This window comes from Mesocricetus auratus, unplaced genomic scaffold (assembly GCF_017639785.1).
Source record: "Mesocricetus auratus isolate SY011 unplaced genomic scaffold, BCM_Maur_2.0 Super-Scaffold_100008, whole genome shotgun sequence".
Lineage (NCBI taxonomy): Eukaryota > Metazoa > Chordata > Mammalia > Rodentia > Cricetidae > Mesocricetus > Mesocricetus auratus.
This window is the reverse complement of record NW_024429192.1, coordinates 72,710,010-72,994,837: the sequence shown is the minus strand read 5'-3', so window position 1 is coordinate 72,994,837 and position 284,828 is coordinate 72,710,010. Positions and strand designations below refer to the sequence as shown.

Sequence of the window (284,828 nt, the reverse complement as noted above, 5' to 3'; positions counted from 1 at the left end):
TTCACAGTAGGGGTGCTCCACATTCACAGTAGGGGTGCTCCACATTCACAGTAGGGGTGCTCCACATTCACAGTAGATCTTCCCACCTCAAATGATCCCATCAAGGAAAACCCCCTCCTGGGTGTGCCCACCTGCTTGGGTTTAGTTGATTCCAGATATACTCAAGACGTCAACCAAGACTTAGCCATCACAAGCCCACTCCTTACCAACTTGATGCACACTCATATCTCCTTATGTCATATTCAATTTCCAAACGAAAACATAATTATGCCTAACATGATATAACTATCTCATGTATAGCCACAAAAGCATTATGTATTTTAGAATAGGTGGCAATGTTCATTGAGGGATTGTCTCTTTAGTGTTTTATAACTTGATAGCCACTGATAACATCTCAATTGACATTACATTACATGATGAATCTTGGAAAGAAAACACAAATATCCATAAAATACATGTGGTGATACTTTTTTTTTTTTTTTGGTTTTTCGAGACAGGGTTTCTCTGTGGCTTTGGAGGCTGTCCTGGAACTAGCTCTTGTAGACCAGACTGGCCTCGAACTCACAGAGATCTGCCTGCTTCTGCCTCCCAAGTGCTGGGATTAAAGGCATGCGCCACCAACGCCCGGCATGGTGATACATTTTTATGTCTCCTTTTAAAAAGGCCCTGCCTGCATCCCATTTTTCTCTCTCTGTCTCTCTCTCCCTCTCTCCTTCCCTCTCTCTCTCTCTCTTCCTATCTCTCCCTCTATCTGTCTGTTCCTCTCCCTCTCTGTGTCCATCTTTCCTCTCTCCTGCTGCTCCTGTCCCTGGAGGCTGGTCTCCCCCTCCCCTTTCCCCTTTGTATGATCCCTTTCTCTAATAAAAAAAAAAACCCTCTGTTTGGGAATGGTGCCATATTTGGAACTGTGTTGATCTCTGGCAGATCTGGCACTCAGCAGCATCTGTATCCAGGCCAGGCTTGGTGAGTGGAAGTCCGTGTTGTTGAGTCCATGGATAGCCCCCATCTCTGCCACCATGGCCACTTTGTTTGTGGGCCCATTGGCCAATGACAGTGATGGCTGGGAAAGAGACTGGCCAGAGAACAGGTCATCTTACCTACTTGACTACTGACCTCCTTCTCAGCTGAAGTCACCTTTAGATGATCACTGGCATGGGGCACAAGTATCTGCACATCCTTCACCCATTTGGGGAGATCAAGCTATATACTTCTCCAAAAATCTTTCTCATTAATTTTCCAGTTATGCTCTTTCCAAGCCTCTGGTCATCCAGCCAGTCTGTAGGCTACAGCCCATGAATCGGTGAATAATCACACATCTGGCCGTTTCTCCTTCCGAACAAACTATATGACCATGTGTACTGCCTGAAGTTCTGCCCCCTGTGAAGATTTCCCTTTGCTGGCGTCGTTCAGAGTTGTCTCCGAAAGGGATTGTAATGTTGCAGCTGTCCACTTCGATGGTACTTACATCATGTTCAGAACCATCAGTAAACAGAGTGCCAGTCTCCTCTTCCTCAGACAATGGGTCATAGGGCACAGCCCATGAGGTTACGGTGCATACTGGGTAGCAGAGGACATTGTAACAGGTAGAAACCATAGGCATTTGGACAATTTCATCAAGTAACTTGCTTGTGTCTTCAGGACCTGCTTGGGACCCATCATGTGTATACCACTTCCATTTGATAACATCCTATTTACACGGTGGTCATGGTGCTGCAGACCTATAATACCACACACCAGGAGGATCAGGAGTTCACGGCCATCCTGTGCTCCATGGAACCCTATGTAAAGCAGAAGGGGGACTAGTTACTATATAGTAGAGCCCAGACCTTGGTAGGCCCTGAGACCTTAGCACAACTGACTCCATGGTAGAAATGCCATTCAGGCTGTAAAACTCAGCATGTAGACAGTACCACATGCTAAAACTAAAACAAAGGCCTAATCCCCCAAAGTCCATGTAGTTCTGGGGAAGTCTCTAAATGTACAAACCTTGCTTTTAGCTTCTGTAGTTCTGCTTCTGGCTAACTGTTCTTGTTAACTGAAGTATGTCAGCTCAGAACATAGTTTTGTGCTTAAAAGCTCACCCTGAGAAAGGCTTAACTACACAGGGGTCCTGAACACCCAGTGTAGTTGTCCACCAGCCAGTGAAGAGTTTCTGTTAGCTTAAACCCATGTCCAAGAAGTCTTCTCTGGAGATATCCCACAATAGACATAAACCCTTATAAAAATGAGCTTAAAGACACCATAATCTAGGCACAAGGGCTCACGGGGCTGGGGAGGCGGGGTTATCCATTCCCACTTCCTCCAGCGTTCTGCAGGGCCCGGGTACACATGGCTCCAAATCTCCAGAGATGAAGACGGGTTCTAAGGAACTCCCACACAAGTCAGGCTCTAGGCTGGCATAGCTATCCTGCAGCCGAGCTCAGCCTCGCCCTTGCACCCTCAGATCCCTTTGGTGCCCCTGACTCCAGCCCTGAGCATCCTTCTCAACATTTGCCTCATGCTGAAGCTGAGCTACCTGACCTGGCTGCGCTTTATCTTCTGGCTGCTGGTTGGTGAGTGGGGCCTGGGCTTGGACGCAGCTTTTCTAAAATGGGAGGCTAAAGAGGGTGGGTGGGGTTGGGATCTGCCCCTCAGGCTCATGCCTGTTCCTACAGGACTTGTCGTGTATTTTGGCTATGGCATCTGGCACAGCAAGGAGAACCAGAGGGAGCCGTTGGAGCTGACTACTGCACACTACGTGGTGTTTGTTCCCCAGTGGCAGCCTGGAGGAAACGGTGCAAGGTGGCTGACATGGTGACTATTATTATTATTTCCAGACAACATCTCTGTTCTAGTTTCTTTCTGTTATTTCCTAAAACACTGACCAAATCATCTTGAGGAGGGAAGGGCTTATTTGACTTACACTTGCAGCTGAGAATCCATCACCGATGAAAGTCATCAGGACAGGTACTCAAGGAATGATGCTTGCTGACTTGTTAACTGGCTTAGCTGCTTTTTATACAGCTACTACCTACCTGAGGGGTGGGGGGGTGCTTGCCCATAGTTGAGTGGGCCTCCTACAGACATGCCCATGGGCCAGCCTAGACAATTCCCCAGTTAAGGCTTCTTCAGATGACTCTAGGCTTTGCCAATCAGACAATTAAGAATAAATAGAACAAGCAGGCAGTGGTGGCACACACCTTTAATTCCAGCTCTCAGGAGGCAGAGTCAGAGGCAGGTAGATGTCTGTGAGTTCAAGGCCAGCCTGGTCTACAGAGCAAGTTCTAGGACAGTCAAGGCTCTTCAGAGAAACCCTGTCTCGGAAAAAGAAAGAAAGAGAGAGAGAGAGAGAGAGAGAGAGAGAGAGAGAGAGAGAGAGAGAGAGAGAGAGAGAGAGAGAGAGAGAGACAAAACAAAAAAGAATAAGTAGGACAGTTTCACTTTTTATGGGATTTTCTTTTTTGGGACATGGTATTATATAGGCCACACTAGCCTCTAATTATCTATCTATCAATCTATCTATTTATCTGTCTATCTGTGTGTCTATCTTACTGTCTGTCTACGTATTTGTGTGTATGGGCGTTGTGCCATGGTGTGCATGTGCCTCAGATCAGAGGACAACTTTTGGGAGTTGATTCTCTAGCTCTGCAGCATGGGTCCCAAGGACGGAACTAATGCCAGGCTTGGAAGTAGGCACTCTTACCTGTAAGGATTCAGGCATTATGCTAACCTGCCCCTGTCACCTGGCAGAATGCATCAGGCAGTACCCTAGTCAGCCCAGGGATCCATGGTTGCTACATCACTACATAGTCTGCACACAGGTGCAAAGGACCCTTTAAAAGAAAAACTCCACCCTCTTCGGGTCTCTTTTCGCTGTTCCCCTGGGGCAGACAGGACTTTTCCTGTCTCCCTCTTCTCTCCTGTCCTCTCTCTGTCTCTGTGTCTCTTTACCTCTTTTCTCTTTCCTTTCCCACTCCCTTCCCTTTCTAATAAAACTTCTCACTAAGCTCTGTCTGCCTGGCGTGTTTGTCCCTCCTCAGTCACCCTCGCCTGCCATGGAATCCACCAAGGTCCTCAATGAGCCATATTCCTAACATTACCCACTGAACCATCTCTCTGGCCCTGGGAATGACTTTGAACTTCTGGTCTTCTTCCTTGGTTCTGAGACTAGAGGCTTGTGCCACCATGCCCAGTTTTATGCTGCTGGGGTTCAAATCCCAGGCTTCCTGCATATGAGCCAAGCACTTTATCAACTGAGCTACATCCTCAGTCTTTGCCTAGCATCTGAGGAGTTTCAAATGCTTCCCTTGGGTGTAGGGGTGAGTAGGAGCTATGTTCCTGTGGAATGATTTGTATGTGTCAGGGAGCTTATCCCTTTACTACGAGGAAGCTGGTCCTGTAGCATTTATGGTGTGATCTGACTTCACAGTCATAAACTGCTTTTCGTGAACCAGATGAGGTGTCTCATGCCTGTAATCCTAGAATTTGGGAGGCTGATACTACAGGATCATGTGTTTGAGGCCAGCCTGGGCTACATAGTAAGACCCTTTCTCAAAAAACAAACCAGACAAATGGTATGTGTGGTTTACATATCACACAGTATCTTAGTTACTTTTCTATTATTGTGATAAGACATCATAAACAAGGCAATTTATAGAAAAAAGTTTTTGGAGCTTACAGTTTCATAGGATTAGAATCCATGACTATCATGATAGAGATCATGGCAACAGGCAGGCAGGCATGATGCTGGAGCAATAGTTGAGAGCTCACATCTGATCCTCACATGAGGCAGAGGGAGCTAACCAGGAATCATGTGAGCTTTTGAAACCTCAAAGCCCACCACCAGTGACACACTTCCTCAACAAATCTACCAACTAGGGACCAAACATTCAAATTTATGAGCCTGTGGGGTCATTATTATTGAAGCCCACTGCTGTAGGACCAGCTTTCAGTAGCTCAGAGAAACTTGAAGGAGTGGAACTGTCCACACACAGACTTTTTCTGAGGATCAAAGCTTAATTCTTCATTTTGTTTTTCTTTATGCTGCATGTTCTTTTTCTCTTCTACTGTCTAACATTTTTCCTTCATCCCCCACTTTTTTTTTCCAGAGCTGAGAACCAAACCCAGGGCCTCGGACTTGCTAGGCAAACACTCTACCACTGAGCTAAATTCCCAACCTCTCCCCCTTGTCCCTTTTATACCACTCAAGACAAAAAATTTCTATGCAAGAAAAGATTACCTCATAACCACAAGTTACATATTTTCCAAAAACAAATTAAATTTTTACATAAGAAATCATATTGAGATCACAAGTTACATGTTTTCCTTAGAAGCCCACAATCAGTTAAACATTTTTCTTTGTCTTAATTTTTCCTCTATATCCTCCACTCAAAGAAACGGTTCTTTCATTATTGATTAACAAAGTTTGAAGCAAGTCAAGCATACTTCAGCCAGCTCCTTCTGTACTGGCAGGCAGCCGTTTGTGGTTTCAGTGTAGCAGATTTCTATCCTTTTTTTGTTTGTTTGTTTTTTAAGATTTATTTAACCAGGCGGTGGTCGCACACACCTTTAACCCCAGCACTCAGGAGGCAGAGGCAAGGGGATCTCTGAGTTGGAGGCTAGTCTGGTCTACTGAGTGAGTTCTAGGACAGGCTCCAAAGCTACAGAGAAACCAGGTCTTGAAAAAAAAAAGACATTTATTCATTATGTATACAGTGTTCTGCCTGCTTGTGTGCCTGCGTGCCAGAAGATGGCACCATGCGAGTGCTGAGGATTGAACTCGGGACCTCTGGAAGAGCAGGTGGTGCTCTTAACTGCTGAGCCATCTCTCCAAACCAAGATTTGCATTCTTAATTCTACTCTAGATAAACTTTTTTTTTTGTTTTTTGTTTTTGTTTTCGAGACAGGGTTTCTCTGTATTGTTTTGGAGGCTGTCCTGGAACTCGCTCTGTGGGCTGGCCTTGAACTCACAGAGATCCGCCTGCCTCTGCCTCCCAAGTGCTGGGATTAAAGGTGTGCACCACCAACGCCCGGCTTCTAGAGAAACTTTAAGTGAGTTGTCAGTTCAACATCTATTTTCTTTTACACACAAGTTTCTACACCCCGATGCAGCCATCCTAATCAGACCAAATCAAACCGAATTAGAAAACACCCATGTTTAATGGATACAGTACTCCCGGATGGCCTTCCAGTCCCCTGGAGAGGAGACAGGAAAGAGAGACAGGAAAAACCACAAGTCTCTTATCTGAGGAACAATTTAAATACCCTGTGGGAGTGGTCTTGAGTATCTCTGGGGGAGGAGCCCTCATTTGGCAGACTTTCTGAGATACAGCAGAGTTTGGAGAAGGGGGAAGGGAGCTTGGGTGGAACCTCTACCATAACAAATAGGTATTTTCATTTCCTTTCACAACTTTGTTTTTTCAAGGGGCATACTGGGGGCTGTGATTAATCCTGTAAACTCCATGACCAAGGACTTTAGGCCTAACCTTGGAGGTAGGGGCATAATTGCTCCCGTCAGCCTGTTTTTCCACAGGCAGAATTCAAGGGTCTACAATGCATGAAACTTCCTTGTTATTTTCCTTCCACTGAAAATCTCACATCTAACAAAGGGGCAGGTAACCTGTAGCCTATATTTGCCTTTTTTATATCTCTTAGAGCAATTAGCAGAATAACCTAAACCATTTCCCTAATCATCTTTACTAACTGTCCTAACCACCTGATCTGTAAGGCTAACTCACAAGGTCCAGTTAAATCAGAGATCTAACTAATCATCATTGCTCTTATTAAAATCATCTTTAAAAAAATCACCTTCAAGGGGCTGGAGAGATGGCTCAGAGGTTAAGAGCAATGTCTGCTCTTCCAGAGGTTCTGAGTTCAATTCCCAACAACTACATGGTGGCTCACAACCATCTGTAATGAGATCTGGTGCCCTCTTCTGGTGTGCAGATATACATACAGAACACTGTGTACATAATTAATATATAAATATTAAAAAATAAATAAAATAAAAAAGAAAGCTCATGTTTTACTTAGGTTTAAAACAAAAAATCAGCCAGGCGTTGGTGGCACACGCCTTTAATCCCAGCACTCGGGAGGCAGAGGCAGGCGGATCTCTGTGAGTTCGAGGCTGGGCTGGTCCGACAGCCTCCAAAACAATACAGAGAAACCCTGTCTCGTAAAACCAAAAAAAAAAAAAAAAAGTTCAAAGTCTCTTCTGAGACTCGACTCAAGATAATCCCTTAATTGTAACCCCTATAAAATCAAAACCAAAAACAAATTACATACTTCTAACGTACAATGGCACAGAATATACATTATCATTCCAAGAGGAAAGAAGGCAGAGTGAGGAGATACTAGACCAAAGTAAGACTGAAAACTAGCCAGGAAAACTCCAAACTCTGCAGGTCCACATCTGAAGCCAGAGCGCTTAGATGCCCCTTTCCTTCCAGCTTTGCTGCCTGCAACACATTTACCTCCCTTGGGCTGGTTCCACTGCCTGACTGCAGCTTTCCTTGGCATATACTCCACAGATCTGGCATCTCCAACATTCTGGGGTCTCCTATACAATCTAGCCTTCACTAGTTGCACACATGGTCTCTCAGGACCTCCATGCAGGGATTCCCATGCCACACACATGGTCTCGGCAGCATTCTTAAATTCAGAGGAAGACTCCACAACCTCTTCTGTACTCTCAAATGCTTCAAGTGGCAGAGGCTGCCAAGTCCAGCTGCTCCCCTGGGATGGATCCTGGCCCCCTCCTTGAATTATATTTGCATGAGCTTTGATCTGTTACTTTTTAGGAGCAGCTGAGTCCTCAGATCTTTCCTTTTTACAAATTGGAAATTTAGCTGGGTGGAGTCACACCCTTCAGGAACCCCTCCTTTTACTCTATTTCTGACCGGGCCTCTCCTTTTCTCTTTCAGCACAAGTCATGGCTCCAACATTACATTCCCTGATGCTCCCTTTCTCCTGAAATTTTACATTTTGAATTTCTTTTTTTATTGTTTATTTGCGTAAGTGATCACTAATAACCACACAACAGTGTCAATATTAATCTACTTTGAAATCTCCTCTGCCAACAAAATTACTCCAAAATGCTTCACTTTCACCTCAAGCAGATTCTTAGGACAAGGGCAAAAAGCAGCCACACTCTTTGCCAAAATATTGCAAGAATGGTCTCTAGCCAAGTTGCTATATTGTTCCCATATGAACCTCTTGAGCTGAGCCTCCATAGACCACATTGCTCTTAGCACTGCTGTCTTCTGAGATCCTGCTAGGATGGCCCATTGAGCCCTGCTACAGGGCTCAACCACTTTTCCAGGTCCAAGTCTTCTACTTCCCTCCCAAAACCAGCATGGTCAGACCTGTCACAGCAATATCCCACTTCCTGGTACCTACTTTTGTCTTAGTAACTTTTCTATTGGTGTGAAGAGACACCATGGCCAAGACAATTTATAAAAGAAAGGATTTGCCGGGCGGTTGTGGCACACGCCTTTAATCCCAGCACTCGGGAGGCAGAGGCAGGCTGATCTCTGTGAGTTCGAGGCCAGGCTGGACCGATAGCCTCCAAAACAATACAGAGAAACCCTGTCTCGTAAAACCAAAAAAAAAAAAAAAGAAAGGATTTAATTTGGGGGCTCACATTTCCAATGGGTTAGAGCCCATGATCATTGTGGCAGTAGCTGAGAGCTTACATCCTGATCCACAAGCTAGCAGGGTAGCAGGGGTGCAGGCACAAGCTAACTGGAATGGCATGAGATTTTGAAGCCTCTAAGCCCATCTCCAAAGACACACATCCTCCAACAAGGTCACTTCTTAATCCTTCCCAAATAGTTCCATCAATTAGGGAACAAGCATCTAAATATATGACCCTATGGGGCCATACTCATTCAAACCTCCACAGAGGCATTTTCTAGGAGACAATTTGACCTGTGGTACAGTACGTGCTTTGTAGATGTGAACAGTACTTGAGTATGTCTATGTTGGTGGCTATAGTAGCCCTGGAAGGCTCAGAGAACACATCTGTATCTCTACAGATAATGTACGCAGAGTCCTTCAACTGATCACTGGAAGGAAGATGTGCCAATGAGTATGCCAGGGGCCATTCACTGGTGAGGATATTGTTAAGATCTTGGTTCTGGGGATTGGAGAGATGGCTCAGCGGTTAAGAGCACTGGGTGCTCTTCCTGAGAACGTGGGTTCTAGTCCCAGCACCCACATGGCAGCTCACAACTGTCTGAAACTCCAGTTCCAGGGGATCTGATACTTTCACATCAATGCACATAAAACAAAATTAAATAAGTTATTTTTAAAAAGATCCTGGTTTTGGACCAAATCAACAAACTGGTAAGAGAGGCACAGTGGTGGCTTCATGTGGCCGGGAAGGTCAGCTTTATGAAGGGGGTAGGTGACTTCAGCACACCTTAGACCAGACTGAATCCACAAGTCATACCTGTACCCTTTCCTCATAAACACCCCAAGTTCATGGGGTGTATGATCAGTGCTTGAGTTGGAGACGGTCCCAGGCACACAGAAGCAAGTGATAGGGAAACAGTTCATGGATGCTGTAAGGTCAGATCTGGTCTGGTCTCATTTCCCAAACATGCTACTGTTCACCAGAGAGCTTTATCGTTTCTTTTTTGTTTGTTTGTTTGTTTGAGACAGGGTTTTTCTGTGTAGCCCTGGCTGTCCTGGAACTCACTCTGTAGACCAGGCTGGCCTTGAACTCAGAGATACACCTGCCTCTGTCTCCTAAGTGCTATGATTAAAGGCATGTATCACCACTGTTAGGGGAAAGACATTTTTAAGTTGACAGTTTAACTAACAGGGAAATATAAAACAAGCATATTCCACCCAAATGGATATAGTAAGTCTCTACATATGAAAATTACACACCTAATGAGGTTGCAGGCAGCTACACAGAGAAACCCTGTCTCAAAAAAACAAAAAAGAGGTTGAAGGTAGGAGTTGGGTGTGGTAGTCTACACACAGAATCCCAGACTTTGGGGCAGAGGCATGAAGCACTTGGATTTGAGGCCTTCTGTTCTACAATTACCTAGCCTATGGATTTGAGCAATGGATTTTCTCAGTGAGACACGAGGAAAGTGAAGACTTCAAGGCAGCCTCTGTTGGCAAGTGCTGTGGAAAATGCTAGACCTTGGTACCTGGTGGAGATTTTCTCTCAGCTGTGTATGTTCCTGTGAGCATGTAAAAATATCACTTATGAGGAAACATGAAATGCAGCTCATCTTGTCCCCAAAGAAGCAGTCTTTCAGTTCCAAATGGAACTTGCTAATCTCTTTGCACTAAGTTCTTTTTTTGAAAAAATTTTAATGTTTATTTTATGCATATATGTATTGGCCTATGGGTATGCCTGTGCACCATGTGCACGCCTGGCCCCTTGGGTGCTGGATTTCCTTGAACTGCAGTTACAGATGGTTGTCAACTGTCACATGGGTGCAAACAGAACCCAGGTCTTCAGCAAAAGCAGTTCAAGTACGCTTAGCCACTAAATCATCTCTCCTTACATTCTTTGTCGGTTTCAATGTGGACTTGGTTTTTATGTTTAAAATGTTTGGATTTTTAGCTGGACATGGTGGCACATGTCTGTAACCTGAGGACTAGGAGCTAAAGGAAGGTAGATGAAGAGTTCAAGGTCTCCCTTGCATAAATAGTGGGTTTGATGTTAGCCTGGACAATGATAATTCTGTTTCAAAAAAGAAAAAAAAAGTATTTTAAATTATAAAAATGTGTACAATATTAAAACTGCATAGAAGACCAGGAAGCTAAGTCCTCTTCTCTCCCACAGTTGTTTTCCCTTAGAAAGCAAAGAGTATTCTGTGCATAGTCAAGGTGTATCATATCTCTTGTTATACGGGTAATTCTGGGCGACAGTAGGGCCAACGAACATGTGGGAAAGATTCTTGTTCCTTCTAACTGAATAAGGGAATCAGGATAAACGCATTGTTTTAAATTTAAGAACGAAGTCTTTTCATGCTGTGCTTTACTCCGAGTCTTGTGGGAGGGCTAGAGAAGGGGTCACAAGGACTTCGGGCATCCAAGGGTTACAGAAACCCAGAAAGCCAGCAGCGTTGCTCCTGAAGGGCCAGATGGAATCCTGGTGCCTTTCTCCCTGTCTTTCGGGACCAGCCTGGCTGTCTTCCCAGCTCTTGTTAGCTGCTGTCTGCCCACCAGGGAGAGGTCTCTGCCTGGGCACATTCCCAAGTGTTTGTCCTCTTTGGGTTCCAATACATTCTTTGCCTGAGTTTACTATTACAATAGGCATTTTCTACACATAAGTACATTTCTACTCCATTTTCTTTATATATACAATATACCTTATCTATATGCTAGGATAGAGTTCTTGTTCTTTTCATGTGTTGGACTGTATGGGTGTGTAATGTTTTCACTGGCCCTATTTCTATTTTGACATTAGTGATTCAAGCACTACAATCTTAATATGTGTGTGTGAATCTGAAACATGAAAATTTAAAGGGTCAAAGAACATTAAATGTTATTTTCAAAAGTATAATACTAGCTTCTAGAGTTTAAAGTGGGTCCACAGTTCTCAACTTTTAACAAATTGTCATTTATTAGTCTGATATAAATTCTTTTTTCTGATAGGTGGGCATTAACTACCAACCCCCCTTTATGGTCTCTAGGGGAGACCTGGCCAGGGTCAGCATGCTGAGCAACACCAGTGCCACTGAAGAGGCCTGGGCTCGCCTAAATCACAAGTCCAACCTCGTGCATGCCAGAGAGGCCATGATGCACATCTGTGTGAGAGAAGGTATGGGGACGTGTTCTCTGAGGCCTGCAGGACCTGGCAGCGCTGGGTAAGGGTTATGAAGAGATGACTGTGGATTCTGAAGAATCAGGGGCAGAATACTGAGTGCAGCTATCTTTATCTCCTCCTCACTGTAACATTACGGTGACTTCACACTTTTCTTTTTTCTTAAGGAAAGTTCCCCGTCTAGATAGCTGCCTTCCTTTTTTTTTTTTTTTTTTTTTTTTGGTTTTTTTTTTTTTTTTTTTTTTTTTGAGACAGGGTTTCTCTGTAGCTTTGGAGGCTGTCCTGGAACTCACTTTGTAGACCAGGCTGGCCTCGAACTCACAGAGATCCGCCTGCCTCTGCCTCCCGAGTGCTGGGATTAAAGGCATGCGCCACCAATGCCCGGCGATAGCTGCCTTTCTTGGAAGGGCCAGTTAGCCAACTACTGAATTCCTCTGCGGCAAATACATTTGTTTCTCTAAGACATTAATAGGCATGTCTGTATGCTCGGTTAAAATCTTCTAACAAGATAAGGGAATTAGGGCAACGCACATTGTTTTGAATTGAAGAATGAAGTTCCTCACACAGCGTGCGAATAGCATGGAAGTGGCTTTTCATCCTGAGGCGCAGAGTGCAGCCTTGGTTTCCACCCAAGCTGTAGAAGCCTGGGTTTTGACATGTTTCTTCATTAGCTTTCCTTCTCGGCTGGCTTACTCATTGTACGTCCCCAGATTGCACTCAGTTTTGAGCACTGATTTAAAGAACTTGATCTAAAATGGACCCACCAGGACTGCCAAATATCACGAAGTAGATGCTAGAAAGATCCTGTTGTCTGGCCCAGCTGGGAGTGCCAGGTTTCTCCTGAGACGGTGGCAAAATCCCAGTGGGTTCAGACCCTCCTGGCCGTGTTTGCAGCCCCTCTGCTTATGCAGTTAATTCCGTTACTCTAAGAACTCCTTTTTGTCTTTACATTTTATTTTGTGCATATGCATGCATGCTCATGTGCGATATGAGGGGTCAGAGGACCACTACTGGGCACTGGTTCTCTCCTTCTACCATGTTGGGCCGGGAAATCAAACTCAGATCCCCAGGGTTAGCAGAAAGTGCTGAGTAACCCGCGGCCCTTGGCGGGGTTCTTTCAGGCAAGAGCCCAGGTTTTTCTTGGTGGTGAATCTTTTTCAACGAAAGTGTCCGCTTACGAGGTTCAGGAAGCACTACAGATCGCACCCGGGCTGCTTCATCCTAACGGCGAGCGCTCAGCAGTTACCTTGGATACACAAACAAAACAAGGGAGCGAAGGCACAGCGGCTGCAGGAAGCTCAAGCATCTCGGCAGCAACGATCGTCCGGCACTCCCAACATCCGGTGGCCCGCCCTCCAGGAGCTCTTCCGGCTCCGCCCCTTGAGGGCAGTCGCCGCCGGCTACGGAGTCCCTACGCTCCCAACTTCCGCATTGACCCACCCATCGCGAGACTTTGGCGGCGCAGCAATGGCAAGACCGTGAGTACCGCTGACGGGAGTCTATAGAACGAGTTAGGACAGGACTGGGACTAGGTCGGGCCGCGGGGGAGCCGGCAGGTTCAGGCCCTCTGGAGGGAGTGGCGGCGGGGCGTGAAGGCAGTCCTCCCCCGGCTGCCGCCCACGACCCAGCTCCCACCCCTTCCCCAGATGCCGCGACACTGCTCCGCCGCCGGCTGCTGCACACGGGACACACGCGAGACTCGCAACCGCGGCATCTCCTTCCACAGGTCAGCGCGCGTGCGTAGTGGCACGCGAGGGCTCCCTTGCGCAGGCGCTGGTGTTGCCGCGCTTTAGGCCGCGCAGGAGACAGCGCCTTCCCGAGGTCGAAGTGAGGCTTGAACTTGTGAGCGGGAGGGTGAAGGGCGGTCGAGCAGTCGCGAGTCCAGCCGAAAAGGACTGGACGCTTCCTTGCCTTGGACTCGGAGCTCTGACTCTTTGCTGCTAGGTGATGCTGAGCAGGCCCCGTTCCTTCTCTCGTCCTCAGTTTCCCCGTAGTGGGTGGTAATCCGAAAGGGTCGTGGGGAGGTCTGCCCATCTTGCCTGGGGGACTTGGGCATCCTGATCGCAGGCTGCCGCAGTCTGGTGCTCACGGTTTTGTGGCTCTGCAGACTTCCCAAGAAAGACAACCCCAGGCGCGGCTTGTGGCTGGCCAACTGTCAGCGGCTGGACCCCAGCGGTCAGGGCCTGTGGGACCCGGCCTCCGAGTACATCTACTTCTGCTCCAAACACTTCGAGGAAAACTGCTTTGAGCTGGTGGGAATCAGGTGGGTCTTTCTGCCAGCCAACACCACAACAGATTGTGAGGCATCGGAGCAGTGGGTCACGTGGGGCAGCTCTGTGCCCGGTGAAGCCCATGAACGGCTGGCTGGCACGCTCGCACAGGCACACCTATGTCCAGGTTGGGTGCTGTGGCCTCTTCCCAATTCTGTGCAGTAGAGCCTGGCCCCAGGATTACCATGCCAGTGGCGTCCGAGAAAAACAGCCTTTCCCAGCAGGGGAGTCAGCCCCGTTGGCAGACTTGGTATGCAAGTGTGAGGACTTGAGTCCAAATTCAAGTACCCAGATAAAAAGCCGCATGTGCTTGCCAGTTCTTTTCATCCCAGGTCTGGAGAAGACAAAACTAAAGGATCCCTAGGCCCCTGCCAGCTAGCCCGTCTAGATGAGCTGTGGAGCTCTGTGTTCAAGGGGAGACTGCCTTAAATGAGTAAATAAATAGACAAAAATAAGGTGGGTGCTCTGGAGAGAGGCTCAACAGTGTAGAGCACTTGTTACTCTTCCAGAGGACCAGGGTTCAATTCCCAGCACCAAGGGATCCCTCGCCTTCTTCCTACCTCGGCACACAGGTGGTGCACCTTCATACACGCAGGCAAAACGTTCATACTCATCAATAAGGCTGGCAAGGTGGCTCCAAGCTGTCACTGGTGGCACACGCCTTTCATCCCAGCATTCTGGAGGCAGAGACAAGGGGATCTCTGTTGAGTTTGAGATCAGCCTGGTCTACACCAGGACAGGCTTCAAAGCTACACAGAGAAACAAGAGCGAGCACTGGCTTCTTCCAGACGACTTGGGTTCACTTGCCATCACCCACATGGTGGCTCACAGGCCAGTACACTCTAGTTCCAGGGATCTAGTGCTCTTTCTGACCTCTGTGGGTACCAGGCATACGCATGGTGGATAGTCATACATACAGGCAAAGCACCCATACACATAAAAAATGATTTTAAGGAGAAAAAAGAAATCTGTAAAACAAAGGTGGAGAATAATTGAGGAAGGCCTCTGGTCTCCACACAAAAGGAAAACAGCTTTTCCATGGGGTATGCACCACCTAGTTCTTCCAGCAGGCCCACAAATGAGAGACTTCTGACTGGTCCACCTAGCCCTGCGTGGCGGGGGAGGTTTTCCATTCACCTCAACTCTGGATGCTTATTCACAGGGCAGACTAGTTGGGTTCTACCAAACTTGGCACTCTGCAGATTATTGGCAGTGAGCCGTGGAGCCTGTAGCTGAGGGGACCTATGTTGGGACCAGGGGAAGTGGCAGCACTTTGTCTCCAGCTCATTTGGGCTGCTTTTCCCCACAGTGGGTATCACAGGCTGAAGGAAGGGGCGGTCCCCACCATATTTGAGTCTTTCTCCAAGTTACGTCGAACAACCAAGACCAAGGGGCATGGTTATCCACCTGGCCTGCCTGACGTCAGCCGGCTCCGGCGATGCAGGAAGCGGTATGTGCTGCCGGAGGGGGGGATGCCCCACCCTCCCCCCAGGGCTGAGGGACTGGACTGTAGGGTGAAGGCCAGCATCTTCACTGAGCAGGGTTCTTGCTGCCTATACCCAGTGAAGGGGCTTGGGTGTTAGGGATCTGAGTGGGTGTGTGAAGGTCCTGGCGTGCTCTTAGTTGTCGAGTTTCTTTCTGTCTCCCCTCCAGCTGCTCTGAAGGTCAAGGACCCACAACCCTGTTTTCTCCACCTCCTGCTGACATCATCTGCTTCCCTGTGGAAGAAGCCTCAGCCCCTGCCTCTCTGCCTGCATCCCCTGCTGTGAGGCTGGAACCTGGCCTTAACAGCCCCTTCTCAGATCTCCTGGGCCCGCTAGGGGCCCAAGCAGAGGAAGCAGGCTGTAGTGCCCAGCCTTCACCAGAGCGGCACCCCTCCCCTCTTGAGCCACGGCCTATCTCCCCATCTGCTTACATGTTACGGCTGCCACCACCTGCTGGAGCTTACATCCAGAATGAGCACAGCTACCAAGTGGGGAGTGCTTTGCTCTGGAAGCGGAGAGCTGAAGCTGCTCTTGATGCTCTGGACAAAGCCCAGCGCCAGCTGCAGGCCTGCAAACGGCGGGAGCAGCGGCTTAGGCTTCGACTGACCAAGCTGCAGCAGGAACGGGCACGAGAGAAGCGAGCGCAGGCAGATGTCCGCCAGACCCTCAAGGACCATGTACAGGACTTTGCTATGCAGCTGAGCAATAGCATGGCATGAGGACACTCAAGGCTCTGGTCTCTCTTCCTCAGAGGTACTTGATTGGAGCTACATCCACCAGGCTGGCCGGAAGTCACAATAAAGTGGATGCTAGAAAGAGACCCTGCTGTTTGGCTCAGCTGGGGGTACCAGACTCCTCCCTAGACAATGGTCAAAGCCTCAGAGGGATCAGGCCCTGGCATACCTCTTGGCTGTGGGGCATCTTTGCAGTCACTCTGCTTATTTAGTTACTCTCTCAAGAAAGTCAGCTCCTTGGAGTTCAGCTCTGTCCTCCTCCCTCCTTTTTTTGAGTCAGGGTTTCAGGTAGTTCAGGCTGGTGTCATTGAAGCCACAGATGACATCGAACTCCTAATTCTCCTTGTACCTTCTGAGTAGAGTGATGGGCATGTGTCATCATGCCCTTGTCAGATTTGGTATTTATGTAGAGGCACAGCAAGCTTCTGCCCACAGGCCTCATCTGTTTGGCCAGTACCTTTTACTGCCCACTCCTGGCCCCATTTAGGGAGCCTCAAAACCAGCATAGGATGCTACACTTGTCAGGTTGTAAGGCCACACCTAGAGAAGTTACTATTTTAGATAGCAGCATTCGGGTCCTGGCCTTGGTGCTGTGTTCATCTTGGGAATCTGGCTTCCTACTATAGCTGTGTCCACAGTGACCACCAAGCACACAGCCTTTCCCTACTGCTCTTTGGCCACGTAGCTCAAGCACAGCTGAGTTTCTGGCTGAGTTCGTACACAAGGTTCTGAAAGTTTTCTTTTTGAAGCCCTAGGTGAATATGTTTATTCGTATCCTGTATAGAGGAGACAATTGAAGGTCCAGTTACAGGGGTCAGCATAAGGCAAGATTTGCAGACCAAAGTTTTCAGGTGTTTCCCCAAAAGAGTCTTGGAATGGCTCACCAACTTGGGGGAACGGCTCTGACAGCACAGCTGACTCACACCAAGCCTGCCTGGCTGTCCACTGTGGGCTGGCACCCTCCACCCAGCTTAACTGCTGCTTGAGCTCAGCACTTCATCTTAACCACTTCCTGGCTATCTGTTGCGACTGCCTGCCACTCTGGGCACCTTTCTACCTAGAGCCCCACCGTGTGAGGTGAATGGAGCACAGGAGGGCAATGTGTTTTAAGGCCAGGAAGAGCCAAGCATTTCTCCAAAATGAGTTCTGGCTTCTAGGACAGAGTAGGTTCCTGTACTCAGAAAGGGTCCACTGTGCTATACTGGATGTAGACTCTGAAGCCCTGAAGTCAGGTAACAAGAATGGATACTTGGAGAGTCTCCTAGGAGATATCACACATACTCATTTTTCTCCACCATGTGTTGGCATGAGCAGAATGGGAGATGTGCTAACCCCACATCTGGGGAATCTCCTAAAGCCATGGAACTGCCATGTGCTTCAGAAGGGCAGACTAGAGGTGGCCACTATGCCAGCCAAGTGTATATGTAACATTGCCACAGCTTTAAAGGAGGCATGTCAGTGACAACACAGGAGCTGTGTGTGTCTCTGCTGATTTCTCCCTGCCCAGGTATGCACACAGGGTGGACTGGAACATGCAGCCTCTCTGGGAGGCTAAGCTACACTTGCTGCCCTATGGGCTGGGAGCAGAATCTCCAAAGTTCATGTCTAGAATCAGACACTTCCCTGGTCCCCATTCTTAAGTTCTGGGTTAGGAGTGGAATACAGCCTATTGCTAGGGTAACCTGGCAAGCCCTGATCTCCTGACAATAGGATTCTATACCTGGGTCCACAACACACTCAGGGGGAACACAAGCCACACTCACATCTATCGCTGAGTGGTGTCCCTGAGCCTTAGTCTCCATGGGAGAGGTGCCAGCTGGAAAGGGAGTCTGCTTCACTTGCCATTCCCTGTGGGGCCTGTGTTAATGAAGCACAGCCTTCAGGAGTTCCTGTACACCTCTGCCCAGCAGAAGCTGGGGACCACTGGTCTGATCACTTGTAGGTGGAGATGTGGCCCATCGGTTGAGTATCATCACTCTCCAAACAGGTAGTCCTCACAAAGATCCTCAGATGTCAGCACCCAGCTCTGCACACTGCTTGTCAGAGATGTGGGAGGCCAGGGAGTCTATGATGTCCAGCAGCAGCTGCTGGCTCAGCAACCGCAGTGTGGGCAGCTTAGAGACCTGCACAGATGACCAAAACTAGATGAAACCAGACTCCCAGGAGGACCAGCGTGGGCAGCTGAGCCCTCTTGGGGTCCAGCCTGCTCAGGGCTTGGCTGTCTGAGGACAGTGGGCAATGGCCAAGAGGTACCCAGGCCTGCTGGGGAGGGCTGGGACCCAGAGCCCTGGGGCCAGAGCCTGACCTTGGTGAACTGGTGCACAATGATGTGCAAGCAGTGCCGCTTCATGTCCAGCGCCTGCGTCTTGTCAGCCGCCTCCAGGATCTGCAACAGCAGGAACAATGAGGCGCCGCCTCGGCTCACCACAGACGAAGGTGTGGCCGGAAGGCACTGAGGCACTACCTGTAGCACATTCTGCACTGTTACATTCATCTCCAGGTTCTGCTTACAGTATGCCTGCAGTCTGTTGTTGTAGAAGCCATAGTAGTAGGGGGCTGCAAATAGGTAGCTGGGCACACACGAGTTAAGGAGCTGCCAAGTCAGAGGACACGTATTCACTTGCATCCACCCATCCTGCCACATCCCTAATCCTCCTGGGGAGGGTACTGCGGAACTAACAAACCTCAGAAGCCAGAACTCCAGTTTGCACCCCAGCTGGCTATCTCTCTAAACTGGCTCTGAACCATTTCGGGCTCAAAGGCCCCCGTTCAAGATTCAAAGAAAACCTCAATCCTCATTTCCATGTGCACATTCACAGAACTCTCCCAAGCCCTCTCTGGCCCCATCAGGCACCCTTCCTCAGGTCCAAACACAGAACGCATGAGAAATCCCTTTGTCCACTCGCCTGTTTGTTAAACAGTGATAGCCAGCCCGCCTGTCCCAGGCATTTGGAAAGGTCAAGACTCAACTGTGCTAGTTGCAAAGTGGCCGCTCCAGCTGCCCACCTGCTTGGAGTCTTTGGAGACCAGAAGGCCCAGCACCAGCATGGGACACTAGGATTAGGTACCAAGCCAAGATCACCCAGCCAACCCAACATGTCTGAGGGGTGCGAGGACTCCTCAGTGGTGACCCAGGAGCACCGGCAGGTAAAAGGATGCAGTGAGTCCTCAGGGGGCATGTTGACCTCGCCATAGTAGATGTAACGTAGCATGGACTCAAAGGCCTGTCTGCTGGGCACCATCTCCCCGATAGAGATGTTCACCTGCCCATCCTCTGGCATGAATGAACGGAACATGGCCTCAAAGTAGCTGCAAAAGAAGAGGTAGATCCTAGCACTCAGGAGAAGAAAGCATCAGAGCTCTGCCCTGCCCTCCCCCATACATCCTTAACACACCTAGAACGGGCAGCTAGGATGGCTTTGTGGGCTGGTCGTGGGTGGCCATCAAGCAGCAGTGTGATGTCACAGAACTCCGAGCCTGCCCCCTCCAGGTATGCCTTCATGTCCTGGATCAAAGATGTGCCTGGGGGTGTAGAAGGACCTTAAGGAGACTCCCACCTCCAACCTTAATGGACAGGCTACCTTTGTTTCCTGGCCTGATAAGCACCGCCTCCCCACAGGGACCGTGTCACTTTGCTGCTCAGTTTCCCCAAGCTAGAAGTGCCAGTCTTTCCTTCCCTCGGCACTCAGGTCACCTGGAAACTGCAGTCTTGTTGTGGCCCTCAGGGTTGCTGCGCCAACACCCACCATGTGCCCTATATGCCCAGCTCCCAGCCTCATGCTGGACTCCCCGCTGGGCTCATCTTTTGGACTCTCATGCCAGGGGCTAGTACAAGCCCCAAGGGGGAGTGAAGGTGCTATCGATCGTCTCCGCTGGGTAGGATGAGAAGTACTAGATGTATGTAGCTGCAGCTGCCTCACTCACTTGATATCAGATCTGACCAGCCAACCAGAGAAGGCACAGGTCACCCCAGGAGTGGGTTTCCTGGGTATCCAGGCTCACTGCCACACAGCTTGCTGTTGAAAGCCTTTATGAATTCTCTGAGACTGCCTCTGTCCCTCCCAGCCTTTGTGCCTGGGAGCACCTGGTGGGCCACAGAGCTACCTTACTCCAAGGGTCTGGCAGGTAGGCGGTTCTTAAGTTCCCTACATTCAGGACACGAAAAGAGGTTCCGTACCAATGTCCACAGGTTGATCCGAGGGTGCTCGAGGGGGCGGCTGCTGCTTCCGCCGCACAATCTCTACAATCAGAGGGGATGAGAGGCGCTCGAACTCCTTCATCATGATCACCTGATTGAAGTGCGACTCCTTCACTATGAAGTTCAGGCAGTGCTCCTGGGACAGAGAGGCACAGCACACAGAAATCAGCCCAAGGCCCAGGCTGGGCAGCAGAGCTTGCAGTGAGGAGCAAGGGAATACAACACAGCCCAGGAAGGCCTGGGCTGGGAGGCACCCGAGCTGCCAGGCTCACCCCAGCTTGTACCTTGAGCTGGCCCAGCTGTAGCCTGGCAGCACTCTCACACACAACCAGCACATTCTGCAGATCCACGGAGGCTTCGATGTACTGCCGACACAACTGCTCAAGGCGACACAGCTGGAAGCTCAGCGCCAACTTGTATACGTCCATGATGAGCAGCACGTCCTCTACATGGCCTGCACCAAAAAACCCGTGAGCCTACGGTCCCAGGAAAGGACCCAGGGCTCCCTCCATGAGCAACAACTGCATGCCAACTGACCATGGCTTGTACCTCAGGCACATCTGTAACGGACCTAGCTCCACCTCTGGCACTGCCGCCCATTCCCCACCCTGGTCCACACCACCCATCCCAAGGCAGACCTTTCCGTGGGTACTTGATCTTGTCTGTGTAGAGAAACTGCATGAGGACCTCGAATGGCCGGGCCTCAGCCTCACGAATGGCTACACGTAACAGGGGTGGCCGTGCCCTGCCCACAGCTGAACCAGGGGCCTCCCTGGGAGCCAGGGCCCCATCCTCCTCCAGCTTCTGTTGGGAGAAGGGAGCTCAGGGCACCCCAGTAGACAGTGGGCGAAGCTTCCCAGTCGTGGGGGCTAAAGGAGACCTTACCTGGGCCAGCCACTCTCGAGCCTGCAAGATCTTCCTACGAAGCCAGCGGCTCCGTGCACTGACAATGGCAACATGGCCCTGCACACACTCTTCCTTCTGCATAAAGAACAATTGGTATGTGGGTGAAAGCAAAGGACCCTGCCCCAGGGGACAGAAGCCAGCAGGCCAGGGCAAAGCTCCACTCAGCAGATAAAGTAAGTGAGGTTGGCATAGGTCAGTCACCTACCTCACCAAGCACAAACTCCACATCACAGAACTGGCGGCCCTCCCATAGGCGCCCATAGTCTTCATGCAGTGTGCACTTAGGGTAGCAAGAGAACTGCAGAAGGAGAATCAATGAGCAAGCAACAAGCCATCCTGAGACCAGCCAGCCATGTATCTATCTATCTATCTATCATGTATACAGTGTTCTGCCAGCATGTATCCCTGCAGGCCAGAGGAGGGCACAGATCTCATTACAGATGGTTGTGAGCAATCATGTGGTTGCTGGGAATTGAACTAAGGACCTCTGGGAGATCAGTTAGTGTTCTTAACCACTGAGCCATCTCTCTAGCCCCCACTGTTTTTTTCTTTGACAAAGGCTCCCAGGTGTTAGGCAGGCTGCACTGTTTCTAAAAACCTGGACCTGGGTACTCAAGAAACCCCATCCCACCCCTCCCTACCACTGAAACAGATTTATCCACGCCTCCACTGTACCAGGGGCCCCTGTTCTAACAATCCATTCCTTCAGGTTTGGGAGGGGCTCCAAGGGAAGCCTATGATTTCCCTAGAGGCCCGGCACAGACCACAGCACGGCCCACTCCTTTGCTGGTTCCACGTGCTCCCCTGATACTCTTCTCTGAAGCTTGCCTAACTCTGCATGAAGGCTCCCTTCCTCCTAGTGCCATCTCTGCCTACTGAACCTACAGCACCTCCAGCCTCTCCGCTAGACTCTCAGAGATACTGTCATCCCTCAGGCTTAGCTATCAATAGGGACCCTACACAGCCCCAATCCCACCCACTGGCCTCAGTTGCATCCTTGAGCCCATCTACCGCAGCAGGCCTCGTAGAACCACGAGCTGCATACCTGGAATCTGTACATTTCCCCACTGCGAATGTTGTTGTCCACAGTGCCCCCAAAGATGTACATGGCATCAGAGATGACAGCGGCTGCATGGAAGAGCCTCCCGCTGGGCAGCTAAGGACAAGGAGACAGAGTAATGGGATGGCTGAGATGCCAACCGTGGATCTGGCTGTGGTCAAGATGGTGTCACAGATTCATGTGGCCATGAAAGAGGAAAGGCCAAAGATTCCAGTCCCCTGGACAGAGGTTTCCTGGGTGCTCCTGTAGGTACAGAGGGAAGCTGGGGCCCTGGGGTGGGGCAGAGTTGTGCAGAGCCCCAGGTTGACAGCGTATTTGAGCCAGTGTGCCACGCTGCCTAGAGGGGAAAGCCTGGGACCCCAGAGCCATGTGTTGCCCTTCCAGGAGCCCTGCTTTACACATCTATGAGCGCTCTTGCTTCAGAGGGCAGTGGGATTTTAATAACCGCCCTTGACACTCACCTCTGACGCCAGGTGCACAGGCTGCTTGGCTGAGGTGGTGCCAAAGTCTAAGCCAAATACATCTCTGGACTTCTTAAAGCTGCTCCGCTCCTCTGAGGTTAGGGTTGATGCCTCCTCAGAAGAGGAAGCCCGCTCAGGCACCTCAGCCCCACCAACCTTGAAGGAAACATATGCAAGGTAACAAGCCACCACCCCTTCCAGGGCTTGCTGTGGGCTCCAGAGGACATGGAGGAAGGCTGTGAAGGTGGCCAGGGTGCTTCCCAGAGGTCTGCAGGATAGCAGCACAATGCGACTGACGGAATGCAGGCATGGCAACCCGAAGGATACAGGAATAGGGGCCATAAAAGTCCTCAAGTTGCTCTTCTTGGCTATACGTAACCCAGGGAACCCAGCAGGACTCACCTCACTGTCAGAGCTGGGCTGGACAACCTCCCAGGTCTGGAAGTCCACATCATAGCAGTGCAGCTCATTGGGCAGTGTATTGTCCGCCGCACCCCCAAACACATAGAGATGGCGGTCAAAGGCCACCATGGTGTGTCCATAGCGCCGCTGTGGTGGTGGTGGGGAGCCCCGGAGCAGGTGCTCAGTAGGGATGCGAGTCCACCTGGGGCCATGACCATGGACCAAAACTGGGGTGGGGGCTTTGCTCTCTCACACACTCCCCACAAAAGGCCCTCCTATGAAGTTCCCCTAAAGTCCTTGTGCTGCCAGCCCAAGGTCTAAAGGGAAGGCACAGGCCTAAGAGTCCAGCATCTCTTGCTCTGTTTAGGTCAGGTATTGGCCCTGCAACCCACCATGGGGCTCTACCCAAGCTCCCTCTCCTCCTGCCACCATAGAGTAGACAGTAGTGACAGGGCAAAGCTTCTGCTGGCCTCTGGGAGTGGAGATGTAGAGACCTGTGTTGTCCTAATTGTTCTGCTCACTGCCCCAACAGTAGAGTCCGCACCTAAGGGATGCCTACCCAGGCACTAACGCTCCTCCAGACTTCTACCCTCTAAGGGCTTCTAGGACTTTCCAACAAATCTCCTTTTCTGCTAAGTTATCTAAAGAACTGTGGCATCTGTGCCACAAACAAGTCCAAGGTATCGGGAAATGAAAGACAAGATGTCCAACTATTTGTGCTAAGAGAATGCGTCTGGGCTGGAGGGATAGTTCAGCCGTTAAAGGCTAGGCTCACAACCAAGAATATAAAAGAATACGTCTGCCGCCTTTATTGCCAAGAGAATGCGTGTGTGTATGTGCCACACCCGTGTGTCTTTATTGCAAGTGCTAAGAAGTCTCTCTCTTGTAGAGAGGGAGCAGCCTTATATACAGGCTTACAGCACAGTGGAAAAACCCCAGGTGGAAGAGATTGTGTTTTCCTCGTGCTAGATGTTGATGTCAGTGGGGCAAGGCGGGGGCAGTAAGCTAGCACTAGGAAACAGGATGCACTTAGACTGAAAAACAGGATGGACTTGCTGACTGACCAGAGACTCACAGAGATCCCGTGGGGACTGGGACGCAACAAAGAACCAAACAGATGCAGGCTGATTCCACACCTGCCCCAGGACTCAACAAGATTCCCTCTGCCTAGGAGTCCCCTCCCAAGCCCTATTCCTTTGTCTCTGTTACTTCCAGTGCCACAGGCTAGCTCCATCACAGAGTCCTAAGGCTAGCCAGAAGTCCCTGTCTTCTGTTATCCCATGAGATTAGTGCTGGCCACATTTGTTAATGGTGTCGATGAACAGGCCATACACAGGGCAAGGATTATACCAACTTGGACCACCGTGGGACCCTGATTCAGGTTATATACCTTGCTGAGCTACAGCCATATCTCAAGGGCCTTATGAAAGTGTCAAATACCCATACTCCAGGCTGTGTGCTCCTACTATATGTGGGAACTAGGGGAGATGACAACAGTTACCAGACACAGGATTGAGTTACCCAGGGAACTCACGTCTTGTCTTTGAATTCGAACTGGAAGAGGTTGTTGGTTATCTTGGCTCCACTCTGCCCTGAGAACACGAACATCTTATCCCGGCACACAGCCACAGGGAAGTTGCAGCAGGATGGGGGGATCTCCCCACTCTGGGCCACCTGCAGTAGGGGTACAGCTCAGCCAGAGCCTCACAGGCCTGGGGCTACACTATCCTACACTGTGAAGCAGATAAATGTAAATAGTTTACATCCTCATCACACCTACTCACATGGGCCCAGCTCTGATCAGATGAGGCTAAAATTGTGAGGTTCATTTGGAGATAAAAATGCAATATCCATAAGAAAAATAAAGCTGCAGAGGAAATCAATGAACAAAATGTTGCCTTCGTTGTGTTTAATGAGAGTGGATAGGAACAGATCACATCTGTCACATGTGACATGCTGCCCATCCTGAACTCGGAGCTTTTTCCTTCCTCGGACTCCACTTTCGCTTCTAGGGATCAAAGCCAGGGATGTGTACATGCTATGTTTCCATGGACTCCAGCCTCAGCTCCAAAGCCTTTTATTATTTATTCATTCATTCCTTTTGGAGACAGGATCTCTCTGTGAAGCTCTGGCTAACCTAGAACTCTCTACATAGCCCAGGCTAACCCAAAACTCAACACTGTAGCTGAGGATCACCCTGAATTTCTGTTTTTGGTTTCTGGTTTTTGGAGACAGGGTTTCTCTGTATTGTTTTGGAGGCTGTCCTGGAACTCACTCTGTAGACCAGGCTGGCCTTGAACTCACAGAGATCCGCCTGCCTCTGCCTCCCAAGTGCTGGGATTACAGGCATGCACCTCCACATGGTTATTTGTGTCTGGGGATCAAATGCAGGGCTTCATGCATGCTGCATTACCAACTAAACTACATCCACTTGGAGTCTCTAGTTAATATTGGAGTTGGGCTGGCAGAAGGGTCAAGGAGAGAAGAGATGGGCCTTGGTGAGGGGAAGAAGGCAGACTGTTATATGCCACCCTAGCACCTCTCACCCATATACCAGCTTCCTTTATCCCTTGCCTCTTGATGCTGCAACCCAGTCCCCAGTGCCCCTGACTTCCCACCTGCATCATCCTCCCTGCACCCCTCACCTCCTCCCAGCATGTGAGCTCTCTGTCCTGGAGGCCAATTGTCCACATGTCGTTCAACCTGCATCAGGATGGAGGAGTCAGGATCCTTTGGCCTGAGCCTGGCTGGGCGGGAGAGCTCCTGGAAGGAACCACTTGCCACATGTGTCAGGAGACAACTGTACCAGCTTTCTTAAAGAAACAGGAACTTCCGGGCAAGAAGGTCTACCTCAAATCCCAATACCCAGCCTCTAGCCTCTCTCACTTCCTGCTGGTTCTCTGTCCAACCAAAACAGAAGTAGATTTACTCATAACATGCGGGGTTATGGGACAGAGCCAGCCACGTGGAGCAGGGAAAAGACAATGTGTCCCATAAAGCCTACTGCTCCACTGTGCTGTTACTGGTTTCTACAACACTGCAGTTAAAGTGAGACTGCACAAATACAACAAAACAGCTTTCTTGAACAAGGTGGAAGCCTGGTGTGGAGGTCCCCACCTTTAATCCCAGCACTTAAGAAGCAGAGGCAGGAAGAGCTCTGTGAGTTCCAGGACAGCCAGATCTACACAGAGGGCTCCAGGACAGTCAGGGCTACAGAGAGAATTTGTCCTTTTTGGTTTTTCAATACAGGGTTTCTCTGTGTAGCTCTAGAGCCTGTCCTGGTATTTGCACTATAGGCCAGGCTGGCCTCGAACTCACACAGATCAGCCTGTCTCTGCCTCCTGAGTTCTGGGATTAAAGCCATGTACTACCACTGCCCAGCTGAGACCTTGTCTTAAAACAAAAGCAAAATATAAAGAAATAAAGAGAAAACTGTAATCCAGGGAGGAAACCAGGGCTGGCTTTAAGCTGAGATGCTTCTGGCCTCCAGGCTGCTGTAGTTCCAAATCTCATCTGAGGAAGTCCAGGGATCACAGACTTGGCTGGGAGATCCATTCAGAAGCCTCTCCTGAGAGACTCAAACCCCAGCAGGGTAACTTACCCCAGCCTGAGCACTCAGGTGCCAAGAGAGCTTATTCTGCCCCTGAGGACATGCAGAGGTAGGGTACATGGCCAGCTACTTGCCTACCTGGCATTGCCATCATAGCCAGCAAAGATCCAGAGCTTGTCACTATACACTGTAGCCCCATGGGCTGACCTGGCAACCGGCAACCTAGAACATAAGGAAAACATGAGGAGGGGCTGGAAAGAAGGCTCAGCACTGAAGAAAACTCACTGTTCTTCAGGAGACCCCAGGTTCAATTCCCAGCACCCACATGGCACCCACAACCACCCCCTGGAACTCTCTTGGAGTTCCAGGGGGTCTGATGCCTTCTGGTTTCCTCAGGCACCAGGCATGCGTGTGTTATAGACATACATACCAGGAAAGTACCCCACCAGGTACACACACACACACACACACACACACACACACACACACACACGCACGCACGCCCGCACGCACGCACACACACGCACACGCACACGCACACGCACACACACACGCACGCACACACGCACGCACACACACACACACGCGCACACATACGCACACACACACGCACACACACGCACACGCACACACACACACACGCACATTTTAATGAGGAAAGGTCATCATCGGAACATGCTGAAGCGAGGGCTCTGTGTGCTCGGCAGCTAGGGCCACATCTGCCTGACACTGGGGCTCAGAGGGCAGTGCTGGGGCACTAGAAGCCAACAGCAGCACAAGAGGTCTGAACAATAGATGTGTAAAATATCCAGATGCTAAACCTGGGCACGATGGTACGTGTCTGTAAATCCTGGCACTAGGAGACAAAAGGAGGAGGGTCAGAAGTTCAAAACCAGCCCAAGGTCAATGGGACTGTGTGAGACCCTGACTCAAAACAAACAACGAAAACACAAAGGCAAAACCCAAACCCCTCCTAAGGGGCGGGGACACGGCTCAGTGTGTAGGTTGCCTTTCCAGCATACACGAAACCCTGGGTTTGAGTCCCAACACTACAAGAAACCAGGTATGGTGAGTACACTTGTAACCCCAGCACTCAGGGACCACAGACAGGAGGACCAGATGTTCAAGACCATCCTCAGCTACACAACAGGTACAAAGCCAGCCTGTCTCAAAGAAGGGGAAAGTCAGATACAGGCCTTGGTATAGCTCAATGACAGAGAGCTTGCCTAGTATGAAAAGGGCCCTGAGTTCCATCCCCAGTGCTGAGAAAAAAATAAAACAAAACACAACAAAAATAAATTCTGAGGGGACTGGAGAGATGACTCAGAAGCATTGGCTGCTCTTCCAGAGTTCAATTCCCAGCAACTGCATGGTGGCTCACCACCATCTGTAATGAGATCTGGTGCCCTCTTCTGGCATGCAGGGATACATGCAACAGAACTTTGTATACATAATAAATAAAAATCAAGTCAGTGTCCTCTTAAAAAAAAAAAAAAAAGAGGAATTCTGTGGTCCACACAGGCCCAGCACCTTCCCGGCTGCTCTGAAAATACTAAGGGTGTGCTCACAGATCAGCCCACCTGGGTTCTTGAGAAAGAAGCGGTGCACACCCGGGGGTGGGCTGAGGCAATGCCTGAGCACAGCTCCCGGCTTCCAGCCCTATCCCCACGGCACTCATCAGTGATGAGAGCTGAGCAGCCAAAGTCTCCCAGTCACAGGCTCCCCATCTGACAGGTGGCAGGGAGCACATCCCAGGCTCCAGTCCACTTCTTCCCGTGAAAGTTCTCAGCAAAACCGCTTACCGCCCTTCAACTTTCCACTCCGTCCACTGGCCAGTTGCAAACTTGTATTCAAAGAGGTCATTTTTATTCTTCAAGTTAGAATTGGAATAAATATCTCCAGTATAGCCCCCTGGGCGAAGAGAATGAAAGTAAAGAGTTACATCTGGGGCACTATTTGGTATTTAAATGTGTGGGGTCCTAGTTAACATATACAAACCCCTAGCAACAACCCCTAGGCCACCCAAATTACCTCTGCACTGGGCTCTGGGATGCAGACAGGTACACTGATGTTTCTTGCCCTAGCCATCAGAGAGGACACACCCAGTCCCATGAGCTCAGGACACTAGGGAAATCAGTTCCCCCAAGCCAGTGGACAAAGTTAGTGGGGTAAGGGAACCCTGACCCAACAGAGCTCAGAGAGCCTCGTGGAGGGTGCGGGGTGGGAGGGCAGGAGGCTTCTTACCAAAGACAAACATGCTGCTCCCGTAGACAACAGCTGAGTGGTGGTAACGGGGGGCTGGTGGGGTGCCAGTGGTAAAGGCTCTGGAGAGGCACAGGGTGAAGTCAGTGAGGGGTCAGCCAGGCAATCCAAGCCCTGTCGCCGCCCTTGAGACCTCCAAACCTTGTTTTCCTTTCTCCCTTCCTTTCCTCCCTCCCTCACTTCCACCCTATCCTCCCTGCTCCTTCTCTCCTTTTCAAGCTATGTTGTTGCTGTAAGTGATCCAGGCTGGCGTGTAACTGACTATGCTACGGAGTTCAGGTTAGCCTCAAATTTATCCTCCTCCTTCCTCAGTCTCCTGAACACTGGGGTTAGCGAGAGGCATTACCACGACTACAGTAATTTAATTCTTTCAGACAGGTTCTCACTGTGGTGCCCAAGCCGGCCTCTGATTTATGGTTTAAGCAATCTTTCACCTCAGCCACCCAAAGAGATGAGAGAGGCGATGTACCCCAGGGCATCAGCTTCGCTTTACTTCTGTACTGGGTGCAGTTCTCCCACAGAACCCTTTAAAACATCAGTAGCAGCCGGGCATTGGTGGCGCACGCCTTTAATCCCAGCACTCGGGAGGCAGAGCAGGCGGATCTCTGTGAGTTTGAGGCCAGCCTGGTCTACAAAGTGAGTTCCAGGACAGCCTCCAAAGCTACAGAGAAACCCTGTCTCCAAAAACCAAAAAAAAAAAAAAAAACATCAGTAGCCAGGGGACACCAAAGTAACAGGCACATCCTGCCTGGAGGGAGGCCCCGGCTCGGAACCTTTCTACCCTTCCTAAAACAGGGCTCCACTATGTAGGCCAGGCTGGCCTCAGAGATCCGTCTGCTTCTGCCTCCCGGGTGCTGGGACTAAAAAGCCACCATGACTGACTTTTTTCCTTTAAATAGGTTCTTACTATGTAGTCTTGGCTGGCCTAGAAGCCACTGTGTAGATTGATCTCAATTCAAAGAGATCTGCGTGCTAAGATTAAACTTGTGAACCACCAGTGATGCCAGGCTGAGAGCTTTTTTTTTTTTAATCATTTGGAAGATATTTTACAATTTGCTTTTTCAAGTAAGCAACAGATTTTTGACTTGGCTGGGCATGCACCACTATGCTCAGCTTAAGCAATTTATTTTTGCTTGTATTTTGAGAGGGTCTTGCTGGGTTACAAAGACGGGTCTCAGATTTGCCTGCTTGCCTCCCAAAGACTAGAATGTTAACCGTGTGCCACCACCACACCTGGCAATGTGTGACTTTCTTGCAGTGCTGAGTGCTGAACCCTGAACATGTGCTAAGCAAACACTGTACCACCGAACCTCATTCCTAGATTTTCTTTTTTTTGAGCTGGGGTCTGAACTCAGGCTGTCCTTGAACTTATGATCCTTCTGCCTCAACCTTCTGACTGCTTGTATTACAGACATATGCCACCATGCTCGCCTTTCTTCAGCAACTTGTTATTACAGTCACAAAGTCTTCAAAGTGATTTTCATTTTTCTCACTGTGTGTGTGTGTGTGTGTGTGCACCACAGGAGGTGAGAGACAGCTTTGTACAGTAGTCCTCCACAGTGCACACATGAGGTGAGAGACATCTCTGTAGAGCAGCTCTCTCCTCCACCTTTATTTGATTCTGAGGATTGAACTCAGCTCACTTGGCTTGCACAGCAGCTGCCTTTATCTGGTGAGCCAAGTCGCTGGCCAACACTCAGGTGTACCCAGCACTCAGGTGTACCCAGCACTCAGGTGTACCCAGAACTCAGGTGTAGATATAAGTGGGTAAGAGGTCAGGTCGTCCTTACCTACACAGCAAATTTGAGGACGTTTGAGGTCAACCTGGGATATACATGAGACCCTGTCTCAAAAAAAAAAAAAAAAAAAAAGACTAGGGATATAGTTCAGAGGTAGAGCGCTTGCCTGGCATGCACCAGTCCCTGGATTTTATATCCAGCACAGAAAAAAGAAAAGAATCGGTAGCAGCTGCATTAAGATCAAGTGTCAAAGCCAGGCATGGTGGCACACACCTTTAATCCCAGCACTCGGGAGGCAGAGGCAGGTGGATCTCTGTGAGTTTGAGGCCAGCCTGGTCTACAAAGCTACACAGAGAAACCCTGTCTCAAAAAATAAACAAACAAAAAAGATCAAGTGTGAGAAAAACAATTTCTGCTGCTATGTCAGTGCTACCAGGCAGAAGGCGGGGTCCTAGCTGATTGTGGGGTTTTGTTGGTTTTTGCATGTTTGTGTTTGTCAACTTGTGTCAAGTTGTAGATTATCTGACAATAGGGAAACACAATTGAGAAGATGTCTCCATAGTATCAGGCTGTAGGCAAGCCTATGGGGAATTGTCTTAATTGGTGATTGATGTGGAAAGCCCTAGGTCATTGTAGGTGGTGCCACCCCTGGGATGGTGGTCCTTGGTGGTATAAGAAAGCAGGCTGAACAAGCCATGAGGAGCAAGCCAGTGAGCAGCATTCTTCCATGGCTTCCGCTTCAGCTCCGGCCTCCAGATAGCTGCCTTGAGTTCCTGCCCTGACTTCCTTCAGTGTGAACTGTGGCATGGCCGGCCATGTGAGCCGAGATAAACTCTTCCCTCCTCAAGCTGCTGTTGGCCATGGTATTTGAGCACAGCAATAGAAACCCTAAGGCAGTACATGATGCCAAATGAAGCTGCCCTGCCTGGCTGAGTGTCCAGGGCAGTCACACAATCTCCAGAGCCCTGCATCCTCCTCTTTCAAAACAGACCCCATCCCAGAAGGCTGCTGGGGACCAAGGGGATGTCCTCCAGACCACCACAAGGTGCTGTGTAGCACTGTGCTCCTGTGTGAGCAGGTAATGGAGCTAGCAAGTCCAGGAAACCCTGACCCTTGGCTATAAGCTGCTCCCAGACAGAGGCTACTGCAGGAGGCACAGTATATGGCATCCGGAGAGCAGGTGTACAAGGCCGCACAGCTGAGACTGTGGCTCACAGGGTCTGCGTGCTGCTTGATGCCTATGTGGGGTCTACTGGCAGGCAGGTAGCCCTATGAGACAATGGTGGGACAGGCGGCTCTGCTGCCAGCCTGGAGGTGGCACTCTGGGAAAACTAGCTGAGACCTGCCCACGCCCTGTCTAAAGACATCAGACAGCAGCTCCTGGCCCAGGAGAAATTCTGGTGACTGAAGGTCCCTCCCAGGTCAGAGTCTAAATACCACCAACTAGACCAGACAGACCCCTTAGTTCACAGGATTTAGGATGATTGTCACAGAAAACCGTGAGAGGCTCCCCTCTGCTATATTTCTCTCTGGCCCTCCATGACGAGCTGACTCTAACAGCCAGCGCCATGCTGCTGTTATATTTCTCTCTAACAGCCAGCGCCGTGCTGCTGTTATATTTCTCTCTAACAGCCAGCGCCGTGCTGCTGTTATATTTCTCTCTAACAGCCAGCGCCGTGCTGCTGTTATATTTCTCTCTAACAGCCAGCGCCATGCTGCTGCTCTCCAGGACGGGCGGGGTCCTGGACCCAGGGCCACCCACCTGCACCAGGAGCAGTCCTTCACGTCAAACCGCAGGAGGTCATTGAGCATCGTCTTTCTGAAAGACAGTCAGAGAGAGGGTGGCAGTCACCAGGCTGCTTTTTTTTTTTTTTTTATGAGACAGGGTTTCTCTGTATTGTTTTGGAGGCTGTCGGTCCAGCCCGGCCTCGAACTCACAAAGATCGGCCTGCCTCTGCCTCCCGAGTGCTGGGATTAAAGGCATGTGCCACCACCGCCTGGCGCCAGGTTGCTTTTGAAGGTGCTACCTCACCAGGATCTTAGAGATGGGCAAGGGCCTGCACCCAGGGTTGGAGACAACAGGAAGGGTTTGGCTCACTGGTCTCTGGACTTTTCCAGAGTCAGACAACCCATCAATGTCCAAAGGACAAAACTAGTGATTAGTGATATGGTCAACTAGGGCTCCCACCACCAGCAGTCTGCTCAAGGCTGATATGAGCATGAGCCAGCCCAGAGACTGGAGTCATCACTCACTCCTCACTCCAGCCTCCAGAATTCCTACTCCTACACTTAACCCTCCCGAGGCTGCACCACGATGAAATGCTGGCTCAGACATCAGTGGAGCCCTGCATGCGTTGCCATCTTCCTGTCACCTGACGTAACAACTGCATTAAAAAGAAACCCACTGTCCACTGGGTCAGCTTACATCACTGGCATGTTACCAACTCTTGTTAATGTGGGAGAACAGTGACCCAACCAGACCTCAAGCACTCCCTTCAGGCCTCTGCAGGGCACCCCTGCCTTGCTCGGTCTGTGCCGGGTGGATACCCTCCCTGACTTCATTTTATGGGAGAGGAAGCACAGTCAAACAGCCATGAAGGCAAAGCTTAGAAGCTGGGATCATGCTCTCCCTCATTTAACCCCCTACTTAAATGTAGGGGCATTTATTAAAATAATGGGAGGCCACTGTTTTGAATTAAGTTCCTACACTAGGCCCCCAAAGAGAAGGGCAAACCAGAACAGTTAGTGGGGCCAAATGCCTCATCAATTCAAGCACCAAGGATCAGATGATCCTAAAACCTAACAGTTTCCCCCCCCCCCCAAACCAGAAAGTGCAGTCTACCTGGGTCTGTGTGGTGAAGCCCCTATGGCGGCCCTGAAGAACTCTAACCGAACTAATCAGGCCCTACCCCAACGCCAGGTTTCCTTGCCCCTGCCTTCCAATATGCACAGTTGCTACTGCCCAGCAGGAGCCCTTTTTTCCACTCTGTTGAATGGAGGCTGCCCTGGTTTACTTAAGTCAAAGGCAAGCAGTTGCATAATTAAACTTTCTTTTGAAACTGCATACCCAAAACACTTCTGCTTTTCACCACACACTTGTCTACCTGCTCCAGAAAATGCTAAGGACAGGGATCCCAAGTTCCCACCCACCACCCCATGCTGGACAGTGGTCTTTTATAGCATGGGGAATTCTTACACCAACTGTGACATCTGGGCACTGGTACAGAGAAGTGAGAAGAAAGATGCCTTGGGGAAATAAATCAGCATCAACACTTGCCCTGTTGGGGGGTGGGGCAAATGGAGCTGGCAAGAGAGGGCACAAAGGCCTTGTCCATAAGGATCATTAGACAGGAAGCCAGAAGTGTTTCAGGGAAGGAGCAATGCAAAGGGCTGGACAGCAGGGCGTTTGGGACAATCCAAATGCAAGGTAGCCAGGGGGCAGGCTGAGAGTGAGGAAAGCACAAGCGCAGAGGACCTCCCTCATACACTCCTGTAAGGACTGGGCTTCACACAGAGGGTGCTACGGGGCTATGCGCTGAGGAGGAACGCACTCTTGACTTGCAGTTGTAAATGGATGCCCAGCTGCTCTTGAGAAAGGAACTATGGAGATGAGATGATGCCAGAGGACCACGGCCAAGTTTGCACGTCCTAATGGAGTCCTGACAATCTCACCTGCTCAAGATCAGCTACCCTGGGTAGTCCAGGAGGGAGTCATATGCAAACACATAGCCTCAGCTTAACTAAGAAGTCTGTGCGGGGAGACGTGCTCACCAGAACTGCAGGTCATTTCCAGGAAGACTACTTTCCAGGAGGCTAAAGCAACACAGGGAAATCTCCACCAGAAGCAAGACATACACAGCAGCAGTAAAACTGATTTTGGAGGCAGTGAGACCGCTCAGCAAGAGAAGGCACTTGCCACCAAGTCTTGCAACCTGGGTTCCTGGTCCCCGAATGGTAGGAGAAAGATGACTCCTGAATGCGCCCCCAACACACACATAAACAGATGTAAAAACAACAACAAAGCATGTTCTCCATACTTTTGGTTCCAAAGCAAGCAAGGGGGCAAAGCCTAGAGGGCAGAGTAAAGAAGAAAAGTGCCACGCAGAGCTGTGTCTCCTCATTCAAAACAAGTATGTTTCCATGTACTAAGAATGTGCTGCCATTTGAATGCTGGGGTGAGAGGGCTTTCCAGGCAGGATCTTCTCACCATAACCTGGGGACCAGGTACACGGCACCTTACGGACAGGTAAACAGGTTCACAGGTCACACCTAATGATTCCCATTCTTAGGCAACAGTCTCACCGCCATCGTCCGCTGCCACCACTCCCATTAGCAGGCAAACTTACCCGTTGTCTCCGCCAAACACATAGATGGCATCCTTATATGCCACGACTGTGTGCTTGCTGCGCCTAGAAAGAAAGAGGTGAAGGACAGTGAGTTTGGGTCAAGCCTCTCCACTGCCAAGATCTACAGAGACCCTTCAATTCCGTCAGACAGCAAGGACGCCTGCCTGGCACACCGAGGACTCTTCAGACTCGGGGACCCAAACTGGACCGTCTGGTACTCTGCCCAGGGTTACTACTGTGCGACTCCCTGGAAATCGGCTACCCCCAGGACATCACTCGGGGTCTTGCCCCCTTAGAGCCCATCCTGGGGCCTCCTCGGCTCTCGTCGCCACTCCCATTGCCTTCAGGATCCCCTGTACACTGTCGTACCGGGCGCCCACGAATTCGTCGCAGGGCGGGAGGCGCCGCCAGCGATGCACTGTTTCGAAGGGTCCAAAGTTGAGCGTCAGGTACTCGACACTGTCTGAGCAGCTGTGGTCAAAGTCCACACTCGGAGCCACCTTGGAGCGCAACCCTCCTGCCAGGGCCCCGGGCCCGATCTGGCCCCCCGAGCCTCCGGGCCCAGCCATCCTGGGTTCAGGCTGGATGGGCCGCCCGGGTTGCAGGGCTCACGGCCACCGCCCGGGCCGAGCCAAGGGACCACATTTCCCGAAGAGCCCTGCGCCTCCGGTGTCCCACGTCCGGCCAGCTTGCACGCTGGGCCCGCCTTCCCAACAAGCCTTGCGCTCTCCGCCACACGGCGGGCTGTCAAGGGTCCCGGCAGCGGGGCTCCTCACATTATCACACAGTGCTTCACATTCTGAAAGCTTTTCTGGCCAAGAATCAGCTCAGGTGTCCACTTTCGGGAAACGCGGTCTGACCAGAGCATGCCTTATAGTCGGTCTTTGTCATCACCCGGAAGCCACCACCCCCGGAACTCCAGAATGAGGTTTCCGGCTTGCAGGCGGCTCAACCGTCCGCCTTATATTTGCACCCCCAAACCTGGCCTTCAATGCTCCCCTCTCCCTTTGGCGTTCTTATTGTCCGGAACTCTTGGTAGCGGAGAACCCTGGTTCTCCGCTTCTGTTTCTGAGCAGGAGCTTCATTTGTTTCTCCCCCTTTCTGCGGTGGGCTTTGAACCCAGGACTTGACGGGCAAGCACTGCACTAGACTACACCACAAACCGTAGTTTTTACATTGTAGTTTGAGGCCAGTTGAATTATTTCTTCGCTTGTGAAATAAGGATTCGCAAAGTTCAGGCAAAATGGACAGTGAAGCCATGAAAATGAAATCGTAAAGCTAATTGGTTTCCACTTTTTGTGGTAAGTGCATATAAACATAAAATAGTAAAAGTGAAGTCACCAGCGACTTCATAATGGCTATCATAGCTGTACAAAAGATCACTGAGATATACAGAATGGGACTGGGTAAGTTTTTGAGTGGCTACTGTAATCCAGATGAGCATTTCCATTTCTGAGTATATAACAATGAGATGATTTAATAACAGTAGCAGAGCAGCTCAGGTGGCTGTGAGGAGCATGGCGTCTGCTTTGGGACCCAGTTCCTATCTACCTTAAGTGGGCAAATACAAAAGCTGCCTTTGGCTTCTGAACCTTTTAAAAAACAAAACAAGAGCTCACGTAGCTCAGGATGGACTAACTCTGCTATTACAGGTATGTCACACCATACCTGGCTCTCCCTCAAGTGCTGGCCCAATTACACTGGGACTCAGGTCTGTAGATACATGTGTTTTAATTTTAAGGTAATGTTACAGGCTCTTGCTGGGAAAATAGTCCTAAGAAAGGAAATAGGCAGAGCCTGTCCTGCCTCTAAAATCAGCTGTCAATGCAGCTGAGCCTTGGGACAGACCATCTTCTGGAGACAGCAGGAGCCTCTCTGGAGGGGAGGCAGACAGTTGAAGGCCTTGGGAGGACTCAGATTCCACCCTGGGGTATGCTGGGAAATAGGAGATTGGCACTTGCCCCCAGGACTTGGCCTCTGACCCTGGTGCCCAGAGGCCTGCCCAAATCCACCACATGAGAGCTCAGGATCCTCTCCCTGTGAGCCAAGACATGTCACCGGTTCTGTAGGGACGAGAGAGTGATGGGTCAGAGCAGAAGAGGGTAGGTTTTCCACTCCAGGCACCATGAGCACAGGACTCTTGAAAACAGCAGCGGGGATGGCTCTGTGTCAGAGCCTCGTGCCCAGCAGGGGAGTGGACTTGGGCAGGGTAGGAGGATTTGATAATTGGGCTGGGGGAAGAAGAGGCTCAGAACAGTCAACAGGAAAGGCAGAGCACACGTACTTGCTGTGTAGCATAAACAGCCTTTGCGAAGGCAAGAGGGGAAACAGAAGGCCAAAGAAAGCATGTCACTTATGAATTCTACTCTGGGTCTTGCGCTGTTTCCACCCTAGGCTTTACCCCTGTCAGATAGCATTCAGCCCCTCAGTGATTTGCCCCTGTTAGGTAGCCTTCAACCCCTCAGTCACCTCTACCCTGTCCCTAGCTCCTGGAAGTTCTTTATGCACAGGTCAAGCTACAGGGAACTCTCATTGGCCCTGTGCTGGGATAGAGTAATGGCTGGTGTCCAGTGCCTCCCAGACCTCCCATCCCCCACATGTCTGTGTATGCCGTATCTGCGAGCACCACTCACTAGTTGTGTTTCCCCACCTAGGCTTAGCACAAATCATATTGGTCAGGAGTCCCAGGCTGGGCTCACTCAAGTAGTGGGCTTTGCCTCCATCCCACAGCACTGGCTCCTCTCTGGGGCACACTTGTTTTCCTTCTGTTCCTGCAGTCACATCTTGTCAGCTTCTAAATCACAAATTCATCCCCCATCCTACCCAGGAGCCATGGGAACTGAAAGTAAGGGGAAGAGCTCTACAGGACTGTGGGGGCAACAGGCTGCCATGGTAGCTTGAGTAGATCCTACCCAGGACACCCCCTCACACGCCCCAAAATCTCCCACACCCGCACTCACTCCACCTCCCGCTTCCGGATGGCTCGACCTGAGGCCAGCACCTCAGCCACCTTGGATACGATGGGATCGTAGTTCATGCTGGCCACAGCAATCACTTCGTCACCTCTATAGAGAGAAGGAGCCTGAGGACCACTAGCAATGGTCCTGCTTGGAGATCCCAACACCCTTCTGTTCACCTGGGGTGCTGGGAAGCTCTTGTCCAGGGAAACAGGATGTCCTGAGCACCCAGCGCCCCAGGCCTGGGCACAGCGAAGGCATGGTCCTGGCCTCAGCATCACCTTTTCTCTACCAGTGTGGCTCTCCTAGTGTAGACACCCACCTCGGTTCCAACACTTACCTCAAACCAGAGGACGCGGTGTTGTTTGACAGTGGAAGGACTGTTACTGCCTCCATCTTTGTGATGCCTCCTGCCCAACTACCCCTCTTTGCCATTCACTTCCCTTCGGCCAGGCCCCCGCCACCACTTTGCTCCTACTGAACATCCATTCCCAATGGCTCCCACTGCTTTCCATTGCACCCCGTTTCTCTCACTTGGTGTAAAAAGCCACAAACTTCAGCTCCTCCAGATCCCCCTGAATGATGACATCATCGAAGCCTTCTCCGTAGCCTGTGGGAGGGTGCCCATGTGAATGGGGGAGGAACAGAGTCTTTACAGGCTCCTAGCCTGCCCTCCTAACTCCTGCCTAAACAACCTCCCTTCTATCTCTGTCTTGGTTTTTACAGACAGGGTTTCTCTGTGGCTGTCCTGGAACCCAATCTGTGGACCAGGCTGGCCTCAAACTCAGAGATCTGCCTGCCATGGCCTCCTGAGTACTTGGCCTAAGGCAATTGCCATCGTCTAACTCTTACTCTGAGTGTGTGCGCGCGCACGCGTGTGCGTGTGTGTATGTATGTCAGAGGACGGCTTGCAGGAATTGATTCTCTCCTTCCATTATGCAGGTCCTGGGAATCAAACTCAGATCATGAGCATGTTAGTAGAGCCCTGTTGGGAGATGTCATTCTGTAAATATTATTGGTTTAAATAAAGCACTGTTGGCCATTATGGAAGCAAGATAGGTGGGACTAAGAGTTTAAGAGGATTCTGGGAAATGTAGTGAAGAGTCCTAGCAATGTGATCCCTGGAGGAGAGAATGCAAGTCTGGCGTTCTCGGGAAAAATAAGTCCTTATAAAATATATATTGGTTATTTTGGGTCAATGATTAAGTCGAGCTAGCAGATTAAAAATCATAGCAAACGGCCAACAGCTTCAGAATTAATATAGTGTCCTGTGTGTTCATTTGGGACTGATGGGGCTCTGGGACCAGGCTAGTGGGAAGAATGCATGTTACAGAGCCCTACCCACTGATCCATCTCACCACTGCTGTTCCGAACTATTCCTAACCCACCACCTTAGTCTCAACACTAAACCCAAATTAGCTCCCAATCCCTGATCTTCCCATTTTAGCCATCAGACTGCTGGGATCACAGTATACAACCATACCTGCACCAAGCCAGCTTGTTTGCCAATTCTTAGTTCTTACTGGATCCAACCCCCACACTTAATCCCAAAGTGCCTTCAGGCCCTACCCCCTAACTGCTAGGTCAGAGCCCCCATCCCCACGATGGGCTTTTAGCTACCCTAGACAGGCTTTTAGTTACCAGCATAGCGGAGGCTCTTGCCAAACATGGCAGTCCACAGATAGGGCACTGTGTTGATCTCCGCCTCCTGTGCCAGCATGTTCTGAGCTGCTACCCGCCCTGAAAGACCCAGGGGGGTTAGAGCCCATCCCTTTCCCTCACCACCAACACTGCCTGCCCTCAGCCCCCTCTGGGGACCCTGACAGGTATAGTTGGTATCCAGGACTTCCCCAAAAGGCATCATGTTCAGCTCATAGCCCACCTTTGGATGCTATGGTACAGAGGGAACAAACAACTGGTCCCAGAGATCCACCTACACTGCCCCTCTTTGATCTGCTGTACATCTGAAAGGTGTACTGGGGTTGTGAACTACGTCACAACTGTGTTCACGGAAAGCTAATCAGACATCAGATGGAGAGAGAGATGGCACTAGAGCACAAAGGCCAGAGGAAAAGTGACAGCCCATGCAGGGCCTGCAGCGTTAGCACAGGTGGCTGTCCACTTCTGAGGCTCCGCCTCAGCTCATAGTTGGATACATTTAAGAAGCTCTGGACAGCCTAAGTCCTAATTATATTTGACCAAGGAGCAGCCTTTGGTTCCTTACTCGGCAGCAGCAACTTTAGACCTCGAATTTGAACAGATGCTGGAATTAGGAGATACCATTATCAACTCTGCAGATAATGGTGAAGGAAGAACAGAGGAAAGGCAGATGTGTGGGGAAGTCCCTTTCCAGACTAGACATGCAGAGGTCCTTCACAAGGCCCTCAAATGGGCCACACGCTGCTATCTGCATCTTACAGAATGAGACCATAGTCCATGGGCCTCAGGAACCCTGGTGGCTACCAAATGTTGGGGGAGACAGTTGCATAAAAATCAAATAACACAACCGAGTCTGGGCTACATAGCTGTCTCCAGGGATCCATGAAGCTCACAGAGACACAGTGGTGCAAGAGAGACAGGCCCTGAGTAGGAAACTAGTCTACTGAATAAACCCTTTCTCCCCTCCGGGGTGGCCTGGCCAAGGGGGAGTTCTGCTAAATACATGACCTTGAGGACAGTGAAATGCCAATCGGGACTGGAAAGGGGTTTGCCCAGCTTAATGGCATAAAGGGGTCTCTGGAGATGGCCACTCTGTACATTGATTGATCTCTGCATGAGGTGCACTGAACAAGCCATCACCTAGCCTTGAACTTAAGACCCCACATCGGCAACTGGGGAATGGGGAAGGTGGCTGAGACCCTGGGATGGCCTTCCAGCCCTCAACTTGCTTCAGGGATAGCCATACCCTGGGCATGAGCCATCTGCCAGTGTGGAATGTTCACTTTCCGATTGTTCCTCCAGGCAAGAGGAAAGGTGACAGCATCACCAGCAGCAAACACGCCTGGGATGTTGGTCTGCATCATCTGTGGGGAGAGGACCAGGGCTCTGTGGGTGGGATGGAGGCCTCCAGCCATGCTCCACCCAGCATCCTGCCCACTTCACCCAGTCCCACCTTGTTGACTGGGATGAAACCTCGGGAATCCAGACTGATGCCACTCTGCCTCAGGAAGCCTGTGGCAGGCACTGCACCTAACGGGACAGAAGCCATGCATCTTCACTCTGCCCCACCTTCCTCCCGCCTCGTCTCTCTCCATCCCGCCGCACCTGCCTGCCCAGGACTAATCACCCACAGAAGACCCACCTGGGTCTTCATGAATCCCACCCTCCATGCCCCCATCCACAGGCTGTGCTTCCTTCCCATTTAGCCCCAGGAGCTGTCTGTTCAGTGTGTGCTATGGAACTCTCCTGATGGGGGTCCACAAGTCATGCTTCTCCAACCCTGTGCTGCCATCTTCCAGAGTGGCTCCTCCCCAAACTACTATGTCAGCTGGCATAGGAACCAACCAGAGGCTCATCTGTGTCCTCTGTATCAGTTGGTAGCAGTCACCTGCTCCGTGAGATGCCTGGGCTAAGCTGATGATCCTGTGAAGTGGGTACCATTGGGGTTCTATTTTACAAATGTGGAAACTGAAGGATCCAAGGTCACTTGAGAGTGTGCACGGACAGTTCTGTTCACTAGCACCTGCTTGTCTACCTACTCACCAATGCCAACCACACAGACATCTGCCCGAAGAACCTTGCTGCTCTTCAGTACCACCTCCTGCAGCTGGGGGAAGGAGTGGGTGAGCAGACGGGCACAGTTGCTGAGCACAGGGAGAGTCACAGGGAGCAGCAGCAGCAGGGAGAGAAGCCCACCTTGCCCTCCTGAGCCCGCAGCTCCAGCACCTCTGTCTGCATATAGAACTTCACATGGTTGTTTTCAAACATCTGTACAAGCAAGCAGGCGCATGGGCAGTGGGTGAGACACTTCCTGGCTAGGCTAGTCCCTCAGGGTGTTCATAGGCCAGGCATTGGAACAGGCTCACCTTCATAAGGGCACGACCGACACGTTCCCCCAGGAACCTCCGGAAGGGTGTCTCCTCCAGCTCCACCACAGACACTGAGTGGGCCTTCTCAGTTAGATAGGCAGCCACCTCCATCCCTGGGTGATAGGCAGGGGTGGGAAGGCTGGCGCTGACACCTAGGGCCAGAACACCCTGGGGACTGCCGTGGTGGCTAACCACCACACACATCCCTTGAAGCTACTCACCCAGGAAGCCCGCTCCCACAACAACAGCGTTGCGGCCACGGGCCAGCCGCAGGACGTGATTGGCGTCCTCGGGTGTGCGGATGGTGAACACATTCTCCACATCTCTGCCTTTGCAGGTCAGGGTCTTAGGGCTAAGAGTCACTGGTATTAGTGAGGGCCTCCCGTCCTGGCAGATGACCAGCTGCCTGGTGTCTGGTAAAGGCAGGAGACATACACCTACCTGCTTCCTGGTGCCAGCAACAGCTTGCTGTACTCCAGCTTGAAGCCATCCTTGAACACAGCCTTCTTGTTCCTCACATCCACTGTGACCACCTATAACCCCCAGTAGGCAGAGTGAGCCCTTGGCACAGGCTTGGGCCTTGTTGCTCACTTCTGAGTTCCACAAGGTTCCCAGAACCCAGAAATTAGGCTCCTTGCAGCAAACTCAGGGCAGTCTTTATACTTCCAAGTCCCACCATGCTCTCTTGTCTAAGCTGGGATCAGACCATCTCCCCCGACCCTACCACCCTGCTTGGAAGAAGGCTCAGTGCTGGGTCCCAGGTCAGGACACAAAGACTGAGCAACCATCACGCCCCAGGGGTACACATGGCCTCATGTCATTTCTGGTTCCCCTGAAGCTTTTTCTTCTTCCTTTTTGTTTTTCCAAGACAGGCTTTCTCTGTGTAGCCCTGGCTGTTCTGAAACTCACTCTATAGACCAGGCTGGCCTCAAACTCATAGAGATCCACCTGCCTCTGCCTCCTGAGTCCTGGGATTAAAGGCGTGCACCAACCAGCCAAGCTTTTTCTTTGCCTGTTTCCACGCTCCCCTCGTACCTGGGCTTCAGTGAGCATCTCGATGCCATAGGCCCGGAAGAATTCCTTGGGCCTTAGGGCCAGCTGCTCCGGTTGTGCATCCAGGGACTGGGGAACACGGGCCATATGTGAGTCAAGGCCATACGTGAGTCTAGGCCAGATGGTGAGGTGGTGGCTATTCCATTTTATTTTATTTTTTGAGACAGGGTCTCAGTTTGTAGCTCTGGCTGGCCTGGAACTGGCTACGAAGATCAAACTCACAGAGATCTACCTGCCTCTGCCTCCCAAGTGCTAAGATGAAAGGTGTGTTCCATTTTATTGTAGAGGACACAGAACCCAGGGAAGGTGAGGCCACTCTGGGTCACCCGGGGGCTACAGGATAGAACTCAACAAACCCAGATCTCTTTGGGAGCACCGCAGACAGGCCTGAGAGACTGGAGAAAGCAGTTAGCTAGACCTCCAATCTGGGACAGGGATGTGACAGGGACCTGGAGGAATAAGGAGCCAAGCAGTGCCCCCATTCCCACCTTGCTGAGCTTGGCCCGGTCATAGGGCAGATGTCGGTCTAGGGTGCAAAGGACGATGCGGTCTGAGAAGCCCTCCTGTCTCAGTGTCTCTGCACACACCAGGCCAGCAGCACCTGAGGGACAGGACCATAGACCAAGGCCAACGTCTCTCCCACCCTCCAAGCTTCCCCTTTCCTTCATTGTGCCCAACACCAACCTGCACCCACTATGAGCACATTGGTGCCACTGCTGTGGCCAGCACTTGGAGATATACACTTGGCCATCACCTTTGTCCTTCGCTGCAGCTGCAGGGCCTGGGAGTGGTGAGGGGAGGGCAGCTGGGAGCTCGGTTCCTGAGGTTCCAGCCCAGCCTCACCTCCGCCCTGCGACTCCTCCCATGCCAGGCTCTCTTCCACCACAGGCCTTTGGAACATGCTCTTCTCTAGCCGAGATATCCCCCCAACCTGCTCCGAACCCTTCCACTAAAACCCGGGCCTTAGTGCGCCACCCTGGTACCTGCTTGCTTGCCCGGACAGTCACCTTCTCCTTCTCAATCTTCACCTGTGAGGGCAGACAGCATCAGCATCAAACTCGGAGATGCTTCAGTCCTGTCTCCACACCACAGACTCCCACCATACCTGGAACTTATGCAGACTGTCCAGGCCTGGGAAGTCCTCTAGGTCCCCAGTACTGATGTTGAAGCAGGCACCATGCCAGGGGCAACGCACACGGCCCCGGGACAGTACACCTAGGAGAGGCAAATGGGTCCCAGGCTAGAGCCATGCCCAGAGACTGCTCTCTAGGGCTCCTACTGGACTGGATCCTGCTGGACCTCTCCCCAGCCCAGGAGACCCCACAAATGAATGAGGGCCCTGCTGGAATCCCTGTATTGACACGGATGGCTGTCTCCCACCTCCCATATATAAATAACCTCACCTTTCACCAGCGGTGCTCCATAGTGCGGACATTTGTGGCCCAGGGCATGAAATTCCCCATTGTCCTTCACCAGCAACACCTTCCCCCAGCCCAGCTCCACTTCCCGCATCCTGGGGAGGGACTGTGTTCAGTTAGAGCCAGAAGCTAGCCATGTCCTCCTGTAAGCATCTCCTCCCAGCGTCCAGTCTTGGGAAGCCCAGAGCAGCTGGAGTACAAAGGCTGCTCCCAGGGAGTCACAGCCCATTTTAGACCACTGCCTCAACCCAACCCTTCCCCATGCCCTCCACCTCAGGCCCTACCACCACCCTCGAATCCCAGCACCCACTGGCCATTCTCAAGGTCCTTGACATGGCAGACAGTAGCCTCCACACAGTCCTGAGGGCTGGGGTAGGGCTGTGGGGTGGGCAGACGCTCCTCAGCATGGAAGTGGCGGGCTGTGCCATTGCCCTGGTAAGCCAGGGGGCTGCCCTTTCCGCTGGCCGACAGCTCCTCCTTGCCCCGCTCTTTCTCAGGCAGCACCACTTCAATCTTGAGTTCCACTGTGGACGAAGCAGCCATGAGCCAGTTAGGACTGAATCAGCTCTGTTCCCACCCCACAGGCAAGGCAGAGGCCAGCAAGAGGTGGCTGACTTCAATTCACTTTTGCATGTTTTCTTCTTGTTGAAGAACCCAGCGCCTGCCTCAGGCCAGGCCAGTACTATAGTCAGCCCAGAAACCTTTATTTTCCCAAAGACAGTCACAGAAGGATTCACAGAACACAGCTCTTCATACTGGAGCCATTTTCTCTAGAAATGTCTGGAGGAAAACACCTCCATCCCCAACTCATGAATCTAATGATGGACAAAGACGATGTCCCTGCTTGGAGACCACTTGCAGCTCAATTCACAGCTAGTGTATCTAGGCAAGGGGAAACTGAGTTCACTGGACATAGTGGCTCGCTCACACTTGTCCTGACGCACTCCAGAGGCTGAGCAGGACTTTCACAAGTCCCAGACCAGCCTAGAGAACAAAGTAAGACCCTATGTCAAAAAAATGATAAGGGGGGAGACAAGAATCACTGTCCTTGGAACTTTCCCATTAGCTTTGAATATGTTCCACTGTTTTGGGGTTTTGTTTTGTTTGTTTTTTAGATGGTCTTATATAGCTGATCCTCTTACTTCAATTCCCAAGTGGTATGATCACAGGCAGGCACTGCCTACTCAAGCTTGAAAAGTTTATCTCTTTTCGAAATTAAAAAAAAAAAGATTGTCTAGAGCTGGAGAGTTGGCTCAGTAGTTAAGAGCACTTCTTGTTGTTTCATAGGAACCAAGTTCGATTCCCAGCACCCACACAGAGGTTCGCCACCTCCTTGGGCACCAAGCACAAATGTAATGCATAGATGAACATGTAGACAAAACACTCATACACATAAAATAGCAAAAGTAAATCTATAAGGAAAATGGTGTCTATTCACAGCTTGTGAAGAACAGGCTCAAGATTCTGTCCTTAGAACTGCAACAACAGCAATAATAACAATAAATTAATGTTTTAAAAGCCAGAACAAGACATAGTAGTATATACCTGTGATACCCATACCTAGAAGGTAGAGACAAGAGGGTCAAGAATGTGGTTTTTTTTCAAGACAGGGTTTCTCTGTGTTACAGCTCTGGCTGTCCTGGAACTTGATCTGTAGACCAGGCTGGCCTCGAACTCACAGAGATCCACCTGCCTCTGCCTCCTGAATGCTGGGATCAAAGGTGTGCACTACCATACCCAGATACCTTTCAACTTCTTAATATAGCTGTGTCTATCAGTTTGGGATTCATTCAGTATTTACCAAAGCCCAACTAGTTGATGTCTCTGTGTACAGAGTCTGGAGCCCGGAGACTGAAACCACCGAGGGCATGAACATAACAGGCCATGGCTACCACACGGAGTCTGTTCAGTTTTGGGCCTACTCCAGGGTAGCAGGAGTAGGTATCTGTAGACTGACATTTTCTTCTTTGAACTTTTCTGCATTTCCCAAAATCCCCATGACGTGCCTGGGGTATTTTTTTTAATTAGAAAGGAACAATAAACAGAATTTTGAGCAGCCATAATCCGGTCTCCTGGGCTGCTACGGTAGGGAGGAGGCCGAGGAGGAGGAGGAAGCTAAGCCCCGGGCACAGCATGGGCTGTTGTGGGAGCAGGTGGCTCCTCTCTCCATCCCCTGACATCAAAGCCTCTCTCCCGCTTTTACCTCTGAACCCCTTCACCTTAGACCTGACCCCACCGCAGAGACAAAGGCCACAAGGTCCAGTCTGGCCGCTGAGTCACACCTCCTAGGCCATATCTGTACTTGCTGCTGCCCCGGACCCCCTCCCTCCAACAGTGACCCTGGACCCCCTCCCTCCAACAGTGACCCTGGACCCCTCCCTCCAACAGTGACCCTGGACCCCCTCCCTCCAACAGTGACTATGTCACACTCAGGTACAGCTCCAGGCCTTGTATCCTCTGGCTCTGTAGGCCCTGAATGGGTCCTTGATCCTTCCATGCTGGGCCAAGTCTCCCTCCATAGCCAGGGAACCCAGCCTCCCACTCAGGCCCAGCTATTGCAGGGGACAGAGGCAAACAGCAGCTCCTTGCCTGGGCATGGTAGAGAGGACACAACCACACTGTGGAGGCCATCATGTGGGGGTGGGGACTAACACGCTTTATGTAATGGTGTTAGAATGTTTTTGGAAGAATTAAGAAGAAAAATATGTCAGGCTCAGCTGACATCAGCGGTGAGAGCTGTGGGAGCCCACAGGAACAGCAGGGTAGGGGTGCAGAGAGCCTCCAAGTCAAGCTGTTAGTCTTTCCTCCTTCCAGAAAGCTCCAAGGCATGCCCCCTGATGTTCTCCTGGGGAGTCATTAGGAGAAGCAGCAGAAGGTTAGGTGGGGGACACTGCTAACCCACAAAGCTGGGTCAACCCATGATCCCATCAGCACCCCAGACACTGTCCTTGCCTCTTGGGCCTCAAGACACTTGAGTCACAAAATGAGAGACCAGGCTATGGTAGAGACCATTGATGGAGTCACACTTAGCTCTGTGTCTAGCATCACAGGGGAGGGACAAACTGTCAGGCATAGTGACTGACACTTGTAATTGCAGCACTTGGGAGCCGGAGGTGGAAAACTGTCAAAGCTTGAAGCTACCCCGGCTCCAAAGTGAACTCTAGGCCAGCCTGGTTACCAAGTGAGACTCTGCTTCAAAAACGGGATAGGGAGGAACGAAGAGCATCTACCCATTTGCTGATCATGTATCTAAGCAGAACAAGAGTTCCAGTTTTGAAACTGTGCAGTAGTGTTTTCAGGTTTTTTTATTTGGCTTGGTTTGGTTTTTGTGCTAGGCCCTGAACTCAGAGACATTCACATGTTCAACGCTCACTCTACTACTGAGCTACACATATGAGCCCTGGTAATTGAGATGTGTCAACTAGCCCTGAGCTTCCTGCAGCCACGGGAAAAAGCAAACACATAATAAAAGGCAGATAGACAGTCAGATCAGGAGAACTGTATTCCTATTTGTATTTTTTAATAGCATGTGGCTGGGCACTCAGGATGGGAGTAGATGTATGTATGTGTGCATGTTTTAGGGAATCCGGGGAGATGCACACACGTCTATCTGTGTGTACATGTAAATCCAGCAGCTTGTGCAGGGAGTCTATTGCTTTCCATTTCTCCTCCTCCTCTCTCTTTGACACAGCCTCTCCCACTGAACCAAGACTTCAGTGACTGACTACTTGGCTACATGCCTGTCTCTTCCACCCCAATACTAGGGTTACAAGTGCACATTGCTACCCCTGGTTTTCATGTGGGTCCTGGCGGTCCAAACCCAGGTCCTGACGCTTGTGTGGTAGGTCCCTTATCCATTGCCTTGGGCCACTTTCTACCAGTTCTGGCATAGGTAAGCAACTGGCTTAAAGTCTTAGGAAGAAGAAAGACCAGACATGATGCTGGGCACCTTAAATCCCAGCTCTTGCCGGGCGTTGGTGGCACACGCCTTTAATCCCAGCACTCAGGAGGCAGAGGCAGGCGGATCTCTGTGAGTTCGAGGCCAGCCTGGTCTACAGAGCGAGTTACAGGACAGCCTCCAAACCCACAGAGAAACCCTGTCTCGAAAAACCAAAAAAAAAAAAAATCCCAGCTCTTGGGAGGCAGGGGCAGGCAGACCTCTGTGAGTTCGAAGCCAACACAGTCGACAGCGTGAGTTCCAGGCCAGCCAGAGCTACACTGAGAGGTCCTGTCTCAAAAACAAAGACCCTCCAGAACACAGCAGGTGGGACTCAGGAGGCCAATGCTGACAACACTAAGATACAGCCGTGAAGAGCAGCAGAGAGAGCAGAACTTACACAGGGGTTTTCTACTTGTTCTACTCTCATTATAGGCTTTGCTGGCCTCAGCTGAAACCCATGTCCTACTCTCATGCCCATACCTGAAACCTCCTGACCCTCAGCCCTGCCTGGAGCCGGGTCCTGAGTCCACCGCTGCAGCCCAGAATCCAGAGGAAGAAAAAGTCACACCTGCAAGTGCTTCGTGCGTGCCAGGGCCAGAGACAGGCACAGTCACCCCACTCCCACTTTCTACAGGAGGACATGGAGGGTCAGAGAGGGGTAGCCAGCACCGGTCACACAGGTAGAAGGCTAGAAAGCCCAGGTTCTAACATTGCCTCTAAGTAGTAAGAATAGCCAAGCGCTTTGAGGCCAGCCAGAGCAACACGGTAACATTCTAGAGAAAGGGAAAGACAAAGATATAGTTAGCTGCTGAAGGTTCCCACCACCACAAAGTCACCGACAGTCAAGCCTTTACTAGGACACAATGTGTCCCCTCAAGTTGTAAGCCAAAATAAATTTCTCCTCCCTTAAAACACCAAGTTTTAAAAACATGAACTGGGTGTGACGGCTAAGGCCTGTAAGCCCAGCCTGTGGGAGGTCACAGCATTTCCAAGACTGGCCTGGTCATTTAGGGCTACATAGCAGAACTCTTTGTTTTTAAACGGGGTGGGGGTTGGGGGTTAGGGGGTGGGGGATGCATGGCTCAGAGGTCATGAGTGTTTGCTGCTTTTGCAGAGAACCCAGGTTTTTATTCCAGCACCCATACCATGGCTTATATCTAACCATCAGCAACTCCAGTTTCAGGAGATAGGATGCAGTCTTCTGGCCTCCACAGGTACTGCACACATGCTATACACTTACTATACACAGGCAAAACACTCACACATAAAATAAAAGTAGCCAGGCAGTGGTGGCACTTAAATCCCAGCCCTCAGGAGGCAGAGGCAGACAGATCTCTGAGTTTGAGGCCAGCCTGGTCTACACGGTGAGTTCTAGGACAGCTTCCAAAACAATACAGAGAAACCCTGTCTCGAAAAACAATAAAATATAAAATAAAAATAAATAAATCTTAAGCCTGGCATGATGGTGTATGCCTTTAATCCCAGCACTTAGGAGACTGAGACAGATCTCTGAGTTTGAGGCCAGCCTGATCTATAAGAGAGTTCCAGAATAGCCAGGGCTACACAGAGAAACCCTGTCCTGAAAATCCTAAATAAACAATCTTTTAAAAAGCAGGCAAACAAACAAACAAAAGAAAACAAACCCCAAGCTGGAGCACATAATGTTCTGAGATCCAGAACCCAAATCAGGTTACTCACAACAGCCTATAACCCTCCTTCAAGGGGGTCTGGCTCTTCTGACACCTGCATGCCCCTGCACTGTGTGCACACCCCTGCACTGTGAGCACACCCATGCACTGTGTGCACACCCATGCACTGTGAGCACACCCATGCCCCTGCACTGTGAGCACACCCATGCCCCTGCACTGTGTGCACACCCATGCACTGTGAGCACACCCATGCCCCTGCACTGTGAGCACACCCATGCCCCTGCACTGTGTGCACACCCCTGCACTGTGAGCACACCCATGCACTGTGAGCACACCCATGCCCCTGCACTGTGTGCACACCCATGCACTGTGAGCACACCCATGCACTGTGAGCACACCCATGCCCCTGCACTGTGTGCACACCCATGCACTGTGAGCACACCCATGCACTGTGAGCACACCCATGCACTGTGTGCACACCCATGCACTGTGAGCACACCCATGCACTGTGAGCACACCCATGCACTGTGAGCACACCCATGCCCCTGCACTGTGTGCACACCCATGCCCCTGCACTGTGTGCACACCCATGCACTGTGAGCACACCCATGCACTGTGAGCACACCCATGCACTGTGAGCACACCCATGCCCCTGCACTGTGAGCACACCCATGCCCCTGCACTGTGAGCACACCCATGCACTGTGAGCACACCCATGCACTGTGAGCACACCCATGCACTGTGAGCACACCCATGCCCCTGCACTGTGAGCACACCCATGCACTGTGAGCACACCCATGCACTGTGTGCACACCCATGCCCCTGCACTGTGAGCACACCCCTGCACTGTGAGCACACCCATGCCCCTGCACTGTGAGCACACCCATGCACTGTGAGCACACCCATGCCCCTGCACTGTGTGCACACCCATGCCCCTGCACTGTGTGCACACCCATGCACTGTGTGCACACCCATGCACTGTGTGCACACCCATGCACTGTGAGCACACCCATGCACTGTGTGCACACCCATGCACTGTGAGCACACCCATGCCCCTGCACTGTGTGCACACCCATGCCCCTGCACTGTGTGCACACCCATGCACTGTGAGCACACCCATGCCCCTGCACTGTGTGCACACCCATGCCCCTGCACTGTGTGCACACCCATGCACTGTGTGCACACCCATGCACTGTGTGCACACCCATGCCCCTGCACTGTGAGCACACCCATGCACTGTGTGCACACCCATGCCCCTGCACTGTGTGCACACCCATGCACTGTGAGCACACCCATGCCCCTGCACTGTGAGCACACCCATGCCCCTGCATTGTGTGCACACCCATGCACTGTGAGCACACCCATGCCCCTGCACTGTGTGCACACCCATGCCCCTGCACTGTGAGCACACCCATGCACTGTGAGCACACCCATGCCCCTGCACTGTGAGCACACCCATGCCCCTGCATTGTGTGCACACCCATGCACTGTGAGCACACCCATGCCCCTGCACTGTGAGCACACCCATGCCCCTGCACTGTGTGCACACCCATGCCCCTGCACTGTGTGCACACCCATGCACTGTGAGCACACCCATGCCCCTGCACTGTGTGCACACCCATGCCCCTGCACTGTGTGCACACCCATGCACTGTGTGCACACCCATGCACTGTGTGCACACCCATGCCCCTGCACTGTGAGCACACCCATGCACTGTGTGCACACCCATGCCCCTGCACTGTGTGCACACCCATGCACTGTGTGCACACCTATGCACTGTGAGCACACCCATGCACTGTGTGCACACCCATGCACTGTGAGCACACCCATGCCCCTGCACTGTGTGCACACCCATGCACTGTGAGCACACCCATGCACTGTGAGCACACCCATGCCCCTGCACTGTGTGCACACCCATGCACTGTGAGCACACCCATGCACTGTGTGCACACCCATGCACTGTGAGCACACCCATGCCCCTGCACTGTGTGCACACCCATGCCCCTGCACTGTGTGCACACCCATGCACTGTGTGCACACCCATGCACTGTGTGCACACCTATGCACTGTGAGCACACCCATGCACTGTGTGCACACCCATGCACTGTGAGCACACCCATGCCCCTGCACTGTGTGCACACCCATGCACTGTGAGCACACCCATGCACTGTGAGCACACCCATGCCCCTGCACTGTGTGCACACCCATGCACTGTGAGCACACCCATGCACTGTGAGCACACCCATGCACTGTGTGCACACCCATGCACTGTGAGCACACCCATGCACTGTGAGCACACCCATGCACTGTGAGCACACCCATGCACTGTGTGCACACCCATGCACTGTGAGCACACCCATGCCCCTGCACTGTGAGCACACCCATGCACTGTGTGCACACCCATGCACTGTGAGCACACCCATGCACTGTGAGCACACCCATGCACTGTGAGCACACCCATGTCCCTGCACTGTGAGCACACCCATGCACTGTGAGCACACCCATGCACTGTGTGCACACCCATGCACTTGCACTACCCGAACTATGGACACACCTATATACACATACACACATACACAATTTAAAGCAATAAAAGTAAGTTTAAAAAAATCAAAAAGGAACTACAGCTATAGCTTAGTTGTAGAGTGTTTGCTTAGCATTCCCAAAACTATGAGTTCTATCCCTAGTACTAAATGCAAATTAATAGTTAATGGTATACTCCTATAGTTCCAGAATGAAGGAGGTGGAAGTAAGAAGATCGATCCCAAGTTCAAGATCATCCTCAACTCCATAGTCAGTTTGAGGCCAGCCTGGGTTATATGAGATCTTGTTTTAAAAAAAATCACAAAACAAAACAACAGACAAGGGATGACAGGACAGGGGACAATGGCTAGCTCTAGATCGGAAGTGCAAGAGTCAGGGGTCCCTGCTTAGGCAGCTCTGTGGCGTTACTTAAAAGAAACTGCAGGTGGTATCTGGTTTCTTTGGTCTCCTGCCAACCAAGCAGAACCACAGGCACCCAGCATGCGACTGACGTGGAATCTTGCTGGCACATCCCTGTCCACTCTGAGAAGGGTGAGACAAAGACCGTGGGTACCTGTGCCAGAGGCTGAGGGACCTGGCACAGACTCAGGCAAGGAAGTGTTGTCCCCACCACCACACCAGTGGGTTACAGCTCTTTTCCCTCCCCCAAGTCCCAAGGTAACCGAGATGATGGGTATCAGGTAAGGAGAGCTACGCAAGCCGGCAGAGTGCGCCAGCCAGGGCAAGCTGGGCAGGGGTGGGCGGAACACTGCACACTGAAGCCCTGGTTTCTGCACCCTGTCATGGCTACAGTTCCCGCTTCCTGGCTCTTAGGACTAGGGAAGAAGGGATGTGTGGACTGGGGGACAAACTTAGAGACAGGAGTTCGATGGCAGGGCAGATCCCAAGCTCTCTCTTGCCTTGGGATGAGCCTACCTCTGGCTGGAGCTCCTAGGGCTAGGTAGGGTCAGGGTTTTCTCTAAAAAAGGAGAGGACAGAAGGGCATGATGGTGGCCGTCTTTAATCCTAGCACTTGCAAGGCACAGGCAGGAGGATCTCTGTCAGTCTGAGACCAGACCAGCGTGCTCTACACAGTGAGACCCTGTCTCAAAAACACAAAACAAACAGGAGATGAGACCCAGACATGACGCTGGATAGCAGGCAGTGATGAGAAGAGGCAGAGACCTGCCTGTCATACCCTGTCAGTCTCGGAGGCCAGTGTCCAGGTCCATTTTCTAGGGGGAAACTGAATCTCAAAGAGGTCGCCCTGAGGCTGAGAATGTCTCCAGAGCCTTTCTCCTCCTGCAGTGGAGGAAGTAGCCCTTTCCCTACCTTCTAGACCCCACTTCCTACGAGGGACCAGCTGTTTTCCCCACCACTAACACACAAAGCCCCAGATAAAGACGGGCTGCTACAGGAGAGCCCAGGAGAGCCTCCCCAGGCCTTCACCCCTCTCGCCTACAGTGCATTAACATTCCGGGCTCCTGCCTAGCTGACCTACTTTGGAGGTTGGTGGAGTGCAGAGAGGGAGGGGGAGGTTGTCAGAGACGGGGAGGTACCTGGCTTGGGCTTGGAGAAGCAGCCACCCATGGTGAACGGCCTGAGATCTGGCCTGGCTAGCGGGAGCACAGATGGCAGGCTGTCCAGCTGTCCAAGGTCTATGATGTCCCCTGCAGGACCGGACCCCCTTCGGTCTTCAGAGACGCTGGAGCTGCCATGTCAGCTGGACAGCTTCAGGACCTGCAGGGAGACGGAACATTGGTGCAGGTGTGAACACTGACAAAGGAGTGTTTAGAATTGGCGGCATCTTGGGAGGTGGGGGGCGTCCTGAGAGAGTCCTATCTGGGGAGCTGAGAACAAGCATGTGGGTACTCTGGATAGCATCTGTCTCACTTTGAGGCTTCCAGGCATAGGAATCTCATACTCCCCTTATCTTTGCATGCACGGCTGGAGACCCTCTGTGCCTGCCATTCTCCATGTCACCTGCAGCTGCAGAGACACTGGCTCCAGACTTCCCTTCCTTTCCCAGGAGAGACTCTGAACTCTCGATTTTCCTAGGGAAGACCTCCAAGTCTGCGCCAAACCCTAGGAACCAGGGTCCCCCTTCCTCCAATGGGAGTAACAAGGGTCTTGCCCTAGCCTTGGCCACTACCCTGACTAGCAACCCCTAGTCACCTACCTCCTCTCCAGGGAGTCATTGCTCCTTGCTCCCAGCCCAGCAATGGAGAGAGATTACTGGGCCTTGGACCACAGGACAGGAAGGGCCAGGGTCCAGGAGGGTCTGGCCCTCCTTCTAGCGTGAGTTGCGGCAAGGAGGGGGCTGTGGGTATGGGGCTAGGCCAAGCCACTGGTCCCCAGGGAAACCCAGCTCTGTGGGGAAAAGAGCGGGCAGCCAGCCCAGGACTGATGGGGTTGGGGAAGAGGGAAACCAAACCACACAACTCTGTTCAGCAGTCCTCAGTTCCTCCAACCCCCTGCTGGCTGTGCACTGCCGAGGTCACGCCCCACAGAGGATAAAGATGGGGCCCAAGGTCTCATCACAGGCAGGCGGCAGGTAGCTTATTTGTGTGGTCCCCCACTCCCCACCCTAATAACTCCTAAGATGAACAGGGCCCTGGGAGGTCTCCAGATCGCTCTGAGACTGCAACCTGGAGGACAAGCGTACCTGGTAAGCAGTCACTGCAGCCGTGCGCCCTCACAGGCTTAGGTGGGCCTTCTGCAAAGTGGACTTTGGAAGGCTCCGGACAGAGGTGTAACTACCCTGTTTACAACTGACCTCTGCACATTCTGCCCCACAGCCAGCCCCGTTTCACCTGGGGACTCTTCCTGAAGTCTACACTGAAGGAATGCTGAGACTCATTTGGTTAGTCCAGACCCCAGGAAAGAGCTGGGAACCAGGAAGAAAGGAAAGAAGAAAGAAAGGGAGGGAGGGAGGGAGGGAAGGAAGGAAGGAAGGAAGGAAGGAAGGAAGGAAGGAAGGAAGGAAGGAAGGAAGGACTCAGCCACTGCTGGCTCCTGATCGTAGCTGCAAATTACAGATGAGAAGGAACCAAAGCCATGTAGGTGTTCCCTTCTCCCCTTGTCACCAACGCGTGTCTGTAAAGCTCAGCTGCCCTACTTGCCCTCTCCTGGGAAGCAGACAGGCCTCTCAGAGGTCCTGGTTTCCCCTGTGCCTAGCTCAGCCCACCTCCTTCCTGCCTGGTTTCAGCTTCACCTCTTGGTTTTTGACCCCGGGGTCCAAGCCAGCTGTTCACTCCCTTTCCAGATATCCAGGGGTTTCCTTGTTGGGCCTCAGGCCTGGCAGGGGATTTGGTGGGGACCATGCCTTCCACCTGTGATGTGCTAGGCCATCTTGGGGCCAGACATCCCAACTCAAAAGCAGAATTCCTTAGGCCTGCAGGGAGAAACCTCTGGATTTTGTTGCCCGGAAAAGTTCTAACATTGCCTGCTGCACACTCTACATCAGAAGCTTGCGTCCATGTCCCAACAACTCCAGCAACCTGAAGCAGGTTGAGTTACCCCCCTCACAGAGGTTGCCCGGGTTCCGCATGACTCCCATGACTGCCCTGGATGCAGGCCACCAGAAACCTGCTTCTTTTCCCCACGCAGGTCCCACTCTTCGCTCCTGGTGTGTGTTGGGTGGGAGGTCGGGTTTTTTTCCTGCTTAGTCTAGGCCCTCTGTGGCTTCGGGTGCCCTGGGGGACTGCTGCCTTGGAGCGCCTCAGCTTGGATTCACATTTCGGGGAGCCCTGACGCCAACGTCCTGTCCACTCTCCCTGCCTTGGCACGTGTAATTTCCTCGGTCTGGGAAGCCTTTTCCAGCACCCTTACCGGCTTCTTTGTGGCTCCCTCACCGGCCAGACGCAGCAGCCAACCAACGGACCAGCACAAGGTAAGGGGCTCCAGGCAGCCGAAAGGGGTGCTGGGGAGCAGCGGCAAGGACCGGGGTCGCTCCAGTCTCCTGAATGCCCCACTCGGCCGCCAGGGTAGAGAGCGGCGAGCGCGCTGGCCGAGGGCGCGGGGCGCGTGCGGGACAGAGCCTGGCGCGCTCACCTGGCTCGGCGGCCGCGGGCGATCGGGCAGGCGAGCCGGCGAGCGGGAGAGCGAGAGGGCAGGCGCTCGGGATCGGCGCCCGGCTGCGGCCGGCCTGCAGGGCGGAGCGGGCGGGGGCGGGGCCAACGCTGCGGCTACACTGCGGGCCCGAGCCCGAGGCGTTCGCCCCGCCCCGCAGCAAAAGTAGGGTCAACGTCAAGCTTCCAGCTACCTGCGGGTGGCGGAGCATGAGAAGGCTGCAGGGCTGCATCCGAGTCACCCCGAGACCCCCGAGACACTGCGCACCGGCTATGGGTCGCCAAGCCATCCTTACTCGGAGGGAGCGGGGTGGAGGTTGACTTTGGATGAAATGTCCCGGAAGAAGAAAACCCAAACCAAGCCCCCTCTTAGGTCTCCTAACTCCGTCTCACGCCACTTCCACACATGTCACGTTTTATTACATTTTCTTTTCCCGACCTGTGAGGAGAATTTCCCGGGTCTCGTCACGATGATCTCCCTCCATGAAGCCGTCCATCTGTGGCCAGCCTGCCCAGACCAGATTACCACTTTTTCTGGATGTGTTCACTGTCTTTCTCTGCCCCACTCATTCCATCTCTGAGCCATTGTGGTCAGCTAAAGGTTGTCCCTCTAGCATCAAACCCAGTGGTAGTATTTCAGGGAAGTACTTCTGTTACTTGCAGCCCATAGGTCTACAGGGAGTGAGTAACCAGTGCTTGCCTGCTCTGCCCCAACCCATTTTACAGATGGAAAGATGGCCCTAGGGACTGAATCTTGCCCAGGGCACCGAGGCAGAGGACTCAGGACAGCCTTTGTCTGGCAGGCTGTGTGGTTTCTACGATGGAGAGGCCCATCACTGGCTGCATGCTTGTGCTGGGGCATGATGCCCTGGACCTCAGACCAGCTGGCCTCATGCGCACACTGAGGACTTGTACCTCTAGCCTTACCCTTGCAAGAAATAACCAAGGCTTAGACGTCTTCGTATGCACTTCTAAAAACAAAACCCCCCAGAACGATTAAAAGCAACAATAGGCTTTTGCCATTGTTCTTGTCGCACACCACACTAGATGGTAAAACTCTGAGGACACCACACGATGTCATTGCAGGACACACAGAGCTCAAGCTGAACCAGAGTTGAAGCCTTCCTCTCAGATGGCTAGCTCTCACAGAGATGGGAGGGGCTATGCAGTCCACCGGGGAAGAAAAGCCACCAGTGGCCTCACCTAGTGCTAGACACTTTGTGCTATGGTACCACGCCCACTGGTGAAATACTGACACAAAAATCATGTGGTAACCAAACACTGTACTGTTGGATTTCAGGCCTGCTCCTCAGGAAAGAACTAATGCTGTCCTATAAACTGGTTAAAAGGCCATGCCAGGGAGGTTATGGGTCCTAAGAGATCCTGCTACTGCTGCCTTGCTAGATGGACATGTCAAACTGCCTTCTAATCACTTATGCTTATACACATTAGTGGCCAGGGAAGCTGCTCTCTGCAGAGGCCAAGAATTAATGAAGGGACTCACAACTAGCCAAAATGCGGAGAATACGTGACTATTGTAGTGCTCAGCCATGAAGGGGTCTGTGTCAGGCCGTTTCCTCCAGGCTCAGGGAGAAGCACAGCATGGAAGAGGGGGCGGCAGGAACGTGTGGTGTGGAGGATGGGGAGGAGTCCTACACAGTACTGTTTTCTGGACATCACAGTCCTTACACTCATGGACTCACAGAAGCTATGGTTGTCTGCTGCTCAAATCCTGCTCAAGATAGGTCAGCATTCCAACAGGCGGCACTAATTGACTCAGTAGGTTGCTTTTTTTTTTCCTTCTGAGCTAAGGACTGAAGCCAAGGCCTTGCTAGGCAAGAGCTCTACCACTGAGCTAAATCTCCAACCAGATTCGGTAGCTTCCAAAGAAAACAAAAAACAAAAACCAAGAAAGGCATGGAAGGGGTATGTTGGGCATTTGGGGTAGCTGTGGAGTGGGGATCGAGATTTGGAGGTGAATACGATCAAGGTACATGAAATAGAAGAGAAAATAAAAGATCTGTGGGGAATTCTTTTGAGACTGTCTCATTTAGCCTAAGCTGACCTCAAACTTGCTATGTAACCCAGGATGACCCTCTTGCCTCTGCCTCCCTAAAGCTGGGGTCTAGGCATGTACCCTACTCTAGGTGCTGGTGGCTGAACCCAGAACCTGTTCACACTACAGCTACATCCTTAAAACTGAGTTGTTTGAACCAGGGTCTGGCTCTTGCTATCCTGTAACTCACTGTGTAAACAAGACTGACCTCAAACTCACAGAATGTTCAGAATGCTAGGATTAAAGGCGTGTACCACCACCACTGTTTTTTTTTTTTTTTTGGTTTTTTGAGACAGGGTTTCTCTGTATTGTTTTGGAGCCTGTCCTGGAACTCGCTCTGTAGACCAGGCTGGTCTCAAACTCACAGAGATCTACCTGCCTCTGCCTCCTGAGTGCTGGGATTAAAGGCATGCGTCAGCACTGTGCAGTCCTGGTTTGTTTTTGTATTTTTCTTTCTGAGACGAGGTTTCACTGAGTTGCCCAGGCTAGTTTTGAACTAACTCTAGTTCAGGCAGGCCTTGAACTTTCATTTCAACTGCCTCTGGAGTAGCTTCGATTATAGTCATATACCAGCAGGTCTGATTAGCATTTATTCTTCAGAGGATGGAGAGACTGAAGTTAAAGGAGGTGAGGGACCCTGGTAGTTTTTGTGTCAACTTGACACAAGCCAGAGTCATCAGAGGAAGGAGCCTCAGCTGAGGAAAGGCCTCCATGAGAACCAACTATAGGCATGTTCTCAATAAGTGACCAGTCAGGTGGGTGGTGCCAGCCCTGGGCTGGTGCTCCTGGGTTCCAAAAGAAAGCAGGCTGAGCAAGCCAGGAAAACAGCTCCTCTCCATGGCCTCTGCATCAGCTGCTGCCTCCAGGTTCCAGCCTTGCTTGAGTTCCTGTCCTGGCTTCCTTAAGTGATGAACAGCAATGCAGAAGTATAACCAAATAAGGCCTCTCCTCCCCAACTTGCTTTTTGGTCATGGTATTTTGTTGCAGCAATGGAAACCCTAAGACAGACCCCTTCCCTCAAGAGCTGGTAGGTGGCAGGGCTGGAACTTGAACTGACGGGCTGAGTTCCCTGTGCTGGTGTATGTGGTGCTGTGGGAGTTGGAGAGAAGAGACTTGCCACCCTACACCTATAGCATCCAAGTTCTGCGGTTAGTGACCCCGTCTGCTGCAGCTCCCAGGGACTGCTGGCAGGACAAGACATGTAGGGCTAGGCATGTAGGAGGTGCTTTAGGGAGTGGAATAGGGGCTGCCGAGTTTGAGGAAGGGCGTTAGTGTAGCGGCTGGAAGAGGGTGGCCACTTGGGAAGAAACCCTGGCATGGGGTCAGTTCATTATGGACCCTTGGGGCCCAGGGCATTCGGCTTCAGGTTCCTGCTATAAGGAATTATTTGGGCAGAAATAGGGGGTAGCTGCCAGAACTCAGCCACCAGGGCCTCCTACTCTTGGTCCCACCAGACCCCACCAGCTCCCCACTCCCACCCCACCCCACGAGAGTAAATGGGTGCATCCAGGATTGAACACTTTCTGGGGTCCTCTCACCCTCACCTGAGACCAAGGCCAGGTTGTCTCAGGATGTGAGGTCCTCTGTCCCTACACTCGGGAGGCAGGGGGCAGTCATTGAGAGCTGTAGCTCTCTGGGGGATGGGTGTATGGGGGTCTAAGAGATGTGAAGTCATGTGGGCGTCGTAAGAACTGGTCAGTGAGGCCTGGGCTTCAGTTCAGGTGTAGTAGAGGGGTTTGGAGCAAACCGTTTCCAGTACTGAGTTGGGGAGAACAGCTCTATGCACTTTATGCTGCTGGGCTATCGGCGCCCAAGCCCAAAGGCTCCTTAGTGTGTTGTCTCTGAAGTAAATGGTGTGTGTCTGAACCCTACGGGGCTAGCTCCTCTCGGATGCAGGTGGCATTAGATGTACTACGGCCATTGCCCAGAGATTTCTGGAGTTGGGGTCAGAGAGGGTGTGCACTGGCAGTGGTTCTAAAACCTCACTATACTTTGCCCTCCAGCCCTCATGTCTGTCAGTCAGAACTGGGCGAGTCTCCGTCTGAGCTGCTGGCAGGGGATAAAAGTGCTGAGGTCTAAAGGGTGGAGATCACAATCTCCTACTAGATGCTGGAGGTCTGCGTACCTCAGGTGCAGGCCTGCAGACAGTCCTTCTCATTACCTTCTAAGGCGGAGACTGCGAGCACGCCTGCCTGCACGTGCCCACAATTCCAGCATCTGTAGGCAGGATTCAAGTTCTAAGGGGTTGAATGTCTTGATACGAGAATAAAATGTACATAAAAGGCGAAATGTACATAAAAGGGGAAGGTGACCCTGGCCAAAGGAGTTTGTAAGACTTTTTTTTTTTTTGAGACAGGGTTCCTCCGTGTATCCCTGGCTGCCCTGGAACTCTATAGACCTGGCCGACCTCCACCTCAGAGACTGACCTGCCTCTGCCTTTTGGGAAGCAGGAGTGCTAGGACTAAAGGCGTGCACCACCATCATCCAGCATTTGTGAGGCTTTTAAGTAAGTCATCCACACAAAAGTTCCCTCCCTGGAAGATCCTCAAAGCTGACAAGGAGGTCCATATACAGACAGGATGGGAGCAGACAGGATGGCTTGCTTTCCCTGACCACTAAGCTCCTTGGGTTAGTTGATGCTCAGCAGATACTCAACACAGCAGAGCCACCTTCTGCACCTCCTGTTCGGAAGGCTAAGTCCACGCGTGGGGCTCCCACAGCACTCACTATACCCTGAGAACAGATACTTCCCATTTTTGGGTAAGGGAGGCAGGAGCAGCACGAGTGAGTCTATGTGAGTTTTAAGGGTTGGGAGAGGTTGGTGGGGGCTGACTGAGGACACACTGAAACACCGAGGCTGCTGCCACCGCCAGCTGGTGCAAGTTTTATTGAGACAATGTACAAACAGGCCATGGAAACAAGGGTTTTGATGCTGGGACCAGTAACGTAAAATGGAATACAAAAATAAAAAGGCACTAATCTGTTAAGAAAAGACACTCAATGTATTCTAAGAATATAAGTCATTTAATACTGTTAATTTTATAGCACAAAATAAAACAAGCTATGATCCCCAAAAATAATTTTAAAAGCTTACACAGAAAATATTATTGCCTGACGCTTATGATCTTTAAGTTATACATGTCAAAAGAGTTTTATGTCGTTTTAAAACACACAGTGAAGACCGTCTAGAAGCAAGGCCACCGTTCCTCCTGTCTCAGAGAACTGTCCTCCTGCTCCTCTAGAATATACAAGCAGCTCAGTGTCCAGACTCACAGTAGTCCCAGGGATGTGGTTCTCTGGTCCCATGGTGAGGAGTCCACAGAGAGCATTAGTCTTAGGTACTGTGTTACAACAATCAAGGATTCACTCATTTTAAGAGGTTAATGAACATAATATTAAAAGATTAAATTATAAACACCTGGAACAAGAACACATCATCCCTTAAAAACACTCACTATTCTGAACAAAAGTTACAAGAGCGGTGGCCATCAGTCCTGGCCCATTCTGTCTGTAAACAGCTGGAGGAAGGCTGGCACAGCGTCAGGGACGTGCAACTCCAAGGGAGGGCAGAGTCTCTTCCGTTCTGGTGAGCAGAGGGTTCTGCGTTTGGGTGACCAAAGTCAGTGCACCCTGGTAACCCTGCAACAGGTGGCGTCAAAGCAGTGCAGAAGTGACAAGGCTGCCTTCTGCACGGGAGGTCCTGTCCGGGAACCAGGACTGCAGTCTAGCTGTCTGCCTAGTTGTTTCCTTCTCAGACACAACAGCCACGGTGAGTGGGTTGTCACCCCGTACTCTTGACAACACAGCAGAGCAGACCATGTCATGATGATGGTCACAGAAGGAAAGCCCCGGATCACATTCCCCTCTGAGGCCGAGGGTCTGCCCAGAGTGGGACCTAGGCAACATGCCACTTTTTATCAGTGCGCAAAGAAAATTTTCCCAATTAAGAGACTGATGAGCTTTTAAGTCAGGAAATTACTACTTTTGGCACATATTCTGAGAGTTCTGAACTTGTCTTTATTTCCAGCTTTGGATCTGAGGGAGCTGTAGAAACATTTACAGGGGCCAAATTAGCTGATTTCAGAAACCAAACTCCAGGTTTATGGGACATTTTGATCCTGAACCTACACGCAGCCTTGCTGGTCAACAGACTCGAGAAGGGAAACCCTGTTCTCAAAAATGGCTGCCTGCGCAAGCAAGCTGCTATAATCAAAAGGCACCAAGCCCCTTTAGTTAAATGTAGTTTCAAAAGACTTTAAGAGCTGGGTGTGGTGACTCAAACCTTTGTAATTTCAGCCGAGGCTGGGATGGAAAATTTGAACCTAGCATAGGCAATTGATGGAGATCACATCTCAAAATGTAAAAAGAACTCAGTGGCAGAGGGTTTATGTAGCATGTGTAAGGCATGAGGTGCAAGCCCCAGTAACAGGGTGTGACTCCTTGGGGTTGTGTCCTCTGTGAACAAGGCATGTATCCAGTGCAGGTATCAAAAGGCATAGGGCTAAGCTGGGTCACTAGCTAGAAGGCAAGTATTGTTCTAGGCAGGGTTTGGGGCTCACTCAACAGACCTGGCTAAACACTGCAGCTTTCAGAGACAGAAAGCTGACCTCTATCACTTTTTTTCTGGAAAATCAGACAGGGAAACATGATGACACCATCCCCAAAAGACCTTTTTGTCACATGAGCATTCTTTAGTATGTCACTTATCAGCTTGATGGAACACTAATTTAAAGAGAAAGGGATAAGGCTCAAGACGTGGCTCAGTGGCTAAGAGTACTCGCTGCTCTTCCAGAGGACCCAGGTTCAATTCTTAGCAACCACATAATAACTTCCGTTCCAGAGGATCCCACGCCCTCTTCTGGCCTCCTTAGGCACTGCACCTATGTGATGCACATTCATATATATAGGGAAGACCCCACACACTTTGGGGGGAGGTGTTCCTAAAACAGTCTCTCTCTAGAGGCCTGGCTGTCCCGTAACACACTACAAAGACCAGGCTAGCCTTTAACTCTTTGAGACCTGCTTGCCTCTGCCTTTCTGAATGCTGGGATTAAAAGTGTGTGCCACCATGCCCAACACACACACACACACACACACACACACACACACACACACACACACACACACACACACACACAACCCTTTAAAAGATAAATATAGTGGACAAATGATTGTGTTAGTTTTGTCTCCTGAATATATTTCACTAATTCTCACAGCCTAAGAGCCAGGGCCACAGTTGCAGATGTTGTGTAAATGCTGGAGCTACTCTAAGTCACTGCTACATTTCTGGGTCTGCTGTGGTGCTGTGTGTGGAGGTGTGTCCTCGTCAGGGTTCAGCTGAAACAGCATACTACAGAAAAGTTCTAGAACCCAGGTTTGCCACGTGTGGATAAGGGATCAGACACACATTTGTACCAGCTGACTTGCATAATGGGTCATGGTATACGGGTTAAGGGTTCCAGAGGCTGCATCTTCTTTGCTCAGGAGCATTGTGTTCGGTTCCACTGAGGCTGTGGAATAGAACAGACAGTACTACCACTTTCAAGCTGCCTGGATAGGCTGGGTCTGGACAAGGGCTGACAAGCTGACAAGACTCTGTGGTGAATCCACTATTCTATAAACCTCACTAGTTCTTTTTAAAAGGGTGTACCATTGAAAAGCTAGCCAGAACTGACCAAGTGCTCCACCCTTTTCTGCTCAGGCTCCAGAGATTACGGCTCACCCTGGTTTTTCCCGGATGCACACAGCACAGCACACCATGACTGCTGTTTGTATGTACTGTTTGCCACATGGTACACAGGGTATCATGGCAACCAAAAGATAAAGGCCTCTACTTCAGGGTGCCTTTTATATTCCTTTAGTTACGCACAGCAGCTTCAGTTTGGAAGCTCAGGGACACGTATTGTTCCTTAGACTATCACAAAAATCCAACCTACTATTTAAAAATCTGTTCAGAACACACAACTCTAATGAATTAGTCTTCCAAAACCAAAACTAAACAAAAGAAAGTGGAAACAAGCCAGATTTCAGAAGTTCGGACAGAACTGTCTGGAGTTTACTTCCTCTGTCGTCCCAAGAAAAACAAGTTGGCAGCAAAGCCACTGCTCTGTAGCCCAGCAAGGGCAAGAGCTTGCAGAGGCTAACCCTCTCCATGTGGACGCCAGCAGGCTCACACGTTCTATGACAAGCACACAGAGTCAGCCTCAAATACAAGCAAGGCAGTGATGAGAAGGAAGACCTTTCTGTGTTCAATTCTCTCTACCTGTGCACTTCCACCAGTTTTCCAGTTTATAATCCAGAAGAACTCTAAAATCAGCTACTCTTTGACAGCATGACTATGATACAAATGCCAAGAGGCAGCTGCTGGAGGCATTCCAAATGTACAGGAGACCGCCAATGTATGGAAGCTGGTCACCAGCAGCTCGGTGTGACTTGCATGTGAGAGACTGCTTCCCACTTCAAAGGAGACTATGACAGGCAGAACAAGGCAGCAGCAGGGACGGCAACAGCAATCACTCGTTGTCATCTGGGTTTTGAGGGTCAAAGATTTTAACGTGTGTGAAAGGGAAAAGCCCTTTGCGCCCATTCACCTCGCCTTCCCATTGGCCATTTATATTCATCCTTGTGACCTTCACAATGTCACCAACCTGTAGGGATAGAGAAGACAAAATTAGCATCATTGTGCAAACAACAGAAAGACAGTTTTACATTAAACCACACATGCTTATCTATCCAGACTAGGGCTACCCTTTTTTCTTCAGTGTTTGGACCAGAAAATCAAGTACTATAAAGACACAAAATATCACCAGCACACCCAGGACACATCTCAGTTGGTAAGCATCTGTGAAGCAGCTTCTGAGCACAAAGCAGTCATCACCCCAGTGGTTACTAATAAATGAACATACAGGTGCATGTCAAGCTGCACAGGCTGGTGCTCATAATCCCAGCATATAGAAGGCCAAGGCCCAAACAAGCTGGTCTCACTGAGATTCTGTCTCAAAAAAGGAAGTATATTGCTTTGATAGTATATATTTTTAGATTTATTTATTTGTACACCTGCAGGCCAGAAGAGGGCACCAGATCTCATTCATTACAGATGGCTGTGAGCCACCAAGAACTTGCCATGAAAGCATAAGGTCCTGAATTTCATCTCCAGAATACAAGAAAAAAGGGTTGGACATCAGCAGAGAGCTGTAACAAAACCTGGTGAGGCAGAGGAAGGTGAATCCTGGTAGTCTAGCCTACTTGGTGAGTTCCAGGGTCACCTAGAAACCCTGACTCAAAAGATGGACATTGCATAAGGACCAACACCCGATGTTGACCTCTGACTCCTCATACACAAAACACAATGACAAAAACATGTATGAAGGAAGGGAAGAAAGGAGAGGAGAGGAAAAGAGGGAATCTGCTCACCTTAATCACAGGAGTGGAACTTCTATCAGCAACATCACCTCACTCACTATGGCCCTAAGTATCCATGATGCCACCCTGAGCTGTTCCCTGACCTAGTGGGCAGTGGGTGGATGTGAGGGACAAGGTCTTACTACATACGTAACTGAGGCTGGTCTGCCCTCCAGTCCCGAGTGCCAAGCTTACAGGTGCAAATCACCACCTGAAGTTTCCTTAGCTCTAAGCTTCTGAAATCCATAAAGATATAACTCACCAAGCCTGATGACATGAGTTCAATTCTAGGACTCAAATGATGTAAGGAGAAAACAGACTCCTGTATGCCATGTTGCCTGCCACACACCATGCTTGTTTGCATACACACATATACACGATAAATAAAAAAATAGAATGAAACAGACAAAAATGCAGGTGTACGAATTCTATCCATTGCTGAAAGACAGGCACCCAGAGTTAGAGATTAGTTTGCTCATCTAAGAGAAGCTAGAAATTTTATTGGAAAAGAGGTCTTTGCTGGGCAGTGGTAGCGCATACCTTTAATTCCAGCACTAGGGAGGCAAAGGCAGGTGGATCTCTGAACTTGAGACCAGCCTGGACTACATAGTGAGCAGCCCAAAAATACATAAATAAAAGAGGTTTTCAAAGCATTTTGGGGATCCAGAGAGTTCTGGGAAGTACTTTCAGGGCCCAACAAGTATTTATCTGATCAGGATTTTCAAAATTGTATTTATATAATTATCACAAAAAGTATAACCAAAGGTGTGCTACCATTGCATATTAACCTTCACTGTTCTGATAATCAACTTTTTATGATCTTTAGAAGGCTAGCCTAGCCGGGTGTTGGTGGCGCACGCCTTTAATCCCAGCACTCGGGAGGCAGAGGCAGGCGGATCTCTGTGAGTTCGAGGCCAGCCTGGTCTACAAAGTGAGTTCCGGGACAGCCTCCAAAGCCACAGAGAAACCCTGTCTCGAAAAACAAAAAACAAAAAACAAAAACAAAAAAAAGGCTAGCCTAAAAAAAAAAAAATCTACCACTCCTTGCAACAAAATAAAGTTAGAAACCAACGGAACCCTGAGTTGGTACAAGACTGCATGTGTGCCAAGACTGTAAGTTGTCCATGATGTTCCCAATTGCTTCTGCCCATTGTAATTTTCTAAAAAGATGGGGTCTCAAAGTACATTGGGTCTGCAGAGATAACTCAGTCATTAAGAAAACTTGCTGCTGTTCCAGGATACAGGTTCAATTCCCAGCACCCACATAGCAGCTCTCAACTGTCCACAACTCCACTTCCACGGGGATGCAATGCCTCCCAGACACTCAAGTGGGCACAGATATACATGCAGGCAAAACACTCACATCCATGAAATTTTAAAAATGTTTGGCATGTATGTATTTGCGTGTACTGTGTGCACATATGTAGGAGTGTGCGTGGAGGGCTGATGTGTGGAAAGGGCAGTTTTCAGAAGTTAGTTCTTTCCATTGAGTGGGGCCAAGGGGTAACTCGGGTCCCAAGACAGGCGGCACCTTTACCCACGGAACCATGTGGCTGGCCCTTAACTAGTATTCTTCAACTTTGCCAGTAACAGGGGTCCTATGAAACTAGTAAAGGGGAGCCAGAGGTAAGAGTATATATCTTGCTGGTACAATGCTTGTCTAGCATGCCTAAGTCCCAGTGTCTGAGTCTCAGCACCACAAAGGGCAGGGGAGGTACATAAGAAAAATGGCATTTCAAGTGGCAGATGTTAAAAGAAATGAAGGGGGAAAAAAAAATCACACACCGAGTTACATGTTGTGGCGTGTCTAGAATCCAGCACTTAGAAACTGAAGAAAGGAGGATCAGGGAAATGAGGGTTAGCCTTGGCTACACAGTGAGATCAAAGTCAGTAGCCTTGACTCCACCAAGTCCTGTGTCAAAAAGTCAAAATTAAGTAACTGTATACATAATAAATAAATAAATATTTTTAAAATGTGAGAAGCAGAAGCAGGCAGATCCTGTTGAGACCCTGGGTGGCCAGATGGTTCAGGAGATACAGGCACCTGCCCTACAGTTGGACCCCACAGTAGAAGGAAGAACACCAGCTCCTTCAGATGTTCTTAGGCACACACATAAATACTTATAATAAAAGGAGGAAAGCACTTTCCCCACCAAACTACTCCCTGGTTTTAGCATGGGAGGGATTTTCTAAAGACATCTTTTAGAGGACTAATGGGCATGCTCCATCCCTATGATCCTAGCACCCGAGTCGCTAATACAGGAGGACTGCTTATCTTGAGATCATTGTGGGCTCCAGGGTGAGAGCCTGTATTGACAGACTCTAATCTAATCTTTGTCAGCCGGGTATCACAGTATTTATGTAGCCCAGAGTGGCCTGGAATTTACCATGTAACCCAGGCTAGCCTTGAACTTTTAATCCTCCTGCTTCAGCCTCCAGTAGATAGTGACTACAGGTATATGTCAATATCCAGGGAACATTCTTGCTTCTGATATGGTGTGATCATGGAAAAAAAGCATCATTGCCAGTAAAGAAACAGAAAAAAATTTCCAAAAATTAGTTGCAAGAACTGACATAACACCTAGGACAGTAGTGTAAGACAGGCTCCTGCGCTGCTAGCTACTATAGTAGGGCTCAAAACCAACCTGGGCAACAAAGTAAGACCTACTCCAGAAACAAGAGTCTGGTCTGTCCTTATGGGTTTGAAACCCAAAGGCTAATTTCCATGGGCCCTGGACAGTCACACACCACCACAGCACCAACAATGCACTAATGCCTTGGGGGAAAAGCTTCCCATTATTGGAATGTGACAGAGATGAGGTAAGTTGTGACCTTGTGTGGACCTCCAGGGCTGATCAACATGATATGGATATAAACTACAGCCAGCCTGGGCTGGTTCTAGCCCACCCTATCTACAGAAAGGATTGCCTTGCTGAGCTGCTTCTGCTCTGTGTTTCTCTGTGGGACACTGAGACTGTTCTAAGACACGGACACTTAATTATGCTCAGCATACTGCTTCATCTCAGCAAGCAAAAGCAGAAAATGGTGCACAGTGTTGTGAAGCTGTAACACTGGGAGGCAGGAGACCCCTTCCAACTGGAAGGGAGGGAAACACACAAACACATCCTTATTGAATTCAGGGCTTCCTGGCTAAGTATCCTGTCTAAAACAAACAATACAAAGCCAGAACACTGTTAATGTGAATTTAATTCTAGGCAATGAAAGAAAACCAACTAATGAAATAGAAATCTGAGAATCCCAGCCAGTCATTGAAGGGAACTTGCACAACAGGCTTTGAGAAAGCTAATTCCATGGTCTCTGCATCAGCTCTGTACCTCCAAGTTCCTCCCATGAGCTCCTGCCCTGACTGCTTTCCATGATCACAGTGATGTAAGTGTACGTGAAACAACCACCCACACTGCTTTTCATCAATCAAGGTGTTTCATGTCAGCAAATGAAACGCCAACTAAGACAAATGTCCACGCCTGTAATCCCAGCACTTGGAAGTGGAAGCAGGAGGATCAGAAGTTCAGGGTCATCCTCAGCTGTACAGCAAGTTCAAGGTCATAGAGGTCCTACATGAACACAACAAAACACACCAGTCTTTGAAATAGTTAGCCAGAAACAGGAGAGAGTGGCCAAGTGCTGGACACCTAATCAGAGTTAACAAGGATTCAGAAAACAGAAAAAAAGACAAAATTAAAAATTCCAGAGGAACAACAGCAGAGTCATACACATATGTAAGACCAGTCCCTGGAGCTGGATGTGGTGTGCACCTACCTGTAGTTCTGATGACTTGGGAGGTTAAGACAGAGGATGAAACCATCCTAAGTGAGGTAACCCAAAACCAGAAAGACAAATACAGTATGTACTCACTCGTAAGTGAATACCAGACATAAAACAAAAGATACCCAGCCTACACTCCATAACCCCAGAGAATCTAGAACCCTCTTCCAGAAACAGATGGAAGCAGATGTAGAAATCTAAGCTCCTGGAGTACAATCAAAGTGAGGGAGGAACAATAATATGAACAAAGGAGTCAGGACCATGATGGGGAAACCCACAGAATCAGCTGAGCTAGTGAGAGATCACTGACTCAGGTCTGACAAAATGGGGAACCTGCATAAGACCAAACTAAAGTCCCTTAATATAGGTGACAATGTTGTAGCTGGGACAATATATGAGGCCACTGGTAGAGGGTTCAAGATCTAACATTAAAGCACAAACTGACTTAGTGGAGCCCATTCTATACGGAGAGCCTAGACACAGGGGTGTGGGTGTGAAGAGATGCCTTGGTCCTGCCTCAATGAGACGATAGGACAGACTTAGTAGACTTCCTAGGGGAGGTCTTACCCTCTCCATGGAGCAGATGGGAGGAGGGGGAGTGGGGTGAGCAGGAGGAGCAGAGAGAGGAGAATCTAGGATTAGAAAAATGTAAAAATTGAACACACACACACACACAAAAGACAAGGGATGACTTGAACCCAGGATTTTCTTCCTTTTTCTTATTTTATGTGACTAAAGCTCCATTTAGATACAAACTCAGCAAAGAAAACACTCCTAAGTGTGTGTACCCAAGACAAGTTCACACGGTAAGAAATTCTCTGCCCACTGTCTCTGCCACTTTCTAAGATAGGGTCTGCTCATGTAGCCCAGGTTGATCTTGAACTCCTGATGCTCCTGTTGTCACAACACCACACCTGGCTCTCCCCCCCCCTTTTTTTTACTAATAAACACATACTAGAATATGAGAGAGAGTATCTTTAGAAGGAAATAAAGCATTTTCTGTGAAATGTAAAATGACTAAGGAGACACAATCCCTAAAACCAGCTCTGAGAAACTGCTTGTTTCACACTACAGATTAAAGCAACGCCAAGAAAAATGTGAATCTCATTAGCTCTTTTGTAACATGTGTAAACCTGTTCCTTGCTGTCTTTTGCCACTTTGGCGCTTTACCCAACCCATCTCTGTGTTCATCTACTGGTGGATGCTCAGTGATGTTTCCAGGCCCTTCATGCACACTCTTTCCTCTGCCTTCACTGGCTTACCGTATTTACCCTTCAAAACTCAATCTAAGGGTACCTCCTCCAGGAAGCCTTTCCAGACCACTTACTTACACCTCCTTCCCTATTCTCCTTGGTACACACATCACCACCCTAGTTGGTTATATGAATGTATAGCTAATGGACAAATATCGACTCTTCAGTTAGAGAATTTAGGTAATTTCCCATAAAAGTCAGGATATAAAATAGGCCCATTCTACTTTCCCATCTTGCTTCTCAGGTAAGAAACTACAAGGAGTCTGTAACAACAGTACTCTTGTTCCAACTATTATCTTCTAGTTAGAGATCTTTTAGCATGCTTACATCATGTCAGGCAACCCATAACCGACTGGAACTCCAGTGCCAGGGTATCTGACACCATCTTCTGGCCTTCGGAGGTACTACACTCATATACACACCCACATACAGGATCTTTTGGAGAGGACAGGCTAGATTGCAGCCCTCGTTCGGGAACTTTCCTAGCAGCCCTCTATGGCTCCACTGAGACCAATGGAGCTCTGCTGTCTTTCCCTTCTTTCACGCTGGAGACTGAAATTACACTCAATGACATCCCAACTTTGGCTGTTGTTTTTACCTTTTTGGGACAAGGTCTCACTGAGTTGCCCAGGATAGCCTTAACCTTTTTATCATTCTGCTTCAGCTCCTTGGGCAGCTGGTATTACAGGCCTGCAGCAAAAGACCTGGCTGTCTCTGTTGTCAAGGAGCAAGGACACACATCTATACATTTTTTACACGTCACAAATCACTTCTTGAGAAGCAAGAGGAAAATAGCTCTATTTGCAGGGAACCTTTCAAAGTCAACTTACTTATTCAAACTTTGCAGTGTGGGAAATCTAACTGAGAGCTGATCTACATTACCACCCTCAAATATTACTTTTACAGGGAAAAACAAAACAACACAAAGTCACCAACTCCATCACTCTTCTCCTTGATACTACCTAAAATGAGGAAGTTCCAATGACTGGCACATTTTGCCCTACTTTTCCTCAACTTAATTTTAATACTTTCACTAATAACCTAATTGCAACAGTCCCAAGAGAACTGTTTTTTTTTTCCCCAAGATCAAACAGGCATTACTATCCGAATAGTTTTAGAAGACAGCAAAGGCAGAGAAACATTACTTTCTTATGTCACGGCCAACAGTTTACAGGGAACACCTCAGGGGCAGTAAAGAACTTCTAGGGTTCCACTATCACATTCTTCCAGTGAAGCACCACATAAAGCCTGTGATCATGAAGGTTTGGTGACAGCTGGGTCAGCATCATGAGAAATGGGGTTTGAGAGGTCAAGTATGGGTGTTATCTTAAAATGTACATCATTAAGCCTAGCTCTCGTACTCACAAACCTCTAGGTTATCCCTCTATAACACCTCTAACCCTACTCTGCACATGCCAAGGAATGTACCCATACAACAAACACCATCTCAGTCTCTTAGAGTCAAAGTCAGGCATGGTTAGTATATTCTCATAATCTTAGCTCTCAAGGATGCTGAGGCAGAAGGACAGGCAGCAGAGTTTGAGGTCAGCCTGGGATGCATAGTGAAATCCTATCTAGAAAAAACAAAGAAAACAGAATCAGACTTCAACAAAGTGCATGAAAGTTTTCACCCTGATGTATTCTGAGTCCTATTCTGAGATGACAACTATCTCAAAAGGCAATGTAAACAGGATGGTATTTCATTTTGCTTTGTTTCTCTGAGTTAGGGTCTCCTATTGTCCAGCCTGGCTCCTAATCCTGCCTCTGTCTCTCTAGTACTGGAATTGCAAGTATGTGCTATATACCCAGAATCACGGTGGAAGGTATTAACAGCCCAAAGTATCCATGGGTGAGGTGTGGACCAGTCAAGATGGGGGAATGGAAGATGGAAAGATGGCTCAGCAGTTAAGAGCATTGGCTGCTCTTTTAGGGGACTTGGGTTTAGTTCTTAGCACTCACATGGTGGCTTACAATCACCTGTAACTCTAGTTCCAAGGGATCCAACACCTTCTTCTGGTTTCTGAGGGCACTGCATGTACATATGTAAAGACATACATAAAGGTGTTGGGGAAGTCTTTTGTCAATAAAGCACTGTTGAGCCCATAGGAATCTAGTTAGGAGGGACTAGGAGTCCAGGAGGATTCTGGGAAGGAGAAACACAGGAAGTCGACATGTAACCGCCATGGGGTAGGAAGCCCGGAACTATTCTCCGGTAAGAGAAATACTTAGATTAACAATTATGGGGTAATTACTTAAGTCAGAGCTAGCCAGTAAGAAACAAGCAAGGCCAACAGCTTCATAATTAATATAGCCTCCTGTGTGTTTATTTGGGACTGATACGGCTCTAGAACCAGGCTGGCGGGAAGGCATTCTCTCAAGGAAAAAGCTTCTCTTTTACATAAAGGAGATGTGTGGGCAAAAATACCATACACATAAAATACTAAAATATTAAAATAACAGAGCCAAGTGTGATAGCACATGCCTTTAATCTTAACACTTGGGCAGCAAAGGGAGGTGGATATCTTTGAGTCTGGCATGATCTATGTAGCAAGTTTTAGGACAACCAGAGGTACGTAAGGAGATCCCATCGCTAAATAAGAGGTGTGCCTCTGTGTGTGTGTGTCAGATAGACAAAGAGAGAGACACAGACACAAAGACAGACACAGAGGAGAGAGATACAGAGGAGGGAGGGAGGGGGGAGGAAGGGAGAGGGAAAGGGAGAGGGGTAGAGGGAGAGAAAGAGAGAGAGAAAGAGAGAAAGAGAGAGAAAGAGAGATGGGAGAACAAGAGCATACTTGATAGCTGGGCATTGATGGAGCATGCCTTTAATCCCAGCACTCAGGAGGCAGAAACAGGCGGATCTCTGAGTTCCAGGCCAGCCTGGGACTGTAGGCAAGTGCCTGCCCCTTACTCTGGTTTCTTTCCTGCTCTAACACAACTGGACCCCTCCTCAAGCCCTGATGTAAATTGCAGGTACTCACTCTTCTTTTAAGTCAAAAGAAGAGATGCATAGTCACTGGCCCTAAAACCAATTTTCAAGTGTAACTCATTCAGATATTATTCCTGGTTCAAAGTTAATTGGCCCAGGAATAATTAGCAGAAAGTTACATATATACGAATCATGGTTAATTTTAAAGATACATTTATTTTACTTATGGGTGAGTGTGAAGATGCCTGAAGAAGCCAGAAGCACTGGATTCCCTGGAGCTGAAACTACAAACCACTGTGGATGACCAACATGGATGCTGAGAACTTAATTCCAGGCCCTACAAGACCAATATGCGTTTTTGAGTGCTAAACATCTTGCTAATAACCCTATAGCTAATTTTTATCTGTATTCATGCTGTATGTGCTATGTATATACAGATGCAGGAGAAACAAGAACTAAAGGCAGTGTACCTCAGGCAGTAGTGGTGCATGCCTTTAATCCCAGCACCCAAGAGGAAGAGGCAGGTGGATAACTTCGAGTTCAAGGCCAGCCTGGTCTGCACAGCCAGTTCCAGGACAGCCAGGGCTACACAAGAAACCGTCTTGAAAACAACAAGAACAATGACAAAGAACCGAAGGTCAGCCTCAACTACAGGCACTGTGGGTTGCTCTGTTTTAATAGCAATCATTTCATTCCATTACTTCATTTTCCTGTAGGACACCTAGGCTTTCTCTCAACTTTCTCCTGTTCCCACCTCTGGGTAAATAAACAAAAACAGTCAACTAACTTAATCTTAATTTTTCTAACACATACAATAATACTAGGTAAGCATGTCCAACTATAATCATAGTGATAGTTACATAGCAATTTGCGGTTTAAAGCATCTTCACAAATACCCTGTCATTTGGTTTCACAACAATGTATTGAGGTTAACGGAGTTATTTGCATTTTACAGAAGACAGAGTAAAAGAGTGGAGGTTTGTGATACACAATTCCACATTATCAAATAATACTCAGAAATTACCTCTCACTGTATATACTTTACATCTCAGTTAAAAAAAAAGAACAAAACCAAAACAAAAATACATTCTAAAACATACTTTATTTTTCAGATTTGCCTACTACTCATTCTTTCTTCCCTAGGCCCACCATGGGATTAGTGCTCAGAGTCAGGAGGACTGTCTAACATTTGAGGATAGCCTGGTCTACATAATTCCAGGCTAGCCAGGGCTGAACAATATCTCACCTGGTAAAGCACTTATTTGTTGTCTTGCAAGCATGAGGGTCTGAGTTTAATTTCCAGAACCCACATGAAAAAACTGGGTATTCCAGCACAGAGGAGGCAGAACATAGAGCAAAGGATCAGCCTAAAACCCACACCTCCAGAGAAGCTAGGAAACAAGGAAAGAGAGACACATATAGTCCCTTGGAGAAGGGGAAAAGGACAAGAGCTCCTGAGCAAATCGGGAGCACGGGGTGTGTGGGGGGGGTGTGGGGGGGTGTTGGGAGAAAGAGAAGGGGGGGAGGAAGACAAGAGGGACCAGGAAGACTGAGTCGAGGGAAGAATAGAGGAAAGCAGGAAAACAGATAGCTTTTTTTGTTTTGGTTTTTCAAGACAGGATTTCTCTTTATTGCTTTGGAGCCTGTCCTGGAGCTTGTTCTGTAGACCAGGCTGTCTTCGAACTCACAGACATCTGCCTACCCCTGCCTCCCAAGTGCTGGGATTAAAGGTATGTGCCACCAACGCCTGGGAAGAGATACCTTAATAGAGGGAATCATTATAGGTTTAAAGAGAAAACTGACACTAGGGAAATGTCCAGAGATATACATGGATGACCCCAAAGAAGATTCTAAGCAATAGTGAAGAGGCTATCCTAAATGCCCTTCTATAATGAGGTTGATGACCACCTTATATGCCATCCTAGAGCCTTCATCCAGTAGCTGATGAAAGCAGAAGCAGAGACCCACAGCTAAGCACTGAGCTGAATTCCTGGAACCCAGTTGCAGAGAGGGAGGAATAATGAGCAAAGGGGTCAAGACCAGGCTGGGGAAACCCACAGAAACAGCTGACCTGAACAAGGGGGAGCTCATGGACCCCAGATTGATAGCTCAGAAACCAGCATTGGACAAAACCAGACCCCCTGAACGTGAGTGTCAGTTAGGAGACCTGGGCAGTCTATGGAGCCTCCGGTAGTGGAACAGTATTTACCCCTAGTGTATGAATGGACATTGGGAGCCCATTCCCCATATAGGGATACTCTCTCAGCCTAGACCCTGCCCCAAATGATGTAACAGACTTTGATGATCCCCCCAAACAAAAACAAAACGACACTGACAATGTTCAAGCTCTATTTTATACTATTATGATTTACAAAATCTGTAACAAGCAAGGGCCGATATATGTTAAACTCATTTCTCTGCCTAGTTAAATTTTAAGACATTTTATTTATATTGTTAATTACAAAGTTGGAGATATGGACTTATACTAGTAGCACTGTTATCTCTGAATGCTAATTTTGCTCATAGGTAATGGGTCTTTCTAATTATCATTTTCCCTGCTGGAAAGAAAACCAACTACCTATGAGGCTTTGGGAGCAGAAAAAGAGAGCAAGCAGGCTGGGAACCTGGACTGAAAAGATGACTAGGAAAGGACAAGACATTAATAGTGCATCCTTTGAAATCCCCAGTCTAATTCCCAAGAACACAAGTAACTTTAAATGGATGGCTAACTTAAAATTAAAAATGAAAACCCATGTTCAAAGGCCAGTCTTGATAGATTTTTACCTCCAATGCCAAGGCAGTCTTGTCATAAGCACAAGGTACTCTCTTCTGGATTGCTTTTGCAAAGACAGGTCCATTCTGTGTGGATGGCAAAGGGTTGATTGCTGCCCCAGGAGTACTAGCAACTGTAGGTAGAGGAGTTGTGGTCTGAGGTTGAGCATATGCGTGAGCAGGTTCTGGGATGCCATAACTATTAGAATTCCTATTTCCATGCTTTCCATGTGGCGAAGACCTCACAAGCTTTTCAACATAAGGGACAGGAATCATCCCAACCCGGCCATCCTTGTTCCGGGCACTCCACCACTGTTCTTCGGGCTTCTCTATTATTACCAGAATCTCCCCCTTCTTAAAGGGCAGGTCTTCAGCATCATTCCCAGGGAAATCATACAGAGTCCGTACATATTCCACATTTTCTTCTGCTGCAGACAAGTTGGGTGCTGAGACAGAACTCATTGGTGGGCTTGGATACCTTAAGAGAGAAACACAATTATTCTGAAGAAAAATCTTATCTGATTCTATAATGGTATCTGTCAAAAAAATCTATTAACCACCCTCCTCTATAATAAACTGTTCCTTCATTGTATTCTCAATAATTAAGAATGTTTTGTCACTGTATATTCTGGATGTACTTTCTATAGTCTATAACAATATCCTAAATATACGTTGTGTCATGTGTGTACATGGACACATGTACCATCATCCACAATGTATTTTGAAGGTTTTGTTTTCAGATAACTTATCTGAATTTATTTAACTTTTTTTTTTTTTTTGGTTTTTTACGAGACAGGGTTTCTCTGTATTATTTTGGAGGCTGTTAGTCCAGCCTAGCCTCGAACTCACAGAGATCTGCCTGCCTCTGCCTCCCAAGTGCTGGGATTAAAGGCATGCGCCACCACCGCCCGGCTATTTAACTTTTAAGTAAGTTCTGGCTGGGCATTGGTGGTGCGCACCTCAAACTCACAAGAGGCCAGACCAGGCTGGCTTTGAACTCATAGAGATCCGCCTGCCTCTGCCTCCCAGGTGCTGGGATTAAAGGTGTGCACCACCACTGCCTAGCTGCTTGACAAATTTTTTTTTTTTTTTTAGTTTTTTTGAGACAGAAAGGTTTCTCTGTGTCTCTGTGGCTTTGGAGTTTTGTTTGTTTGTTTTGTTTTTTCTGCTTGACAAAATTTTTAAGGGTCTCTAAATTCTATCATCAACAAGAATTATAGCCTAATCATTAAAATAAAAGCTGTACTGCAAAATTCACTGGTTCCACTACCATATGTTTACATGCTCAACATGGAGAATGCACTTCCAGAATCCCAGCTGTGAGTGTAGCTCAGTCACAGGGCAGCACAAAACTCTGGGTTCTGTTCCCAGCATCAGTTAAGGAAAACAAAAGGGTTTTAAAAACATAATACCTGCTCTTCAGTAACAGACAGTGTAAAACTAGTACAGAAATCTCTCCTCAACCAGGAAATAGTCTGAATACATGTAAATGTGCCAAATTTGGAGGAGAAACTACTCACTACTACCTTTTTCATTTGTTTTTTCTGAAGCACAGATTGAAAAGAACCTCAGTTTTAATCTGAGTCTACACCACTTTAGGAGATGCCTTTGGCAGCAAGATCATCACCACTACCGTTCTAGCACTGTCCTGAGAGATATGGGACTTACCGGTTTAATCCTTCGTATATTATTCTAATTTATCTTATCTTCACATAGTCAATGCTTCTTTTCTTTCTTTCCTCTGATTAGTGACCTAAGTAATATTCCCTATAGCTACCCGGCGTGTTTTTTTTTTTTTTTTTTTTGTGGTTTTTGGAGACAGGGTTTCTCTGTGGCTTTGGAGGCTGTCCTGGAACTAACTCTTGTAGACCAGGCTGGTCTCGAACTCACAGAGATCCGCCTGCCTCTGCCTCCCGAGTGCTGGGATTAAAGGCGTGCGCCACCAACGCCCGGCTACCCGGCGTGTTTTATGTTTACTTAGTGTGTATTTTTGTGTTTGCACACATTCCTGGGAGTGCACATGGAGGTCAAAGGACAACTTGCAGGAATCATTTCTCTCCTTTCTAACAGCAGACTTGAGATTAAACTCAGGTTGTTAGGCTTGATGGCAGGCACCTTTTCACCTGCTGAGTCATCATACTGGCCTTTGAAGCCTTTAGTTTTGTATTTAAGACAGTCTCTCTATGTAGCCCTGGCTGTTCTCAGATCCACCTGCCTCTGACTCCCCAAGTGATGAGATTAAAGCTGTGTGCCACCATGCCATGACAGTTTATGGCTTTCTTAAAGTCCTGTATATACCTACCTATGAGAATTTTAACTTAATGTTAGTATGGGTGTTTTTGCATGCTTCATGATTACCCTTCTGGCAGGATATTTTATTCTGCAAGGCTACTCAATGAAGCAACCCTGATACTATTTTTTTCTAATTTCTCCCAGATCCTCTGCAAGAGCAACAAGTACTCTAAACTGCTGAGCCATCTCTCCAAGTCCAAGCTTCCTCAATGTCATGAACCCCTTTGAGCATACTTTAGGTTTCTTTTCTCTTGTCTTGGTGCTGGGAACTGAACCTGTGATCCTGAGTATACTATACACTCTCTCTGGAAGTGAACCTGTGACCCTGAGCATACTACACACACTCTTAAATTTAAAAACCTTGTTTCTTATTAATCAAGAGCAATCGACTTAATACCAATCCACCTAAAATGGACATTGGGAGCAACAAGCATAACAAAGAGTATTTATTCATAGAACAGTTTAAAAAGCTTTTGTTTATTTTAAAGGTTTATTTCTTATGTTTGATTATCTATATATGTGAATGGGTATGTGTACATGAACCAAGTGTCTGGGAAGGCCACCAAAGGACATCATATGCCCTGGGGCTTAAGTCAGTTGTTAGCTGCCTCACAAGTGTCCTGGGAACCAACTCAGGACTTCTGAAAGAACAATGGATGCTTTTAACTGAGGAACCATCTCTAAAGCCCCAAGCTTTTTATTTTTTTAAAGATTAATTTTATTTTATATATATGAGACTGGCTGCATGTATATATGTGCACTTGTATGCCAGAAGGAGTCTAATCCCCTGGAAGTTGAGTTATGGATGATTATGAGGCACCATGTGTGTTGTTGGGACTTGAACCCAGATCTTCTACAAGAGTAACAAGAACTCTAAAAAGATGAGCCATCTCCTCAGCACCAAGAACTTTCTTTTTAAAGATGGTCTCACTATGTGTAGCCCAGGGTGGTCTTTAACTTCAGTTCTCCTGTTTCTATTTCCCAAATAATTATTGTGTATTGGGACAGGGGCTGATGGAATTCAGGAGCATTTTATAGAAAGAGTGAATTTTGAAAAGTCAGAATAAGGCCTTATTCTGTGTTTTAAAAGTGACATGTCCCCGCCGGGCGTTGGTGGCGCACGCCTTTAATCCCAGCACTGGGAGGCAGAGGCAGGCGGATCTCTGTGAGTTCGAGGTCAGCCTGGTCTACAGAGTGAGTTCCAGGACAGCCTCCAAAACAATACAGAGAAACCCTGTCTCGAAAAACCAAAAAAAAAAAAAAAAAAAAAGTGACACGTCCCCATAAGCTCAGTGTTTCAACACTTGGTCCCCCAGGTGACAGCACTGCTTTGGAATCTAGAGACTGGTACCATGCTTTCCCAGCCATGGTGACTGTGTCTCCTTCCTTTTTAAACTGTGAGCTGAAATAATAAACTTCTCCTCCCCCAAGTTGCTTCTTGTCAGGTATCTAGTCACAGAAATAGAAAAGCATACAGATGTGCTGCCAAAACCAAACCAAAAAATTAGCCTTTCCAAGATTTTGCTTAAGATGGGCTTAGTTGACCACAGCCCCAAAGACTCAGATGCTTCTCACTCCCCAAAAGCACATCACCAGCTCCCAAAGAAACTTAAGCTCTGCTAAAGGCCTTCCAGAAGAGAGTAAATTTCTGTGATGTACCGGATTATACAGACATCAGGGTGTGCAGACTACAAATGTTTTTTATTTTTTAATGCTAAGCACAGTGGCACTCCCTATGTTTAAAATTACTGTTTTTAAATTTTATTTGCATGTGTCATATTATATGAGGTGTACACATGTGAGTGTGTGGGTACATGAACAGGCCAGAGCAAGCAAGACTTTAGGTATTTCCCCCGGGACAGGGTCTCTTGGTGAACTACAAGCTCACTATTCTTTTTTTTTTTTTTTTTTTTTGGCTAGGCTAGCAGGACAGCAAACTCTCAAGGCTGTCACCAAATGCTGGGGTTACAGGGAGGGAGGGAGGGAGGGAGGGATCATGACCAAGAACAAAGTACAGGTGCTGGAAAGATGGTTTAGAGGTCAAGAGAAGTTGATTTTTCAGGACTTGACTTCAGTTCCCAGCATTCATATGGCAGCTCACACCACTGAAAGTCCAGCTCCATGGGATCCAACCCCCTCTGCTGGCCTCCCTGCATACCAGGCATACATAAAATGCACATACATATATATGTAGGAAAAACCTTCATACACATAAATAAAAAATAATAAAGAGCAACTTATAGTTTCTTTGAGCTGTTTCAGAGCGTTAAGAGTTCATAATGGCAGGAGAGGCAGAGTAGCATCAGGTGGCCAGAGCAAGAAAGGAAGAAATTGCCAGGAGTTGGTGACACATGCTTTAATCCCAGCACTCGGGAGGCAGAGGCAGGCGGATCTCTGTGAGTTTGAGGACAGCCTCCAAAGCCACAGAGAAACCCTGTCTCAAAAAAAAAAAAAAAAAAAAAAACAAAAAGAAAGAAAGAAAGAAAGAAATTAAGAAATTATATCTCAACAGCACACGGGAAACAGACAGGAAGTGGGAAGCGGGAAGCGGGAAGCAGGGCAGAGCTACAAACCATCAAAGCCCAACCCTATTGACCTACTATCTTTATTAGGCAGGTACTCCCTAAGTAACTGTTAGTTACTTTTCTGTTGTGTCACACTATGCCAGGACAAAAAGCAATTATCAGGGCAATCTCCCTAAGCAGCACTACCAACTGGGGACTGAGTATTCAAACATATGAGCCTGTGGGGTACATTTCTCACTTAAACCACAATAATAACCATCGTCTTTCCCTTTTCTTGAGTAAGGATTTTTATTTTTAAAGATTTATTTATTATGTATACAGTGCTTTTCCTGAATGTGTGCCTGCACACCAGAAGAGGGCACCAGATCTCATTACGGATGGTTGGGAGCCACCATGTGGTTGCTGGGAATTGAACTCTGGACCTCTGGAAGAACAGCCAGTGCTCTTAACCCCTGAGCAGATGCATCTCTCCAGTCCCCGAGTCAGGATCTTTGCTCTGCAGTCTAGGTTGGCCTCAAGTTAGTGGAGGATTCCCTCATGCTAGGCAGCAAGTGCTCTACTATTCAAACACGTGTCCATTTATCATTTTTTTTAATTAAAATTTTTTGCTGCTGAGCCAAAAACTTAACCCATAGCCCCTCTTATCCAGATATATATCCAGTCTACACTCAGCGGCATTCATTAACTTCCCTTCTCTGTATTGGCTTTTATTCAGGCTGATAATAATAGCACTGTACCTCCTTGCATAGCTCCTCTTGCTATGTATATTCCTGTTCTGTCTGATGATCTGAGAAAACCTAAGTTTAAGGTTCTTAAATCTATTATTCAGTCCCTACTTTCCTTCTCAATAAAGCCGGAAGACTGACAACACTTCACTGTTTGCATCAACAAACAAAAAATAAAGTTCCTTTTGGTCAGGTGAGATGGCCCAAACCTGACCACTGGACTCTGATCCAATGGTGAGAAGAACCAACTCCCTAAAATTGTCCTCTGACCTCTGCACATACCATGACACACTCACACAGACACAGAGGGACACACACCCTCTGTCTAAAAGATTCTTAGGAGCTGGAAAAATGAGTCAGCTTAAAAGTACTTACTGCTCTCGCACCCACACGGAAGCTAAAACCATCTGTAACTCCAGTTCTCATATATCTTAGGATTTCTTTCGCTGTGATAAACACCATGACCAAAAGCAACTTGGGGAAGAGAGGGTTTATTTCAGCTTGCAGTCCCATACACATGCCCACATATGGGCATAATTAAAAACAAAAGGTTTATTTATTTTTATTTTATGTGCATGTGTGTTTTGCCTGCATACATATTCATGGACCAAACGCATGCAGTGTCTGCAGAGGCCAGTGGAGAGCATCTCATCCCCTAGAACTGGAGCTACAGATGGTTCTGGGCTAAGGCCACTGGTTGCTCTTCAGAGGTTTTCCAGCTCCCACATGGTGGCTCCTAGCTGTCTGTAATTCCAGTTCCAAGTATCTAACACCCTCTTCTGGCTGCCACAGGCACTGCATGAACACGATGCACTGGCAATACATGCAGACAAAATACCCATAAAATAAATTTTAAATTAATAAATATATAATTTTTGGAAGGGAGTTTTGACTAACATGGTAGCACATGTCATTAATCCCTGCACTTTGGAGAAAGAAGCAGACAGATCCCAGTGAGTTTGAGCCCAGGAAGGGTTATATAGTGAGACCCTGCCTCAAACAAAAATAAGTTTTTAAAAGAAGCCTGAACATATACCATGCATGGGTGGGCAATGCTGTTCCCAGAAGACAAGAGTTATTAAATGAAAATCCAGAGCCAGGGGTGAATTCTTTGTGAGTTACTGGTCTAAGAGGCCTATGAAGCATCCCAAAAAATAGGCTATTGTCATTGATCACCATTACCTTCACAGCTAGATGATAACACCCTATTGCTGCAGGTACATTCTCATTGTAGTAAATAGAAAAATCATGATGAAACTGATCTGAAAATTTCCCTCCTGCATGCTACAGTAGCCAACTCTGCAAGCTACATACCTACATTCTAGGAAAAATGTGCCCACTGGTGAAACAGTGGCATGACAATTATGTGGATAATCAAAAACTTATCAGTTGAATTTGAGGCTTGCTCCCAGGAGGGAATTTATGCTTGGTACTGCAAGCATGGTCAAACGCTCATGGCTAGGAAGGTCATAGGCCCTAGGAAGATCTACTACTTGCTGTCTTGCTAAAAGGGTGTGTTGTCAAACTGCTTTCTAAATATTTTATGTTTATATAGATAGCTTAGTGCTGCCCTCGACAATGGCCAGAAGTTTCTCTCTGCAGTAGCTAGCAGTTAATGTAGAGACTCAGAACTGGTCAAAGTACAGAGAATAAGTGTCTACTGAGTGCTCAGTCCTAAGTAGGACATAAAACCAAACCCTTCCCAATAAGTCTCAGGAAATACCATGGAAGAGGGGTCATAGAAGAATACCAGAGCTGGACAATGGAGCAGGGTGCTGTGAAATGCTCTCTTCTGGGAATGGCATGGCCAACACACTCATGAACTCAGCAGCTGAGGTCTCCTGCACATAATCAAGTCAACAATGAGCAGTATTCCAATGCAGCAAAACAAAAGAGAAGACATGGGGAGGGAAGGGGGAAGTGTTGGGAGTAACTCAAGGGAATGGTGGAGGGTTGGAGGGGCAGACATGATCAAGGTACATTGTTTACATGTATAAAGTTGTTGAAAATAGATAAAAATAGATTCTAACTTTTAAAGCAAGGTAAGATGGCTTTACTTGACTACATCTGAAATTTATAACCCAAGCAGATGGATACACCTGTGAAAATTCTTTTCAAATGATTCTTAAAATCATTTGAAGTGGGAGGACCCACTTTACTACTTTAATCTAGCCACACCTTCTGGTGGCAGCCTATAAGTAGGACATGGAAGAAAGAAGCTTATTCTTTGCCTGCATGTTCTCACTCTTGCTGGCAAGTCCATTTCTTCACTGGCGTAGAGTCTAATACTTTGGGATTCTGGAGTATACCAAAGACCAGCTGAGACATCCAGCTTCCTGGATTGAACACTATGTAAGTACCACCTGAAGTGGAGAGCTGCAGTACTATTAACCCCTTTCAGAGACAACTCTGAAAGACACCAGCAAAGGGAAATCTTCACAGTGGGCAGAACTTCAGGCAGTACACATGGTCATACAGATGTGTGATTGTTCACCAATTCATCGGCTGTAGCCTACAGACTGTCTGGATGATCAGGGGTTTGGAAAGATCGTGGTTGGAAAATTGATGAGAAAGACATCTGGGGAAGATATGTACAGATCTCTCCAAATAGGCAAAGGATGTGAAGATACGTTTCCCATCTAAATGCTGATCAAAGGGTGACTTCTGCTGAGGAGACAAGGAGGTAAGATGACCCATTCTGTGGACAGCCAGCCTCCTTCCCCAGTCTAACTGGCCCACAAACCAAATGGTCATGGTAGCAGAGTTGAGGGTTATGCATGGGCTCAACAACATGAACTTCCACTCTCCAAGGCTGTTCTGTCTATAGCTCCTGTTGAGTGCCAGATCTGCCAGCAGCAGAGACCAACACTGAGCCCTAGATATGGAACCATTCTGCAGGGTGACCAGGTAGCAACCTGGTGGCCAGTTGACTATACTGGCCATTGTCTATGGAAAGGACAAGCACTGTAATAAGCTGGAGTAGGTACTAATTCTGGTCGCGGATTTCCCTTTCCTGCACATAATGCTTCGGTCAAAACCACCACCCATGGACTGACAGAATGCCTGACCCACCAACATGGTATTCCACACGGTAGTGCTTCTGACCAAAGAACTCACTTCACATCCAGAGAAATACAACAGTGAGCCCATGATCATGGAATCCACTAGTCTTACAATAGTTCCCACTATCCTGAAGCCTCTGGGCTGACAGAAAGATGGAATGGCCTTTTGAAAACAGATACAACACTTAGGTGGCAGCAGCCTGAAAAGCTGGGGTTGATTCTCCTTAAGGCAGTATATGTTTTGAATCAGCATCCAATATATGGTACAGTTTCTCCTATTGCCAGTATTCACGGGTCCAGGACTCAAGTGGTGGAAGAGGAAATGGTTCCACTCACTATTACCCCCAGCAATCCACCAGGAACATTTTTCTACCTGTTCCTACAACCTTAAGTTCTACTGGCCTGGAAATTTTGGTTTAAGATGGAGAAGCACTCTTGCCAGGAGACACAACAGACATCGCACTGGATTGGAGTCAGACTTCCACCTGGCCACTATGGACTTCTGATACCCTTAAGTCAACAGCTAAGAAAGACATACCAATATTAAGAGGGTGACAGCTCCAGATTACCCAGGGGAAACTGATTGCTTCTTCCCAATGGAGAAGACAGATTATGTCTGTAGTGCAGGAGATCCTTTAGGGCGTCTCCTGGTACTACCATGTCCTGTGATTAAAGTCAATGGGAAATTACAACAGCCTAATCCAGACAGGATGACAAAGGGCACAGACCCATCAGGAATGAAGGTATGTATGGGTCACTCCTCCAGGAAAAGCCAAGACCTGTTGAGATGCTTGCTGAGGATGGAGAAATACAGACTGGGTAAGGGAGGAAGGTAGTTATAAATACCAGCTAAGGCCATGTGACCAGTTGTAGTGACAAAGATTACAATCAACACAAGTGTTTCTATCATATTTTGTTAAGTATGTGTTTGTACAGGTATTTGTGGCTTTCCCTCGATTTACCATGTAATATAACATCAAGAGAATATCAGTAGTTTTCATATTTAAGTTTTGAGATACTAAAAGAATATAACTCAAGAGACATTACCATCTATTCTAAAATTTATAAAGCCTTTGTGATTGTAAAAAGGTAGTTATGTTAGGAATAATGACTTGGTTATTGCTTTCATTTGGAAACTAAGCATGACAGAAAAGATACGAATGTGGGCTGTGCAGTGGTGGCACATGTCTTTAAGCCCAGCACTTAGGAGGCGGAGACAGAGGCAGATGGATCTCTGTGAGTTCAAGACCAGCCTGGTCTACAAGAACTAGTTCAGGACAGGCTCCAGACCTACAAAGAGAAACTGTCTTGAAAAAGTAAGGAAAAAAAAAAAAAGATATGAATGTGTGTCAAGCAGAGCTAAGGAAAATTTCAGGAAATTACATTGGTAATACAGAAAATTGGTACCTGGGAAGACACACAAAGCAGAATTAGATTTTGTAGATAACAGGAAGCCACTCCAGTACACATTTTTCCTCCTTGAAGGGAATCTAATAATTAACTTAGACTTTCTCTAACACCTGTTACATTGTTGCATGTTCTAATAAAGGCCTGAGGTCAATAATATAATCCACTTTCACAAATTAGAGAAGAAATTTACTTAAATATATTACCAAACATTATACTTACTAAGTTTGTCCAAGCTACACTGAAATTAATGAAGCTGACAGCATCTACTAGCACCTTTGTGTTTCAGAGTTCTTAGTATCCTCATTTCTATAACAGATTATTATTTGCAGTCACTTTCTATGTTTTACTTTTTTTTTTTAATTATTGATGTGTGTATGGATACTCACTTGCCATGGTGCACATACTTAGGCTAAAGGAAGGATAACTTTGTGGAGTCTGTTCTCTCTTTCCACCTTTATGTGGCTTTGGGGGAATAAAACTCAGGCGGTGAAGCTTTTTTTTGGGGGGGTGAGGGATGGGTTTTGAGACAGGGTTTCTCTGTGGCTTTGGAGGCTGTCCTGGAACTAGGTCTTGTAGACCAGGCTAGTCTCGAACTCAGAGATCTGCCTGCCTCTGCTTCCCAAGTGTATGGTAACACCTCATCAAGCTTTTGTTGCAAACACTTTCATTCACTAAGCCATCGAGCCTAGCCCCTTCTCTACAGTTTTTTAAACTCCATTGATTTTGGCAGTTAACTTTACACTCTTTGTACCATTATTTCTTCTATCCTAAAAAAGAAACCCTTTTACTTTTAGTAGGTGTCCTTAATTAAGTATAGCACCTTTTCATCTTCAAAGTTCAGAGCAAATTACCTCATTAGCAATTCTATGAAGTCAGCTCACCCTGAGAAGTCTAAATCAATCCCCAGACCTTTTTAGAAAATGGCTTGGAAATAGACCAGGCAGTGAAATACCTTTTGAAGTCTACTTTTTCAACTCACATTTGGTATCATTTGGTATAATTCGATATTCATTCGGGGAAATGAAAACAAATTACAAAATAATGCATTTTACTCAAAACACTTGGAGATCAGCATCTTTTCTTCTTCTTTAAGACAGGGTCTTGCTATAGCCCTTAAGCTTGGAACTCAAGGTCCTCTTTTCCATAGGTTAGGGGTGTGTATCTCTCATGCAGCTCTACTTCAGTTTCTTTAAAGTATATGTTAAACCATTAAATTTAATTACCCTCCCCCAAAATCTAAAACTGAATTAATGTAGAATTAAGGTATATATACTTCTCACCAGGGAGAGATGGTACAAATTTCCTCAAATATAATCTCAATCTCTTTCTTTTGTAATTCTAGTTTAAGAAAGGGAGGGAGGGCTACTTCAAATTCGGCATCAGATTCTGAAATTTCTACGTTTTCGATTCATTTTTAACGATTTTTCCAAAGGTTGCAGTTAGCTATTCAGATGCAGGGGTTCCAAAACGTTAAATGGTGTGCAAACTACATGAATCTTCAAGGAAGAGAACCATGGCTCTCTTCAGAATCTCAAGGAGGTCTATATACTTTTTAAGGTTTTTTAAAAGAATTCTGCAGCCAGACGGTGGTAGCACACACCTTTAGCCCCAGCACTCGGGAGGCAGAGTCTGAGTTCGAGGCCAGCCTGGTCTACAGCGTGAGTTCCAGGACAGCCAAGATTATTTCAAAGTGAAACCCAGTCTCGAAAAACCAAAAATTTAAATAATAATTATTATTATTCATTAGTATTAGTCAGCTAAAGTAAAAAAAAAACTGTGTATGTGTGTCGGTGGGTGCATTTGAACAATACAATCACAAATGCATCCTTTTAACCAATGACCCAGATCCTGACATTGGCCTTCCAATTCGAATATCTTCTGGTTTAGAATGAGGCAAAAAAAGTTCAACTCCCCCTACCCCAAAATTCAATCTCTGACCGACCCTCCGCATCGGGTCAGGTTCCGAGCCCGAGCAGGGCAGCGGGAGCTCGCGTACCTGGGCGCTGGTTCGATTAAGGTGGTAGTATCCAGGTAGTGGATCTTGTAGAACTCCAGCAAAGCCGGCAAATGATCAAACTCCTGGTCCCCGATCTTAAAGCGGCGGTTGGGCAGGGAGTTGATGATGTAGTGCGAGACACGCGAGTTCTCGGACACGGACAGAACATAGTCCCCGGGGCAGGTAGAGGAGTCCCGGACTAGGAACATGCCGTGGCGCTGGCCCTGGAGACGGGTCTGAGCCTCCTGGCGAGACACTGGTCCCATGTACCAGGCAGAGCGGTCTGCAGAATCAAACCTGGCGGACGACATGGTGTTGGGTCCGGGGATGGGCGGCGTCTGCTGCTCTCGCCTGCTCGTGAAGCCTTTACCCGCTGTCGGCTTGGGGGCCGAGGATGGGCCTCTCGGAAGACCTCGAGGAGCAATCAAAGGGCTGGGTCAGGACCTTCCTCTCGGCTCCGGGCCTCGCAGCATCCTCCGCCACCGCCCGCCTGCACCGGGCCGCCTCACGGAAACAGCCGACCCGGGAACACTGGGCAAAGCCCTGGGGTCGAGGTGGGCGAAGCGGAGCGGTAGCAGAGGCCGCCTCGGGCTTCTCAGCTGTCGGCGCCCAGGGGTGGCTCCAGTCACTTCTGTCCTGGAATCCGCCGGCTCCGCAGCCTCAAGAGCCAGCACCGACCCTCGCCGTCACACGAAGCAGCCTTCCCCAGCAAGAGTCGCGCCTCCCGGGCCGTTGCGCCCAGCCCGTTCCCAATAGCCACAGCAACAAAATGGCGGACGCGGGAGAAGCGGCCGGGCACCTCCCCCTTGGTCCAGCGCACTCTGTCTGCGCACGCGTGGAGCCGGGCGCTACCCCCCACCACGGGGCCCGCCCTTTGACGTCTCTCCGCGCAGCCAATCAGGAGTGCAATCGCAAGGGTCCCGCCGTGAGCCTCTCGTGCTGGCTCCCGCGTTCCGGGAGGAGATTGAGGAGGCAGTGGATCAGGCCCTTCCTGGGCCGCAGAGCCGCAGTCAGGCCACTGCTGCCGCGGCCGCCGGGCCTCCCGCACTTGGCGAGAAAACAGCTGGAGCCGAGAGGGAACAGCGTTTTGAAAACCTGCTTCTGGGAACAAAGCGTAACGTGCTGGCTTGTCTGGCCGGGGAGGCGTGGCCCTCAGGTGACTGCGAGCCAGAGGGCCCTGATAAATCAGGTGGCTTAGGAAAGGCATGACCTAGGGTGAGGTGACCATCAAATAGGTTACTGAATAACGCCTACCCTGGGTGATTCGACTTGGCACACGTGGAACTAATGCTTTAGGAGGACTACAGTCGGATGACAACCAGGCCACCACAGGCTCTCAAATGCAACACCTCTATGACTTGAAGGTCTTGCCTGCTGTAGATCGTTGTTTTCCCACAGTCCGCTTCCTGCCATTCCACATTGCTCGGCTCCCGCCGTGCCCTCCCAACGTATTTCCTCCATCCCCACTAGGATCAATCTTTTCTTTATTTTGGGGTGGGACATTTAAGACAGGGTTTCTCTGTATAGCCCTGGCTGTCCTGGAACTTACTCCGTAGACTAGGCTGGCCTCGAACTCACAGAGATCCTCCTGCCTCTGCCTCCTGAGTGCTGGGACCACAGGTGTGTGCCACCACTGCCTGGCTAGGATCAAATTTTAATACAATACCTTTGTTTTGCCTGCCTTAATACCATGTCTAGTCTTTAATGAATGATCAGACACTTGTTAAATGAATGACTATTGTGAAAAAATAACCAAGACACTGATGTCAGGTTATTTATTTTTTGGGTTTTTTTTTTTTTTTTCGAGACAGGGTTTCTCTGTGGCTTTGGAGGCTGTCCTGGAACTCACTTTGTAGACCAGGCTGGCCTCGAACTCACAGAGATCCACCTGCCTCTGCCTCCCGAGTGCTGGGATTAAAGGCGTGCGACACCAACGCCTGGCCTGATGTCAGGTTATTGATCATAGCATTTCCATATTGGATGAACAGAAGGTTATAACCCATGCCAGGGGTAGTGGCACACACCAGTGAGCCCAACCTTGGGGAGGTGGAGGCAGGAAGGTTGTGAGTTCAGGGCCTGCTGAGTTTTATAAGACCCGACCGAAAACAGGAAATCAGAAAAGGGGGAGGTCTCAAAAGAAAAAAAAAACTGGAAAAGCAAACCCTGCTTAGATTTCTGTTAGTGAAATTTCATTCTGGCCATGTCAAGGTCTTTTTGCCTTTTTGTAACAGCATTAAGCATGTCTTCCCCAATTGAGCCAGGAAGATGGCTTAAGGAGTAAGCTCTAGCCAGACAAGCCTAAACACCTGAGTTGGATCCCTGGGGGTCTGAGAATGGAAGGAGAGCCAACATTAAGAAAGTTGTCCTCAAGCTGGGCACTGAACTCAGGAGGCAGAGGCAGGCAGATCTCTGTGAGTTTGAGGCCATCCTGGTCTACAGAGTGGGTTCCAGGCCAGCCAGGACTATACAGAGAAACCCTGTCTTGGAAAAACAATAATAAAGTTGTCCTCTGACTTCTGTGTAGGGTGGTGGAATACATGCATGCACTCACACATCATACGCAAATACACGCAAGAAAATTAAAGCATGCTTTATGTTGATTTAGCCTCAGTTGTAATTGGCATAGCTCAGATTTTGAATTTGATCAAGTTCAAATCATGTTTGAAGTTCAAACAGTCCACTAGATGGGTTACTTAATCACTCTGTGCCTGACCCTGAGACTACTAGCACTTGTCTCCTAGGTAAATGTACTAGCCAGCTGTGGTGAAGCATGCCTTTAATCTCAGCTCTCTAGAGGTAAAGGCAGGAAGATTTAATTAGTCCAAGTTTGAGGCTATCCTGGCCTATATATTGACTTCCAGACCAGCCAGGGATACATAACAATATCTCAAAAAGCAGAAAACAACAACATACACACACACACACACACACACACACACACACACACACACACACACTATAATATCACCTGTTCCAAAGGTTGAGCAGGAGGATGGAGATTCAAGGCTAGCCTATGAAACATTTTTTTTTTGGAGACAGGATTTCTTTTTTTAAAGATTTATTTATTTACTATGTATACAGTGTTCTGCCTCTACACCAGAAGAAGGCACCAGATCTCTTTATAGATGGTTTTGAGCTACCATGTGGTTGCTGGGAATTGAACTCAGGACCTCTAGGAAGAGTAGTCACTGCTCTTAACCTCTGAACCATCTCTCCAGCCCGAGACAGGGTTTTTTACTGGCCTAGAGCTCACCAAGTATATGAGGCTGGCTAAGCAGTGAATTACAGATCCAGCTATCCTTGCCTCCCCACACTGAGATCACAGCACATACACCATCACCAATAGCTTTTTATGTGAGTTCTGAAGAGCAAACATTTTATACAAAGAGCTGTCACTCCAGCCCCTTGTTTGTTTGATGTTTTTTAAAAGAAATTTAATTTGAGAATTTCATTCATATATACAAGACATTTTGAGCATATCCACCACTCCCTTCTTCCCTCAGCCCTCTCCTCTTGGAGTCCCAAAATATTAGGCCCCCTTCCCAATTTCATGTCTTTTTTTTTTTTCTTTTTCAGACAGAGTCTCACTATGTAGCCCTTGGATGTCCGGAACTCAGAGCTACCTGCCTCTCTCTCCTAAATGCTGGGATTAAAAAAGTGAGCCACCACACCCAGCTTCTGCTCCTTCTCCTTTGGCACATTAGAGTTGGTCTTTTCAAAGTGTCATGCATACCTTGAAACCCCCACTGGTACCCAGTATTTCATCTTTTGTCCTGGTTGGATTGTACCAATTGTTCTACCTTGTATTCAAGCTCAGATATTTTTTTCCTTCTCTTCATATTGTTGAGGTTTTCCCTAGAGTTTGTTATTTGGCTTACTATGTTTTTCACTTCTAATATTTCAGATTGTTTTTTCTTCAGTATTTCTACAGTCAAACTTGACCAAAAGACCAAGAAACAATTTTCTTTGATATTTATATTTTTAATAATTATTATTTTTATTTTACATACTTTGGTGTTTTGTTTGCATCTAAGTCTATGTGAGGTTGTCAGTTCTTGGAGTTACAGTTATTAGCTCTCATGACGGGGCTGGGAATTGAATCTAGATCCTTTGGAAGAACAGTCAGTGCTTTTAACCACTGAGCCATTCCCCCAGCCCCTTTCTCTCTCTGTCTCTCTGTCTCTCTGTCTCTCTCTCTCTGTCTCTGTCTCTCTCTCTCTCTCTCTCTCTCTCTCTCTGTCTCTACCTTTGAGACAGGATTTCTCTGTGTAGTTCTGGCTGTCCTGGAACTAACTCTGTAGATCAGGCTGGCCTTGAACTCAGAGACCCTGCTGGGATTAAAGGCATGTGCCACTACCAACTGGCTGATCGCCTTTCTTTTTTGGCTCAGCTCTTTGTGTTTTTAAAATGATGATTATTATAATCCTTAAGTTCTTTCTCTGGGATTTTATTTAACTCACTCTCGCTAGATGCCATTACTGTGGTGTACATAATGTTTAAGGAGTTGTGTTGGTGTCCTGGTTTCATTTCTGCTGGTGTGGTAAATACCCTGACAAAAGCACTTTAAGGGAGAGAGGGCTTATTTGACTCGAAGTTCCAGGTTAGAGCCCATCATGGGAAATCAAGGCAGGAACGTGAAGCAGCCAGTCAAAGTAACAGATCCAGAGCAGAAAGAGGGCCTGGAACAATGGCTCAGTGGTTGGGAGAACTGGCTTATTTTCCAGGGAAACAGGGTTCGATTCCCAGGGTACTTATGGCTGCTCACAACTGGAGCTCAAGTCCCAAGAAATTCAATACCCTCTTCTGGTCTCCAGGGGACTGCACTCATGTGGTACACATGCACATGGGCAAAAAACCCATACACATAAAATAACAAAAAGAACCAGGAGAAAGCAGAGAAATAATTAATGCATTGATGCCTACTTCTCTTGTTAAAACTCTCACACCAGGTGGTGCCACCACACGCCTTTGGTCCTAGCACTTGGGAGGCAGAGGCAGGCAGACCTCTGAGTTTGGGGCAGCCTAGTCTACAAAATGAGTTCCAGGAAAGTCAGGGCTACACAAAGTCTAAAAACAAAACCAAAACAAAACCCAAATTTCTTTTTATTCTTCTGGAACTGAGTACTTACTGTGTAGCTGTTCTCTCTAGAGGGAGGAGAGAAGCCAGAGGCACACAAGCTCTAATAAGTAAAGGAAACATACAGACTCAGAAAATAAATGAAACTTACAAAGCCTAGGAAGGCCCTGAACTTCCGGAGATTTATATGCCCTCCCCTCCCTAAAGAAACAGAAGTAGTCAGCATTTGCTAGTGAGACACATCTGGTATTGGGACCTTGCAGCGAATTTCAAAGATGTGGCCTAGGAGAGTCATCCCACATGCTGGGTGGGTTTTAGAAGATGCAGCTGCTTTTGAGTCATCCATGATCTAAGTAACCCTGAGACCTACACCATAAATAACCCAATAAACTGTATCACTAAACTGGACTTGGTGGAATTACCTTTGGTCTGTTGTCAGCGCATTGTGTGAGGGATAGACTCTGGGTTACATCTCCACAGGAAAGGTCACAAAACTTAGTTCATGATTAAGTTCCTGGACCATCCAAGGTCCTCCCACTCAGTTCCTAGCGCAAGCCTACTGAAAAAGCAGTAATGACTGAGGTCAGAGTCTAACCCTTCAGGTCAGGCAGTCAGACCAGTCTATACCTGCAAAGGCAGTGACTCAGCTTCTACAAAGGGTTACTCATCCAGGAGCGAAGCCCCAACCCCCTTCAGCAGCTGTAGTAAGCTAGCATCTGTGTGGTTGAAACAATATAAACACCATTTCAGGAGTAGTGTTCGGGGCAGTAAGGGTGTTTGTCACTTCTCAGAACATGCTGTCCATGAAAGGCCTGCTCAGCAGACAGAATATCTAGTCCCTGGAGCTGCTTCTGTGAGCTTTTCCTTGCTCTAGCTTTCCTCTTGACTTTATTCTGCAGAGTAATGGTGAAGTGACAGAGAGGGTTCCGGTTGTCCCAATCCTCACGGCCAATCATGATGATGCCTACTCAAAGAACCGTATTTTCTTTTTTAATTAATAAAATGTTTTTCTAGCCCAACCAAAGTTCCTCCTCTCCTCCTAGTCCCTCCCTCAAACCTCCCCATTTCCCAACTCTACCCACTCCTCATTTTTGCTTCAAAAAAGGGCAGGCCTCCCCTGGCTGTCAACCAGCCATGGTCTTTCAAGTTGCATGAGACTATTAAGGGTAGATGAGGCAACCCAGTAGGAGGAAAGCGTCCCAAAAGCAGGCAAAAGAGTGAGAGACAGGCCCTGCTCCCACTGTTAGGAGTCCGAAAGGAAGATTAAACTAAACAACTGTAATGCATGTGCAGAGGACCTAGTTCAGTCCCATGCAGGCCCCTGGTTGGCAATTCAGATTCTGTGACCCCCTATGAGCTCTGGTGAGTTGGTTCAGTGGGAGAGCTGTATTTTCTTGTTGACTCCACACCTTTTTTTCTTTTCTTTTTTTCCCTTCAGGATTATGGATCAAACCCACTTGTTTGTGCTCAGCCCATGCTCTAGCACTGAACTACAGGGTTCCCTATGTAGTCCTAGCTGGTTTCAAAACTGTGATTCTTCTCCCTTAGCCTCAGGGTACTGGGGTTCCAGATGAGTCCAATCACACCTAGTCCAAAGGCTCCCTGCCCCCTGCTCTTATTATTGGGGTTAGAGAATTGCTTTTGTAAAGGACCTGGGTTTGGGTTCACTGGGCCCTCGTGGTGGCCCCTGACCATCTGTAACTCCAGTTCTGTGGGATCCTGTGGTTCCTTATCTCCAGGGGTGTTGGTCATACTCCTGGTGGAAATACATATGCACAGAAAAACACTCATACATACAAACTAAGTAAATATTTCTTAAAAATTGTTTTATTGCTGGGTTGTAGAGAGCTCACACACTGTGGCACCCATATGAACCTCACGGATCTGCTGTGTAAGGCCAGTTGTTGCCTGACTTCTGTATGGGCTCTGGGGTTGAACTCAAGATGTCAGGCTTCACAGCAAGTGCCTTTACCCATCGAGCCATCCTGGTGGGAGATCTTTCCGCATGTGCTTCATTTAGACCAGAAGAAAGGTGTTTTGTCATCGAGAAAATCACGTTGTGTTAGACTATGAAGCCCGTGTATACTGGCCCTGCCCTGCTCAACCTAGGACATGAATAAGCACTGAATGCCGGGCGGTGGTGGTGTCCACCTTTAATCCCAGCACGCAGGAGGCCAGCCTGTTCTACAGAGGGAGTTCCAGGAAGCCAGGTGTACACAGAGAAACCCTGTCTTGGAAAAAAAAAAGCACTACTGAATCTTCTGGGGGGTTTGTTATTATTAATGATGTTTTTAAATGCTCAAATTGAATCCAGCACCTTGTGCATGCTACAAAAGTGATTAGCACTGAGCCACAACCCCAGTTCAATCTACTTTGTTGTTACTGTTGACATGTAGTATCGCTATTGTAGCTCTGCTGGCTAGTTTTATGTCAGCTTGACACGATTAAGGGGAAGGAACCACAGTTAAGAAAATGCCTTCATTAGATCAGGCTATAAGCAAGCCTGTGAGGCTTTTCTTAGTGATAGATGAGGGAAGGGTCCAGCCTGTTATAGGTTATGCTGCTCCTGGGCTGGTGGTCCTGGGTGCTATAAGAAAGCAGGCTGAGCAAGCCATGAGGAGCAAGCCAGTAAGAAGCACTCATCTGTGGCCTCTGCATCAGCTCCTCCCTCCAGGTTCCTTCCCTTTTGAGTTCCTGTCCTGTTTCTTTCAGTGATGGCCTACAACATGTAAGTATGACCCTAATAAACCCTTTCTTCCCCAAGTTGCTTTGGTCATGTTTTTTCTTCATAGCAACTGAAACTCCTACTAAGGTGACCTCAACTTTCAATCCTGTCTCAGCTTCCTCATTGCTGGGACTTTAAGTTGGCCTAGTTTTCTGATTTTTTTTCTTCGAGACAGGGCTTCTCTGTGTAGCCTAGTTCTCTGATTTTAACTTGGCTCCTCAAATGGTTTGCCTTTACCAGAAAGAATAAGCTTTAATACCATGATTAGAATTTTACCTCTCCCCCTTCCCTCCCTCCCTCCCTCCCTCCCTCCCTCCCTCCCCCTCCCCTCCCCCCCTCCAGTCAATGAAAGTTCCTGAATGCTGCTCTGTGCTGTACCAGGCATGGTCTTCAGAGATTTTACATTCCAGCTTAAATTGCCCAACAGTTGAAGAGGGCAAACATGTCCTTCTCAATTCAAAATTTCTTTGGATGTTGGTTAGCATTCGTAGGAAATGACTGGGTCTTACGGAACTGATTATTCAATGTCGTCCAGAGCCTGTGACATGTGATGCTGATGTAGGTTGACATCCCTAACTGGCACTCCTGTCATAACCACAATTGGGATCAGAACTTTGTTTGCTTTTTGAGACAGTTTCTCTGTGTAGCCTTGGCTGTTCTGGAGCTCACTCTCATTCTGTAGACCAGGCTGGCCTCGAACTCACAGAGATCTGCCTGCCTCTACCTCCTGAATGCTGAGATTAAGGGTGTATACCACCATCGGCCAGCAAGGAAGGTGGAAACTTTAAACCAAACACATTAACAAAAGAAAAGCAGGGCTGGGAATGTGGTCCAGTAGGCAAAGTGTCTGCCCAGCATAGTTCTGGGTTCTATCCCCAGCACCATGTAAACTAGGGAGTGGTGGCATGTGGGGCACAGAGGTCTTTTTGACCATAATCCCCCAGAATGTCTGATGGGGGATGTCTTTCCGTATGCTGTGAATATATATTTCTCTTATTAGTTGAATAAAGTTGTTTCAGCCAATGGACAGGCAGGATGTTGCCAGGCAGGAAGTACGGGCAGGGCTACCAGACTAAGAGAATGAAGAGAGGAGTCTCTAAGGAAACGAAATGTAGCTACCAAGAAGGTAGGATGCCCAGGCATTCTTCAGTAAGTCAAGACCATGTGGAGACAGATTAATAGAAATGGGTTGATAATTAAGAAAGCTAGCCATAATCCTGAGCCATTAGCCAAACAGTTTATAGTTAATATATGCCTCTGGGACTGAATAGTGGCAGGAACTGCATGGGTCAGAAACTTCAGTCCCCATGTGATGCTCAAATGTTTGGCAAGAATTTCCATGTAAAACCTGAGAAAAGCTTAGAAAGGGTTCTGAATGCACAGAAACGGAGCCACACTGGGCTTCCTAGTCCTTAGGGGAGATGTCATGTGTGCTTTATAGCTTGATGACCTCTATGCTAACCCAGTCAGAGGCCACACCAGATCCTAGTCACATGTACTTTTTTAAGGAGTTTCTCTGAAGTCACCCCTTAAGCTTTATTGTGCACCTGCACTTGGAATGACTGTTGCCTGGAAACTTTCCCCCAGATTGTACTGTGCAATATGCTGGCAATAAACCACCTGGCATTGCTGGGTAGTGGTGGCGCATGCCTTTAATCCCAGCACTTGAGAGGCAGAGGCAGGTAGATCTCTGTGAGTTCAAGGCCAGCCTGGCCTACAGAGCAAGTTCCAAGACAGGCTCCAAAGCTGCACAGAGAAACACTGTCCTGAAAAACCAAAAACCAAACCAAACCAAAAACAAAACAAAATAACAACAAAACAAAACGAAAACACGTAAACAAACCAAAAAGAAAAAAAGCCCACCACTCTTACATCTTAATGGTCCATTTTCCTACTTACTGTGACACCTGCAGGGACCCCCTCAGTGGCATGTGCCTATGATCTTAGCACCGAACAACTTGAGGCAGGAGGATAAGAACAAGGCTATGCTGGGCATGTTGGTTCATGGCTTCCTTTAATACCAGCACTCAGATGGGAGAAACAAGGGGAAATCTGTGAGTTCGAGGCTACCATAGTCTACACAGCAAGTTCCAGACCAGCCAATGCTACATAGTGAGATCCTGTATTAGCAGAAGAGTAAGAAGAAGAAGTTGTTGTTGAAGACCATCCTTGGCTACATATTAAATTTGGGGCCAGTCTGGGATACATGAGATCCTGTCTCAAAAGCAAAAACAAGAAAAACAAAATAGCTTGGGTTCACCTCACTGGTGAAGCACTTGGCCAGCAAGAATAAGGCCCCTGTGTATTAGCTACTGCCCTACTGCTGTGATAAATTACCATGATCAAGGCAATAAATACAGTTATAAAGAGTTCATTTGTCTTATTATTCCAGAGGGATAAGAGTCCATCATAGCAGAGAAGCATGGCAGCAAGTAGCAGGGATGGTGGCTGGAGCAGGATACCGAGAGCTCAGTTCCTGAATTGAGAGCACACAGACAGGGAGAGAACCGAGATGGCGTGAGGTTTACACACTCAAAGCACAGGGAGAGCACTGGGATGGCGTGAGGTTTACACACTCAAAGCACAGGGAGAGCACTGGGATGGCGTGAGGTTTACACACTCAGAGCCTGTATCCCTCGATGTATCTCCTCCAACCAGGCCACACCTCCTAAACTTTGCCCAACAGCATCACCAACTAGTTTTCAAATACATGAGCCTATTGGGGACAATTTCATTTAAACCATCAAATCTGGGTTTGAGTTTCAGCACCGAAAATAAACAAATAGGTAAAGGAATGCAGCCACTCAGACATGGAGACTGCTCTTGGTCTCCATGTTCACATCTGATCTTGGTGGCTACAGTCCTGTGAATGCAGACTTTTTGGGATGAGAAGTTTCTTTCAAATCTATAATGGTTCTCTTCCATCCTCTCTCAATCCAGTTCTAGGAAGTCAAGTTCCGCCTTGCCATGAGGAACTCTCTGGAAGAACCTGGGGTATCGATGTGCAGAAATCAATGACGAGTCAGTTTTCATTCAAGTCCTCTGATCCGAGCTCCGGTTCTGGCTCCCAGCCTTCTGTCCAATGGCCCTGGATGTGGACATTTTGTCCTAGGTCCATGGGTCAGAGTTCACATCCTCACTGTTCTTCCTGCCTTTGCTACCTGGCAGGGTCAGGTCATGTCTTGAACTATAGTTATACTGTGGACCCTTGTCAATGTGCTGTCAAGCAGGTGACCAAAAATCCTATTCCTAAAACTCTTTTTTCCCACCACGAAATTAACACGTTTATGAAGCCAGGTTTTAAAAAAAAATGCTCATTCAAGAGGCCGGAGAAATGTCTCAGTGGTTAACAGCACTGGCTGCTCTTTCAGAGAATCTGAGACCTAGTCCTAGCACCCACAGGGAGCTCACACCTGTCTGTAACTCCAGTTCCAGGGGATCTTGCATCCTTACACCAATACACATAAAATAAAGTTAAAGTGTTGCTTTTAAAATATTCATTCAAGTTAGGCGGGGGTGGCATACACCTTTGATCCCAGCATAGACAGGTAAATCTCTGAGTTCAAGGCCAGCCTGGTCTACAGAGCCAGTTCCAGGACAGCAGGGGTACACAGAGAGACCCTGTCTTGAAAAACAAAAAACAAAAACAAACAAAAAATGCTTACTCTAGAAAAGTCACAAAGAGGGTGTATCAGGCTTCTCCTTTGAGGCCGATACCCAGCTGCCAAATCATGACACAAAGACTTATTAGTTACCAACATCCGGCCTTAGCGTAGCTCCTTTCTTGCTAGCTCTTACAACTTAACCTGTTTCTCTTCATCTATGTTTTGCCTTGGGACTTTTTATCTTTCTTTCCTTCTGTATATCTTACTTTCACTGCTTCTCTTGTCTGTCTGTCTGGTGGCTCTCTTTCTCCCTCATTCTCTTCTTTCTCCTTCCCTCTCTTCTCTAGAGTTCTCCTCCTGTTTATTCTCTCTGTCCACCAGCCCCACCAATCCTTTCTCCTGCCTGTCTATTGACCATTCAGCTTCTTATTAGACCAATAAGGTGCCTTAGGCAGGCAAGGTGAAACAGCAACACATCTTTACATAATTAAATAAATGCATCATAAACAAACATAACACATCTTTACATCATTGACAAAGGCAGCAGAAACAAATATAACACATCTTTACACAGTTAAAATAATATCCCACAAAATAAAAAATGTGACATATCTTTACATAGTTAAGTGTTCCATAACAGGGGCGTGCTGGAGAGATGGTTCAGTGGTTAAAAGTAGGTATAGCTCTTGCAGAAGACCTGAGTTCAGGTCCCAGCACCCATGTTACACAGCTTACAACCAACTGTAACTCTAGCTCCCAGGGGAACCTGACACCCCTGCCCTCTGTAGGCATCCACATGTGCATATACATACTCCCCTCACCATTGGCACACAATTAAAACAAAAAGATAATTGTTTAAAAAGTCAATAATGGTACTAGGAAAGTAAAACTATACCTTTCCATATAAAGTTTGTGTGTGTGTTAGCAGCAAGCTATGTTTGAGACTTTCTTTTGTGTTTAGTTATTTTAAAGAAAGTATAACATTGAGGGTTCACTGTGCAGCCTTTACACCATGGTTTGGCCCTTCTATATATTTTGAATTTTGAAGACTAAGAAGAAACCTAGCTTTGACTATCCCATTACACCAATTATACATTTTCAAAATGAGCACCATAAACACATACATAGGTAATTTTGTGTATTCAAACACCTTTTTTTGTTTCTCTGTATAGTTTTAGAGCCAGTCCTGGAACTAGCTCTGTAGACCAGGCTGGCCTTTAACTCACTGGAATCTGCCTGCTGCTGGCTCCCAAGTTCTGGGATTAAAGGAGAGCAACAACACCACCAGGCTCAAACACGTTTTAAAAGGTTTTATAGCAGCCAATTATGCAATTTAGCATTTAACTTGCTAGTTAAAATTTTGATAATGTATAAAATCTAATCAAATCAGATAAATATTTTAATTCTGTATTGCTTGTCTACCAATAAAATTATTTTAAATTACATTTTAATTTACTTTGTGTGTGTGTGCGCCACAGTGTTTGTGCAGGTCAGGGAACAATTTGGAAGAGTAGTATGATGGTTTGAAGGATTAGGAGGTATGGCCTCATTGTAGGAGGTTCCAAAAGCTCACCATTCTCAATTAGCTCTCTGTCTTATGTTTATAGATCAAGATATAAGCTCTTAGATACAATTCCAGTGCCATATTACCTGCCTGCTGCCATGCTCCCTGACATGGTTATAGACTACAGTAGTTTGAATGTAATTGGCTCCCATAATCTTAAAAGGAGCGGCACTATTAGGAGGTGTGGCTTTGTTGGAGTGGGTATGACTTTGTTAGAGGAAGTGTGTCACTATGGGGGTGGGCTTTGAGGTTTCCTATGATCAGGATACACCCAGTTGTCTCAGTCCACTTCCTGTTGTCTGCCTGCATGCCACCCTGCTCCCAATCATGATAATGGGCTGAACCTCTGAAACTGTAAGGGAGTCACCCCAATTAAATATTCTCTTTATAAAAGTTGCTGTGGTCATAGTGTCTTTCCACAGCATCAGAAACCCTAACTAAGATAGAAGTTGGTACTGGGACTGAGGTACTGCTGTGGCAGGTTGGACCATGTTTTTGTTTGGAGGAATTTGGACTTTGGTACTTGGGGTTAGGAGAGCAGTAGAACACTTTGAGCACTGCTTAATGGGCCATACCAGTAGGAGCATGGAAGACAGAGGTTCTAAGAATTATTTGAACTGTTGGGGGCTTACTCAAGAGGTTGTAGAGGAGAAGAATTTTATTATGTTGATTAGGGATCTTTCTTGTACTATTTTGGTGCATAAGGTGGCTGCTTTTTGTCCTTGACCGAAAAGTCTGCCTGAGGCTAACATGAAGAATGTTGGATTTATTCCACTGGCAGAGGAAATCTCAAAGCAGCCTAGTAGAGACTGTTGTGTGGTTTAGTGCTAACTCTGGTGAAAATTTATGATGAAAAGGAGCAAGTTGAGCAAGGAAAAATATCTGAGGAGAAAATGAGCACCAGAAAGTGGGACAGAGTTAAGTTCTGTGCTCAAGGAGATAAATGGGTTAAGAAATGGAATCAAAGGGAGTGGTGATGTAAGGGCAACAGCCCACCTAGCTAAGTTCCCAACCTGTGAAAAAGAACCGAAGAAAAGCTTAGAGCTGGGTGTGGTCAAGCACACCTTTGATTCTAGCACTTGGAAGGCAGAGGCTGGTGAACCTCTGAGCCCAGCCTGGTCTAGAGATCCAGTTTCAGGACAGCCAAGCCTAGGCAGTGTCTTAGTTAGGGTTCTATTGCTGTGAAAAGACACCATGACCACGGCAACTCTTCTGAAGGAAACATTTAATTGAGGTGGCAGCTTACAGTGTCAGAGGTTCAGTCAATTATCATCACTGTGGGGAGCATGGCAGCCTGCAGGCAGATGTGGTGCCGGAGCTGAGACAGCTACATCTTGACTCATAGGCAACAGGAAGTCAACTGTCACACTGTGTGAAGCTTGAGAAAAAGACCTCAAAGCCCGCCCCCACAGTGACACACTTCCAACAGAAGGTGTGGCCCAGACTAAAGGTGTGCCACCCGGCCTCCAGGTCTGGATTAAAGGCGTGACATCCAGCCTCCTCCAAGACCACACTTCCTCCAACAAGGCCACACCTACTCCCTATGAGGTTATGGGGCCAACTACATTCAAACTACCACAGCTGGTGAAGATGTAATTGAATATGGGGGGAAAGTTCCAGCCCTAATAGGCAGCAGAACTTGGCAGCCTTGGCCACATGGTTCCGGCTTTAGAGTTAAGGATAGAAAAAAATGGGTTATGGAATTTGCCGCAGTGCCTAAAGAGAGCCACTGAGGCCAGGTGTGTATCAGAGGTGTCCCTGAATAAACGCCTAGTAAAGAGACCGTTGTGTGAAGCTGTGGAGTTCAAGTCTGGATTGCCTTGGAGAACCCAAGATATTAGAGATAGATACCTGCTGAGGAGGCTGCTAACAGGGAGTGGAGCCAGTCCAACAGAAAGAGTGTGCTGCAGTCAACAAGGCTGAACGGAGCTGGAGATCTGAAGAGCGTTTTGACATCAGACATGGAGATGCAGATTTTGGAGTTTGCCCAGCTGGTTTTCGGTCTTGCTTTGGTCCAGCATTTCCGAATGGTAATGTATATCCTGTGACATTATATGTTGGAAGTATGTGATCTGCATTTTTAAATTTTGATTTTACAGGGGATTACAGCTAAGGGGTTGCATGAATCTCAGAAGCTGTGATAGACTATGGGGACTTTTGAAGATAGACTAAACACATTTTGCATTATGATAGTTACAAGCTTACAGAGGCCAAGAAGTGGAATGTGGTAATTTTTAAAAAGATTTTATTGTGTTTATATCTTATGGATATGAATACCTGCAAGCCAGAAGAGGGCATCAGATCTTATTATTGGTGGTTGTGAGTCACCATGTGGTTACTGGGAATTGAACTCAGGACCTCTGGAAGAGCAGCCAGTGCTCTTAACCTCTGAGCCATCTCTCCAGCCCAGAATGTGGTAATTTGACGTAATTGGCTCCATAAACTCATAGGAGTGGCACTAATAGGTGTGACTTTGTAGGAGTGGGTATGGCTTTGTTGGAGGAAGTGTGTCACTGTGGGGGCAGGCTTTTAGATTTCCTATGGTCAGGATACACCCCGTTGTCTCAGTTTACTTCCTGTTGCCTTCTGATCAAGATGTAGCCAGCATTATGTCTGCCTGCATGTTAACCTGCTCTCGGTCATAATGAACCTCTGAAGCTGTAAGCAAATCCCCTGGATGAAATGTTTTCCTTTTTTTTTTTTTTTTGGTTTTTCGAGACAGGGTTTCTCTGTGGCTTTGGAGGCTGTCCTGGAACTCGCTTGGTAGTCCAGGCTGGTCTCGAACTCACAGAGATCCGCCTGCCTCTGCCTCCCGAGTGCTGGGATTAAAGGCGTGCGCCACCAATGCCCGGCTGAAATGTTTTCCTTTATAATAATTGCTGTAATGCCAGGTGGTGGTGGTGCATGCCTTTAATCCTGGCACTTGGAGTGAGTTCCAGGACAGCTAGGACTATCACACAGAGAAACCCTATCTCAAAAAAAAAAAAAAAAAAAAAAAAAAAGAAAAGAAAAGAAAAAAAAAGAAAAAGAAAAACCCAAAACCAAACAAAAAACCAAAACAGTGCTGGAGAGATGGCTCAGAGGTTAAGAGCACTGGCTGCTCTTCCAGGGGTCCTGAGTTCAATTCCCAGCAACCACATGGTGGCTCACAACCATCTGTAATGAGATCTGGTGTCCTCTTCTGGTGTGCAGACATAATGGAAGCAAGATGTTGTGTTCATAATAAATAAATAAATAAATCTAAATAAAAGGTATTCCTTAAAAAAAACAAAACAAAACAACATAAAAGAAACAAAAAACCCAAACAAAATCAGAACAGTTGCTAGGGTCATGGTATCTCTTCACAGGAATAGACACCCTAACAAGACAAGGACTCTAACTAACCCTTTGAAGCTGTGAACCCCAAATGAACTCATAAGTTGCCTTGGTTATAGTGTTTTCACAGTGATAGACCACATAACTAAGACAAATAGGTCTTCTACTAATATTATGGAACAATTTCAAACAAGGAGAAACATTGTATCTTGGGAACTGGAGAGACTGCTCAGCAGTTAGGAACACCTGCCGCTCTTGCAGAAGACCTGAATTCCGTTCTCAGCATTTAAGGGGTGGCTCACAGCCATCTGTAGCTTCAATTCCAGAGATCTGATGGCTTCATTGGTCTCCACAGGCACTGCACACACGTGGTGCAAAGACATACATGCAGGCAAAACACCCATGCACAAAAAATAAAATAAATCATTAAAATATTGGGGGGGGAAAAGCCCAATAGTCTTGGAGAGAAACTCTTTTAAGACCCATGATGTCGGGCCGGGCATTGGTGGCGCAAGGCCAGCCTGATCTACAGAGCTAGTCCCAGGACAGCCTCCAAAACAATACAGAGAAACCCTGTCTCGAAAAACCAAAAAAAAAAAAAAAAAAAAAGAAAAAAAAGAAAAAAAGACCCATGGTGTCCTAAAGGAAGACATAATAGTCCCTCCTGCAGGAAAGTTCATTAAAATTCAGAAAATAAACAATTTAATAGCACTAGGAAGTCCCTGAAACTGACCAGATTCATTAGGCCCCTTCCTCCCCAAACTTATACCAAGAAGGACTGCAAGAGACTCTCTCTGCCTGGAAGGAGCAGAGACCAGTCGCCCTGCCTGGAGGAAGGGCAGAGCAATTGAAGCACCTGGGAAAACACTTTCCAACCTACTGAGCTGTCTGCAAGTTGTGTAGTGAACCCTGATCTATGCTGTGGTGGGCTTTTGGTGATGTAGCCCTTTTTGAGTAATTTCTGCTTTTGTAATAAACCCCATAAACATATTGGTTCACCAAGATAGACTTTGGTGGTAGCCTTTGCTCTTATTGACTCCTTATCTGGGCGAGCAGACATTTATTCATGCCTTCCTAGCAATATTGTCACACAATGTAACTGAGAACAGGTACCAATTAAAGCAAAGACAAGACTGGGAGGAGTGACTCCATGGTTCTGGCTATGGGTAACAAGGCATCCAACTGGGGGAGCTGGGTATGGCTGCTTTTCCCTCTATGGCATGGGATAGGTTCCTTTGTAAAGAATGGATCTACCTCTAGGTGGCGACATGGCCTGTCCTACCTTAATGGAGGCGCATGTCAAGGACTTGGCTGGGGACCACTCCTCAGAGGTGAGTTCACCTTAAGACAATGTGCTTTTCCTTCCAGGAATTTCTGTTCCCTAGTGCAGTCCTATGAGCCCCCAAGGGGTTCTGCACCCTAATTTGGAAGGTGTATCTATTCTTTACTTCTTTCAGATGTGCTTTTATTGTACTTAAAAAAAACTTTATATTCTTTTATGTGTATGGATGTTTTGGCTGCGTATTTGCTGGAAGAGGGTTGGATACTGTGGAGCTGGAGTCACAGGTGTTTGTGACCTGCTGTGTGGGTGCTGGGATTAAAGCTGCTCCTTCTAGAAGAACAGCCATTGCTATTAACCATTGAGCCACCTCTCCTACTTCTTATTTTATCAATGGGACTTAGAACCCCAAGATCCTGGTAACATTCTTTTCCTGCCTTTTAGTTTTTTAATCAGTGGGAAAAACAAATAAACAAACCCTACAGGGCAACTTACAGCTATCTGTAACTCCAGGTGTGTCTCCAGCCTGGTTTACAGAGAAACCCCAAAAACCGTGTGTGTGTGTGTGTGTGTGTGTGTGTGTGTGTGTGTGTGTGTGTTCTTGGATCCAGTACACACGTGGAGGGGTAAAGACAACTTTCAGGAGTTGGTTCCAGAGACGAAACATTGCATGTTGGGCCTGGAAGCAGATGCCTTTACCCACTGAGATTTCTCATCAATCTGAGCCTTCTGCCTTTGAGATAGCAAACTTCTTTAAATGACAAAAGATTTAAGTGTTTCAAGCCTATAGACCAAATGGTCTCTGTAGCACAGTTCTAATAGTAGCATAAAAGCAGCCCCCCAAAGCCAGGCGGTGGTGGCGCATGCCTTTAATCCCAGCACTCGGGAGGCAGAGGCAGGTGGATCTCTGTGAGTTCAAGACCAGCCTGGTCTACCGAGCAAGTTCCAGGACAGGCTCCAAAACAATAGAGAAACTCTGCCTTGAAAAACCAAAAAAAAAAAAAAAAAAAAAGCAGCCCCCCAAAATACACAAATGGGAGTGTCCCAATTATAAGTGTTACAGATGGCAAAGTATCCTGCCAGTTGGAGGCCAAGGAATACCACAAGATCACACCGCATAATGAACTTCACACAAGAGACTGGGAGAGAAGCCAGGAGGGTGGCTGCCTCTGCTCAGGTGAGCTACAGCAGAGAACAGTAGAAACAGGGTTTATACAGGCTTTCATGTGGGGCGGAGTTTTCCAGGGTGGTGATTTCTAGGGTGGAGATTGGTGGATTTCAAGTCCTGAGTCTGGGCTTGGCTGCCTGTGTCTGCAGGGTGGGGCCTGGTCACTTGTATGCCTCCAGGGACTTACACCAACCAAGCATTTATGAACATGAACATCTGGATTTTATGCCATAAACTATTATTTGTTTTCCATCCACTTAAAAGTATCCAAACCTTAGCCAGGTGGTAGTGGTCCACACCTTTAATCACAGCAATCAGGAGGCAAAAGTAGGCAGATCTCCATGAGTTAGAGGCCAGCCTGGTCTATAGAAGAAGTTTCAGGACAGCCAGGACTACACAGAGAAACCCTGTCTCAGAAAACAAGACAAACAAACAAAATTATATAGATGGCTGGGATAGCTTCCTTGGTAAAGTCTTTGCAATGCAAGCATGGGGACCCGAACTATCTTATCCATGGATCTTATGAACCATGTTAAGAAGCTGAGTGTGTGGTGTGTGCTTGAAATTCCAGCACAAGGGAAGGAGAAAAGGGTGGCTTGGGGTTTGCTAATTCCAGGCCAGTGAGAGACAAGGTGGACTGTGCTTAAGGAATAACACCTGAGGGTCACCTCTGACACCTCTCCCTCCCTCCCTCCCTCCTTCCACCTCCCTTTCCCTCGACTCACACACACACACACCTGAAGAAAAAGGCTTATTCAGGCAAAGTAGAAATTTTTTACTAAAGTGATACATTGTACACTTAAAATTATACACACTTACAAGGAGAAAGGGAAATTAAAATGCACCACTATCTTTTACTTGTTATATGAATGAACTCCAGGCCTCTCCTACAGAATGAGGAAAAACAATTCATGAGGTCACTCTCGTGCTGCTAAGTTACAAGTCAGTACATGTTAGAAGGGAGGGAATGTATTTATTTTAGTAGCACACTTAGCACATAGCTGGTCTAATGTTCCGAATGTCACCTTTCTGAAGGCAGTGTGTTTCAGTCTGTCTTGCAGCCCTTACATGTCAAGGATATGTTCACTGGTCTGCTCTGTGACACTGGCAGCCCATTCTACTCCCCTGCCACCTTCCTGCCACTAACCTTCCTAAGCCAGAGTGTAGCGGTGATTCCTTTCTCTCCCCACCACAGCCATTGACTCTTTTGAGAAAAGATCTCATCCTGAACCTTGAACTCATGGTAATCCTCCTGCCTCCTAAGTTCTGTGAGTACAGGTGTCAGCCAGTAGATCTGGCCACCATTATTATGTGATCAGGATTCTGGACCATCCTTAGGTCCTGTTTTCTGTGATGCAAAAACAACCCTGCTTCAGCAGGTCCCCAGCGGGCCAAGGGACAATTTCAGCAGACCATAACATGAGTCTGCAGAACACAACAAGATGGTCGAGGGCCTCTAATGGTTCAGATGCTAAACATTAATTTAACAAAACAGAGGAAGGCACACAAAACGTTCCCTTGCTGAATCACTAGCACTTGCTGCCGATGGAAGGTATTCTCAGGTGTTAATTTCTTGGGATTCAGGTATAATGATTAATTCCACAAGGCTATGCCTGATGCTGGTAAAAAGCAATAGTTAATGACACACGGAAGCTTTTTTTTTTTTTTTTTTTTTTTTTTGGTTTTTACGAGACAGGGTTTCTCTGTATTGTTTCGGAGGCTATCACACGGAAGCTTTTATAGGAAAGCTGAAAACAATTACAAGTGGAAAAACATATGAGTTTGTCTCTATATTGTTTGCGACAGGGTCTTGGTATATAGTCCTGGCTGGCCTTGAACTCACAGAGTTCCACCATAGTCAGATCTTCATATCTAGGGACAGATGGACATTGGCATGCCTTTTTGCCTGTATTTTCAGAAGGTTGGATATTTTGTGACAGGAGTGTGTATAAGTTGCTACATGAACAGTAATCATGCTGTCACCATTTTCTGTTTCTCTCAGTGGTGGAGATCAATCCAGGGTCGAGAGAGGAGGGCAGGTACTTGACCACTGAGCCACACCCACAGTCCCATGCTTGCTCCAGATGCTAAAGGAAGGATCCCAAAATGGCATATGCCATGTTTTAAGGCAAAAAGGCACTGACATTTTAGTTTTTGGCCTATCTTATCAGTAAAAAACAGTCCCTTTTACCATCTTTAAAATATGTGAATCTGATTTTAAGAAATTCAAGTGCTCTATGGCTTCAATGATTTTATTGGAAGTACCAACACAAGGAAAAATTGTTGTAGAAATAAATTTTAATTAATGCTTCTAAGTATTTCTTTTGGCAGATGAAGGGAATGAACATGCCTAGCTAGCTAAAATGGTTACCTGGGCTGCTTCTTGGTCAAGTTGTTGTATAGAAGGCTAGTATCATTTGTGGATCCAAGTCCTCAAACTAGGTGGGCATTTTGTAGAAACACAGGGAATGGGTTCTCCAGACACCAAATAAACACCGCCTTGGTACTATTCCAGAGGCAGAGAGGGCTTGGTGGAGAGGTTTTTGTTTGGGAGATACTCAAGGCTCACAAACTCCACAGGGGTTCCCCATCAACCTACTCGGTGACCTTGAGCCAGTGAAGAAGATTTGTCCCCAAGAGATGAGAAGTAGGAGATGACAGTAGGTGGGGGAGAAGGGCTCATATTCAATCTCTACACATTTGTGGGTGTCGTGTCCAACAGTTCTGGTCTGAGTCCTTCTACTGAAATACAGGACAAGAACTGAGGACAGGAGGGGAGAGGAACGAAGGCAGCGCATTCCATTTCTGGGTCTATCATGGGTCCTTTCCAGGGGGAGAAAGCTTCAATGTGCTCAGTGTATGTGCAGGCACGTCCACAGTGATTGACATGTGAAGATGTGGAAGAACCCTTCCTTCTGCCACAAACCAGGGTCCCTTCACAGGAATTCACAGTAAGGCCCTGAATAGGCTCTATTTACAGCACTAGAGTAAACAGGAGGCAGGAGTTAGGAGACTGACATGCTGCCCACATCTTTGCATATACTCATGAAAGAGAGAAATGCAGTGCTTTCTTCTCCTTCCTGCGCAGTAATCAAAAGCTCAAGGCATTCACAATTAGTCTGCCATGGTTATTCCACAACCCAGCATCACAGAACTGTAGAGGTGGTGTTGATCTTACCCAAATGTGTACACACACATCTTTCCCCATTGAGACTAAAATTTCTTAAGATACACATTTGAACACATGTTAAATTATATACTGTATAATCAATGACATTTCCTAGGAGTTTAAAAGAGGCTTTTGAATCTTTTCATCACAACGGAGTAGAATTCGTTTTCAGTTTCTTTAGAGCTGCCGAACTTTTTTTTCTGTGCTTTTTATATTGACATCTAACTTGTCCACTTTGGTTGTTAGCCGGTCAAGAATGTCGTCCTGCTCCTCAATTTCCGTCTGCATTCCTAAGGCTATGTCCTTGAGTCGGCCCAATCCCATGGACAGCTCGTCTGTGGGAAGGAAGTGATAGGCAGTCACAGTATCTATAGGGGCTTCCTGCCCCTCCAGATGCTCAGTGGCATCCGGACTGCAGAGTCTTGTCTAAGACCGAGTGCCACAGCCTGTAGCATATGACTCAAAAAACACAGAAGTGAGGAGAAATCTACTTACTACATAGTAATATGTGGTTAATGTACTTCCTCCCTTTCTTTGTTTTAGCATAGTCTTGATAGATAGCTCTGGCTGGTCTGAAAAGGCTGGCCTATGCAACCCAGGCTGGCCTTGAAGTCACAGTGACCTATCTCCCTGCTTCTGCTGCCTGAGAAGACTATAGGGTCTCTAACACATACAGCATTTCTCCCCTTGGTGCTGGGGAATCAAACCTAGGGCCTCGCACGTGCTAGGGAAGCACTCTGACACCGAGTCACATCCCCAGCCTCTTCATAGTTTTCATTTCCAGACAGGGGCTCACAAATTTTCCAGGCTAGCCCTAGATTTGCAATTCCCCTATTTTAGTCACAGGTAGATGGGATGACAGGTTTTGCCTGGCATACTATGCTTCTTGAGGTCTTTGGAACATGTGACCTTGTGTTTCCTGTAAAGTAAAAGTTTAGTGGTCACTCCCCCAGGCCTCATGAAGCTTCTTAGGTTTGACAGTAAGGACAGGAAAAAAGGCTGAGGTAAGCCAGCCTTGGTAGGTTGTGGGACATGCCTCTGTGGATATGTGCACTTGCTGGGCACATGAGATCTGAGTTCAGCTCCTGTGCACTCACATCAGCTGTGTGGTTTTATCCTGGATGCTCTTAAGCCCCAAAGATGCCTAGGTGTGGTCAGGAGTCAAGTATGCAGTGAGGATGGCTTGGCTGGACTGACATGGAAACGGGGAGAAGTGGACAGATTCCTGCCGGAGAGGCAGGAAGATGGACACGACTGTGTGGGTGTGGCATATGAGGAAGTGATGAAGTGGCTGGGTGCCTGGCTGTGCTCAGCATCAACTGTCTGGAGGCTCTGCAGCTCCCAAACTTACCTAGGTTGCTGTCAATCTTCTGGTGATAGGCTCGAAGGCTTGAGTTCTTTGGGTAAACCTCAGCAGTCACAGCAGAAGCAGGCTCTTTGGGGATCGGGTCTAGTTCAGAAATAAACACCAGAGGGACAATTCACTGGAGGGCGATGCTCTGTGAAATTGGCCCATTGGCCCATTTTTTTCTGAAGTCCTAGGAATCTGTCCCCAGGAATCACTCATACCAGGAGAACTAACGGGTGGGAGGAAGGAGGCGGCTGCCTCTGAGGCCATGTAGAAGGACAGGAGTGAGAATGGGACAGGTGTATAGGTTGGAGAAGTCGTCTCAGCTCTGGCTGGTCCTTCAACATTAGCAGATTAAGGACTCTCAACTTACAAGTCAACAGGTGAGATATGGAAAAAGACATGTAACAATACAACAGAGAACTGTCAATGCAAAGCTACAGGCTCATAGCAAGCTCTGGAAGACAGGTTGTTTTTTGTTTTTTTTAATGCTGAAGATTGGAACCAGGGCATTGTGCACGCTAGATAAGTTCTCTACTGTAAATCCCGGGAATCCTTCTACCTCTTAGTTTTGTGAGTATGCGCGTGCGTGTGTGTGTGTGTGTGTGTGTGTGTGTGTGTGTGTGTGTGTGTGTGTGTGTGTGTGTGTGTGTTTGCTTTTGAGTCAGGGCCTTGCTGTGTTGCACAAGCTTACCTCAAACTCTTGTGCTCAAGCTATTCCTGTAATAGCTGGGACTACAGGTGTATGCTACTACACCTGGCAGAGCTGGCAGAGATGGGCTCAAAAATCAAAGTTGTTAAGCTATGTGTGCATGCCTGTAATCTGGAACACAGAGCAAGAAAATCACAATTTTAAGGTCATCTCTACTAATGAATTTGAAGCCAGACCAGGCTAAATGAGACTCAGTCTCAAAGAAACAAAATCACATCAAGCCATACAAAACATGAAAAAAGCAAAGATGAAAATCATTGCCTGGTGTGGTGGTTTGCAGCTGAAATCCCAGCACTTGGGAGGCTAAGGCAGCAGGATCATGAATTCAAAGCCAGCCAGGGCTACACAGAGACGAAAGAAAATGGAGTTATGCTAAAAAATTGAGCTTACTATTTTTGTTTTTGCTGGGCTGTGATAGAGCACACCTTTAATCCCAGCACTCCAAAGGCAGAGGCAGGAGAATCTCTGAGTTTGAGGTCTACATAGTTCCAGGACAGCAAGGGCTACACAGAGAAACCCTGTCTCAAAAAAGTAATACAAAGAAAGAAATTCCATTTCTAAACATATACAGAAATATCCTCCATCCTCTTTTGAGACAGAGTTTCGTGTAGCTCAGACTGGCCTTGAATTTGGTATGTAAGTATGTAGTTGAGGTGGCCTTGAACTACTGATCCTTCTGCCTTTATCCTGAATGCTGGAATTACAGTTGTATTCTACCACAACTAGCCTTTTCTTTTCTTTTGAGACAGGGTTTCCCACTGTGTTCCAGTGTGGATTTGAACTCATGGTAATCATTTGCCTCCATCTCCCAAATGACTAAAACACCTGGCATTTTTGTTTATTTGCTTTTGGTTTTCTGATGATCTGGCTATATAATCTAGAATGGCCCCAAACTCAAACTCAGAATTTCCCTGCCTTAGCTTCCCAAGTATTGGGACGACCTGGACCCAACATGATACTCCAAAATAAATTCTCTTATCTCAGGAGGCCAGCTGATTAGCCTTTCTAGTTATATATAAAACCATATTCTTAGCCGGGTGTTGGTGGCACATGCTTTTAATCCCAACACTCGGGAGGCAGAGGCAGAGGCAGGCAGATCTCTGTGAGTTCGAGGCCAGCCTGGTCTACAGAGCGAGTTCCAGGACAGCCTCCAAAACAATACAGAGAAACCCTGTCAGGAAAAACAAACAAACAAGCAAAAAACAACAAAAAAAACAAAACAAAGCAAAGCAAAACAAAAAATCATATTCTTTTCTTTTGCTCACGAACCCTAGGTAGAGGAAAACATTTAACCTACAACAAAGATTGTTTTTGTTTTATTTTTGGGGAGGTTTCTTCTTGTTTGTTGAGGCAGTCTTATATATCCCACGCTGGCCACAAGCTCAACATGCCAGTTAAACCCTGACTGGCCCACCTCTATTTCCCAAGTGCTGGGATTATAGGTATGCTCTGTCATACCCAGCTTTACAGTTAGCTTTTTCACTACTAGAATTTCTCAGAGCTACACCAGTAGACAGTTCTTGGTCAATGGGATACAGGTTCCCACTTCCTTAGTCACACTCCATAGGGGAGTGAGGTAGGGAGGAACCCCACTGTAACACATACCTCTGGTTTCCAAGAACATCTTGTGTCCCTGATGTCATCACTTAACATGTGGGATGCCTCTGCACATCTCTGGAGAGTCAGCTGTCCCCCACAGTGGCACTTCAGGGTTAAACCCAGAGACCCACCCCACAGGAATCTACACCTGAGTTTCCACACACATCGTCACTCACCTTCATCATTCAGCCTTCTGAGATTTGGGTGGCTGGCTTGGTACTTGCTTTCCTGATCTTTACTTGTATTAATGGCTTCCTTCAATCTATAGATGAAAAGAAAACACATGTGACAGTGTCACCTCTGTGCGAGTGTGTGCACAGCAGTGTCACTCATCTTTTCCAGGATGGCTTTGTGTCACATATCCAATGCTTTGCTTTGGTGACTTCTCTGGAACCACCCTGGAAGTAGTGCTGGCCACACAGTGGGCTGAGGAAACCTTACTCAGGACAAGGAGTCCTGGGTCAGGTGGATGAAAAGTGCATAAACTGACCAACTGGATACCTTTGATAAAGGATCAGCAAATTATGACCTACTATCTATTTTTCTTACCACAATCCCCCCCCCCCCCAACATGTAGCTGTTGAAGATCATCTTAAATTCCTGGTCTTCCTGCCTCCACCTCCCAAGTGCTGGGATTACACCTCACTTGGCCCCACATTTCTTTTATTGTGATTACACATAACATAAAAATCCATCACTTACATATAGCCAAAAACAAAAAACGGCTTTTACATATGGCTATTTGCCCTGAATGATAGGTAATGTCAACTTAGATACTTAAGTCTTCAAAAAAACAAAAACAACAAACAAACAAACAAGCAAATCCAGAGTCTCTGAGCTGGAGAGATGACTCAGCAGCTAAAAGCACTGGCTTCTTTTCCAGAGGACACAAGTTGAGATCTAAGCACACACACATTTGGGAAGCTTACAACCACCTGTAACTCTAGTTCCACGGGATCTGACACTTTGTTCTGACCTCTGTTCTGACCACACATGTGACAGATACACACAGAGACACAAATTCAAAACAAAATGAAAAACTTAATTAAACACACACAAAACAGGGTCATTTTATTTTATTTTATGTACATTGGTGTAAGAATGTCAGATTCCCTGGAACTGGAGTTACAGACAGTCGTGAGCTGCCATGAGGGTGCTGGGAATTGAACCCTGTTCTCTGGAAGAGCAGCCAGTGCTCTTAACCACTGAGCTGTCTCTCTAGCCCCCAAAACAGTGTCTTATATATCCTAGGCTTGCCTTAAAATACTGATACAGAACTATCTACTGGGATTGCAGGTATGCATCACCCAGGCCAGCTAGTATCTCCCTCCCTCTCTCCTTCTGTTGCTGTTTGTTTACTTTTATTTTTGTGGGGCTGGAGAGATGGCTCAGTGGTTAGGAGCACTTGTTACTCTTGCTGACAACCTGAGTTTGCTTCCCAGCACCCACATGGTGGCTCAGTGCTACCTGTAATTTCTTGCTGTGATGGCGGCACATGCTTGTATTCCTGGCACTTAGGAGACGGCGGGAGAAGGGTAAGGAATTCAAAGCTGGCCTTGGCTACCTTGTCAGTTTGAGGTCAACTGGGGCTACATGAGACTCTAACTCACCCAGCCATCAAAAGAATTTCTTTGGGGGAGGGAGGGAGGGAAAAGGCAAACTTTTTGGGAATAAAGAAATACAGTTCTGTGGAGTTACTAGCTCAAAACAACTATGAGATGGGTATGGGCACCTGGCAAATGCACTTGTGGCTAGTGTCCAGCAGCCCCCCCAACCCCCGTGCTGCAGAAGCTTCTGACTAAGCTCCCACTGGTCAGAGACCGCTGGAGACCGTGTGGAGTGGGAAAACAATGCCCAGTACATGGATTATTCCCATGTGTCTGGGAAGTGGAGACTTAGCCCAGGGCTTCCAGAATGCTAGGCAAGCACTCTGCTAACGGAGCTACGACTCCGACCCATACATCCATGCTTTACTAGTAAAACTATTTCAAACTGGGTGTGGAGGTGTAAGACTATTATCCCAGAATTTGGGAGGTGACAGCAGGAGGATCAAGAGCTCAAGTTTGTCTTCAGCTAAATGGTGAGTTCAAGACCAGTCCTGGTTACCTACAACTGTTTCTCAAAAAATAAGACAAAACAAGGGCCTGTGAGAGATGGCTCGGCAGGTAAAGATTTGCCACTAAATGAAACGACCTGAATGTAATCATCAGGACTCCCACGGAGGGAGAAAAGTAGGAGCTCCTGCAAGTGTCCTTGCACATGGCTGTGGCTTGTATCCTTTCCCCCACCAAACACACAAAATTAGAACCAAACTAAAATCCACTTTAAAACAAAAACAACCTAAAGCAAAAATGTCCTGAGGTATGAATAAAGGTCACGGATTTTAGCAAATACCCAATTCTTGTATATATATTTTTAATGTATACAGTGTTCTGCCTGCGTGTGTGCCTGCAGACCAGAAGAGGGCGCCAGATCTCATGATGGATGGTTGTGAGCCACCATGTGGTTGCTGGGAATTGAACTCTGGACCTCTGGAAGAACAGTCAGTGCTCTTAATTAACTACTGAGCCATCTCTCCAGTCCCTCTTGTATTTTTTTTTAAAGATGATTTTATGTGCATGAGTGTGTGTCTGCATGCATGTCTGTGCCTGGTGCTCAGAGGTCAGAAAAGGATACTGAATTCCTGGAATGTTTTACAGATGGTTGTGAGCTACCATGAGGGTGCTGGCAACAGAACCCAGGTCCTTTGCGAGAGCACAGTGCTCTTAACTGCTGAGCCATCTCTTTAGTCCTGTCTTATCTTTGAACATGTGCTGAAGTCTGCCAAGTCCTTATGTACGATTTCACTGTATTTCTGCCCAAATTTTTGAGGTAAATGATCTGTAATTTAAAAGTGGAAATTAATAGACAGATTAGGTTAGATATAGAGAAGATGGGTATTCATATGTATGATCCATTTTTTTTTTTTTTTGGTGGTAGTGGTGGTGGGGATGGAATCTCGGACTTCACACATGCTAGGCAAGTCTTTTACCAATATGCCACATCCCCAGCCCATATATGTATATGTTTGCATGTATATATGGCATATTGAATTACATTTATTTTGTGAGTGCAAGTAAATGTAGAGGAAAGCTGTTGAAGTTTCTTCTCTTCTTTCATCGTGTGGATCCCAGAGATTGAACTCAGGTGCTCAGGCTTAGTGAGCCATCTTGCCAATCCAACCACATATATTTCTCTCCTTTGTTTGTTTTTTAAGACTGTTCTCATGACTGGTGCTCCTGCCTTAGCTTCCTGATCTGATCTGATCACAAGTATGCACCATCACATCTGGCTTATTAGTATTTTTCAAAGGTGAGGTTTTTTTTTTAATTGTTCTCTTTTATTTTTTTAAGATTTATGTATTTATTACATATACAGTGTTCTGTCTACACGCCAGAAGAGGGCACCAGATTGAATTGCAGATGGTTGTGAGCCACCATGTGGTTGCTGGGAATTGAACTCAGGACCTCTGGAAGACCAGCCAGTGCTCTTACCCTCTGAGCCATCTCTCCAGCCCTCAAAGGTGAGGTTTTGCTAAATTGCCTGAGGTTGCCCTGCACTTGCCATTATCTACCTGCCCCAGTCTCTTTGACAGCTGTGACTACACACAGGCCCACTATGTCTGCCTTTTGGGACGAGACATTCTGTAAGACGAGTCACAGTTGTATTGATTAAACTCTCTAAGACTGAAGTCACAATGACTGGATAGGATTTCATCGCTCAGATGAACACAGGTGGAGTAAGGGAAGGCTTCCTTTTCAGCATGTGGGAAGGTAAGTCCCTTTCCACAAGTGACCACAGGGCTCCAGGATACCTTGAGGGCACCACAAAGCCTGAAAGCCTTGTCTCCTTCCATAGAACCTGTTTCTACTGTTCTATATGTCCGGACTGTGGATGCTACACTCACCTGCTGTTGGGCTGTGGGGCAACGCTGCCATTTTGTTCAGGAGGAGTCTCTACTGGTTTGGATTTGAAGTAGTTGATAAATCCTCCAAATACACTCTTAATGCTGTTGATATGTTTCTGGCTTATCTTCAAATCCTGATCCATCTTGTCTACCATCTTCTCCGTGTGTTCTAGGACTCCTCGCTGCCGGACCAGCTCCTGCAGAAGGCAAGAGGCAGTAGCATCATGCCATTCCCCCACTTTCAAAACCATAGCAAGTTAAGGTCTGGGGCCGAGAATGTAGCTCAGCTGGGTAGAGCGCTTCTCTGGCATGCACAAAATCCTGGGTTGGAGCCTTAGCACTCCATCAACCAGGCATGGTCACACATACCTGTAATCACACAAATTGGGAGGTGGAGGCAGGAAGATTAATTTAATGTTATATTTGGCTATAGAGTGACTTTGAGGCAAGCTTGGGCCAGGTAAGACCCAGTCTTAAAAAACAGTCTAGGTGGGCTGGTGTGACTTCTAGGCAGGTACATGCTTTGTCTGGTTTCCCACAGGGCCAGGGCTGCTTCGGTGCTTTTCTAAAGGGTTAGCATACAACACAACAGGCTTCCTTGTAACATTCCCCACCCCAGCCTTCTAGGTCAGCCAAAGCTACATAGAGAGACCTTGTTTAAAACAACAACAACAACAAAAAAACCCAACAACAAAAGCTTAAAATTGCCGGGCGTTGGTGGCGCACACCTTTAATCCCAACACTTGGGAGGCAGAGGTAGGCGGATCTCTGTGAGTTCGAGGCCAGCCTGGTCTACAAAGTGAGTTCCAGGACAGCCTCCAAAGCTACAGAGAAACCCTGTCTCGAAAAACCAAAAAAAAAAAAAAAAAGCTTAAAATTATTTACTTATTATTTTGGCTGAGGAATGGGGGGTCACATATGAGGTCAAGACGATGACTTGAGAGAGATCACTTCTCTCCTTTTACCATGTAGGTTCTGAGGATGGAAGCCAAGTCATCAGACTGTCTATGAGGTACTAAATGCTTCCCATGTTTGGATATCTGCTTCTTTTTCTAGGTCTGAGAATTTCTTGGCCATATTCATTAAGTCATCTTAAGTCATTTGATTTTATCTTAGCTCTTACAGTTCTTAGGTTTGGTTTCCTGAATGAATGCAGAGTTCTTGGCAGTTTTGTCTATATTCACTAGCATTTTGTTGTTTTTATACATGTCTGTATTTTACTGTCTCAAATTTGTCTTCCACACCCTAAGATTTGTTCTTTTGCTTGGTTTTATCTGCTGGTGATGCTGTTTGTTTGTTTTCATTTTCATTGATGGATTGATTCTTTCATTTCCAAAATTTTGTTTGGTTTTTAGTGTATCAACCCTCTTGTCGAACTTTTCCTCTATATTTATAAAATTTTACTCTAAATTATTGATTCTTTCTCTGACTTTGGTAACATTCTTATTTATGTCTTGAGTTGACGTCACATTTTCTTGTTCAGGAATAAGTGTATTTGAGTCCTATTTGATCACTGATGTTGAGACAGGCTCTTGCTATGTAGCCCGGGCTGGCATGGACTTCACTATATCAATCAAGATGGCCTTGAACTCACATATCCACCTGCCTCTACCTCCTGAGCCCTGGGATTAAAGGGGTGCACCATCATACTGGGCTTTGATCATTGATCTTTTTAAAAATATCAATGCCTCCTTATACAGCTGTGCTCCCGTCTGTGCACTGCCTCCTTATACAGCCATTACCTCCTGTCTGTGCACTGCCTCCTTATACAGCTGTGCTCCTGTCTGTGCACTGCCTCCTTATACAGCCATTACCTCCTGTCTGTGCACTGCCTCCTTATACAGCTGTGCTCCTGTCTGTGCACTGCCTCCTTATACAGCCATTACCTCCTGTCTGTGCACTGCCTCCTTATACAGCTGTGCTCCTGTCTGTGCACTGCCTCCTTATACAACCATTACCTCCTGTCTGTGCAATGCCTCCTTATACAGCTGGTTTCTGTCTGTGCACTGCCTCCTTATACAGTCATTACCTCCTGTCTGTGCACTGCCTCCTTATACAGCTGGTTTCTGTCTGTGCACTGCCTCCTTATACAGTCATTACCTCCTGTCTGTGCAATGCCTCCTTATACAGCTGGTTTCTGTCTGTGCACTGCCTCCTTATACAGTCATTACCTCCTGTCTGTGCACTGCCTCCTTATACAACCATTATCTCCTGTCTGTGCACTGCCTCCTTATACAGCTGTGCTCCCGTCTGTGCACTGCCTCCTTATACAGCTGTGCTCCTGTCTGTGCACTGCCTTCTCAGCCAGAAGACTGTAGCTTTACTTTGTCTTACTTCCTAACACAGGCTCTGCTCTTGGCTCCCTTCCTATGAATTCTCTACCCACATCCCTCACCTCCATCCTCCATTGCTTAGCAATTATTATTAACTATACAATGCTCTTCCTTCATAACTAAAAGCAAAATCCTCACCAATATTTAAACAAACTGTAGAGGTCAATTATGGTGACTGAAACCACTCAGCAGGGGAGAACCTCAAATTTGAGGCTAGCCTGGGCTGTATAGTGAGCCTGCTTAAGGAACAAACAAACAAAAAGCAAAACAACCATCTCCCAACAAAACAAAAACAACCATCCCCAACCTGTCACATCCTCTGGAAATTTTTGTTTTTGTTTTTTTGAGACAGGGTTTCTCTGTGTAGAGTTGGAGGCTTTCCTGGAACTCATACTGTAGACCAGGCTGGCCTCAAACTCACAGAGATCTGCCTGCCTCTGCCTCCTGAGTGCTGGAATTAAAGGCATGTGCCACCACCACCTGGCTCCTCTGGAAATCTTAATGAAAGGTGTGAAACTATATAGCCAGCCTTCAATATCTGAGAATTCATCCAGCCGTAAACAAACAAAATAAAATTCTGAAAGTTTGCAACAGCACATATGCAGACTTTTTGTCATTATACTTTAAACAATGTTATATGGTGATTGTGCACAGTATTTACATTTATTTTGTATGCCCCCTTGACACAGGGTCTTATGTAGCCTAGGCTGGCCTTGAACTTGCTTTGTAGCCTAGGATAATCTTAAACTTCTGATTATCCTGAGTTTACTTCTTGAGTGCTGAAGTCAAATTAAGGCTTTCTGTATGCCAGGCAAGTATTCTACCAACTAAGTTACACCCTGGCCCTTCACTAGGTACTCTCAGTAATCTGGAGACAAAGCATGTGAGAAGGTTGAGCACTGGAGAGAAGAAGGAAGGTTTGAGCAGTACATGTGTGTAATGCTAGCAGGAGGACTGGAAATTTGATTTCTGCCTGTGTCTTAAAAACATAAATGAACAAACAGAAGCATATGAGAGATATGTGTATATGAGATGTAAATATTATGCCATTTTATATAAGGGACTTGAGCATTCTGGTGTTTGTAAGGGTCCTGGAACCACTTTAAACCAACTATAGGAAATTGCTGAAGATCAAGTTAAATGTAAAGGTATTTAGTGGAAGGTCTTCAGTTCATTTAGAGCAGTAGGTCTCAACCTGCTTCGAAGGGGTTGAATCGCCCTTTCACAGGGGTAGCCTAAGAGTTGTTGGGATGAGCCTTTTGTTTACTGTGTGAAGGTGTGCCACCTACCTAAGGCACCTTCTGATTGGTTTAATAAAGGGCTGAACAGCCAACAGTTAGGCAGCAGAGAATAGGCGGGAATTCTGGACAGAGATAGGAACTCTGGAAAAGAATCTGAGGCAGGAGATTGGCCAGCCAGACATGGAAGAAATTGGATGCGTGGTATTAAGGATAGGTAGCCAGCCATGTGGCAGAGTGCAGATTACTATAAACAGGTTGATTTAAGTTTTAAGAGCTAGTTGGGTACCAGCCTAAACTAAGGCCAAGTTTTCATAATTAATAAAAGTCTCCACGTCATTATTAGAGAGCTAGAGTTACATTCTGGACAAGGAGCTGCACATGGCTTCCTGGCGACCACAGTCTGAGGTAGGCCTGCTGCTTGTGGTGTACAGAAGCAGGGCTCTTTCAAAAGGCCCTGTGTGCAGCCGAGCACTGTGAGCAGCTGGAGTCCTACTCAGTGGGAGACTAAGTAGAAAGGCCTGGGCTGGTAGGCATAGCTAAGGGCCAGTTACAGCTAGTGTGAGGCTCCATTCTCATGGACCCAAGGAGGCGCGGAGTCAGTTGCCAACTGCTAAGTGCTAAGGGCCTGGGAATGCACAAAAGGGCTTTGCAACATTTTCCCAGAGCCACAGTGCAGAAAGCCAGGTCCAGACCAAGAAAACCTCCTAACAGGAGTGGTATGCTTGGCTTAGGTGCTGAAGAAAGAAGAAAAGGGTACAGACAGTCATAAAAAAGTGAAAATAATAAAGTGAAATTCTTAAAGATGGAGTAAGTAATACAAAAGGAATAAGCCACATAAGGATGGGAAATACCATAACATAAGGCATTTGGACCCTAAATAGTGGTGGCACACACCTTTAATTCCAGCACTCAGTAGGCAGAGGCAGGCGGATCTCTGTGAGTTCAAGGCCAGCCTGGTTTACAGATCGAGTTCCAGGACAGCCCCCAAAATAATACAGAGACACCCTCTCTAGAAAAACCAAAACCAAAACCAAAACAAAAAACAAAACAAAAACAAACAGAAGCAGAAAATGGAAAAAAAAACCAATGACTTAACTGACATTGGTTTAGTACCTATTATAATTACTATCATTCTGGTATTTCATATTTTATCCTTAATATTCATAGTGGCTTCCTATAACTTTTCAAAGAAAAAAGCTTTAGAGATACAGGAAAAAGAAAAATATAAAAGGTGGAGTGATAAAAGACAAGCCTTAGAAGAAAGTTAGACAGACACATAAATAAGAATGAGAAAGAAGAGTCTCCCACATCACTGTATAATGAAATAAAATAAGGTCAGTACAATACCAACCTTACTTTTATCCAGCTAGTATACAACAGGTACCCCTAAGATGATGAAGAATTTGGAAGGCATCCTGTAGAAATGCTATATTTATAAAAATTTAAAGACGTCATAATCTCATATGACAAGCGTTCAACATTTGTGAAGCAAATATTACATTCTTGGCAATTCAAGCTAGAGCAATCCCCCAAGACTGGAAAAATATGCCAAAGGCAGTAGAAGCTGATCCTCAGTTACAATGGCGATCCTGATGGAAGGAAGGAGCTAAGGAGATGGAACAGAGAAATGGGGATAGAGGAACCAATAGTTCCCAAGATTAGTTTCTAGGTGAAGGCCAATATGCTGAGATACAAATGCAGGCTGCATATGACCATGCCATCTTGGCACTATGTCATACAGCAGCTTTGAGTGCTTGGGACAAGGTGGAAGAAACAGGAAAAGGTCTCAATCATTTACTAAAACTGTACAAGGACAAAAGGAAGCCTGACTTCAGCTGTAAATAGAAGAATATCACACTCAAAAGCTAGGCAAGTAATAATTGAACCTTTGGCTTCCAGAAATGGTAATTCTGAATGCAAAAAAGGTGATCAGGCCTCTAAAGGCAAGATCAGTACCAATAGAAGAATGGATTAGAAATACGGCTGATATTGGATCTCATGCTTATGATGCAACTTTAATAGAAGAAGGACCCTCTGAAGGTTTTCAGAAAAGCCAAACTGTCAAAGGTCTCAGCTGTAGGAGGCAAGGCTGTTTGAAAAGGGACTGTAGACAAGGTGCTCCTAGAAACAATGTTTGTTCTAGAGATAGTCCCAACAGAAGGCCCCAGCTTTCTGGAGTATACAGAGGGTGTGGAAAAGGCCGGCACTGGACTAATGCAGATCAACAAGGGACAACAAGCAAGGTAATTCCTTGGGGGCACTTGTAGGCCCTGATATCAAATTTAACAGAGCCATTTCAGGTCAGCAACAGAGAAACTCATCTGCAGAGCAATTAAACAACACAGCTCTGGAAGACAGCCCTTAATAACCCAGATATCAAGGTTAGAAGAGCAGCTTCAGGAAATAAAACAGAAAACAAAGGAGAGACCAAAAAGAAAAGAAAAAAAAAACAATTATTTTGGCAAGTTACTACAGATAATCAGAGGCCAAAACTAAAAGTATTAATAAATGATATTGAAATTGAAGGTTTGTTAGACATAGATACAGATGTAAAAATAATTTCACCAAAATCTTGGCATCCAGATTGGCCCCTTCAGGAGGTAAGTAGTCAGCCTCTAGGAACTGGACACTGTTTCAGGTAAAATGAAGTCTACAATGGGTTAAATGCATAGGACCATGAGGTCAAATAGGAAAATTGAAGCCATATGTGGCTAATATAGCCATAAACCTATGGGGAAGAGATCTATTGCAATAGTAGTATAATAGCATTGCACAGATGAACATTCCTGCAACTTCAGAGACAGGTCATAAAAGAAATGTTCCTAAAAAAGAAATTTAAAAACATTATCAAACACAGTCACAGACTGTCCAGGTTGTCCATAGCAGGACACAGCAGAGATTAGCTCTTCAATTTTATATGGGGAAGCCATTACTGATAGAACACCAACTGTGTCAGGAAGTGGTAGCACATGCCTTTAATCCCAGCACTCAGAGGTAGACAGATCTTTGTGAGTTTGAGGCCAGCCTGGTCTACAGAGTGAGTTCCAGGACAGTCAGGGCTACAGAGAGAAACCCTGTTTTGAAAAACAAACAACAAACAAACAAAGAACACCAATTACCCTACTACTAAAATGGTTAACTGACAAACCTGTTTTGGTAGAGAAATGGTCTATGACAAAAGAAAAGTTACAGGTACTGGAACAGCTAGTCCAAGAGCCAGCCACTAGAGGCTCAATATATAGAAGAGTCCACTAACCCTTGGAATTTTCCAATAATTTGTCATTAGAAAGAAATCTGGAAAATGAAGGATGGTAACAGATCTGAGAGCAATCAATAAAGTCATTCAGCCTATAGGTTTCTTACAGCCTGGAATCCCTTTAACTTCTTTTAACTTCTTTATTACTTAAGGTATGGCCTATTATAATAATTGATCTAAAAGATTGCCTTTTACAATCCCTTTGCATGAGCAAGACAGAGGAATGCCATGGCCTATTAAAATAATTGATCTAGCCGGGCGTTGGTGGCGCATGCCTTTAATCCCAGCACTCGGGAGGCAGAGGCAGGCGGATCACTGTGAGTTCGAGACCAGCCTGGTCTACCAAGTGAGTTCCAGGACAGCCTCCAAAGCCACAGGGAAACCCTGTCTCGAAAAACCAAAAAAAAAAAAAAAATTGATCTAAAAGATTGCTTTTTACAATCCCCTTGCATGAGCAAGACAGAGGAATGCCTCAACCCATTAAAAGGTACCATTAGAAGGTCTTGCCACAGGAATGTTAAACAGTTCTACCTTATGTCAATATTTTGTACTGTGGGATGACTAAGCCCTAATGGCCAGCCTACCTAGATCGGCAGCCCGAAGAGCATGTGTAATAAATACTTCCTGAAAGTCAGCCTGGGTCTGCCTGAGGGCCTTGACAACAGCAGCTGAGCTATGGCAAGAGATAATGTGGACCAAGGAAAAGTGGCCATGTCACACCAGCAGATGCCAGCACAACAGATCCTCCCCCAGGCAGGTTAGGGGGTATATAAGGCTTGCCCCTTCCTTAATAAACTGAGCTTGTTGCTTTGACCTGCTCCTGGTGTCTGAGATGTTGGTGCTACGGCTACTTGCCCCTACCCCAAGGGAGACCTGAGGAACCCTGTAACATTGTACAAGAGTCATTAAAAATAATTCATAGACAGCTCTCTTGATCTATAATTTACCATTATATGTATGATATCATACTAGCAGATTCAGATGCAGATACCTTTGGAAAAAAATGTTTAATGAAGGAAAGAGAATTTTGCCTTGTTGGAAATTACAAATTGTTCCTGATAAAAATATAAAGAGACGATTTTACTAAGTATCTAGGATATAAGATAGGTTTATAGAAAACTAGATCACAGAAGGTACAAATCAGGAGAGTTCAATTATGAACTCCTAATGGTTTTCAAAAATTGCTGGGAGATATTAATTGGCCAAGACCCACAATTGGATTGACTACTCAAGAGCTAAGCAATTTATGTCAAACCCTACAAGGTTATTAGAACTTAAATAGTCCAAGAAATTTATTAGTTGAGGCAGAGAGAGAATTTGCTTTGGCACAAAAAGAAATTACAGAATGTACGTGTGGATCACTTAGATCCAGAGCTCCAGAGCTTGATTGTATTCTAGTTACCTTACCTTCTATGAATTCTCCCAAGGAATTTTTTTTTTTTTTTTTTGGTTTTTCAAGACAGGGTCTCTCTGTAACCTTGGAGGCTGTCCTGGAACCAGCTCTTGTAGACCAGTCTGGTCTTGAACTCACAGAGATCTGCCTGTCTTTGCCTCTCAAGTGTTGGGATTAAAGGTGTGTGCCATCACCGCCTGGCTAGGAATTCTTATGTAGAGAGAAAATAATATCTTACAATGGTTATTTTTAATATATAAACAGAACAAAAAATGAAAGACTTATTTAGAAAGGGTTTCTGAATTGACTCTGAAAGGGAAAATGAGACTTCATCAATTAGCAAGAATAGACCCAGCAGAAATTATAGTGCCTTTTACTAATGCTGAAATGGCCTCATTATGGGCAGAAAAAATGAACATTGGCAAAGACCTTGCAGTAATTTTTTGGGAGAGATTAACAACAAATATCCCCCAAACTTTATAAACTTCAGTTTATAAAGATACCTAACTAGATTCTTCCTCACATTGTATGGGGGAACCCAATTCCTGGAGCTCTTACATTCTATACTGATACAAATAAATCAGGAAAGGCAGGCTATAAGTCAGAAAAAAAATAAGTGCTGCAAAGTCCATATGTTTCAGTTCAAGAATCAGAATTATGCTATTCTCATGGTATTATTAGATTTTCCAGAACCTCTAAATGTAGTTGCTGACTCTCAATATATCCAGAAAGAGTTGTTTTACATATTGAAATTTCTGAATTTATACCAGATGATTCAGAATTAACTTTGCTATTTATTCAACTACAATAAGTAATCAGAAATAGAAATCATCCCTTGTATGTAACACATATCAGATCCCATACAGGTCTGCCAGGCTCTCTAGCACAAGGTAATGATGAAACTGATCAGGTATTAATAGGAAATGTGCTAGAAGCCTCAGACTTTTATAAGAGAAAGCATCTTAACAGCAAAGGTTTCAAGAAAGTTTTTTATCACTTGGCAATAAGCCAAACAGATTATAAGGAAATGTCCTACTTGCTCTTTCTTTCTTCCTTCCTTCCTCCCTCCCTCCCCCCTTTCTGTTTGTCTTGTTTTGCTTTAGAGGTGACAGGGAGTCCCATTAACAGATGTCTGAATGTGTAGACAATGCTGAAACCTGTCTTTCCAGTGCTTCCACCCATTTATTTTCTTCAACACTTTCACATAGTAAGAGACGCTAGAGCTGGGGCTCTAGCTTCCGTTATCAGGTGGAGCACATGCCTAGCACACACCAGGGTCTAGCTTTCATTCTCAGGTGGAGAGCATGCCTAGCACACACCAGGGTCTAGCTTCCATTCTCAGGTGGAGAGCATGCCTAGCACACGCCAGGCTCTAGCTTCCATTCTCAGCAGAGTGAACATACACAGACTAAGTAAAAGGTGCCTCACTCCCTGTCTCCTCATAAACTGTGAGACAGTACCAAACTATGTGACCCACGCTGCCTACTTGTTCTTTGTATAACCAAACTTCATCACCTGTGGGAGTAACCCAAAAGGAACCCAAGGAAATGAAATCTGGCAAATGAATGTTTCATTTTGCACCATACCATAGATACATATTCAGGATTTCAATAGGCAACAGCTTTGAGTTCTAAAAAGGCTGATACTGTAATTACACATTTATTAGAAGTTATAGCTGTTATGAGGATGCCTGTATAAATTAAGAGTGGCAATGCTCCAGCATATATCTCTAGGAAAATGAAAAAGTGTTTTGCATATTATACCATCAAGCATATTACAGGTGTACCACAAAAACTTATAGGACAAACAGTTGTAGAAAGATCCAATAGTAATTGGAAAGAGATGCTTAATAAACAGAAAGAGGAAACAAAGACCACTTCAGAGACAGATTACCTGGTACTTTATTAACTTTAAATGCTAGTGAGCAAAAACCAACAGCTGTGGAGAGACACTGAAGTGTGGTAAACAAACAAAAACAAACAAACAAAACCTGAATTAAACCAGCCTGAGTATTTTAAGGATGTCTTAACTTCAGAATGGAAGTCAGGAAATATGTTGCATTGGGGAAGAGGATATGCTTTTTTTTTTCTCTAAATCCACGGGAAATGAAAAGCTATGGATTTCTTCAAAATTAATAAAAAATCAGATTTGACCAGGAAAGACCCCCTGAAAATCTTGGTTGTAGACATGAAGAAAGAAGCCAAGAAAAACTATATGACAGGTGACGTATATACTCATCCCTCTGTATGGGAACAGCTCTGAGACTGGATGAGACACAATAAATCTTGTTGGCTACAGAGTCCTCATGGCTTATTAGTACATGACATCCTTTCATATGGTAAGGGCGGAGATTTATATAACAGTTTGATTATACAGTCCAAACAGATTTATAAAGTTGATAGATGCCTTTTACCTACTCAAAGATAAAACAACAAAAAAACTTTAGCTGACCTGTGCACAACACATTCCATACTTACGTTAATGTAGATATATATATTACCTTTAAAGGTTTGTGTGTTTTCATAGCAAAAAGATCAGACACCAATGAAAATAAGTAGCCCAGGTGACCCAGCCCTCCGAATGTCTTTGTTGCAGTTTCCTCAAAATTCTATATCCAGAACAACTTCAAAGCTGCTGGCTGAGAAGGTCCAGCCTCATGCACTACTCTAGCCAGGACTTCAGTTAAGCCTTGCACTTTCCAGTCACACAGAGACTGGACAACAAATGATACAGCTAATTCTCCCAGGACTTGACCATCATCCCAAATTTCTCAGGATTCCCTAAAGATGCCACTGCCCCCCCCCCGATAGTAGGAAGCAATTTTAAGAACACAACACCCCCATTCCCAAAAGGTGGGATGGGTGGTTTTGATCATTTGGTGAGTTATGGGTGTTTGTCATCATTTAGAAGAGTTGTTTTCAAGTTGTTATTGGTCAGGGAGGAAACAAAGCATAGGAGGTCAGATTCAGGGGTTTCTTTCTTTCTCTTTCCTCTATCTTTTGTGCTGATATATTATTTATGATTTAATAAAGTACTGGAGATAAAAATGCAAAGCTAATCACAGCCAGAGTCAGGCAGTGGTGATACACACCTTCAATCCCAGCAGTCATACTAGCTAGCTATAGAGGCCAGGCAGTGGTGGTACACACCTTTAATCCCAGGATTTGGGAAACAGAGGCAGATGGATCTCTGTTAGTTCAAGGCCACAAAATTAATCCAGTCTAAAAGAGAAATAGCTCACACAAAGGTGATCTAAGCACTTGGTACCACACGCCTTTAATCTCGGCACTAGGGAGATAGAGACAGGAGTGGTATGGCTGGTTGGAGAAAGAAATATAAGGCAGTAGGAGACAGGAACTCAGAGATCTGAGCCTTGGTGGAGAGTAGTGCAGTCTGCATTGCACTCTGAGGATTTATGGAGAAAGGATCACCCATTTCAGTCCTAGGTAGAGGTAAGAGCTAGTGGCTGGCTGCTTTTCTTTTCTAATCTTTCAGCTTTAACCCTAATATCTGTCTCTAGGTTTTTATTATTTGTTTTACAATTGGTGCCCAAATTTAAGTATAAATTCATGAAAAAGCCATTTGCCTGTGAGTTTGAAGCCACCAGCCCAGGTTGCAGCTACTGGAGAGCTCCTACTGGAGTCCTTAGGCTAGGTTTTCTTTTGTTTTCTCCCTAAACCTTTGAGTGAGTTTGGGATTTTCCTGTTTTAGCCTTTCTAAAACCACTGGTTTAGAGACTTTGGGATATGTAAACAAATGTACTGCCTTTTCTATCAAAGGGTCAAATAAGGCAAAACTCCATTTGAAATACTGTCAAGAAAACACCTGGTAGAAATTTAAGTTCCACACCAGTCAGCACTTGTTGAAATGTGCTCAAGGTTGCAGCCTGTTCTCAGGAGTTGTACTTCACTCATTATGTCCACCATTTTGAGTTAGCCAACTGCCTAGGAGTATGAGGCCATGCTCTGATCCCTTTGCTTTAGGAGTAAAAACCCAACAGGACCACCATGGGATGCACTTGCCTGTAGAAGTAAAACTTTTAACCTTGATGAAATACTTTGGATTGGGTGGTCACTTTCTTGAGGCCCCAGACACATTTGTAACACAGCGTTAATATTTCTAGCCCAATGTGTTGCTTAAATTCTTTTTAGTGGGTGAAATTCAGAACTATAAAGCACAGGCAAAACACTAAAACATTGATTTGAATTTATCTTTAAACCCTGTTTTGCATCAAGCTATATCTCCATCTCTAGGTTTTCTTGTTTGCTTGTTTTTAAGACAGTAGCTTAATATGTAGCCCTGGCTGGCCTGGAACTCACTATTTAGCCTATACTGGCATTAAACTCACAGAGATCTGCCTCTGCTGGGACTGAAGGCACGTACCACTATTCCCAGTTTAGGAACTGTTGTTTTTCAAGACAGGGTCTCTCTGTGTAACTCTGGATGTTCAGGAACTGGCTCCTTAGTCCACAGTTGGCCTGGAACTCACAGAGATCCTCCTGCCTCTGCCTCCTGAGTGCTGGGATTAAAGACATGGGTCACCACCACTGGACATATTAGGAATTTTTTTTTGTTTGTTTTTACGAGACAGGGTTTCTCTGTATTGTTTCAGAGGCTATCGGTCCAGCCCGGCCTGGAACTCACAGAGATCCACCTGCCTCTGCCTCCCGAGTGCTGGGATTAAAGGCGTGCGCCCCCACCGCCCGGCCACATTAGGAATTTTTAAGTGAAAAGAAAAACACTTTTGGACTATGTCAAGCAAACCTGTAAGAGCTATTTTTCAGAGGAAACAAATGACCTGATAATTTATCTTCAGAGTCTTCAAACTTAGCGTCTTCATAGACTGCTGTGGTACAATTTGGAGCTATAAATCTGGGTAAATATGATTTCTGTAGCACCCATGTAGTTTTTTCTGTTTTCCTTCCTCTTTCTTTCTTATTTGTACTATTTTGCATACTGCAGCTTTAACTCAGTACCTTACACAGTGTTCGACCCTGAGCTACATCCACAGCTCTGGATGACTGTACAGGACAAGAGATGATGCTGGGGCTGGAATGGGCAAAGCTCTGGAGAGCCAGAGCCTGTGGTTACTCTAGCAGTCAATTCTTCCTATATGAAAGGATTTTCTCAAAAGTCACTTCTCTTTTCCACTTAGAAAGCTACAGGGGAAACAAAAGAGGCTGACACAACTTCTCAGCTGCAGGGGAAACCAAACATCTGACATAGATATTACAACAGGAACATAGGGAAATACATTGAAGATGGCTTTTCCTCTGAGAGGCACAAGGCCAGAGGAGGAAGAGCTGCTTTGGTTCCTGGAAGTTTCTATGTACTAGAACCTGGTGTACACTGGAGAACATGAGACCAGCTTCTTTGGTTAAACTCCTCCCCTAAAAGGGATAGGAAATGACTGGACCAAATGCGCTCTAACCTAGAACTGCCCAAGGAGGAGGGGGTGTGGCAGGGCACATGTCGGGAGAACTGGTGGTGCTTCCTCAATGTTTCCTGTAGACTCCTATAGACCAGTATAACACCCTGAATCCTCTTGTACTTCCAGAGTACCTCATCCATGCTTTCTTCTGTGTGATGTTTCTTTGTGTAGCAGAGTGGCTTACACTGGGTCTCAATATGCCCCTTTTGGCATATCACATTTGGAGGTTTATGAGTAGACCGGTGATGAGCATCATGAATTCAGACATTCTAGCCTACAATTTGCCCCATGTTGGGTACCAATTGAAGGTGAGGATGTAATGATACCACTGAACTCAAGATAAATGATAAATGGGTGTTTATTGGGGGACAATTACGCAGAAAACTACAAAGAACTGCGGAAGCATTTCCCTGTCCTTCCTACAGAATCTGCTAATCCACTAGAGAGAGCCCACACAAGCGACCATGTCTTACACCTTACGCTTTCCTCTTTCCACTTCTGTCTGCCTAAAGCCACACCCAAAGGTGTGTGGCCACCGTTATAGGTTCACAGACCAGATACCTACACAGTCATGGTGAAGACAGACCTCAAAAGTGCTCCCATAGCTTAAAAGTGTTGGCTTTTCCATCTGCCTCTGTGAGGAGGAGGCCAACACCAGTACAAAGTGGCTTCAGGGGTGTGTGGTGTGTGGTGTGTGTGTGGTGTGTGTGTGTGTGTGTGTGGTGTGGTGTGTGTGTGTGGTGTGTGTGTGTGTGTGTGTGGTATGTGTGTGTGGTGTGTGTGTGTGGTGTGTGTGTGTGTGGTGTGTGTGTGTGTGTGTGGTGTGTGTGTGTGTGTGTGGTGTGTGTGTGTGTGTGGTGTGTGTGTGTGTGTGTGTGGTGTGTGTACTTCTGGACGAGGAATGTGGCTCAGCTGGTAAGGGCACTTGCCTAGTACACATGATTGGGATCTCAGTCCCCAGCACTCTGCAAACTGGGGTGGTGGGACGTGTCTGTAATTCCAGTTCATGGAAGGAGAAAGCAGACTCAGGAGCCCAGGCTCATTCTCGGGTACACAGAGGTGGGGATCAGTCTGAGCTATATGAGCCCCTGTCTCAAAAACAAAGGACAAGGAAATACAAAATGCCCTCATGTGAACAACAGACAGGCCAGTGATACAAGCGATACAGGTGAGCCCCCGACTTTTTTTTTTTTTTTGGTTTTTTTGAGACAGGGTTTCTCTGTGCAGTTTTGGAGGCTGTCCTGGCACTCCCTCTGTAGACCAGTCTGGCCTCGAACTCACAGAGATCCGCCTGCCTCTGCCTCCCGAGTGCTGGGATTAAAGGCGTGCGCCACCAACGCCCAGCGGAGCCCCCGACTTCTTTAAGCCCCAAGAGTTTTCTGCATTTACACAGGAAAAAGAAGAGAAGACATGCATGGCTTGCCAAGCGACTACAGAGACAGTCCCTTCATTCCTCTGTTCTTTGAGTGACTCCTGAGAGCAACAGAAAGCACAAGTCAGGGACACAAAGAGCACAGACTGCCGGAAGGGAGGGGACACTCACCTGACAGCTTATGTTCCAGGGCACTGTGAGCGCTCAGGGGATCAAAGGCAGCATGGAACAGTGTGGGCCTTTGTCACCCTTCCAGTGCTAGCTATTATGTGGGGACTAAACAAGCCCAAACTCTACCCTGAGGGCTCATATGATCCACACAGGGTAGGAGCAGATTCAATCGGACTCTCTGACTTGCTAACCACAGCGTGGTGCTGAGAACTGAGGAAGGCACATCCTTGCTTCACTGAGCTCAGGTCCATAGAAAAAACAATAAAAACATCATTACACACAGGTTGCTTCTTGGTCATAGTGAACTCAACCCCAGCAAGGACCCCTGGCCTGGTTTAAGAGGAGTGTATCAGAGTCCCAAGTGTGGGGTGGGGGTAAACGCTGAGCTGAAGAGAGCAGCTGGTCTAGGCAGCTGGAGTTACTGAGGGGAAGTGGAACTGTGTGGTGAGCACAGAAGGGTGTGGGTGGGATCCATAAGACGCAGTGGAAACACACAGCAAATGACTTGAGGCCTCCCGAGGGCAGCAGTGACCACAGGGCCACACCACAATCTACAGCTAGGCCACCCTGTAACATCAGGTGGGCCTCACAATGAGTTTGAAATTAAATGTAGCTACTAACTGGTAAGTACATAAATGTTAATCTGGGTCAGTGCACCAAATCCAGAAATCTGAAACGTATCACCCCAGACTAGGATAACCCAGAGTGTGGCACAGGCACGCACTCCCAGCACTCTGGAAGTGAACTTAAGAGGATCAGCAAGGTTGAGGCTAGCCCAAGGAATATAAAATTCTGTTTCAGGAAGGAAAGGAAAAGAAACTCTTCCCCATTATTTCTCTCCTCTCCCAAGGTAATAAACCCCCACACTAACAGATCCAGCTGGTATGGTTCAGCAAATGTGAAACTTGCTGAGTTCTGTATGAGCCAGAGATTTCCTTGGCATGGAATGAATTCAGAAACACAAATTGGTTATTAGGTTACATTAAAAAAATCACTGAGGGCTGGAGAGGAATTGATCTAATAGCTGTCTTTCTGTTCTTATCAGCCTTTGCCGAGAAACAGGCTTCATTAGAGTCACCATGAATGGCTCTAGAGGAGCAGGTCTGGTTAGGGTTAAGAGGGATGCCATCTCTCTGTCTCTGCCACCTCTCTGAAATGGAAACCCAGTGTGACTTCAGTAACAGCACATTTAAAGACGAGTAGGCCTCTGAAGAGCATGTGCTTGCCAAGGTGGCTGAACATATGATGTGTCAGTTTTACCAAACACCAGTCCTTTTCTACTGGTAGGTTTGTTTCAGGACTCTGCTGAACTGAGTTATCAGGCTCCAAAAAAGATCACTGTAGTACACTACACTGCTACAGGAGAGGCAGTATCCTGGGAAGGTAAATGGCTTTGGCCAGGATGGTGAAAAGGTATACAAAAATCTATGTCCATGTAGGAAGCAGGTATTATAATGTTCACCATTAGGAGACTGGCTACATAAACAGAAGTCATCTCTTTAATGGAATACAACATGGCCATTAGCCTGCCTTCCTCTTCCCTCCAAAAAATCCTCATTGTATTTAACTGTAGCCTTCAGTGCTACTAAACAACATACAAGGTGATGTGTAAAGAATACCTCACTTTAAAGCTAAGAAGAATAAAAATGCTGGGAGTGGGGGCATACTCCTTGAATCTCAGCACTCCTAGGATCAAGGTCAGGCATATCTCTGAGACTGAGCCCGCCTACTCTACAGTCAGGATTACATAAGGATACTATTGAGAAAGGTTCTCTTTTGGTGCTAGAGAGACGGCCCAGTAGCTCAGGGTGCTTCCTGCTCTTCCAGAGGACCTACCTGTCTGTGCACAGTGGGCACTGGGCATGTGGTGCGTGTCTACGAGCTCAGCACTCTGAGGATATTGAGTTCATGATCAGTCTGGGCTACACTATAAGACCTTATCTCAAAACCAAGTGACCTGTTCACCAAGGCCCCAAAGCCCCCAGCTGATCTGGACTGGAATTTTAGCATCTGGTACACAGCTAAGAACTATATGCACAACTTCCTAGAGGCAGATGATACATCAGCAACCAGGGTTACTGTAACAGGGGTGGGTAGCAGAAGGTAAAACAGCAGCGATGCAGAAATGACAGAGATGGCTACATGAGGTAATCAGTACACCTCAGATCTGCCCAAGTCCCTGTGGGCAGAGAGCAGGGAGACTGGAAGAGGAAGAAAATATTTTATTTCTTTTCAAAAGTGCAAAATGCTTAAGGTTATTCTTAACTGATGTATCAGTAATTTCTTAATTTTCTTCTTCTGCCCAAACAGCTGTTTTATTAGTAGACTCGGGGGACAACCTGGGGTCTTGGAACAATCCTTATTCCATGATAGGGCATACCTGTAATCCTAGCGTCAGAGAGACTGAGGCCAGTTCCTGGTCAGCTTGGACTTCACAGATATACCGTCTACCGAACCAAAACTCCCCCCAAAAGGGCTTAAGAGGTTCCAGAAGATCAGCTCAGTACCCAGCACCCACACTGGGCAGCTCACAACTTAATTCCAGCTCCAAGGGATCCCCTGGTGCCCTCTTCTGGTTTCAGGAGACACCACCACACATGTGCATACACACAGACACATAAAGAAAGACGAAACAAAAATTCTTGAAAATTTTATTTTCTCTCTTGGTTTTTCGAGACAGGCTTTCTCTATGTAGCCTTGGCTGTCCTGGAACCAGACTGGCCTTGAAATCCTAGAGATCTGCTTGTGCTGGAATTAAAGGTACGAGCCGCCACCACACAGTTTTTCTGAAAATTTTCTATGGACGGAAAGAGCTGACTGAAACACCAGACTGTCATATGAACACATTATCTGTAAAGGTAAGAGTCTAGACACAATTCAAGATCGACTTCCTGAGCAGGAGTCGGAGTCGAGGCAAGGAACTTAAAGCACTCCCACTAATAAGGTGGAAAGTGGTCAAAGCTGTGAGAAGAATGCAAGACTTCCTTTTCTCTAGCGCTCCAGGCATCACCTGGCACCTGGGGCATAGACAGTCCACATTTTAACTGGGTCACGAGAGAGGAACAGCCTAAGACTTTTGCCCAAGAAATTATACACAAATGATACAGTCACTATTTCCCTAATGCAGGCAGTTTTACTCTCTCTTTGACATTTTTACTCTCAGTTCTGACCTCAGACAGAACATAATTTGGATTTTTACCTTTATGTGGGCAGCAGAGCGCGCGGGGGGTGGGGTGGGGGATTCAACCATGCAGAATAGTAGGTAAGGGAGCTTTCCTCTTAGAAAAATGCCAAAAGATCGTGAACAAGACATTTCATTATAACATTTTATAAAGCAAGGACAGGCCAGTTCAGCTCAGTTCTGCCCCAGGCTCACCTCGGAAGAGGCGACTCCAATCTTCTCCGATTCATACATGAGGGACAAGGACCTGCTGGTGCTGGCGGCCGTAGCTTCGGCCCTGCGCAGCACCTCCTGTCGCAGGTACTGCTGACGGTCCATCGGCGCGTCGGACCCGTCCGGCGGGTCGCGGGTGTCCTTCCACGGCGACGGCCGGGTGTCCTCATCTTCCACGTCGTCGTCGAAAGGATTATAGCTTTTGGGGTAGCCGGACATGGTGCCAGCGACGGCTTGGACCTAGGAAGCAGGAGAGGCGACCGGGTCAGGAGTCGTAGCCCAGCGCCGGCGGGCGGACTCGCTGGGGCCGCCGCGCGCGCCACTTCCGCCAGTACCCCGCCGGCAGCCCCGCCTCCGGAGTCAACCACCGCCCCGAGCGGCGCAGGGGAGCAACTGCGCGGGGGCGGCCTCACGCCTGGCGCCACCCAGGGCGGGCCACACGGCGGTCACGTGGCCGGGAAGCCGGGCGCCGCCGCGTCTGCGCCGTGAGGTCCGGCCGTGGCAGGCCCTGAGCTGCGAATCCAGCCGCCTGCGCCGGGGCGCGCGCTGTGATGGCGGCTGCTGGGACCCGGGGAGGCGGCGGCGGAGGCGGCTCGGGGTCCAGCGCCGGCTCCAGCACCTCCCGAGGCTTTTATTTCAACACAGTGCTTTCACTGGCCCGTTCCCTGGCTGTGCAGAGACCTGCATCCTTGGAGAAGGTAACCCAGCGGACTGTCAGGAGGAGGTGGTGAAGCGGAGGGACGCAGCTAGTCAGAGAAGGCCAATTGCGACTAGACGGGGCTCCTGCGTAGAGGAGGCAGCGAGGTGGGGAGGCCGGTGGGAGAGGGGTCTATCTGTCTCGCGAAGAGAGGAGTCGAGAGGTCGGCAGGACGGAGGGAGGTCTGGTACCGGTGGGAGTGGGAGGGTGGTGCTCTGTGGGCGGGCGGACTGCACCTGTGACATCGCTGCCGCGGAGCCTGTGGCTGGACCGTCAGAGCCTGCGAGGCGTGGCAGGATGAGCCAAGGATCAAGGGTCCAATTTGAGCCTTTGGTCCTGAATTTCTGATTTTTCATTCCTCGACCTTGCAGAGGTGTCTTTCTCTTAAAATGGGATAGCTCCTCCACCCCCGCTTTTTGCCCTCCTCATCGGATTGTGGAGGGCAGACAGAACACTATGTTTGAATGTGCTTTATGATCAGCAAATCGACTGCGTATTATTGTTTAAGAGATGATAGCGTCAGACTGCATCAAAAGGTGGCGTTTCGAAAAGGTGCTGTCGCAGGAAAGGGCAGTGAACTGTTGTTAGTGGGCAAGAACTAAATCCAGAATTGCTTCCGAAGAGAAAGACATATCAGAAGACATGACATACCAACTCTTGGAAGATATGCTTGAAGCTGGGATGGGCGCCGTGTGTGTGTGTGTGTGTGTGTGTGCGCGCGTGCGTGTGTGTGTGTGTGTGTGTGTGTGTGTGTGTGTGTGTGTGTGTGATATAACCCCGGGATTAAGGAGGCCAACCAGCTTCTGTTACAACAACAACGAAGGTGGGAAGACGACAGGTTTTAGTCAGACCTGAGTTTGATCCTTTACAGTTACTTACTGTGTGTAGTCTTGAGAAAAAAACTAAAGTGCTCACAGCCTTATCCAAAACGAGCTCAGGGCTAGGTACTGAATGGATTAACGATAAAACCATCATCTTTTCTCCCAGCAATGCGTGAAGAGGCTCAGCACAATATGCTAGCACTGAGGGGAGAGGGGTTGTCCATTCAACTTTCTGAAAGATGGAAAGAGAGCATTTCCTGGTTAGGAACCAGGATGGCTTGCACAGCTGCCTGCTGATGGGAGAAGCTGAAAGGCAGAGTGACCTGGTCTTTGACCTTACACATTCTCAAACTTGATGTTATCACTTACCTGCAAGGTGAACAGGTTCTGGGAGATCTAAGGCAAACCTGACTTCTCTCTAAAGAGAGAGTATAAACTGGACATGGTAGCATGCACTTGAAACAGCCCAGTGTCCTAAGAGATGGCTGAGCTGCTGCTGCTCTTTCAGATGACGGGGGCTGAGTTCTCATTACCCATGTCTGTCAGCTTACAACTGATTGTAACTGGAGCTTCGGGGGTGGGGTTAAACGCCCTCTTCTGGCCTCCATGGGCACCTGCATGCATGAGCACATGTGCACACACAAATAAATAAACAATAAAATAGCATCTTTAAGTGAAAAAAAACACAGATGGTTTAGGAATTCTGGTACAACCTGGAAAACATATCTAGATCCTGCTCAAAAGGTGTATGTGTGTGTAAGAATGTGAGTTTAGTGGTAAGACCATCTAAATAAATTGTTACCCGTTATTACTTGTTTTTAAACTATTTTATTTTTTTCTGTGTATGAGTATATGTTGCCTGCTTATGTGTTCTGTACATATATGTGCCTGATTCTTACAGAGGTCCAAAGAGGCATCATTGGATTCTCTTGGACCTGGAATCATGTGAACTTCCATATGAGTGCAGGGAATAAACAAATGCTCTGGAAGAACATCCAGTGCTCATAACAGCTGAGCCATCTGTCCAGCCCCTCACTTTATTTTCTTTTGTTATTTTTAGCTATATGCTATGGTGGGCATGTGGAGGTCACTGGATAAATTGCAGGAGTCACTTCTCTTCTCCCACCATGTGGGTCCTAGTCCCACCTATCTTGCTTCCCTATTGGTCAACAGTACTTTATTGACGTATACACAGGACTTCTCCATCATCTCCTCGTTTCTGTCTAAATAAAAAGAAAGGTTTTAACTTTAACATAGTCAAAGTATATATAATAGTTATCAAGTAAGAACACAGTTAAAATATTTTGTCTATCAACATTTAGCAAGATTTAAAGAAAATATCATCCATCCCATCCTTGTGAGTCCAAAGTTCTATATGTAGATTATCTTTTATCATAACTAAGGAAAACTATAATTATAACTATGTCTTCAACTCCATCAAAGACTACAGAAGGATAATATATAAACACTAGGATTGACAGAGACATCTTGCTACCTGGATAGTCACCTGAAGTTCCTCTGTAATGTTGGGCATCCATTTTCATCCCATAGGCCACAGTGTATCTGGAAGACTTCTCAGCAAAGCAGGAAATTTCAAACTGTCCATCAAAGCAGGAAATTTCAAACTGTCCATCTGCATTGGCAGTCTGTCATTCATTTTTCTGTGTCCTGCAGAAAGTCTTGTAGACTCTTCCATGAAGCAGGAACCCTGAAGGACTGTTTGAGTTCAGCAGTCACTTTCCTGCATGTCCAGTTTATATAGCAACAATCAAGCAGTCTAGACAAGAGCAGTTTCTTGCCCAAATGGCTAATCTTGCCATGTTGAAAGCAAACTCCATAACAAGTTTCTTCGATGCCCATCTTCCTCTCAGACGTAATTGGTGCTGCCAAGAGCAGACATTTCTCATTGTCAAGAAAAACCCTAAACCATTTTAAATGCCATTTTCTGAAGGTCTTTGAAAGATTTGAAGACTGTCTATCTATCTCAAATATATCTCTGTATATCTAGAAAACCTAACTTACCTAACTATAAGTTCTGACTATTATAAGTAACTATCTATAGTCTGTATTTAATTATGCATCATGTTTTAAAAGATTAGTATAAACACAATACTTAATCAAGATGAGAAATATACACATCACAAAATTGACCTTGAAGTTGTATCAATAAATGAGAAACCATACCAATGCAAAGTACTCATTTCCATTCCATAATCCCCTTTTTCCTTTAAAAAGAGATTGGTTGTGATCATTAACCGATTATAAACAACTCCATTCAAATGAAAACAAAGATTTATAAACAATATGGGGATTTGGATGTCGCTCATTCCAAACTGCTTAGTGCTGGATGGGAGCGCTGTTCATACCATGGGGATCATGACAAAATTCAGAAACCTGTATAAGTCCTTATTTTCATGGTCTGTAAGGCTGCATCATCTTAGCTGTTTTAGATGTTGAATCACTTGGGCCACTACTTCCGGGGGTCTTGGTTCATCAAACCACAGAAGCCTGGAAGGAATCCACAGCTTTCCATTTTCTGTAGAAACATAAACAAAAACTCTTTTCCAAAGTAACATATCCTTATACTTAAATTTTGAAGTCAAGGCATTTTCAAAAGGTATAAGTTGAATTAATTTAGCAGCATTTATAATCAAGCATACTTTAGCAGTTGTTCCTTCCTTAGTAATGAAAAAACTGAAAAACACAATAGCATACAGTATCTAGACTCTCTGTGTATGTTTCATCTTTATGTGGCTTATTTATTTATTATTATTTTATTTCTTTTACTTTTATTTATTTTTCTCTGAAACAAGGTTTCTCTTTGGAAACCTACCTGCCTCTGCCTCTGGAGCAATTCCTACTGGCGTGCGCCACCACAGCCGGCTTCTCTACTTATATACCACTATGCCGTTTCTTTTTCTCTCTCAATCTTACATATATTTTAAACACACTGTAAACCTTTAGAGGTTTTTCTTCATCCAAGTCTGACTTAATTGTAAATCTTTATGTTTTTCTGGTCACGTGTCTTATCTGTTAAAACCACGACTGTTTAAACTGTTGTTTTTCCAAGATGGTGGGTGTAAGCGTGATTCCAGCTCACTGTCTCAGTCTATGCTGATATCCAGCAAACGCTGCCGGCTTAGAGATGTGGTCACTGTTACTTCCAGCTGTACGTACACACCTTTCAATCGTTAGCAGAGCCTCTTAAAAGAACCTTGCTTTTTTTTTTTTTCTTTTGCTTATGCTGAGTCAGGAAGACTCCCTTAAGCGAGCTGTGTGAGTCTCTGCTTATCTCTAGCAAAACAGAGCCCACCTGAGAAAAATGCTGCTACAAAGAACCCATGTTTTTCTCCGTTCTTTTGTTTCTAAAATTCCTTTAAATCTTTTGTTGTTCTATGTGGGAAGTCAATCCCGTTCTGACACCATTATGTTGAGTGAAGACTTTTCCTTGCAGCCGCTTTGGTTTTTCCCCACCAGTCGCCTGGGCTCTGCCAAGTTGTAGTCCCCAAATAACACACAAGACGCTGTATTAATTATGAAGGTGTTGGCCTTGCTTGTTTCTTACTGGCTATCTCTGACTTAAGTATTTACCCCATAACTGTTAATCTAAGTATTTCTCTTATTGGAGAAAAGGGTCTGGGCTTTTTACCCCCATGGCGGTTACATCTTGACTCCCTGTGTTTCTCCTACCCAGAGTCCTCTTCGACTCCTAGTCTCACCTATCTTGCTTCCCTATTGGCCAACAGTGCTTTATTGACATATACACAGGACTTTCCCGTCAAATGTGTGCCATTACACAAGTGTGACTGTGGGACAGGTCAGTTCCACATGTTGATTCTCTCTTATAAAAAAAACCCAAAAGCCGGGCGTTGGTGGCGCATGCCTTTAATCCTAGCACTCAGGAGACAGAGGCAGGCGGATCTCTGTAAGTTCGAGACCAGCCTGGACTACCAAGGGAGTTCCAGGACAGCTTCCAAAGCCACAGAGAAACCCTGTCTCGAAACCCCCCCCACAAAAAAAACCCAAAAACCAAAATTTGGAACAGTACTTGGTAGGGGTGTTAGGAAGGTCAATAAAATGACACGAATAAAAGCCAGCTTATGAAGGGCTAGAAAAATGGCTCAGTTGTTAACAGCACTCAGTGCTTTTCTAGAGGACCCAAGTTCAAGTTCCAGCACCTTCATGATGCTCACAATTGTCTGTAACTCTAGTTCCAGGGGATCTGATGCCCTCTTCTCACCTCCGTGGGCACTGCATGCACACAGACTACCTACAGGCAAAACACTAATGCACACAAAATAAAAATAAACTTAGCACCCCCTTAAAAAAGCATGTTTTCATTTGTTTAGAGAAGTGGAGAAGGAGGAAGTAAGTCAGAACTTTGTGGGAGCTGGTTTGCCATTCACCATGTGGGTTCTGGACTCAGGTTGTTAGGCTTGGTGGCAAGAGTCTCTACCTATATGTTACTTGCTAGCCTGAACTGGGTAATTTCTTAAAGTTATTTTATTTTATATGTATGAGTGTTTTGCTTGCATATAAGTTCATGCACCACTTGGATGATGTGCCTAAGGAAGCCAGAAGGCATCAGAACTCCTAGGGCTAGTGTTATAGATGTTTATGAGCCACCATGTGGAAGAGCTATCCCAGCCCTTAACCATTGGGCTATCTCTCCAGTTCCTGAACTGGGTGATTCTAAGGTTGTCCTTCGTCTTTAGCAGTAGTAGCTTTGTTTCTCATGCAGCAAACTGAAAAGTACACTTTTAAGCTCAACTTGTTTCTTATTGTTCATTAGTCATAAAAACATAGGAAGGCAAGTAAGATGTTGGACACAGACACACTCAATAAACATAAAAACAGATAAAACAAATAACAAACATTTAAAAGAACATTATGGGAGATATAGGTAAATGGTAGAGTATGTGTGTTTGGTAGGACACTTGCTTATCATGAACAAGGCCCTGGGTTTGATTGCCAGTAACCAAATCAATACAAAACAAGACCTTTGCCAGGTGTTGGTGGCCCATGCCTTTAATCCTAGCACTCAGGAGGCAGAGGCAGGCAGTTTTTTTTTTTTATAAGAGAGAATCAACATGTGGGACTGACCTGTCCCACAGTCACACTTGTGTAATGGCACACATTTGACGGGAAAGTCCTGTGTATGGTCTACAAGAGCAAGTTCCAGGACAGCTTCCAAAACCACAGAGAAACCCTGTCTCGGAAAACAACAACAACAACAACAACAACAAAAAACAAGACCTTCAGATTCTTTAATTGTAACCTTGTTGGTTTTGTTTCTTGTCACAATTGCTTGAGTTGTTGAGACCACATATCTTGGAAAGCACTTGGAAATACTGACTGTGTTTAGCAGTCACTCTGTGCAGAAGAGTTAACAGAGAGGAGCCAAGGCTTCTGCCTTTGCAGGCCATGCTTGTAAGGTTGGCCCATGGCAGGTGGCTGAGATTTTTAGCATTTGAATTGTTCCTCTATTTCCTATTTGATGAGTATGATCCACTGTGCCTGAAGTCTTTGTGTGTGGTGTATGATTTATGTAACAAATCTCCTTTTCTTCTGGGGTCTGTTTGTCGCTTGCTAGACAGATGGTGTCTATGTGACTAACTAGAAAAATCTTTAGGTGCCAGCCCTTATTGAACATCCACAGACACATGCACAATGTGAGATTCTTGTTTCTGGCCCAGCAAGTCCCAGAACCCTTGAGCCCCAAATGTACATACAGGATGCTATATTAATTATGAAACTGTTGGCCACTGGATATGGCTTCTTATTGGCTAGCTCTATCTTAACTAATTTACCCATTTCTATTAATCTAAGTATTTCCACATGGTCTTATCTTACTGGAGAAAGGTCCAGGGACATCTTACTCCTCTGGTATCCTACATCTCGATTGTTCAGCATCTCCACAAAGAAAGACAAAAGAGTGATTTCCTGTTTGTCTCTGTTCATATTCTGATTCTTCCCAGCTATGTCACTTCATGCCTGTCTGTCAAGACCTCTAGACCTCTGTGGTTAGCTAGTGGCAGTTTCTGCCCAGCTACATCACTTTCTGGGATCACATGATGACTCCTCTCTGCCTACACTTCCCCGAATCCTCATATTCTAGTCCCACCTATCTTGCTTCCCTATTGGCCAACAGTGTTTTATTCATCAACCAATAAGAGAAACATATACACAGAAGAACATTCCCTATCACACACATGCACATATTTACATTAAATTTTTATTCTTTTTAAAGACTTCTTTTTAATGTGTATAAATGTTTTATCTGCATGTATATATATGCAACATGTGTTCCTGCTGTCCTCAGAGATTAGATGAGGGTGTTAGATCTCCCAAAACTAGAGTTATGGATGAGTGCTGGAAACTGGACCCCAGTCCTCTGCAAGAGCAACAAGTATTCTTAACCACTGGGCCATCTCTTCAGCCTAAGAATTTTTATTAAAGCAAGAGTTTTATGGTTTGGTAAGATGGCTCAGTAGATAAAAGCCATTCCATTGGGATGCTAATCTGGGTTATTAACTTGACTACATCTGGAATCAACTAAAACCAAAGCAGCTGGGCACACCTATGGGGGATTTTCTTGAATGGATCATTTGAGCTGGGAAAACCCACCCTTAATCTGGGCCACACCTCCTGGTGACAGCCCACATAGAAGAAGAACACTTTGCTTTTAGCCTGCTTGCCCTTTCTCTTACTGGCAAGATCTATCCTGCTGTCAAGACATTCCATCAATGGTATTAGAACCTATGTAGACTGAAGCCCACCTGAGACATCCAGCCTCCTGGACTGAGTGACCACCAGTTTCTTGGCCTTTCTGTCAGTAGACAAGCATTGTTGAACTAGTTGGACCACAGCCTGTAAGCCACTCAGATAAATGCCCTTTTAATATAGATTCATTTTATACAGAGAATCCTGACTAATACCACTACCAAGCCCTACAACCTGAGTTTGACTCTGGGACCCACACAGCAGAAGAGAGAACCAACTCCCACAAGTTGTAGTTGTACATACATACACATGCACACACACTGTAAAATTAATGGTGTCACATGCCTTTAATCCCCCAGCACTCAGGAGGCAGAAGCAGGCAGATTTCTGAGTTTGAGGCCAGCCTGGTCTACAGAGTGAGTTCCAAGACAGCCAGGACCTCACAGAGAAACCCTGTTTCAAAAACAAACAAACCAAATAAAAAAATATTTTGGAGCTGGAGAGATGGCTCAGCAGTTAAGAGCACTGCTGCTCTTTTAGAGGACTCTGGTTCAATTCACAGCACCCACATGGCAGCTTACAACTGTCTATAACTCTAAGATCTGGCACTCTCACACAGACATACACATAGGTAAAACACCAATGAAATAAGAATAAATAAATTATTTTTAAAAAATTTACATGCATTGGTGTGAAGGTGTCTTATCTACTGTAACTGGAGTTACAGATAGTTGTAAGCTGCCATGTGGGTACTGGGAATTGAACTCAGGTTCTCTAGAAAAGCAGCCAGTACTCTTAACTACTGAACCATCTCTCCAACTCCAATATTTTAAAGCAAGAATTTTATAACCCAAATTACAATTCCTTGATCAGTTATCAGTTTATTTCAAACACACCTCCTAAGTTAGTCCACAGTAAAGAATTACAAAATCAATTAAAATTATTTTACTCAAGGTCTATCTATAAAACATTAATTTGCTTTTAAATTGGCTGTTTTTGTTTATTTGTTTTAAATCAGATAAGCTAGTAGTCAGATTGTTTTGTAAAACTGATGTTTCCTTGGTACATAAGGCTCAAAGTTTCCTCTTATTTTAAATTTTTTTAAAGATTTATTTATTGATTATGTATGCAGTGTTATGCCGGCAAGCATGCCTGAAGGCAGAAGAGGGCGCCAGATGTCACTACAGATGGTTGTGAGCCACCATGTGGTTGTTGGGAATTGAACTCAGGACCTCTGGAAGAGCAGTCAGTGCTCTTAACCTCTGAGCCCCCTTATTTTAAATTTTTGAGTGTTTTTTTAATAGCATTTAAATTTTTCTGTGTCTAGGTATATATATTTTTTAATTAAAATAAAAAAGATAGCTTAAGTGTGTGGGTATTTTACCTGCATGCATGTCTATGTACCACACTCATTCCTCCAGAAGAGGCCTTCAGATCCCCTGGAAATACCTAGACACAGAACTACAGTAGTTTGCTGCCATGCCTGGTACCTCATCTGAGGTTTTGAGATAGTGTTAGAAAGGAATCCCTTTTATATTTAGTTCAAGCATATTCACCTGCTGACTTTATTCACTACTTTAAAACAGTTGAAAAGATTCCCTCTGCACTGCTAGGGCAAAAATCTCCCAAGGTTCTTGTAGTGCTTTCCTAGGTAGTGAAAATGGAGATATGTGTAGTTGATAGATAAGTGCTGAAACCAACACATACTCCTCTCTTTCTTTCTTTACTCTGTGTATGGGTGTTTTGCCTGTGTGTATGCCTGTGTACTATGTACAAGCCTAGGCCAGAAGAGGGCATCAGTTCTCCTTGGAGCTGGAATTGCAGATGGTTGAGAGTTGCCACATGGGTGCTGGGAATTGAGCCTAGGTCCTCTTTATTAAAGAGCCATCTCTCCAGCCCCTTTTTTTTCTATTTTTCTCTGCTCTTTCAGCGAGGTATCAGGGGAGTTAGAACAGGTCATGTGGACCTGAGAAAGGCTCAGTGCTTGGGAGAAGGCCTGACATCTGAGTTTAGCTATTGGTAATACGGACAACTCTGACGTGATTGGCACCTGAGACACCTTAATGACATTTGTCCCCTACATTTGTTCCTTCACATACCACAGCTGTGTTTGTTCTCTCCTCTAATCCCAAGCTACAAGACCAACCTATATGACTGCTCATTAGATTTTATTTTTCTTAGTTACTTAATTCACCCTTTCATTCAGAAAGCATTTATTGAGCTGCTACTGTTTATTGGTATGTGGGAATTTAAGAAAATAAAGAACAGTTCTAATTTGGTGATTTGTCTAGCCAGCAGCAAGTCTAATTACTGTTAGTTCCCAATCTATTAGGTGTCCTGAGCCTGTCACTCAGACTCAGATACTAACCATAAGACTCTTAGATGTGTGTGCTAGGATATGTCCCAAGTGTAGGATAACAGACATCGACAGCCAGGCCTGGGTTATGCAGTCTTAAGGATTGAACACAGAGCTTCCTCTGTGCTAGGCAAGCACTGTACCAACTGAGCCACATCCTTAGTTCAGAACTCTAACATATTTTAAGAATATATTTTAAGTTTTTTGTTAGTTTATTTGTTTGTTTTGGAGACTAGGTTTCTCTGATGTAGCTCTGGCTGTCCTGAAACTCACTCTGTAGACTAGACTAGCTTCAAACTGAGATCTGCCTGCCCCTGCCTCCCAAGTGCTGGGATTAAAGACATGCTCCTCCACTGCCCATCTAGAACACTTTGATTCCTGACTGACCTTTGACTTTTTCCTTATAAGCTGTCCCTAAGACTTGGGAGTACTTTCTGTGAAGTCCTTTAAGACTAAGTTCTCCATCCTCAGCCCTTGCTCTCTAGGAGAAAGATGAGAGGAGGGAAACAGATAAGAAACAGAAGCAGGCTTTTGAGTGCTGGAATTGTCATGGAGGTTGGTCTCCAGGCTCCTGTTCCCTTAGTTCAGTCGGCCTGGTAGCCTTGCTCTAGTTTCCTAGTCTTGCCCCCTCTTCTTGTCCTGGCTCTGCCCGGCCATATTTCCTCTGCTTCCAGGAAATGCAGTGACCTGTGCCTGCTTCTCCTCCTCTGGTCCATATCATACCAACGGGCCCTGATTCTGTGTCGTTGAAAGTCCTGGACAGAGCTGCACAGTTAGCAAATTCCTTGTCTTGCATTCCTCTCCCCGTCGTCAGGAGGCTTTTCCAGAGTCCTTTCTCCAGGACAAGAATGACTTCCTGTTTCTTCCGTTGGAGTGACAGAGTCTCTAGGATCTTAGCTATTGATCTGCTACTTGGGTGGTATTGTGGCAATAGGGACTGAACTTCCCAGCTCCAGAAGATGGGCTTGTTACCCCTAACCCATAACTAGAGGGATGTATGGCCAGGGATCTAGGACAGAGGGCTTCCTGAAGCCCTCTGATTGTCTTGTCAACTCCACTGGTCCCCAATAAGACCACTACCACAATTTGGAGCCAAGTTTTAAATACTGGCCAGGTGCATGGACTCAGGCCAGGTCCATACCTGGGTGTTGTGGGATTCCTGCCTTGGTCCCATTGCCACTTTAGCCCCCAAATAACACACAAGACACTATATTAATTATGAAGCTGTTGGCCGTTTGCTGTGGTTTGTAATCGGTTAGCTCTGACTTAATCATTAACCCATAAACATCAATATATATATATATATAAATTTTATTTATTTATTTATACAGTGTTCTGCCCACATGTATGCCTGCATGCCAGAGAGGGCACCAGATCTCATTATGGATGGTTATGAACCACCATGTGGTTGCTGGGAACTGAACTCAGGACCTTTGGAAGAGCAGCCAGTGCCCTTAACCTCCAAGCCACCTCTCCAACCCCACCAATATATATTTTTATAAGGACTTATCTTTCCAAGAATGCCAGACTTGCATTCTCTCCTCCAGGGATCATGTCTCAATGACTCTCTTTACTACATTTCCCAGAATCCTCCGAGATTCCTAGTCCCACCTATCTTGCTTCCCTATTGGCCAACAGTGCTTTATTTATACCAATCAAACATATATACAGAAGGACTTCCCCCATCATTTCCTTTTTTCTGTCTAAATAAAAGAAAAGTTTTAACTTTAACATAGTCAAATTATATATAACAGAACAGTTATCAAGCAAGAACTATAGTTACAGTATTTTGTCCATTAATATTTAGTACGATTTGAGGAAAGTATTTTATTATCTATCTTATCCATGTGAGTCTAAAGTCTTATATGTAGCTTATCTTTTATCAAAACTAAGAAAAACTATAGCTATAACTATTTGTCTTCAACTTCATCAAAGACCACAGAAGGATAATATATAAACACTAGAATTGACAGAGACATCTCACTACCTGGACAGTCACCCGAAGTTCCTCTGCAGCTAAAACAGCCACTGCCACTTTGATTTTAGCAATGTTGTTTAGCAGATAACAGACACATGGGCAGAAAAACATAAAGACATTTCTCATTGTCAAGAACAACTACACAAAATATGGATGTCCTATGATATTTTATTGAAAGAGGAATCACTTACTTGAAAAGTAAATTTGCACACGCCATGTTGGGGCATCCATCTTCAGCCCATAGGCCACAGTGTGTCTGGCAGACTTCTCAGCAAAGCAGGAAATTTTAAACTGTCCATCTGCATTGGCAGTTTGTCAATCATTTTTCTGTGTCCTGCAGAATGTCTGGCAGACTCTTCCATGAAGCAGGAACCCTGTAGGAATGTCCAAGTTCAGCAGTCACTTTCCTGTGGGTCCTGCATGTCCATTTTATACAGCAACAGTCAAGCAGTCCAGGCAAGAGCAGTTTCTTGTTCAAATGGCTAATCTTGCCATGTAGAAAGCAAACTCAGATGTAATTGGTGTGCCAGGAGCAGACATAGGCTTGGGAGAGAAAGAGAAACTCTATTTTTTTAACCACTTTATCTTGGTGTATTTCCTGCCCATGGACCTCCCATCTACATCAGTCAGGGGCAAGCATACATCCTGATGTATTTCCTGCCCACCGACCTCCCACCCATATGGGATCAAGCACGTTTGGTGCAGATGGGTCAAACAGACAGAGGACAAATGGGAACTTATTCCTAACTGTCTTAACTGCAGACAGAACCTGCAAGGCATGTTTTCCCTGTTTTGGCCTCACATCTAATCTGTCCTTTAGAAAGACTTACTGTGGTGTAAATAACAGCTGTTGGCATGTTTTAGAATCAGGAAATCAAACACTAATAATCTTCTTTTCCCTGGGAAGGCCATGTTAAGAGCCATATGTAGGCAGAGAGGGGGAGAGAGACAGAGTGAAACGAGAATGAGATGTATAAAAATGCGGGTTGTCGGATGTCAGGACGATCTGGCCGTGACATCTGCCACCCCCATTGATTGCCAGGGTTGATTTGGCTGATCTGGCTGGCTAGGCAGGTGTCCCTTCCTCCCTCACTGCTCCATATGCACCCCTCCTGTCCTTCCCCAAAAGAGGAATACTGGTCTTCAGTCCAGGGTATATGAGTAGCTGTACTCCCCTGCTAGAACCTTCAAACAAGCTCTCAAAGATGAGTGTTGTCTGGTATTATTAGTATTGTTTGTTTTGGTGTTTTTTTTTTAAGTTTTTATCTTTAGTGGCCATGCCTGGCTATAACTATCTATATATTTATTTATTTTTGTTTCATGTGTATGAGTGCTTGCCTGCATGTGTGCCATGCACTTGCCTGCTACCTGAGGAGGCTAGAAGAGGGCATCAAATTTCCTGGAACTAGAGTTACAGACATTTCTGAGCCACCAGGTGCTAGTCTTCCTGTCTGTCTGCTTCTGCTTTTGTATTTAGCAGGGCGATATCTGCTTGAGATGCACTTCCCAATATTGTAGTCAAGGTGTCACTGACAGAAATCTAGGGCAGTGATAGGGTTCATGTTGTTTTCTTCTATCAGATACTGCAATCCTGTGCTACTCACCTAATGGATGAAATGATGGTTTCTTGTGTTTGGCCCTTTTCCTAGGATGAGAAATTCAGAGCTTGTTATCTCTTAATAGCTACAGGTAAAAAGCTTAAGACTCAGGAAAGATTTGCTAATTTTATATAGTTTTAAGGTATGAGTAAGTTTCCAGATGTATCAGTCTGTAGGCATACTTGTTGATTTGTCTACCTTCCTATAGAAGAAAGCAAATACAGAAATGTTCAGGTAGGTTTTAATGTTTATTTTAGTTATTACATTTACTTAGTGAGGATGGGGACACACATGCCATGGTACAAATGTAGAAGTCAGAATGTGACTTGCCTGGGCTTGATTTTCTCTCTGTGGGTCCCAGGGATTGAACTCAGGTTGTCAGGCTTGGAAGCAAGTGTTCTTCACACAGTGAACAATCTTACTTGCCCATCAGGTCACTTAGGTAAGAGGGAGAGATGGAGTAAAATTGAGCACTCCTGTTGTGCAACTCCTTGACTAACAGGATAGTGTCCATTGGAATGAGTGTGCTGGGAATCAGATATATGTCTGTGTTGACCCTCTCTGTCAGATACTTGAACAGGACCAAGACATTGGGGGTGTCTTAAGAGTTTCTGTTGCTGAAATGAAACACCATGACCAAAAAAGCAAGTTGGAGAGGAAAGGGCTTATTTTATTAGGCTGACACTTTTACATTGCTGTCCATCATAAAAGGAAGTCAAGACAGGAACTCAAGAAGGGCAGGAGCTGATGCAGAGGCCATGGAGAAGTGCTGCTTACTGGCTTTTTACCCCTAGCCTGCTCAACCTGCTTTCTTATAGAACTCAGGACCACCTGCCTAGGAGCAGCACCACCCACCATGGCCTGGGTCCTTATCCATCAATAGCTAATTAAGAAAATGCCCTACAACAGGATCTTATGGAGGCATCTTTTCGATTGGGGCTCCCTCCTTTCAGGTGACTCTAACTTGTGTCAAGTTGACATAAGACCAGCCAGCACAGGGGGAAAGGCACTTAAATTATGATCTCTAGCTTTTGCCTAATTAATTATGTTAAAGCACATATAATGCTGCCTGTGTTAAATGTAGAAAAGGCATGTTAGTTCAGGAAAAACATACATCTACCTATAGATAGCCATAAGAATATTAACATTTTATTTATTTACTTATATAGCGTGTGTGTGTGTGTGTGTGTGTGTGTGTGTGTGTGTGTGTGTGTGTATGTGTTCTCATTGCATATATGTAGAGACCAAAGGACAACTTTCTAGAGGCAGTTCTGTCTTCTGCCATGCGTATCCTGAGGACTGGAATGCAGACTGCCAGGCTTGGCAGCATGTACTTCTACCCATTGCACCATCTCATCAGCTGCAGAAGAACATTTTAATGACATTTCTGTCTTGCACTACTTACACATGTGTATCATGTCACAGCTACCTTTGTCTGCCATGATGGGTTGAGTCACTTAGAAAATGTCAGCTAGCATTCTAAGTGGACATTACACCTGAGGAAGACAATTAAAAATAACAATAGTTTAGCTTAGTGTAGTAGTGCATGCCTTTAATCCCAGTAGGCAGATCTCTGTGAGTTAAAGGCTAGCCTCGTCTACATAGTGACTTCCAGGACAGCTAGGACTACATAAAACTGTGGTTCTCAACCTTCCTAACATTGCAGCCCTTTAATACAGTTCCTTATGTTGTGGTGACCCCCAACTGTAAAGTTATTTTCATTGCTACTTCATAACTGTAACTTTACTACTGTTATGAATTGTGATGTAATATCCATGTTTTCTGATTACTGTGAGTGATCCCCGTGAAAGGGTCTTTGAGACCCTTCCCGAAAAGAGTTGTGACCCACAGGTTGAGAACCACTGACATATGGAGACCCTGTCTTTAAAAAAAGTCTAACAATGAAACGCATACCACTGATACTTCAAGCTTTTTAGTTCCCAGAGAATTTGTATCTCTGGAAAGGCTCTCCCAGAGAATTCAAGTAACAAAAGTTGTACTCTTAAAGAGTACAGTAGTTTTCTGGCTTCAGCAGTGCTACCATTGTAGATTCCTTTTGGACTACTTAACTTTCCACAGCTTGTTAGGGTTGATTCTCGTCTGCTGTTTCCACTCTGTGTCCTGCTTGGGAAGGAGGGCTACTTACTTTCTCCTTGCTTTGGTGTTTCTGTAAATGACCAGGTCAAAGCATTGCCACAGTGCTTATTTACTTTTGATTATGTGTGTGGGCGGTGGGGGAGTCTAGACATGAATGCAGTCTAAAGACACCTAAAGGTGTTGGATACTCTGGAACTGCAGTTACAAGCTGTTGTGAGCCCCCATAAGTTTGCTAGGAATTAAAAGTGGGTCTTCTGAAATTATGTGTCCTTAACTACTAAACTATCTCTCTCTAGCCCACCCTCTTTTTAAAAGACAGGGTCTCATTATACAGACCAGGCTAGCCTCAGACTCACAGAGAACCACCTGTCTCTGCTTCCTAGAGTACTGGGATTTGCCACCATGCTTGACTATTTCTTTTTTTATTTCTTTATTTTTATAAAGTTTTATTTTTATTTTATGTGTATGAGTGTTTTGCCCGCGTGTATGGATGTACTGTGTGTGGAGTTACAGATGGTTATGGGTGCTGGGAACTGAACCTGGGTACTCTGAAAGGGCAACAAGTGCTGTTTACCATTGAACCATTTCTCCAGCCTCTCTTTTTTTAAGTCAGGGTCTTGGTATGTAGCACAGGCTAGCTTTAAGCTTTCTTCTCTCTTGCCTCATTCTCTCTAGTGCAGGGACTATAGATGTGTGCTTGGATCGCATTGAGATTGGTTCTGTTCTTTGTTGTTTGTTTCCAACAAGTTCTCATTAGATAGCCCAGACTGGCCTTGAAATCAGAATCCAAGAGCTGAAATTATGGATGTGTACCACCACTTTTAAAAAAATTAATTAAATTTGTTCTTTGATAATTTCATACATTTATATAACCTATAGCATGCCTGCTTTTGCATTTAATAATTTCAAGTACTTGTCATTTGGGTTCCAAAAATATTAAATAGGGATCAACAGATAGCTCAACAAGTAAAGTCCTTTGTTGCCCTAGTTTTATCCCTGGAACCCACACAAAGGTGAACTAACTCTACAGCTGTCCTCTGACCAGGCTCTGCATGTACACTGGCACATGTGTCTATGCAGTCACACATTGTACACACACAGATAATAAATTTAAAATATTAGTGGGCTCAGGAGATGGATTAGTGGGTAAAATGCGTGCTGAGTGTGTGTGTGTGTGTGTGTGTGGGTGCATATGAGTTCAAATCTTCATTCCCCATGTAAACAGGGTAGCATGCTCTGTAATCCCTGCACTCCTACAGCAAGATGGGAGGCAGAAAGAGAATCTCCAGAAGCTGTTGGGCCAACTAGGACAGCATATGCTGCAGTAAGCAATAAGAGACCCTGTCTCAAAATAAAATAAAGTCAAGGAAAAAGGGGGAGGCAGGGACTGACCCCTGAGGTCATCCTCTTACCTCCTCATGGGTCCCACACCTGCTCACACACACAAACATCATACAGAAGTAGTGTGTGTGTGTGTGTGTGTGTGTGCTCGCTCGCTCGAGCACCTCTCCTCTCCTGTCGTGTTAATTGTGAAAGTTGACTTTACATGCTCTTGTCTCCAGTTTCTCTTGTTACTGGAGCAACAAGGGGAGGCTTTAAATGGGGGCTGAGATAATGAGACCGCCTGCCACATTAAGAAGAAAACTGCAGCCTTGTCCCCATCTTATGTTTTTTCCACACCCCTTCTTCTGCAGTGTTCCCTGAGACTTAAGTGGGTGGCATAAATGTCTTACTTAGGGTCCAGCCCTCAGCACCCTCTTTCCTCAGCATCTTGTGCAGCCATGGGTCTTTGCATTTACCTCTGACTGTTTAAGGCTGAGTGTAGCCTTTGTCTGTGGGCATATCCAAATATTTAGGGAGTAGTTTCATTCTGTCAGTTCTACTGAGCAGCCATCCTATTAGATCTCCCCTGCTCCCAAGGTTTACAGCACCATGGCAACCACAAGCTCACAGCAGCTCTGCACGCTGGCCCTGGGGTCACAGGAGTCATTCAAGGAGAGGAGATGAACTCATGGGGCCCTACATAGTAGGTACTGCTGATCTATTATCAACCAGCAGATTCTGGAGAACACTGAAGCATAGTATGTGGTTGTATACACACTGGTGAGCCTGCCAGGCTCTGATGGTTATTTTCAAAGCCAGAATCGTGTAGACAGCCCTAATTAAACTTTGTGACACCAGACAAAACCAAAGGCTAGTAAATAAAGGGAAAGGGAGGTAGGATAGAGGGACCACAATATGTAGTATATGTGTATGAAAGTCGAAAAGAACAAAATTTACTAGTGAAATATTTTTTAAAAAAATTTTTAAAAAAAGCAGGGCAAACAAGATGGTCCAACAGGTAAAGGTACTTGCTCCCAAGACTGAATCGCCATCTGAATTGAATCAGATAAAAGGAGAGCACTGACTCTTGTGTATTGTCCTCTGACTTTCACATGTACAACTTGGCACAAGAGTACCTGTACACACACGTATACACACTAAATGTAATTAAAACTTGTCAGTTATTTTATGTATATGTATCTTTTGCCTGTATGCATACATGCCTGGTGCTCACAGAAACCAGAAAAGGACCCCCTGCGAATAGAGTTACAGCTGTGACACATGGGTGCTGGGAATTAAACCCAGGTCCTCTGGAAGAACATCAAGTGTGTTTAACTTCTGAGCCATCTCTCCAAACCCGCATGGTCTTTTTTATAATTTCTTTACTTTCATTTTATGAGCATTGGTGTTTTGCCTGCATGTATGTTTGTGTGAAGGTGTCAGGTCCCCTGGAACTGGAGTTACAGACAGTTGTGAGCTGCCACATGGGTGCTGGGAATTGAACCAGGGCCCTCTGGAAGAGATGTTAGTGCTCTTAATCACTGAGCCATCTCTCCAGCCACAGTGTTTTGTTTTTGTTTTTGTTTTTTTAAGAGAAAAAAAGGAGCTGGGCAATGGACCTGGGTAGTGGTGGTGCATGCCTTTAATCTCAGCGCTCAGGAGGCAGGCAGGTGAATATCTGTGAGTTTAAGGCCAGCCTTGTCTACAGAACAAGTTCTAGGACAGCTACACAGAGGAGCCCTGTCTCAGAAAACCAAACCAAAAAGAAGAGAAAAAGAGGAAGAGAAGCAAGTCTGGAGTATCCAGTAGGTGGGAGAAGCACTCACTGTTAGTCTTTGACGCGCAGTTCGGAACCCTTAGGATTCATGGGAAGCTGGGCTCAATTTGTGTAGTCCCAGTGCTGCTCAAGTTGTATGAGAGGCAGAGACAAGGACTCAGGTCCTCATGCCTGCGTAGCAAGCACTTTATCTACAGAAAAGTTCTCTCTCCAACCCCTTTATTATTTATTTACTTATGCATTTAGAGGCAAGGTCTCATAGCCCAGGCTTACCTGGAACTTGTAGCAGTTCTGCCTTGACCTGTTGAGTGGGGTTGCAGGCATGAGCCACATGCCCAGATTCCTGTCAGTTTCATGTCACATCCTTGTCATTGTATTCTCTAGATCCTATTTATTGAAATTTTATATAGTGTTCTTTGTTTCTTTAGCTTTCTCATCTTTTCTTTTTTCATTTTTTTTGTTTGTTTTGTTTTGCTTTGCTTTTCGAGATAGGGTTTCTCTGTATTGCTTTGGAGGCTGTCCTATAACTCTCTCGGTAGACCAGGCTGGCCTCGAACTCCCAGAGTTCCGCCTGCCTCTGCCTCCCGAGTGCTGGGATTAAAGGCGTGCGCCACCACCGCCCGGCAGCTTTCTCATCTTTTCTAAAGCTCAGGCCCCATTCTGAGTGTGCATTTCCAGATGAAGGGTAACACTCAGGAAACAAAGGAACAACTAAGCACAATGTTTTCCAAGAGAAATTATTATCCCTGCCAGGCAGTGTGGATGTTGCATTTTGTTCCATACTTTACAACCAATTTCATTTGTTCCTATTGCTCCAGCAGTTTACCATAATCCTGATGATTTGGAATAATACTCAGATTGTTTTACAGTTTTGTAGAATAGAAACCCAACACAAGTCTCTCTGGAGACAACAGAGGCGCATACTTTTTTGGACTGTAGGTAAAAACCAATTCCAGGCCCTTATAGGTTCTGGCAGTGGTCATCATTCCTTGGGTCAGGGTCCCTCCATCTGCAGAGCTGCGGTGGACAGGTGTTCACATCGAATGTCACTCTGACCTCCTTTCTGTCTACTGCTTCTAAGGCCCTTTGTGCTTGCCATGGATTACTCACAGTGATCCAGGGGAGTCCTTCTCCATTTCAAAGTCTGCAGCTTCTCATTTGCCAGGTAAAGGGAATACTCACAGGTTCAGGGATTGGGATACACATATTTTTGGGAGGGTTGTTATTCTTCCTCGTTACCAATGTAAAATCACTGAGTCATTTTTACAGATCTTTGAGTTATTTATTAGTTCTTTTTGATGTCTTCCCTTTACATTCTAAAATTTAGGCCCATTTTAGTGTCATTTCTGAATGGTCACAAATTATTGTTGTGGGATATTTCTACACTGTGTGAAGATATATGGTAGTGATTGGTTTAATAAAGAACTGCCAATAGCTAGGCAGGAGGTATAGCAGGACTTCCAGGCAGAGAGAGGGGAAGTAGGAGATGAATCTAGGCACTTGAAAGATGATGGGGACTCGGTACAAATCAGACACACAAAATGGGAGAGCAGTAAAAGCCATGTGGTAGAACATAGGGTAATAAAAAAATATGGGCTAATTTAAGTTATAATAGCTACTTAGGAACAAGCCGAAGCTATAGACCAAGCTTTCATAATTAATAAGAAGTCTTGTCATTATTTGGGAGCTGGCTTGTGGAACAGGAAAAGATTTGTTACAAATTATTTCTATTTAATTTTTTTAATTGAGTAGTCATGGTAGTTTGAAGTCAAAGTAGACCCTGGCAGCCTGGGGAGACAAGCCTACTCACTGCCTTTGGGACTCTCCCAGTGTCCCAGTGAAGTGACAACTGCACAGGCAGTAAGGTCTGGGCATGTTGATACTGCTGATTTTTATGCTGCAATATTTTAGAGCTCAGGTTCCCATTCTGAGTATTAGTTTCCAGAAGAAGACTAACACACCTAGGAAACGAAGGACTAAGCAAGCAAAACCCAACCTGACCCAGTCCAAAGCACCTGTCGACGCTTACAAGGAGGACTTCAGTTGAGCACTTCCCTTGGAGCACAGTGGCTAGAGAGGCTGGGGCACCTGCTGCTCAGGAGTGTGAGGAGGATCTGCTGTACTGTTGTGGGTAAAGTCGGAACAAAACCAAGAGTAGTGGTCGAGAGTGAGAGCCTTCACCCGTGTGCGTTGAGAGTGAGAGCCTTCACCCGTGTGCTTGCTGGGAAGCAGAGGGCGTTTGCAGATGTAGGAGGCTGTTGTGGGGAAACAGGTGATGCACTGCAGTTACCGCCCTGGGGGTGGAGCAGCTGGCAGTTTTACAGTTTATTGGGCTCCTTCAAATAGCTGAGTTGATTTACCTTTAACATCACCATTTCCAAGTTAAATATTCTTTACTCAGTTCTTGAGGGGAATGTTTCTAGAGCTTGCCTGCCTTGGGTGTTGGTTGCTGGAAATTTTTTAGTGTGGCAAAGAAACAACAGGAGTAGTCTTTCTCTCCCCTGCCCCATCTGGCATCAAATCCTCCTAAACAACTCCTCAGCTAGTTAGTTTCCATGTCTTCTCCATCAGGTCACCACTTTTACTTAGGTTTCTTTGGGGTCTCCTGACTCCTCTTGACTTTCCTGTCCTCCAGCGCCCATTCTTTATGCATCAGCTGGAGTGCTTCTAAATCTCCATTCTGAACTCATGCAAGTCTCTGCCCTCCACTGCTGAACTACAGCCCAGTAGCACTTGGCTGGTAGCTCTGAGGGCATTGTCTTCGCCAGGATTTGAGTTTTAGGCAAATCTGCTCTCTCTTTCCCACTGGAAGTGCTCTTTCTTGATTTTCCTCCCTGTTTGCTTCTTTGTTTTTCAGATTACAATTTAGTGGGCACCTTTGCAGACCCTCCTTGGTAACTCTACCAAAAGTTGCCTTTCAGAAGCCAGGTGGCAGTGGCAGCAAAAGCCTTTGATCCCAGAACTGTGGAGGCAGAGGCAGGTGGCTCTCTGTGTTCAAGGACAGAGAAACTCTCTCTCATGGAAGGGTTCCTTTCAGACCAGGCCTTGTGGTGCTGGTATAATCCCAGCCACTTGGGGCCAAATCAAGAGGGTCTTCCTGGATTACAGAGAGAGTTCAAGGACAGCCTGGACAATTTAGTGAGACTCTATCTCTAAATAAAAAAAGTAGAAAAAGGGCTAGACACACAGTTGAGGGTGGGGTGGTGGGCACTTGTGTAGCATGTCTGAGGCTCTGGTTTCAGTCCTCAGTACCCTGCCGCTTTAAGACTCTTGGTTATTTGTTACTTCTTTCCCTTTAAAATATTTTTAATTATTTTATTTTGTGTATATGGCTGCTTTGTCCACATGTATTTATGTGTTCCATGTGTGTGCCTAGTGCCTCAGAGAGGAGAAGAGGACATTGGATCTCTGGGAACTGAAGTTATAGGCGGTTGTAAACCACCATGTAGGTGTGTGCTAGGAACGGAACCTGGGTCCTCTAAAAGAGCTGGTAACCAGTGAGCCATCTCTCTGGACCAGGGCTTTTCACCCTTCCTATACTGTGACCCTCTAACTGTTCCTTGTGTTGTAGTGACCCCAACCTAAAATTATTTGTTGCTATTTCACAACTGTAATTTTGCTACTGTTATGAATTGCATTGTAAATATCTGATTTTTTTTTTTGAGATAAAGTCTTGCTATGTAGCCTTAGCTAGCTAGTCTAGAATTCACTGTGTATCTGAGGCTGGCCTCTAATTTCATGGCTGATTCTTCTGTTTTTGTCTTTCCCAGTGCTGGAATTACTGATGTGAATCACCATGTCTGCCCCTTCAGGCACTTTTAAAACAATGATTTTGTTTTTAATTGGGGTTGTTGGTATAGTTGGTGTTGCACAGGTGTGTGAATGTGCAGTGTGTGTCAAGGTCAGAGGACAGCCTTAGGCATTGTTCAAGTGCCCCTCCCCCCCTTTGACCTGGCATCTCCCATTGGACTGGAGCTAAGATGGCTGGCCAGGCAGCCACAGGGACCCCCCTGTTTCTGCTTCCCTAGTGCTGAAATTGCAACCACATATACTGACTGAGTCACCCGGCTTTTTAAAAATGTGGGCTGTCCTCATGCTTGCAATGGAAGCATTTTACTGACTAAGCTGTCTCCCCAGTCCAGTAAATTCTATTTAAAAAATTCAAATTGTATCTCCTGTGTGTGTGTGTGTGTGTGTGTGTGTGTGTTATTGTGCATATGAAAGGCAGAGAACAACTTTTGGGGATCAGTTTTCTCCCACCTTGTTAAGGCAAGGTGTATAGTTTCTGGATGATTTTCCTGTCTCCCCTCCCATCTCATCATAGGAATACTGGAATCACAGGTGTACAGTACCATATTCATGGTTCCATAGTATTGAACCCAGATAGTCAGGCACCTGGGAAGCCGCTGAGCCATCTCCATGACTCCCATTTTAGTTTTTCAGCTTTTTTGTTTTTCATCATGTTGGGAATCAAATTCAGAGTCTTGTATAGGATAAACACGTACTTTACTACTCTAAAACTATGCCTCTAGCTTAAAATATTAATTTTTGTGGGCTAGAAAAGGTTGAATATTTACCATTTCATGTGGTTAACTGTAGCAGGCTTTCCTGGGTCACTGGCCCCCAAATCATGACACGGAGACTTACTATTAATTATGGATGGTTGGCCTTAGCTTAGGCTTGTTTCTAGCTAGCTTTTTTAACTTAAATTAGCCCATTTCTATTAATCTATGTGCTGCCCTGTTTACCTCGTCTACGAACTGTCCATCCTGCTTTCCTGCTTCCTCTGTGTCTGTGTGGTCCCTGGCTGGCAGGCTCCCCTTTCTTTACTCTTTGCCCACCAACCCCACCTATCCCTCCTCTGCCTAGCTATTGGTTGTACAGCTTTTTATTAGACCAATCAAGTGCCTCAGTCAGGCAACACATCTTTACATAGTTAATCAAATATTCTGCAACACAAACAAATGCAACGCATCATTACATATTCTATTCCACAACATCCCCCCCTTTTGTCTAAATAAAAAGGGAAGGCTTTTTGTTTTATTTTTTGGTTTTTCGAGACAGGGTTTCTCTGTATTGTTTTGGAGGCTGTCCTGAAACTAGCTCTGTAGACCAGGCTGGCCTCAAACTGACAGCGATCCACCTGCCTCTGCCTCCTGACTGCTGGGATTAAAGGCGTGTACCACCAACGCCTGGCTCAAAAGGGAAGGTTTTAATTTTAACATAGTAAAACTATATGTAATAAGAACAATTATCAAGTAAGAATTACATTTGCAATATCCAGTCCATTAGTATTTGGCAAATTCAGAGAAAATACTCCATTATTTATCCCATCTTGGTGAGTCCAAAATTTTGTACCTAATTTACTTTCTGTCATAACAAAGGAAAACTGTAATTATAACTATCTGGTTTTAAACTCCATCGAAGATTCCAGGAGGATATATTAACTGAGTAAACAGGAAGTGTAGTGCAAGCAAATTCTAAAACTATAGAAATGACAAGACTGCCTGGATGTTGTTTTATCTTCAGCACAGTGGCTGTGCCTTAATCTATTGCTATCTCAATAGCCAGCAAGTGCAACTCCAAATTTACTGGCTTGCTTCTAGTATCAGCCTGGCCATTCAGGCCACACCCTGGCATGAATTCTGTTCCTGCTGGCACTGGTCCTGTCACTGCTACTAAAGGTAGCTATAACTAAATCTCTATTGGTATAATTAGGAAGAAGACTTGAGATTCAAAGGCTGGGGTGAAAATCTGTGAGATCAGAGAGGTAGATTAGCTAACCCTCCTTGCTGACATTCACGGAAGACCCGTGCTTCTGCTTTGCTAAATCAGAAAAACCTGTGGCAACCCAAACCCCACCCTACTACTTTCTGAGTCTCTCCATCTCTCCTCGATGCCCTCTGAGGCTCCATGATTACCCTCTGTCAACTAGTTGCTAACACAGCCTCCTGACCCAAGGTTAATTTAATTAATGCAATTGCAAACTCAGGGTTCACAGTGTGGATATCCCTTAACACCTGGACAATCACCCAAGGTTCCTCTGCAATGTGAGACATCCATCTTTAGCCTACAGGCCTAGATTGTCTGGCAAACTTTTCTATGAAACAGAAAATTTTGAAGGACTGTCCCACCTTTTCTTGGCAAAGTTCACCAGTTGCTTTCCTTTGTGTCCTACAGACTATCTGGCAGACTTTTCTATGAAACAGGAATTTTGAAGGACTCTCTTGGGAAAGTTCAGCAGTCTTTTTCCCTTTTTCCTGTATGTCCAGGTTGTACAGCATACTGTCAGCAGTCAAAGCAAGAGCAGTTTCTTGCCAAAATGGCTGGCTTTGCCCCAGTGAAAGCAAACTCTGTATGGAGGTTCTTCAATGTCCATTGTCCCCCTACCCCCGGCTTTTTTTTTTTTCCAAGACAGGGCTTCTCCATGTAGCTCTGTAGACCAGGAGGGCCTCGAACTCACAAAGATCCACCTGGCTCTGCCTCCTGGGTGCTGGGATCAAAGGCATGTGCCACCACTGCCTGGTGCCTGTGCACATTTTTAAACACACTGCAACATATTTAGAGATTCTTTTGGTCTAGACCTGTTTTACTATGCACCTGTAGCATTCTCTGAGCAAGTGAGCCAAACCTTAAACTCATTTCATGGTTTGCGCTGATGACTGACTTGCTCCACCCAGTTCAGGTCTGTGAGAGCCAAACTTTACACCCAATGTGCTTGGCCAAGAGCTGCATTTAATTGGAACCTACATTTAACTGGGAGCTGCGTTTAACCACCCCAGCTCTAAGAAGTTGTGACAACACTGTGCCTGGCAGTTTTTTGTTTTGTTTTTTTACTTGGTTTGTTGTTTCTACTTAACATGTTAGCTGCCCAAGTACTCACTTTATGGGACAGCCAATTCTCTGTACGCTACAAGCATCAGGCTACTAGAAAGCCATGCTGGATTTTTTTGTTTGTTTGGTTTTTCAGCTTTCTGAGGCACCCCCTTATGTAGAAATATGTGCCCCACATTGAGAGCCAAATGTAGCAAGATTTTGTGGACTGCCATCCCTTTAATCATTTCATGGAGACTTATTATTAATTATGAATGCTTGGCCTTAGCTTTGTTTCTAGCTAGCTTTTTAAACTTAAAGTAATCCATCTCTATTAATCTTTGTGTTGCCCTGAGGCTCGTTTACCTCATCTACGTAGTGTCCATCCTGCTTTCCTGCTGCCTCCGTGTCTGTCTGTCTGGCGCCTGGCTGGCTGGCCGACTGGCTTCCCTGTTCTCTCTGCCCACCAGTCCCACCTATCCCTCCTCTGCCTAGCTATTGGCCATTCGGATTTTTACTAGATCAATCAGGTGCTTTAGGCAGACACGGTAAAACAGCAGTGCATCTTTACATAGTTAAATATTGCATAACATTAACCTAATCAAGTGGTTGAATTGTTGCTTATTCTAATGTTTCTGGGTCCTAACAGCTTCCTTGGGGGAGGGTGTGGTGTCAATGACATAGACACCAGGAGTCAGGTGAAAGAATAAACAGGAGATTCATTTATTTAGCAATGAGGGGGAACCTTATATACCCTCCCAGCACCCAGGTGTTCCAATTCATTGATATCACATGTGTCCGTCCCCCCCCTCCCGTTGGCTAGGCATGATCAGGACCTCTGACAGCACCAGGCAGACTCGAGGTTGGCTCATCTCTTGACCTGGTAGGCTTTAACTTCCTACATACTAATACTGACTATTTTATATCATTTCCAGTTTTCAAATCCAATCAAGTTGAACATAGAGGTGGGGTTATTGCATACAAATGAACAATAAGGCAAAGGTTATTACATACAGATAAAGAGATGAGTTATTATACACAGCTGAGCAGAGGCAGGTTTAGCTAATTTAGGCCAGAGCTGTCTTCAGGTCATGAACATTGGTTCTCAGCCTGTGAGTCACGACCCCTTTGGAGGTTGCAGATCACAGATCCTGCATATCAAATATTTAAATTATGATTCATAACAGCAGCAAGATTACAGTTATGAAGGGACAATGAAATAATTTCATGGTTGGGGGGTCACCACAACATGAGAACTGTGTGAAAGGGTCACAGTGTTAGGAATGTTGCAACCATTGCTCTAGGAAGAGAAAGCTGTGGTAACGTTTTCTGCTCACATCTGCACACATACTAGGGAAAGGCCTTGCCAATCCCCTGAGCCTGCCTGGGGAAGTCCTTGCTGTTTCCCATGGGTCTAAGACTTTGGCATCCTTGACGTGGCCATGTTCAAGTCAAATAGCACTCTTCATTCAGAACTTACTCCCTGCAGAGGCTGACCTTGAACTTTTTGATTCTCTATCCACAGACCAGCGCTCGGATTGTAGGCATACAACACCATGCCTGCTTTATATGGTGCTGGGGCTTTCACTCACGGCCTTGTGCATGCTAGACAAGCACTGTCCCAATGAATCTATAGTTCAGCCCATGTTTTTCTTATTGTGTGGGAATTTCATGCATGCTTGTATTTTGGTTAAGTCTACCCCAGTTCCCTTGCTCCTGATTTCTTTCTTACTCCCCCACTATTGTTCCCTCCCATGTTCACATGGGGTTTAGTTTGTTTGTTTAAATCCACTGAGCTCACTTAGTGCTGCCTCTGTGTGCTTAGGTGTGGCCATCTATAAGAGCATGAGTAGCCTCTCAGGGACTGCACCCTGAAAGAAAACGACTCCTCCCCGAGAAGCTGCAGTTGGCAGTAGCTCCTCTTACAGGGATGGGACTCTGTGACTACCTCCCCACCCATCCACCCATGTGGAGACTTTCATCTGGCTTGATCTCCACGGGTCTTAAGCATCCCGCACAACTGCTGTGAATTCACATCTCAATGTAATTCTCCACTGCCCCCGACTCTTACCAGCTCTCTGCCCTCTTCTGCGATGATCTCCGAACCTTATGAGGAGGCATATGATATAGATAGACATCTCGTTTAGGCTGATTACTCTGCTGTCTGTTAGTCTGTTCCTTGACCAGTTGTGGATTTCTCTGTTTATCATTACTGCAAAAACAAGCTTCTCTGGTTTTGGTTGAAAAATATACTGATCTATGTGTACAATGATAAGTCATTAGGAGTCATCTTTTAATGCTATGTCCATTTTACAGAATGATAGTAAGAAGTTCTCGACTAGAGCATATTACCCTTCCAGCCACAGGTTCTTGCCCTGGTAACAGTGTGAGCTTGGGTTCTGTCTTGTGGAATGAGGGCCTTAAGTCCAATAAGAAAGTAGTTGGTTCTTCCCCTAATATCTGTGCCGCTATTGCACCAGTGGCCATATCTTGCCAGGTCATCTGTTGTAACTCAAAGGGCTGATGGTTAGATAAATTTGATGATTACTTTTCTCCTCCAGTAGTATACATAGCAACTTTCAGCACTGTGAAAGCTAGTCAGTAGGTATGAAGCTTTTAGGTTGGTGCCAGTTGGAGTTTTCCATGTTCTATGACTCATGTGTGTGTGTCTTCAACAGTAGGGTCTTACCATCAGGTTCTGGAGGTATGTGAAACCCCAAAGACCAACAACTCCAGAGGAAGGAGCCCATTCCTGGCACTGAACTTTTTATTTGATAGTTCTTGGTGTGTAGCTGTGTGTATTTTAGGAAGTTTCTATAGTAATGTTATTATATCACATTCCTTCCTTCCTTCCTTTTTTTTTTTTTTGAGACAGTTTCTCTGTGTAGCCTTGGCTGTCCTGGAACTGACTCTGTAGTCCAGGCTGGCCTCTGACTGCCTCTGCCTCCCAAGTGCTGTGATCAGTTGTGTACATTATCACCGCCAGCTTCCATATGACTTTTTAAAGATCTTTAGTGTTATTATCCCTCCTCATATTCTTTCCACTACTTCCCATCCCCACCCTACTTAATCCTTGTTGTTCCATTATGCCCCATTCACCCTTTATACCACAACCTGTGTTCCATCCTCATGACCCTTACTAGCGTACTGATTTAGTGTAGGTACTTCACATGTGTGAAGATTCAAAGGGTAGGTAGTATCTACATATGAAGGAGAACATGACAGCATTTGTCTTTCTCAGTCTGAGTTACCACAGATGTGATTATTTCCAGCTCCATCCATTTACCTGCACATTTCATAATTTCCTTTTTCTGAATAATTATCCAGATTGTTTTTATTATTTTAAAGATTTATTTATTTATTTATTTATTTATTTATTTATTTATTATGTATGCCTTGTTCTGCCTGTGTATATTCCTGCACGACAGGAGAGGGCCCCAAATCTCATTACAGATGGCCGTGAGCCACCATGTGGTTGCTGGGAATTGAACTCATGACTTCTGGAAGAGCTGCCAGTGCTCTTAACCACTGAACCATCTCTCCAGCCCCCTATCCAGACTGTTTTAATTTCCTGGCTATTATGAATACAGTATATGAACAAGTACCTCTGTAATAAGATGTAGTGGTCCAGATTTTATGATAGACATGTTTCTGGCCACAGTAGCTGTATTATTTTGCTTCCTATTTCTGATGAACTGTGACCAAAAGCAACTTATGGAGGAAAAGGTTTATTTGGTTTACACTTCTGTGTCTCAGTCCAACAGTGAGGGAAGTCAGAGGAAATGCAGGAACCATAGAAGGATGCTGCCACCATTCTTCTTTGAGGTTTTGTTTGTTTTGTTTTGTCTTTTTGTTTTTTGAGACAGGGTTTCTCTGTGTAACAGTCCTGGCTGTCTTGGAACTCCCTTTGTAGACCAGGCTGGCCTCATACTCACAGAGATCTGCCTGCCTCTGCCTCTGCCTCTGCCTCCTGAGTGCTGGGATTAAAGGTATGTGCCACCATTCCCCTGGGTCTGGGTTTAGTTAAGTTGAGAACATTGAGCAGCTCAAGTCTACACCAGTCTACTCCCACCATTAGTAAGGAATGGTCTCCTTTCCCATGCCCATGCCAGTGCTTATTATCATTTGGTTTTTTAATATTAGCTATTCAGACTGGGGTAAGATCAAATATAAAAGTAGTTTTAGTTTGCATTATCTTGATGGATAAAGATGTAGAACGTTAAGCTGGGCAGTAGTGGCACAAGCCTTTGATTCCCCTGCCCCCCTTCACAGGAAGCAGAAGCAGGTGGTGATTTCCAGGACAACCAGAGCTACACTGTGAAACCCTGTCTCAAAAAAAACAAAAAGGGAAAAAATATGTTGAACATTTAAAACATATTTATCAAACATTTGTGTTTTTTCTTTCGAGAACTCTTTAATTCAATGCCCCAGTTTTTAATTGGGTAATTTGTTTTCTTGATGTTTAATTCTTTTTTTAGTTCTTTGTGTATTTTAAATACTAACCCTCTATCAGTACATACCAGTACAGTCTTTTAAGTGAAGTAAAACAGTGACTTACTGGTTATGTGAACTTCTGCAGGATGGGTTTCCCCCCCCCCCAAATGTGGCCTTCTAGTTTTGGATGCTGTGTTTGCTTGTTTATTAATCTGAGTGTGTGTGTGTGTTTGAGGTGTGCCTAAATTTATGTATGTGCGCCATGTCACATATATACAGAAAAGGCTTCAGATCCCTGGAACTGGACCTAGAGACAATCTGAGCCACCATGTGGATTCTGGGAAACCTAACCTAGGTCCTTTGCAAGAGCAGTAAGTACTCTTTGCCATTGAGCTATTTCTCCAGCCCTGTGTTTTGTTTTCTAACAAGACTTATTTTTATTATTTTTAAGTTTCTGTATGTATGTGCATAGGTATATGCAGATGCCTGCAAAAGTCAGAGGAGTTGGATTCCCCTGGAGCCAGAGTTACAGGCAAACCCAGGTCCTCTAAAAGAGTAGTATGTGCTTTTAACTACTGAGCCATCCCTTCAGCCTCTTGTGTTTTGTTTTAAAATGTTATTTTTGCCAGGTGTTGGTGGCACACACCTTTAATCTCAGCACTGGGGAGGCAGAGGCAGGTGGATCTCTGTGAGTTCGAGGCCAGCCTGGTCTACAGAGTGAGTTCCAGGACAGCCTCCAAAACAATACAGAGAAACCCTGTCTCGAAAAAAACCAAATAAATAAATGTATAAATAAACAAAATCTTATTTTCTAGGTCCAAAAACTACTTTGCATGTGCCCAGTAGATTTCCATGGAATCTTCCAACTTGATGAAAGACGGAGAGATGCAGTGATTGCGTTGGGCATTTTTCTCATCGAATCTGATCTTCAGGTGAGTCTTTACCAAGTTTATGTTTCTTCAGTGTGAAGGTCGTGTAATGAGAATCTGTACTGTATTGTGTATATTTACCTAGTCCCACAGTACGAGGAGTGTGCTTCTCACCTAAGCAAAGCAATGAGGGGAAGAGTGAGACAAGGTAAATAGGACAGTGGTATGGAGCACCTAGGAAACTTACCAAATTGTTTATTTTTTTAGCTGGATCTCTGTATGTAGCCTGGTGGTCCTGGGATTAACTGTAGCCCAGGCTGCCTCAAACTCGAAGAGATCCACCTGCCTCTGCTTCTCAAATACTGAGATTAAAGGCATGTGCCACCACTGCCCAGCCAATTTACTGTTTCTTTAAAAATGTGTTGTAAAATAAATATTAAAGGTTTTAAACTTTTTTTTTTCAAGGCAGGGTTTCTCTGTGTAGCTTTGTAGACCAGGCTGGCTTCGAACTCACAGAAATCTGCCTGCCTATGCCTCCCGAGTACTGGGATTAAAGGCATGCACCACCACTGCCCAGCTTTGGTTTTAAACTTTTTTGAAATTTGGGAGTATAACTAAGATAAAATTCTTTTGAGATGTAACTGCATATTTTACAAAGTAGGCTTGCTTTTTAGTAAGGTAAAATGTTCATCAGTTATATACGATCATCTTTATCAAAACTGAACAGAAATAAAATTTGAATACATACTAATAGTATTTTGTTAGGGATTAAACCCCAGCCTTTTGCTACAATGGAAAATTGTATATTGTTGCTTCACTATTTTTAACACTTTTTAATTATATATTTAAATTAGAACAGGCTGCTTCCCATGTCAGTTCCAGCTCTCTCTCTCCCTCCCCTCCACGTCCACTCCCCCCGACCAGTCCCCCCAGCCCCTCACCCAGTCCCCACTCCTTGGGGGATCTCTAGAGTCTGTAATTTTATTCCAGGGAGGGCCCAGACCCTCCCCAAAGTATCCAGGTTGAGAGAGCATCCCTCATTGTGGGATGGGTCCCCAAAGTCCATTTGTGTGCCAGGGATAAATACTGATCTACTACCCAAAGCCACATAAATTGCCTGCGTCTCCTCACTGACACCCACATTCAGGGGGTCTGGATCAGTCCCATGCTGGCCTCTCATGCATCAGTCTGGGGCTCAAGATCTCCCCCTGTTCAGGTCAGCTGTTTCTCTGGGATTCACCAGCCCAGTCTGCTTCACTGTTTTTATAATTACCAATGCCAGCTGGAGTAAACTCTTGATCATTGGATACTACTTCTATTCATTTATATGTTGTTTATCAACTCTAGATACTATTCTTGGAATTCTAAGTTCAATTGTTCTGTTAGGAAAATAATGTTATGTAATGAATATTCATCTAAGACCATTAGTCTGTACTTCCTAGAGATTATACTCTAATAAGCATTATTTATTATTTATTTTGTTTTATGAAACAGAGTCTTGTTGTATATCCCTGCTTTGCTTTATTAGTAAAGACTTGCCCAGCTATGTAGATCAGGCTGGCCCTGAACATGGTAGGGTCTGTCTCTCCACTGCTGGGATTTCATGCATGCTCATGTGTTTTTCTGTTGGAAGACCTTGCTAGCTGGTTGAGGTTGCAGTCTGTCATGGCCTGGCAGCTTTTCCTAGAAGTGTGGCTACAAGGAAACTTCCTCCCTTCCCATCAAAACTTCCTGCCTCTACCTGCCCTTGTCTGGAAAATGCCCCTGGGCCTGGAAGACTGACTTTATCTGAAAGCTGTCTCTAAGCCAGATGCTTGATTTATCGTTAGCTTGACCCTTGGCACAGACTCCTGCTAGAAGACTTGTGCTAGGAACTCTACTATAGAATCCTACTGCCACATGAAGCCTTGTGATAGGAGCGTGGCCCTTAATGCAAACTAAGGTTTGTCCCCAGCTCCCCAGTCCTATATATTCCTTATGCTCTGGAATAAAGCTGAGCAGATTCACTGAAGTCCGTCTCTTGGAGGGTTTTCTCCGTTGTACCCACAGCTGTCCTAACCGTTTCCTGCTTCTGCTTCCTTCACCCTCATGGACCAATGCAGCCAGCAGTTCCAAAGAGGAAACAGAGCCACATTTTCACTGAGTACTTGGCTTTTTGCAGAGTATTTGTCCCTGAACTCTGGGCCTTGCACATGGTAGGCAAGTGTTGTACCATTCATATACACCCTCAGACATTCCAGTTTTCATATTTGCCAACTCGTATTAAGTATAAAATGAGTTATAGAGGGCAGAAAAGAATTTCTACATGTATTACTTTAAAATATTTTTGACATATGCATTGTTTAATAGAGTTACTTGTAAATCCCAAACATATACCTGACTTTTCTAAGATGGAAAGGAAGACATAGTACAAACTACCTTCATGTAGTTTGGTTTCTTCCTAAGAACTGAGCAAGTGTCAGACGGCACATGACAATTTAGCTGTGCTGCCTGTTCTACCTTTGGACTCTTGGATACAGATGGAACCCAGAATACTTTATTAGACCCTGAGAAGGTCAAGGGACCATGTCTTTATCTTGGTTCACTTCCTGTTTATATTGCTTGACTCTGTCTAGGAAGCATTGGCTGCCTTCATGTCTTTCCTGAGCTATCATAGCAACAGTTGTGGCCAGAGTAGTGGAGGTAATTTGTTCTCCATGTACTACTAAAGCCCCCACATTATGTAGGGAGGAGCCAAGGCTCTTGTCAGATGGCCGTGCAGTGCAGCCCTTTGGAGTTTTGGGCTTATGATCCTAGACAGATGTTCTAACCACTACCTTTTATCATTTACATATTTTTTTCCATTTTGCTTATAAATCTGCATTTAGGCCAAGCTTGGGATAATCACAGTCTCTATTTCATTGGACATTAGATAGAGCTTCAAAGCTGGGTAGCACACTAAGGTGGTGGTGCATCAGATGAAGGTGCTTCAAAGCTGGGTACCACACTAGGTTGGTGGTTCCCGTCTGTAATCCCAGCACTTGGGAGGTGGAGGCAAGTGAATCTCTCTAGTTCAAGCCCAGCCTGGTCTGCATAGCATCCCAGGTTATCTAGAGTTAAATAAAAAAAGGAAAGCAGTTTATTTCATTGGACTACTGTTAACCATTGAAGTCTGATGCTTAGCTTTCAAGGACTAAAAGGGACATAAAGCACAGAATTTAACAAAGTAGAGGGAAGAGGTCAAGGAGTAAGAAAAGCAGCAAGTCCAGAAGCTCAGGCTGTGAGTGTCACATTAGTCTCAAGAATCTCATCTTAGGATCTTGATCCGTCTGTGGCTTTGGGTGGTCTGTTATTGAAGGCAGACTTAAGTACTTGCATGTGAGTGCCTTCCAAAGAGGCACTTGTAAGGGCCTGACCCTCGGAGAAGTCCACTAGGCTGCACATTATATACCGTAGGCATGTGTGAGCTCCTGTGAAACAGACTGACATCTTCTGGACTGTGATATATAGAAATAGGTAGTGGCATACGCCTTTAATCCCAGCACTCTAGAGGCAGGTGGATCTCTGTGAGTTCGAGGCCAGCCAGGACTGTTACACAGAGAAATCCTGTCTTGAAAAAAAGAAAGAAAGAAGTAGGAAGGGTGATGCCATGTGAGTTTCTGCTTCACATTATCCCTAGAGATTCTGAGATTCTTAGGTTTGCATAGCTTAATCTATGTGAAAAAGCCTACTAGTCACTTATTAATACATTTTTGTTTGTTTTCTAGCACAAAGACTGTGTTGTTCCTTATCTTCTTCGACTTCTCAGAGGTCTTCCAAAAGTGTACTGGGTCGAAGAAAGCACAGCTCGGAAAGGCAGAGGTAATTTCATATGTTTATCCTGAATGCAAAAACAAACAAAAAAACATAGGCATTACACAGCTTCTGCCTGGTTCCCCCAGATGTGGAACAACTTCAGTGCCCTCACACTGCTACCCCAGACCCATAGGTAAAGGGGAAAGTGCTCTCAGCCTGCAGCTTCCCATTGCACTCTTCTGGACATGAGAACATTCTTTTGAGACTCAGAAACTTTCGTTCTTGTTTGTCATTGGCTACAGTGGAATCATCTGCATTGTCCATCCCCAAACCAACCATTTTGCCCTTGAGCTAATAGATTTATTCCTAGAGGAAGGTCAGTTCTCCACATTCCGATGCTGCTGTTCCAAGGGTAAGATGGACATTGGGAACATAACCACAGTTCACTAGAAATAGCTTTTGTCAACTTTGCTGTTAAGTTTCACTTCAACTCCTACTTTAAAACATTATGCTGGCCGGGCGGTGGTGGCGCACGCCTTTAATCCCAGCACTCGGGAGGCAGAGGCAGGCGGATCTCTGTGAGTTCGAGGCCAGGCTGGACCGACAGCCTCCAAAACAATACAGAGAATCCCTGTCTCGTAAAACCAAAAAAAAAAAAAATTATGCCGGACATGGTGGTGCATGCCTTTAATCCCAGCAGAGGAAGGCAGGTCTCTTGAGTTTGAGGCCAGCGTGGTCTACAGAGTTCCAGAACAGCCAGGGCTACAGAGAGAAACTGTGTCTCAAAAAATAAAAAAAAATGAGGAAGAAGAAGAAAGAAATGGAATTCATATTCATTTCATTTTTAACTGGTGTTTTATTTTGGATTTGGGGGGGTTAGGAGTGTCAAAGGGAAGTCACAGCCTTTGTCCCACATTTTCTCTGCTGCCTTCCTTTTCCTTCTATCCTTCTTTGTGAAGTAATCCTATAGACCCACTATATACCAGATTTGTGTTAACTACAACACTGATGTTTGTGTGTACTGGTACCCTGAAGCTCCCAAATGCTCTTGGAACACCTCCAGCGTTTTAGGGTTCCTGATCCATAAAACCGAAGTTTCTTTGGAATCTAGCTCTGTAGTACTTTATATAAAACCTTTGGATATATCATGGTGGGTTGGGGTCTGTAATGAAGACATTGTTTTTTCTCAATAGGTGATGCTGCCCTAACTTGTTAAGGGGACTCACTTTGCCACAGACATTTTGCTGTTGTCACAAACATCCTGATTGTGCCTGTGCACCTTCTGATATGTAGTTTTCAGTCTTTTAGTTGCCCATCATGGCCAGAACTGACCATGACTCCTCAGAACATGATGTTTCCACAATTCAAAAGGCCATAATTAACAGAAGTCTGTATCTACAGCTGTTAGCTAATAACAGAAGCTGTTGGTGTTCTTTTGTTTATTTGCTTGTTTGTTTGTTTATTTTGGGTTTTTCGAGATCTGGTTTCTCTGTGTATCTTTGGAGCCTGTCCTGGAACTCACTCTGTAGATCAGGCTGGCCTCGAACTCACAGAAATCCACCTGCCTCTGCCCCCTTCCCCCGAGTGCTGGGATTAATGGTGTGTGCCACCACCACCTGACAAAAAAGGAAAAATATTTTTAATTATATATACTATTATATATGAAATATATAATTATATAAATATATATTTTGTTATATATGAAATATTTAATTATGAATATATATAATTATGTATAAAATAATAATATGTATGTGGATGTGTCTGTGTGGGTGTGTACATGTGAGTGTGGTGCCCTCAGAGTGTCAGATCTCCTGCAACCACTGTGTGCTTGGTTGGTGCTTGGAAGAAAACTTGAGTCCTCTGCAAAAGCAGGCTGCCCTCTTAGCTGCTCGGGTTTCCCTGAGACCTAACAATCATCGTCATCTCCTCCTCGTCTTTCTTTTCCCCTTCCTCCTCCTCCTCCACCCGCTGAATTCATCAGCAGCTGCACTAATGTGCACAGACATGTACATATAATTTAGGGTAATAAATAAATCTTTTAAACAAAAATCACTTTTATATACACAGATTCATGTTAGAATGAAAGTTTTGACATGTTTGAAATACTGTTAAAATATCTATAAATTTATAGCATTTGTGTGTGAACTGGGGACTGAACCCAGGGCCTCATGCATGCTAACTATGTACTCCATCGAGGGGGGGGAGGGAGGGAGGGAGAGGGAGAGGGAGAGAGAGAGAGAGAGAGAGAGAGAGAGAGAGAGAGAGAGAGAGAGAGAGAGGAGGGCTCTTGCTATCCTGGAACTCATCAAGTAAACTAGGCTGGCTGGCTAGCAAGCCCCAGAGATCCTTCTGTTTTTTTGTCTCTGCATAGCTGGCACTGGGATTGCAAATGTGTGCAGCCTGCCTGGATTTTCATGTGGTTGCTGCAGATCAAACTTAGGTCCCATGCCCAAAGCTACCCACCATTTTTTGTTTGTTTGTTTCGAAAAGCAGTATAACGTATGCTTTAAAAATCTAAAGTAGTGGTTCCCAAAGTGGGCAGTGTAAACTGCTATAAACCCCAACGTGATTTTGATGCACACACAGGTTTCAGAGCTATCTGGGTGGCATTTTAAAATTCTAATAATCTTTACTCTTCTGTCATATACTAAGAATATCCATAGGCCTGGAGAGATAGCTCAGAGGTTAAGATCACTGGCTGCTCTTCCAGAGGTCCTGAGTTCAATTTCCAGCAACCACATGGTGGCTCACAACCATCCATAATGAGATCCGGTGCCCTCTTTTGGCCTGCAGAAATACATGTAGGCAGAACACTATACATAATAAATTAATAAATCTTAAAAAAAGAATATTCATTAAAAGTGGGTGCTCTTTTTTTGTTTTTCAAAACGGGGTTTCTCTGTGTAGCCCTGGCTGTCCTGGAACTCGATTTTGTAGCCAGGCTGGCCTCCAAGTGCTGGGATTAAAGGTGTGCACCACCACTACCTGGCTTAGAAAAAGTGGGTACTCTTATGTCTTTAATTCAGAATTAAGATTGATTACCTGATTCATGGTAGCATATGATAACCATGGTTGGAACGATGGCGGTGGTTCTAACATCTGAAGGTCAGAAAGACTTTGCACGTGTAATTTTTGGTGTTTTGAGTGAGATGCTCTTTCCAGCCTTAATTGCTTTGGAGAATTTCCCTGCTGTTGGGCTTAGTCTGAGGACTTAAAAGTTTATGGGCATGCCTGGGGCATGTGGTTCAGTAGTCAAGAGTGCAGGTTCCAGCTTTGAAACTCTTATTGAAACTCTTGTGCAATCTCCAATACAGTATGAACATATGCCTGTGTCTGTTTCATCCTGCTAAAGTGATGTTAATATGCATTTGATGGTTACTGTTCCTGCACCATTGCTTATACTCTGTTTAGATTTATTTTTAGGTTGAATATATAGCTCACTTGTTAGAATGCTTGCCTCCAGCATGCTTAACTTAAGGCCCTGGGTTTGATCTCCAGCACCATATGAACAAAGCAAGAAACTAATAATCCATTACCAATAATGCCGTTACCAAATTTGTGATCCCAACATTTAGGAGGTAGAGGCAGGAAGATCATAAATTCAAGGCTGGGCCAAGGAGGTGGCCACAAAGCTTAATGTCCTAAGTTCAGACAGCAGAATCAATGTAAGAGCTGAATTTGGTCAGTCAGGTCCCAGAAATCCAACCGCTCCTGCAGCAAGGCAGGGGCTGGAGACAGGAGAATCCATGGAATATGCAGCACAACAAACAAAAAAGAACGTAAACAAGGTGAAAGGTAAGGACCCACACCCGAGATTATCCTGTAACCTCCACACAAATGCTGTGGCACATGCCTGCTCACAAAACACAAGAGTTCACTCCCTGGGACCCTCATGATGAAAGAGAGAACTGACCCTAAAGTTGTCCTCTGACCTCTACACACATGCAGGTCACACACGCTCTCTCTCTCACACACACACACACACACACACACACACACACACACACACACGCACACACACACACGCACACACACACGCGCGCACACACACGCGCGCGCACACACACACACACACACACACACACGCACACAATTAAAAACAGCTGAAAATTATAGCAAAGGTCCATAATAAACCGATAGAACAGAAGCTCCGCAAACCAAAGCCTTGCTTTTTTGTTTGTTTTTTGTGTGTGGTTTTTTTTGGGGGGGGTTCAAGACAGGGTTTCTCTGTATTGTTTTGGAGGCTGTCCTGGAACTCGCTCTGTAGATCAGGCTGGTCTTGAACTCACAGAGATCTGCCTGCCTCTGCCTCCCAAGTGCTGGGATTAAAGACGTGCACCACCACCCAGTGCCCTTGCCATCTTTTAGGTCTTTTTTGTTGCGTGTTGTTTTTTGGGGTGGTGTCTCATGTATCCCAGCCAGGCCTCATTCTCTGTGTGATGAGAATAGCTGAACTTCTGATTTCCTGTCTGCTGCCTGAGTGTTGGGATTGCAGGCTTGAGCCACCACTTCTGCTCTCTTACTTCATGTAAGCTGGTCCTTTGGCCAGCTATGTGTCTGGTGTTTAATGTCATTCGTGCTTTGTGTCTTCCAGGGAACCTCCCAGTTGCAGAGAGCTTCAGCTTCTGTCTGGTCACATTGCTGTCTGATGTGGCTTACAGGGACTCCTCCCTGAGGGATGAGGTAAGTGTCTAATGACTGTGCTGCCTGGATGTTAAAAAGAACCTCAGAATGACAGAAAGGGGGTGGGAAGCATGATTGGGTTGTGTTGGTTTTATTTAGTACTATTTGTGCATGTATGTATATGTGTTGTTACACACATGTGTACATACATGCAGAGGCTAAAGGAGGACATCAGATATTTTTTTTCTTGAGCTCTTGGCACTTGTGTATAAAATCCCCTCCCTCTCTCCTTCTCTCTTTCTTTCTCCCTCTCCCCCCCCCCCCCCTTTCTTTTTGTCTGTTCTGATGCTGGAGACTTACCCCAAGGCCGTGTACTTCCCAGGCAAACACTTTACTACTAAGCTGAATCTCCAGCCCTTTCCATGTTTTTGAGACAGGGTCTGTCACTGAACTGAAGCTCAGTGTTTGAGCTACACTGGCTAGTCAAGTACCAGGGATCCACCTGTCTATACACCCCAAAGCTGGGTTACAGGCACTGCACAGCACTCCCTGGATTTACATGGGTGCTGGCAATTCAACTCCCATCTTACTGCTTTCACGGCATGCAGTTTTACCCACTCTACCATCACCCAAGCCCCTTTATTTGATGCTATTAATAGCAATACTTCTCAGCTGTGATATTTTGGGTATTTTTCAGGACCTTGTAAGTCTTCCTTCATTCAGTGTATTTTGTGTGAGGTAAGCAGAAAAAGACAGAGGTGACTCACTTTCCTCCTCGAGGTTCTTGATTGAAGTTGCTCATAGAAAACAATTTTTCCTTTTTTTTTTTTTTTTTTTTTTTTTTGGCATGTGGATATGATGTCCGTGCATGTCTAGCCACGTGGAGGCCTGAGGTTGACGGTGAGGATCATCTTCCATTGCTCCCTACACCTTTTGTTTATTTAGCCCGGTTTGGTTTTGGTTTTTGGTTATTGAGACAGGGTTTTCTGGCTGTCCTGGAACTCTGTCTGTAGACCAGGCCAGCCTGGAACTCAGTGATGCACCTGCCTCTGCCATCCAAGTGCTGGGATTAAAGGTGTGCACTACCTCTGTCTGGTTCAACCATGTTCTTAATCAGACTTACCGTTTAGAAAATCAGTTCTTAAAACCTGGAAGCCAGAGCTTTTTAAAACTTGTAACCTCAGAATTTGGGGGACAGAGACAACAGTATTGTGAGTTTGTTTGAGAATTCTTCTGCTTAACCAGATCAAACAAAAATGTAGCAGACTTTTTTTCTATTTCATCCTGGAAACACCATGATTGATTAGCAGCACCAAAGGTCCATAGGAGTCATGCCACCTTAAAATTCACTTTGCCTCTGCTGGCCATTGCAAGTTAGGCCTTATGGACATTGCTTTGTCTTTAGTGCCTATGGTGATTTGAGTAAGAATGGCCCCCTTAGGCTCATATATTTGAATGCTTAGTCATCAGGGAGTGGTGCTGTTTAAGAAGGGTTAGGAAGTTGGCCTTATTGTAAGAGGTGTGTCACTGGGAGTGAGCTTTGAGGTTTCAAAAACCCATGCCAGGCCCAGTCCCCCCCTCTCTCTGCCTGTGGATCAGGATGCAGCTCTCAACTACGTCTCTAGCACCATACCTGCCATGCCTGCTGTCTTGCTGCCTGCCTTGGTGATGATGGGCTCAGCCTCTGAAACTGTGGGCAATCACCAATTAAATGTGGTCATGGTGTGTCTTCACAGCGATAGAACTCATGGCATGCCCATTATAATACCTATGATCATCTTGCCTTTAGCGAGTCAGTGACTCTCTCACCATTTGAGTCGTATAGGGTTAGTGAAGGGCCTGTCTTCTGGACCTTCCCATTGTAGAGGATTAGGTTTCACACAGTGTGCCCACTCTTGTGTTGCAATTTTCCTGAGCCTTCAAATCCCTCTATCAGCACTTAAGCCAACAGATATCAGGCATCACCAACTCCTTTGACAAACACTTCAGAGGACTGTCCAAACAAATTTTTTATTCTTTTTTAGCTGTACAGTCTTCCATATTAAACCTAGGATCCCCACTTAGAGGGTCCATATCAATAAATGCAGCCTGTTCTAGTTTTATGTTTCTTCCATCATTATCCTTCACCTTTAAAATCCATTCCCAGATATCTCCCATTAGAGAAGGGGGAGAGAAAGAGACTAGAGCATAGCAAAAGAGAGTTAGGGAGTAAGAGCGAGTAGGTGTACTCATCCAGGACTGTGAGAGAGTGGAGAGTAAGGGGGAACAGAGAATGGAGAAAGCATGGTGAAAATCGCTGTGGGGAGGAAAGCTCTTGAGCTGTAGGGAATTTAGGATAGAAGAGGAGGTGAGAAGGATGCTAGCATGGACTTGAAATGCGAAACAGGTATTTGTGACACCGAGGGAGCCTCGAGGGCAGCATGGCCTTTGGCATGATGCTAGGCACCAGAGGTAGCCATATGCTGATTCTGCCAGAAGTAGAGGAAATGACTCCTTTTGACAGATGGGAACCAATTTCACAAGTTCCTGAGAAATGCTAGCTTTTATCTAATGTCCAGAAATTGTCCAATTTATGCTCATTTCTGGATATTTGGAGTGGCTTTTGGACTACCTGAAACCTAACATTTCCAGGACTTGTGCTTGAATGGATTAGCAAACTCTTTATTAGTAGTAGTGTAGTGCACTTCTTTGCGGACTGCACCTTAACTCCCCTCAAGGAGCCTGCTTAGCCTCAAGTCTGGTTGTAGTCTAGAGGCAACCGTAGGTGCTCCCTGAGGACATCCGTATTGTTTGCCTAGCATCTCCATCTGAGAAAGTCGCTGCTAAGGTTTAGCAGGCAGTAAAGGGTTAATTTCCTCAGTCAAAGGTGGAAAGGGAATATATCAGGGGGTGGGGGTACATCTGCTGAAGTGGAGAGACTACTTCCTCAGGTGAGATGAACCCTTGAGAATCTGAGGGTTCAAGTTCTCGGCTTCAATAGGATCCTCCCACACATCTCCATCCCGAGATACAGAGTCCCATTCTTTACCAGTTGATGTCCTTACTTTAACTGCCAGCACCTTCTGAGGCTGGGGCTTTATTTTAGTTGTAATTATGCCAACGTTCTAACGAGGGCTTAAGTTGATTTTTTCCACAGAGCAACTTGAGCTCTCTGGCTGCTGGAGAAGATTCTCTCCTGGGCACACTTGGACACCTTTAGACTGTTAAATGGGCATCTGGAGCTGGTCAGTTTTATCACTAAATTCATCATCATCCTTCACTATTCTGAGATGCTAGAAGTTGGTTAATTTTACCTCAGAGCTCATTCTTTTCCTTTGCCAATTTATTTAGAGGTGCTAGGAGTAACCAATTGGTGTCACCATTTTCCTGATTTTCCCACAAACTGTCAAAAGTTTTATATACAGTCACCAAGTCCATTGCCTCTCACAGTTGGTGAATCAGGATAATTAGATGTGTTTGTCTCCTTCAGTTTGTAATATAATCTACACTGTGGGCTTTCAATACTCCGAGCTCCTAGGAGAGGTTTTAGTCACTGTAGGTGTCAGCAAATTGAAAAGCCTATTCCAACATTCACCCTTATACTTCTGTTGTTTTAGAACCATTCCTGGTACCAAAGTCTGTATTAATTAGGAGTCCCTAAAGCAGTGGTTCTCCACCTGTGGGTTGTGACCCCTGTGGAGTAGAATGACCATTTCACAGGGGTCACCTAAGACCATCAAAAAACACAGATAAATTTACATTACAGTTCATAACAGTAGTAAGATTACAGTTATGAAGTATCATCAATGAAGATAATTCTATGGCTGGGGGTCACTACAACATGAGGAACTTATTAAAGGGTTGCAGCATTAGGAAGGTTGAGAACTTCTGTTCTGGAGGAACAGAACTGATAGAATGAATAGATAAATGATGGGCATCTATTAGCGTGGCTTTTAGGTTGTAGTCCAGCTAGTTTATCAGTGAGTGTCTACCAATAGAATGTCCACAAACCCCAAAGAAGTAGGCTGTAATGCCATGAAGGAGTGGACTTGCCAGAGAGTAAGAGAGGGCAAGCAGGCAGAGAGCAGGAGCTTCCCTCTTCCCCGTCCTTATTGGTGGATCTTTCTATTTCAAATGAGTTAGTTATGAATAATCCCTCACAGGTGTATCCAGCCGCTTGGAGTTTAGTTAGTTCTAGGTGTAGTCAAGTTGACAACCAAGAATAGCCATCACAGTGGTGTTTTGTTGTTGTTTTTGTTTTTTGTTTTTTTTGCAAAATAAAAAATATTTTTATAATATAAAAATGACACATTCTTATTGAACATTTAAAAAGCCCAATGATAAATGCCTCTACTTCCATCAGTCACTGGATGAAGGTTCTAGGATGGCATATAAGGTAGACGTCAAGTTCATCATCAGGAATGGACATTTAAGGTAGTCTCTCCACTATTGCTTAGCTTGCCAGTTGTTGTCATTCTTGTAGATTGCTAGAGGTCTCTCTGGTGCCAGATCTCTCTTCAAACCTATGACTCCCTCTATTATGGTATTTCTCATCATGTTCTCCCCCTATTCTACACCCCACTCAACCTTCCTGTTCCCCCATGACCTACTTTCTCCTCCTCTTCTCCCCCTCTCTTCTTCCCAGCTCCCACTCCCCACTCCCCCACTGTGTTCCCAGTCTGTTCAGGAGATCTTGCCTCATTCCTCTTCTCTGGGGTACCATGCATATCTCTCTTAGATTCTTTCCTGTTTCCCAGACTCTCTGTCAGTGGAATTGCAGACTGACACTCTCATGATCCATGTCTAAAATCCATATATGAGTGAGTACATACCATGTTTGTCTTTTCGTGACTGGGTTACCTCACTCAGGATGGTTTCTTCTAGCGCCATCCATTTGCCTGCGAATTTCAAGATTCCATTGTTTTTTTCCCCTGAGTAGTACTCCATTGTGTAAATGTACCACATTTTCTCTATCCACTCCTCAGTTATGGGGCATCTAGGTTGCTTCCAGGTTCTGGCTATTACAAATAATGCTGCTATGAACATAGTGGAACAGATGTCCTTGTTGTATGAATTTGCATCTTCTGAATATATGCCTAAGAGTGGGATTGCTGGGTCTTAGGGTAGATTGATTCCCATTTTTCTGAGGAATCTCCATACCGATTTCCATAGTGGCTGTGCAAGTTGGCACTCCCACCAGCAGTGGAGGAGTGTTCTCCTCCCTCCACATCCTCTCCAGCATAAATTGTCGTAGGTGTTTTTGATTTTAGCCATTCTGATAGGAGTAAGATGGTATCTCAGAGTTGTTTTGATTTGCATTTCCCTGATGGCTAAGGATGTTGAGCACTTTCTCAAGTGTCTCTCAGCCATTTTGGACTCCTCTATTGAGAATTCTCTATTTAGTTCTGTATACCACTTTTTGTACATCCTTTGGTGTTTTGGAGACTTGCTTCTTGAGTTCTTTGTAAATTTTGGAAATCAGCCCTCTGTCAGATATGGGGTTAGTGAATATCTTTTCCCATTCTGTGGGCTGCCTTTTTGTCTCGTTGACTGTGTCCTATACCTTACACAAGCTTCTTAGTTTCAGGAGGTCCCATTTGTTAATTGGGTTTTGTTTGTTTGTTTTTTGTTTTAAACTGGGTTTCTCTAAGTAGCTCTGACTAGGCTGGAACTCACTATGTAGCCTGAACTGGCCTTGAATTCATGGATAATCGCCTGTCTCTGCTTCCTGTCTACTGGGATTAAAGGTATTAAACAATCAAGTTTGCCAAAATAATGTGGCCAACAATGCAATTAGAAAAAGTACAGATTGAGTGTCACTAGTAAAGAATCCAAAATCTGAAGCCAGGTGGTGTACACTTTTAATCCCAGCGCTTGGGAGGCAGAGGCAGGAGGAATCTCTGAGTTCAAGACCAGCCTGGTCTACAAATCAAGTTCCAGGATAGCCAGGGATACACAAAGAAACCCTGTCTTGATACAAACAAACAAAAATAAATAAATAAATAAAAACAATCCAAAATCTGAAATTTTGATTACTAATGTCACTCCATGCGTAGAAAATTCTGTGTCTCAATGCATGTGGCGGATTGCATTGAAAATGCAGACTCATTTAAAACATTGAATAAAACTATGCTAGGCTGTGAGTATAAAGTGTATAAAACACAAATGAACTCAGACTGTGTCTATAAACTTTACAAAACATAAATGATTTTCATCTCACTGTATTCATTTATTTTTACTTTACGAGTGTCTTACCTGGATCTATGTATGTGCACCACATATCCCTGCCTGGTGCCATTGGAGGCCTGAAGAGGATCTTAGATCCCTTAGAACTAGAGTTACAGTTGTGAACTGCTATGTGGGTACTGGGAGCCAAATCAAACGCTTCTGCAAGAACGGAAAATGCTCTTAAGTACTGAGCCATTTCTTACCCTACCATTTTTAGTAGTACTATTAATATTCTGAAAATATAGGAATGTTGACTACTTTATGAACAAATTTTGTCACATCTGTTTCTTTTTTTGTTTGCCTAGGCTTTGTATCCCAGTCTAGTGATATTAAAAATACCAACTGCATAAGTATAAGTTTCATAGCTTAAGAACAACATGAAGAAAGAAAAAAAGACTAACTTGTGTAAAGAGAATTTAAATGTTTTATATAGTCAACAATGTGAAATTTTTACAAAAAAATGAACAAACTAAAAACTAACGCCTCACACAGAGAAGTCTAGACTCCCACGAATGTGGCTTAGTCTGGGTGAGTTACTGCAACCCTGGATTGTTCATGTGTGTGTATTCCAAGTCCCACACTTCATGTGAAATGTAGACAAAGCAGTCTGTTGTACAGTGATAAACAGATGACATAGTATCATGAAGAAATTATCATCATATAGAGTAAACTGAAAAGAACTAAGCCCTTTTAGCCAGGAAAGGAGAAGATTAAAGACCTGTTCAGAGAAAAAGAAGGGGAAATGGCCCAGAGCAGTGGGTACAACCCTACGAAGACAGCAGTGGTCCAGGGTTAGGAGAAGCATGTCCTTGAAGTTACAGCACCTAGCCCCTGGCATAACTATTGTGAGGGAATGGATAGGGTTGGTCAAGGTAATGTCTAAAGTTCCTTCAAATTTTGACTGAATTTTGTATTATTTATCTAGTTCTGTTAACAGGTTTCTTTTGTGCCCTTGACTGTTACAGATTTTAGAGGCACTTTTGCAGGTTATGCATGCCCTTTTGGGAATGTGCCAGGCCTTGGAGATTCAAGAAAAAGGTATGATCATAAATCTTCCAGACTAAACTTTTTAAATTTTTATTTATTATTTGTCTCTATGTATAATGTGGTGGTGGTGGTGGTGGTGGTGGTGTGTGTGTGTGTGTGTGTACTCAAACTCAAAGGTATGAATATGTGTGGTAAAAGGAAAACTAACTTTTGGAAGTCAGTTTTCTCCTTCTACCATGGGATCCAGGAGTCAAACTCAGTTCATCGGGTTGCAAGGGTAGGACTTTACCCATTGAGTCAAGTTGTTGGTCTTCCTTTCCCTTCCCTCTGTCCCTTGTTTTCTGTTTCTTTGTTCTGTTTGTTTATATTTTGTATATACTTGATGAGTAGAAACTTTTCTACTAGGTTACCAGTATACTGAGAGGTCACTTGGGGTTATGAGCACAGTTCTGTATGCAAATGCCAGGTATCATTGACAAGCATCTTGACTCTCCTGTGTCTCTGTTTTACCCAGTATAATATAGGATGTAGTTTAGTTGACTTTTATAGGTCACTTTTCCCATAGAGTAAATAGGCCAGTCATGTAATTGGCCGTGGTCACAGTACCTAAGTATGAGTCCACTCTATTACTGATTGGAATGTGACATGAATAGATCAAGACCTCCCAAGGAAAGCGAATGTGATAGAGATACAGTCTGACATTAAGCCTTCACAGTGGGTTGTAAAATGTTAGTAGTGCAAGTTACAGTGTGACTGTCATAAGTAACTCCTGTGTTATCACTCTTACTTGGTCTTCTAGAATACCTTTGCAAGTATGCAATCCCATGCCTGATAGGAATCTCAAGATCGTTTGGACGTTACAGCAATTCAGAAGAATCTCTCCTCTCCAAGCTCTTTCCCAAAGTCCCTCCTCATTCCCTGAGAATCCCAGAGGAACTAGAAGGTGTCCGAAGGCGCTCCTTTAATGACTTCCGCTCCATCCTACCCAGCAACCTGCTGACTGTGTGTCAGGAGGGCACCCTGAAGAGGAAAACCAGCAGTGTATCTAGCATCTCTCAGGTGGGGCTGGGTTCCCAGGGGAGGGCTGGGGAGAAGGACTTTAGTAAGTGTTCATGCAGAGAGACATTGTGTGCAGTTTGAGGTTCTCATTAGTATTCCTGTTATAATAAAAGAGACCTGTCCCCTTTTTCTATTTCTGAGACAGGGTCGTGCTGGAACTCACTGTGACTCAGGCGGCCTAGAACTCGTGGCCCTCCTTCCTCACCCTGTTGAGTGCTAAGATTACAGAAGTGAGCCTCTGCACTGGCTTCAGCCTCATCCCTTTTAAGATTTTTGTTTTACTAGGTATAGGGGCTCACTCTGCCTCAGCCTCCTCAATGCTGGGATTCCAAGGCTGCACCAGCATGCCTGCCTTTTTAAACTTATTTTACCAAAGATCAACCCCATAGGGCTTTATACATCAAGACAAATTGTTTCTTGAGAGGATTTTGCTACATACATGCTAACCTCAAACTCACCCTTCTATCTCTGCCTTCTGAGTGCTAAGAATCCAGGAGAATGCTGCTGTGCCGGGCTTCTTTTTACAATTGTCAGTGATTGATAGTTGTGGAATGCTTTGTTGCAAACTCTGCTCCTGTTGGGGTTTTATTTGTTTGTTTTGTTTTTGAGACATGTAGCCTAGGCTGGCCTCAAACTTAGTATGGAGCTGAGAATGACCTTGAACTTGATCCTCTTGTTTTTATCACCCTGATGCTAGGATTAAATATATGCCATCCTATGCAGTGCTAGGGTTCTTTAAAGGAACAGAACTGATAGAATGGCCAATATGCTTATACAAAGGGGCTTTATTAGAATGGTTTTCAGGCTGTGATCTAGCTAGTCCAACAATGGCTGTTTAATAACAGTAGGTCCAAGAATCAAGTAGTTTTTCAGTCTGTGTGGCTGAATGTCTCAACTGGGCTTCAGTATATACCAGAATATACACCACTGAAGAAGTAGGCTATGATGCCAGTGAGGGAATGACCTTGCCAGCAAGAGTGAGAGCAAGCAGGCAAAGAGAGCAAGCTTCCTTCTTTGTGTTCTTTATATAGACTGCCACCAGAAGGTGTGGCCCAGATTAAAGTTGGGATCTTCCTACCTCAAAGATCTGGATTAAAAGTAGGTCTTCTTATATCAAATGGTTTAATTAAGAAAAAAAATCCTGATGGATATGGTAGTGCATGCTTTTAATCCCAGCACTCGGGAGGCAGAGGCAGGTGAATCTCAGTGAGTTCGAGGCCAGCCTGGTCTACAAAGCAAGTTCCAGGACAGCCAGGGCTGTTATACAGAGAAATCCCATCTCTCAAAACAAACAAACAAAAATATCCCTCATGGATGTACCCAACCTCTTGGGTTACAGTTAATTCCAGATGTAGTCAAGTTGAATAGATAGCATCAGAGGATTGAACCCATGGCTTCCTACACAGTAACCAGTCCTTTACTTACTGAACTATGTTACCATCCCTCAGACTTTATTCTGAGAAAGTTGGTGCTTGCAAGAAGTATGTAATTGAGAAGCTCCCAGCATCTACATTGTAGCTCACAACCATCTTTAACTCCAGTTCAGAGGATCTAATACCCTCTTCTGGCCTCTGGGGACATCAGGCACATATGTGATATTCAGGCAGACATGGTGCAGACAAAACACCCATATACATAAAAATTGAATTAAATAAAAATTTAAATTAAAAACAGTATGTAATTGAAAGCTGGGGTGATGACTGGTTTGTAAAGTGCTTGCTTGCAAGCATTAGAACTCAACTTCAGTCTCCAGAACTTAAGGAAAACACTGAATGTATGTAGTGTATGCTTGTAATCCTGGCATGGGGTCCCCTGTGCTGGCTGGCTAGCCAGTTGAGCTTTAATTAGTAAGCTTTAGTCCAATGAAAGACATTGTCTCAAAGAAAATGGATGTCTTTCCAGCAGATAACTCCCATACACACAAGTGCACTTGAATGAAACATACACATACATGCACACACACACCAGCAAAAAATATATAGTTGGGCTCCAAGGTTAAGAGTTTGGTTTTTTTTTGTTTTGTTTTTGTTTTTTTTGGTTTTTACGAGTCAGGGTTTCTCTGTATTGTTTTGGAGGCTGTCGGACCAGGCTGGCCTCGAACTCACAGAGATCCGCCTGCCTCTGCCTTCCGAGTGCTGGGATTAAAGGTGTGTGCCACCACCGCCCAGCTAAGAGTTTGTTCTTGCATATGACCTTGGTCCAGTTTCTAGAACCTATGTCAGACAGCTCACAACTGCCTGTAACTCCCAGTTCCTGGGAATCTGATCTTCTCTTTTGGATTCCAGGTGCTCCTCTGCATATATGGTGCAAATAAACTCAGACAGGCACTCAACCTACATAGAAATAATGAATAAAAATTGTTATCTTTTGAAAATAAAATAAAGAAGTGTCTAATTGTTCTGGGCTTTGTAGCACATACCTGCAGTCCCAATACTCATCAAGCTGAAGCAGAGAATCATGAGGTTGAGTCTAGATTGGGCTCCAAAGCAGGGAGTGAGGTGTAGCTTCATATACATAAGACCCTGCCATTCTGTAGCCAACACCATTCTCCTCAAAGCCCCCACATGCATGCATATGTGCATGTATGTATGTGCATATTGAGAAAACTTCAGCTCAAGCTGGGTATGAAGCTGCACACCTGTAATGGCAGAGCTCAGGAAGAACCCAGCCTGGTCTGCATAACTAGTTCCAGTCTGGCCATTGCTGGTTAGCAAGACTGTCCCCCAAAGAAAGTGGGAGATAGATTCAGCTTAGTAAACAAATACAAAATATATAGTTACTGGTGTTACAATATACAGCAGTAGACTTAAGTGAAGAGGTAAGGCTATAATGCTGATCTTCAAGTGTGGACAGCAGATTGACAGAGAGACCTGAGATGAGAGACTGGTTCTTGGGAGCCTTTTCTAATCTAACCTTTGGCTTTCAGGTTAGCCCAGAGCGTGGCGTGCCCCCTCCCAGCTCTCCTGGAGGCTCTGCTTTTCACTACTTTGAAGGTAGGTTTCACCTGGGTGCCATAAGTGTTAATCCAGTATCAGATAGCAGATCCTCAGTGATTTCTGTGATGGGGAGGATGCTGGGACTGACTTCTGTCATTATGCATTTAGAGTGGTGCGCTTTATTTCTGTTTTCATTTTAATTTCTACCCACCTGCCCCACCCCACCGTGTGTGTGTGTGTGTGTGTGTGTGTGTGTGTGTGTGTGTGTGTGTGTGACTGTTCTATTGGCTGTGAGACCAAGGTAACTTACAGAAGAAAGCACTTAATTGGAGCTTTCTTGCAGTTTCAGAGAGTTAGTCCATCACCATGATGGCAGGAAGCATGGCAGTAGGTGGGCAGGCATGACACTGGAGCAGTAGTTAAGAGCTTCTATCTTGGCCAAGGGGGAGGGAAGCAGGGAGGGAGGGAGGGAGGGAGGGAGGGAGGGAGGGAGGGAGGGAGGGAGGGAGAGAGAGAGAGAGAGAGAGAGAGAGAGAGAGAGAGAGAGAGATTGATTGATTGAGATTGAGATTGAACCTGACATGGACTTTTGAAACCTCAATGCCCATTCCAAGTAACACACTGCCTTCAACAAGACTGCATGTCATAATTCTTTCTAAACAGTTGTACCAACTGGGAGCCAGTCATTCAAATATGAGTTTTTGGGGGCCATTCTCATCCAAGCTGCCCCACTCCCACATTCTACAAGTGAAATCCAGGACTTTGCTTGCTTGTTTGTTTGTTGGCTGATTTTCATTTTTTGAGACAGATTTCTCTGTGTAGACCTGGCTGTCCTCAAATTCAATCATAGACCAGGTTGGTCCTGAACTCACAGAGATCCACCTGCCCCTCTGCCTCCAAAGGACTGGGATTAAAGGCGTGTGCCACTATCAACAGGTGAAATAATTATTTTTTAAAGTTCAATTTGCAGTGATAGCTCCCAATGTAATTCCATTTATTTTTTATCCCAAGACATTATCTTGCCAGGCAGAGCAGGTTGGCCTTGAACTTGTAGCTATGTTCCTACCTTTGCCTCACAACTTTTGGGATTACTGGCATGTATCACCACACCCAGCTGTAAATATGTGAATCCCAGTTCTTGGGTCCTTGGCTGTTGCTGTTCCTGGCTTTTGCCTCTGTCTGACCTGTACACCAGCTCGTTCATAGAGCCCTTTTCTTTTTGCTCAGGTGTCTCCCTGAGAAGTATCTAGAGCTGCCAGGTCACAACCTCTTCACTTTCACCATGGCCAAGTTCCTTTAAACCAATTTCTCTTCCTCCTTTCCTCATTTGCCATAAGGCTCCCCCTTCCGTTGCTGGCTGGTGTCCCTCCTTAGAGCCAGTGTGCTGCCAGAGTTGTAGCACTACCCTTTCTCTAGCCGTCACCTGCTTCTGTGCCCTCGTACCAGAGAAGTCAAACAGGTTACCAGGTTCTTCATGGATTGATATTGTGTTCCGTGACTTCTCTACTTATGTTGTGGTATTGGGGACTCAGCCTGCATGCTCTACCACTGAGCTGCTTCCCAGGCCTTTTGTTTATTACGAGATGTGGTCTTAATGCTGACCTGGAACTTGTAATCTATCTATCTCACCCTCCCAAATAGCTGGAATGATAGATATAAGCCACCACTCTGGGCTGTCTGTCATTGTTTAATATGACAGTATTAGGCTTACTTATTTTCTAATTATAGTTGTTGGATAAAATGTTTTAATAATGACTTTTTAGGGACTGGAGAATGGCTCAGTGGTTCAGAGCACATACTGCTCTTCCTAAGGACCTGAGTTCAATTCCTAGCACTAACATCAGGTTGCTTACAACTATGTTTAACTCCAGCTCCTGGGGGAATCTGACACCTGGGACCTCTGTGGGCATTTGGATTTGTGTGTATATACCCATACCCATACTTGAAATTTAAAAAATGACCTTTTGATCTATTATTTGCTTTGGGGGCCATATTGATCCTTGTGTGACTTTTTCAGAGACATATAAAGTTAACATCTGTTATGGTCACTGTTCTGTTGCTGTGAAGAGACACCATGCAACTTATACAAGAAAGCCTTTAGGGGCTTAAGAGGGGGCTCAGTGGTTAGAGCATTTGTCACTCTTGCAGAGGATCTGGGTTCACTTCCCAGCCAGCATTCACACAGTAGATCACAGCCATTTGTAATCTCAGTTTCAGGGGATCCAGCAGCACACATGTGGTGCACATATGTGCATGCATACAAAATGACCATACACATAAAGTAAAACATCTAAAAAATGTAAAAAGAAAAAAGAAAGCATTCAATTAAGGGCTTGCTCACATTTCAGAGGGTGGATTCATGACCATCATTTCACAGAGATGACAACAGGCAGGCATAATGCAGGAGCAATAGCTGGGAGCTCACATCCTGATCTGAAAACATAGAAAACAGAGAGAGAACTGAATTCGGCTCCCAGTATCCTCATTGGGTGGCTCACAACACCTGTAACTCCAGCTCTAAAGGGGCAGATGCTCTCTTATGACCTCCATGGGCTCCTGTGCCATGTGCACGTGTATGAAGACACAGAAACACACACACACACACACACACACCCCTTTAAGAATAGAAGTTAAAAGCACTGGCTGCTCTTCCAGAGGTCCTGAGTTCAATTCCCAGCAACCACATAGTGGTTTACAGCCATCTGTAATGAGATCTGGTGTCCTTTTCTGATGTGCAGACATACATGGAAGCAGGATGTTGTATTCATAATAAACAAGTAAATCTTAAAACAAAACTAAGAATAGAAATACAAGGAGAACTCTTGGATCCTGATTCCCCCAGGTGTGATCAAGCAGCCTGGAGCTCTCTGCACCATCACTTCATCACTGTCATGGATTGTCCCCTCAAAATAGGAGCAAAGATAAGCCCCCCTCCCTTAGAAACAAGGGCAGCTGTGGGTGCACCCCTGTAATCTCAACACTTGGAAGGCTAAAGAAGAGAGTGGCTGTGAGTTCAGAGAAGCCTGGGGTACAAAGGAATTGTAGTATCAACAAAGACAATATGTACAGCTATGTTGTGTGTTGGTTTTTTTTTTTTTAACTCTTTGGAGCCTCCCACCCAGCTGCAAAATACATACATGGAGACTTATTCTTTCTTATGAATCCCTGCTTTGACTTGTCTTATTTCTAGTCAGCTTCTCTAACTTAAGTTATCCTATCTATCTTTTGCCTCTGGACTTTTATCTTTCTTTACTTCTTACTCCATGGCTTGCCATGTGGCTGGTCCCTGAGTCCTCCTCTCCTCCTTTTATCACTCCCCCTCTTCTCCTTTTCTTCTTCTATTTATTCTCTCTGCCTGCCAATCTATCATTTCTCTTGCCAGTCAGCGCTTTATTAGAACATCAGGTATTTTAAAATAGACAGCAGAGTAACTCAACTTCAGTTAAACAAACGCAACCTAAAAGAACGCAATACATCTTTGCATCATTAAACAAATGTTCCATAGCATAAACATATGTAACACACCTTAGAATAATATTCCACAACAGTGTTGGCTATGGGGAATTATCTGTGTCTGTCGTGTCTTTTGACTGACTTTGGTTTCTCCTGACAGCCTCTTGCCTGCCTGACGGGACTGCCTTGGAGCCTGAGTACTACTTCTCCACCGTCAGCTCCAGCTTTTCTGTCTCCCCCCTGTTCAACGGCATCACCTATAAGGAGTTCAGTATTCCCCTGGAAATGCTTCGGGAGCTCTTAACCTTGGTAAGCAAGCTGTGACAGTCAGTAGACCACAGGACAATCAGGCAGCACACTCTTGCTGCTGTTTGTCCTTGAGAGCAGCATAGCTCTGGCTGGCCATGAACTGACATTCCTCCTGCCTGTACCTCCTGAGGCTAAGCTCTTCCTGTCTCATCCTCCCAAGTAGCAAGGAGTACAGATTTGTGTCACCAGGCCCATCAGAAGCCTCTAATTTTTATTTATTTTTTTAACAAAAAAAGTTTAGATTATATGTTGAATATCTCTCATTCAGAATGCTTGATACCCGAAATATTTAGAATTTGGGGTCATTTACAGATTTTTAATTTTTTTCCTATGTATAATGAGATATCTTAGAATGAAACCCTCTTCTAAACATGAAATTCATTTGTTCTTTTTTTTTAGATCTATTTATTTATTTTATATATATGAGTGCTGTATCCGTAGGCCAGAAGAGGGCTTCAGATCCCATTATAGATGCTTGTGAGCAACCATGTGGGTGCTGGGAATTGAACTCAGGACCTCTGGAAGAAGAGCAGCCAATGCTCCTAGCTTCTGAACCATCTCTCCACCCTCATTTGTTCTTTCTATCCATGCACCTTACACATATAGAAGGCTATTTTATAGCTTTATTTTCTTTATTTGCAACAGTCTTGCTCTGTTGCCCAGGCCAAACTCAAACTTCTGAGCTCCAGAGATCCTCCTATCTTGGCCTTGTGTGTGTCTGGACCACATGCTGCCTCCTATGCCTGGTTCATGCAGTGTCTTGAATAATTTTGTCAGATGTAGAATTTTCTACTTGGAGCAATGTTGTAAAAATAGTTTGGATTTGGGAACATTTGGGATTTCAGATTTTTGGCATAGGGCACTCAGCCTGTACCATTAATTTCCAAATACAATAGACATAATGAACTGACACATTACAGAGGGAAGGAGAGTAAAAGTTTTTCCCTAAGAGAGAGATAAAGCAGTCTACCCCTCCCCGGGTCCCAAGGACAAACTGAGGCAGAATTCCTCCAAAATTCACTCTAGAAAACCAATGAATGTATTGGGTGTCCCTCTAGAGCCTAGGTCGGGAGCTAGGAGGTTCCTTAGAAGGGTGCAGGCACCCCTCTCCAACTCAGCACATCTGGAAAGCCTTATCCAGTGCCGGTGAGGGCTCCCTGCCCCCCAGGCTTTCCCAGTCTCTACATACTCTAGCCCCTCCCCTAAGCCATGTGCAGCATTGCTGAGCCGTAGGAGCAGCAGGTACTCCAGAGAATCCTGTGCCCTACTTGAAGCATGTGGGGATGGGTGTGGACAATTGCCCATCATTCTGGGATGATCTTTTACGGGGCGTGGGGGCACAGCTGAGCTCAACAGGATGACAGGTGCTTTTGGCTTTGAGCACATTCACTCAGGACACATTCTATAGTACGTTTTCATTTAACCCTGACCCTGAGTATATGGGAGAGGTGGCGTCCTCTTCCATTGAGGCCAGTGTCAAGAATGTCAAGAGTATGCAGATTCAGGGCAGGTGCAGGCTCAGTCCAAGCTTTCAGACTCCACGAGAAACAGCGCTTTTCTTTTCCATTTGATTTACTCGAAGGAGTTGTGTTAATATAAAACCTGAGATTTTCTAGTTTGAGTTTTTTGTGTAGCCTCTGAGGTGACATTACAGGAGGCTTTGGTGCCACTGTTTGTGTGTTGAAATAAGTAGCTCTTAGAGGACAATTGCAGTAAGGTTCAAGGCCAACTGAAGCTATAGAGTAAGATCCTGTCTCAAAAACTAAAACTAAAATAAGGTAGAATATGGTGCATACCTTTAATCTCAGTACCAGGGAGGTAGAGGTAGGAGAATTTCTGTGAGTTTGAGGCCAGCCAGGGCTACATTGTAAAACCCTGTCTCCAAAAGAAAACAAACAAACAAACAAAAAAAAGAAATCCAACAGAGAGAGAGGGAAACTTGGTATCGTGGTGGTGGTGATGGTACATACATGTGGTCCCAAGCTATGGAGTGTGTGATGTATGCTTAACTACAGAGAAGAACCAGTGAGCTGCTGCCCCAGGAGCCATCAGTGTCTAAAGTTCTTGATGTCTAGGATAGGATTATATTGCATGAGTCTTTCTCATGGCTGTGCTTGGTAACTGAGCAGAATTGGAGTCTGAATACTTGGACAGCTTGAAAATAGAAATCTAACATTGGCAGCCAGGTGGTGGTGGCACACACCTTTTTGTTTGTTTGTTTGTTTGTTTTTCGAGACAGGGTTTCTCTGTATTGTTTTGGAGCCTGTTTTGGAACTCACTTGGTAGAGCAGGCTGGCCTCGAACTCACAGAGATCCACCTGCCTCTGCCTCCTGAGTGCTGGGATAAAAGGTGTGTACCAGACAGGGTTGTTAGCGCACTCCTTTAATCCCAGCACTCGGGAGGCAGAGGCAGGTGGATCTCTAGTATGAGGGCTGTTCTAGGACAGCCAAAACTACACAAGGAATTCCTATCTCAGAAAGAGAGAGAGACAAATCTAACATTGGCAACTTTGAGGGAGTTGGTCAGTCGCTGCCCTTATTTTTATTGTCATTCATATTCAGGGTAAGAAAGTCCCAAGTGACAGTAGGATAGTGAAGGCATTTTCCGCATATGGCTTGATCATTGTGAAGTTGATTTGTTGTTGGACTACTTTCCATCACTGTTATCATTACCTATCTGTGGGGTTCTTTTCAGATTTCTCTTAAATTTTGTTTAGATTTACTTTCTTTATGTATGTAAATGTTTTGCCTACATATGTATGTGCATCATGTGTGTGTGTCTAGTGCCCATGGAAGTCAGAAGATGACATCAGATCCCCTCAGACTAGAGTTATAAGCAGTTGTGAGACCCCATGTAGTGTTAGGAACCAAACCTGAATCCTGTGCAAGAGCAACAAATGCTCTTAACCACTGAGCCATCTCTCTGGCCCCTGGTGTTTTCTTTTTAAATTTTTGAGGATTGAACCCAGTGTATTTGGCATGCTAAGTTGTTCCTTAGCATTGAGCTCTACCTCAGCCTTATCATGGGTTGGTCTATCAAAGTGTTTGTCACTAGGTAGAAGAAGCTAGAATTTCTATCTCTCTGTGTAAGGTGCTTCATTTGATTTCTGTCTCTCTAACAGGTGAAGAAGATTGTGGAGGAGCCTGTTCTCAAATCCTTAGATGCAGTTGTAGCCAGCGTGACGGAAGTACGTACTTTGAGGACATTACCATGAAGTTAGCCTGACTTAAGCATGTGCAAAGAGGCAGCAGAAGTGTTTGCAGGAGGGCGGGAATGACGGGTAGCTTGCAGTGAGTGCTCAGCGTATTTTAACCCTAGTCCCAGCACCCTTCCCATCTGCCTCCCATTCCACCTCTTTTCATTACATCACACACATGCCTATGACTGCTGGTGAGTGTCTCCATTTCACAGCTGGAAGGGTCATGATGGTTACCTAATGTGCCCATGTCACACACTTAGGAAGCTTGCAGTCAGCCCGGGTCTTTCTGGATTTTATCTTCCTTACTCCTTTGTTGCTTCTAAAGCTGCAAGGTGTAATTATGTGGACATGCAATTCCTGGATTTTAAATGTATGTAGTATGCATCTGAGGGACTTTTAAAAAAAAGTATTTGTAGCCAAGGTCTGCTCTTGATTTGCCATCAGCAAACTTTACTGCTAGCATTTGTGGGGTGTGTAGTTTGCTCTTGATGGATCCTGGATAAGGACGCATTGTCATAACTCCAGGTTGCAGTCTGGCACATTGCTACAGACCTTAGCCATTTGCAAGTCATTGTCCTTCCTGTCAACCTGAGTTTTAGCTCTCACTCTCACTGTAGGTTGAGTTTGTGGTCTCAGAACCCTGTCCCTCCCACCATCCCTCCCTCCCTTTGAAGTTTAATTTTATTTTTTATACATAGGAATATTTTGCTTGCATGTATGTCTGTACACCATGTCTTTGTAGAATCCACAGAGACCAAAATTTTAAGCTACCTTTAAAATTGAAGTTATAGACAGTTGTGAGCTCCCCTGTGGATGTTGAGAATTAAACCCGGGTCCTCTGGAATAATAGTGCTCTTAACCACTAAGCCATCTGTCTAGCCCCAGTTTCTTTTATTAGTATATGGTCATACATGACTGAGGGCATGCCAGGAAGCTGAGGCCTTAAGGGTCTTAGCCCAACCATGGAAGGCTGAGCTAGGTCTGAAGAAGGACCTCCCTGGAATCCTGGAGACAATCAGAGGCAGCAGGGAGTCTAGTCAAAAAGGAACTCATTTTTTGTCCCACAGCAAGCATCCTTTAAAACAAACAAACAAACAAACAAAAAAAACCGCAGGGGTGGGGATGGTCACTGGTTTTAAAGGTCAGCCTATCACACACCTAGGTGCCCTCCGCTTTACCTAGTGAATATGAGCTGTTCATGCAGTAACTTCATCTGATTCAATCTAGGCAACCAATCATCTTTTTTGTAAACAACTCAGGACTCACCCATCTGACTTTTCCTCAGCACCATCTTTGACTGGTTCATGTGCCCTACAAGAACTGAAAGCTGGCCTTGGACAGTCTGCATGTAAACCAGTGGTCTCAACCTTTCTAATGCTGTGACCCTTTAATACAGTTCCTCATGTTGTGCTGAACCCCAACCATAAAATTATTATGTTGCTACTTCATAAATGTATTGTAATGTAAATATCCAATATGCAATCCCCCAAAGGGAATGTGACCCACAGATTGAGAACCACTGATCTAGAAACTTGTTTAGTCTATACACTGCCTGTAATGAAGTCACTATGGATCCAGAAGAAGAGTTGTGACTTTCTGGAGATCCCCCTGAGGGCTTATCTTTTTTTTTTTTTTAATGTGCATGAGTATTTCAACTGCATATATGCCTGGGTACCACATGCATGCTTGGTGACCATGGATGTCAGGAGAAGGTATTGGGACAAACAGTTGTGATATGCCATGAAGGTGCTGGAAATTGAACCCAGACCTTCTAGAAGAGCAGTAGGTGCTCTGAGCGATGGCCCATCTCTTTAACGTCAAGTCCTAGGGCCCTTTTCCCTGTGAATGAACCAAGGTGACTTGGAGCAGTTTTGTTTGTTAACAATTTTGGACTTTAGAATAAATATACACTTGATGAAATAGTTTCTTGCCAACAAACACAAAAAAAGTTTTAAATGGCTGGGCGGAGTAGTGCATGCCTTTACTCCCAGCCAGCTTGCTCTATAGAGTGAGTTCCAAGAAAGCCAGGGCTACACCATGAGACCCTATTTTAACACCCCCCCCACACACAAAGAGTTTTAAATGTTGGCTTTAGACAGTAGAAAACTTAAAAAAAAAAAAAAAGCCAGACGGTGGTGGAGCAAGCCTTTAATCTAGCATATTGGAGGGAGGCAGGCAGATCTCTGAGTTTGAGGCCAGTCTGATCTATAAAGTGAGTTCCAGGACAGCCAGGGCTACACAGGGAAACCCTGTCTCAGAAGGGGAGAGGGAGAATAATTAAAAATTAATTTTAATTATAAAATGTAGGCTAAATCTGGAAGTGCCCAGGCTATACTGTCTTTCTTCAAAATGGTGGGTAGTGTTGGGTCCCTCTGGTCCTCCTTCATGTCCATGCCAGTCCAAAGACAGTGAAATGCTAGTGGTTTTTGTTGTTGTTTCTATGGGTCTGTATTACTCATGCCTGTAGTCATCAGGACATTCTTGGACCTCCTGTTTACTTTTGCCTTCTACTGGGGAGGATAAAGAGGGTAATAAAATGTCTGCTATGAGTTAGAGGAAGTGGGTTCTCAGTTTACAGTACAGCTGCTTGCTGGGCGGTGTGCAGAGAGTCTCTGCACTGTGGCCATGTGCCTGTTTCCTCTGCAGGCCAATCCCAGTGCTGACCTCTACTATACAACCTTCAGTGATCCCCTGTACCTGGCCATGTTCAAGATGCTCCGAGACACTCTGTATTACATGAGAGGTAAGGATGTTGGAGGGTGTGAGTGCAGGGCTGCTCCTGGACATTCTTACAGTCTGGTACTTACTTCTGTTGGTGCCAACTTAGAAATCACATGTGAAAGCCAGATGTGGCTTCTGGCTGTACTCCTAGCTGCTCAGAAGGATGGGCTGATCCCAAGAGTCTGAGACATGTCTGGACACTATAGCAATATCCCACTATCTCCAAAAATAAAAGATCACATGTGAGCAGCATGATCACATGACTGAACTTTATAGGAAATTTTAAAAATCTGTCCCTGATTCTAATACTGCTAATGATAGCTAAAGAGATGGTTTTTTTTCTTAATATGTTTTTCTACACACATTGTATTACTGTCCTGTGTATATAGTTTTACATATCAGATTTACACATTTTAGAAAATAAAAGGTTTAGTCTTTACACCCAATTTCTCATGTGTTTTCCCATTCTAATTTCTTCATAACATTAAATGTTCCTTTTAAATATATTTTGATGACTACATAGATTTCCTTTTTTTAAAGACTTATTTACTTATTATGTTTACAGTGTTTTGTGTGCATGTACACCTGCAGGCCAGAATATGGCACCAGATCTCATTACATATGGTTGTGAACCATCATGTAGATGCTAGGGATTGAACTCATGACCTCTGGAAGAACAAACATCTCTTTTAACCACTGAGCCATCTTTCTAGCCCAGACTACATAGATTTCTAAGCTATATATACACTATAATTTACTTAGCTATTCTGAATCTAATTAGGAGGTCCCCTGAGAAACACTCTCTTAGGGATCAATTCAGGTGCCTGAAAATGTTAGAACCACTGTGATAACCCCAAGGATGAGAATTTGGAAAGTCTCTAATCTTTCAACTGAATGGACCCTTTGATAATGCATCCCTTTTTAGTTATTTCCTATATATGAGTTTTAGTTTTTGACTGCTGAAAAGACAGTCCTGTGGGCTTAGAGTGTAGCTCTGTGTAGAGCACTTCCCTACAGGTGGAAGAAGCATCTGGATCAGTCCCCAGCACCACCAGAACAGGAGAATAACCCAGAACAAAACAGAAGGCTGGTCTCACTTCCCAGAAGAACTCTTTTTTTTTTTTTTTTTTTTTTCCTCCTTTGTTTTTAGAGACAGGGTTTCTCTGTGAAACAGTCCTGGTTGTCCTGGAACATGCTCTGTATATCAGGCTGGCCTCAAACTCAGAGATTTGCCTGCTGCCTCCCAAATGCTGGGATTAAAAGCATGCACCACCACTGCCCTGCCCCAGAAGAACTCTTTTCCTCTGACCAATACTGTATGCTTTTGGAATTACGACCTAGCCTGTTCATGCTTGACCCTGCAGGCTTTCTTAAAACCACAGCAGCTACCTCAAACATCACCTTTGTTTTTGTTGAGAGGGAACAGCCTTAGCCATAGGCACCTGCTGCCTTTGTTGTAGTATGGCTATTTCAATGTAGCCCCTGCCCTCACATCAAACTTTCTTTCCCGCAGACCTCCCCACATCCTTTGTGAAAGAGATCCATGATTTTGTGTTGGAGCAGTTCAACATGAGCCAAGGGGAACTCCAGAAGATTCTACACGACGCAGACAGGGTCCACAGTGAGATGAGCCCCCTCAAACTGCGCTGTCAAGCAAATGCTGCCTGCGTGGACCTCATGGTGTGGGCTGTGAAAGATGAGCAGGGTGAGCCGCAAGCTGCCTCCTTGCATCCTATGAGCTCTAGACTGACCAAGGACCCTCCTGTGTATTTCCCAAAGTGACTTCTAGAATGCTTGGCCCAGTCATTTGCTGTCCTGTCCTGCAATGGGAGGCAGTGGGCCTGGGAGGAAGGAGAAGCCCAAGCCTGCCAAGCCTGTGCATTCTCCTGCTGTTTTTTGATGGGATTTTAGACTTTGCTCTGGAGAGGTGGAGGTTCATAGCTGGAGGGAAGAGGCTGGTTCAGTGGGTGGAGAAGTCTGGGAAACATTCTTACACAGTAGAACTATGAGACAGGAGGGGACCCACCCACAGAGAAGACAGTGTAAGCTCAAATCATGTGGGTGCCTGATGTTGCCTCTTAGTGTTGGGTTTTCTATGTCCTGTGATTAAGCATTAAGAACATACTTCTTGGGGTTAGGGATTTAGCTCAGTGATAGGCCCTGGTTTGGTGCTCAGCTCTGGGGAGCAAGGGAAACATATTTTCTAATGTTGCGAATGGTGATCATTTGTATCTCCTTCTGATTTTCAATTAAGGTGCAGAAAACCTTTGCATTAAGCTGTCTGAAAAGCTGCAATCCAAGACATCCAGCAAGGTCATCATTGCCCATTTGCCCCTGCTAATCTGCTGCCTACAGGTCAGTCCCATAGATTCCCATTCACAGGTGTCTTTATTGTTGCTCAGGCTGTGGTTGATTCTCCAGTGTCAAGCAAGAGGCAGCAAAGTTGTTCTTTAAAACGTCCTATGAGAGCCTACTGTGAACTGAGGGTAGGCTGCTTTGTATAGGGCCATGCATTTCTGCAAGAGCTGCTTGCCTTAAAGAGGACCTGTGGTCCTCCTTGATATGAGACTCAAGGCCAGCAGGTGAGCTGTAGACATAGCCCACGGGACCTCACAGAGAGATGCCCAGTTCTGCTTGGTTAGCTAAGGCGCTCCTTAATGTAGACCCCATTGACACCAAACACCTGCCATTGCTTAACAGCCTACTCTGTACCTTAATTTGTTTACTTAAAAGACACAGTCTTAGCAATATGTGTGTGTGTGTGTGTGTGTGTGTGTGTGTGTGTGTGTGTATGTCTTGATTGGTGAAGTATTGCTACCATTTCCTTTGCTTAACCCATGAGTAGGTAGTCTCTGGGAGCTTTGACTTCGGAAGTTTGGGTCAGGCTTGTGTATCAGAAGGCTTAAGCACCTTGGGGCCTTGTGGATGGTCCTTTTCCAGACAGCCTGACACATTGATGTTGTGTTGCAGGGTCTGGGCCGCCTGTGTGAAAGGTTTCCCGTGGTGGTGCACTCAGTGACACCATCTTTGAGAGACTTTCTGGTGATTCCATCCCCGGTGCTGGTGAAGCTCTATAAGTACCACAGTCAGTATCACACAGGTAATAGCTTTAGTAGTTGTTTGCTTCTCACTCTTTGCTCTTTGGGGGGCCTACCACCCAGCTCCCAAATAAATGCATGAAGACTTACTCATATTTATGAATGCCCAGCCTTAGCTTGGCTTATTTCTAACCAGCTTTTCTTAACTTAAATTATTCCATCTACTTTTTGCCTCTGGGTTTTTACCATTTTCTATTTCTGTATATCTTTACTTTTTATTCCATGTCTGGCTGGGTGGCTGGTCCCTGGCATCCTCCTCTCCTCCTTTTCTTTTGCACTTTGATCCTCTCTTCCCAGATTTCTCCTCCTATTTATTTTCTCTGCTTGCCAGCCCCACCTATCCTTTCTTCTGCCTCTCTATTGGCCATTCAGCTCTTTATTAGTCCAATCAGATGTTTTAGGCAGGCAAAGAAACACAACTTCACGGAGTTAAATAAATGCAACATAAAAGAATGTAGCACATCTTTGCATCATTAAACAAATGTTACACAGTGTGAACAAATGTAACACAGCTTAAACTAATATTCCACAACAAGCTCTCATCTTCAGCATTTGGAGCTTCTGGGTCCTTGAGAGAGGAACTGTGTAACTATTTGAGTTCTGACCACACTTGTTTGGGCCATTTCTCTCCTCTACATCTTTCCTTCTGTCTTTTTCTACAGACCCCCCATTCCCTAGGTTTCAGGCCTTTCTCTGCCTCCCACGGAAGGCCCCTTGTAATCTTGGCTTTAGTTTTATTTTGTTGCTTGGCATTTCCTCTGGAGGAACTAAGCAAGAGCCCTACATGCCTCAGAGCTGGGGTAGAAGTCTCATGTACACTGTCTCATTTGGTCCCCACTGCCCACAAGAGGATGCAGGCTCAGCACAGTTCTTCTCATACAGTAGTAATTAGTACAGATTGATTAATTAGCTAATTAATTAGTCCAGCTTCCGTGGATGTGAGGCACTAATGTAGTTACTGTCATGCATAGTTACAATATCTTTTCCCTGCAGATGAAGAACCAGAAACCTAGCCATCAGAAAACTTTCCCAGTCCTTACAGTAAAGACATACAAACAGAAGAAAAAAAACTCCTTGATTACAATTGTGATGTTTTCTAGCTTAAGGAACCGTGTTTTGAATCAGTCATTGTAACTTTGTTAAGGAGTGGTGTAGATGTTTAAGTTTGTGCTTAGGATTGTCCAGACTTGTTATGTGCACCACCACCCAAACACACACACACTTGCCTGCTCTGTACTTCCCAGAGCAGGACTGTGCCCCACTAAACAGCAAAGCTGCATCCATGTCAATAGTTGCCATTTCTTTACTTGTTGTTGTTTGAGAAGGGGTTTCTCTGTGTAGTCCTGGCTGTCTGGAACTTGCTTTGTAGACCAGGCTGACCTTGAATTTACAGAGATTTGCCTGCCTTTGTCTCTGAAATGCTAGGATTAAAGGTATATGCCACCATGCCCGACTTTGTCAGTTTTTACAAATGGTTCATTAAGAAATTGCCGAGCTTACTTTGTAAGTTTAACACTTTATAAGTCACCTGTCCCTATTTATTTAAACATGCTCTATCATCCTTCCTGTCAGCTGTCAGTCTCAGAGTCTTGGCTCTAAAATGTTTGGTCTGGTCAGTTAGTCAGGTGTGGTGTGGTGCATGCCTTTAAGGAGACCAGCCTGGTCTACATAGCGAGCTCCAAGTAGGCCAGGGCTACATGGTAAGATCCTGTCTCAGGAAAAAAAAAAAGCCAGTGGGTGTGGTTGGTTGTTGAGTGCTTGATTTCATAGGCTGAAGTTGACCATCTTGTAATCCTAGTTTGAGACAAAAAAGGGGATGAAACTGAAACTGAATCAGACACAAGTTTGAATTTTTACTTTTAGTTGCTGGCAATGATATAAAAATCAGTGTCACCAATGAGCATTCCGAGTCAACTCTGAATGTCTTGCCGGGTAAGAAGAACCAGCCTTCCATGTACGAGCAGCTCCGGGACATCGCCATTGACAACATCTGCAGGTAGGGGCTTTAGTTGAAGGAAGCCTGAGGTGGGGAGATGGGGGGGGGAATGAGGAGGCAAAGAGTTGTTTGTGCACACCTTTAATCCCAGCACTCGGGAGGCAGAGGCAGGTGGATCTCTATGAGTTCAAGACCAGCCCGGTCTACAAGAGCTAGTTCCTTTTTTCTTTCTTTTTTTTTTTTTAATTTTTCTTTTTGTTGTTGTTGTTGTTGTTGGTTTTTACGAGACAGGGTTTCTCTGTATTGTTTTGAGGCTGTCGGTCTAGCCTGGCCTTGAACTCACAGAGATCCGCCTGCCTCTGCCTCCCGAGTGCTGGGATTAAAGGTGTGCGCCACCACCGGCTGGCTAAGAACTGGTTCCAGGACAGCCTCCAAAGCCACAGAGAAACCCTGCCTCGAAACCCCACCCTTCCTTTTCTTGGTCGAAAAAATATAAATGCTTATTAGAGAATATTTGTAATAATCTAAACTCTGCCACATGGCTTACTACCTCTCCTCAGTACAGTCCGTCCCATTTCCTGTGTGTCTGACTGGCAAATCCCCTGCCTCTCAGATGCTTCCTCCAAGTTCCTGTCTCTCCCCAGGTCCCACCTGTCCCCTCTGCCTAGCTACTGGCCACCCAGCTCTTTACTAACCCAGTCAGAAGGTGCCTTACCAGAGACACATCTTCACAGTGTGATCAAATACAACGCAGCAGTTTTTGCTGTTGTTTTCAATAAGATTAAGTGTTCTTTGCTGTGGAGACTTGCTGCATGCTCTTGCTCTCCCAGGCTGGCAATCAGATGCTTTCTAATTCGTGTGAGTTAGGAATTGTGCCTCCCTCTGAATTCTAGCTCCTCATTCTCAGTGTGCCCCAAGAGCCAAACTGCTCTGGTGAGCAAGACACACCTGAAAAACAAGACTTTATCTGTTGGGGGGCTTTTAAAGGTTTCCATTTTCTCTACAGCAGAAGCATCTCTCCTTAATAAAAGACCTTGGTGGGGAGCAGGCGTGCAGCTTAGTGGGAGGACTCGTGCTTTGCATTTGTGAAGGACTGGAGTTAATGGAGGGGTGGTCAGCTATCTGGGAACAGTTGCTATGAATGATAAAGGAGGTGTAAAACTGGAATTAGCATGGGTACATTATTTTGAAGGAAGATGTGCCTTGACAACAGGCAAAGTGATTTAAGTTATTGTTTCCAGAAGAGATGCTACCAAGTGGGCAGATGAAGTTCACTATAATTCCTTAGATTAGTCCAATGGAATGGCTTTTCATGCGGATTTCTGGAGTAGAAGCTTCAGAACTGCTATGTAAAAAGTTGTTCGCCTTAGCAAGGAACAAACCAAGGAAAAAGCAAATAAAATCATTCCATTGTCTTAACACCTGATCTCACTTGGACTTCTTTGTTGCACAGGTGCCTGAAGGCTGGCCTGACCGTGGACCCAGTGATAGTGGAGGCCTTCCTGGCTAGCCTCTCCAACCGGCTCTACATCTCCCAGGAGAGTGACAAGTACGTGTCTATCGTTTGGAAGCACAGCTGTACTTTGCAGGCTCAGTCACAGTGCTTGCCACTGTGTGTGTGCGTGTGTGTGTGTGTGTGTGTGTGTGTGTGTGTGTGTGTGTGTGTGTGTGTGTGTGTGTGTGTGTGTGTGTGTGTGCGCGCGCCTCCTCCCTGCTCACATTGGTTCTGTTATGCATTGGGTCTGCTGAAGGGTCAAGGTCAATCCCACCCACAAATGTACATTCTGGACCACAGTGTTAGAGTTGGAGCCTGGGTCTCTGTCTGTGAATGTGGTGAGAGCCCACAGCAGTTCCTTCAGAAGAATGCTTCTTCAAAGGCTCCCGGAGCTTTTCTCAGATGCCTCTTTTCTTCCCTCCCATAGGGATGCTCACTTGATTCCTGACCATACCATCCGTGCCTTGGGACACATTGCAGTGGCTCTGAGGGACACCCCAAAGGTCATGGAGCCAATTCTTCAGATTCTGCAGCAGAAATTCTGCCAGCCCCCCTCACCTCTTGATGTGCTCATCATCGACCAGCTGGGCTGCCTGGTCATCACTGGAAATGTAAGGAAGAGCTCTGCAGTAAGGCCAGAGCTGGAAACCTTTGATTATAAGAGTATAAACTCGCACTGTTAATGTCCTTTGAAACTGAGCTAAATTCTCACAATGGCTTCCACATTGTATGGTGAGAATAATGTAATCAGTGGTTGTTTGGATCTCAGGAAGTTTAAACTCATTTCTTATCAACATAGGTAGCATAAAATTGAATCTAAATAAAAGCTGCTTCTCTTTCACTTTTGATTTGGGTTTTCTTAGAGCCCCATGACATATGCCTATAGTCCCAGCACTTGGGAAGTAGAGACAAAAGGATTAGGACTTCAAACCTAATTTTTGCTATATATAAGAGCTTGTCTCAAAAAAAAAAAAAAAGAAAGACTAGAGGGTTGGAAAGATTGTTTGGTGGTTAGAAATGCATACTACTCTTGCAGAAGCCCCGAGTTCAGTCCTATGCTCCTGGTCAGGTGGCTCAGGACCTCCCAAGACAGGAGGTCCGGTGCTCACTTCTGGCTTCTGAGGATACCTGCAACCAAGCACATACTATCATGCAGACACCCACATATATACATGATGTAAAAGTAGGATCTTAAAACAATGAAATACTTAATCCAGGCATGGTATGTACACCTGGAATCACAGCACTTGGGCACCCAGAGTCAGGAGGATTTCAAAACCACCTTGCTCTAAATTGTGAGTTCTAGGCCAGCCAGGGCTTCATAGTAAGACCTTGTGTATAAATCAGTCAACCAATAAAATAAACGTGGTTGGCAAAGATGGCTTAGTGGGTAAAAAGACTTACTGACAGCCTGTTGACTTGAGTTCAATCCCTGGAGCCTGAGGGATGGAAGGAGAAAGCCAACTCCCACAAGTTTTCCTCCCGTCACCATATAAACGCCTTGGCACTTAAACAAACATATGTAAACAAAAGTATGCCCTGCATCATCTTACTGTTATCAGATTCCAGAGCTTCTCCCAGTGACCTTAGGAATCATGGAATGGTGACAGTATCTCTACCTCTCTTCCAGCAATATATTTATCAGGAAGTGTGGAATCTCTTCCAGCAAATCAGTGTGAAGGCCAGTTCAGTTGTGTATTCGGCCACCAAAGACTACAAAGACCATGGCTACAGGTACTCTTCTGTACCTCATTGTTTTAGATCTTGACAGTGCTTAACTCTGTTTATTAACTCTGTTTGAGGGACGTTTGAGGATTTGCCTGTGGGTGTTAGCCTTCTAACAGAAGTACTGTATGCTATATATAAATTAATGTACATCTAAGGTAACACGTGAAAACTTGCACATGCAGCAATTCATTGCTGAACTACAGCTGTGCCCCTCTGTTATGCTACACTGGCCCATAATGCCTCTGCTTCCCAAGTGCTAGTATTAAATTCATGTGCCACCTCCATACAGTTTAGCACCAAAAAAAAAAAAAAAAAAGGGCATGGACGGGCGTGGGGGAGCTGTAGGGAGGCAATTGGAATTTGGGGGTCCCAAGGGGATAGGTATTTATATCTTTGAGTATTCTGTGTTTGTACAAAGCCTGGCCAATTGTCCTTGGCAGACTGAGAGGTCTTCTTGACTTTACCTAGAATGCCTTGAGGAAGAGCCATGTCTCTTCATGTTTGAAGGATGCACAAGAGTTTGTCAGGTCAGAAGAGATAGAAGACAGGAGAAAAATCAGACAAAGACATGAGCTGGTGGAGAGAAGAGGCCCCTGTGTTGGCATTACTGTTCCTGGTCATCAGGCTCCTCTGCTTTTGATATTAAATACAAGTTTCCTCGAAGACCCTCCCCATGTCAGTTTAGTGGGCAGCAGTACAGCTGCCTAGCCTCAATAATGCTCAACTTGCCTGTGCCTCAGTGTCTCCTCTGGTCAAAGAGCACAGCTCCAGTTGTGTGAGTGAATAGAAATGTGCATGGGATCTGTTGGCCACCAGGCCACCTAGAGTCTACCCTACTTATCCCAGTTAATCCCAGAAGCTAAGCAGGCCTGAGTCTGGTTAGTACTTCGGTGGGAGAATATATATGTGAAAATTCTTGACCTGTGTGAGCTCTTGGCATTGTTACACAGTTGCCTCCACCAACAGGGAGTAAATGTTGGAAACAAAGACATGCGTCTATACTGTCCATGTTCAGCTTTCCTCATCCACATTCTCTAAACAATAAAATGTCCTCAAGGCTGGGAGAGGTGATACACACTTTAATACTACCACTTAGGAAGCTGAGTCAAGAGAACTGAATTAGAAGCTAACTTGAGCCACATAACAAGTTCCAAACTGGCCTGTGCTGCATAGTGAAATTCTATCTTTAAAAAACAACAAAACTCCCACTTTTTGTGATATTTACTTTGTATTAAGTACTATCGGTAATTTTGAAATGATTTAGTGTATGCAAGAATGTATACATAGTTATATACAAATACTATCCTAGTTTATTTTTGTTTTATTAAGATACAATCTTGCTGTGGTAGCTCAGGCTGGCCTCAAATTCATGATGCTCCTGCCTCCACCATCTAAGCGCTGAGATTACAAGTGGATGCTGTTTGCTACCACACCATTTAAGTGAAAAGATTGTTTATATCCTTGGGAGTTTTGCAGCCAGTTTTCCATGGGTACTGAGGAACAGTTGTAGGTCAAGGTTTTCTTACTGCCACCATGTGTGTCCAGTCTGCAAACAATCTGAGGACTAGATTGAGGACCCAGCCAAACTCGCCTGCACCTTCTTCTGTGTGTCCTGGTCTCTGCAGTGGAACTGACACCTCTTTCCCATGTCATTCCCTTCATGTGAATGGGTCTCTGGGCTCCTTGTCCCTGGCCCCTCCTGCTCTCTGTCCTTGCTCCCACTGGCCTCTTTCTGGCCTTTGTGCTGGTCCCTGCTAATCTCATGCTGCAATCTCTTCAGTTTCCAGTCTTTTGACCTCTTTTCCCATGAAGCCTCTATTTCTGTCGAAATGATTTTTCAATCTAAGGATGTAGCTCACTGTTACAGCACTCGCCTGGCATGCACAAAACCCTGGATTCCAGCCCCTACACACCACACACCCACACCCACACACACAGCCTCCAAAATCTGTCTTCTCACTAATAGGAACATTTGATAGCTTTTGTTTTCCCATGACCTACCAGGCTTTACTAATGGGAACTGGAGTGTCTTTTGTCATGACTAGTATTTACTAGGGACCAGACTGTGTCAGTGCTTAACCCCTTCTGCTTATAAAGAGGGGATTATTATACTTGTTTCACACAGAAAGAAACGAAGGCTCAAAGACTTACGTGCCCCAGTTAGTAACATACCATTGAAGTATCAGCTGCTGATTGCAGAGCTGCAGAGTCCTGGCCCACGGCGTCTGACTAAGGGGCAACATCAGTTTCACACCTGGGGTTTTGGTAGGATGTTCATGATCCAGGGGCAGGTGGTCCTGAGACTCCTTCATGTTCGCTGTCTGCTAATAGGAGCATCATTCCCAGGGCAAGAAGCTGGTCATCAGGTGAAACGATGTTTAGGTTCTCAGAACTCAAGCAGAGAAGTCTAGAACTGAGTAATTCTTCATCTGAATACTCAGTAGACTTTTAATGTTCAGAGGAAAGTCAGGGTCCCTGGTATCCAGTGCCTAGGACCAGATCCTTGGCCAAAAGGTCCACAGTCATCTATCCAGTCATTCACTTTCAGGGTCTGTTTGTCATGAAGATGACATGTTCAGAACCTTTTGGAAGTTCCTTGTGCATGGTGAGGTAGGCTGAGCCCACTTAGAGCCAGCATCTCTCCCTCCAGCACATTGCCCAGCATAGCTGAGGGTTGGCTGGTGGGTTTGACTGTGTTCCTTTTCTTTAGGCACTGTTCGCTAGCCGTGATCAATGCCCTGGCCAACATTGCGGCCAACATTCAGGAAGAGCACCTTGTGGACGAGCTGTTGATGAACCTGCTGGAACTGTTTGTGCAGCTAGGCCTGGAGGGGAAAAGAGCCAGCGAGAGGGCCAGTGAGAAGGGCCCTGCCCTGAAGGTAGGAGGAAGGAGGTTGCTGGGTTTTGAGGCACTGTCTTGGTTGAAATATGATGCTCTCTGTTAAATTTTTAATTTTTAAATTTATTCTGTTTTTGATTGTGGAGCCCAAATCCAAGACTTCACATATGCTAAGCGTGTGTTCCACCCTGAGTTACACCTTTCTACCTGTTAGTTGGTTTAAGAACATCTGGAGAAAACAAGAAAAAGAGTTGGTTCTCACTGGGGATGCTAGTGGGTTAGGGAGGAGCGTGCTTCTTCACCAAACTGCATCTGGCTTGTATCAGCCCTGGTGTGAACAGCAGCAGCATGGACTTCCTCTAGGCAGCTCTCTCCCTGTGTCACTCATCAGGAAGCAGATGTTGAGGGTGTCCTGGACCTGAGGCTGTGCTAAGGAAGAACTTATATGCTGCCATTGCAACTTAAGAGGTGCCATCTTTTTGTGCTCTCAGACTGTCTTAAGAAAGGAAGATCCACATGGACAGACAGAATGCTACCTTTTAAATGCTCAAGTTGTTTGTTTGGGAGTGTTTAAGACCGTGGGAGACCTCTTACCACACCACCTCCCATTAACAGCAAGCCTTCCTTCCCCACGTTTCCATTTTCATGCTCTTATACTGTTCCCTCCTCTTTCCCTTTCCCAGTTACTATTCATCCATTGTGTGCCAGGGACTGTCACCGGTTAGGGTCAGTTCACTTACTAAAAAGAACAAGGCCATCAATATTGCAGGCTTTGCAGGCTCAAGGTAGTTTCTGTTGCAACAGCTTCACTCTGCTGTGGTAACCAACAGCAGCTGTAGGCATGTGCAAGAGATAGGTAATGTTTGGATTTGGCCTGTGGACTGCGGGGTCCTGACTGTTGTTCCAGGTGAGGGGTCAAGTAAATAAGATAGCACCCTCTACTTATGAGAGTATAGAACAGGACAGTCCAGCAAGGAACACTTTAGACTGGGCTGGTCAGAAATGCCTTGTGGAGTTAATATCTGAGTGGACATCTCCATGGAATCCTTCCTTTGAAAGTCTTGGTCAAGGTGTAGCTGATGCAAAAAGAAAACAAAACAAAACAACAACAAAAAAACTTGTTTAAGACCTTGTCCATAGGGGCTGGAGAGATGGCACAGGGGATCTGATACCCTCACACAAACACACATGCAGGTAAAACACCTTTGCACACAAAATAAAAAATAAATAAAAGACCTTGTCCATAATTCAACCTTGTTCTTCTGACCAATTTATCAAGATTCCCAGGATGGTGACTTTCTCAGTTCTCAGGAGAGACTAAGTCGGGTTGATGGGAGAGAAGGGCTGGTGATGCAGGAAGGCATCAACACGTGAGGAAGTGTGGTAATAGTTCAGGCATCTTCTCTCCTACAAGAAGTGGGCCCCAGTGCCTGCTGACCTACTGGGACCTGTGGCCATTCCTGTTTGCTTCCTCTTGCTACACTTACAGAGTCTCAAGAATCCTGGAGTTTAATGCTTATTCACAGACCAGAAGAGCAGCACCAGGATGCCATTTTCTCTTACGTACAAACATGGGAACCTGTTCTTTGTAGAGTAGCTACTATTTGCTAAGTATTTACTGAAATGGGACCTTCTTGGGTAAGGGGAGCCTGTAGAAGCAAGAGGAAGATGCTAGCTCATAACTATTCATAATTGCCAGATGTAATGGCACACACCTTTAATCCCAGTCCTCAGGAGGTAGAGTGGATCTCTTGAGTTCAAGACTAGCCTAGTCTTCATAACAAGTTCCAGGCCAGCAAGAGCTACACAGTGAGACCCTGTCTCAGAAAAAAAAAAAAGAAGGAAGGAAGGAAGGAAGGAAAGCAAAGAAAGGATAAAAAGAAGGGAGGGAGGAAGGAAGGAAGAAGGAAGGAAGGAAGAGCGAGCTAAACTAAGACCTATGGAGAGGGTTCCACTTCACTGTGTAAGAGCCCTGAGGCTTTTGCTTCTCCAGTTCAGAGCCAAGAGGACCACTGTTCATCTGCTACAGCCCAGGAAAACCTCAGGGCCTTGGCAAACTGCTCCGATCCTCAGTGAATCTCGCTGAAGTTAATGCAAGGAAAGCACTCAGAACAGTTCCTGGTCAGCGTGGGTCCTCAGCGCCCATATATGCTGTCACTGTTATAAATACAGAGCATAGTTCAGTATTCTAAGGGCATTCTTCTAAAGGTTTTCCGTCATCGTCTGCCAAGTCCTGGAAACCTGACTGGAGCAATGAGGGGATAAAGAAAGAAACTTGGATGCACAAACGCTGAGATCTGGGGGGGAGGGGTGGGGGCTTTGTAGGGGACCATCTCAGGCTGCAGTCTGCAGTCATTCAGGAGGAGAAAGCTGCTGTTGCAAGTCAGCCATTGTCATACTGTCATCATTTGCACTGGGACCAGAGAGAGGCTTTGCCATCCCTCTGAGCCTTACCCCAGGGGAAGGGTTTGCCACTCCTATGGATCTAAGTCAACAATACGCATTCGCACAGGGCTTCCTCAGCTTCCCATAAGTGGTTGTTGTAATTTACCTGTGTTTTGGGGCCTATCTAGAGAACTTAACCATTTAATTATTAAATTTTCTGGATTTCCTAACTTATAGAAAAGATACAGAAACTTATAAAGTAAAAAACCATAATCCTCTACTTAAATGAAATCACTGATATTATTTTGGCATATTTTCTCTGCTTGTATATATTATCTTTTTGTTTTGTTTTTTGAGACAGGGTTTCCCTGCATTGTTTTGGAGGCTGTCCTGGAACTTGCTCTGTAGACCCGGCTGGCCTCGAACTCACAGAGATCCGCCTGCCTCTGCCTCCCGAGTGCTGGGATTAAGGGAGTGCGCCACCAATGCCCGGCTATATTATCTAACTCTAATTGAATCAGAGAGTACTCTTAAACTCTGATTTGTTTTCAAACATTTCTGTCAGCACTCTCCCAAAGTGACTAAATTTTTTCAAAAAGTTGTTTCTTAATGACTATGTCATAATTATGTAGAATTGCCACTGCTTATGCAATCATAAATTAATGGTTTATGTTTGACATTTAAGTTGTCTCTGCCCACCCCCATTACAGTTATCCTAGGGCTAAGGATGTAGTCCAGTGGCAGAGCTCTTGTGCAGCAGGGCTCCAGGGTCAATCCTTAGCACCACGGCACAAGTTGAGTTATGCAGCGTGGGGACTCGGGTTTATAGTTTAAGTGCTTAGCATGTAAAAGGTGCTAGAGTCAAGTATTGCACCAGATGGTGTCTTTATGCTCCTGTCTCCTATCTGTACATTACTGTTGGGGCTTTTGTTCGTTTGTAAAAGAAATGTTTCTGTCACTGATGCATATTTTTTTCTAGGCTTCCAGCAGTGCAGGGAACCTGGGGGTGCTCATTCCTGTGATTGCTGTGGTGAGTATTTACTTGTCAGATGGTTTCAGACCCAGCTACTCATGTTGAGCAAATTCCTTATTAAATGCTTTCTAACATCTCAGTAATTCAGCCGGAAGATTGGTGCATGCCTTTAATCCTTGCACTGGAGCGGGGAGCCCCAAGGGGCAGAGGCAAGTGCCTCTGTTTACAGAGTGAGTTTCAGGACAACCAGAGGACAACCAGAGCTATACATTGAGACCCTGTCTCAGAAAGCAAGCCAACAACAACAAAAATAAATAAATAAACAAATAAATGAGATCCCAGTAATACTGTGGATATGGTTGTTTCAGTCACCAACAGCAACTTTGGTGACAACGCATAGGGTAACTCTTGCCCTGTGCCCAGACTTCCTCAGTACTCTGGCAAGGAGCTCGCTCCAGTTCCTCTTACATGGTGCCACCGAGGTCTGACCCTGCTCCTGTGTGTGTTGTGCCCTGTGCTGGTGTCCCTCACTGCTGCTTTGCCTCCTTCCTTGGCTTTCTCCTGTGAGATGAAGCCCGGAAACTTCTTGTTCTCCTGCGACAGTGGGGCTGCAGCCCTGTCACTTATGGAAACCTGTGGTTACAAGAGATGCAGGGCCTGCTTCCTGATGCAGCACCCCTGTGCTAGAGAGCCCGTTCTCATCCAGTCCTGTTTCATGCTATGTTCACTGCCCTGCAAAATTAAATATATATTAGAAAAATAATACAGATAGGGTCTCATTGTGTGGCTTTGGTTGGTCTCATTCTGTAGACCAGGCTAGCCTTGAACTCACAGAGATCCACATGCCCTGTCTCCTGAATGCAGGTGGGTAAGAGCAACGTCGCTCTTGCAGAGGACCTGTGTTTGACTCCTAACTCCCACATGGACCTTACAACCATCTACAACTCCAGTTCCAGGAGATCTGACACCCTCTTCTGACTTCCATGATACTAGGCACACACATGGTACAAAGATAATATGTAGGCAAAACACCCATACTCACTTACAACAAAAACAACCAGATTTTCAGGGTTGCAAAATCCTTTCTATAATGGCATTTCCCCTATTGATAATTAAAAGAAAAAGAAAAAGGAAAAAAACAACAAATTCTTCCACTTGGCCATTAATGTTATTCAATATACAACTGTGTTTTGAAGCGTCTTTGTGGCTTGAAGGCTCAGCTCAATGATAGAGCTTAGCTAGTACATGCAAGGCTCTGGGTTAGATTGCCAGCAGCAGAAGTTGAACTGTGGCTCCATAAGTGCTCTCACAGTTAGCCTGTGTTTGGCCTAGAAAGAACAGTGAGGAGCATGAAGTCCAGTAGGTACTCCCTCGGCCTGTTGGAAAGGAGTCAGCAGGGCCCATGGAAAAAGCATGGCTAGACAGGAAAGATTCTGACAGCGTCATCCAGAGCTCTGGGGTCTTTGAATACTCTATGACCTATATCCCAGGGAACTTGTCCTCCTCCACCCCCAGCAAAACAGAGGAGGTGGGGTTGGCTGGTTTGTTGTTGTTGGTTTTGTTTTTCAAGACAGGGTTTCTCTGTGAATCCCTGGCTGTATTGAAACCAGGCTGGCTTCAAACTCATAGAGATCCACCTGCCTCTGCCTCCTGAGTGCTGGGCTTAAAGATGTGTGTCACCACTGCCCAGGAACAGTCAATTTTTAAAAATGTATTCTTATTTTATGTGCATTGGTATTTTGCCTGCATGTGTGCCTGTGAGGGTACCAGATCCCCCGGAATTGGACCAGTTGTGAGCATCCATGTGGGTGGTGAGAATTGAACCCAGGTCCTCTAGAAAAACAACCAGTGCTCTCTCCAGCCTAACAGTCAGTTTTTTTTTTTTAATGGTTGAAAAACATTTTTTTTGAGCAAGAGAGAGAGGATCTCATTGCATACTTTGATTATATAACAACTGGTATCAAACTCATGGAACTCCACCTGCCTGTCTCCTGAGTAATGGGATTAAGGTGTGTGCCACCATGCCTGGCCCAACTCAATTCTCAATTTTTTATTATATGTGTAAGGGTATTTTGTCTGCATGTGTACCTGTGCACCACAAGAATTCCTGGTGCCCTCAGAGGCCAGAAGAGGGCATCAGATTCTCTGGACCTAAAGTTACAGGCTATTGTGGGCTGCCGAGTGTGTGCTGGAATTAAATCTAGGTCTTCAGGAAGGACAGTCAGTGCTCTTAACTGCCAAAACATCTTTAGCCCTCCATTCAGTTTTTTACGATTAACTTTTGAGGGCTGGCTGTGGTAGCACACACCTGTAATCCCAGCATTTAGGGAGCAGAGACAAGCAGATCTCTGTGAGTGCAAAGCCAGTCTGGTCTACAGAGAGAGTTCCAGGACATCCAGGGTTACATAGTGACATCCTGTCTCAAAATAAAATATAAAATAGTAAGTTGGTTAGCATACAAAAATATGACTTTGGTCATGGCACCTTCGTATATGTGTGTCATGTTCTGTTCTCATTTATCACCTTCCCCTAGTGGCCTCCCCTCCTATGAACTTTCAAGTATGTCTATTAATGCTCATTTAGAGTGTAATAAGTCCATTCAAGAAATCTTCCAGGAACATTTTGCTCTTCAAGGGTAGCAATGATGAGTGAAGTTTCTTGGGAGCATCCAGGTTTCAGGGTCATAAAGACCAAGGTTGAACCTGTAGTGTTCATATTTGTGGGGTTCTGAGTGTCTGAGTCTCTCAGGCATTTCTGTAATGAAGGACTTCTCAGGACAAGCATTCTAAGTCCCCCAACCTTTGAGAGTTGTGGGAATAGAATAAATATTATCTTGGTTAGTTGGTTGGTTTTTGTTATTTCAGACAGGGTTTCTCTGTGTAGCCCTGGCTGTCCTGGAACTCACTTTGTAGACCAGGCCATCCTCCAACTCACAGAGATAGATCCTCCTGCCTCTATGTCCCGAAGGCTGGAATTAAAGATGTGCACCACCTCCCAACCAAGTGTTATCATTTTTAATTGGAATTAAGAAAAAGATTTTAATGCGGATTTAAGCATGGTATTGAAAGAAGAGACACGGGGACATAGCCAGACATCCAGGCACAATCTAAAAGGCAAAAGAACAATTATACACACTCAAGGATCAGTGTGGGCTTCCCAGGTGTATTGTATTTAAAAGTTAATGATTATATTACGGGGGAGGAAACAAATATTTGATCTAATTGCTCAACAGAGAGCCAAAGGATCATGAGTTTTTGCATTTGCTTTTTAGTGACCTCTTGTACCTTCTGAGAGAAATTGATTTTGTTAGTGTTTGTGTATGTGTGTGTATGTGTGTTTAATATTAGTGTTTTGTACTGTTTTGTTGTTGTTGTTGTTTGTTTTTCAAAGAGAAAGAGATACTCTTTTTTAGACTTTTAATGATTCAAAAGGGCAGTGGATTTGGAGCAAAAACCTTGGCTCTTGCCCTAATGCATTGGTCAACACCCAGTGACCTCCCGAAACTGGAGCGCTCAAGTTGCTGAGGAGCTGGGTCATGTGGTTGTGGGATTCCTTCCTGCTTAGTTAGGTGATCTTTATCTTCCCTAACTTTGCAAACTTATTTCTTCATTGCTTTTGCTGCTATAGCCCACATGTAAGCATTTTGAAGGCTGTGTGATACTTAGACACCGTATCTACTCAGAATGCAGTAGCTGACTGAGATATCCACCTCCTGCGCCCCACTGAGAGCAGGTTCGTCTTCACCTGAGTAGTTTTTGTGGACTTGAACAGGGTATATCCTTTTCTAGGTTATAGACACTTGTAAGCTTTATACTTCTTTTCTACAGAAATACATCTTGGTTCACAATGTGTCTCATGAAAACACTGTCCAGGGCCTCTAAGTTAGGAGCCCCTGGTAGGGTGCTTTCTTAGACTACAACAAGAAATGTTTACTTGTGCTCTAGACCTTGTCCAGGCATTGCCACCTCACAACAGCCCTATGACACCACTGCTGCTTTGATTTCCACTTTACAAGTTTGCATAGTGAGGTATAAAACCTGCTCAACATCTCATAGCTACTAGGCATCAGATTTGAGTGGAGGAAGCTTGGCCCAGAGCCTATGCTGCCTGTGAGTTGATCTTCTACTGCTTTGAGAAATGGTAGGCTAGTTTCTTTAACAGGGGATCACAGGGATTCCAGGTAGATGTAAGTAAATAAGGAGCAAGGAGACAAGAGGGTCCTGCCCTGTGCAGGAGCCTGGAGCAGCCAAGACTGGCTGTGGCTGACGTCAGGATTGGAAGTGAGAGCATTGGCTTTCTGGGAAAAGGATACATGACAAAGGGTTAACGATCTAGGATAAGGGAGGTATTCATTTTGAGACAGGATTTCACCTTACAGTCCAGGCTCTAACTTTTAAGCTCAACCAATCCTAACCTCAGCCTCCAGAATAACTGGGATTACAGGGACATATCCATTCAACTTTTTAGGACACAATTTTAAGATAACTACATTGAGAGATGTAAGGGACAAGAAAAATTACCAACAAGATAAAATATATAGAGCAAACACCAGCAAAGAACAGTGTTAAAACAAATTGCAAATTGGAGGGGGGGAAAAGGTGATAGGCCATTATCACTCAGGCTTCACCAAGAAGCTGAAAAGATGGAGTGGAGAGATTTTGCCTCCGTCCTGTACTGTCTTTTCTCAGTAGAATGCTGGTGTAGATATAAGATAGTTACCAAAGAGTGCAGGCTCTGGAGCCTGCCTACCTGGGGTTGGACCTAGGTCTCATCAGATTACTCCCCTTCAGCTGTCAAGAGGAGGTGATGAGAGTGTGGACTCCAAAACCATCAGTGTCAGGCGTATAGTAGCATCTGTATATGTGCATTGCACTAGAAGTAGCATGCTCCTCTTGGCTGTTCCCATTACTGTTATTGTCTCATGTGGTCAGTCTTCTGTGACTAGGACCCCCTACAAGACTTTCCCGTTTAGCAAGCCCAGTCCCACCTTGCAAGCTGTATTTTGTGCATGCTTTAGACCCCTTCCAGCCCTTGCATTATAGGGAATTAAAACTTCTTCCTCTAAGGTATGGGGATTACAGTTAGTTAGCCCATATGCACAGAGCTGGCTGATGCTCCTATTACAGCTGCCAGTCTCCCCATTAAAAGCACTTTTCTTTTTTCTTTTTTTTTTTTTGTTTTTGGGGGGGTTTGTTTTGTTTTGTTTTGTTTTTTTGGGGTTTTTGGAGACAGGGTTTCTCTGTGGCTTTGGAGGCTGTCCTGGAACTAGCTCTTGTAGACTAGGCTGGTCTTGAACTCACAGAGATCTGCCTGCCTCTGCCTCCCAAGTGCTGGGATTAAAAGAGTGTACCACCAACACCCGGCTAAAAGCACTTCTTGATCTATGCCTTCGGAGCAGCCTTTGGAGTGTTGTGAATGACCCCAAACCATCCAAACCTTGGGAATATCAGACCAGATCTACTACAGGGCCATGTCTGAGACATGAAAGTTGAAGTGCCCACCTCACTGAAGACTGAGTTTCCAGCTCATGGCACTAAAGCACCTGTCTCAGGAAGTCCATCAGACTGGTACCCAGGACTCGGCCACATCCTCACCTGCATCCCAGGACTTGCCTTCTATAATGTATTAGTCACTGTGCAACACCTGAGTGACTTTCTTCAACTTTTGTCCTTTTCTTTTCTTTTTTTTTTTTTTTTTTTTTTTTTTTTTGGTTTTTTGAGACAGTGTTTCTCTGTATTGTTTTGGAGGCTGTCCTAGAACTCGCTCTGTAGACCAGATTGGCCTCAAACTCACAGAGATCCAACTGCCTCTTCCTCCCGAGTGCTGGGATTAAAGGTGTAAGCCACTAATGCCTGGCCCTTTGTCTTTCTTAAGAGTGTTTTTCAGCTTGCCCTTTGTTATTTGAGCTGAAAAAAAAAAAAAAAGATTATGCTGGATATTGTGGTACATGCCTTTAGGGATCCCAGCACTCAGGAGGCAATAGTAGACAGATACTCTATGGGTTCAAGGCCAGTTTGGTGTACTTAGCTAGTTCCAGTCCAGCCAAACCTACATAGTGAAACCCTTTTTTTTTTTAAAGAGAATTATAACAGATACACAGTAAATATAGTTGTTTATTTATCTCTAGAATAGGATCTGTACAGCCTTGTGTACATACCTAGGTAACCCTGAGACAGCAGGGGAGGAGATGGTCGCATGAATTTAGAAGGTTGGGCCTTGAATTAAGTCCCAACATCTCAGGTATATCGAGGTTTCTTTTCCACTGGGCAGGAATGGTGGTGTTGGGCATCTTCCCTGGAAGGGGTGAAGCCTCCTGAATAGCATTTAGATGGGGACTGGTTGAGAAAAAGCCTTGAAAAGTAAAGTTGATGGGGCTGCCTGCAGAGAAAGCATCACATACACTCTTAGGTTTGCTCTTAGGGGCACAGGAGTGGGGGCAGAGGCAGTCTGTATGTTGCTAGGACCTCTGGGGAATAGCTGGCACTAGAATTACTACATTAACTTCTGTGGTCTTGTGGCATTGTTTACTGTGTCAGCTTCTTAGTCCTTGGTAACTATGTAGGCCTTAAATTCAGATATCATCATAAACCACATAAGGTATCACATCAAAATGTCTTTGTTCTCTTTGTTAGACTGAGAACAGAATTACAGAGTGTCCCCAAACTACACCAGGTGCCCAGACCATGTGGTACTGTTAAGGTCTGCTAGGGTTGACCACTCTCCCCATGAAGAGCAGGCAGCTGGTTCGATGCTCATACACTAGAAACAGGAAAGGACGGTCAACAGCGAACCGGACTTGGGTAGACAGTGGCATGAATCCCACTGTGGTTACAGCTGCGGCTTGGGTGCCCTCTTCATCTACCGTGATGGTGCTTTGGTGCTTGAACTGTTTAAAAGCAGAAAGGAGAGTTGTCAGCTGTGGAGGTTGTCACCAGAGGTGCGTGGGGTGGGGTGGGGTGGAGCACCCGGTCAGGACTCGCCATCAGAGAAAAGCCCCAGAGGCCTCACATAAGACAAAGTCACATCTATCACAATGACCCACATGGTCTTTGAGTGCCTACAGTCTCTGCCACAGCACATGTACTTACCTTTAAACACTGCACTACAGTCACTACTGACCATGGTTGGAATCTGAGAGGCGTTGGGAGCCAAAATCACCACCCAGCCCCTGTATCCTTCAAGTTTGGATGGCATGCCCACCAGGAGGTTGGGGAAAGAGGAAGCAACAATGCAAGGCAGGATCTGGGGACTAACAGGAGGGAGCCCTTACCAAATCAATGGTGATCCTTTGGTCTGAGATGCCTGACATGTTGCCATTCTTGTCAAACAGCTTTGTGATTCCCATAGACTTGAGCACCTCTACCAGGTTGTAGTTCTTCTCAAGCTTAAACTTGGGCAGAAGTACCTCTCGAGTTCTAGTTGGAGAAGGAGGAAGTCAATTTTATGGATACAAATGACAGAATAATTACATTTTCCCTGGTAATTTTACAGGGCCTGCAGTGGGTTACCTTTACCACAGAATTGGCATAGCATTTTCTGGCATTTAAATTTTATATATTGGTACTGTCAATTGAGAGTTTTGGAAAAGCCACCCACTGTAAGTCCAGTCACAGTTAGCCCTTATATCAATGAGTTTCCTGAGCCACAGACTCTAGGTACCAGGGAAAACTGTATCTGTACATGTACAGAATTTCAGCTCTCATCATTCTATAAGCAGCATAGTAGAACAACTATATTCATATTGTGTTAGGTATAATAAGATAAATAACTTACAGTCTGTGTGGGGAGTATGCATAGGACATAAGTAATTGTTAGACTATTTTATATATAAGGAACATGAAGGCCTTGGATCTGACTGGAGCATGAAAGAAAGAGCCGGGGGGGGGAGATGGTAAACAGGGAGGGCAAACTCAGAACCGGCTAGAAGCTGGCCAGGCTTCTCTTGTCAGGGCCCACAGGGAGGAAGAGGTGAGGGGTGATAGCTGAGGTTATTTTGAGGCTCATAGATGGTATGGCTCAGGGTAAGGGGAGAAGAAGGGCAATTTCTAGGTCAAATAAGAGGAACGCGATTGCCACAAGGAAGAATTTTATAGAGAAAGGTAAGCCTGGCCTCAGTGACTCATATACCTGGGAAATCCACCTTGCTCTAAGAATCTACTTCTAAGGTTTTATATTTTATGGTTTTTATTTTGCTTTTGTTTTGTTTTCTTTTCAAGACAGGGTTTCTCTGTGTAGCTTTCGAGTCTGTCCTAGAACTTGCTTTATAGACCAGGCTCGGCTCTCAATCTCACAGAGAGCCGCCTGCCTCTGCCTCATAAGTGCTGAGATTAAAGATGTGCGCTGCTGCTGCTACCGCCACCTCCAGACTTGCTTTAATTTGTATTATACTTATTTACATATTTTATGCATGCATATTACCCAGGGTATATAGTTTATGTGTAGAGATAAGATAAAGGAGGACTCTCCTTCTACCACATGGGTCCCAGGGATTGAACTCAGGTAGTTAGACTTGGCAGTGAGCATGTCTGCCTGCTCATCCATCTCACTGGCCTATGTTTTTGTATTTTGAAGCAGGTGTTATTCTTCCTAGACTAACCCTGTACTTGTGATTTCCTGCCCCAGCTTCTCCAGTGCTGGGATTACAGAGTATGATACTATGCCCAGCAGTGTTTTCAGTTTGTTGCATTTTTTAAATTTCTTGTCCAACCTTTCATTATGGTCCTAACAGTAATTACCTAGTAACACAGAAATGTATCCCATTTCTCTATTCTTTCTGCTGAGGTCCAGTAATAACTTCACCAAATGTTTAACATCAACTGTTTCAACTATAAATAATAAATAATAACCAAGGAAAATAATTAGTGACAAGTCTTCAATGAGTTAAAAAGAACTCAGGATTTCCTGGCAGGAAAGGAGAGAGCTGTCTTTGCTGGGAGCTTCTTACATTCTAGGCACTGGGTGAGGAGCTGGGGTTGGGAGCAGTCAGCCTACTTATTCCATTTATTCCTCACCTTGAGCCCTGATAAGTCATGTGATTAGTCTCACCTTGGGGTCGGTTGAACAAAGCGTGGTTTAGTAGATGGGGGTTATTCCTAAGATGACCTGAAGCCACCTGTCCCTGCCTTCTGAAACAGCTTTGTGGAGGAGATGACTTTCTCATCAGTGCTCCCACTGAGGAGAAATAAACAAGCATGGCCTATGTGGCAATTCTTGGGTTCTTTCACATACTTTCCCCTTTTAACACACAAACAAAAACTGGTGAAACTTAGTAGGGTGGCTTGCACATGTCATCCTGGCACTTATTGGACTGATGAGGGCAGAGGGTCACTGCACATTTGAGGCCCATCTGCACTATATAATGAGTTCCAGGCCAATCTGGGCTACAGAGTGGGGGAAGGAAGGGCAGAAATTAGCCATGGCTTCAGTACTCTTAGATACCCCAACCCGAGAAAGCAAAGGAACAAATGACCTGACGTACCTGTTTGTCATGCTTTTTTGCCATCTCTCTACTACCTGGGGCGTGAGCTGCACTTCAAGAGCCTTCATTCCTGAGAGCTTGCGTGGGATCACAATCAGCATGCTGATGCCCCCTACATACTCCAGCTGGAGAATGTCACAGTCCAGCTCCTGGTCACTTGCCGCAAGGAAATTCCCCTTTGTCTGCATCATGGGGACTTTAATTACTTCTCGCTCATTGAGCCGGAAGTTGTGGCTATGTGTCATTTCTACTGGGAATTTGTTCACCCAGGTTCCTGTAAAGTCAAAAGGAGCAGGCAGTAGGTAGGATGTCCCTTTAGAATGTTGCCTTCGCTCTTGAACGTTTTCTCTCGGAGGGCTCTCTAGGACTAATCCCCAGAGTCTTAACAAGAGAAATTTAAAAGACCACAAGACATTAGGGTTAGATTCTATTAGGGTTAGATTCTGACACTACTTGTTTGTCCCTGACATATCTAATTTGCCTGGGCCTCTCGTCTAACTATTTGTAAAGTGCTATGGTTCTCTAGCATTTGGCAGATCATATATCTGACACAGCGGTATCCTCAGGATCTGCCATGTCAGCTGGGTATAGAGCGATTATTCAGGAGTAAATCTAAGACACTCATCATTAATAATGTTGGTAACTAGTTACCAACAGGCCACATGTCAGGCATAAGCATCTTTCTTGTATTACCTAATTTTCAGATCCCAGAAGCTGTATGAAATAGATGATTTTAATTTTCATCCATACTTTTTGATATGGTAACAGAGACTCAGGAAGTAAGGTGACTCATTCACTGTTTCCATCTGGTATCTAGAGCAGCTGAGATGAGAAAAACAGGGATCTTTGGAGGAAGTTTAAACACCAGACAGCTCTGGCCTGCTTATGGTTGCAGCTCAGCTGCTACCTCTAAGTCAGCCACACCCAGTGTTTTTAAACCAAATAATTCGCTATAGTGTGGGGAGCATCTGCTCTGTGAGACTTAATAGCATTCTTGGGCCCTCCAGCATGATAACAGCTTAAGTTGTAACCTTTCCCAGTGCCTACAGATGGCTACTTCAGACCCACTGGAAATCCCTGAAGCGACTCCCACAAAGCAGCTATACACAGAGGTAAATTAGTAACAGAGATTTGCGAATTAGAAACTAAAATTGTACTTATGAAATTTTCTAACCTTTAAGGTGCATCCCTCTCAGCCTGGTATAGTGGTGAACGCCTTTAATCCCAGCACTCCAGAGGCAGAAGCAGAGGCAGGCAGATCTCTGTGAGTTCAAGGCCAGCCTGGTCTACATAGTGAGTTCTAGGACAGCCAGAGCTACATAATGAAACCCTGTCTCAAAACAAACAAACAAACAAAAAAGATGCATCCTCTGATTCCCAGCAACGAGTCCAGTCAGTGTTCTAGTGTAGTAGGGAAAGGTGCCTTAGTGCAAGATGGATACTGCACTCGAGACAGTATGATCACATTTAGTCTGTTCTGTATTCCCACCTGCTCCAGTGCTGACACAATAGCCTCTTGGTTCAGAATTAATGTGGAGGCTGTGAGCAACCAGCAAACTGAACACTGAGGGCTTTAGTGGTGGTCTGCCAGCCTGCTCTGAAGCCATTCCCAAGCATAGCCTGATGGCTTATCAGAATAAACATGATCTGCAGTGTCACACTACATCTTGTCATATTGAATTATATTATATACACTCCTTCAAGTTCATTGTGCTCTTACTGTTTACAGGGCTGCATCACTGTCTCTTCAGTTCTCTGCTCCCCGTCAGAGTAGGTCTGACCCTTCCATGATGAGATGTCAAATGAGTGTCCCAGTGTCACACAAACAAGAAGGGTGAAACCAGAACATAGACTCTTGTTTGCTCAGTTACAAAACTTGTACTTAGAACCAGTAATGAAAAAGAAAACTATATTTTCATCATAAATATGGGCTACATGTTTGTCTATGGTCGTAGGCTTGTCAGAGACTTAGCCTTTAGCTGTATCCTCATTGAAACTTTGGCTCTGGAAGGAAGCCTGGGGCCAAATCTCAGACTCCCAAGCCCCTAAAGTCTTGGCCTCTGCAGCGCTGCTTAGCAGCCCAGTCTTACAGGATGCTTATTTTGCAGAGCTGGGAGCCCTGTGTAGCACATAGACAGGGCAGCAGAGCTGTGGCCCCACCCTGAATGCAGAAGCCAGCTTCTGCCCTCCAATACACCCAGCAGTACAACCACTGGGATGAGCAAAGAGGAAGTGTAGCTTCCCGGCACCTGTGCCTTCACCAGTACCCTGAACTCAGTGACAACAAAGAAATGTGGCTAGAGCGCTGCCATTAGCTCTGGTGCTAAGCCTCCCCTCTGACTGGCTTTGGCTTAAAGTACAGGTTTATTTTGATCAGATTCCCCAGCATTGTAGGAGGCAAGGCTGTTAGTTCCAGGTCAGCCTGCTTACATAGCAAGACCTTTTTTTATAAAGTTGGGTCTTACGGTATAAATACACACATGTGCATGTGCATATATGTTAGTGGGATAGTACTTCTTTAAAAGTGCTTTCATGCCTGGCCTGTAAGAGTTATTGAAAAAATATTTAGGACCAGAAAGATGCTTCAGCAGACCTGCCAACCTGGGTTCCATCACAGAGACCGTGTTATAGGAGAGAACTGACAGTCTCAAAGGAAAAAAAAAAAGAGGAACAGAATTAATTGTGTATTTCCCACCCTCCCATCAATACAAAAGTCCCCTGAGAAAGCTGGTTATGATGGCACATACCTTTGATCCTAGCAGTCCAGCTTGGTCTACATAGCAAGCTCTAGACTAGACAAGGCTACATAGGGGGACCCTGTCTCAGAAAACAGCACGTACCCTGAGAGGAAGTTAACAGTTACTGTAGCTGAACAGTTTCCAGACAAATTCTGTAGCCTTTTGTCCATATTTCTACTCCCTGATAATTTCAAAGGGAGATGAAGAAATCTTAATCCATGCTGGCCAAATACTAAGAAGAAGGAGCTTATATTATTTCTTTTAATTAGTAAATCAGTAGAGATATTTTACAGAGATCTATCTTGAACACTGCCTCTACAGCCTTTTACCCTTGAGGCATCTTTCTTTTGTGGGGGGGGGGAGGTTGGCTTTTGGTTTTTCAAGACATGGTTCTTTTCAGAACAGCCTTGGCTGTCCTAGAAATTACTCTGTAGACCAGGCTAGCCTCACACACAGAGATCCACCTGCCTCTGCCTCCTGAGTGCTGGGATTAAAGGAGGCCACTACCACCACGCTTCCTTAGGACATCTCTTCTCTTAGCTCTAGTGGATTTGTCTGTAAAACAAGGATCCTGGTAGCTCTAGCACCATGATACCTACCATATGGAAATCTAGTGACTGTAAAATAATAAGTTTAGTAGCTACCACCTCGTGGTGTTCTTCCCTGTCCCTGGGCTGATGTAGTGTCTTATTTTCCTTCATAAGTGACAGCTACACTACAGTTCTCGGTGCTATCTTTTGTATAGCAGACGGCTGTTTTGTGAGTTTCCTTTGGGAATTGTGGAAGTGCATCTTACCTTTGAAGAAGATGCAGTTCAGAATCATCATCTGAGTAGCAGGGTCTATATCCTCAAGAGCTGCTTTTATGAGGCCTTTGGTGAGCTTCACGATGTGGTTATTTGCCCTTAGTATGAAGGCGGGGTCTGAGAAGTCAGCCTCCTGGGCCTCGGCAAAGTAAAACTCTCTCATGTCAGCTTTGAAGTCCTCCCGGATGGGGAACTGCTTCTGAATGTAAAGGCTGTTAGCTGACTGGAGCGTGTACCCAAAGTTCCTCCGGAACAAGCGATGGGTCAGCTTTCGAAAGAGATTATGAATGGTGGTAGTCTCATACTTGCTGCTAGCATTGACAAAGTCTTTAAAGTGTAGAACTGAGTGTACTTCCTCATGGGTCTCTCCATTCAAGCCTAAGGAAAGCATCCCCATGGCAGCAGATATGCCAACAGGTGCTATGAAGATGTTATCAGAAGCAGTAGCCTGGTCCTTCAGGACTCGGTAAAGGTTGAAGGCGAACTTAGCGTTGAGGATATTAAGGCGCTGTATCCGACTCTTGCCTTGGAAAAGCTGCAGGATGTTCCCAGCACTTGACTCTGCGTCTGTTGGGGAAACTGCATCAACGATGTAAATGTAGTCATCATCTTCACTGAATAGCTTCTCCAGCTCCAGATAGTCCTCCTCCTCCTCCCCATCTGGGATCCAGTCGTTGGTGACTGTGTTTTCTTTGTGGAAATTAGCAGGTAGTAAGGACACACTCACGTTTTCCTTAGCTAGCTGCTCAGCAAGGCCTTTGCTCCCAACACATACAGACAGGATGGCAGAAAGAAGAAGAGGGTGGAATGGATGCTTCATTTTTGCAGAGCTAAAGCTGGTGTGGAAAACAGACAACAGTGAGAGGCAGCCTGGCTCCATCCTGCTGGGTTCTCTGTGGTCTAACACAGAAAGAGGCCTGTCAGCCGGGCAGTGGTGGCACACGCCTTTAATCCCAGCACTCGGGAGGCAGAGGCAGGCGGATCTCTGTGAGTTCGAGGCTAGGCTGGACTGACAGCCTCCAAAATAATACAGAGAAACCCTGTCTCGTAAAACCAAAAAAAAAAGAAAAGAAAAGAAAGAAAGGAAGGAAGAGGCCTGTCACAGCACCAGTTCTTACAGCAGCTTAGAGTGTGCTGAACTTTAAGAGAATCCAATAAGAAATAAACATACAACTAGTGTAGGTGTTTTGTATGTTTCATACACCTCCTGGGATCTAGGAACCTCTAGATCAGTGGTTCTCAACCTTCTTAATGCTGTGACCTTTAATACAGTTTCTCAGGTTGTGGTGACCCTCACCATAGTTATTTCATTGATACTTTGTAACTGTAATTTTGCTACTGCTATGAATCATAAATATCTGATATGCAGGATATCTAATATGTAACCCCAAGGGGGTCATGACCCACAGGTTGAGAAATACTTCCCTAAATATTTTTCTCTTTAAATTTTTTAAAAGATTCTTTTTTATTCATTCATTTGTGTGGGTCGACAGGTTTGCCATGTTACATGTGTGGAGGTCATAGGACAACTTGTAGCAGTCACTCCGACCGTGTGTGGGTCCCAGGGATTGAACTCAAGTAGTCAGCTGTGGCAGCAGGCACCTTTACCTGCTAAACTATCTCATCAGCCCAATAATTGTTTATTATGTGGGGTGGGCACACACATGTAGACACATATGCTACAGTCAGATGACTGGGTGGAGACAGTTCTCTCCTTCCACCTTCCTGTGAGTTTTGGAGATCAAACTCTAGTAGCCATGCTAACACAACAAGAACCTTTGCCTGCAAACCTGAGAGCCCCTTCTTTTTTTTTTTTTTTTTTTTTTTTTGGTTTTCCGAGACAGGGTTTCTCTGTTTTGGAGGCTGTCGGTCCAGCCTGGCCTCGAACTCACAGAGATCCGCCTGCCTCTGCCTCCCGAGTGCTGGGATTAAAGGCATGCGCCACCAACGCCCGGCGAGAGCCCCTTCTTTAATGCATTTAAAAAGAAGGAACTTTGCAGAGGCCTACAGTTTCTTTTTCATTTGTTCACTAAACACCATCGTCTGTCTCCAGAAAACACAGCTGGCACTAGAGGCATCAAGGTCTTCCTACTGAAGGACTCATGGACAGACATGAAATTTGCTAAGAGCTTTCAAAACCATAGTGCCACAGTGTGGGGCCAGGGAAAGGGAGGGGTATGGCTGTACCTCTTAGAGTAAGAGTAGGGGGTCCAGAAAGTTAAAGAGGTTCATAAGAGATGAGCTTCAATGAGTACATGACACAGGAGGGGAATTTCCAATGGATGGACTCCACCCTACCTGTAAGCCCAAACTACTGCTCAGTGGGGGAAGAGGGGGTATGAATGATTATGAGCCAGCCTTCTAAAAACATATCTTGGTGGCTGTACTCTGCAGTCATTTGGGGGTAATTTGTTTAAGATTTGGAACCTAAACTGGGCGTTGATGGCGCACGCCTTTAATCCCAGCACTTGGGAGGCAGAGGCAGGCAGATTTCTGTGAGTTCGAGGCCAGCCTGGTCTACAAGAGCTAGTTCCAGGACAGCCTCCAAAGCCACAGAGAAACCCTGTCACGAAAAACCACAAAAAAAAAAAAAAAGATTTGGAACCTAGCAAGACTCCCTTAGGACCTACTGAAGGAATGTGGCTGACAGCCTATGTCTCCTGACATTCTCAAAGGTTATTGGGTCATGCACACATGTGGCACACACTTGAACAGACAAATGCATATACACAAAAATAATACAACCCTTTATGAAAGAATAGAAGCAACATAATGGAAGTCTTTTGTATTTTGTATGACTACACTGAAAAGTATCCTCAGCTAAAACAGTAGTTAGTAATTATAATGTTAGAGAACAAAATGAAGGCAACTTGAATCCATGCGGGCTCAGGAGATGAGTCTGAGCCACAAAGTAAAGATCTTCTTGGAAGCTGGTGTGGCTTGGTTTAGGGGGTTAAACATCATCTATTCTGTTTCTGCATTGTATGTTCAAAAGCCATAATTTTCATGATTCTCTTACTAGAGAAAGGAGATGTAAAGGTATTTTTGAAAAACTAGAGCTCACCGGGCGTTGGTGGCACACGCCTTTAATCCCAGCACTCGGGAGGCAGAGGCAGGCGGATCTCTGTGATTTCGAGGCCGGGCTGGACCGATAGCCTCCGAAACAATACAGAGAAACCCTGTCTCATAAAAACCAAAAAAAAAAAAAGAAAAACTAGAGCTCCAATAGGTAAATCTTTCTATTTTTGTAGTCATTTACATTAAGGCTTTTAAAAACATCTCTGAGTGATATATATATATACATTCAAGTTGCTGTCTTTGAATTGAAGTACTATAATTTTAAGATACATCATCAAAACTTTGTGTTTTCATGGGAACATCATATATTCTTATGAGTTACATGGAGTCTGCACTTTTGGTCATGTGTCACAGAGAACACCCTCTCCTACCTTGATGTCTCCAGATTCAGACCAGAACAAACAGGAAGGGGAAAAAGTAGTTGTCAGTAATATGGAAACTTTTTTTTTTCGAGACAGGGTTTCTCTCTGTAGCCTTGGCTGTCCTAGAACTCACTCTGTAGACCAGACTGGCCTTGAATTCACAGATATCCTCCTGCCCCTGCCTCCCCAGTGCTGGGAAACCTTTTCTATATTGAACTAACTTCAAACTTACAAAGGAATTTAAAGAATAGAATAATGGATCAGCTGCTGTCATTGAATTTTACATTTCCATGGGAAGGGTCTATGTGGGGGGGTGTGGTATATGGTGTGTGTGTGTGTGTGTGTGTGTGGTATATGGTGTGTGTACATATGTATGTATCAACATATACAAATGTTTTCTGAGTCTTTTGAGGTTAGACTTCTTACATTCCTCTAACCTTCAATAGTAATGCTTTGGGAAAACTTCCTAAGAACAAGGTTATTCTCATACTTAATCATTAGATAATTATCTAATTTGAAAAGAAAATTATTTTTGGCCCTGAGGTGATAGGTATGCAGGAACTGCAAACCCATCCCCAGGCCTAACCCCTTAAGTGCTGGATTTCAGCCTTACGCCACCAATCTCCAGCTTAAAGTATCAAAGATTTAATACTGTTGTCTCTTATAATTCTAATTCCAGTTTTGTCAGTTGTGCCACGAGTACAACTGGTAGAATTTTATTCTGAACTTTTAAAGTAATAATACTTCCTTTTTCTCAATTTATACTCCAATAAAGGAACCAGTCACCTACTTCAAAACATTAAAAACAAAAAATTATAATTGACAAAAAAAATGTTAGAAACCAAACTTACCTGTGTGCCTCTGAGCAGTGGCTTTACAGAGATGAAATCAGAAAGGGCCACCAACGGGGTTTTGGTGTGAACTTTGGTGCTGGGCTGTTGTGTATTTTCCAAAGCAAATATGTCCCAATTCAAACACCACTCACTAACTTTGTCAGCAGAAAACCTTTCAACTATGTCTTTGATCCCTGCCTGGTGACAAACTCTTCCAAACCACAGTTCCTCTGTTGCTGAGGTTTTGGATGTTACTATCAGCATGTCTGCAGTCTTGTTAGGATATCTTGCTGTAGTTAAGCATGTCTGAGGCACTGTTCCATGTTCTGGGAGCAGGGTGGCTTCAGAGGTCCAAAACTCTGACCTCCACAGGCACCTGTATGCACATGGTACAGAAACTAATGCAGGTCCATACACATAGACATAGATAAATCTTTTGAAATGACCCTTTAAGTTTTTAAAGCTTTTCTTTTTGTTTTTATTTGTTTGTTTTATTATGTTTTTTTTTCAAGACAGGGTTTTTCTGTGTGTAACTCTGGTTGTCCTGGAACTCGCTCTGTAGACCAGGCTGGCCTCGAACTTACAGAGATCCACCTGCCTCAGCCTTCCAAGTGCTGGATTAAAGGTGTGCATCAGCACCACCCAACTGCTCTTCTTTATATAAATATATATATATATATATATTTTTTTTTTTAAATCTGTGTGGTGTTTTGCCTGTGTACCACATGCATGGAATGCCCATGGAGGCCAGAAGAGGGCATCAGATTTCCTCTGTAACTGGAATTACTGACGTTTGCTAGCTGCCATGTGGGTGCTGGAAATCAAACCCAGCTCCTTTGGAAGAGCAGCCAGTGCTCTTAACTGTTGAACCATCTCTCCCTCCCCTAAAGTTTTTGTTTAGAGAGTGGGAAGAGGGAGTTTCTTGGTGAATAGCAGTATCTTTTCAAGCCTGAGGACTAGTTTCAGTCTCTGGAATTGGGTCACACGTTAGTCACAGCACTCCTATGGAGATGGGAAACAGGGATAGCACATAGGAATGATCCAACCATTTTTGCATTTGTCTGTCATGACTCTAGACTCCTTGCTCTGTCTCTCCCACTTGTCCTAGGATTTTGATTTTTTTTTAAGCATAAGCAATCTTCTGTCTAGTAGCCCCTGCCTGTCCTGTGTTAAGGGGCCCTTTTCTAGGGTGTCCCAAATCCCCCCCATCTTTCTTGAAGCCCTGCACTCACCTACCATGATGCCTTGTTGTTATCTTAGGATATATCAAAGAACTACTGCTTCCTTTCCTAAAGCTGTCTCCATCCTCCCTGCGTAGGCACTAGAGGAGTCTTAGCTGAGATAATAACCAATGGACCTGGAGGAGTGAGAGAACAGAGCTAGCCCATGGCTTAATCTCAAGCCCAGTCCTTAGGAAGGAGCCACAAAGTCCCAGAGTGAAGAGTAGGATCCCAGACCACAGAAAATTTAACTACCTTGTCTTGCCTGTCAAAGCTGTGTTGGGCTTCTCTGCCACTTGAAGGTTTGTTTGCTTGCTTGTTCGTTTGTTTTAAGACAAGGTCTCACTATGTCCTGGCTGGTCCAAAACTCACTATATAGACCAGGCTGGCCTCAAACTCACCTGCCACCAGACCCTCTTAGAATATTCACCTTGAAGTTTGCTATCTGGAACCCCATTTGGGCCTCCACCTTCCTCTGAGAACCTCATCTTAGGCACACTTGTCACCATAGTCAGTCACACAGCCACTTCAGCTTGCCATCCTTGGCCACTGTCCAAACCGGAAGCACTTTGTCATTTGTTCTGAGTGGCTCGTGTTGTGTGCAGCCTTGGGCTTCCTGCATTGTGGTTCCTCCGTCCATTATTGCACTCACCATCTCCTTACCATCTCCAAAGTCTGCCCCAAACCCACTCTCCCCAGGCCACCGTGCCCTGGTAGGCCCTCTGCCCCATAGGCTGCTGAGCTCCAGACTGGCACCTGTGTCCTCTCTGTACTTACAGAGAGATGCTTCTGACTGACAGAATTCCAGGAAATACAGTCTCAAAGGGGAGAACTGAAACCCTTGACTACTCAGCTACTCAAAAGTAATTGTTATTAGGCACCTGGGGATTTTTTTCCCCATCTCTGTTCTGTGCTTATTTATACTGAAATGTATTTGAAATATATGGATATTGAAAATATAAAACATATACTGAAATCTACATTTGTATGTTTAGCATATTTTACCTAACATTGTGAATTCTACCTGTACTGACAGATGATCATAGAAAATATGATTATTTTTTCAAGACAGATCTTATGTAGCTCATACTGGCTTTAAACTCACTGTGTAGCCAAGGCTGCTTCTGCCTCCTATGTGCTGGGATTGCAGGTGTGTGCGTCATCACACTCAGCTTGACGTTTAGCCTTTTGATGCGCACTGCCATACCCTTCCCTGTGGCTGCTGTACCCGTTACACTCCTGCCAGATACCTGTGAGTGTGTCCTGACATTTGACTCTGTATTCCTGGCTCAGGACCTGGGGCACACATGCCCCACCCTGCAGGTGTACAGGACTGGATGTCATCACTGCACGGGAGCTGTGGGGACCAGTGTGCTCAGTGGAGTGCTTTGTACAGAGGGAAGCAGTTTTACACCTGCCATGCAGCTGTGTGCTTGGAGCAGGCTGGCTGCTCCTCAAGCAGGGTTCAGGGAATTTGACTGCTCGTGCTGCACTCAAACCAGTCTGCTTTTACTGCCCAAGGTTACTGTCTGAACACTCATGTGCTGAAAAGGGTTTGAAAGCTACTCTCTGTATTCTGTCCATAAGACTGCTCAGTCTGCCCTCTAAGTGTGTTACCTTCTCTGAGGGGGGCCCCAGGCTTCTCTGCCTGGCCAGGCTTCATGTGAGACCCATGACGACACTTCCCGGAACCCTGCCCCCTGCAATTGTTTCTCCTCCCAGTTAGACAGAGCGCCCGGCCTCTGAGTGAACTCCAAGCACAGTGCCTGGCTCACAGTAAGCATTCCATGTAACAGTGAGAAAGCGAACCTACGAATTGGTAGAATAATTGAGATGTATCAGCCCTGCTCAGTGACCTGTTTGTACCCATTCTGACTGGCTGTCGGGGATGGGGCTCTTGGAGAACGTGTGCATGGTTTTACACTTAATAGTTTTACTAACAAGTGGCCTTTCCCACCCCTCCTGTCACATCAGCTCACCCGACGGTTGCCGCCCATCAAGGAAGCTAAACCTAGGCTGCAGAAGCTTTTCCGGGACTTCTGGCTCTACTCTGTATTGATGGGATTCGCTGTGGAGGGCTCAGGTAGGGAATGGTCTCTCTCGCCCCAGAGAAAGGCTGAGAGTCCAGTAGAAACAGCTGCCGTCAGTCAGACGCATCCACTCCAGAGTCTGAGCACATCTACTCTCAGCCCAAATGTAGCTGCTTGTTTCCACAGGACTTTCCACTGGCTGTCCCACATGACTGGAGAAAGCTGACTTGTTTCTGTGTCTCATTGTGGGGATAATTGTCTCAGGGATCTAGGACTATAGAAATTGCCAGTCAATACTGATGTAAGACTTCCTTAAGTACTCAGTAGTCTCCTATACTCTCGGTTTCTCTCCTCTCCTCTCCCCTGTCCCTTCCCCCCCCCCCTCTCTCCTGCGTGTTAGTCAGGTGGTCTGCTGGTTTGCACCAGCTCTTATCCCAGCACACTCTCTCTCACAGGACTCTGGCCGGAAGAATGGTATGAGGGAGTCTGCGAAATAGCGACCAAGTCACCTCTGCTCACCTTTCCCAGCAAGGAGCCCCTTCGGTCAGTCCTCCAGTACAACTCAGCCATGAAAAATGACACGGTTACGCCTGTAAGGACTCTTCTCTCTCGTTAACTGTCCAGAAAGAAATTAGAGCAGAACCTCTCCACTTCCTTACTAAGCCCTTGCCCTCACGAGCCCCTGTGTTCCCTCCCTGGGCGTCCTTGTGGGAAGGCGCCCTCGTGAGCTCTTGCACCCTTGCTTATTGCCTTCCCTCCAGGCTGAACTGAGTGAGCTGCGTAGCACCATCATCAACTTGCTAGACCCTCCTCCTGAGGTCTCGGCCCTCATCAACAAGTTGGACTTTGCCATGTCTACCTATCTCTTGTCTGTGTATCGGCTGGAATACATGAGGTATATGAGCCTTCACTTTAACACGCATTGAAACACGCTAACAATTGTGTCTTAATAGACATGGGACTTTTTCAGCTCCTCTCAAGACCTACAAGTGTTTAAAACTCGAACAACTGCTGGGAGGGAGGGGCGCACGCCTTTAGCCTTTAATCCCAGCACTCGGGAGGCAGAGGCAGGCGGATCTCTGCGAGTGTGAGGTCAGCCTGGTCCACAGAGAGAGTTCCAGAACAGCTAGAGCTATCTAATAAAGAGCCCCTGTCTCACAAATAAATAAATAATAAATAAAAAAGTAAACAAGGCTGGTGAGATGGCTGAGTGAGTAAAAGGAGTTTGCTACTACAAGTTCAGTTGCTGGCCCATACAAGGTAGGAAGAGAAAACAGATTCCCTAGAAATTATCCTCTCACCTCCACACACAGATAAATCTAAAGAAAAAAAAAAAGAAAAGAATGGTTAATGTGAGAAAATGACCCATTACCATCTCCTATAGTGTGTTATTGTAGCTCCTCCCTTTTTTCCTCAGAAAAGCAAGCCAGAGAGCTAAGGATGTAGCTCAGTAGAGTAGAGTTCTTGTCTCACATGTTCAAGGTTCCATCCCAGCATTTAAAAAGAAAAACTGAGAGGAAAACAGAGCATGATAAACACAGATTCAGTGCTAGAATGCATAACCAGAAGAGCTGTCTCCCGCCCCTCAAGTGTGGCTCTTGGGAGTATCCCCAAGTTATATGATCCATGCAGACCTCCCAAGAACCCTGTGCAAGCATGGAGAAACCCTGAAACTCTGATTCAAGGAGAAGGCTTTGATTCCCAGCTCCTGGTTATTAGGGAAACTTGGAAACCACAGCGTGAGAAGTTTAAAGCACCTGAGCCTGTACAAAGTATTTACTTCAAGACTCTGGCTGTGCTTTACAAAGACTTAGGTGTCTCGTGGAAGGCTAGTGTGGGGACCAATTGTTAAATGCAGACTCTTGGACCACACTTTCTTTCTGCAGTATAGGACCTGATCTGGGAAGCTATGCTTCAAGCATGTGGATTTATTTCCCTTTTCTTCTTTTTCTCCAAAGGTTATAGGTATTTTGTTTTTGTCTTCTTATATATGCATGTGGCTGTGGACACATGATGCCAGGCAGGGAGCAGAGATTGTGAGGCAACTTGCAGGAGTCAGTCCTCTCCTTCTAGCAAACTCAGGTTGTCAGGCACGGCTGGCTGGCCCAGATAGGGTTTTAGGGGGTTTTTTTTCCCCATAAAAGTAAAAATAAAACCCCAGTACTTGTGGAGTCAAGGCAGGATTAGTGTGAGTTTGAGAGAGACCCTGTCTCCCAACAATAAAGAAAGAGCTGGAGAGGTGGGGCAGAGGTTCAGAGCACTGGCTGCTCCTCCAGAGGACTGGGATTTCTTTCCCAACACTCACATGAGGCAGCCTGTAGCCCCCTGTAGCTCCAGCCTCAGGTGGTCCAAAGCCCCCTTGTGGCCTATGCGCGCCATACAGATGCATTTGAATGTAAATGAAACCTTTAAAAAGGAAAAGAAAACAAGACACCCCCAAGAATGGTACAAAACATGCCAAAGATAAACGAGTAAAGAATGCTGGTCTCAGGCTGGGCACAGTGGCATCTGACTTCTATCCCAGCACTCAGGAGGCAGAAGTAGTTGGATCTCTGTGAGTTCAAGGCCAGCCTGGTCTACATAGTAATTCCTGGGCAAGCCAGGGCTACATAGTGAGACCCAGTCTTTGAGAAAAAAAAATCAGGTCTTATTTCTTAGTCTCAATTCTCTTGTCCCTACTGTCGAGAGACACCTGTGTTCATTTGGTCACTTCTCCCTCGGTGTCCTCTGCACAGGCACACATGTACACATGCAGCCTTTAAGAAACCTGTCGGGGGTTCTGCTGACCTGCTCCACTGTATGCTATCCTTCTCCGTTAACAGTATAGCATGGGTGTGTTTCTGCTGTGGTGTGTGTGAGGTGGCCTCTGCTTTTGGCAGTGATGATGTGTAATTAAATAGGTATACCTCCTGTCAGCAAGGAATTCATTCTGGAGTAATGCATCAAGCACTTCTAAAGGGTCTTGCTTCTGTGGGGGAGGGGGGCAACCTTTAATCCCAGCACTTGGGAGGCAGAGGCAGGTAGATCTCTGAGTTTGAGACCAGCCTGATCTACAAGAGCTAGTTCCAGAACAGCCTCCAAAGCCACAGAGAAACCCTGTCTCAAAAAATAAAAAAATAAAGGGTCTTGGTTCATGTGACCTTAAGATTTGTCACTAGTGGTATGATTGCTGGATTGAAAGAGATAGGACTGTGGTACTAGGTGGTATAGGTCACCCTGTAGAAAGGTCAGATGAGTAGCGCTCCTATAAACAGTAGAGATGCTATTACCTAAGCCAAACCAGAGCAGTGGGAGGGTTAGGGTTTGAAAACTGTATTCAAAGCTGTTCTTCTTGTTAGGGTGCTGCGTTCCACAGACCCTGATCGCTTCCAGGTAATGTTCTGCTACTTTGAGGATAAAGCTATTCAGAAGGACAAATCTGGTAAGCTTATTGTCATGGTACTTCATGATAATTGACTAGAAAAAAGAATGCTTCATATTTTCTAGTCACATAGGGAAAATAGTTTTATGAAGTTACATTCTCCCTTGGAAACATCTTCATAAAATATATAACCTTAAAAAATACTGCAAGGGGTTGGGTGGGTAGAGGCGCACGCTTTTAATCCCAGAACTCAGGAGATGGAGGCAGGTGGATCTCTGTGAGTTCAAGGACAGCCTGGTCTACAGAGTGAGTTCCAGGACAGCCAGGACTACACAGAGAAACCCTTTCTTGAAAAACCAAAAAATAGAAAAGAAAAAAAAAAGGTTGGTTCCTCAGGCAAGGCACATGCTGCCAAGACTGACAGCGTGAGTTCGATCCTATACAGTGGGAGGAGAAAACTGACACCATAAATTGTCTTCTGACCCCACAGTCCACTCACATTATGAAATACAAGTGCACATATGCATACAAAGTATAACAAATGTGAAAGACTTTTTTATTTTATTTATTTATTTTTGGTTTTCAAGACAGGGTTTCTCTGTATAACCCTGGCTAAAATGGAATTCCCAGAGATCTAACTGCCTCCCAAAGATTGGGATTGAAAGTGTGTACCATCACTACCACCTGGCCTTCTTCTTTTTAATTATCCATTTATTTTTATTTTACATGCATTGGTGTTTTGCCTACATGTATGCTTGTGTAAAGTTGTCAAAACCCCTGGAACAGTTGTGAGCTGCCATATTAGTGCTGGGAATTGAACCCTGGTCCTCTGGAACAGCAGCCAGTGCTCTGAGCCAACTCTCCAGCCCCACTCCAAAGACTATTTTTTTAATACTCCAGGTGACCTGGGATGTACTTCAGTTGATAAAGTGTTTACCTGGTGGACATAAAGCCCTTGTTCAGTGTCCAGAACCACACACCTCATACACTAGTGTACACTTTTCCCAGCACTTGATTGTGGAGGCAGGAGGGTCAAATTCCAGGTCATTCTAAGTACATAAGGAGTTCAGGTATAAGGCAGGAAACTTGAGACGCTGTCAAGGGGGCAGAGGTAGCTGTCCAGGCTCCCTGGGAGTCTGTAGCAGGAGAATTGCGAATTGAAGGCAGGCCTGAAACATAGAAACTCTCAAGCAAAAAGAGGGCTGGGAATGTCTTAGTGGGCTTGCTGTGAGGATCTGAGCTCAAATTCCCAGCACTCAGGTACAAAAGCTGAAAACGACTGCTTGCCTGTAACCTCAGTGGTGTGGGGCCAAGACTGCTGGGCTCCTGAAGCTCATTGACAGCCAGCCTAACCATAATAACAGGCCTCAGGCTTAATGAGAGAACCTGCCTGCAAACAGGTAAATAGTGATAGAAAAGAATACTGTGTCAAAGTGTGCCCCACACAGGTGCTCACAGAAGCATACACGACACATACACAAGGGAGGGAGGGCATGGGAATATAACTCATAGTAGAGGGGATGTATGGGGACCATAGATTCAATCCCCAGAACCACAAAAAAATGTAGTTTAATCTAAAACATATATCTTTCTGATTTCGCCACTGCTGCAAGGACCTCAGCTAGGAGCACACAATCTGTTGGAAAGTGCCCCTGCATCCAGACATTGGGTTCTAACACTGTCCCACTAAAGAGAGCCAGAGCTCCTCAGATGGCAGCTATGGAGCTGCAGCTTCTCTCTGTGGCCAGGAGCAGTTCTGCTTTAAACAGCAAGAGCAGCCTGAGCCAGCCATCAAGGAACCAGTTATCATAACTTGAATGTAAATATATTTAGTATCTTTCATAATTTTGCTAATTGAAGTGAGTTTATATTGTGGAAGGTATTAATCATAATGATGCTCTAAAAACAGTGAAGTTTAATATAAAATGTAAAACAAAAACAGGGACACTCTTTTCAAAGGTATTGTGCTGTTGTCTCTTTTCTAAAAGGCACAGGGTTTGCATAGAAGCCACACACATCTGCAGGCAGGCTTTAATTATGTCTGTATTACTCAGATTACCCCCTCCACTGTGATCCCTGTGTAAATCCTCACACCATTTCCAGTGTGAGTGTTTGCCTGTGTGTATGTAGGTGCACCATGGGCATTATTTGGTTTGGGTTTTGTTTTCTTTCTTTCTTTCTTTTTTTCTTTTCTTTTGTTTGTTGGTTTATTTCTGGTTTTTGTGTTTTGGTTTTTTGTTTTGTTTGGTTTTGGTTTTGGTTTTGGTTTTTCCAGACCAGGTTTCTCTGTGTAGATCTGAAGCCTACACTTGCTCTGTAGACCAGGCTGACCTCAAGCTCACAGAGATCCAACTGCCTCTGCCTCCCTATGTATCCCTGGCTGTACTGGAATGTGCTCTATAGACCAGGCTGGCCTTGAACTCAGGGATCCAACTTTCTGTGCCACCACACCTGGCTGGGTTTTGTTTTCTTTTACCTCTTAAGTACCAGTATTACAGTAGAGTTTGCCATGACTGGCTCTAAAGTCTTTGAATATCATGTCAACCCTTAAAAGACTTTCAATTTAGGGGCTAAAGCGATGGCTCAGCAGTTAGGAGAACTACTGCTCTATCAGAGGGCTGGAATTCAGATCCCAGCACCCACAGCAGGCAACGCCCTGTAACAGCACTCCAAGGAGTCCAGTGCCTCTCTGGCCTTGATGGGCACCTGTATATACATGTGCAATAAAGACACAGAGACACACATATATATAAATCATTTTTACAAAAACAGCTTTTTAAGTTTCTGATTTGGGGGCATTTCAGATTTTGACTTTTTAGTGGTGCTGAGGATCAAACCCCAAGCTTCACACATACTAGGCCAATGCTCCACCACAGATATACCCTCAGCTTGCTTTTCATATTATTTTAATATATGTTTAAATGTATGTAGTTTAAGACATAAGTCCATACTAAATTTTAAATAAATACAAAATAGATAAAGAGAGGGCAACTCTTTCCTTAAAGAACTCCAAGTAGCCGGCGGTGGTGGCGCACGCCTTTAATCCCAGCACTTGGGGGGCAGAGGCAGACAGGTCTCTGTGAATTCGAGGCCAACCTGGTCTACCAAGCGAGTTCCAGGACAACCTCTAAAACAATACAATGAAACCCTGTCTCGAAAAAAAAAACAAAAAAACAAAAAGAACTCCAAGTAATAAAAGTAGAAAATCCCCATGGATAGCCACAGTACTTACCACAGCAGAATCCACTGAAGAGGCCAAAACAATCAAAATCTCAAAGAGAAATTAGACAGCTACATAACTGCATCTCCCCCAAGGAATGTTTTTTTTTGTTTTGTTTTGTTTTGGTTTTGGTTTTTTTTGTTTTGTTTTTTTTTTGTTTTTGTTTTTGTTTTTTGTTTTTCGAGACAGGGTTTCTCTGTGGCTTTGGAGGCTGTCCTGGAACTTGCTCTGTAGACCAGGCTGGCCTCGAACTCACAGAGATCCACCTGCCTCTACCCCCCAAGGAATGTTACCTGTGGTGGTGGCGGCTTTAACTCACTCACCTCTCCCCTTCCGGATGTGTTACCTGTGGTAGTGGCTTTAACTTGCTCACCTCTCCCCTTCCAGAGTATCATTTAGTTCCTCAGCTCAGAGTATAAGTTTTGTAAGTATGGAAAGGAAGAAGTAGTCACTCAGATCACATGATGACAGCTCACTTCAGAAATGATAAGATCTATAGGTGTCATAGTCCCCTGATAGGATGAGATGAGAAAACACACAGCCAGGTTACACACAGCACCCAGATGTCTGAGATAAGAGTATTGCTGTGAGTTCAAGTCTATCCTGGGCTACAAAATAAGTAGCAAGCCAGTCAAACCATGTCTCAAGAAACCCAGAAAAGAAAAGGGACTGGAGAGATGACTCAGTAGTTAAGAGCACTGACTATTCTTCCAGAGGACGCAGGTTCAATTCCCAGCACCCACATGGCAGCTAACAACTGTCTGTAACTCCAATATCAGACAAACATGCAGGCAAAACATCCATGCACATTAAGTAAAAAAAATAAATAAATAAATTTTAAAAAGAAAGAAAACCCAGGAAAGGAAAAAAAAGAAGAAGAAGAAGAAGAAGCTGATCACCTCTAGTATTCCCTCTAAGTCTCTCAAATCCTACCCTAATGAACAGGCGTCAGATAGCAAATTGAAGAACTGTCTATACCTGTGTCTATAAATTTCCTGTGTCCTTAATATACCAAGGTCATGAAGTCCAGAAATAGATTGAGGAATCAACATGTTATAAGAGACCAAGAGATGTGATAAAATTCTGTGTGGTGTCCAGATTAGCCCAGGAACAGAAATGGACATGAGCCAGGAGAATTAGGAAAACCCATGTATATGCTGAAGTTCAGGTGATAATGTTGTAACCAGTGTCTGCTCTAAGTTTTGACAGATGCAGACTGGTTATGGCAGATGTTAGTATCCTGTAAGCCAAGGAAGGTACAGGAGAAATGCGTACTACTCTATAGTTCTGAGTTTGTGCCTGTTGGTAGTTTTTGTGACTTTACTAATCCCTGGGAATCACTGTCTTGTTTCAGGGATGATGCAGTGTGTCATTGCTGTGGCTGACAAAGTGTTTGATGCCTTCCTGAACATGATGGCAGAGAAAGTAAGCCTCACCAGAGGGCCAGCGTGTGCCTGCTGGAGGCACACGGGGAAGCCCTATGGCACCTGTCTTTTCACTCTAGGCTAAGACCAAGGAGAATGAAGAGGAGCTGGAACGCCATGCCCAGTTTCTGCTGGTGAACTTCAACCACATCCACAAGAGGATAAGGAGAGTGGCTGACAAATACCTGTCTGGTCTGGTGGATAAGTGAGTCTGATTTCCCTCTAAGGCTTCGAGTGTAAATGCCGTATCATGAGAAATGCTGAGGGTCCACCGGCAAAAGCACGACCAGCTTTGGGAAGGAGGCTGTGTAGCCTGCATTTGGCCTCAGGGCCTGAGAACATTTCTGACGAGGCTCCATACACCTCACTGTGGAGAGCCATGTCTCACAGCTCATGCTGGTGCAGGGGAGGTACAGAGGTGAACAGTCCATTCCTAGAAAGTCCATGTCCTTAGCCCTGAGAACCTTTTCTTGCTGTAGGTTTCCACACTTGCTCTGGAGTGGGACTGTGCTGAAGACCATGCTGGACATCCTGCAGACCCTGTCACTATCACTGAGTGCTGTGAGTGTGCCAGTGACTTGGCTCTGCTTAACACAGGCCTGCCACTGTGTGTTGTCCTGATGCTCCTCCAGTAATACCCCTGAGCCTCACTTATGCTACGTGTAGTCAATGGAGTGGGTACAAAATTGTTCCCTGATGTTCCCCACTAGGCTGCAGCAAGTTTGGAATCCATATGGGGCATATGGTGGGGAGGGCTCGCAGCCAAACTGTTGCCTGTGCCACATTCTTGGCAGAAGCAGCCTCGGTGGCTTAGGGGTCTGTATGTTTCCAGGATATTCACAAGGATCAGCCTTACTATGACATTCCTGATGCCCCATATCGGATCACGGTCCCTGACACATACGAAGCCCGAGAGGTAAGTCCCATTTAGTCCTCTAGAATGAGGGCTTCCCTGGATGTCAAGACAGGTGCTCAACATACCTTACGTCCCCAAGTCCCCAGCATTAACACTATGATGGTTTTTGGCACTGTCCCACTAATTCCCAAGGCTGTCGTGTCCCAGGCCTGTGCTTCCCACTTGGCCATCCAGACTCTGCAATATTCATTTCTGCTTTAGCCGCCAAAGGCATTTCTGGCTACGAGTCAGCTACCAGCTCCTCAGAAATGCATTGAGCAAGCATGGGTTCCAGAGCTCAGTCCTCTGATACATACCATCTTTTTCACTTTAGAATAGACTGACAGGTTCTAGCTTTGACTTACCCTTGGCAAATGGGTAGAATAAATATCCCAGATGAGGAAGATGTCCCGGAAGATGCTCCTGTCTCCACTGAGTCTGGCTTGGAGCCTCTGCTGCAGAGGACTGAATTGGGGCCAGGCTCAGGATTCCTCCAGCCTTGGGCCTTCCCAGCTGGACAAACTGTCAGCAGTGAGAGTCCAGACACAGTGATGTGGCACCTGTGAGGATTTTTTTCTCACCTAGAAAATCTTTCCCTTTAGTCACTGGAACATGTTGCACAGTGGCCCTAGGACACACTGTTTATGGTGTAGCTCTGCCACACAGCCTTATGCAAGAACTACAGACCATACACTACATGGTTTAAAGAAAGAGATTTATTTCCTCACAGTTAATGGGGATAAAAAGTCTAAGAATGAAGTGTTACAGGGGAGTATTCAGGGGTCACTCTCCTTGGAGTGCAGGTGGCCACCTTCTCCCTATGTCCCCATGTGACCCTCCCTCTGAGGGTGGTGTCCCTCATAGTTCCACGTTTCTTCTGTGCATAAATGTACCAGCTGCACTGGGTTCGGGCTCACCCCAACAACCTTTTAATGTAATCACCTCTTTCAAAGCCTGTCTCCAAGTGCAGTCTCATTCTGAGCTTCTGAGGATCAGGGCTTCAATGTAAGACTTTGAGAGGACTCAGGTTAGCCCATGACAGTCACGACAACCTAGATAGGCTGACTTCAGGTTGTTCAACTTGCAGAGCATCGTAAAGGACTTTGCTGCACGCTGTGGGATGATCCTGCAAGAAGCCATGAAGTGGGCACCCACCGTCACCAAGTCCCACCTACAGGTACTTTCTCCAGATACCAAACAGCAGTCAAAATATAAACAGCACTAATGTGAGTAACAGAGACCAGGAACATCAGTCTAAGCCTGAGAATAGCTGGTGCTCAGGGGCCATTCTGTCGGATACACCATGTGGGGTGAGTGTACTGTCAAGTTAGTGGGCTCAGGCGAAGAAACATGATCCACCAAACTCAGCAAACCCACATGGAGTTTATTGGGAAAGGGAGCAAAGGGAGGAGTAGGAGTTAACCGATCAGTAGTAGAAATGGCAAGAGAGACAATAGGCAGGAGGCACTTGCTTATATAAAGGGAACAGGAGCGGTTTAGAATGAAGCTCAGCAATTGGAGACCTTGAAACTGAAGTCATGGAGCTGCCCTTGGCCACATGGTTTCTGCATGCAGAGTCCTTATGCAGCCACCTAATGCATGCACAATGCAGTCATGCAACCTTTGACAGGCTTTGAGCTGTCAGCATAATGCCAGGCTATCAACAAGGAGCACAGCGAGGAGTGACCACCCAGCGAAGACAGATCCCAGGGTGGGGAGAGAGCCCAAGGATTAGAGAGGCCCCACGACCAGGAAAGGCTCCCTGAGGAGAAGCACAGGCCCAGGATAGCGCTGGTGTGGAGTGACAGGCAGGTGCTGAGGAGAAACCACTGAGGCCGGAGAAGGAGAGGAGTCGGGAGCAGGAACAGGGCCAGGTTTCCCAGGACCCAGGGAGAGGGAGAAGCCAGGGTATTCACACTATGTAAGGTGTTAAGGTTATAGGAGCACTTGCGGCTGCTTACAAGGTGAGTTGGGTCAATATGGGAGGCAGGGACAGTGCCACAAGCCAGCAGCAGTACAACCTAGACATGGTGGGTTATGTGCATGTCAATGCAGAGCCTTGATAGGGGCTGGTGAGCAGATGCATTCCAGTGGAGCTCTGTCTAGCTACATGCCTAGGTATATCTGCATTTCTTCAGACAGAAGTGCTGGGTGGCAAAGAGAACAAAAATGCCAGGGAAAAGTTTGTTTTAGAAGGAATTTAGAAGGAATCAAAGATTTTTTAAAAAAGGTACCACTATAAGAAATCTGAGCTACTATTGAGTGAAACCTGTGAATGCCCTTAGTAGGACTTTTAAGGAGAGATAATTTTGTTTGGTTGGTTTTTTTGGGAGGGGGGAGTTGATTTGTTTGTGTTTTGAGACAAGTTTTCTCTGTGTGATAGCCCTGGCTGTCCTGAAACTAGCTCTGTAAACCAGGCTGGCCTCAAACTCAGAGATCTGCCTGCCTCCGGAGCACTGAGATTAAAGGTGTGCACCACCATACCCAGTTCAAGGCAAGCTGTTTAAAAAATATTCCTCTTGGTGAAGCCCAGGAAGGCTACACCAGCTGCCTCTGAGAGACTTGGGGGCAGTTTGACAATACATTGAGCAAGAACCCATGGTTTGTGCCTAGGATTATTGTGAGGTTCCTCCTTTTACAGAGGGCTGAACGGGAAGAATTAATACTGGAAGAGAGATCATCTGGACCCAACGTAGGGTCGAGTTACACAAAAAAGGACAGCCATTTTACACCCTGCAGTCTTAAGATTTGCCCCCTGGAATTCTGCAGACTGATTTCCTTCATATCATGTGGAGGAAAAGAGCCGTAGCTACTGAAGAAAGCAGGAGTCCTTTAGTGCCTGAATGCTTGAAGAAACAAACGTGCAGTCAGTAGTAGAGCCACCTCCCCTGCTGATGTCAGGTCCCATCGCTGGCAGGCCAAGGCAGAGTCAGCACTGAAACCTGGAGTCTGACCTGCTGATTTGTACTTTATACTTTATAGCTTGTTTTCTCCATTTCAGGAATATCTGAACAAACATCAGAACTGGGTGTCAGGACTGTCCCAGCACACAGGACTGGCCATGGCCACCGAGAGCATCCTTCACTTTGCCGGCTACAACAAGCAGAACACGACTCTTGGAGTATGTGCAAACATCCTATGGAACAGTGAGCCCCTGATCTGGGAGAAAATATTATAGGGTGGATTTTCGTCAAAGACCCCTTGGCATTCATAACCCACATATTTGTGGGGTATATAGGATATCTGTTGACAGATGGGAATTTGTTGAGGGTCCAAAAGAGATGGCCACCTGCACAAACATTTCCCTAGAGCTTAAGTTTTGAAATATATATGATTTTGAAGGTAAAACTTGGTGCATTGATGAAATCTGGCTTTCTAGTGTCTAGAGAGAGGAAAGAAACTGGCCTCTCGGACATGTATAGCATTATATCATAGTCATATTTGTTTGGGGCAGTAGTTTCAGCTTTCCTAATGCTGCAATCCTTTAATACAATTTCTCATGTTGTTTCATTGCTACTTCATAACTGCAATTGTGCTACTATTATGAATCATAATGTAGATGTCTGATACGTAGGATATCTGATATGTAGACCCTAAAGAGGTCATGACCCACAGGTTGAGAACTGCTTGTCTGAACCATTCGCTGGACTTGCTTGTGAGTCTCTTTCCTGCAGGCTCTCAAATACACACATGTACCCCCAGCACTCGGGAGGCAGAGGCAGGCAGATCTCTATGAGTTCAGGACCAGCCTGGTCTCCAGAGAAAGTTCAAGGACAACCAGGACAGTGCTCTGGAATGTTGTGCTATGTTAGTTTGCCAGCACTGAAAACTTAATAGTCTTTGCCTCAGAACTCAACTTCTTACCTGGATTTTTTGGTTTACCAAGTTAAACATAATAAAAAGATGATGTTTCACCATCTAAAATAATTCTCTATACTTGTCTGTAGGCAACTCAGCTAACTGAACGGCCAGCCTGTGTGAAGAAAGATTATTCCAACTTCATGGCATCCTTGAATTTGCGTAACCGCTATGCAGGCGAGGTATTTCTCTTGCCCTTATTTCAGAGGCTGTTCTGAGCATCTTGATTTATGCCATGTGACTATTTCACAGAAGAACATGAATGAGGGATCTGGATGATAGGATTTACTCATTTCAGGTGACTCGAAGAACCTGGGAACGAGCAAAATCAGTGACATATTGTGGTATATTTATGACAGTCACCTAGCACCTCTGCAAGAAAGTGGTATCACATGGGCGCACTCAGGCATGCCAAGGCATTCTGTGAAGTGTTAGCAAACATGTACTGGTGTCTCCAGGACATGTGCTAAAGTGTATGCACCAATATTCTAGCCTTACATGTAAAGAATCAGAGGCTCCTGAGATTACATAACTTGCCAAAAGTAGACTCAGGAACCGCATCTGCTGGCTCCACAGAGGGCTTCCACGCACACCGGAGTTGTTGGAGGCTAACACTGACACGGAGACGGGCATCTCACAGAGTTTATCAGAGTGCTCCCTGAGAGTTGGCTCACCTTCCCCGAACATTCTGCTTCTTACTTAATTCAGTGGCTGCTCTTCTCCAGTGAGTCCTGGTGGAGTCCCCTGGTGTACTCAGCATGTGCTAACCACATGCTGGGAATTGCTAGAGAGCTTATTCCATGGCTTTTTGAATGCTGTGTGGCAGCAGGAAGTTTATCTTTAGGGCATAGGTTTATTTTTTGGAATAAGTCTTGTCTCCTATATAGCCAGGTATATGAGTAATAAAGTCACTCTCTGGGAAAAAATATATATATGAAAATATAGTGACTCACTGGCTTTCTTGTTTGAGTCATATTGACGCTAAAGAAATTTATTTATCTAGCTTATGTTCACATGCCCTGTCCAGGCTTAGCACTGTGTAAGGTGACTGACTAATTCATGTCACTGCCTTCAAGGAAGAGAGGTGATGAAAACACCAACATACACTTCTGGAAGAGATGCTCAATTACAGCATCATTGACGTGAGCTGTAGCTGGGACAGTGAGTCACTGGGCAGTACCATTGTGAGCTTGGTCAGCTGGTAGCCAGGCCTGGCTTACTGGCACAGCTGCTAATCAGTGTACTTCTTCACAGGTACATGGAATGATTCGCTTCTCAGGTGCCACAGGACAGATATCTGACCTGAACAAAATGATGGTCCAGGATCTGATTACAGCTTTGGACCACAGTAATCCTCATCACTATACACAGGCCATGTTCAAGCTGACTGCAATGCTCATTAGCAGCAAAGGTAATGCACAGAGCTTCATGGGGTTCTCGGTTCATTTCTAAGTGAATGGTCAAAGAAAGAACTGGAGCTCTGCTAGTAGAAATCTGTCTCATCTCTCATGAGCCAGCAGTAAATAAAAGGCACTTGTAGCCCAGTTAGTGCTGGCTCTCACATCAGCCTAGGGAAGCCTTGTTCAGGCCCAGCCAGAATCAGGGCCTTTGACTAATTTGTGTTTGGTTCTAGATTGTGACCCGCAGCTCCTTCATCATCTGTGTTGGGGTCCCCTCCGGATGTTCAATGAGCACGGCATGGAGACTGCGCTAGCCTGCTGGGAGTGGCTGCTGGCTGGCAAGAATGGAGTGGAAGTGCCGGTAAGAGATGAGCCCAGCTTGTCTCTGTGTGGGATGAGAGGGGGAGGGGCTGCTGGCCTGGCTCTACCACCAGGGCTTTGTGACTCTCAATCCCTGTCTGCAGAAAGAATGTTGTGTGTAGTAAGGGGCGTGATGGTGGAGGGGTGTTCATAGAGCCTGCATATGGGAGGCTCAGAACGGAAAACAGTCTCCGTGGTGAGACCAGCAGGCTGTCTTACATGCCCATTGATGCTGGAGCTGACTGGGAGCAATCGCTTTCTTGACTTTCTAACCTGAGGTGGGGAAGGAAGGAGGAATGGGACAGCATCACCTACAAATCTGTCAGCACCTCCATTCCTGGCACCACCAGTCTTAAATGTATTCTAGTCACCTGCCACCAAGCGCCACGAGGGTAGCTGATGAGCACCCCAACTGACAAAGTCAGGTCGGCTACAGCTGGACCTGGTGGCTTAAGTTCATAATCCAGCTAGCTGTTCAAGAAGCTGCATCAGAAGATCCAGGCATATGTGAGGTCTTGGATTCAATTTCCAGTAGCACAACAAAGCCTGGGCTCCAGAGATCCAGTTGCTTCCTGTTTTAGACACCTCATTATGGTCAATACCATCCTTACCTTATCTCTGTGTAGACCAAACTCTCCAAGGACATCTTAAGAGTTCCTTTCCATGCTTCCTACAAATGACCCACCACACGTCCTACTAGCTGTATCTTTTTGCCTTTAAATAGATCCAGAATTTGGTCATATCCCAGCATTAATTACAGCTACACCTGTGGCCCTGGCCTCCTTTGTCTCTCCCATAACCTTAAGGTAGCCACAATGTGTAAGTTATTTTTCTCAGGCTGTGACAAAACCCCATGGCTGAAAGCAACTTATGGAAGAAGGAATTTATTTTGGCCATGGTTCCAGAGGGTGAGTCTATAACTGGCAGAGCCGTGGCAGCAGGTCATCAGAGCAGGGAGCTGGGAGCTCAGAGCTGATTTCTCAAACACAAAGCAAAGAGAGTGAACTAGAAGGACAGCAAGGCTATAAACGCTCAGAGCCTACCCCCAGTTATGTGCTTACTCCAGCAAGGTCACACCCCCTAATGGTTCCATGCCATCCCCTAAACAGTGCTGCCCACTGAAAGCCTGAGACTGTGGGGATCATCCCATTAAACCACCATAACCAATGAATTAGCTACTTTTCTGTTGCTGTGATAAAACACCATAACCAAGACAATGTATAAAAGAAAGAGTTTATTTGTGACTCATGGTGCCATAGGGTTAAAGTTCATGATGGCAGAATGGGGGTAACAGGAAACAGTTGCTGGAGCCACAGCTGAGAGCTCACATCTCAAACTACAAGCAGGAAACAGAGCTAGCCCTAAAAGTCTTGAAACCACAAAGCCCTGCTCTCCAGTGACACACTTCCTCCAGAAAGCTTCCCAAACTGCCACTAACTGGGGCCAGGTGTTCAAATGCCCAAGACATTTGGGGTCATCTCATTCAAACCGCCATGGGAGCATGCCAGGAAAACCTGCGCTAGATTGAATCTAATCTCTCTTGTTCCCAGACCCCTTGTTGCTCTCCCACCAACCTCATCTCGTCTGACATACTTACTCTAAAACCTCAAGCTCACCTTCCCACCTTCCTCGGTCCCTTCCTGTCTTCTCACAGGCTCTGCTGTAGCTGTGCTAGGTCCTGTTGCCCCTGGTCTCCCAGGCTTGTTCCTGCCCAGCTGCAGTGATGATATGTCACCACGGCCACCCTGCCTAGAACAGCTTCACTCCATTCTCCACATTGCTTCTTTCTCAGCCTTAGCTCCATGTCTCGTGCTTACTTGGACTGTGTGTATTTATTTGCTTCCAGATCTGGGAGGCCCTGCTGACAAAGAAAAGGATCTTAGACAAATGAGTGGGAGTCTGGCCTCTGCTGGGCGCCTTGGCCCCAGCAGTTCTGGGTTCTCTATAATACTAACAGTAGCTAGAGGCCAGAGTGCAAGAGAAGCCACAGACAGCTGTAGTTCCTTGGCATTCTTGGGTTCCCACCTATGGCAGTGCTATCCTTAGCACAAATGGCCTTTATCTTTACCATCATGGCAAATGTTCTTCAGGCAGCAGAAGGGAAAAGAACTGAGATGCCAATTTAAGAAGCATGCCCAGGCCAGGAAGTAGTGAAGTACACCTTTAATCCCTTTAATCCCAGCACCCGGGAGGTAGAAGCAGGTGGATCTCTATGAGTTCAAGGCCAGCCTGGTCCACATAGTGAGTTCCAGGACAGCCTTCAAAACAATACAGAGAAACCCTGTCTCAAAAAGCCAAAAAAAAAAAAAAAAAAAGTATGCCCAGGCTTTCCTTCACCTTGCCCAGTTGGTTCCCATCTTGCTCTTTAATACTCATGAGAACCCAGCAATCAGCCCAAGACACAGAGAACCTAAGAGAAAATGCCTGTGACTTGTAATACTTTCTCATCAGGACGCCAGCCTGCAAATAATGACACACTTATTATTTATTATTAAATCTTGGCCTTAGCTTAGGCTTTTTCCCTACTAGCTCTTATGACTCAAATTAATCTTCTATTTTTTAATGATTTATTTGTTTGCATTGGTGTTTGCCTACATGCGCATCTGTGTAAGGGTGTTGGATCCCCTGGAACTGGAATTAATAGACAGTTGGGAGCTGCCATGTGGGTGCTGGGAATTGAACCTCAATCCTCTGGAAGAGCAGCCAATGCTCTTAACTGCTGAGCCACCTCTCCAGCCCCTAACCTGCTTCTGAGTGACTCAGTTAGAGTGACTCAGTTACCTTTCCTCTGTACCATATGTCTCGCTGGCATCCCCACCTCTCTTCTCAAAGTCCTCTCTCTCCCCAAAAGTCCCACCTATACTCTCCTGCCTAGCTGTTGGCCATTTAGCTCTTTATTAAACCATCAGAAGGCTCCTTAGGCAGAGACACATCTTTTCGGTGTAAACAAATATTCCACAACATTGCATGCGTACGCGTGCGTGCGTGTGTGTGTGTGTGTGTGTGTATGTGTGTGTTGGTACTAGGATTGAATCCATGACCTTGCAAGTATAAGGAGGCAAGCACTCTACTGCAGTATCCCCAGCCTGTGAGCCACATCTTGCAGAAGGTAAATAGTGGTCCTGGAAAGGGAGCCCAAGCATCTGCCTCACTTGTGCCTTGTGCAGCTCGCACACTGCTGATTCTTCCCCAGGGTCAGATGGAACAGTTCCTAATTAGCGCCCACTTCTTCCAGGCCACTACTCTGTGTTACCCTCCTACCTCCAAGCAGTATAGCTAGGTCAAGGGAATGACTAGGCCCCTGGCAGTTGCAGCCTACCTCTCTTGGACCCCAAGGTTACTGTCAAATCTGATAAGCTAATGGAGGCCTGCCTTTGTGGCTTGGAAATCCTGCATATGGTGCTCGCCCTCCTTAATTAACACAGATATTTTTCAGAATTGTTTCCAGGGTTGGCCAAGACAGAGCCTGCACTGCCTTAGGTACATCACAGGTGTGCTTCACCTGGTACCCTGCCCTGGGTGACAGTCAGTCAGGGGAATGGCTGGAAGAGACATACCAAACCCTTAAGTGGCTGCCCTGGGACATGGGGTTATGTGATGCCATCTCATTCTTTTCTAGGCCTCTAATTTTATCCAGTATTGTTTTACTTTGTTTGCTTTTTTAGAAGGCACCTCATTCTGTAGCACTGGTTGTCCTGAAACTCACTCTGTAGCCCAGACCAAACCTGAGCTCATTAAGTCCTCCTGCCCCAGGCTCCTGAAGGCTGGGACCACAGGCAGGAGCAGCCACTTGAGCTTTTCGCAGTAAATCACAGACAGTCTGCAGGAGCTGACACTTCTTTCCACTTGCAGTTTATGCGGGAGATGGCAGGGGCCTGGCACATGACAGTGGAGCAGAAGTCTGGCCTCTTTTCTGCCGAAACAAAGGAAGCAGACCCCCTGGCGGCATCGGAAGCAAGTCAGCCTAGACCGTGTCCCCCTGAAGTGACACCCCACTACATCTGGATCGATGTACGTGCCTACCAGGCTCCGCTGTGCTTTGCAGTCAGCCTCCCCTTTGTACAGGCACGCCTGTGGTGTGCTGGCACGCCTGCCAGCCTAGGGCCCCGACCTGGGAGAACGGGTGCTGTCTAGACCCCTCTTCTGGTCCTCCCGGCCTTCCTGTCACCCAGAACCCCTCTTACTAGCTGCTCTTACGAGCACTGGGATGAGACTGGCCCACCCCAACTTAGGCAGCTTGTTTACCTCTTACCCAGTTCCTGGTACAGCGCTTTGAGATCGCCAAGTACTGTAGCTCTGACCAGGTGGAGATCTTCTCAAGCCTGCTGCAGCGCTCTATGTCCCTGAATATTGGTGGAGCGAAGGGGAGCATGAACAGACATGTGGCAGCCATCGGACCACGTTTCAAGTGAGGCTCTTTTTCTGGGGGCATCTGGGTGTCCTGTTACTGGTGTGTGGGGCATGTCTGTAACATGTGAATCATGGTGTGGGTAGGTAGGTGTGTCCTGTGATGCTTCTGTGCAATGAGAGTAAATTCTTTGGCACTGTTCTCAGGAAGAATGTGAAGAAGATATGAACCCATGAGCCTCTGGCTAGCTAAAAGCCTCTCAATTCCCTGCTCCCCTAGTCCACTCTTTCTCACTAGAACATGGACTCTGCTGTCATCTATGGGACCTATGGCTAGTACCAGTGTGCTTATCTTCCCAAGACATCTTCTCTGTCTACCTCTTCCCTGAACTCCAAACCATGCATGACTCCATCGCCACTGACCACTCATTAGAACTACATACCATGACCCCATGACCACTGATCACTCATTAGAACTCCAGACCATGGCCAGTCATTGGTGGTGGCACACGCTTTTAATCCTAGCACTCAGGAGGCAGAGGCAGACATGTTTCTGTGTGTTCAAGGTCAGCCTGGTCTACAGAGAAAGTTCCAGGACAGCCAGGGTTACACAGAGAAACCCTATCTCAGGAAGAAAAGTCTTTCTATACCCACTTTATGCAATGGAACTTGACATCAGGCATACGAGGCATGAGCTCTACAAACAGAGCTATATCCCCAACCCACTCAGAGTGCTTTACTCTAGAATGTGTCAGTTTTTATATGTTGCAGGACCTCATTCCGCTACACAAGTGCTAGACTAATGAGCTACAGCTTAGAATAGGAAAACTTTTCTTTTCTTTTTTTTTTTAAAGATTTATTTATTTATTACAAACATCTACACACCAGAAGAGGGCACCAGATCTCATTACAGATGGTTGTGAGCCACCATGTGGTTGCTGGGAATTGAACTCATGACCTCTGGAAGAGCAGTCAGTGCTCTTAACCTCTGAGCCATCTCTCCAGCCCGAAAACTTTTCTTTTAGTTAACTAAATTAATCATTTTAACTTTAGGGCTTTACTATACAATACCTTCACCCATCCATGGAAAGATTTTTTTTTTGAGACAGGGTTTCTCTGTAGCTCTGGAGCCTGTCCTGGAACTCACTCTGCAGACCAGTCTGGCCTCGAGCTCACAGAGATCTCCTGCCTCTACCTCCCAAGTGCTGGGATTAAAAGTATGTACCAGCATCCTTTCAAACAAACGAACAAACCACAAAAACACTGTAATCTTGGCACCTAAAAGACATAGGCAAAGGGTTCAGAAAATCAGATTTATCTTCACACTCAAAAAGGGAACTGAAGTCTGGCTTGAGAGAAAGAGAGAGGGAGGGAGGGAGGGGGGAGGGAGAGAGAGAGAGAGAGAGAGAGAGAGAGAGAGAGAGAGAGAGAGAGAGAGAGGGAGGGAGAGAGAGAGAGAGAGAGAGACTGGTACTGGTAATGTTGTTTCTGGGCTCTATATTCAGGGCCTCTGGGGTTTGCTTAGACCATACTGCTTGAGGCTCAGCCCTTGACTAGGGCTTCAACCTTGTGGCTCTCTCCCAGACTGCTCACCCTGGGGCTCTCCCTCCTGCATGCTGATGTGGTTCCAAATGCAACCATTCGAAACGTGCTTCGAGAGAAGATCTACTCAACAGCCTTTGACTATTTCAGGTATTACCTCAAGCTGTGTTGTGCACATGCCCAGACATAGCTGCAACCCAGCTTATAGCACCCTCATTCCCCAGGAAGTTACTTACATAAGGACATGGTTTGTCTGGCTCATGCTGGAAGCATGACTAGACTGAAATATCCTCAGCCATGTGTACTCAGAGCAAGTGCCCAGTGAAATGCCTGCAGATTGTCCTGTGAGTTTAATTCATTTAAGAGATTGGGAGCAGGGCCTCACAGGGCCCTGGTCCTGAGATTCTACAGGTAGTTAATAGTTCCTGGAAGACACAGAGATATTTTCTTTAGTAGTTTTGTAACTAACTAGTTGCCCATGTTGCTGTAATAACCTGTTACCACTGCTTCTCCAACCTTCTCCAACCCTAACTAAACTCACTGTGTTGAAACAAAAGATTTAAAGGTAGAAAAACAGGAGCAAGGAGCAATCCTGGAGAGATGGCTCAGTAGTTAAGAGCACTTGCTACTTTCCCAGAGGTTCTGAGTTCAGTTCCCACCACCCATTTCAGGTGACACAACAATCTCTAACTCTGGTCTAATTTTTTATTTGTCTACTTGTAAAGATGAATGCAAGAGGAGCACTTGAGAACAGAATTTGACAACAGCCTCTATAATATATTAAGACTACTATGTCAAAGACAAAACCATGAATGACCCACGCCCACGCATATATAGACAGTACTAATTGAATTCAGTGGGTAATAGAAAAGGGAAGGGAGAGCTAGGTATGATATGGTGACACACACCTTTGCTCCCAGCACTTAGGTGGATCTCTGAGTTCTAGACCAGCCTGACCCTGTAGCATGTTCCAAGGCTACATAGAGAGATTTTGTCTAAAAACAAGGGGGCAAATAGTTAATGCTGGAAAGGAGCTTGTTAAAGGGGTAGGATTAGAGAAGAGAGGATGCATGTGATCAAGACATATGCCATTCATGTCTGAGATTTTCAAAGAATAAAAAAGCTATAAGAATAGGAGGTGGCAGTGGCAGTGACAGCAGCACACACCTTTAATCCCAGCACTTGGGAGGCAAAGGCAAGAAGATCTCTGTGAGTTTCAGACCAGCCTGGTCTACAGAGCAAGTTGTAGGACAGCCAGGGAGATTAATGCATACATTTACTTTTCCTGGTAATGTAAATGATTGTTACAAAAGTTCTACAAATATCAGCTGCATGAGTCTTTGCAAATATAGGCTGTGTGGTTGTATGTAGACAACTATATTACCATCTGCCACAGCATGCTACTCACCAGAAGCTGTAAATATGAGCCAGGTATGGTAGTGCAGGACTACAGCCCTATTGATCTAGCAGCTGTGAGACAAGAAGTCAGATCAAGGCCACCTTGCAATGTGTAGGGATATATATATGGAGTTACAGGCAGTCTGAGCTATGTAATGCCACCTTGGCTAACCTCCAAAGAAGAGAGTTAAGTGAACTCTGACATCAGCTCTCACTGCCTTGTAACACTTTCCAGTCTCTTTCCCTCATGATTGTCTGCAGTTGTCCACCAAAGTTCCCTACTCAAGGAGAGAAGAGGCTGCGTGAAGACATAAGCATAATGATTAAGTTTTGGACTGCCATGTTTTCAGATAAGAAGTATCTGACTGCCAGTCAGCTTGTTCCCCCAGGTAAGCACTGCCCTCTGTAGCACAGCAGCTGCTGCATATGGAGTGTAGACAGCACACAGGAGGGATTGGGTGTTCTGTGAGTTGTTCTAGAAAGGCCAGACAAGAACAGTTAGTGCCCAAGTGAGCCCTCATCTTGACTGTGCCTTACATTGTTGAAACCCACTAATTGCCTGCCTGCTACCTTCCCTCCAACCCTTGCTAATGCATATGGCAAGTGCAGGACACTTTTTCTTAGAGCTTCACCCTGGACAGGCTCACTTCCCAGATGCCCACTGCGTAGCGGAAGGTCAGTATACCTAGATGAATTCATCCTAATCCATTGTCGTATTTAAGGACAGTCAAATAACTTCAAGGGGCACACCTGCAGGACTGGCACATGGCCCAACCAGGTTAGATCGGAGACAGTGACCTCTGAACTCAGTCTAGAAGGAAGCAGAATATATATGTATGAGGGTATGTACATACATATACATAGCGTGTGTGTGTACATATGTGTACATGCATATATATACATATACACACACACACACACATATATATACATACATATATATATGAAGCCAGAGTATACTGGAACAAGTAGCTTTCCAGGACAAAGAGGAGAGCATTCCAGGAGAATGGTGATGTGTCATCAAGAGCAAACCAGCAAATCCCACTCCTGAGCAGAGTTGCTGACAAACATTCGCTGAGAGGTGAGGGTTTGTCCCTGGAGGTTGACCTGACTGCAGCAGAGCAGACAGTCTCTCCCAGGAAAAGGAAATAAGCATTAAAGTTAGGTGTCTTTTCAGCTTCCATGAGAGCAGGACCAACAAACTGTGTAATTTGGCCCCTGGATACTTAAGTTCCTGCTGTATAGGAAAGTACAGTGCCACTAAGCAAGTAACTGCCTTTGCTTATCAAAAAACCAATAATGGTCCGTAGAAGCTGCTCAGTGGTTAAAGCACTCTGTTCTTCCAGAGGACCCAAGTTCAATCCTTAGCACCCATATGGTAGCTCACAACCATCTATAACAGGAGGTGCAACACAGTTTTCTGTCATACATACATACATACATACATACATACATATACATACATACATACATGCATGCATGCATACAGGCAAAACACTCATACACATAAGATATTTTTTAACTGATGATATTTATTTTATTCTATTTTGATTTTTCAAGGCAGGGTTTCTCTGTGTAGCCCTAACTGTCCTACAACTTACTCTGTAGACCAGACTGGCCTCAAACTCACAGATATCCACCTGCCTCTGCCTCCTGAGTTAGGATTAAAGGCGTGCGCTGCCATGCCTGGCTCTATGATTTCTTTTTCTCTGGACAAAGTCTTTCACTGGCCTATAACTTGCTGGGTTGCCTAGCCACCAAGCCAGCTCTGTCTCCATCTATCCAGCATCAAGACTAGGAGGATGGGCCACCAAACCCAAGTTATCTAATACAGATTCTAGGGAAGTCAACCTTGGTACCTGTGTGTGCTGAGCAAGGCTTGCCGAACTCTTTCCCCGTGGTGCCACATGATCCTAGAGTCTGTAATGTGTTTGCCCACAGATAACCAAGACACCCGGAGCAACCTGGATATAACTGTGGGCTCTCGACAGCAGGCCACACAGGGCTGGATCAACACTTATCCCCTCTCCAGTGGCATGTCTACCATCTCCAAAAAGTCAGGTTGGTCAGGGTAGGGGGTGGCTCCTACATCTTCTCTGCAGTCTTGAGTTCCCATCCTGGTGGTTGATGGATACTCACTTAGATGGCAGAATAGAATATTAAAAGGCAACTTCTTCTAGACTCTAAAACATGACAAAGGTTGTGGTTCAGTCTTCACCACACCAGGGCAGATAAGTGGCCTCAAAGGACAATGATCATGTTTGTCTTTGTCCCTAGGCATGTCTAAGAAAACCAACCGGGGTTCCCAGCTTCACAAGTACTATATGAAACGCAGGACGCTGCTGTTGTCACTGTTGGTAAGACCCATGGCCACAGCCACTTCCACTGTGTGACAGTGTAGCACCTCAGGGTGGGAGTAGCATGTGGACACCTGCAGAAAATACACTGGACATTGTTTGGTCTCACCAGGCCACTGAAATCGAGCGCCTCCTCACTTGGTACAACCCGCTGTCAGCCCCAGAACTAGAGCTGGACCAGGCAGGAGAGAACAGTGTGGCCAACTGGAGGTCCAAGTACATCAGCCTGAGTGAGAAGCAGTGGAAGGACAACGTGAACCTTGCCTGGAGCATCTCTCCCTACCTCGCTGTGCAGCTGCCAGCCAGGTGGGCCTCTCAGTCGCCCAGTGCACCACAGGTCCAGGGTAGAACCTGCCTGCTGTGTCTCGAGTGCCGTGAGATACAGCATGGCTCCTGTCTGGAACACGCAGGGTATCTCCTAGCCCATACCCCTGTGACCTTGTCAGCTCCTGCCTAGGCGCCATAACACCCAGGTCCAAGGAAAGTAGTATCTGGGTGAATTCAGAGCACGTGTATGACGAGGACTGTACTCGGGTAGAACTCTCAGCTAGCACGGACAAGCCCCTGATGCGATCCCTGGCACTGTTTTAAAAGTGGCAGTCACGGTATAAGTTGTAAAGGCTTTCCTCCTGGGAGGTGGTCCACAGACACAATTTGGGAGAGTTTGAATTGTGTTTGGGCTCAAGCTGAGAGTATCCACTCTTGCTGTGGCTATCTGCCTAGTGTACCATAGGCTCTCTCAAGGCGAGAATCTCAGACAGAAATAAAAGCTTTAGACTGAACAGTAGGTGAGATGAGCTACAGAGGTCCCATGGCCTACATGGTCCCTCAGCCTCTTCCCTACAACCAAAGATGGGTGTTTGTGATGGGAGCCAAGGTGGGCACTTTCCTGTTTCCTCTACCTGGTCCTCAGGCCCAGACAACAGACTGGTTCTGAGTCTTCCAAAGCAGAGTGTTCATGGAGACTGCTCCTTGCATTAACCTGGATCAGGGAGACCCACAGGCTTGTGTCTGCCCTCTCACCACCAGGCCGTGAGAAGGCAGAGTAGTGAGAAGGATGGATGGTTACGTAGGGTAGGATAGATCTGAAGAAAGGACTGCCATTCCCTCGTAACAACCTAGTAATGCTACCATTCGCTCACAACATCCTAGTAATGCCACCATTCCCTCACAACATCCTAGTAATGCCACCAGTTTCCTTTTTTTCCTTCCCTTTTGTTTTGTTTGGTTGGTGTTTTTTATTTGTTTGGTTGGTTGGTTTTGGGGTTTTTGGGGGGGGGTTTGTTTTTTGTTTTTTTGCTTTGGAAGGTGTGTGTGTGTGTGTGTGTAGATTGGAAGTCAACTTGCTAGAGTTGGTTCTCTCTCTACCATGTGGGACTAGGAAATGAACTTAGGTCATCAAGGGTGACATCAACCTTTGTCCACTAAGTCATCTTACATAGAAAAGACTTCTATGGGGCTGGAGAGATGGCTCAGCGGTTAAGAGCACTTCCTAAGGTCCTGAGTTCAATTCCCGGCAATCACATGGTGGCTCACAACCACCTTGAACCAGCTCTGATGCCCTCTGCTGGCATGCAGGCAGAAGATTGTATACATAATAAGTAAATAAAATATTAAAAAAAAAGAAAAGACTTCGATGTAACCAAGGTTGCCTCAAATTGTGGCATTCATCCTGTCACCTCCTTGTGAATACTGTAATGATGTAAGTTTTCAAAGGGTCCTTTTCAGGCTTTGTAATGTATTACTTGCCTGCGACATTTAGTATCTATCATATAGTGTTGATCTAAGGCCCTCCAACTGAGTGTTTTTATAGTTCTTCTGTGGCAGTGAAGGAATGTGCCTGCCGGTGAGGCTACCCCATCCAAACTCTGTGCACTGTAGGTTCAAGAACACAGAAGCCATTGGAAATGAAGTGACCCGTCTCGTTCGGTTGGACCCAGGAGCTGTTAGTGATGTCCCTGAAGCCATCAAGGTAGTACAGCTCCCACACACCATCTCAAGTACAATCTACATCCAGAATGTCTTCCAGAAAGGCCTGGTTACTCTCATTACTATGACCACATAGCCCACAGAACAACTCAGGGAGGAAAGGGTTATCGTGATGAGTGTCAGAGGGCCCAGCCTCATGTGGTTGAGCAGAGCATCATGGCAGCAGGACCATGTGCAGGAGGCTGTCACATCCTGGGATGTGGACAGAGAGTAAGAGAATTCAGGAAGGGACCCAGGCAGAGTGCAGCATCCAAACACATGGCTCCAGAGACTTATCTCCAACAGGCCCCATGTACTTTTCACCACCTCAGAATAATACCATCACATTATGAATCTATCAAAAGATTTAGCTGGGCAGTGGTGGCGCACGCCTTTAGTCCCGTGCTTGGAGGGCAGAGGCAGGCGGATCTCTGTGAGTTCGAGGGCATCCTGGTCTACAGAACTAGATCCAACCCTGTTCTGTTCTGTGCAGGCAGTGCACACACATAGTGTACAGATGTACACTTAGGAAAACACTCTTACACATAAAAATAAAATCTTGGCCAGGTGGTATGGTGCACTCCATTAATTTCAGCACTTGGGAGGCAGAGGCAGGTGCAGTATGAGACCAGTCTGGTCTACAGAGTGAGTTTCAGGACAACCAAGGCTACACAGAGGAACCCTGTCTCAAAAAAACAAAAATAAATAAAATCTGAAAACTAAGTGTTAAGTTAAAGAGGACTGCTGGTATAATGGTTAAAGCAGCGGAGCTTCTGTGAGTCTTGGATTCAATCTCTGCACCACCAGATAAAATGACATCGATGCTGGGTGTGGTGATGCACGCCTTTAATATCAGCAGTCGTAAGGCAGAGGCAAGTAGCCTGGGCTACAGAATGAGACTCTGTCTCTAAAACAAAATTATTCTATCTATCACACCAGACAGAAAGTTACCGGGTTACCGCAGTGGTAGAATTTTCTTAACTCCCTTCATTTTCTACTTCTAGCATATAATAAGTATCATATTTATGATAAGAAAATATTTAGTCTGCTTAAATTCTGTTTATAGATGGGTTTTCATATGTCTCACGCTAGCCTCAGATTCACTTTATAGCTAAAACTGTCCTTGAATTTCTGATCCTCCATTTCCCACCTGCTAAGATGTTACAGGTGTTTTTATGCAGTGCTGGAGATCAGTGCATACTAGCCTGGAACACTCACTTCCCATTGAGCCACATTCTCAGCCCCTCAACTCGGATTTATTACAATTACACTACTTTGCATAACATGTCAGAAACATCAATCATTTTATTATAAATGTTTTTTTTTTTTTTTTACTGTTACTCTTTTTTTCTTTCCTTTTTTGGCCTAGAGCTTGCTATGTATGTAGACCATGCTGGCCTCAAACTCACAGAGATCTGCTTACCTTTATGTCTTGCATGCTAGGACTGAAGACATGCACTACTACACCCAGCCTATCACCCTTTGCTATGAGCCCTCTTGAGTAGGTCATGACTAAAAAGACTACTACTGCATCCCTGTCTCCCGCCTTTCTCCCCAGTTTCTTGTCACCTGGCACACCATCGATGCTGACGCTCCAGAGCTCAGCCATGTTCTATGCTGGGCACCCACGGACCCACCCACAGGCCTCTCCTACTTCTCCAGCATGTACCCACCACACCCTCTCACTGCACAATACGGAGTGAAAGTCCTGCGGTCCTTCCCTCCGGTGAGTTCAGAGCCCTGCCAAGCCAGCCTAGGGTGGAGCTGTCCGGGTGTGGCTATGTGGGTAGAGGTAAGACAGTGCAGCCTGGGGTGCACCCAACTGTGAGGGTTCATCTAGAGCATGCCTTTCTTACTGATCCAGTATTTGCAGAAGATTAATTTGGGCTGTGGTGGCACATGCCTTTAATACCAACACCAGGGAAGCAGAAGCAGGTGGATATCTGGGTTCTAGAGCTACACAGTGAGAGCCTTTCTCAGAAGAAAGAAAGAATAAATGAATTCAGTTGCAATTCATGTGTTTTCTAGTTTTTAGCTTTTTTAAGCTTTAATTGGATCTTTTGATTAAAGAGAACATTTACTTGAGTGTGGTCCCTGCCATGAAAGGTGAGCACTGTACCTATGCCTCTTACCCCAGTAGCAAACTTCTGGAAATTCAATGTCATAGCCATGATGGAGGGTCTATAGCAGGGGAAGGTCTGTAGAATCTTCTAGAGCTCTGCTTGCTACAGCTTCAGCACCAGAAAGTCTGTAGTAACTTTTAGTCCATTTATCTGGGCCAGGCTCCTCTCCTTATAGGTGAGGTACTATTCTGAGTGTTTGTCAAAGCCTTGGATATGTTTCTCGTTATCCTCTGCACCTTCCCCAGTTCTGCAGCAGGAGGCAGCATCCCATGTGCAGGTCCAGCGCTCATTACTGTTTTAACTGTTAACTCTGAAGTCACAGTCCTTCTTCCTTCTACAGGATGCCATTCTGTTCTACATCCCCCAGATTGTTCAAGCCCTCAGATATGACAAGGTACGTATTGGAACAACTTTCCACTTCCTCTGAGAGCTGTGCATATTGCTGCCCTTAGCCCTTAGTCTCCAGCTCAAACTGGCTTCCTCTAACCCTAACCCTCAGGAACAGAACTTCACAGTCATTACTGAGCCCTTTGCTCTTACTGCCTCATCCTCTGTAGAGAGGGCTGGATCTGCTACATTGTCGAGCATGCTCTGCAGAGAGGGCTGGATCTGCTACATTGTCCAGCTGTTTCCTATGGGCAGCCTGTTCTAGGATCACATGACATCCCTGAGCCTGGCTGTTGTCATAGAAAAGTGATGAGGCTTAGGTGATAAAGGATGTGTTCTAATCACACTGCATATAAAAGTGGCAACAGCCAGGTGACTTAAACAAGACATTTGTTTTCATATAAATTTGGAGGCCAGATGGCACCCAGGATAAAAGTGGTGGGAAAAGAGGGCCATCTGTGGAGTTGTCTTCTGATCTCCACATGTGCACTGCGGCACTCAGGCACTCACCAAACACAAAGTAATAAATGAAAATTTTAAAAAACCAGCTATGGTGGCATACCTTTAATCCCAGAACTCAGGAGGCAGAAGCAGGCAGATCTCTGAGTTCGAAGCCAGCCTGGTCAACAAAGTGAGTTCCAGGACAGCCAATGCTACACAGAGAAATCCTGTCTTGAAAACCAAAAAATTAAAAATAAATAAAATTCTGGATTAATTAATTCAAAGGTTACCACTAAGTTTTAAATATCATTTTAAACTTGTGAATTTGGGCTAGGCAGTGGTAACACACACCTTTAGTCCCAGAACTCGGGAGGCAGAGGCAGGCAGATCTCTGAGTTCGAGGCCAGCCTGGTCTACAGAGTGAGTTCTAGGGCAGCCAGGGCTAGCTTTCAGTTTGGTAAGAGACCATATTCCAACACTAAGGTGGAAAGTGATTGAGGAGGACCCCAGTGTTGACCTTTGTCCTTCCCACACAACCACATACATGCATACATGCCCATGCATGCACATACCAAAGAGAGAGAAAGAACAAAACAGAAGAACAGGAGCTACCTGTTGGTAGGGAAAATGAGACAGAAAAAGAGAAGCTGTCTGTAAGATGGTAACCGTCGATGTGCTGGCGCCATGCTCCTCTGGACACCCTCAGTGCTTCCTGGATCTGTCACTGTGCAGTGACATTCTGTACAATCTTACAAATGAGTCATGGTTCTTAAATACCCAAGGGGACCACACAGGACACCAGGCCTGTCTTGTGGACTTCATGCCCTGAGCCCTAGCCATGAGGGGCCAGGCCAGTGCTACACTGACTCTGACAGTACATCCATGTTGATGGGAACCACACAGCCAGGACATGGAGTTACCTCTTGTCCTAGGTTAGGAAGACTGTATTCCAGGTGTAAAGTCTGACTGTGGCCTCGCCCTCCTACAGATGGGCTATGTGCGTGAGTACATTCTCTGGGCGGCAGCCAAGTCCCAGCTTCTAGCACATCAGTTTATCTGGAACATGAAAACTAACATCTACCTCGATGAAGAAGGGCACCAGAAAGACCGTGAGTACTTTGGCCTCTCAGGCCTCTCCCCATCGCCATCTCCTTTAGAGCCTACATAGGGCTTATGCTTTCTTAGAAGCCCTCTGTGTGCTACCCCAGCCTGGGGACTCCCATGTCCTGTCCTCTCATGGCATTTGTAGCTGCCTGTCCCGTCAGAGTCTGCGGCTAGCACAGCCGGGAACTCAGGCAGCACTTCTCAGACAGAGTAACCCATAAGCTGCTCACACTTTTGTCTTTGATTGGCTTATTCGCTTGCTTATCTATGACAGGGCTTTGCTGTGTACCCTAGAGCTTACTCTGGTTCCCGTGCCTCTGTTCCCATACCTGGCTAAGCAGATAAAGGCACTTGCCATGAAACCTGCAAAATGAATTTAATTCTGGAACACACAGTGGAAGGAGAGAACAGACTCCTGCAAGTTGTCCTCTGGCCTCCACTGTTGACATAGTGTATACATCCACACAGAGAGTGTGTACACACCTGGCACACACCCTTAACTGCAACATTTGGAAGGCAGAGGCAGGTGAATCTCAGTGAGTTCAAGGCCAGCCTGGTCTAAGAAGCAAGTTCAGACCAGCTAAGGCTACACCCAGACCCTCCCCCACTCACACCACCATAGGAGCCTGAGCTTCTTCAACCAGCACTGTCCCTCTCATAATTTGTTGTTGTACACTGTGATTCCAAAAATCACTCAGGAGGCAGAGACAGGTGGATCTCTGTGAGATCCAAGCCAGCTGGGACTGTGTAGTAAACCCATTTTTTAAAAAAGTCTGGGTATGGTGACACATGCCTATGATCCCAACCTTGGGGGGCAGAAGCAGGAAGATCAGTAGTTCAGGCTAGCCTCAACTACACGAAACCCTGCCTTTTAAGGGGCTTACATAGTTGGGATGCATCTCGGTTGATAGAATGTCTGCCTAACATACCCAAAGCCTTAGATTCGATGCTCAATGCCACCTGAGCCAGATGTGGTGGGTGTGCACCTGTAATGCTGGCACTTACGCAGAGACGGAAGGATCAGAGCTTCAAGGTCAGCTGGGGATCCCTGTGAGCCTGTCTCCAGGGGCCAGGTGTGCACGGGGGGCCTGTGGTCCTCCCATTTGGGAGGTGAAAGTAGAACAACGGAAGTCTCAAAACTGCCTGCCGCTACGTACCGTGTAGTCCAGTCTGCACTCTGTGAGACCACAGTTGTTGTTGCTGTTTTTTTTTTTTTAAGGAAAGAAAAATACAAATTAAAAAACTAAAATAGGAAGCCGGGCGTTGGTGGCACACGCCTTTAATCCCAGCACTCAGGAGGCAGAGGCAGGCGGATCTCTGTGAGTTCGAGGCCAGCCTGGTCTACAGAGCGAGTTCCAGGACAGCCTCCAAAGCCACAGAGAAACCCTGTCTCGAAAAACCAAAAAAAACAAAAAAACAAAAAACTAAAATAGGAAGCCATGAAGCCAGACATGGGAGCATATACATGTAATCATGGCATTCTCACTGAGGAGGTAGAGGCAGGAAGACCAAGAGTTCAAGGTCACTCTCAGCTCCAACCTAGGAAAATGAGACTCTATCTCAATTGCATCAATAGATGATCAATCCATCTAGATGACTCAGTGGGTAAAGCCATTAAACCTGATGCACATTTGATTCCCAGGTTGAAGGAGAAAGCCAACTCCTGCAAACTGTCCTCTGGCCTCCCACAGCGCCTCGGCCTGTGTGCACCCCTATATGTGCAATGGTGCAGGGATTTGCATTCCCTGAGCTAGGAATACTGAGATACACAGGTCCTTGGGGCTGCTAGCCAGCCAGCCTAGATTCTTCACCAGACCTGAAGTGAGAGACTGGCAGAAACCAAATGGACAGGCTGAGGTTGACCTCTGACCTCCACGTGCACACATGTACAACCCACATACAAAGGAACATCTCTCAGACAGCCAGGTGCTTCTCAGACCATGGGGTCTTCACGTGTGCCAGCCCTGCGTGCACTTTCTGTCTGCTCACACACAATGGTGAGAAGGCATGTTTTCAGGGTAGAGTATAAGAAAACCAGTAACTGGAACTAGTTGTGGTACATGCCTGTAATCCCAGCACCCAGTGCTAGGAAAAGAGGATCATGACTTCCTGGGCAGCTTGAGCACTGTAGCTTGACCCTGTCTGGAAACAAAAACAAGTAATTCAGGCTGGGCAAGTGTCCTAGCCGACGCAATGCTTGCCCAGCGTGCATAAAGCCCAGAGTTAAATCCCCAGCACCAAGTAAGCTAAGAGTAGTGGCACACGTGTAAACAGCACTGGAGAAGTAGAGGCACAAGTACAGGTCCAACCTGGGCTACTTATTTCAAAACAAACAATCGGCATTGCTTCACCTGGGACGTAGGTAACTGGTCATATAGGCCTGCCTGGGACTTGGCTCAGGGTCTAGCAATTCTGCCCGCCAGCGTGTCCAGTGTCCGCAGTGGGGGAAACATGGTTTGTTGTGGGCTTCATGAGCCCTGCAGAGTGCATTCCACATGCAGGCAGGGTGCTGGAGACCCCAGCGCCCATTGTCTAGCAAACATCTTTAGGATTAAGGGCTTTTTGTTGGGTAGGTTTGGTATAGTTTTCAAGACAGGATTTCTCTGTCCTGGAACTCGCTTTGTAGAGCATGCTGGCCTCATAATCAGAGATCTGCCTGAGTGCTGGCTGGGATTAAAGGTGTAGGCCACCACCGCTTCCCTAATCATAGTCTTTTAAGGGTCTCTGTGGCAGCCATAAAACTCACTGTCTTTGTCTCCTCAGCTGACATTGGTGACCTTCTGGAGCAATTAGTAGAAGAGATCACAGGGTCCCTATCAGGCCCAGCCAAAGATTTCTATCAGCGGGAATTTGATTTCTTTAACAAGATCACCAACGTGTCAGCCATCATCAAGTAAGTGGCTGCCCTGAGAGTCAGTCTTGAAACGTTTTATCTTCATCCCCCCCAGCTCCCGTCTGTTTTAGCCTGGGCTCTTCTGCACTCTTGTGGCTTTTGGGGACATGGCCTATTAGCATGGGACAAGGCAGAGCATCGTTGGCATTTGACATTTGCCCAAGGTGACCTGGGAAAAGAACACTGGACACAGCTCTTCCCAGCTTCTTCCAGTCCCTCACCTGTCCTCGGTGTACATGCAGGCTGCTCCTGCTGCATTCACTGAGGGCCCTCACCGTGTTTCCGGGGCCCTGATCACACACAAAGGGTAGGGAGGTATGTCAGTACAACATTACCTGAGACAGCCAACTTAAGAGGAACAATGCAGCTGTGTGTGGTAGTGCACAGAGCAACATAGAGAGACCCTCTCAAAGAACAAACACGCACACTCACACAGGGGAGGTGGGGGACAATATGGATGTCTTCTCAGTGAGAGAGTATGCGCTTAGTACATATGACAACTGTAGCAGAAAAAGGGAATGGTGTCCATAGCCCCCTGCAAGGCCCCAGTGACCTAAAATTCCTCTCTAGAGAATAAGAGGGGGTCAGGGTGTCTCTATAGTCCTGACTGTCCTGGAACTTGACATGTAGACCAGGCTGGCCTCAGATTCAAAGATCTGTCCCCTGGGTGCTGGAACTACAGGTGTATGCCACCATGCCTGCCCTTACTGGGGAGTTGAAAGTGAGGCCCTGTCCTTAGCATCTGGGCCTTTGGGGAGCACTCCCAGATTCAACTCAGACAATATGACATGACAACAAAGGTGCAGTTACCCTCAGCCTCACCCTAGCAGAGCCAGGTCGAAGGGTTTACCAGCAAAGGTCATACGGTCAGTTATAGAATTGGCATTTACCCAGAACGGGGTCAGGCCCCACAGTCACCTGCTCTCCTAGTACCTCGACAGCATCACACACACCATCAAATGTGCAGACAATTCCACTTCTGCCCCTACCACCTTCTGGGGTGATCAGGCTTCTCTGAGGAATGCAGGACAGGCATGACTATGAATGCTTTCCTGAGCTCTCTGTCCCTGGAAGCCAGTTTCTGCAGGACAGAGCAGGACCTTGTGCGTTAGACAGTTTTGGTAGCCCAAACTGGCCTCAGACTCACTAGACAGCAGAGGTGCTGTAAGCTCCAGACCCTCGGGCCCCGCATCTGAGTGCTGCCGTCACAGCTCTGTCTGCGCCACCGTGTCCAGAGCATCTCTGTCTTGTTTCTCAGGCCCTACCCTAAAGGTGACGAAAGGAAGAAGGCTTGTCTGTCAGCTCTTTCTGAAGTGAAGGTGCAGCCTGGTAAGCTGGCAGCCTCAGGGCAAGAGGGAGCTGTGTGTGTGTGTGTGTGTGTGTGTGTGTGTGTGTGTGTGTGTGTGTGTGTGTGTGTGTGTGTCAGGGTGGGGCTGGTGTGGAAACAGGACTATGTTGACCACATTGCACACTTAGGGCCTCCAGTATCACATACCCGAGGGATGACCTTCCTCTTGTCTGGACATATTTACTGAGTGTCTCAGTCAGGTTTCTATTGCTGTGAAGAGACACCATGACCACAGCAACTCTTATAAAGAATACATTTAATTAGGTCTGGCTTACAGTTCAGAGGTTCAGAGGTTTTGTCCTTACAGTGGGAAGCATGGTGTCATGCAGGCAGACATGGTGCTGGAGAGGTAGCTGAGAATTCTATACCTTGATCCACAGGCAGCAGGAAGAAAACTGAGCAACTAGGCCTGGCTTGAGCTGAGACCTCAAAGCTCATCCCACAGTGACACACTTCCTCCAGCAAGGCCACACCTCCTAATAGTGCTATTATGATCAAGCATTCGAACACATGAGTCTATGGGATCCATTCCTATTCAAACCACCACTGAGGAACAGGAATACCTAACCGTGCACAGAGCACAAAGATGGAGGAGTGTATTGAGAGCAGGCCAGTGCAGCCAGGGTGGGAGTCTCTATTGAGAGTGTAACAGACCCAAAACTTGTCCAGGCAGCAGCAGGGGAGTTGCCACAAAGCTAAGGTCTAGCACACCCTGGCAGGCTGGGGTTCTTTTGCTGGCTGTCTGGATGGATCATGAAGGGTCTGAGTCAGGGAGGACAGACCCACAGCGAGGACAGAACAAATCTGCACGGGAAGCCTGTGGTGGGGACTTTTTATGGCTCCCTGTGGTGACGTATAGCTCCTTTTTGTGTCTGCCCAGGCTGCTACTTGCCCAGCAACCCTGAAGCAATCGTGCTAGACATTGACTACAAGTCAGGGACACCAATGCAGAGGTGAGTTCCTGCCCCACACTCTTGTGCCTCACTTGGAGTCTGCTAGCCTTTTCATGTGCTACATTCTCTTTTCAGTGCTGCAAAGGCGCCGTATCTAGCCAAGTTTAAGGTGAAGCGATGTGGAGTGAGCGAACTTGAAAAAGAAGGTCAGTCAGAAGCTCCTTGCAGTATAGGCTGTCTTTCCTCATTAGTGCAGGTTTGCTACGAGCATCCTGTAAAAGATGTTTGCCACACATGCCTGTGGGCTCGCCCTTCTCTGCTCTGCAGTAACTTGCGTACCCCTAGAATCTGTCACCCAAGTCACTGGAGCCTGCTCACTGAGCCTTTGTGGGGCACATTAGTTGTATCAGGCTCTGTACAGAGGAGCATAGTCTGACTGCACATGGAGATGCAAGCATGCAGTCTCACAGATCTGAAGGCTGACATCACTGGGCATGCTCCAGTGAGGGGAGGGTCAGGCTGTGACCACGCAGGAACCTAAGTCCTGGGCTGGGTGTTCTCTGGCTCTCCCCTCCTGTGATTGTAGCAATCCATGTAGATGATGCTACTTAGTATCACTCCATCTCTGCCTTGAGTGGTCTTGTGTGTCTTTTAAAAGGACATTGTCATCTAGTATGAGTCTTTTAACATGATTGCATCTTCAAATTCCCTAATTCCAAATAAGATCACAGTTGTGGTTGGGGATACAGACCAATGTGAAGATGTCCTCAGTGACTTAGCTCTGTTTCGTCCCTGAATTCTCAGCTTGGCCCCCAGGGGGCTCTGTTTCATACAAGTTGTAAACTTGGGTGTTCCTAGGAAAACTCCTGGCCCTGTGATTTAACCCATGACATTTCTTGGACCCCCTTAGTGCTTTGCAGAGGTGATCTCAAGATCCCAGCTCTTTCTCAGGCCCCTAGGCTAACAGACAGTGCCCCTCCCCCACCCCAGGTCTACAGTGCCGCTCTGATGCTGAGGATGAGTGCCGAGGGCAGGAGGCTGACGGCAAGAAGATCTGCTGGCAAGCAGCCATCTTCAAAGTGGGGGATGACTGCCGGCAGGTGACAGAGCTGCCTTTCCTAGGCTGGCAGGGCAGGGCTCTATCCCCTAGTGCCACCACAGAGCCCCTCACATTAGAACAAACCAGAAACCCCTCCTTCCAACCCCTCTGGACAGTCCCATGACAGCCCAGCCTGGGTGGGCTGTAAGGCCCGACCTCTAGACTCTCATTTGGCCACAGCCTGCTGGCCTTTACTGTGTGAGCCTCCAGGGCCACTAGTTTCCAAGTGGTCCAGAGGCTGAAGGGCGGACCCTGACTGTATGCTGTGCCTTCTCTGGTCCAGGACATGTTAGCCCTGCAGATCATCGACCTCTTCAAGAACATCTTCCAGCTGGTTGGCCTGGACCTCTTTGTTTTTCCCTACCGGGTGGTGGCTACTGCCCCTGGGGTGAGTTCCTGGAGCATGGTAGGCAGAGGGATCATGGCATCACTGTGCCACCTAACTGTCCCTCCTGCCCTTCCTAGTGTGGAGTAATTGAGTGCATACCGGACTGCACCTCCCGAGACCAGCTGGGCCGGCAAACTGACTTCGGCATGTATGACTACTTCACACGCCAGTATGGGGATGAGTCTACCCTGGCCTTCCAACAGGTAGCTAACCCCAGGGCCTCACCTCACTGTCTGTCTTCCTCTGTTAGGAGCTAAATCAGTCCCCCATTGCTTTCTCTTAGTGTTACAGAAGCCTAGAACCCCAGGGGGCAGAAAGTGCTGTTGTCTGCACACCACACAGCCGCACTCACTGCAGTGAGCTGACTCTGCCTTCCTGACCCAGCTCTGCCTCTAAGCTGGGCCACAGAGCCAGGGTGAGACCACAGCCCTCTCCACACAGGCACGCTACAACTTTATCCGAAGCATGGCCGCCTACAGCCTCCTGCTGTTCCTGCTGCAGATCAAGGACAGGCACAACGGCAACATCATGCTGGACAAGAAGGGCCACATCATCCACATCGGTCAGCCAGCTGCCCCCTGCGCTCCCTTTGCCCATTGCAGAGCGCGAGCGCACCCAAAGCCCGCGGCTGTACTTCTGTAGGAATAGCCAGCCAAGGCCCTGGGAGCTGGGAACTAGAATGGCAGCAGCTCACACTTGGTAGACGGGAACGCTGGTGGAATGTCTCTGCTCTAGCCTGACACAAGCCTGCTTCCTCTTCCCCTGCTTCCTCCCCCGCTTTTGGCCCATGTGTGGCTGAGTCCTTCTCTACTGGAAATAACCCACCCTGCCCTCGCTCCTGCCCCAGTTACAGGCAGCTTTTTGGAATTTTGCAGACTTTGGCTTCATGTTTGAAAGCTCACCGGGTGGCAACCTTGGCTGGGAACCAGACATCAAGCTGACAGATGAGATGGTGATGATTATGGGAGGCAAGATGGAAGCCACACCCTTCAAGTGGTTCATGGAGATGTGTGTCCGAGGTTATCTGGCTGTGCGGTGAGCCCACGGGCAATGTGGAAGGGATATCCACGTGTGAAAGAACACTCGTGCCTCCTGAAGGGAACCAGGCTCAAAGGCACTGAAAAGGAGCTTCCCCCCACCACACCACATACACACACACACACCACACCACACACACACACACACACCACACCACACACACACATACCACACACACACCACACACACACACACCACACACACACACACCACACCACACACACACATACCACACACACACCACACACACACCACACCCCACACACCCACTACACACACACACTACACACACACACCACACACACACACCACACACACACACACACCACACACACCACACCACACACACACCACACACACACACACACACCACACACACACCACACACACACACACCACACACACACACCACACACACACACCACACACACACATACCACACCACACACACACACACACACACCTGCCACTCACAGCAGGCAGCCCACAGACACCTGTAACTCCAGCTCCCAGACGCATGCCCTCTCTCGCCTCTTGAGGCGCCTGCACACACATCCGCATCCACTCAAACACAGGCACACACCACACATAATCTGTTGTTCCGAGACAGGGTCACAACCAAATGACATTGTTTTTCAAGACAGGGTTTCTGTGTAACAGCACTGGCTGTCCTAGAACTCACTTTGTAGACAAGGCCAGCCTAGAACTTGGGAGTCCAGTCTCTGCCTCCTGAGTGCTTGGACTAAAGGCCAGTGTAAATCTTTTAAAAGTGAAGGACCTGGCCTTCTAGTCGCCTATTCTACCTTCGTGAGCAACTTCCCATTCTGAACCGCCAGCACACCCTGAAATCTCCCGCAGGGACCTCACATCTGCCAGCACCTTAGGCTGCCCCTCTGGACTTCCTGCCCACCCTTTCACCGCAGCCCCAGCACCTCCAGAGCCACGTGATAGTGACTGGCATCCACCATGTCCCATGGAGTGTCACTTTGCCACATTCCACATGCTACTGTGGTTAACACCACACAGCATTCTTGAAAGCACGGCTGGAAGCCTGGCCTGCTGGGGACAGAGCTGCGTGAGCGTGGCTCAGGGAGGGAGGCAGATGGTGGGCAAGTGGCAGCTGGGTCACAGGACTGCCAGCCAGGTCCCCGCTAAGCTGGCTTTGTCCCCACCTTGCTGTCTCCACAGACCTTACATGGATGCAGTCGTCTCCCTGGTTACACTCATGTTGGACACCGGCCTGCCCTGTTTCCGAGGCCAGACCATCAAGCTTTTGAAGTAGGTGCCACTTGGGGAAGGGCTGTCCATCTGCTGAACCCCAGAAACCTTTTATGGATCCTTGGAACCCCAGAGCAGACGGGGTCCCTGGGATAGCAAGATGGCCTTGAGCTCCCCAAGTGACCTAGTAGTTGCTGGAAAGGGTCAGAGAACACACTAGGCCTCACCAGCAGAAGGGGGCCACGCTGAAGAGATTCCCACAAATGCAGCCTTTCATCTCCACAGACACAGGTTCAGCCCTAACATGACAGAGCGAGAGGCTGCAAATTTTATCATGAAGGTCATCCAGAGCTGTTTCCTCAGCAACAGGCAAGTCACCCAGCATTCCTGAGCCTCCCGAGGGCAAGCAGGTGGGGTTAGGGCTCCTGGAGAGGAGACGAGGGCCTTCACTCTCACTTGACCTTTGACCTTTCAGGAGCCGGACCTATGACATGATCCAGTACTACCAGAATGACATCCCCTACTAGGGGCAGGCAGCTCTGAAACCTCTGGTGCCCAGAGCACCTCATATGTTACCGTGCTGGGGCGTGGCGCTGTGACAGGCACATGGAGCTTTGCTTCGGGAGACTGACAAGCGTGTGGTGGTGCTGTATGCACAGGTGTGAGTGTTGGCACTGGATACATTCCCTACCTGTTCACTGTCTTACTACATAGGTACATGAAGTATTTTCTTGTATAAACATGAAAAAAATAAAAATCCCAAAAATGTGCTACATTTGCGTTGTTAGCCTCAAATCTGCCCTGTAGTTGAAGCTGCCCTTGAATTCCTGATCCTTCCAAGTCACACTTAGCTTAAGGAATCTGGTTTGGTTTTAGTACTAAGAATCAAACCCAGGGCCTATGCATGCTAGGCAAACACACCACCCTTGGCCGTAGCCCTAGCCTGTGACCTCAGGATTAATGCCTCCTCCCAACAGGCGTCCTCTCCAAGGGGAGACTTGCCTAGGCTGACCTTTGTCTCCATCTCTGTAGTTCAGTAGTGCAAGCTGTTGCCTGACATGCACAAGGCCCATCTGCAGTAGCCCCCAAAATGCACACGTCAATCAATAGAAAGCATACAAAAGTGAACCCAAGAGCAGTTGCCCAGGTCTGTAACGCTGACCTTGCTTTTTGTTTGGTTTGGTTTTATTTTGTTTTTTAAGACAGGGTTTCCCTGTGTAGCCCTGGCTGTTCTGGATTTACTATGTAGACCACGCTGGCCTGGAACTCAGAGATTTGCCTGCCTCTGCCTCTGCCTCCCCAGTGCTGGGATTAAAGGCATGTGCCACCACCTTGCTGCCGGCTTTGTTTTTTTGTAAGATTATTTATGTGTATGTGTGAGTGTCTGCATGTAGTTTGTGCACCATACTTGGTGAGGAGGCCAGAAGAGGACATCAGATCCCCTGGAACAAGAGTTACAGGATGTTGTCAGATACCTCATGTGAATACTGGAAACCAAACCTAGGTCCTCTTTTTAAAGATTTACTTATTTATTGTGTATACAGTGTTCTGTCTGCATGTATCCCTGCAGGCCAGAAGAGGGCGCCGGATCTCATTACAGGTGGTTGTGAGCCACCATGTGGTTGCTGGGAATTGAACTCAGGACCTCTGAAAGGACAATAAGTGCTCTTAACCTCTGAGCCATCTCTCCAGCCCATGGGTTTTTGTTTTGTTTTGTTTAATTTTTATTTGCATTGAATCCCCTGGAACTGGAGTTCAGATAGTTTGTGAGCTGACCTGTAGGTACTGGGAATTGAACCTGGGTCCTCTGGAAGAACAGCCAGTGTTCTTAACCGCTGTACCACTCCAGCCCAAGTTCTGGGAAGATGGCTCAGCAGTTAAGAGCACTGACTGCTTTTCCAGAGGTCCTGAGTTCAATTCCCAGCACCCACATGACAGCTCACACCTGTCTGTAACTCCAAGATCTGATACCCTCACACATACGGGCAGGCAGAACAGCAGTATACATAACAATATTTTTTTTTAAGACCAGCAATGCCCTCAACCATTTCTCCAGCCCCAGCTAGTTTCCTGGGACAGTCTCCCACTGGCTGGAGCTCATTGGCATGCCCCTATCTCTACCTCCCCAGCACTGGAGTCACTGACACCCTCACCATGTAGCATTTGTACATGGGTTCGTAGGATCAAACTCTGGTCCTTGTGCTTGCAAGACAGCCATCACCCGTTCAAGGAGACTCCAGTGGGTAGAACTAATAGGCCGCTATATGCCATTGACCTTAACCACAACAGGTGCTTTCTCCATGCTCATCTTTACAGACCATTTTGTCAGGCCATTAAGTGAGTCGCCAATAAACTTACCAGAAAAGCTGCAATTGTTTAACTGTCGTGGTTCTAGCTCAGCATTCACAAATGGTTTGTTTAATCCCCATACAGGATCAGCCACACTTGGTGGCTCATGCCTGCAATCCAAACCCCCAGGAGGTGCAGGCAGGAAGTAGTTCAGGATCACTCAGCTACACTGTGAGTTCAAAGCTGGGATGGCCTACCATGAGACACCCAACTCCAAATAAGTGGTCTAGAGCTTATATGTGCAGGATCAAAATTCGACAGGTTAATTTCCAGTAATCATTCCTCATATACTAGCATGTTCCCCGCGAAGTCCACAGTGGTAAGCACACACTATCGGTGTGCTCACATGCTGTGAGGAAGTTTGGGTTTGGCAAATTCAAACCTGCCCAGAGGGAACCCCAATGTTGTGGGGGATCTAGGGTAACTGCGCATCCGAGGAAAACAACACACCCCAGAGGGGAACGGACAGGCCAGAGCCCTGCCCAAAGCTCAGGCTCACAGTACCAAACGACTCCTTAGGGGGTCGGGCCGGGACTCAGTAGCCAAGGCTGTGACACCAAGGACAGCCTGGGCATTCCAGCAGCCCCGCTACGCCCAGGTGACAAGGAACACACAAGCTCCATCCCGCCCTTTGCACACAGGCAGACACCCCAGAGACCACAAAGAGACAGGTGCAGGCGGCCGAAGTCAGCATGATGCGCTCTAAGCAGGCAGCAGTCCGCGAGCGCGCAACTCAAGCAAAGGCGACAGCGTGTAGCGCAGCCGGCGGAAGACTGCGTCTGAGCCAAGACTACTCGGGAGTCCAGAGCCGTCGGTGTCGGGCTTCGCCAGCGCCACGTAAAGCATCGGCAGCGCCAGGAAGCCCAGCGGGAGCAGCAGCAGCGTCTGCAGAGCACTCAGCGCCCACAGCCTGTAGAACCACCAACGAACGTGTGGGTGGGGGCTCCGGGAGCCCGGACCGCTGGGGGTCCCCGCTAGCCACTCACCTGATGCTCCCCGCGCCCGCACCGCCAAACAGCCGTTTTTCCTGCAGAGAAAGGGCCGCATCCAGCTCTGCACCAGGGCAGAGGCCAGGCTGTAGGCCTGTCTCTTCCCGAGAGAGCAGGTCGCCCGTAGCGGGCGGGTCCCAACTCCAGCCCAGACGCCCCGGCCCGCGCTCACACAGTCGGCTCTGGCCACCTCCTCCATGAGTGAGCCCGCGCAGTCCTGCACCCGACGAGGCTGCGAGTTCCACCTGCAGGATGGGCACGGAGATGACCCACCTGGCCTGGCCTTGCGCTGCCCTGCCATCCTCCCTAGTCCCAAACCTTACGGTTCCGAGCCACCGCGCGTAGCCTCCAGCGCAGCTGCTGCCTCCATCACCTTTCCCTGCAGCTCCTGGAGGGTGGCAACAGGGACTCATGGCGGAGGATGCGGTCCACCGCGGGTCAGGGGTGAGGAGAAAGGGCTGAGGCCGCGGGGCATTCGAAAAGGGCCGGCTCTCAGAAGTGATGGGACCGCACCTGCAGAACTCCACTCTGCTCCTGAAAACTAGCCCAGGCCTCTTCCGTACGCTGTGCGCCCTAGAAGCCAGGGGCTTGGTTGAGCAAAGCCAAGACACGCCCTCCCCGCGAGGCCTCCCCTCGGAGCCCAGCGCCCTTCGCACCTGTCGCAGGCCTTCTGCTTGCATGGTGAATTTGGCCTCTGCCAGCTCCAGATGTTTCTTCGGGAGGATCCAAGTGATGTCAAGAACCTGCGCACACCTCCGTGCCCCAGGCTCGGTCCCTGGCTTAGGGTCTGAGGCTCCACCCACGCAAGCGCGCGGCCCCGCCCACAGCCATACTCCGTCCCCGTCCCCGCCCGTGTACCTGCAGTGCCAGGAGCTGAGTCCCCAGTTGCTGCTCTGCTCGCTGTTGACTCAGCTGTTCTCCTCCGTAGTAGAAAAGCTGGGGACGGAGCTTGTGAGTGACTGGCTTCTGGGACTGGGGGGCGAGGGCGTGGCCTGACTCTCTGTACTTACCTGGCTGGACAGCTCCTCCCACTGTTCCTGCAGCTTCCGATTGTGTTGCTCCTGCGGACAGAGTCCAGGCTGTCTAGGCCTCTTCGCCAGCCTCGCTACCCCGAGCCCCGCCCCTTGCTCTTGCCCTCACCAGGTCCAGCCGGTGCTGCTCCGCCGCCTCCAGCAGTCCACGAGCCCGCTCTGCGCGCTCCCGCGCCGCCTCGCGCGCCTCCCCTCGTATAGCCCGCGACGCTTGGCTTCGTCTCCGCTGCAGGCTGTACGGCGGGGGAATTGGCCAGGGATGAAACTAGAGCGCAGGCTCCTCTGGGAAGGCCCAGCCGCCAGCCTGAGTTCCAGACTGAGGTCCCACTACCCAGAGCCCAGACTGCCACAAGCCAGTCCTGGAGCCTCGGTGCCCTCGCACCTGCGCTCGCGCTCGCGCAGCTCGTCCAGGCGCCCGGTGAGGCTCTCGCTCTCGGCTTCCAGCCCACGCACCAGCTCCTCCAGCTCCTGCTTCCGCAGACGACCATCGCGGTTGTCCTTCTGCAGCTGCAGCAGCTGCTCCTGCGGCTCAACCATAGCTCCCGCACTCCCCACCCCAGACTCCCGCCGCCTGGACTGCCCGCTGGCCCGCGTCACAATGGGCAGCGGGGGACGCCAGAGCCCGACCGGGGGCACTCCTGGTGGATTCAGGTACACAAATTTCATCAAAGCAGAACTTGGTGGCCGGTCTAGAATTCTATCTCCTGGGGTATGGGGACATGAAGATCAGAAGTTCAAGGTCATCCTTTGCTACACATCGAATTTGAGATTAGCCAGGGTTACAAGTGAACCTGTCTCGAAAAACACAACAAAAATATCGACTCTCAATCGGATTGATAAAAAGTTAATAAAAGACCGGACTTAACAGTTCATGCCTGTAATCCCAGAAGTCCAGAGTCTGAGGCAACAGGATTGATCACCTAGAGTTATATAGCAGTATTTAGCTATATAGCAAGAAGACCATGACTGGGGGAAAAAATGAAACTGAATTACCACAGCAACTGTAATTACAGGATAAATCGGGTGTAGCTCACTTAGATTCTGAGTATCCAAGCAGGGGAATACTAGAATTTTGAGAAAAACGTTTGAAATTAAGTTCCTTAATTTTCTCTCTCATGTATTGCAACAATGATGACGTTGATGTGGTCTCCGTGGGTAGGCCTTGTGCCTTGCTGAGTGAGGGGTGACAGGACAGTGAGCAGTGACTGGGGGGCGGCTCTGAGGTGCTGGAATGCCATGGCTCTAGAAAACCCTATTGACTGGGCTTGTTGAGTGGTCTAGGCAGGAAGGGAATGATGGTGTTTTGTGATCTAGGGAGTTTGTTAGCACAGAGCCTGGTCTTGAACTCAAGCCTATCGGCTGCCTCCATCTCCCTGGTACTCGATTACAGGTGTGCACCATCGCACTCGGTTCAATAAGTGGTTTTTTTGTTTTTGTTTGTTTGTTTGTTTTGTTTTGTTTTTCGAGACAAGGTTTCTCTGTGGTTTTGGAGGCTGTCCTGGGACTCACTCTGTAGACCAGTCTGGTCTCGAACTCACAGAGATCCGACTGCCTCTGCCTCCGGAGTGCTGGAACTAAAGGTGTGCACCACCCAACACCTGACTGAAAAATTGTCATTTACAACATGTTTTTAGTTACACGTATGTATGTGTGTTGGTATGTACCACATGTGTGCAGTTGCCTATGTTTTTAGTTATGTGTGTGTGTTGTATTACTGCATGTGTGCAGTTGCCTATGTTTTTAGTTATGTGTATGTATGTGTGTTGTATTACTGCATGTGTGCAGTTGCCTATGTTTTTAGTTATGTGTGTGTGTGTGTGTGTGTGTTGGTATGTACCACATGTGTGCAGGTACCTATGTTTGTAGTTATGTGTGTGTGTGTTGGTATGTACTGCATGTGTGCAGTTGCCTATGTTTTTGGTTATGTGTGTGTGTGTGTATGTTGGTATGTACCACATGTGTGCAGTTGCCTCAGGAGGACCTCTGATCCTTTGGAGCTGGAGTTTCAGGCAGTTGTGAGCCACCTATGTGAGCCCAGTTGGGTGTGGGAACTAAGTTTCAGGGCCTCTGGAAGAGCAGCAAAGTGTTCTCACTGAAGCCTGTGACTTTTTCAAAGCCAGCCTAGACTACATAGACCATGTCTCAACAAACAACAATGAATAGACTTTTTTAGTGTGCTTGGGATACAGCTTGGTCCGAAGAATCCTTCCATACACAAGGTGTTAGGTTCAAACCCCAGTATCACACATCACACACACACACACACACACACACACACACACACGCGCACGCACGCACGCACGCACGCACTTATTTAAAGAATGGACTGTGTCAGTTGATAGCTCTGGCTAAACTGGAACTCCCCTTGCTGCCAGAAATATGCCTGACCTAGACACCCAGAACTTTCAGATACCGTCAGCACATTTCAGAATCTCAAGTTAGGGTGCTGTGTGGTTATGTCTATACAAATAGTTCAAAACTCCAAGTCTTTGAAGCCTGTCTGGCCCTAGGCATTTGGGAGAGGGTGTGTGAACGCTCGGGGTTTGTATTTGCTGAACTGGGGGTAGACAGAGGCTCGGTGCCTGCTGAGTCTTCCCTCTGAGAACTACTGTTCACCAACTGTTCCTACCAGACGCCTCAGCAGCCATCGCCTACCCTTTGAGGCCTTTCCTTCCTCTCTGCCTCTGAGCAGCTCCCTTCGTTGGCCCCTCCACAAGCACACCTGCAGCTACTTGGCCTTACCAGTCTAGGACCAGCTCGTTCTTTGTTTGATTTTGTTCCCTTTTATTCCCTTTGAGACAGGGTGTCATGTAGCTCAGACTGGCCTGAAACTCAACTGTGTAGCCAAGGATGAGAAGGATGAGCTGGGCCTCCTTACCCTCCCACCTCACTGCTCAAAGTGCAGAGACCACAGACTGCACCTCTGTGCTGGCCATTTCTTGTGGTCAACTGTTGCTTTGATGATGATGATGATGATGATGAAGGTTCCTGCTAAGTAGCCTTGGCTAGTCTGTAGCCCAGGTTGGCCTCCAAGTTGTGGCAATCTTGTTTTTGTGTACAAAGGCTTGTACCCCCAACCCTGGCTAAAATTTGGCAGAAGAAAAACACCATGCTAAACGTAAAAGTTGAGGCAAGCTAGAGAAAATTAGGACATGAGAAAGGAAAGGAGCCCCCACCCCCATCCTGGAGTCACCCACCAGGGTCAACATTTGCTGTGTAATGAGCCTCTGTTTACAGACACTGTATGCTAACATGGCAATGGACTCTGCTTAAGGCCCAAATGTGTGTGACTTAGCTTAGGGCATCACCACACACACACACACATGCAAGCACACATGCACACACTCGCACATTCACTCACACACACACACACACACACACACACACACGCAAGCACACATGCACACACTCGCACATTCACACACACACACACACGCGCAAGCACACATGCACACACTCGCACATTCACTCACACACACACACACACGCAAGCACAAATGCACACACTCGCACATTCACTCACACACACACACACACACACGCAAGCACACATGCACACACTCGCACATTCACTCACACACACGCAAGCACACATGCACACACTCGCACATTCACTCACACACACACACACACTTGCACAAGTGCATGCACTTCAGGGACAGTCTCTCTGGTAACTCTGCATCCCTGTCTTATCGGCAGTGATCCTATTAGGTAACCCTCTGAAAGTTCCCTGTGATCTCAGATCTCAGGCTCCTTGTCCAGCCTTTGAAGACAACAGCTTCAAATCCTACCTGTGACCATCATAAAGAACATTTGACTCTACCTTAAGAAGCCACTGTAGAGCACTTTCCTCAGAGAGGCGCCTCAAGATTCAAAGTGAAGCTGTTAAGACTCAGGAAGTTCCTGAGGCTGAGCAAAGGCACCAGACCCCTCCTACCTCATGGTCACAGGAGGCCAGCCTCACTGCCCGGAAGATGTCCAGACTAACTCCACTTCCTTGAAGGACCCTCCCCAATGTTGAGCAGCCAGCAGGCTGTGTGCAGGTTTACAGCACCCTGTAGGTAGCCCAAATAAACATTGTCACCAACCACTCCACCATATTGGGCTTTTGTGGGATGTACCCGTACATTATTTGGCCATCAGTGTTCCTATCTGGGGTCAGAAGACCATCGTTTGCTCACTTCTCCCAAGGGACAAGTCCCACAAGAGACGCCCACATCCACACGTGGCTGTCTTGCTTCCTTGAGGAGCCCACAGCTATGCTCTGGGTGAAGTTTCTTCTGAGCATCCTGCCCTCTCTTACCCCTCACGCTTAAAGTCTGTAATATCTTAGGCTAGTGACATGTTCAGCAGACAAGCCCAGTAAACTGAGTTCAATTTATAGATCCACAGTAAAAGGAGAGAACTCTGAAGAGCTGTCCTCTGATCTCTTCACATGGAGGCCATGGCACAAGTGTGCCAACCCCAACATCAAAGACACACAAAATAGTAAGTCTCGTTTTATTTTTTTGTCTGATTTATTTATTTATTTATTTATTTGTTTTTTGTTTTTTTTTTTTTTGGTTTTTGGTTTTTCGAGACAGGGTTTCTCTGTGGCTTTGGAGGCTGTCCTGGAACTAGCTCTTGTAGACCAGGCTGGCCTCGAACTCACAGAGATCCGCCTGCTTCTGCCTCCCAAGTGCTGGGATTAAAGGCATGTGCCATCAACACCCAGCCTCATTTTATTTATTTATTTATTTTATGTATGGGTATTTTACCAGCATGACCATGCACCAGGCCAGAAGAGGGCATCAGATCTCAGAAAATGAGTTACAGATCGTTTTGAGCTATGGGTACTGGGAATCCAACTAATTCCTCTGGGAAAGGGCTCATAACTGCTGAGCTGTCTCACCAGCCCCCAAGATGTTTAGTAAAACCTCAAGTCTGGGGGTGGTGGTAGCACACGCCTTTAGCCCCAGCACTTGTAGGCAGAGGCAGAGCTGGCCTGCTGCGACATAAGTGGTGCTTAGTCCCCACCTCCCTTGACAAAAGCTACTCAAAATGGCAGCACCTCACTAAGGACTTGGCAGGCTGACCTCTGCCCACAGCTTGGGAAATCTTGGCCTTTTCCCGGCGGCAGACTGAGGACTCAAACACCTATACACAGGGACATAGACGGTTGTGACACTGGCACCCAGGCTCACCTGGGGAGGGTGAAGGATAGCCCTGATCTGAGGGTTTCTCCCTGCTACCTAGGCACCATCCCCTGCCTGGGAAAGGGGTCAATGCTCCAATGGGTACTACATACAAGGCCGTAGTTGCCAGGGAAATGGTCGGTGTTGGTCTTCCTAATGGGACATTTACCTATTTGTTCTCTGGACATTTCCTCAGGATTCTCTCATACCTTCTCCACCCCTCACCCAAGGTCCAAAATTATTGCTCCACTGTGACAAACATTTTGACCTGTCCACTAGGATGCCCCTGGGCAGCTTCTACAGACCCTGAACAGTCCCCAGGCCTCCCTTTGCTGACCCTGTTCTGATGCCTCCAGCCTCATGCACGGCCTTCACTCTATCTAGCCTGTCCCCGATTCCTAGTGCAAACCATAGACCTATCCCCCAGACTTCTCCATTATGAGTGGGAAGCCCCCGCCTCAGCCCAGTATGACTTGGCTACCGTATGCCCAGCACTGAGAGCTCCATGCTGGAGGAGGTTGGGGACATGGTCTTGAGGACAGCACTAGCTGCCTTGTCACCCTCATGGCTGCCGCTTCAGACCAGATCACTCCAAACTCCCCAAGGTCGGCTTCCCTCACCAACCCCCCCACTAACCTTCCCTAACCCTCCACAGCTGTGACTTCACAAAACACAAGTTCAAGTCAGTGCCCACTGGGCTCCCAGGCACAGAACCCTGCCTCCTGCTGCTCCTCAGCAATGTACCTGCCAGGGCACTGTGCCTTCCCAGCATCCCAGCACCCCAAATCCAACCCACCCTGCTCAGTGTTATCGCTCAGCAGTGGGCAGCCTCCTTCATTGAGACAACTGGTGCCTGGTCTCTGTCCCACACACCACTCAAAATTCTAGCAAGTGCCAGATAACTACCCCCATTCTTTTGTTTGCTTTCTGGTTTCTCTGTGTAGCTTTGTGTCTGTTGTCCTGGAAGTTGCTCTGTAGACCAGGCTCAGAGCTCAGAGACCACCCCCACACTTGCATGCAATGTTCTTTCCCTGGGATACCAACCCAACTGTTCCTACATCTAAGGGGCAACTTTGAGTCCCCTTAGTACTAAAGTGACACTTAAGACTCCACCCTGGGGGCTGGAGAGATGGCTCAGAGGTTAAGAGCACTGACTGCTCTTCCAGAGGTCCTGAGTTCAATTCCCAGCAACCACACGGTGGCTCACAACCATCTGTAATGAGATCTGGTGTCCTCTTCTGATGTGTAGATGTACATAGAAGCAGGATGTTGTATTCATAATAAATAAATAAACTTTAAAAAAAAGACCCCACCCTGCTATGGGGGGGGTCTCAGTGGCTTACTCAGAATGAATTTAAGGAAAATTACACAAACACTTTCACAGAGAAGCCACAGTAGTCTGAAAGTCACAGACAAGGACATGGATGCCAATGGGGTCTAAAGTGGCCCTAGTTACTAGGGGGCCTAGTTTGCGTGGTTCTCTTTTTGACTGACAGGTTGTTATATATTCATTTCTTTGTTATACATGTGCCCTCCCCTAAAGCATCTTACTTACACACAGCTGTACTTGGGCCTAAGGTGTGTTTGAAAGCTTGGCCTAGAGGGAGTGGCACTATTTGGGGTGTGGCATTGTTGCAGTAGGCATGGCCTTGTAGCAGGAAGTGTCACTGTGGGGGTGGGCCTTGAGGTCTCCTTTGCTCAGACTAAACCCACTAAGGGAGAGTTCACTTCCTGTTGCCTGTGGGTCAAGATGTAGAACTCTCAGGTACCTCTCCAGCACCTGCCTTGCTTCTGCCATGATGATGGACTAAACCTCCCGGTTTGCAGCAGACACTGAGAACAAGACATCAACAGTTCCCTTTGGGTTAGGGAAATGGGAAGTGGAGAAGGGTGAGGACGCAAGTCCAAACCCCCGAACCCACATAAAACGTTTGTCTCAAGTCCCAGGGCTTCTGAGGGAAACTGGGAAGAATCCCTAGAAGCCACTAAATAAATATATTATCTCGAACAATGTAGAAGGTGAAGGCTGACACGCAAGGCCCTCCCCCTGACCTCTACACACACATGGCACACACACACTTCACACAGCAAGTTTTAAAGCCAGACACCATGGCACACGCCTTTAGTCCCAGCACTCAGGATGAAGAGGCAGGTAGATCTCTGTGAGTTCAAGGCCAGTCTGGTCTACAGAGCAAGTTCCAGAACAGCCTCCAAAGCCAGAGAAACCGGCTCGAAAAGCCAATCCCCCCCCCAAAAAAAGCAAGTTTCCGGGGCTGGGGGAGCTTGTTCAGTGGTTAAGAACACTTGCTGCTCCTGCAGAGGACCCAGACTCTTGTTTCCCCCCCACTTCTCCTTTCTGGGTGCTAGCCTGGGTAACAGGGGACCCTAAGAAATGATGCCAGGTATGTTGGCACAAACCTTTAACACCAGAACTCAGGAGCAGTCAGCTCTCTTCCAGGCCAGCCTGGTTACACAGTGAGCCTCAACATAGAAAATGTTCCCCAGCCGGGCGTTGGTGGCACACACCTTTAATCCCAGCACTTGGGAGGCAGAAGCAGGAGGATCTTTGTGAGTTTGAGACCAGCCTGGTCTACAAGAGCAAATTCCAGGACAGGCTCCAAAACCACAGAGAAACCCTGTCTCAAAAAAGAAAAAAGCTAGGCGGTGGTGGCGCACGCCTTTAATCCCAGTACTTGGGAGGCAGAGGCAGGCGGATCTCTGTGAGTTCGAGGCCAGGCTGGACCGACAGCCTCCAAAACAATACAGAAAATCCTGTCTCGTAAAACCAAAAAAAAAAAAAAAAAAAAAAAAAAAAAAGTTCCCCATCACAAGCAGTCCCACACAAACAAAAGGCTACTTCGTTCATCCTGGCTCCTTCCTGTTACCAAATGACACTGAGGTCAGGTCTTTACTGCAGCTCACGTACAGACCCTGTGGGTGCTGACGCTGTAGATGGAATGTAGCCTGTACTGAAGCCTTGAGTCACCCTCACCACTAAGTAGTTCCCTTAGGAGCAGAGCTGTCAAAAGCCTCTTCCAACAGCTCTGGGAAAAAAAAGAGATGTTTCCAACTCAGAGTATGGTGACTGAGCACAGCTCAGTAGTAGTACAGGGTTTGACCAGAGTCCATGATACCATGTTGTACTTTCATGTCCAGCACTGCAAAAGAAAACTGTAAAGGGGACCTACAAGGAAACAAGCTAAGGCCAGGGTTTCTGAGTGGTGGAAACACCTTAAAGCCTTGCAATGGATAGCCTGGTCTACAAATCGAGTTCCAGGACAGCCTCCAAAACAATACAGAGAAACCCTCCCATGGGAATTTGAAATAAAGCAGGTATAGGAG

At 46.3% G+C, this 284,828-nt stretch overlaps 8 protein-coding genes across 13 annotated transcripts; 2 read left to right on the top strand and 6 right to left on the bottom strand.

Annotated features, from left to right (window-relative positions):
* Positions 1-13,128: 13,128 nt before the first annotated feature.
* Positions 13,129-16,344, top strand: Thap7 (THAP domain containing 7). The gene is made up of 5 exons (XM_005077553.4): positions 13,129-13,248; positions 13,417-13,496; positions 13,878-14,033; positions 15,350-15,490; positions 15,694-16,344. The coding sequence occupies exons 2-5, from the start codon at positions 13,417-13,419 to the stop codon at positions 16,241-16,243; spliced, it is 927 nt and encodes a 308-aa protein (XP_005077610.1). The 5' UTR covers positions 13,129-13,248; the 3' UTR covers positions 16,244-16,344.
* Positions 16,345-16,998: 654 nt separating this feature from the next.
* Positions 16,999-36,748, bottom strand: Lztr1 (leucine zipper like transcription regulator 1). Its single transcript, XM_040751144.1, has 21 exons — positions 35,552-36,748; positions 35,183-35,245; positions 32,599-32,655; positions 29,080-29,159; positions 28,638-28,746; positions 26,974-27,057; positions 25,931-25,988; positions 24,820-24,959; positions 23,286-23,487; positions 22,884-23,039; positions 22,408-22,518; positions 21,568-21,660; positions 21,342-21,437; positions 21,095-21,260; positions 20,741-20,910; positions 20,436-20,592; positions 19,654-19,780; positions 19,418-19,567; positions 18,723-18,828; positions 18,564-18,644; positions 16,999-18,381 (listed from the first exon to the last, which is right to left on the bottom strand). Exons 1-21 carry the CDS (start codon positions 35,749-35,751, stop codon positions 18,265-18,267), a joined length of 2,523 nt encoding a protein of 840 aa, XP_040607078.1. The 5' UTR covers positions 35,752-36,748; the 3' UTR covers positions 16,999-18,264.
* A 148-nt stretch (positions 36,749-36,896) lies between these two features.
* Aifm3 (apoptosis inducing factor mitochondria associated 3) lies at positions 36,897-56,717 on the bottom strand. 5 transcript variants are annotated; one of them, XM_005077556.4, is made up of 21 exons: positions 56,582-56,717; positions 54,310-54,490; positions 44,949-45,162; positions 44,624-44,733; positions 44,326-44,435; positions 44,204-44,248; positions 43,905-44,001; positions 43,709-43,821; positions 43,203-43,289; positions 42,609-42,700; positions 42,389-42,519; positions 42,165-42,280; positions 41,995-42,066; positions 41,842-41,905; positions 41,252-41,328; positions 41,045-41,162; positions 39,781-39,879; positions 38,674-38,749; positions 38,143-38,247; positions 37,467-37,487; positions 36,897-37,245 (listed from the first exon to the last, which is right to left on the bottom strand). In XM_005077556.4, exons 2-21 carry the CDS (start codon positions 54,338-54,340, stop codon positions 37,206-37,208), a joined length of 1,818 nt encoding a protein of 605 aa, XP_005077613.1. In that variant the 5' UTR covers positions 54,341-54,490; positions 56,582-56,717; the 3' UTR covers positions 36,897-37,205. The 5 variants fall into 5 exon arrangements, with proteins under 5 accessions (XP_005077613.1, XP_012974152.1, XP_005077614.1 ...); XM_013118698.3 differs by having other exon boundaries at positions 36,897-37,487; XM_005077557.4 differs by lacking the exon at positions 37,467-37,487.
* Positions 56,718-61,734: 5,017 nt separating this feature from the next.
* Positions 61,735-89,788, bottom strand: Crkl (CRK like proto-oncogene, adaptor protein). The gene is made up of 3 exons (XM_005077558.4): positions 89,028-89,788; positions 77,030-77,495; positions 61,735-65,523 (listed from the first exon to the last, which is right to left on the bottom strand). Exons 1-3 carry the CDS (start codon positions 89,336-89,338, stop codon positions 65,389-65,391), a joined length of 912 nt encoding a protein of 303 aa, XP_005077615.1. The 5' UTR covers positions 89,339-89,788; the 3' UTR covers positions 61,735-65,388.
* An 18,726-nt stretch (positions 89,789-108,514) lies between these two features.
* Snap29 (synaptosome associated protein 29) lies at positions 108,515-137,480 on the bottom strand. Its single transcript, XM_040751143.1, has 5 exons — positions 137,108-137,480; positions 118,535-118,731; positions 114,765-114,850; positions 112,281-112,379; positions 108,515-111,264 (listed from the first exon to the last, which is right to left on the bottom strand). The coding sequence occupies exons 1-5, from the start codon at positions 137,342-137,344 to the stop codon at positions 111,107-111,109; spliced, it is 777 nt and encodes a 258-aa protein (XP_040607077.1). The 5' UTR covers positions 137,345-137,480; the 3' UTR covers positions 108,515-111,106.
* Positions 137,481-137,604: 124 nt separating this feature from the next.
* Pi4ka (phosphatidylinositol 4-kinase alpha) lies at positions 137,605-272,718 on the top strand. Its single transcript, XM_005077560.4, has 55 exons — positions 137,605-137,823; positions 168,558-168,674; positions 172,358-172,451; positions 176,983-177,071; positions 184,184-184,256; positions 185,005-185,264; positions 188,191-188,257; positions 191,814-191,962; positions 195,085-195,150; positions 197,809-197,905; positions 199,397-199,588; positions 200,138-200,238; positions 200,854-200,983; positions 202,845-202,977; positions 204,371-204,466; positions 204,840-205,023; positions 206,043-206,146; positions 208,851-209,019; positions 212,344-212,394; positions 232,826-232,934; positions 233,337-233,473; positions 233,643-233,776; positions 236,220-236,302; positions 240,817-240,887; positions 240,967-241,091; positions 241,366-241,447; positions 241,719-241,802; positions 242,869-242,958; positions 244,783-244,902; positions 245,729-245,821; positions 246,894-247,050; positions 247,273-247,400; positions 251,252-251,410; positions 251,656-251,807; positions 253,331-253,438; positions 254,948-255,075; positions 256,628-256,747; positions 256,964-257,043; positions 257,156-257,349; positions 258,925-259,015; positions 260,570-260,737; positions 261,475-261,528; positions 262,951-263,071; positions 265,830-265,959; positions 267,218-267,288; positions 268,188-268,260; positions 268,336-268,406; positions 269,191-269,300; positions 269,583-269,687; positions 269,765-269,890; positions 270,129-270,249; positions 270,563-270,722; positions 271,914-272,003; positions 272,229-272,312; positions 272,419-272,718. The coding sequence occupies exons 1-55, from the start codon at positions 137,677-137,679 to the stop codon at positions 272,468-272,470; spliced, it is 6,300 nt and encodes a 2,099-aa protein (XP_005077617.1). The 5' UTR covers positions 137,605-137,676; the 3' UTR covers positions 272,471-272,718.
* Serpind1 (serpin family D member 1) lies at positions 218,396-226,304 on the bottom strand. Its single transcript, XM_005077559.4, has 4 exons — positions 225,350-226,304; positions 221,816-222,089; positions 219,608-219,752; positions 218,396-219,223 (listed from the first exon to the last, which is right to left on the bottom strand). The coding sequence occupies exons 1-4, from the start codon at positions 226,236-226,238 to the stop codon at positions 219,032-219,034; spliced, it is 1,500 nt and encodes a 499-aa protein (XP_005077616.2). The 5' UTR covers positions 226,239-226,304; the 3' UTR covers positions 218,396-219,031.
* Positions 272,719-274,233: 1,515 nt separating the features above from the next.
* Tmem191c (transmembrane protein 191C) lies at positions 274,234-276,916 on the bottom strand. 2 transcript variants are annotated; one of them, XM_040751142.1, is made up of 10 exons: positions 276,695-276,916; positions 276,422-276,545; positions 276,292-276,342; positions 276,140-276,217; positions 275,938-276,024; positions 275,795-275,854; positions 275,605-275,669; positions 275,454-275,526; positions 275,279-275,319; positions 274,234-275,202 (listed from the first exon to the last, which is right to left on the bottom strand). In XM_040751142.1, exons 1-10 carry the CDS (start codon positions 276,847-276,849, stop codon positions 274,995-274,997), a joined length of 942 nt encoding a protein of 313 aa, XP_040607076.1. In that variant the 5' UTR covers positions 276,850-276,916; the 3' UTR covers positions 274,234-274,994. The 2 variants fall into 2 exon arrangements, with proteins under 2 accessions (XP_040607076.1, XP_005077618.3); XM_005077561.4 differs by having other exon boundaries at positions 274,333-275,202; positions 275,938-275,994; positions 276,695-276,910.
* Positions 276,917-284,828: the final 7,912 nt, after the last annotated feature.

What these genes read in the sequence shown, in the direction of transcription:
- Thap7 (XM_005077553.4), top strand. Translation starts at nt 13,417, where the DNA reads ATGCCGCGACACTGCTCCGCCGCCGGCTGCTGCACACGGGACACACGC. An exon ending in CGCGGCATCTCCTTCCACAG is followed by an intron (nt 13,497 to 13,877) that starts GTCAGCGCGCGT and finishes GTGGCTCTGCAG; the next exon opens with ACTTCCCAAGAAAGACAACC. An exon ending in CTCCGGCGATGCAGGAAGCG is followed by an intron (nt 15,491 to 15,693) that starts GTATGTGCTGCC and finishes TCTCCCCTCCAG; the next exon opens with CTGCTCTGAAGGTCAAGGAC.
- Snap29 (XM_040751143.1), bottom strand. Translation starts at nt 137,344, where the DNA reads ATGTCCGGCTACCCCAAAAGCTATAATCCTTTCGACGACGACGTGGAA. An exon ending in TTGGAGTCGCCTCTTCCGAG is followed by an intron (nt 118,732 to 137,107) that starts GTGAGCCTGGGG and finishes TGCCTTCTGCAG; the next exon opens with GAGCTGGTCCGGCAGCGAGG. An exon ending in GCCCCACAGCCCAACAGCAG is followed by an intron (nt 114,851 to 118,534) that starts GTGAGTGTAGCA and finishes TTTCATCTATAG; the next exon opens with ATTGAAGGAAGCCATTAATA.
- Serpind1 (XM_005077559.4), bottom strand. Translation starts at nt 226,238, where the DNA reads ATGGAGCCAGGCTGCCTCTCACTGTTGTCTGTTTTCCACACCAGCTTT. An exon ending in GAACTGCATCTTCTTCAAAG is followed by an intron (nt 222,090 to 225,349) that starts GTAAGATGCACT and finishes TTGACTTTACAG; the next exon opens with GAACCTGGGTGAACAAATTC. An exon ending in AAAGGATCACCATTGATTTG is followed by an intron (nt 219,224 to 219,607) that starts GTAAGGGCTCCC and finishes GCTTTTAAACAG; the next exon opens with TTCAAGCACCAAAGCACCAT.
- Pi4ka (XM_005077560.4), top strand. Translation starts at nt 137,677, where the DNA reads ATGGCGGCTGCTGGGACCCGGGGAGGCGGCGGCGGAGGCGGCTCGGGG. An exon ending in ACTCCTCCCTGAGGGATGAG is followed by an intron (nt 177,072 to 184,183) that starts GTAAGTGTCTAA and finishes TGACTGTTACAG; the next exon opens with ATTTTAGAGGCACTTTTGCA. An exon ending in AGAAGGGCCCTGCCCTGAAG is followed by an intron (nt 209,020 to 212,343) that starts GTAGGAGGAAGG and finishes ATTTTTTTCTAG; the next exon opens with GCTTCCAGCAGTGCAGGGAA.
- Tmem191c (XM_040751142.1), bottom strand. Translation starts at nt 276,849, where the DNA reads ATGGTTGAGCCGCAGGAGCAGCTGCTGCAGCTGCAGAAGGACAACCGC. An exon ending in CTGCGCGAGCGCGAGCGCAG is followed by an intron (nt 276,546 to 276,694) that starts GTGCGAGGGCAC and finishes CCCGCCGTACAG; the next exon opens with CCTGCAGCGGAGACGAAGCC. An exon ending in AAGCAGAAGGCCTGCGACAG is followed by an intron (nt 275,855 to 275,937) that starts GTGCGAAGGGCG and finishes CCTGGCTTCTAG; the next exon opens with GGCGCACAGCGTACGGAAGA.
- Crkl (XM_005077558.4), bottom strand. Translation starts at nt 89,338, where the DNA reads ATGTCGTCCGCCAGGTTTGATTCTGCAGACCGCTCTGCCTGGTACATG. An exon ending in TTAATCGAACCAGCGCCCAG is followed by an intron (nt 77,496 to 89,027) that starts GTACGCGAGCTC and finishes TTCTCTCTTAAG; the next exon opens with GTATCCAAGCCCACCAATGA. An exon ending in AGACTGCCTTGGCATTGGAG is followed by an intron (nt 65,524 to 77,029) that starts GTAAAAATCTAT and finishes CTATCCCTACAG; the next exon opens with GTTGGTGACATTGTGAAGGT.
- Aifm3 (XM_013118698.3), bottom strand. Translation starts at nt 54,340, where the DNA reads ATGGGTGGCTGCTTCTCCAAGCCCAAGCCAG. An exon ending in TGCGGGCTCAGGAGGGCAAG is followed by an intron (nt 41,906 to 41,994) that starts GTGGGCTTCTCT and finishes TCCTTCCCCCAG; the next exon opens with CTGCAGGAGGTGGTACTGAA. An exon ending in ATCCGGAAGCGGGAGGTGGA is followed by an intron (nt 37,488 to 38,142) that starts GTGAGTGCGGGT and finishes GCCTTCGCAAAG; the next exon opens with GCTGTTTATGCTACACAGCA.
- Lztr1 (XM_040751144.1), bottom strand. Translation starts at nt 35,751, where the DNA reads ATGGCTGGGCCCGGAGGCTCGGGGGGCCAGATCGGGCCCGGGGCCCTG. An exon ending in GGGAAATGTACAGATTCCAG is followed by an intron (nt 21,661 to 22,407) that starts GTATGCAGCTCG and finishes CTCCTTCTGCAG; the next exon opens with TTCTCTTGCTACCCTAAGTG. An exon ending in CAGTGCAGAATGTGCTACAG is followed by an intron (nt 18,645 to 18,722) that starts GTAGTGCCTCAG and finishes CTGCTGTTGCAG; the next exon opens with ATCCTGGAGGCGGCTGACAA.